Raw genomic sequence first — 288,358 nt, forward strand, 5'->3', positions numbered from 1 at the left:
CAACTGACTTTGAATCAGGAACTTGGAAACTCGCCTTATTAGAACATTCGTATTAGAAAGAACTACCCAAGGTGAGGGATATCCCATATGGCTTCCTCATTTCATTGAATTCTAAGATAGTTTAAGGTTAAGTGTATAAAGACATTCTAAGTGTGAAAATATTGATTGTGGTTCCTTTAGTCTTGAATCGACATTGATAATCATGTAGGAATGTCTTAAATTCTATTACTCTAACCTATCTTATAAAAATTATTTTACAATCATTATGTCATATTTGGAATTGCTTATGTACATGCATACTTCTACTAGTTGCGCTAGGAGGTAATAGATCTTCTTCCCATGGTAAGTTTGCTCCATTAATTCGTTATATATGCTAGATTAGTTACAAATTGAATCTAATGAAGTCCTAGAATATTACAAATAATAACTTAGTCCTCTAGTTTCCTGTTTGGATGTGGTGAACATGAGTTATTTCGTTAACTTCTATTACTCAAGACCTATGATTAATAATTATGTCACTAGGATTTAGAATTGCATTTTTTATGTTATCCTAGCACTTGCTCAATTTTGTACATAGTTTTATTAGTGGAGAAAAGAACCATGATGCCTACATTCCTTCTATCTCATAAGATGTGCAATGAATACTAGGAGTGGAATATCTCCTTTCTTAAGATGTGTAGTGAACTTGTTGCTAATCTATTATGATTGAAATATCATATTTGTGGGCCCTCCTTTGGACCTAGAGAAAGTAAATGAATTTATATTAAACTCATGTGTGGATGGTTGATATCCTATTAAAAGACCGTGAGCTTTGACCATGTTTATGAAAGAAATCTTGTTAATCCTATAGAGTGTACATGAGTATCATGGTGCATGACATCCATACATGGCATATGGTCTTTTTCGGGTGGTTAGTTCTCCTTAGCCATACCTTTGTGTACTTTTCCGGGTGACTACTTCTCCTTGGGCGATCTTTATTTTATGGTCTTTTCGAGTGGTTAGTTCTCCTTGGGCGTACCTTTGTATACTTTTTCGGGTGACTAATTCTCCTTGGGCGATCTTTATTTCATGGTCTTTTTCGGGTGGTTAGTTCTCCTTGGGCGTACCTTTATGTACTTTTCCGAGTGACTAATTCTCCTTGGGCGATCTTTATTTCATGATCTTTTCCAGGTGGTTAGTTCTCCTTGGGCATACCATTGTGTACTTTTCTGGGTGACTAATTCTCCTTGGGCGATCTTTATTTTATGGTCTTTTTTGGGTGACTAGTTCTCTTTGGGCGTACCTTTGTGTACTTTTCCAAGTGGCTAGTTCTCCTTGGGCGACCTTTTATTTTGACAGCTGGATGTACATCCCCAGATTTGTGATTTGAGCATACATTGATACATCCATACATTTACATTCAAGTTTACATTATCCTCATCATGATTGAATATGTTTAATTTAAACGGCTTTGGAATGACATAATATGCATGAATCCTTGTGGAAAATTCTCACTGAGTTTTCACTCACCCAATCGTACGGTTGCACCAAATAGACGCAGGTTTGCTGACAGGTGGAGACCCCTATGACGGGATCCCAGGGACAGTTGAGGTGGAGTTTGGCGAGGAAGTACTCTATGTGAATGTAGTTGAGCTGTTGGAACTCAATTGATATCTTAGAATTTTACTTACTTTCGTATCTTAAACTTTAAGTTTTGTTTGAGTTGTAATAATAATTCCCCTGCTAAGGGATTTCATGTTGCTTTCATTTACTTGTATTGAACTTCCTTGTTGTTACTCTTGATGTTCTAGTTTACATGGTAGTTGCCTTGTTTTACGTCATGAAATTTTCTAGTGATTAAATGTAAAGTTGTATACTTCATAGTGTAATACTCGGGTTCTCATACTCGAGCGATCGTCCTCGGGTTATGAGAACCAGGGTGTTACATCAGTGATAGTGAGTACGGGAGAGGAGGTCAACCTATTCTTGAGTTCTTAGAAAGTTTCATGGGCTTTTTCATCCCATTGGAAGCGCGTATTCTTCTTTGTTAGGTCAGTTAATGGCTGAGCTATTTTAGAAAATTCTTTAATGAAGCACCGATAGTATCCTGCTAGCCCTAAGAAACTTCTGACTTTGGTAACGGTATTGGGCTTCGCCCACTAAAGTACAGCTTCGACTAGCTGGGTCGACAGCTATCCCTTAGCGATTCACCATGTGTCCTAGAAACTCGACTTCTTCTTTCCAGAATTTATATTTCGAGAATTTGGCGTATAACCGATTTTTCTTTAGTAGGCCCAAGACTATCTGTAGGTGGGTTTCATGCTCTTCCTTACTTCAAAATAGATTAAGATGTCATCGATAAAGACTATGACGAATTGATCTAGGTAAGGTCTAAAAATACAGTTCATAAGGTCCATAAAGACGGCTGGCGCATCCGTGAGGCCAATGGGCATTACTAAGAATTCACAGTGTCTGTACCTTGTCCTGAATGCGATCTTGCATATATTATCATCCTTGATTCTTAGCTGGTGGTATCTAGACCTCAGGTCAATCTTTGAGAAAATTTGTGCTCCCTTAAGTTGATCGAAGAGGTTGTCAATGCGGAGAAGGGGGTACTTATTCTTTATCATTGTTTGATTCGAGCGATGGCAGTCAATACATAACCGTAAGGATCCATCCTTCTTTCTGACGAATAACACTGGCGCACCCCAGGGAGACACGCTCGGTCGGATGAATCCTTGATCCAAGAGCTCTTCTATTTGTTTATTGAGTTCCGCCAACTCGATCGATGTCCTATGGAAGGCCGATAATGGGATCGGGGCGGTCCCTAGTATTAGGTCGATACTAAAGTCTGCCTCCCTTCTGGGTGGTAATTCTGGTATCTCCTGAAACATGTCAGGGAACCCTTGGACCACTGGAATATGGTCCACCGAGACTTCTTCAAAACCTAATACTTGTTTAAAGGGTTCCTTCTTCCTTTTGCCTTGTATTGTAGCGAGGGAACGTCCGAGTATGGTAAAAGTGACTCTTTTGGCTCTACTTTCTATAATCGCCATAGTTTCATCGAGCCAATCCAGCCAAAGGATTACATCGAATCCTTTCATATTCATTCTTACCAGGTTGACGGGGAATTCAATGCCCACCACGGTGATGAGGCAGCTTTCACAATTTTTGGTTAGCTCCTCTATTTTCCCTAATGGCGAGGCCACCATAATGGGTTCCTTCATGCATTTTAATTCTAGACTTAGGCGTTCTACTGTGGATGCTAAGATGAAGGATATAGTAGCTCCATAATCGAATAAAAGGATGATTGGGGCATTTTTAATAAAAGTCGTACCTTCTATTATATTTAGGGCAGTGTATGGATCTTTTGCCGATGTCATGGCGTAAATGCGACCTTGTGATTTCTAAGATGCGAGTGGCGTGGATTGTTGTACTTGAGTCGGGATGGGGCGGCCTTCGTTCTTTCATCTTCTTGAAGCAATTTTTCATGTCGTGGCCTATCTTTTTACAGTAGCTGCAGCTTGGGGCGTTGTCCCACTGTTTCCTCTGTTCTGAAGAGGCGTTCTACTGTGGAGTGCCCCTTCATCTTTTATCTGGTACCTGCGTAATGGTAAAGTTGGTCTTTAGCCTCTTCCCCGTCTCCCGATTCTGTAGTCGAGCTTGCGTTCCGCGATCATCTTCATTTTCAGTAAGAGTGATTCTTGAGAAATTTGGGACTGTGGACTCGGGTGTTGGTTTGTAACCCCGTATCATCGAACTGGTGGACATTGAATTGACAGTTAAAAGCACGGCCCACCATGGCTTTATTATGGATGATCATTCATAGCCCACAAATCACACGATGGAGCCATCCTAAACGTCCAATTGGTGGACATCAAATTGACACTAAGGAAGGAGTTCAGGGGACTGAATCTCATGGCCAAAATCAAATGGTTATGGTCATATGGGCACAAACCCCAAAAGCACAAAATCAAGCAATCCTAACCATGCAACTGGTAGACATTTAATTGACAATTGAAAAGGTGGCCCATTATGGCCTTATTCTGGATGGTCATTCATGGCCCAAAAACTAAAACTGAGTGATCCTAATCATCTAATTGGCAGACATTGAATTGACGGTTAAAGGGTGTATGTGAGCCAAATCAAAGGTCAGATGTTTGGGGTCATCTGATCAGTCCGATCTTTGACCTACGCCCAATCGGCACTAGGACCAATGATATGGATGGCTTGGATTGGCATAAATCCACATAACATGTACAGTGGACAAGTCAACTTCATTTAAAACGGTGCAGAAAATCCAATTCAATCATTTAAACAGAAACCATTAGTAAGTGATGGTGGACATTCAAGAACCGACCCAAAGCAATTTTCAAGATCTTCGGGGCATCCTCCATCCACAGTGGGCCCCATCATATCAGCGGTCCGGATCAACATACCATGGGTCCCACATGCACGGAATCCTGCGCCTCAGCAAAATATCTATTTGTTGAGGCTCAGGACCCAACGATTATTCCTCTACAGCAAAAAAAATAATAATAATTAATTCAGCTCTCCACTCTGCAACAAAAAGCCTAGTTTTTTTAATGAAATTTACAAAATTACCAGATTACAGAAACAGAAAAATGGCAGTAATTACCGCCTAATCTTGTGAAGGGGTTATTTCGAAAAATAAAGTACAAAATTTACAATTTAAGTACTGTATTTTAACATAATTTACAAATTAACCCTGAATTTCGCAACAGTAAACGAGTGTAAGTTCTTACACCGAAGGAGGGATGGAGGCGTAGGTTAGCATTTCTTCGCCTTGAGACGTAGAGAGGAGCAGCAGCAGCAAAAACCGCAGTCCCGTTCCAGATGCATCCGCTATCATTACCGCCCAACCACTCTCTCTTCCAGCTACCCATTAGCTTCCAACAGTGTTTGTGCACCAACCATAAATCGCCTTGATAGTGCACAAGTCCGAACCTCTCTGTAGTAAGAAGAAATGTTGAGAGAGGAAGAGAGTCTGGATCCTCTGTTTCAAACAAAAATATTGGGAGAGAAGAGAAAATGTTGGGAGAGTAGTTGAGAGGGAAGAGAGAGTTGGAGAGAAGGGGGAGAGTTGGGAGAAGCCGACGCAGGCCCTTTCTTTTCTTCTGTTATTTTTCCTTCCCTTTTCTTTTTTCTATTTCTTCTCCAGCCAGATGAATTTCAGAACCAGCCTTGGTTTCTCAATCGGCTTCACCACCACCCCAAGCTTCTGTAAATACAAGTAAAATAACACAGAGAAAAAGGAAACATGAGAACACCAGTAAGATTTCAAGGAACAGAGGTGAATGAATGAATGATTAGAATTGAGAAAAGAAATTATATGGCATTGAAAAAAGTTTAAACCTAATTGAACTGGATAAAAGGTAAGTGTGATAGGTCAAAGAGATGAAGACAGAAGGAAACCAATAAAAACAAATTATCAGAATTGTCAACCTTCTGTGTTTCGTGGTGGCTAGGCCACGATCAAATAATCACACAGAATGGATGATCCTAGCCAATGATATGTGGAGTTGATTGTGAACCGATGGAAATTTAATTTATAAACAGTCAGAATCAACTGTTTGTTATGGGGCCCAGGACATGGGCAGGTATGATCATCTGATAATCTTTGCATGAAGGCCCCAATGGGGTGATGCATGCCACAGAGCTGTATCAGTCTAATGACCCGGAAAATTTTGTGCCAAGACCCGAGTACTACCTCTATTTTTTTTCCTTAGCAGTTAATTGGGGTAATTAGCGCTAAACTCGATTGCTTGTGAAATTTGCATCAATCACTTTAAATTTGATCTGCATGACTCAAAATCTGTAGAATAGTTAGCGCTAGGTTACTCTAAAATCTGGGATTCATTGCTAAATCCAGTTGCTCTTGAAAATTTTTGGAAGTTCTAGATCGGACCTGGACCGCGCGTCGAAAGTCCGATAGCAATGATCTTAGGCTGTATTGGTCATCATGTTGGACTTGGCCATCACCTCAAAAATCAAGTTCAGATGATGTTCTGGGTCAATTTGATTGAGTCCGGAGTGAAGAGTGTATGAACGGTGAGAAATTAATGAGATTTTATGAAATCTGAGTCGTGTCGCTTGCGCGATGATTTTAAGCAATCTGACCGTTGGATTCTGACCCAATTTCACCCTCTGATCAGGAAAGGTGGCCCAGGTATGTCCTTGTGCTAGTGGACCTGATCGAGATTCGGTGACCGTTGTTTTGAGTGTAGTACGCCACGGCTAATCTGAAGATCCGATCGGTACGAAAACTTAGCTTGACCTAGATCCATGGTCAGTGAGCTTAAGTCCGACCTCTCGTGGAAAAATGCCCACCGGAAGTGCTCCATTGAATCGAGAGAAGCCTGTTTTGGTTATAACTTAAGTATACCTTGGCACTAGGGTTATTTTCATCAATGTTAGGCCTATATATAGACCTTAAAACCCTAACTCTCTTTTCCATACGAATTTCCTAACCCTAGCTAAGAAAGAGAGAGGAAAAGAGAGAGAAAGTGAGAGAGAAGTTAATGAATCATCTTAGATTCTTTCTTATTCTCCTTCATCCTTAAACCTTCACTTTTGAATCGTTATTCCGGCGATTCTGAGTTCACCTTTGGGTAAGTTAACCTAACCCTAATCTGTTTTAGAGCTTAGAATAGTTTTTGTGTTGTTGTAGCTCATTTCTATTCTTGCCTTAGGTTATTCTGTCGCCGTTGACAAAGACATATCGTCTAAATCAGTTCGGTGTTCTATTTCTGGTTTAAGGTGCGGACTTTAATCGTATAGGTTATGGTTTTTAAGGCTTTCAATGCCAGTGAATGGTTTATTCTTGCTATGGATGAGATTTCACATGTCAAATGTTGTGTTTATTTTGCGTTCCTGATATGCATGTGTTACATTGAGATTTATGTATTCTATGTGTATGTATAAAGTACCATATGCGTATAAAATATGAACATGTGGTTGCCATGATTATTTGTCGTGTACTTATGCTAATTGTATGTGCGGCAACTCCTTGGTAAAAGGAATTGTCCAAATGTGTGTATTTCAACATACGTCATGTATGTTGAACTATGTATTCTAAGTATTTGTAGAAATGCCTGAATGATCTAAAGTGTAATTTATTATGCTATTTGCGGGCGTTGAGAAGCAATTCTCAACTCTCCCACTAGTGTGTATGATTTCCTTCATGCAAGTTACATTTCTTGTTGTTTAATTTCAAGTCTTACTCATGTTTAAATTCATGTTAAGTTGATATTCTTCAAATACTTACATACCATATGATTTGAGTTGTTGTTCCATTATTATTCTAAATTGTTGATATCAATATCTGTTATAGTGGAATGCGTTTGGGACTATGAATAGTCCAAGAAATCAGTAATCGGCTTTAAGTTTGTGGCTGAGGTTGCTTTCGCCACGTAGGACGTGATTAGACGAACCCGAGTCGTATTAGAGTTGTCGGTAGTGGTTTGGCCACACGGAGTGTTTGCGCACTTTATGTCGTTCAACCCAACGTGCACTCGTGCTAGTCGAGTTCGTCAAGTAACCCGATTGTCCGATGTATGTTCACCATGTATGGACGCTATTGTTTGAATCTAGGGTACCAAACTTACCGATGAAATCCTGTTAACCATGGTACCTTGATCCGCTAAGACTCATGAGCCGGACATGGTGGTATGGGACACCGTGGTCGAGCTGTCGGCCTATGCTGGGGTGACGAGCCTCTCCATAGTGACCAGTGAGCAACCAAACTCGTGAGCCGATTATGGTGGTATGGGACACTACATTTGTGCTGTCGGCCTACATTGATTGGTGACGAGCCCTTTGTAGTGACGTCGAGCATACCGGCATACCGCATTGAGGTGACGAGCCTTATTGTAGTAACGAAGGTATAATAGGCGTGCATTGATTGGTGACGAGTCCTTTGCAACGACCTAAAACCATATGATCGTATGAGATGATCTAGGACTGACGACCCTAAAATGGATCACTGTTTGGACGTTGATATGAGGAATGTACCTTAGCTTCCTAATCCTGCTGTATGAAAAGGACTAATAACAACTTGGTAATCATGTTCATGCACCGCATTTGCATGTGCTTTGTAGACGTGGCGCACTTTGAGGCGATGTCATGCGTAACGTAAGATAAAGACGCTGAGGGTGTACGAGCGAGGGCACGCATCATTTTTCATACATCCTTGCATTAACAAGAGTACTTAGGACATGTTTGATTGTTCTGCTTTATCATTACTGCTTAATTGAACTGATAACATGTTAACCTTTGCTTTATTGTTCCTCTGAGTTGATCACTCACTCCCACGTTCTGGGGCGGTGTTAAACACTTATCAGACTCTGTCTTAGCTGCAGATGTTGATGAGACTTCTGAGGCAGAGCAGGAGATCGAGGATGATGAGGCTGCTTTATCTTTCATGCAGTTTTCAGGCGGGTTCTAGTGAGCCTTGTTCTGATGCGTGGGATTCTGGGATTTCTTTTGGGATTAAATGATGTAATTTGATACTTGTAATATTTTGATAGCAACACTTGTAAAACGACCTGGTATGTATATGTATTTCAGGGATTTGCACATGTACACATGTATTTCTTTAAGTCTTCCGCTTGCGTTCTTCACTTATCCCTGAATTATGTTTGCAGTTTGGCTTAATCTATTCCATGTTTTATGTACCCATACAAACAACATACATCCATCATCAAATATATTGCATAAGTGATGTTCTGGAACTCGGCAGATGACTTATACTCGACCCTCGAATTTCAGGGCGTTACAATCAGCAAAACAAATATAATTAGAAACAATTCAAAAATAAGTAAATCAATAAATTTAAAAAAAAAAAAAACTGAAATGGTTAAGTGATTTAAGCAAACCACCAGTCCATGTGTCCCACATGGTCAGATGTGTGGGCCTCACATGGCCCATACATATGGTAGTAGGGCTTGGACTTTTCCATTTGTTTAATGTTTAAAACAAATAGAGAAGAAGTCTAAACTATCCTGACTTTTGGGCCTACTAGTAAATATTGCTTGAGGGCCTTTTAGTCCTTTCACCTTTAGGGTTTAGTCATTTGTTTCAAGATATAAATAAGCCCTTCTTGGGCATGTGATTCAACATGTAATGAATTATTTTTTTCACCGATAAAAAGTGTTTTTCTTTTTCATTTTTTTTTTTTTTTGAGAGAACTCTTGGTGCGTTGTTGGTGGCATGGCTTGCCTCTTTATCTTACCATGTGTCTGTCTGTCGTATCATGAGAAGGCTGCCATCAACCTAGATTTTTCTTCTTTATTTTAAATCAAGATGGTTTAGGGTTTGGGATCAGATAATTGGATTAGGCAAATCAGGGTAGAGACGGAACCAGGCGTTGCATTAATCAGTACTGGAGCAAGTTCCTCTTTTTCCCATTGCTTTTCTTTCCAATCCCGAAAACTCTAGCCATCTCTCTTTCCCATCCCCCAAAATCTAGCCGGCCCTCTTTCCCATCCCCAAAATATATCCCTAACCATTTCTTTCCATCTCCAGAACCCTAACAGCCACTTCTCCCTTTTAATCGGAGTCTTAGCTGCCACCCAAAAGACCCTATGTCTAATTTAAGTAGGGGGCAGATTTGGACAGGAGGCTCAGAGTCATCCCTTCTAGTTATGCTAATTCAGATTAGGAGGAGGCTTTATAGTGGTCTCTAAAGAAAATCCAGGCTTCTCCTCAGTGGTCCGCTGCTGCTTCAAGAGTCATCAAAGTTAATTTCAATGGTATTTTAGTAACCCCTATAAGTGCATATGTTTGTCAACCACGGGAGTCAGTATATTAGTGAGTCAATTGAACCCTTTGGAAGCTGAAGACTGAAAACACATGAAGACTTGAAGCATCAAGGAGTGAACAAACAGGTAAATTGAAGTGCCTTGGTGTAACCTAATCCTTAGAACCCTTTAGGTCCAAAACAACCTAGCCTTTAGATGATATACTTCAATAAGAAAACCTTATTTTATTATCCCAAGCCTTAGGAATCAATTTAATCATTAATCATCAAGGTTCATAGAGGACCAGAGAATCTATAGACCTCCAGATCGAATCGACAGATCTATAGATTGAATCGATAGATCTATAGATCGAATCGACAGACCTGTAGATCGAATCGATAGACCTGTAGATCAAATCAACAGACCTATAGATCAAAACAACAAAACAGTCGATCAAATTGACAGCCCATCGATTCGAGTCGATCGAATTAAAAACGGCCATTCCACCGAGAAAATTGGAAATTTTTGGAATTTCTCGATCGAATCAAAAGTGCAATCTATAGAATCGATAACTAGCCTTTTTAGATCTGTTGGAGCACTTTTTCTATATATTTGGCATTCGGATCTTTGCTAAGATGATGGGTTTTTGGTAAAAACAAAACCTAGGTGATTCCTCAGTCTTTATCCCTCTCCTAGACTCCAAACCAAAGAGTTTTATGTCTCTCTTCTTGTGATTAATCATTTTAATGAGCATTCCAAGCTCCATTATGAAGGTGTGTTTGAACTCTTCTATTTTCTAGAGATTAAATACCAAACCTATAGGTAAATCCTTGTCTATATCCTCTAGAATACCTATCTAGGTGAATCTCCACTTAAAACGAACTAACACCATTAGTTGTAAGAGATTCAACGAAACTCCCATTACCTTGGCATCTCAATAGGAAAATCGTTGCCGGTAGCCAATTCGAGTAAGTAGAAGAAGATCAACTTTAAAGATCGGGGGAGCACCAAAAAAGCAGATTCAAGATCTCAAAGGCGTTACAAATGGGCTCATCTAGCCAGGTAAGGGTTATTGTTTAGAGTCCATTGTATACTCTTTTCCTATGTGGAATTGAGTATAGAGTTTATAACCCAAACTCGAATTCACCGGACACAGTTTTGTACGTGTTAATCTCCATGGGAGTCTCTAGCGGGAGTATACGTAGGTACTTGGATTAAGACTGGATAGGTTCTTGGTTAGCCTATAGAAAACTAAGTTTCCAAGAGAGACGAATACGATGGATACGTGTGGTTAGCTTATAGAAAACCAAGTCTCCAAGGGAAACACCAACACGGGTGGATACATGTTCCACCAACATAGGTGAGTACGTGTAGGTCCCAAGGTATTCCAAAAGAGTAACGATGGCCGTAACGACCACCACCGTTACCATTATGATATGGGCCGTTGCGGTCGTTACGTTCCCTGTATCGACCGTTACAGTTGTTTTTTTTTTTTTTTTGAAAAAACTGTTACTGGACTGTTACGGGGCCGTTACGGCTCGTTTTTCAGTAACGACCGTTTCGACCCCATAATGCATAACGGTTATGACCGTTACCGTTATGTAACGGCCGTTACGTAACCGATTTTGAATACCTTGGTAGGTCCTTGTGTATGACCATCACCAACACGGGTGTGTACGTGTAAATCTTTATGTAGGATTGTAAAGGTTTGTGGTAAACCTATTGAAGGCCATCAAGATAGTGAAATCCGGTATACTCAAATTTGAGTGCGTCCGTCGGGAGTGGAGTAGGTACTTAACCGAACCACTATACATCATTGTGTTTGCGATTGCTTATGTGGATGCATTTTTATTCTTGTTTGTGATTGTATTTACTTAATTCATATGGATGCATGGTTAGAGTATATGCTAGGCACTTAATTTGCAGCACGCACAATTGATATTTTATATCTCGCCCCTTAAATTACTTTGCTCAATTAGTTGTATCTCTTGTAGTCTATGCACTTGGATTCACTTAATTGAATTAATTGGTAAATAATTTTAAGTGGTCCTATTCACCCCATATCTAAGACTTAGCCATAATTCTAAGCTCTGTAAGCTTCCACGAGCCGTGATATCGTGTTAGATAATCCATATAATTTCAACCCTGATACTACAAGAGTAGTTGGAGTGGTAAGAGATAGCACCAGTGTGATTTTGATTGAATTATCCAAGTCTACTGGGATAAGGGATTCCAATTTTGCCAGGGGGATGGCCCTTAGGCAAGCTGTAAAATCTATTATGGATTTTAATCTCATACTTGTGATCATTGAAGTATATATTCCTACAATGCTATTAATGAGGCTAAATCCAAGGTTGGCCCATGGAGGCATTGTTTGAATTATCTCCAATGTTATCGAAATATCTTCGATATTATCGTTATCTCTAGCTTGGCGATACCGATAACACCAGTAGTTTAGAAATTCCAGACATCAACAATGTATCTCTAAATATCAGCAACGTATCGACATTGCCAATATTTTCAATTGTGTAAATTTCAGGCATCGCTTATATTGCCAATGTATTAATATTGCCAATGTACCGTCAATATTTTCGACATGTAATCATGCTTGTATCACAAGTGTATCGGCAATATTTCAACAATATCATCAATGTAGAGATATCACAGAAAGTTTGCTTGTTAAAATAAATAAATAAATAATTTTTATAAAAAAAAAAAAAAAAACATCTATTTCAATTTTTTTATGAGCACATTGTTGTATGCAGTTTTTAATTTATCGTTGCTAATATTGATAATATCTCACTATTATCATTATCGCAACGTGCTTGATATCAAGACCACAATGTTTCATTTTTTTTCCAGTTATTGGTGATTTCTTGGCAAAATATTGTGAGTTGTTGATATTTTGCAATATCGATGGAAGGTTGGATGGATGATTGGATGGTTAGATGAGATAGATGGGATGGTTAGACTATTTCTTACAGCGATACATGCTTTTAAGCCCCCATTAAATGAAAACTTATTGTGTATACATTCTTTTTGTAAATTTTTTATTTTTAAATATGCAAATATATGTATTTTAGCATCTCCTGAAGTTTCACTAAAAATTCTACCATTTTTCCATGTTTTCCTACATTTCCAGTTAACAGCGATATCAATATTGCTTCCGTATCCCTAGCCAGCGAAACTTGCAGCAATACCGATACTTTGAACACTGCATGGAGGTTGGAGTTTTTTTTTTCTTGTGTACATGTGTGTGTGTGCGCGCGCGCGCGGAAAGGTTGGATGATATCATTGACAATTTGTGGGATTTAAGTGTCAGGATAGCCATCTCATATGTTTTAGTTCTCAAAAGTACCAATGAAGAGACATGTTGGCAAAAAAATTGGCTTTAAGAATGAGCTGATCAGTGGGATTGGGGACAAATGAAGCTTTGGGTGTGGGTTGAATTCAAGCAAAAGAAATGAGGTTTTACACACCATGAGTGTCTCAAATTGGCATACGCGTGTGTCTAATCCATCTGTCGAGTGGTCCCAACCATTTAAATGCTCTTATTTTTCCTGAAAGCTCAATCCAAAGACTGGTGTGTACCTAAAACTGATCTAATTCATGTCTAGGACTTCAAGATCTAGATGCAGACCTAAAAGGACCCAAGACCGGCAAGAACCAAAATCGGTTAGCCTAGATATGGGTACAATAGGACCCGACCCATTGACAACCCTACCTACAGCCGCACAGCCCCTATTGACTACCCAGTTATATTTAGAAAAGGAAGAAATTATTCCTCATTTGATCTACTTCTTGACATTATCCTAATTACTTGTAGGGTAGACTGAATCAAGCAATAGATATGGGGAGCAAGGACAAATAGGATCTAAGTCGTGGTCTCTTTTGCAGCTTTATGTACTAATGCGATATATTGTCATTCGTATGAAGCATTGAAGACAGATCAATTGAATGAAGAAACTTTTTTCAGTTCCTACCTTTGGAATTTCTTAGAATTGGGACATTTCTAACTCTAGGGGCAAAATTCCTCCAGCTTCTTGTGGCAAGACTCAATGTGTTTATTTATCCTTCTTTATCCTATGATCCTATTATTCTTCCCTATCTTCTTTACTTTGCTGCTACTGAAATGAATTATCTAATTTGTGGCAATTCAAGATGGTCAAATGGGAAGTAGTCATATCTTAGAAAGTGACCTTAATTTCCATCATGATGATTCATTGAAACCCCATTGGTTTTAACAACAGGGGGTGGTTTATTCATATGAAATGCAGCAAAAAGGACCATGTAACCCTATATAAAACATTACTCATCCATAATTCAAAAACCTATTGTGTTTCACTACTTCATTGTTGCCTGGGGTTCAAGCGAAACTCATTTTGAAAACAAATAAATTGTTCAGAATAATTTCAATATTACATTTCTATCCCCTATTTTTTCCTCAATACAATACAATCATACATTTCACTTCAAAATGGAAACCTACAAAGATTTTGAGGTACATTACTTTCAACAACCTAAAATCAGAAATACAACCTCAATGACGAATTAAAGATCCAAAGAAATGGAGAAAAATACACATAAAAAGGGAAATTAAGAAAGACCTCTGGGGCATCAACGGTGACGGCCCTGACAACACGACCTTGGAAATGCCTCCTGTTAAGCCCTACACTGCAAGGCCTGACCGAAGAAACCCTAACCATGGACGGGCGGAGTCCTTCATAAGGTGGCAAGCTCCTTGTTGCAAAAGCGCCCGGGAACTATACAGTAGCCATGGAAATCCTACAAGAAAATTCTCAAAAGACATCAGAAAAAATAACAGATATGAAGAAGAATCTCATAACTTATGTGATGTAAAACGACAAAAGCAAAAAAAAAAACAGAAATTGAATCTAAACAGTAAAAATTGAGAAAATGTAGAATTTCAACTACTAATGGGAACTCCGAAAGAAAATAGAAGAATTCCAGCGATGAATTTGCCGATTTCTACAGTAGGATCTGGGAAAATCAAACAAAAAAAAGGAGGTTCTCAGAGAATCTAAGCGCCAGAAAACTAAAAAATCTCAAGTTTTCGACTCGAAAGCTGTCGACAACATCTGAAAGAGAGAGAACATGAATTTTCGAAATCAAGTAAGAAATTCTAGATTTCTCCTAGGAAAAAGTTCAAAAGAATCAGAAAAACAAGACCCGCGCGACAATAATCATCCAAACAAGAGAGGGAGGAAAACTGAAAAATCCACCTCATTTGAAAGAAAATGCAAATGAAATCTGATATACGTCAAGAAATTTACAAACTTTCAGAAGTATAGGAAAACGAACCAAAAATGAGATTGGAAATGCAAAGGAGACTAGATTTTCTTATCTGCTAGGGGGGGAGCGCGAAACTCTTTAGCAGGGATAATAGCGGATAAGCAGAGGCTTCAAGAATATTTGTACATCACCACATATGTACTCGGGTTCTTTGTTTCTCGCGAGCGGGATCCAACGTCCCTGATCTGAGGACCTGGACGCGGTTTGGCTAGCTAGTGGTTAGTGCTCTGTGGGCCCCACCATGATGTATGTGTTTTATCTATGTTGTCCATCCATTTTTCCATATCATTTTAGGGGCTTGATCAAAAATCGAAGCAGATTTAAAGCTCAAGTGGACCACAACACAGGAAAACAGTGCTTGGATATACAATAAATACATAAAGATGGGCACTAATGTCAAGAACTAGAGGTCAGCATCCAGTCGAGTTGGACCAGATTAGGTTCAACTCGACTCGACCGATTTTTGTGAGCTACTTACCTGAACTCAATCCGATTTGGGACCAAGTCCAGTAGGGTTGACTCAATCCAAACCGATTTCTTGCCTGCCTGACCCGAACCAAGTCCGACTCGGTTGGAGAAACCAAGTCGGATCGAGTTGAGTCTATCCGGTTGATTCAGACTGGACTGAGTCAAGCCGAGCCAGATACTCTGGTGCTAGGAAGGAAACAAGAGGTAAATCGGGAGAGAGTGAGCGAGAATGAGAGGAGGGAAATCGGGAGATAAAGAGGGAGAGAAAGGAGGAGAGAAAGAATGAGAGGAAGGAAATCAAGAGAGAAAGAGGGAGAGAAAAGAGGAGAGAAAGGAGGGAAGGAGAGAAAGTTGGCTCTAGCTGTAGGTTGTGTTAGGGTTCGGGTAGATGAAGATAAAAGTTTTTTTTTAAGAGTAAAAACTGACTTTATACTACCCGATTCCGATCCGAATCGGACCGAATCTGATCTGATCGAATTCCGGATCGGATCGGATTGAGTTGCTACATGACCGGAACTCGACTCGGTTTAACATCGGATCCGAGTGGGTCTATTCGATCCGACCCGACCTGAATCCGACCGGTTCGATCGAGTCAAATATGACGAGTCGGGTCGGATCTTGCCCACCTCTATCAAGAACCCACCCACATTGTTAGCTTCGGGGTCGTTGTTGAAGCGCATTTACAAGCCACACCGTGATGAACTCGACGCGGATTGCCTACAACCAGGGTGCAGGTTCAGGGTTTCCTCCATCCCTAATTTCCATGGAACATCATGATATATGTGTTTTATCGGCTCCATCCATTCATTTCCTTAGCTCATTTTACTACAATAACTTTAAGAGTCCAGATCCTTTGTTATAGCCTAACGGGGATTTTCTGCTTATAGCTTTCCTATTGGTCCACGTCATCTGTTACTTAAAAAAATAAATAATAAAAAATAGATTCAAAAATATTAACAAAAGAAAAAAAAATAGAAACTAGAAAAGGAAAGGAAAGTTAACAGAAGAAAAGAAAGGGTTGCGTCAGCTTCTCTCCCAACTCTCCCTCTTCTCTCCCAACTCTCTCTCTTCCCTCTCAACTTCTCTCCCAACATTCCCTCTTCTCTCCCAATATTTTTGTTTGAAATAGGGGATCCAGATTTTCTTCCTCTCCCAACATTTCTTCTTACTACAAATAGAGGTCCGGACTTGCGCACTGTCGAGGCGATTTATGGTTGGTGCACAAACATTGTTAGATGCTGATGGGTAGCTGGAAGAGAGAGTGGTTGGGCGGTAATGAAAGTGGATGCATTTGGAGCGGGCATTGAATTTTCAAGTTTTTGCCTCTTCTTGGATGGGAATTCGGTATTAGATGGGTTGGTGGATGCCATCAGACCCACATGCTTCGCTTCCTGTGCTGCAAAAGTGGAAAGAATGATGTCATAATCTGCTGCGACGAGGTAGAAGCCGCCAGCTTGTCTGCAACCTCAGCTGCAATGGCTGCCACCGTCTTTTTGGGTGTTTCCCCAGCCGATGCACCATGATCGACTTGTGGGGTCCCACTGGAAGATGAAGGGTTGGCTCTGGTAATGCTGGTGTCGCCATTGAGCCGTCTCCGCATGTTGCTTGCTTCCTCTACTTGTGCCTGAGCTACCTGCCATAAAATGAAGAGCAAAAACTATTTTGTGATAATAGAAGGATACTTTTTTGAAACAACCGAGAATTCAAATAATCCTCTGTACTTTTGTCTCCCAAGAAAAAAATACCGAAGTTTTAAATCAAGCTATTTGTGTTCACGAAAGCTCAACTACATTCGTGTTTTGATTGATGAGCTCATCTATAGTTGTTTATAGTGGATTTACGGAACTATTTCAGTTACAGGGCTGAGTACTGATGAAACCATTTCACTAATGGTGTCCTAATCTATTTTGAACTCGAGCTAGGGAAACTTAGAAATAGTTTTGCACGTTCTGGAATTTAGATTGATACCTTATTCATGAATTTTGCAATTTTAAATTGCCTAATCACAAAGTGAGTTGTTAAGGCATTTGGAGAAGAGTCATTTAACCAGGGTTCATGAATTGGCCAATTAATATTAATGTAAGATGGCTCACAATCATAAAGTGAGAGATCGGGGAAATAGCACCCACATTGGGTGGGCACTCTTCATTCATATTTAATTTCTTCTTAAAATTATTGCTGAAAAATGTTTATTTAGATTGGAGATATGCATTAGTGGGATGAATCCCACAGATTTGCATTCGTATTTTGATTTAATAGGGACCCCTTGTGATGGGGACATCTCGCGCATACGTGCACGCACGCCGCCTCACTAACGCACATACGCACGGAGTAGGAGGGCCCCACCATCGATCTGTCTCGATGACGACATCCAGGAAGGCCCTCCTACCTAGAAGACGAAGTTTGGTTCAAAAGATTGGGCCCGATAATCAAGAAAAGCCTATCATGGGATCTCATGATCGTGGCCCACTCGTCGGATTGATTTCATATTTTAGGTTTTGCTTATTGTTATTATTTAGAACATTGTGAACACTTTAGATTTCTCTGTTTGGTTTTATTTTAGTTTACTTCATCGACAAGTAATAGGTTGCACACATGGTGCGAGTTTTGGGGTATAGTATTTTCCCTATAAATAGGGACCCTTTGTAGTTCTTTTGATTCATTGAAGTTAATAAAAAAATTCCTACTTTATTTTTCTACTCTTTTTGTGAGTTGTGGAAGAATTCAAAAGTGGATGCGAAGCCCTTCCTTTTCGAAGGGCTAACTACCGTGGTGCGAAGCCACATCGATCCCGATTCACCCCCATCCTCCATCATCTTTTTTTCCATCTTCCCCCACCATTCGTACTTCGAATTCGTCCTTTTTTTGCATCAGATTTCTTCATTACAATAGGTTTCCAGATTTCGGTCCGCAAGCGAGTTGAAACTTCGGCGGAGCACCACGCACAAACCGTACATCGGATCGAGCTGAGATTTGGAAGTTTTGGAGACCATTCCTGGCCGACCAGGGCCAAGGTGGTCTTTTTCTGAATAGTGGGCCCCACACACATGTGGCCGGGATCACACACATGTCCATCTGGCCATTATTGTTGTCCACAAGCGGGATCGTCTTTTAGCTCAGGTTGTTATTCTCTTGTATCCTCTCATTGCCATTTTTCATGAATCTGGGCCCTAGATTACATTTTTCCTAAGTTATTTACCAATTTTCTTACCCTAGGGTTCCCCGAATTGGAATTTTTGAATCCCTTGGATTAGGGACTGATTACTATGTATGCGTGAATGATTATTTCTTATCTTTGAGTATTGTTTGGTTCATAATTTTTATTGATCCAGCCCTATCATGTGTATGCCTGGACCCGCATAGATTCCCCTTAATTAAATGTTTGGACTTACATGTGGGATATGGAATTTGTGTAATTATTTCTGAACTAACGTGATCTTAAGCCTGAAATCTCGTATATCATATTTAATTTTCACGTCCTGCGTCAAATTTGGTATCAGAGCCTAGGGTTCTTGTAGGGGAATTCACCACATATTTAGGATTTAGTTTGTTTGAGTCATTCATGCATTCAGTCCATCATATATAGCTGATAGAAAACCGTAGTCTCTGATATATATATAGCTGAATTTTCGTAACGGTGTGTAGTCTCCTTCATATAGAGTCTCGTAGGGTCATTTAGTTTTTAGACGCATATAGTCGTTATAGAAAGTCCTTAGGTTGAGTTAGCCAGTGTATGCCTACCCGTATGGGTCATGGTTTTGGCTTGCACCCTACACTAAACATGGAGCAACTGCTAGAGTCAATGAACAAGTTGTCCTAGCAAATCGAGTATTTGGGTAAGTGCTATGAACAATATATAGACCAACGCTTTGATCAATTTGATGCGCGCATTACCCAATTAAAGGCCTCCGCCAGGACAAATCCCAACATTGGGGTAGATGTCCAATCTCAGGCATGTGGCCAGGAGGATAGACCAATGAATGGAGATGGCCAAGGAATCAGTCATAGGCATGCACCCGTGCACCCATCCCAACAGGGGCATCAAGATCACTATTTTGAGTGGCACAATACGTACGGCCTTGTGGCTAGAGAAAGTGCCCCAGAGGCTAGTATAGAGTTACCCACTGAGACCATTCCGGTAGTAGATGAGTTTCGTGATGTCTTTCCTGATAATCTACCGGATGAGTCTCCCCCTAGGAGGGATATAGAGCACACCAGAACATGGGACACCGTGATACCTACAGCCGAGTTTGCGTTTAATAGTTCTATCGATAGGTCCACAGGTCTCAGTCCTTATGAAGTCGTTACTGGTTATAAACCTGAGAAACCTATTGATCTTATCCCTATGTCACTGTCACATAAGCCGTCAGAGCCTACAGAGTCTTTTGTACATCACATTCATTCATGGCATCAAGAAATCAGCCAGAAGATCACTACTAGTAATGAACATTATAAATTTTCTGCAAACGAGAATAAATGTTTCAACGAATTCAATGTAAGGGACTCTATGATGGTCCACATCAGGCCCGAACGGTATCCTTCAGGGGTCGTTCGTAAGTTACACACGCATAGTGCTAGACCCATCAAAATTATAAAACGAAACGATCTCAATGCATAAGTGGCAAATCTTCCACCCTCCATGGAAATTAGTTCCACATTCAATGTGGGGGATCTAGTTACATTTCAAGGGGCCATTGATGCATTGTCTAGCCTTTCGTCTAACCATCTTGATTCATCAGACCTTTCCATTGATCCATAGCCCCCTCCCGACCCAATTTTCCAGCCTCTACCTCTCATACCTACCCCTCCCGACCCATTTTTCCAACCTCTACCTATCCGTCCCGACCCATTTTCCCAGCCTCTACCTCCCATACCTACTTGTCTTGACCCATCTTCTCAGCTTTTACATCCTATAACTACCCTTCCCAACCCATTTTTCCAACCTCTACCTCCCATACCTACCTGTCCCAACCCATTTTCTCAGCCTCTACCTCCCATGCATATTCTTCCTGACATTTCTTCTCAGTCACTCCCTCCTAAACCTACCCTTCATACACCTAGAGAGGAAATAGAGGATATCCTGGACCTTCAGATAGTTTTAATGTCGGACGACAAGTTTCAAAAGTACCCGGTCAAGTGGAAGTCACGCCCAGCTTCAGATAGCACATAGCTCACTGCGAAGAAACTTCCGAGACTTGATCTTGACGTCCTAGGGTGGTTCAGGAGTTTTATTTCGCCAATGGCGAAATCTTCGCAGCCGAGGAGAATTGATGGGGACATCTCACGTATACGTGCACGCACGCCGCCTCACCTACGCACGTACACACGGTGTAGGAGGGCCCCACCATCGATCTGTCTCGATGACGACGTCCAGGGAAGGCCTCCTACCTAGAAGACGAAGTTTGGTTTAAAAGATTGGGCTCGATAATCAAGAAAAGCCCATCATGGGATCTCATGATCGTGGCCCACTCGTCAGATTGATTTCATATTTTAGGTTTTGCTTATTGTTATTATTTAGAACATTGTGAACGCTTTAGATTTCTCTGTTTGGTTTTTATTTTAGTTTACTTCATCGCCAAGTAATAGATTGCACACATGGTGCAAGTTTGGGGTATAGGATTTTTCCTATAAATAGGCAACCCTTGTAGTTCTTTTGATTCATTGAAGTTAATAAAAAAATTTCTGCTTTATTTTTCTGCTCTCTTCGTAAGTTGTGGAAGAATTCAAAAGTGGGTGCGAAGCCCTCCCTTTTCGAAGGGCTAACTACCGTGGTGCGAAGCCACATCGATCCTGATTCACCCCCATCCTCCATCATCTTTTTTTTATCTTCCCCCACCTTCCGTAGTTCGAATTTTTTCTTTTGTTGCATCAGATTTCTTCATTACAGCAAGTTTTCAGATTTCGGCCCGTAGGCGAGCTGAAACTTCGGCGGAGCACCACGCACAAACCGTACATCGGATCGAGCTGAGATTTAGAGGTTTTGGAGACCATCCCTAGCTGACCAGGGCCAAGGTGGCCTTTTTTCTGAATAGTGGGCCCCACACACGTGTGGCCGGGATCACACGCACGTCCGTCTGGCCATTGTTGCTGTCCACACGCAGGATCGTCTTTTAGCTCAGGTTTTTATCCTCTTTTATCCTTTTATAGCCGTTTTTCATGAATCCTAGCCTTAGATTATGTTTTCCCCAAGTTATTTGTCAATTTTCTTACCCTAGGGTTCCCCGAATTGGAATTTCTAAATCCCTTGGATTAGGGACTGATTACTATGTATGCGTGGATGATTATTTCTTATCTTTGAGTATTGTTTGGTTCATAATTTTTATTGATCCAGCCTATTATGTGTATGCCTGGACCCGCATAGATTTCCCTTAATTGAATGTTTGAACTTTCATGTGGGATATGGAATTTGTGTAATTGTTTCTGAACTAACGTGATCTTAAGCCTGAAATCTCGCATATCATATTTGATTTTCATGTCCTGCATCACCTTGTCGGCGGCAGGCTTTGGTTCCAGCCGACAGAGGTTCCAAATGGCACTTTGGTCAGGAGAATTTTACAAGTTGCTTATCAGGCCAAATGTGGTGATTCGGTAGGTGCAAACGGCGCTTCAACATACTTTAAAAGACATTTTTTTAGGGATTTACCGGCTCTTTTTAAAAATTTATATGTGCATTTTAAGGATTTGCTTGCGCTTTTTCAGGATTTACCGGGGACCAGTAAAAGCACTGGAAAAGGTCACTAGCCGCCGGCAAAAGATTTAGCGATGCCTCATTTTTCGGCGTTTGTCTAGCCACCACAATAACTTTTACCGGTGGTTTTTTTTTTTTTTACTTTTACCGACATTTTTTACCACCGATGAAGGTCATTGTTCCCGTAGTGTTATGTGATGAGATTGTACTTAAACATGTGATATGGTAGTGTGTAATGTGATGAGGTTACACTTGAGAATGTGAAACAGTTGATGGACTATGTGATGAGATTACATTTGAGAATATGATTTGATAAGTTGCATTCCCAGGGTGTTGTAATTTTACATTTCATTTGATTTCTCATAGTTTGCTGCTGGGACCATCTATAATAGGAAAGAAAAACATGGATACTCAGTGGTCAATATTGACTTTTAGGCTGAATTCAAATGTTGGAGTGAATTAAGTTGTGAACATTCATGCTTTTCAAAAAAAAAAAAAAAAGAGAACTGAACATTCAGTTTAATAAAAAAAAGTTAATGGGTGCTGCCAAGTCATTCATAATGATGAAGTTGCGTTGAAATTGCAGTGTGTTACTTTTGAGTGGATCATGACATATGACCAGTTTTAGGTTGACATTTCTCTTGTCAAAATACCTTGGACTAGAAGAAAAGTAGAGAAGGTGTTAAATGCTTTACAGATTCAATATAGTGAGAACTTGGAAGGAAATTAGTAAAATATGGGCCAGATACGTAGTAATTGGTAGGTATCATTTTGAACTTCTACATGCACTTGGATACTCTCATATCTCGCTTTTTGGAAATTGGGTATTGCTGGTATTCTCAATTGGGTCTTGCATTTTGAATGTCTACATGCACTTGAACTCTCCTAAATCTGGTTTTTCGGGTATTGCTAGTTTTCTCAACTGGTTGTTGCATTTTTATTTTTATTTTTTTATGTGGAGTATGAATGTTCTTCTCATTATACCCTTCCTTCCTCTCTTGGGTTCTTGCAATGAGGTCATCGGAGACTCAAATGTCAAGAATATTCTTCAAATGTCTGCAAGTGGGTGATGATTATTTTATTTTAGAAACACACAGTATTCTATTCTGTTGTATTGGACATCCTAACAGATGTAGATGGGGAGTCTTTGTCTATATAAATGAATATCTAAAGAGTTATATGCAGTTTTTGGATTGCCCTCTGCCTACATTGTTATTTTGTAGTTTATGGGTGCCTTTTTATGCAAAGTTACATAAATCAACAGATGAGTCCTAATTGATCTCATCATTCCCTTGATAAATAGAAAATTTCTCTAATCGTCCAATGCTTAGACTGAAGAACATCTCCATGTTAAACACTTCATTACCACACAAATTCTTATGTTCTTATGGCTGTAGATTACACCCTTCATACATCATAATCATAATCATCATCATCATCATCCAAGCCTTATCCCAATTTATTGGGGTCAACTGCATGAATCCCATTCCACTTTTTTTGTTCCCATTTATCCAGGGCGGCTCAGGAAGACTCTTATTGAATCATCGGAGCCATTATTGTCAGGATTCATGATAAAAGTTATGGTAGAAAATGATCAAAAGAATAAACTTTGATATTGTAGCTTTTTTTATGAATGATTTATATATATATATATATATATATATATATATATATATATATATATATATATATATATATATATATATATATATATATTGGATGTTAGTACATTGCTTCAGAAATTGCTATGGGTCTTTCCTGGTTCTATTATAGGGCCTTATTGTATATCAGGAGTGTGCTCCCTGATTAGGGAGCGGGGGGGGGGGTCTTTGGCTCGCTTCTGGCAGCCCGGTTATTTTTCTTTCTTTCTTTCTTTTCTTCTTCTTCTTTTTGCCTTTGCACAGTTGATCCCAAGCAGTTGGGATATGGCTTTAGACGACGATGATGATGTTGTTGTTGAGTTGTGTGTGTGTGTGATACCATCAGATTTTTTGAATGGTAGAAAAGTATATCATACTTTAATAATAATTAGTATTTAGTTTACTATTAAATCCCAATATTATTTAAATTAAGCTTAGTTAATTATGTAATTTAATAATTAGAAATATAAAAACTGTAAAGAAATAAATAAATGAAAGAAAAAGAGCTTCCAGCTTGTTAGTTGAGCTGGTTAGTTAGTGCACACCCCAGCTAGATGGGAACCAGGCTTGAGTGCTGCTAATGTGAGGTTTTAGTCTTGCCTGAACTAGTTATGTAATCTATATTGGAAAAAAAACGGCAATTTTCTGCAAAGAAATGGCCTAAACTACTAGAATAACTGCCAATATAACGTTTTATATCGGCCTTTCAGCAGCCATAACTTCCTCCTAGTGAAGCTCATTCAAAGCTTATATATACATATGTAAAAGAGACACATCAAGGGACGATAACATTTGGAGACAAATCGAGGGTAGGAAGACGGGGTATGACTGCTAAAGTAAAAGCTGTTATTTGTGCAGCCAGTGCAGGGATCCCTATTGTTATTACCAGGTACTTCTCTACATTTTATTCTTTTCAATATATGACAGTATCCTTTTCGGTACTTTAGATGTGCGCTTAAGCTTTTAGCTTTTGATATTCCTTTAATTCAACTATATTCATAGTAGCAACAAACCTCAAGTTGATAATGTTTTTATGATCATTTTTAAAATTCCACAATGTCCTCGTTAAAAAATAAATGAATAAAGAAGAAGCTGGGTTTTGAAATAGTAGCACCTTATTTGTAAGTTTTAAATAGGGATTTGGTTTGCAAGTCTTTCTTTTATAGAAGAAGCTTCTTAGCACATGTGAGGCAATTGAACGTGATATAGTGAATGGTTGCTAATTGCTCAACCTTAATACAATAAAGTTCCCATTGCAATGTGTAACTGCTCATCCAGTATGATATCATTGAGATTTACAGGTTTTTAAGGTTTACTAACTCTCAGATGGAATAGGTACATTTTTAACAGAAATCCTCCCTCTTGTTTTTGTTAGTTTCACATTATTTTTCCATCAATGTGCCAAACCGCTGTAATGCTCTCTTCCACCTTTGGCTTGATATTGCAGCTCCAAACATTCATTTTGGATATGGAGTCCACTTGAAAGTTTGAGGTAGTTTGGTTATGATAGTTTGAGGTACCCCACTTGAAAGTAATGCAATTGAAATATGGAGTCCATTCCATCCATATGCCTGCCTGCTTGCCTGCTAAGGGAGGAAATTGCAGTTTGGTTATTTCCATTTTATTATATCAATGTTTGCAATTCAATTTGATAGTGCATTAAAATTCACCCCAACTACCAAAGGGTTTTACTGATAATTGGACAGTTCCTTTGTTTCAATGCCATTGATGCACAACATTTTCACATTTAAAAAAGAAAAAGAACAAAAAAAAAAAAAGAAAAAAAAGAAAAGAAAAGAAAAAGCCTTGAGATATAGTTGGTGTTTTTGTTCTGGGAAAAGCTTAAACCTTGAATGTAAGTTTTTTGCAACATGAGTTGTTCTTATTCTAATTCTGTGAATTTTCTTAATTTTCTTCACTTGAATGTCATAAAAAGATGGTTTTGGTTTACTTGGGAGTCCAATTAGTGACCCAAGATTCTAGACTTGGGAATCTTTGATTTTGTTTTACAAATGGGTTGCATTTCTCCACTGCTTTGTTACAATTAGCAAGAATTCTGCTACTTTATTCATTTATTTGACTATAAATTATATTTTCCCTAGAAATATGAACTGTGTTCATTTTTGTTTTATATGTTTCTACCATTTCATTTCCCTATTATTGCCATGCCAGAAGTGGCAATTTCTTGAGTCTAGAATGGAATGAAAGATCGGTTTTTAGTAAATTGTTTCCTAAATTCTTTTCTTATAGGAAGATCTGGAATTACCAATAGGTTCTATTCTCTTGTTTCTTCCATCAGATATTATTTAATTTGATTATGTTTTTCATATCCTTATCTCGTCCATGAAACTACCTTCCAAAAATGATAATAATAATATTAATAAACCTAAACTAAACTAAATAAGGTCTAAAACTTAAGTCAGGCCTGCTGCTACCATAAACATCCTGAAATGACAGCTTTGCAGCTATTCTAGTTAGGATTAGGATCCCAAATCTGCCAATCTTTACCACCCCGAGAGATGTTCTAAACATAAAATCCTAACCCTTGACGACTTAAAATGGAGGATATTAAGAATATAATTTAGTTGCCTTAGATAAGTGAAAAGCCTAATCAGTCACTACACATCTATATTGTTGCTAGCATTGTTGAATTAAAACCCATTAACCATGAACTGTGGAAACGGTCAACAACATTGTTGTATTATCACTTTTTCATCCCAAATTTGCACTGGGATAAGCTGGATAAACGTTAGAAGTAATGGATTGGCATTGTCTCATGGCTTTTATTTTAAAATGTGAGCAATCTATCTATATGTGTGGACCTGATCAATACATAAACCTACCATGTGTCATGTGGATGGGATGATAAACCTATGAATTCTCACGAAATGAAGATTTTTTTTTCTCAGCCTTATAAATTTCTCAATTCATTTCATGAGCGAGAAGGAAGTAATAAAAATGAATTGAAATCAGAGACCCAAATGATATTTACCATAAATTCTGAAACTAGAGATCCAATTATTTATTTATCATAAATTCTATGATGTGTGTAATATCAAACTGCAGGTTTTTGCCCACAAAAGATAACCTGAGGAGAAAAGAAATAGACCGAGAAGTGCGAGCTATTATGAGGCGTATGATTGAGAAGAGGGAGATGGCTATGAAAATGGGAGAAGCCCATAACGACGATTTGGTGGGCTTGCTAATGGAATTTAATTTCAAAGAATCCCAATATCAATGGAACTCCAAGAGCATGACTATTGAAGATGTGTTCAATATGATAGATGAGTGCAGACTATTCTAATTGGCAGGGCAGGAGACCACATCACCTTTTCTTCTTTCTTCTTGTTCTTTAAAAAAAAAAAACACTTTTGATGAGGAAGCTTTGCTCTATGGCTACAGATTAATGGAAGCCATAAGTTTTATGGCTATGGATTAATTTGTTGCCAAATCTTTAAAAGTTATGGCTACGGCATCAGCTATTACTGTAGCCATATATCTTTAGCTACGGATTTTATCCATAGCTATAGACTGTTTTTGGTAGTGTACGACCGCTGGTAAAGCCTTTACCGGCGCAATATTTACCGGCACTCACCTGACCGCCGGTAAAGGCTGCGGCCAGTTTGAATTGCAATTGATGCAGGTTGAGGCTAATGTTTGTTAAGATGCTAATATGAAATGGTTTTCAGCAAAATGGTAAAGTAATAGTCTGGTCCATCCTGGTAGTTGAAGATGCTAAGCTAAATAGTCTAGTCCATCCTGGTAGTTGAAGATGCTAAGCTAAATAGTTTGGTCCATCCTGGTAGTTGAAGATGCAAGTAACCACAGTAAGGTACAAGTTCTTGAAAAATTATGGAATGAACTTTATTATTTAGTAACCACAGTATAGAATGAAATCCACTTTCGTTATTTATTTTATTGCATAGTATTGTCATAATTCAATCATATCATATCCTCAGGTGCAAACTCACCACACTGTCCATCAATCATATCACATTCTTAAGTGGATATATACTTCATCACACTATCACACTACCATACCACATCTCAAGTACAACTCCATCACGTTGTCCATCAACCGTATCACATTCTCAAGTGGACACATCACGCTCACACAACCACATATCATATCCTCAAGTGTAACCTCATCACATAGTCCTTCAATTTCTTTCATTCTCAAGTGTAACCTTATCACACTGTCACACTACAATATCATATCCTCAAGTGTAACCTCATCACACTGTGACAGTGTGATGTGGTTATTCCATTTGAGAATGTGATACGGTTGACGGACTTTGTGATGAGGTTGCACTTGACGATGTGATATGCTTGTGTGATACTGTAATATAGTTCTGATTGAGAATATAACAGGGTTGTTTATTTTGGCAAAGATTATAGTTTATTTTTATATATCCAGTTTTCAATCTTCATTCATTTAAATCCTTCAAAAGAAATAACGAAAAAGAAAGAAAATAGAAATTCTTAGGTCCTAAAAAAAAGTAGCAACTACCTAAGTAGATTCAAGTGAAAAATTTTAGTTAAATGTAGGGTCATATCACATAGTGAATAAAATGACATATTTGGATGTTCAATTGAATTATAACAATACAATACAATAAAGTAAATAACGAAAGTGGGTTCCATTCCATTCACAGTCGATGTTATTGTGGTTACTAAACAACAAAGTTGGAGCTAATAGTTAGCTCCATTCCATTCACATTCAAGGACTTACACCTTATTGTGGTTACTTGCATGTTCAACTATCAAAATTGACTAAACTATTTAGCTTATCATTTTGCTGAGAACCATTCCATATTAACATCTTAACAACCATTACCCTCAACTCGCATTAATTGCAATTCAACACCTAAGCATTGAGATGTGTTTCTAAATCATCAAAAGTAAGCACCAACTAATTTTAAGAGCCTCAAGAGCCTCCAACGATCTCCAAACTTGTCACTTGCATTACTCAACTTCCTTTGTCATTATCACATTTCAAAAGTGAGATTTCAATATATGGATGACATTCAAATGCATCCATAAGTGGAATTTCAATATTTAATTTCATCAATTTTCAAGTGGAGCCACATCACTCTCACACAACCATATCATTTGCCTGGGAAAATCCTTAGCAACTCTTATCCCCTTCTTTCTACCGCCGACTCTCTCATATCATTCAGACTTTTCCTCTCCCTGCCACCAACTCTCTCTCTCTCTCTCTCTCTCTCTCTCTCTCTCTCTCTCTCTCTGCGCCTCTCTCTCCCCTCTTTCTCTCTCACGGCTGCTTTGGGATCTCTCTATCCGCAACAACCTGTTAACCCATCAGCTATCTCTGTTTTTCCTTTTAATCTCTCTTTTTTATTACCTTTTGTTTTACTTTGATTGTATTTTTTTTTTTGTTTTTTGTTTTTTGTTTTTTTTCTTTTTGCATAAAAGAGCAATACTTGTTATAGTGCTATAATATTGAAATAAATTTACAAGAAAGTCATGATAAATTGAAGCAAGTTGCCGGTTTTAAAAAATTATTTTATTTTGTTATTTATATTTGATTTAAACCAATATCTTCTGTGGCTATGGATTAAATCCGCAGCTATACTATATGTACCTAAAATATATACAGCTATGGATTATATTTGTAGCTAAACGTAGGCTGAACTTACCAATGGCTACGGTTTGTAGATAATTAGCTACGGTTCATAACCGTAGCTACTGTATATTTTTTTTTAAAAAAAATTATAATAATGCATGCTGTCTCTTACTAATACATTCTCTAATAAAAATTATAATAATGGTCTCGTATCTGAATTTTAAATCTGTATATGATAGGTGGCCAGCACAAAAACAACGGGCCTCACCTATCATATCTTCTAAACTCATTCACAAAAAGATAAAAGAAGAAAAAAGAACTAAGCCATGCATTTCATATTACCTGGGAACATCCTTAGCAACTCTGATCCCCTTCTTCACAAATCCCCTGCTCCAGCTGACAAAACAAACCACAACCCATCTCCACAAGGAAACATCTGATCAAATCGGACTACAGCAAAACCAACTATCCAAACAGACCATAACCCATCCCCTAAACAAAAAACCAGCAGCAATCAAATGAATCCTAACAATTTGATGTCCAACTCATACCTGCTGACAATAGAATTAGCATTCTGCCATGCCTCAACAGTCAGCCCCTCAGCTGGGACTGCAGAGAAGTATCGGAAGTGAATTTCATTTTCTTGCATGGCCTACTATTACAATTCTAAGGGAATGCTCCATAGAAAGAAAAAGAAATTCACTTCCGAAAGGCTTGTTCTTGTGTTTGTAGGAGTAAGATGTATGATGTTTGCATGGCAGCCCATGAAATGTGTACTGAAACTAATAACTAGTTGAGATTGATGACTTGGATTATTAGAAGGCATCCCAATGTAGGTAAGATAAATAAATTTTTGTGTTTTTTATAGGATTGAAAATTTTTCAAATATAAATGAAAGAAGTGGCAGACACCATGCAAGAGAGTACAATCTATATCAGAATAGGTACATGCATCTGTGGAAGTGATACAGTTGATGGACTATGTGATGAGATTATACTTAAGGTGTTGATATAATATTGCCCCGGTATGATGGGGTTACACTTGAGAATGTGATACAGTTGATGGACTAAGTGATGAGATTACTCTTAAGGATATAATGTAGTTGTGTGATAGTGTGAAGTGGTTCTACTCGAGAATATGATATGGTTGATAGACTATATGATGAGGTTGTGCTTGAGGATATGATATGGTTGTGTGACAGTGTGATATGGTTCCACTTGAGAATGTGAAATGGTTATTGTATTATGTGATGAGTTGCACTAGAGGATATGATATGGTTGTGTGATAGTATGATGTGGTTACATTTAAGAATAGAATATAGTTGATATACCATGTGATTAGGTTGCACATATGCATATGATATGATTATGTGACCGTGTGAAGTTGTTCCAGATTGAAGAATGTGATACGGTTGATAGACTATTTGTGCTTGAGAATATGATATGATTGTGTTATAGTGTGATAAATGATCTCTACTTGGGAATGTGATATGGTTGATGGACTATGTCATGACGTTGGATAATCCAAAGTTGTGTGACAGTGTGATCATGTTACACTTGAAAAAATGATATAATCGATGGACTATGTTATGAGGTTACGCTCGAGGATATGATATTGTAGTGCGACAATGTGATGATATTACACTTGAGAATAAAAGCAATTGAAGGACCATGCGATGAGGTTACACTTGAGGATATGATATGTGGTTGTGTGAGTGTGATGTGTCCACTTGAGAATGTGATATAGTTGATGGACAACGTGATGGAGTTATACATAAGGATGTGGTATGGTAGTGTGATGAGGTATATATCCACTTGAGAATGTGATACGATTGATGGACAGTGTGAGGAGTTTTCACCTGAGGATATTATATGGTTGTATGACAATGTGATATGGTTACACTTGAGGATATAATATGATTGATGGATTATGTGATTAGGTTGCACTTGAGCGCATGACATGGTTGAGATGATAATGTGATGTGATTCCACTTGAGAATATGATACAGTTGATGGACTATATAATGAGGTTGCACTTAAGGATGCATATGATATGGTTGTGTGATAGTGTGATGTAGTTCCGCTTGAGAATGTGAAACGCTTTTATGTACTGTGTGATGAGGTTGTACTTGAGGATATGATATGGTTGTTTAACAGTTGATGTGGTGGATCCACTTTAGAATGTGATACGATTGATAGACTATGTGATGAGGTTACACTTGAGGATATGATATGATTGTGTGAGTGTGAAGTGATTTCACTTAGAAATGTGATATGGTTGTTTATTTTAATGAAGATTATAGTTTATTTTTCTATTTCCAGTTTTCAATATTCATTCATTTAAAACCCTCAAAAGAAATAACAAAAAAATATATAGCAAAAAGTAAGAAAATAAATAAATAATAATAATCTTAGGTGATAAAGCAAAAGTAATCACTATCAAAAAAGTGGAAAAAAGCTACGGATAAAAACCGTAGCTAAATACCTATGGCTACGGTGTTTAGATCTAAAATTATGGCTATTAGCCGTAGCTAGATTCTTTTTTCTTTTTAAAAATAATGGCTTACCATTGCTAGTGCATGCCCTGATAGATCAACTCATTTAAAAATTTCGAATTCAACAATAAAAAAAACATGTATAACAACTTTCATGAATCATATCATCCAAGTTATTCCCAACTGTATGAAATTCTTTATCCATTATAAACACTTTTCAAGCTAGCCAAATGCACAATCTATTTACTTGTAAACAGATTACCTCTTAAAAGGGAAATAGAATGGTGTTACCTTTTCAAGAGGTCTTATCGATGAACTAGCAGTGCAAGAATCAAATATAATGAAAGATAAAGTAGTTATGCTCTTCCATAAGAGATTACAGTCATATTCAAGCATCCAAAAACAAGTAAAGCAAGAAATCACATGGATCCTCACCACTGAATGACTTACCTTCTTATTTTATAGAGAAACCAAGAGTTCTTGAAACCTGCAAAATTTAGTTGATGCATCCTTAAATTGCTTGTAAACAAGCCCCTAACAAACATCACAAAGAAATAAATGCATTAAAGAACAACTGCGCATTGTGGTCTATGCTATTAGAAAGGAATTTGATATGTTCTGCTGAAAGGTCCACCTAGCAATTTGGGGCACATCCAAATGCAATCATAAGTGATAACTACATTGAAAAAACAAATCAATGATCAAGAAAGCATCTTCATTTAACAATATGCAACAAAACTAAGGTGCACACATGAATGTTTCGAGATATGCAACAACAAATTCAGTTTGATAAAATTACCAAGGTTTTTTATGCTGCTCTCTAAAGGCTCGGTAAAGAAATGACCAAAATGACAAAAAATAAAGAATAAAATCAAAGTTTTCCCGTGAATTATGCAAACTTCCATCATTAAATATAAAGATTAAATTTGACATTAATCAGCAATGGCTAGACATACATCTAATCATTAACCACGGGATTAAAGAAAGGGATTCTATCACAGTAGTTGGAACTGAGCAAGGTATGCCCTTTTCGGGAAAGACGGTGAGCCCACAACACATTTTCAATCATAAAGTCTTAAAAGAAAGAGTAAAGTACCGTATCAGAAAAATATTGAAAGCTTCGTGTTTGTTTTCCATCACCATAAATTGTCAAAGGTTGTTTACGAAGGGCCTGTAACACATCTCAGCATGATTAAAACACTGACATCTTTGTAACAAAAATGCAGCTGCATTGGCTGCAACATTTCCCATCTACAGATTAAGAAGAAAAAAAAAAGAAAGAAAGAAAAAAGAAAAAGAAGAAGAAAAAGAGAAAAAAAAAGGTAGAAGAAAGAAGATAATAAATGTATAAAAGTGAGATCGGACTTTCCTCAAAAAAAGGATAAAAAATGAGCAAGCAATACCCGCAGACATGCAGCAAATGTGGGATGCTTGAAGATTCACACTAGCATGCGTGGAACATATGGGGCACTTGAAGATGGACATTGGCACATGTATGTGCAAAATGGCACATTTTACAATGTGAGGTGATCAATGATTTATGGGGCACATGTCGAGCACTTGAGGATGTGTCGTGGCACATGGTGCACATGAGGTATATGTGGGGCATCAATACATGGTTCGGTGGCAAGTTGAGTGTGGTCCTATCATGTATGTTATTGAGAATGTGATTGGATAAAAGTGTTTCCTATGTGCACTTTTTAGAGATTGTGAGTTGTGACAAACCATGGGTAGTTTCTCCAACAGTTACCTATTCAAATAAGGTTCTTGCTTTTCAAATATGAAAGGAAGCAAGCAATATATTTGTTCAAAAGCAGAAATGTTACTTGCCAAACTTAAGGAATGCTTCATACTTTTTGATTTTTTCCAGGATATCCTCAGAAGCAGGTAACTTTCTCCTTTGCAATTGTGATTGTATATCTTTAGCCTCTTCTCTGAAAGCAAAGAATACAGAATAATCCTTTGTAAGAAGCCATTATCATACATCAATTTAGAAAAAGAATAAATCAGTTGTCATTCATAGGATATAGAAATTCACAAATGGAAAGCCCATTGCCCCACGGATATATGACAATACTCCATCATTAATACTTCAATTTATTCTGGTCATGATGTATACACCTCTTTCATGGTGACATCCATGATTACCCATGCATTGAATAGGATATACATCCTAACCTCACCTTCACCTAAATATTCATATAATTATACTTGGAAATTTGAAGTTCAATCTAGCGTCGGAGACATGGTACAGAGGATGGTTTCTAAAGAACCATAACTATAGTTTGGAAAACTAGTTGGTTGACCCAAAACTCGCCCAAGTTGACTTGACCTGGTCACATACTGATCACTTGGTCAGCTGAAATCCTGTTCGTTGGGACTCTAGACTGCAACAGTTTTTTATTGTGATTGATGGCTCTCCAAAAGAATTTCTTAGAGTTTCTGGTGGGCTCCGACAAAAGCGACCACTACCTTTTTTTCTTTTTTTTCTTTTTCAAATTTTCATGGTGCTTGAGGCCCCTGGCAAATTGATTTTAAAAAAAAAGGCAGCACACTTGGGTGGATTAGAAAGATATATTATCCCATGTAATCACACTCACACCTCCATTTTGCAAGCAATACCCTTGAATATGTGATTATGGACTACTCTTAAGTGCTATTAGATGGATTTAGGTCAGAGGACCAAACATAGTGGAAGCTATCCAGGGAGTGGGTGGGTTTAGAGGATGGTTATCAATATGTATTAGCTAAATGCTTTAGGTGTGGCGCAACCAGCTAATGGAAAGAATCCACCCAACTGTAAGCATCTTTAATCTAAGCACAAGAACCACAAACAAAGTAGAAGAAACAAACTAGAAATTTTATTCAATTCAAAGGTGCCTTGAAACTACTCATGAAAAGCCCTTAAATAAGCTCCTTACACGTACAAAGAAGGTGAGTTCATAATGCCATTGACAACCAATAACTTATTACAAAAATGGAAAAAAAAATTAAAAAATGCTTAAGAGATAAGAATGAATTTAAAAAGATTTGGCTAATTGATTTTGCATAACTAGCTGCCTATTTAGGAGGCTTGGGCCTACTTATGGATGGGCCAACTGTGGGACTTGGGCTTAGGCCTAATAGGCCTAGGCCTAGCCCATGAATCTTGAGCCCAATTCAATTAGCATCAAGATGCCAAGCTGAAACATAATTTAGACTGTGCCTCAACATTAAATATCCTAGTGAAGCATTTTAGATTTAGTTGTAGCGCAGATTGAAAGATTCTCAACACTAATGAGACACTAACTGTCATTGGGAGCTAGGTGAGATTATTTTATTTTATTTTTTTCCATACGCACATTCCTTTCTTTGCAAATGCCCCGTAACACTGCAAGCAGCATCATATCCCACATAATAGAGCCACGGGTGGAAAACGGCCCTTTTTCTCACACCCATGAAGTCATACACGATCTGTTAAAAACCCATGCCAATCCACCTTGCAACTTTACAATGAATGGAGAGGTGATTGACAGCCTCTTCATCCCCCTTGCATAAAAAGCACGCATTGGGAATTTGCCATGTTCCACTTCCTTATCAAATGTTAAGATCCTTTTATCCATGTCAGCCCAAAGGAGAATTTGGATGGGTGGCATGGAAGCTTTCCAAGCCTTCACCAATGGAGAGGGAGACAATCCACCATAAAAAAAGAAGAAAGGAACATTCTTCAAACAATTACTTACTTTCTTATCTTCCACCAATGTCTTCTTCTTTTTTTAATATAAAGGTAACATTACCAGGGATTGAACCATAGATAATCCACACACTATACTCTCTACCTTGCTGACTGTTTAGGTGAAATTGCAATCCACTAGCTGGTGCATGTAGCTGTACCATACAACTCGGTGGAGGATATATACTTTCCACATAGAAGTTATCCTGACCATTCAAATAATAGACATGAATGTAAATTGTTGACCTCTGTAGGCTTTTGGTTGCCCAAAAATTAAGTGGCTTGGTACACCTGTGGCAGCCCGTACTTTTCCCATGACACATTCATGGTGGAACTTACATCCTAAACAGTTCCAACCACTTGCACAGGGCACCCAACTTGTAGGAGTGCAGATTCATTTCAGTAGTTAGACTACTAGACTAAGCCTTGAACAACAATACGAAGCAGAGGAACCATGTATTATACAATTGTGCCCTGCATGCAATGGTATTAAATGATTGATCTTCAACAACTTGCAAGTATTAATGCAATAGCTTCAAGTTTCACAAACACATTCCAAAAATTGTATGCCCTGTTGTTTACCATTACATCATTAGAAAAAGAAAACTCTCTCAAAGGAATAATACAGATGCTTTGGGCAGTGATCTATGCCCTGCTGTGCAATGTGATCGTTATGGTAGGGCAGTGAAATGACAGAGAAGAATCCAACAGCTTGCCAATGGAAGCAGTCGTTGCTTTTCTCTAAAGCAGTAAATCTTTTTAAAGAACGTAGAGTCCAAATTTAAAAGAAAACCCAACTAAAATATATAAAAATTCAAATACCAATCTCGTAAATCTTTTGCAATTTCTATAACTCTCGTCTTTTAGCCAAAAAGAAAAACGACCCAACGGAAGAAAAAGAGAGAGAGAGGAGATGAGACTCTCTCCATTTTCTTCCTTTTCTTTTCCCTCCTTTCCTGGTTTCTTTTTCTGATATATATATTTTTTTTGTTTTTTCCTTTGTTTTTTTTTAAAAAAAATATTTATAATGGTTCGGAGTCGGTAGTTTTCTTCTATTATTTTTTTTTCTAAAGTGAGTGGTGACGTGGACCAATTAGGACCGGACAATCAGGGAATCCCTTTTTACCAAATAACAGAGGATCCGGACTCAACGCATGCATACGGTGGCCCCCATAGAGGCGTTGCCGGCAATCCCTGTCTCCTTTTCATTCCGTGCGGCAAGATCGGGATGTATTCGAGCAAAAACTTCCGAATAAATAGTCTGTAGTCGGGACAGAAGCAACATTTCTCTCTTGCTCCGGGAGGTGGTGAGAGCGGGAGAAGAAACTGCAAACTCTCGTTCTCCTAAAACCCAAAAAATCCCCCCCACTTTCTCTCTCTCTCTCTCTCTCTCTCTCTCTCCCAAAAGGCCCCTAAAACCAAACCCTAGAATCACAAAACCAGTTAAAAGCCCCACAACGCTCCTAGGGTTTCCAAAATGAGCCCAATTCAGAACTTCGAGCAGCATGCTCGCCGTCTGATCGAGCCTGACCTCAGTAATCCTATCTCTCTCTCTCCCATTTCCTCACTGAAATTTCGACATAGAAATGTATATATGTGTGTTTGTTTGTTTTATGCAGTGCTGACAGCCCGCCTTCAGATGGCAATGGAGGTTCGGGATGGCCTCGAGATCGCCCACACGTCGGAGTACCTCAACTTCCTCAAGTGCTACTTCCGGCCTTTCTCGACAATCCTGACGCAACTGACGTCCCCGCAGCTATCTGACACGACGGAGCACAAGCTCCGGAACGTGATCGTTGAGATACTCAATCGGCTCCCCCACACTGAGGTCCTTCGCCCCTTTGTCCAGGACCTCCTCAAGGTCGCCATGCACGTCCTCACCACCGACAACGAGGAGAATGGCCTCATCTGCATCCGCATCATCTTCGACCTCCTCCGCAACTTCCGCCCCAGCCTCGAGAACGAGGTCCAGCCGTTCCTCGATTTTGTGTGTAAGATCTACCAGAACTTCAGGGCCACTGTTGCCTACTTCTTTGATGATGTGGCGGGCGCCAGCGGAGGGGGCTCCGGCAACATAGGGAGCAACAGCGGTGGTGTAGTTGTGGAAGATGTGAAGATGCCACTGATGTCTTCGTCAGACGGTCTTGGTCCAGGTCCAGGCCCCACGGGTGGGTATGCGGGTGGCACTGGGCAGCTTAATCCGAGCACACAGCTTAACCCTAGCACAAGGTCATTCAAGATAGTCACTGAGAGTCCATTGGTTGTGATGTTCCTCTTCCAGCTTTATGGGCGGCTTGTGCAGATCAACATTCCTCACCTGCTGCCACTGATGGTTGCAGCCATTTCAGTGCCTGGTCCTGAAAAGGTCCCTCCACAGTCGAAGAACCACTTCATTGAGTTGAAGGGTGCACAGGTTAAGGTAAAAAAGCCACATCCTAGCTTTTGATTATTCTGTCGAGATATTTAACATATGTGCAGCACATAGATTTCATAGCCTTTGTGTGGAACAAAACCATGGCAGTGTCATAATGTTCTGGTGATCTATTTTTGTGCAGCTAAAAAAAATAGAATCTATGTGCTGAAATGGATTAGGTTTCCCTTCTTCTTCTTCTTTTTTGCAGTTAAGAATAATATCATTTTCGGTGTTTCTCTGTTTACTGCAGACGGTTTCTTTTCTGACTTACCTTCTGAAGAGCTTTGCTGAATATATCAGGCCACATGAAGACAGCATCTGTAAAAGCATAGTGAACCTGCTTGTTACTTGTCCTGACTCAGTTTCCATTCGAAAGGTGAGTAATTAATAATTGATTGATAATTCTTGCTCAAACAGCATTCATTCTATCATCTCTACTCTACCATATATAACGAGAGCAAAATTTGGGGTTACAGGGTAAAAAATCTTCACACTAAATTTTTATGGTTCCTAAAATTCTAACTATTCAAGGACATAGGAAGGTTTTAAACTAAATAAAGGGGTAATTAGGTAATTTTAATCGTCAATTCATGCTTTCCTCAGAGCATATCTGTTTTTAAGATAAGGGAACCTTTCATACTTTGGTAGAGCATCATGGTTGCATAGAGAAGTTGTACACTTGGCATACCAGTAACTTAAATTAAACATTTTTAATTTCCATCTATCATATGATGGACCATAAATGAAATTACTTTACCTATATAATTATCTAAATAGAAGATTGGTGGACTTTTAATGACAATAGAATAAGAAATACTCATGGTCTGGATTTACCAAACAGCTGTCCACTAATCAAAGGTTAGAATTGCTAAAACAATGTAACTTTTAGAAGATGACTCATCCACATCGGATTCTCCAAATTTCCAATTCTCCCCCACGTCTTAGTTTGTTTGAATTATCTCCAATATTGTCGAAATATCTCCGATATTATCGTTATCTCCAGCTTAGCGATACCGATAACACCAATAGTATTAGAAATTCCAAGCATCATCAATGTATTGCTAAGTACTACCAACAAATCGATATCGTCAATATTTTCAATTATGTAAATTCCAAGTGTCGCTTGCATTTCTAATGTATCGATATCGCCAATGTATCACCAATATTTTCAACTGTGTAAATTCTAGGTGACGCTTGTATCACAAGTGTATCAGCGATATTTCAATAATATTGCCAACGTAGAGATATCACAATAAGTTTGTTTATTAAAAAACAATAATTCTATTTCAAAATTTTTTATGAGTGCATTTTTGTATGTAGCTTTCAATTTGTCGTTGCTAATATTGATAATATCTAAATATTATCATTATCGCAACATGCGCTATACCAAGACCACAATCTTTTGTTTCCTTTCCTATTGTTGATGATTTCTTTGCAAAATATCACGAGTTATCGATATTCTGCAATATCGATGGATGTTTGGATGGATAATTGGATGGTTAAATGGGATGGATCATGGATGGGATGGCTAAGACTGTTTCTTACGACCACACATGCTTTTAAGCCCCCATTAAATGGAAACTTATTGTGTATACATTCTTTTTGCAATTTTTTTATTCCTAAATATACAAATATGTGTATTGTAGCATCTCCTGAAGTTTCATTGAAAATTCTATCGTTTTCCCCATATTTTCTTGCATTTCTTGTTATCAGTGATATCGATATTGTTTCCGTATCCCTGACCAGCTAAACTTGTAGCGATACCGATACTTAGAACACTGCGTCTTACAAACCGTTTTCTCTCTCCACATGCATTGCACGTGCCATTTCAACTAGCTTATATTAATATCTCATCTCGCTTGGTACAGGAATTGTTGGTAGCTTTAAAGCACGTTCTTGGTACAGATTTCAAGCGGGGTCTTTTCCCTTTAATTGACACGCTGCTGGAAGAGAGGTACTGCTTTATAGAATTATGTCTGAGTTTTCTGATTGGTAGTTATTGTTTTTCTTCTTTTGTGGTCAATTGGAAGGAAAATTACATTAAGCAGAAATAAATGAACATAATCAAGAGACTATATATTTGGTGCATATACTCATAGGTCATAATTAAGATGCATCTCTCCAATACAACACAACTACTGGCCTTGTGATTTGCTTCTTCGTGTATGTAATTTTGCTTCTTTGTTGATTTAAGTTTTCTCCAAAAAATACATGTGTCCTTCCAGTTTGATGAATTTCACTCTCCTATTTTCTTCATCAAGTGGAAGGGGAAATTTCACTAAAAGAGCAGAAATCATGTTTGCAAGTTTGCTTCATTGTGGGTTTAAGTTTTCTCCAAAAATACAAATTTCCTTCCAGTTTGATGAATTTCACTCACTCATCTTCTTCATCAAGAGGAAGGAGAAATTTCACTAAAAGAACAGAAATCATTCTAGCATATGATTGGGGCATATACTCCCAACAATGTTTCCTAGATCCCTCCTCCCTCCCCCCTCCCCCTCCCCTCTTTATAATTTCCTTTTCAAACCTCGTGAGGTAATTTGAGATCTGAATTGCTATTTTTACCGACTTGAAAGGATCTATTCTCTTATTGCTGATTAAGTGGTAAACTGGTGGTGTAAGTCTAAATTGGATCATAGAGATGGATACTTGGTTTATGCAACCACAAGCATATCTTATAATACTATGCTCATAGGATCTATAATGGTAACATTCATCATTTCATATATAGTTGCAATTTTGTATGCATAACTATTTTGGTTATATCATATACATAGTAGGATGCAGTGGAATCACCCACATCACCCTACTAGTGTACAAATATTAGAGAAGGTAGAGTATTGTGTACCCACTCCCATACCACATACGAGAGTAATTTGCAATAGGATACCTAACTCCTAAGTAACAATTAAGATACCGTTGTTGTAAATTTTTGGCCTCAATATTATCTCTATCATGGATGTAAGACACCGTATCAATAGTGCTCAGAGAAAATGGATAATTTTTGTAAAAATTTTGTGAACATAGGATGGACGATAAGTAGGACTAAAGCTCTTCACAGAAGATGGTCAATTGTTAGGGTTTTCTTTCTGCCTATGAGCTAGACAAACACTGTAACCCTAGGGGGATGCCATAGTACCGGTGGTGAAAAGGATGAGATGTGGAAGGGCCTTGAACTGGATCAGGAAATATACTGCATAAAGATTTGACAGAGAACTTCGCAGATTTATGTGTACTCCATATGATCCGATCCTCAAATTGGACACCAGCTTAAGGTTCTTTAAGAAATCCAGCAGGCCAATGAACTCAGCTATTTCCTCATCCATCATGTTCCTTCGGCAAGGGGGAGCCCACTGGTTCACCTCTCCATTGGAAGAAAAACAATCAACCACTACAACAAAGCTATCGGCAACCAACTGGGCAACTCTAGGGAATAGGGCCTGTAGCACCTTATCTCCACACCACTTATCAACCTAGAAGCAAATACATTGTTTATTGCCCAAGGCGAACAAGATACCTCTACACACAATATGCTCTGTAGCCGTTATCGCCTTCCAAACTCCGGAAGCTCTATTAAGGGAAGGAAGCCTCACAAACCAACCTCCACCTTGTGTGCCGTATTTAGAAGCGATTAACTCTCTCCGTCTATTCCTTTTTTTGACTTGAATCTCCAGATCCATTTACTAAGCAATGCCAGGTTCATAGTTGCCATAGGCTTAAGGCCAGCCCCTCCTTCCTTAATTGGTTTGCAAACCTCATCCTACCTCAGAAGATGAAATTTTCTCCCCTCCTTGTCACCTTTCCAAAGAAAAGTCTCTCCTTAGCTTCTCGAGTCAATGCAAAACTGATGCAAGGCATTTAAACATAGACATGAAATACACCAACATGTTAAAAAATGCAGACTTGATAGGGGTGAGGTGATCTCCTATGGAGAGATTGACGTTTCCAGGATGTTAATTTCCTATAGCTGGGCATCGAGTCGAGTCGGACCGAGGTAGGGCTGATCCGACTCGATCCGGTTTTGAAATAGACTCGACCCGACTCAGTACCGAGTCCAGCATGCCTAACTCGATCCAAGTCTGGGTCTAGCTTGGACTAATTCGGACCGAGTCCGACCCGATCACAAGTGCCAAGTCGGGTCATGTGCAACGGGTATCCACGGGTTGAAATCACAACTCAAAACCTAGGTGCACCTGGTAGAATTGCAGCCTCTCCATGAAACGTTAAATTTAAGGTTTATATGTGTGTGTGTACGAGTTGAGTCAGTACCGAGTTAGATTTCGGGTGGAGTCGAGTTGAGTTACTGGGTAACTCGAACTCGACTCGGTTTGAGTTTGGATTGGACGAAGTCTACTTGGTTTGGTTCGACTCACCCACTCAGTTTGGATCGAGGGGTCTGAACGAGTTGGAGGAGTCGAGTTTGTCGAGTCGAGTTGTCTCGTGCCCATCTCTACAATTTCTTGTCAATTCTTTAGATAACTTTATCCCACGAGTGTTTGGGTGGCTTCTCGATATATCGAGGAAGACCAAGATAGGATGAAGGAAGGACCCCTGATTTGCATCCAAAAATATCTGCAAAATGCCTTAGATCCCCACTTTCGATATGTACTCCCAACATCTTAGATTTGGGCACATTGATCTTCAATCCCAAAGCTGCTTCCAAACAAACTAGAATTTTCAAGAGATTGTCCACTGATTCTACCTCCGCTTCACAGAACAACAACGTATCATTGGCATACTGGAGATGACTAATGAACTCCTCTTCTCGAGCACCCTTGAAGCTACGAAATAGGCCATTTTCCTCTCCTTTATGAAGCATCATGCTAAGGACTTCTCCAATGACTACAAATAGATATGCAGAGATGGGGTCACCTTGTCTAAGACCCCAAGATGTGCTGAATTATCCTTTTGGCAATTCATTGACGAGTATAGAAAAGGAAGCGGACTTCACACATGCTCCGATCCGCTCCCTCCACTTTCGGCTGCAACCCAATCTTTCTAGCATATAATGTAGAAAATCCCAATCAACGTGGTTATAAGCCTTTTCAATATTCAGTTTATCAACTAACCCACTCTTTTTCTCCTTGTACTTGGTATCAATGCATTCATGAGCTATTAAGGCATTGTAAAAAATCTGTCTTCCTACCACAATAGTGCCTTGATTTTTTGAAATCACCTTTGAGAGGACTTGGTTGAACCTTGAGGTAAGAATCTTAGTCAGAATCTTATAAAGCTAATTAGTCTGAAGTCTTTTTAATCCATGACATCTTTCTTCACTATCTGCCAAAACTTTTGAAAGAAAGCCATGGAAATCCATCGAGGCTCGGAGCCTTATCCCCACACAGAATCTAGGGCCACTTTCACTTCTTTTAGAAAAGGTCTCTCTAGAGAGGTGACATCTTCAACTGATAATCGATGAAATTGGAGATTATCCAATCTAGGCTGACCCTACTTCACACCTGCAGGCAACTCTCGATACAAGGAAACAATAAAATAACATATTTTGTCATTATTCATAATGCATATTCACAACCACGTTGTATATCCTATTTCCCCGAGCTTAAGCACTGGCAATGCTATGAAAGAATCAGGTATTCTTATCCCCTTCCTTAAGCCAAACTACTCCAGATCTTTGGCACCATTTAATTTCTTCTTCTTTAGCCCTACTAGTATATATTTAAGCTATAAATCGACCCTTTTCAACCTGTCTTCCGTGGATAAATTCTTGCTTTCTTCTAACAAGTCAAGTTGATGAATATCTTCTACCATTTAGTCAAACTCCTCCCTCGTGGTAAGGACCTCATTTTCCCACAATTTGGGCTTCTCTTTTAACATTTTGAGCTTCTTACTAATTTTGAAGCCAACATAACCTTCAACTGTAAAGGAAGACCACCAATCTGCTACTAGCTGATCAAAAGCATCCACTTCCATACAAGCTAATTTGAATATGAATGGTCAAGGACCCCAGTTCTCGCTATCCACCTCTAAAATAACAAGTCTATGATCTGAAATGATTTTTGGAAGGCCCCCTTTGGACAGCTATAGGATATCTCTTGATCCAATTCACGGAGACGAGGAATCTATCTAACTGCAACATGGAAGGATTTTCTTGGCCATTAGACCAAGTAAAACTAGTCCCCCCCCCACCCAAGTTGGACACACTCTTCGTCACCTTGTCACCTGATTTTTCAAATGAAAAATGAATCACGTTAAAATCCCTAGTAACACACCATGGAGCTATGCACCTCTGCCTCATGTTTGTTAAGCTTCTCCCAAAACTGATTCTGGAGCTTGGAGGAACAAGGACCATACATGCTAGTAAAAACTCAAAGAAAGCTTAAAGAGATCTCCATTAGAAGAGTTGAAAAGGAAAATGGGATTTGCAAAGTCGGGTACGAGAGTTTTTTTTTTATATACAATGGATAGCACCAATGATCCATGGACTATAGAAAAGCTTCCAGAAAGAAGAATTGATTTGTCTCCAAACCCAAGACTTCCAAGTAACAATAATTCCCCCTGCTACTCCCACAACATCGAGAACTACCCAATCTGAATTGTTAGCCCCCCAGATAGAATTGATCATAGCTCTGTTCATCGATTGTTGTAACTGGGATTCTTGAATGGCAATGATGTCAGCCTTTGATTTGTAGCACATTTTCTTGACTCGAGCCCTCTTCTCCTCATATTCCCTAGACCTTTGACATTCCAATTTAGGATGATCATTTCTCACCTGCTTTACCTGATCTTATCCGCTTCGCTCCACTAGGGGCACACGAACCATTTGCATTCCCCAAATCTTTGCCCAATCTTATCATCTAGGGGCACATGAACCATTTGCATTGGAGAGTTTCCAAAACAATGGTTTTACTAGAAATTTCCTCGACCTATCCCACAACCAAACGAGGCTGTCCTCCCTTGAAATAGTGGTCCTCATCTCAAATAATAAGCCCATTATGTTCAAAAAATCAGATTCTTCAATTTTAGATAAGTTCCTTTTAAAAAGAGGGTTCTGCACTATTGTTTCCCACTTGCTCAGAGACATCAACAATCTTTACTTCCTTGTGAACAACTACAACATGAAGAGTACCAAACACCGAAATGACTACTCCGAACACCAACAATCATCCTAGATTGAAATTAATGGACCATTACCGATTTCATGGGCTTGGAGCATAGACTCCCTCAAGGGACATTGCTTTCCAACAACCCGAATTTCTATACCTTGAAGATAGAGGAATACCTCTTCCATCTAGTAGAGGAATGCCTCTATCATTTGTCTTACACCATATTCATAATAAGCACTTTTCTCCACATCTCTTCTTCAATACAAAAATGCCAAACCACTTGTCCAAGAGCACTTCATTCATAATCTTGAGGCTTCTAATCCCAACCCATCCATTCGCAATTGTCTTGCAGACTTCTTTCCAACCTATCAGATGAGATTTTTTTCTTCATTTCCACCCCTTGCCTCAATAAATTGCGTTGAATTTTTTCTATTATAGCCAATACACTAGTTGGAATCAACATAATCCCCCTACCAAAATGAATATCTTTCTTTCCACGTTGCCAGCCTCTTTTCCATTCTAACAATCATTGGATCCCAAAGGGATTTTGCTAGATATCCAATACAAAAGGGGAAACCCAGATAGGTGATAGGAAGTGCACCCAGATTGCATCCCTGAATTGTTGCTAGGTTTGTCACTGTACTTAAATTGAGATCAACTCCTAACATCTCACTCTTTAAAAGGTTTTGCTCTCAAACCTAAAGTAGCTTCATCCATCTCGAAAAGCATATGAGATTTAAGATATACTCCCTTTTGGTATTATAGAAGATATTAGTGTTACTAACGAATAACTTCAAATAGTACACGTTTAGACCTTCTTGCCCGAACATTAAACCCATCGAAGAGACCTTCCTCTCTAGCCTCGATGAGGATTTTGCTTGAAGCTTCCGCAATAATCACAAATAGAAAGGGGGAGAGAGGATCTCCTTGCCAAATTCCTCTAGAGCCCTCAAAATACCATTTCGAAGACCCGTTAATGAGAATGGAATATCTAGCGGAAGAGATTCCCACACGGTGTCTCGTATCCGTTATGATACGGGTGTATCGGTCGATACGTATCGGTAACGGTTGCTTTTTAAGGTCTGTTTTTTCACATTTTTTGAAACTTCTTTCTTCCAAACTCTTCCTAAATCATTCTATTGCTATTTTCGACCACTCTTAGCTTGATATTACAAATAAAAACAACTTATATTAAGGATTTTCTTGATTCGAAGCTCTGTGGGCCATTTTCCAGCTCAAAAATAGGTATTTATACTTTTGATTCAATGTTTCGCTGTTTTAATGGTAGAATATGATGTGTTAATCATAATAAAAGATATTAATGTCCATTTTCCAGATTGTTGTTATCATTTTATATTTTTTTATAATTTTTTTCTATTTACGCAATATTTTTGATCTTTTTTTTTTTTTAAATTCGAAAATTTGTTTTTTATTGAATGTTTTGATGTTTTGATGGTAGAATATGATGTGTTAATCATAGTAGAACATATCAATGTTCATTTTACAGATTGTTATTGTCATTTTATATTTTTTTATGAATTATGAAAAATAATTGCAAACACCTACACATGTAAGATATTTTCATATTACGTTCATTCTAATATATCTATCATTGATAGTAGATAGTTAGAACATTAAATATACGAGTTTTGTAGTCAAATCCAGGTTGTCTGGTTCATAAATTCATCAGACAGTCCGATACAACTTCTCACCAAAGAAAGGACCATTACACCACCATAAACATGTTCTAATTTATAAATGAATGCATATTTGGAATGCTTAGAATATTCCGGATTTAATTCATATTTTTTCATAATTTTTTGGCAAATTTTTTTTTTTTTTTTGGCATCGTTACGAGCCGTTACGCCTCCGTATCCGTATCGGTATCGGAGGACACTGTTACGCCAAACCGATACCGATACGGGATACCTTGTTCCCACATGCACCTTCACTTGATTTTGAAACCCATCTTGTAAAGCTTGTAATCGAGAAAATCTGAATCCATATTTTCATAGGCTCTCTCAAAATAAATTGTGTAGATGATCCCAGGTTATGATCTCTATTCCTTTGATCTATACATACATGAGCAAAAAGGGCCCCATCGAGAATATGCCAACCTCTTAACAAATGCTCATTGAGAAAATGAAGTAACGATGGCTAGAAGCTTCCAACCTCTTGACAAATGCTCCTCGAGAAAATGAAGTAACGATGGCTAGAACCTTTCTTAGCCTAGAAGCCAAGACCTTTGCTAGAGTTTTTTGTATGGACTGTTGATTAGACTGATCGGCTTGAAACTCGACACCACCTTAGCTTTTTCGTAGGGATTGGAGTAATGAATGAAGTGGCGACATCTGCAGTAAACCTTTCACTGTTATAGAATTCTCTAACGAAACCCACCACTTCCCCTTTCATCTGGCCATATCCTTAGTTAACCTTTCACTGCCATAGAATTCTCTAGTGAAACCCATCACTTCCCATTTCACCATGTCCCAGAAGGACCAGCATTTATCATGAATCCATAAGAATCTGGGGCCTCTTCCGCCTCAATTTGCTGAATCGTTGCCTTTTGTTGTTCGAAAGCTCTTAACTTATTTGGCGCTTCTTCAGAGATACAACTAAACTCTGTATTATCCAGCTTTGGCTGAATTGTTGAAACTTTAGAGAACAATCTTTTATTGAATCCCACAATCTCTAAGCAAATCGACTGTTGGTCGTCTGTTTCGAACCCGTTGAAGGGTAGAATTTGGATCTGGATAACTCTGTGCCTCATGTTTGCCATATGGTGAAAATCTGGTGTTTCTATAACCTTCTTTTAACTAAACGGCCAAGGATCTTTGTTTCCATACCGTTTTCTCTTCGTAAGCCTTTCTCTTGAATTCCTCTTGAAGATGCAGCTTTTAATAGATTTACATCAGATGCATTACTAGATGCCTTTTAATAGATTTCAGCTGACAACCCTAGTATCGATACCTCAACCCTCCGAAGATTTGTTCCATGCCTTGATTTTTAGACATTTAAGCTTCAATCAGATCCTTTTGCCCACACTTAAAAAAAAGAAGAAAAAGTAATGGTAATTTTGTTACAAGAAGCACTAAGATGGTGCAAAAGCTACAACCCAAAGGAAGCAAAATTACAATCTTTCAAAACATTCATACAAGTGACCCATTCCACAACATATAGCTTCACCCTACTATATACTTGCTCTGTCACTTTGTTCTCATTCTAAAAGCACCTTCCATTCATTTCCTTGCAAATCCCTCAAAGGCAGTAGGCTTAACCTCCAAACTACCCTTCTTGCTTCCCGAGCTCCACTCCATGCCAAGCCATAAAGAAATTCCCTACTGAGATCGACATCGACCAAGACATTGAAGCACCTAAAAAATAATCATATCACACTTGTCTTGTGAATGAGCAATGCATAAAAAGATGATTGACTGATTTAACACCCGCTATGCACATGATACAAACATTAAGAATCATCATTGATTGTTTTTTGTGGTGGTCCACGGTCAAGACCCTTCCCCTTCCGACCTTTTTCTTTTTTTTCAGAGGCAATGAGGGCTTTATTAAAAAACCCCAAACAAAGCGGGAAAGAATACAAAAAACAACAAAAGAAAAGGAAAACTAAAGGCCCAAAAGTGCTACAATGGCAAAGGATCCAAATCCTTCAAACCTGAGGCTCACTCCTTAACCCAAATGAAAGCTTTTTGAAAGGATTGATCCATTTATTTCGATTTGATCTCAAAGCACCTCCTGTTTCTCTCCCCCAAAATGGCTCACATGGTAGCCATGGTTGCCATTTGCCACACCGCCTTACCTTCTCTTCCCATGCCTCCATCATCCCAAGAGGCTAAAAAGGAAGGAATAGAGGCTGCCAAAACCCAACAAACGTTAAGAGTTGATAAGAAAGTCTCCCAAATTTTCTTGGCAAAGGAGTAATGGATAAAAAGATGATCCATCATCGACTTAGCTTCACACATACACAAGACAAATATTTGGAAGCACCATGCCTCTTTTGTGAAGATTATCGACGATTATTGACGATGAGAACTGATGCAGGACAATTAACCGCTTGCTTTGAAAGCTCGAATTGATAGAGCATGGCGAATTAATTCCTTTAATCTCATAGCCCAGGCCCCAAATCCATGGGTTAGGTCCTCGGCCGAACCCTCCTCGCAGGCCCCAAATGCATGAGTTCCTCTCCTTCGTGGGCCCAAATCCATGGGTTTTGCCTCACACGAGCCACCTGTCTCACACGACCCCCAAATCCATGGGTTCTGTGCACCGCCCACCCCGAGTGTGCCCCTGCATCCCACAGACCACCCCACTCGAGCTCGGTGTGAAAATGCCCCCGCATTAAGAACCTTATTCCTACCAACCAACCACACAAAAGCAGTCATACTTTTAAAATCGCTAGTTATAAGTAGCGGGTGAAGGGGATGCGGATGGCTTCTATAGAAAGATCGAACCGAGAAGCAACTCGATTCGTTGTTCCTCCAAATCATTGAATCCCCTTTCGATTTTGCTGTCACCACAAAATTTAGCCTATCCAAGAGACTTATGAGCATCATCACCACTTCCTCATTGTTAAGACCCTTACTGCATAGGGGAGCCCACACCACTCCTCTCTCGGACTTGGAGAAACGATTAGCTATGGAAACATTCTTATCTGGGGCCAAAGCTGCCAAGTTCGGGCAAGCATCTTTAAGCATGTAATCCCCCAATAAGAGATATTCTCAAAGCCAAATACGAGAGCCATCACCCACTGAATAAGAGACTTCTTCCTTAAACTTTGGGGCAATCGAGAACACAACTCTCAATCCACCACCCCCTCGGAATTGTGCTATATTTATTGGATAAAACATCTTTCCACATGCTATGATCCTCCATAGCAAACCACCATAACCACTTCCCCAATGATGCATTGTTCATGATGTCCGGCACGCTCAAACTAGCTCCCCCATTTGTTAGCAGCTTACAAACATCCTCCCACCTTAGAAGATGAAATTTCTTCTTAGGGTCTTTCCCATTCCATATGAAATTGTGTCTTAACTTCTCCAACTTGTCCAGAACCGACTTTGGACATTTGAACAAGGACATAAAGTAGATAAGCACGTTAGAAAAAGCTGCTTTGATCAACGTCAAGCGACCCCCTAAGGACATGTGTCTACTCTTCCATGACGAGAGTTTTCTTTCTATTCTCTCAATCACAAGGTCTCATAGATGCCTAGCCAGCTTACCAATACACAAATGTAATTCGAGATACGTGGAAGGGAAACTTCTCGACCCACACCCAAAAATCTCTGCACGCCTTTTAACCTCCTCCCTGGACATGTGCACACCAAGCAACTCACACTTCAGATAATTCACTTTTATATCCGACACTATTTCAAAACAAGCAATAATTTTCCACAGATTATCAATGACCTCGTTTGCTTCACAAAAGAGGATAATGTCATTTGCGAACTAAAGGTGAGTAATAGTGATGTATGACAATTAATCACTTGCTCTAAAAGCTCGAACTTATAGAGCATGGTGAATAAATCCCTTTATCTCATAGCCCATGCCCCACATCCCACGAGTTAGGACCTCGGCCGAACCCCTCTCGTGGGCCCCACTTCACATGGGTTCCACTTCACACGAGCCACCCGCTTCACACAGGTGGGGCCCGCCTCACACGAGCCACCTGCCTCACACAGGCCGCCCATCCCGAGTGTGCCCCTGCATCCCACATGCAACCCCACTTGAGCCCGGTGTGAAAATGCCCTTGCATTAAATAGAAGGACCTAGACTTCTTTCTTGAATCCTTTAATTAAGCCCGAATCCTGCCCTTTTTGGAGCATTTTGCCGAGAGGCTCTACAACCACCAAAAAGAGAGGGAAATAAATAAGGGGTCCCTTGATGAAGACCTTTAGATGCCTTAAAGTAGCCCTTTGGAGAGCTGTTCACCAAAATCGAGAAAGAGGTTGAACCCATGCATTTTAACATCCATCTCCCTCCATAAATGACTAAAGGTGAGCCGCCCCAACTTACAGACCACTCCTGGTTTACCTTCTTTGTATTTTGAATCTATGCACTTGTGCGTAAGCAAAGCACAATCAAGAATTTGATGGCTGCCAACAAATGCATTTTGCGAAATAATGAACGGGAGGACCACTCCTGGTTTACCTTCTTTGTATTTTGAATCTATGCACTTGTGCGTAAGCAAAGCACAATCAAGAATTTGATGGCTGCCAACAAATGCATTTTGCGAAATAATGAACGGGAGGACCTATTGAAATATGGTGGCGAGAATATTGGCAAGTATTTTGTAAGGGCTTCCCAAGAGACTTGTAGGGCTAAAGTCCATAAACTTTTCAACACCTTCATTTTGGGAATTATTGCAATGAAAGAAGCTCCTGACTCTTTTGACAAAGTGTCCCGCTATTAAAGAATTCGTACACAAAAGCCATAACATCGCTTTTTACCTCCTCCCAAAAAACTTGAAAAAATGCAAAGGGAAACCCTTTAGGACCCAAAGCCTTATCTCTCCCAAGAGAATCCACTGTCGCTTTCACTTCCTCTTCAGTTATCGATTTCTCAAGATCAGAAGCATGAGACTCCGTTAACTAGGCAAACTCTAGATGCTCGAGCCGAGGACTATTCCAACTTTCCCCAATCAACATTTGCTTATAAAAATTGACTATAGCGCTACAAACTCGATTCTTATCACCCACCTAAATACCATCCACTAACAGGTTGTGGAAGAATTTATTGTTCTTATCTCCTTCTTTGAGCCATAACGCTCGAGATCTTTACTCCATTTAATCTCCTCTTTCTTGATCCTTTTCCCATATTGAAGAGTTAAATCTGACCATCTCTCTCTTCCTCCGATATGAAGCCACCTTCCTCTTTAAGGTCCATCTTGCATTTCTGATAGAATCATATATGTTTCCTCCTCCCTATTGCGCAACATCTCTTTTTTCTAGGCATTGAGTTTGCCTTTAAGCATCTTAAGCTTCTGAAATAAAACAAAACCCACAAAGTCCACGACTCGAAAAGAGGCCCACCAATCTTTGGCTTGCTTACAGAAGCCCTCAATCCTCAACCAGGACAACTCGAACCAAAAGGGCCTTGTGATGTAGGATGATGGAAACCATCTTAGGATGCAAGATGAGAGAAGAATTACACATTAATTTCAGCAATCAACATGTAAAATCAAGCATATCCTCGTAATAGATTCGGAAATTCAGATTTATAACATGAAGACCTTATGTTTTCATATACGCAGTGCACGAAAATATAAAATAGTTCAAGAGTGGCCCACTTGGAAGTAGGGACTTCTAATCTAGTGTTGGTAGTGTAACAACCACATGGATATATAATGATGTAAGCAAAATTCTAGCTTGGGGAAAGTTTCAAAAAAAAAAAATCAGATTTTTATCAGGGTTTTGGATTCATGGATGGAAATTTAGGAATGTGATTTTTAGGGATTTAAAGCATCTAGGGTTTAAAAGGTTGTAATGGAAGGGAAAAGAGGAAGATAAGAGAAGATGAAGAATACCTTTCGAAGAATAGAAAGAGGAAGGATGTACCTTGGGGAATCTGCTACCAAACAAGCTTCTACCATTCCACAATTTTATTAGAATGGAGGGTTTCTCACAAACTCTAAAACACAAGGATGAAAATTCCTTCACATAAGAGAGCTTCTCTCTTTTTTCTTTCGTCTCAATAACACTGCTAGGGTTGGAACTCTACTTCCTGTGCTTTTATAATTAAAAATTCAGAATTAAAAGTTCAGAATAATTACAACTATGCCACTCACTTAAGTGAAGTGGTCCATCATCCAAAATAAGAAAACTAAACCATTTATTATTAATCTCAACCATCAAATAAATTTTAAACATAACAAAAACATAAAGAAAGTAAGATCAGAGTCCAAGGGGTAAATTTAAAAGATCCGATGGCCGATGTCTTGATCGACGAGATCCAATGGTCGGATCGACACGAAATAGAAATTCTTTGACTAAAATGGTCTCATAAGCAGCCCACATGCGTCATCCCAGAGTGGGGTCTTCCTGATGCACGTCTAATGCATGTGGGGTATGCAAAATGGCCCGACGGGCCCCATCTGGAACTCGTCGCCCATCCACAAAGAAAGCTGCGCTGATGTGGGTGGTCGTGTCCATCTTTGGTATACTCGAGTATGTCCTCTGATGTTTCCATCACCTTGGACCCAAGTTCTCTTCATCAGCATATAACAACATATGCCTATGATCAGAAACCTGTCTCGGAAGACCCGCTTGTTTTGCGTAAGGAAAACATTTGACCCATTCAACTGAGACCAGAAATCTGTCTATTTAGGACATGACATCTCAAGGTTCGCCTAATCATTAGACCAGGTATAAAGTGCTCCCTTCATTGACAGATCATCGCTTCATTGTTCTGAACCCAACTTGAGAAGGCCCTCATACTTGACGATATCTTATTATTATTCAATCTCTCATAGGAGTACCTTGTGACATTAAAGTCCCCTCCAACGCAATAGGTGTGTTACCACCTTGCTTGAGCTATGTCTAACTCATCCCACGGAATTGGTCTTTGGGAAGCTATACAGGGATCATGGACCGAAGTGAAAACCCACAGAAAACTAGAAGCATCATCTTTGAGCAACACGAAGACAGAATAGATTCCTACCTAGAAGTCGACTTTGATAAACTTTAGATTGGACCAAGCGAGGATAATACCCCTTGATGTGCCAATAACATCCAACACCACCCAAGCCTTCAACTTACACCCCCATACTGAGTTAATCACCCTAGTATCAATCGACTGCAACTTTGTTTCCTACACTGCGATCACCCGTGGCTTCATCTTTCTGCACATCTCGAATATGATCCCTCTTGTTCTTGTACCCTACTACCCCTCTAACATTACATGAGAGAATCTTCATTGATAACCCTTCCTTTTCCCATAAGCCCAATTTGTTGTAGAAACCCTGCTGTTCAAGTCATAATTAATGGATGAGCCGAGGCTACACAACTCTCGCCAGCCTCTGGGAGATCTTATAGGTTTCGGCCTTGACTAAAATTGTAGAACAAATTTTCCCCTTGCCGCAACAAATTGCATAAAAGCTCTAACGTCTTCATCAAAGTCCCCACAGAAGAACCCTACCATTCTTCCCACCCGTCCAAGAGCATCTTTCATCCATTTCCTATACCAAATTGGGGGCTGACACTCACTTGCCTGCTTCCTTTGAATAGCCAATTGAGTTTGCACTTGACCTTGCAAAACTCTAGAATCTTCCTCACTATCTTGTCTGACCATGACCATGGAATTAACAGGATTGGAGGACGGAAGCAAGTACATTAAGCAACTTGTCATCTGCGTGGAGAACCCCTGTTGCGACCTACTTCTCCCTGCTTCTCTGTGATAGACCAAGCAAGGGGCAGGAAGCCCTTGGATTTGAGACCCCCTTCTTGACTTTCAAAAGGAAAAACACCTACTTGAGAGGAAAGCTTCATCGTTGATGTCTGAATGAGCAAGGCCATCAGCACTCTGAAGTGAAAAACCCACCCAGCTGTCCCTTTGAACAATATCAGAAGCGAACGTACCCCTTGAATGTACCAAAGAGTCGGGCTTTGAAAAGTAGGTAAGTGGTTTTGTACCACGTGCCTGAGGAGATGAGCGTGTGAGGATAAGAACCCATCGTAAGTGAGACTGGCACGATTGCCAAAGATGGGAGCCTTGGACCGTTCATCTGAACAATCCCTTCCTTGCCCTGACACGTGTTAGCTTCTCTCGAGGGTCCACCTACTCTCGCCTCTGACTTTGGCTTGGAACCACCTCTGGAAGAGAAGGGAGCTTTAGATGGAGCTTCCGAGGGACTTATCTTTTCGAACCAGAGGCTTGACTCTCCCTGAGCCTCAATACATACTGAAAAAGCTGCCTCGGATTCTGCTTCATCGCTAGGTGTCGAGTCTTCATTCCCTACGACTGAGTTGGCATTGCCAACTGTCGACCTTTTGTCGTTGCTTTCTTCCTTGCCACTTAAATGCAGTAGGTCACCTTTGCACGTGTCGAACGTAGATGGTGCCACTGGAGCCTATATGTCCTCACCTCTTTCTTCCTCAAGCCATGTGTTTGATGGGGAATCGTTTCCGTCGATGCCCGAGAATGCCCTCCCAGCATGTGCTTCTCCCTCTATAGACGAGTCATATGTGCGAAGGGAGGAGAGAACTCCTAGCCTCATCCCCACCGTCCACACCCCACCTTCACCATACGCCATTAAAGAAAACTCCTCGTAACATCTTACCCCTTGCGCCCCAATAGAAAGAGAACACGTATTCGATTGCCTATATGATATCCCACGAGAGTTGGGAAGTGGTACTCCTTCACCCCCTTGGACTAACCTTTGAACTTGCTTTAGTCTCCTTATCGACGATAAGGACCTCGCCCAAGTAAGAGCCCAACTGCCTAATCACTTTCGAGAACCAAAGTTCCAGGGGCACTCCCCACAGAAGAAACCAGTCATCTTGTTCCCAAACTTGGAGATCTCTGACCATTTTTTGCAGTCCACCACTGGGCCACTATAGGAGCTTAATAGGTGGCCAATGTCCACCCCCATCTTAACTGCTACACAAATCTCATATTCCCCTAACGGACATAGAGAGAACTCCCCATCATACAGACCGCAAGAATCTTTCACCCATTTTTTTTAATCTCCTCTAGAACTGGTTCATCTTTGGTATACACCACCATTGACAACTGGAGCAGCTTTCTGGAGTCCACTCGCGGAGCCACATAGATAGATGGGCTCTATTCTTTGGGGAATCAGGGTCCCCCCACCTTGCGAGCAAACCTTCTATTGATCTCGTCCGAGCCATACATGGCATGCTGGACATATTTTACAGCCTTTGAAGCTTCTACCATGGAGGGCGTCATTCGCACCCTCTCAGCTTGGTCGTCCATCACTGTGCGAACAAATGCAAAACCCTTTGGGCTTGAGGTCTTCTTATCTCTTGGAATAATAACTTCCTCAACATCTCCAGCTATGTCGAAAACCTCGAAAAATGAGTAATGGTCCCACTCTGGTGGGAAGGATCCCACAAAAAAGCGTCAAAAGTTCCATGAGAGGAGCACCCAAACGACCCCCTCACCTGGACTTCCACTCCACTCCTCTTCAACCCTCCCCTTCCTCTAGGGTTTTAGGGTTTTTGGGGTCAACATCTTCCATTTCATCTTTCCCTTTCAACTCAACTAACTTCCCTTCTGATGTCTTCCTAAATCCTCTTCGGAGACCTTACTTGCTTTTCCCCCTTTCTACCATTCAAAAAAACCTTTCTTTCTGCAGCTTTAGAGGTGTGTGCAGCCTTTGGCTCCTCCAGGTAGTAAAACTTCTCCTTGATCTCCACTGCTCTCCACCTTGAATGATCCCCTAGTCTCCTTCGCTTTTTAATTTCCAAGAAAACGCTGATGATGACAATCTTTGATTGTTGTTTCCTTCTCAAGCTGGGAATCTCTTGGATGGTTTCTCCTCAAGACGAACATGCTTTCGCCTAATAGTCGTGGATGGTTTCTCTTCTCAAGTGGAAGCATTGAATTATTGTTTATATTTCATCTCTTTGGGCTTCCATTCTCATTATAGAATTCCTAGTAGGCTTCTTCAGAGTGATATTCGTTCCCCTTCCAACTAACCACCTAAGTCGTAACCTTCCGAGGGGTGTGGGGGCATCGTAGAACCACACGTGCCGTGCATGGCCATACACACCATTCATCTGTGAAGCTCAAAGCATATAGTAGGGGTGGACTGAAAAATGCCCCAACTTATCTTCCCTCGAAACCATCCTATCCGGATCCCCTCTCACCGGGCAATATAATTGGGTACGGTCCAAGGGCGAAACATACTCCACCTCTTCGTCGAGAAGGTACCTATGGCTGGGAGATGCCCAAACGGCTGCATCTCCACATATCGAGAAGCAACTAACCACCACAATGCCACGCTTTGAGGATAAGCGGACTATGCTTGGAAACACGGTCTGCAAGGTGTCTCCCTGATTCATACATCCTCCCATAAGCTGATTTTCTCCCCCTTACCAAGAGAGACTAGTTTCTCCCGCTCATTAGATGAGTCGATAGAGAGAGTGTTGTGTGTTACTCATCTATGGTTTAATCCCCGATGGTGTTACCTTTCGAAACCCAAAAACACAAAAAGAAAAAGAAAAGAAAGAAAGAAACCAATGACCTTAACAAACTTAAGCCTTTACAGAAGTGATTCCTTTCCAAATTGTAGATGCTCTATAAAAAGACGAGTTTTTGGTCCACCATCTCCCATCTTGGCATCCATATTTGTTGGCAATAGTCTTTCTCCATTTGGCACCCTCTTTTGACCCAAATCTCCAGAAGGCAGTAGTCTTTCTCCACAAGGCACCCTCATTCAACCCAAATCTCCATAGCCACTCACTTAACAAAGCAAGGTTCATAGTTTCCAAGTCTTTGATGCTTGCTCCTCCCTCTTTGTAAGACTTGCACACCTCACCCTAACCCACCGGGTGAAATTTCTTCCTCTTTTGAATCCTACCACAAGAGGTCACGCCTTAGCCTCTCTAGCTTTACCAAGATAGACTTTGAGCATCTTAATAAGGACATGAAGTGTAGGGGCAATGCTAGTTTTATTGGAGTGGTTCGACCTCCAGAGACGAGTATTGACTCTTCCACTGAGATAGCCGTCTTTCGTATTTTTCCTCCACTTAAACCCACAAGTGTTTGGCTAGCTTCCCAATGTAAAGGGCCAATCCAAGGTAGGTGCATGGGAAAGAACCCACCACACAACCGAAGATCCCTCGCCAATTGCCTGACCTTTCCCATAGACATTCGAACTCCCATCATCTCACTCTTGGTGATGTTGATTTTCAACCCCAACATCATTTCAAAGCATCTGGTAATCATTCTCAACACTATGATTACATCGGCCTTGCATAATAGGATCGTGTCATCGACAAATTGAAGATGGGACATTGGAGACTTTGACCCTCCCACCTTGAACCCATGGCGAAGTCCAACCTCCTAAGCCATTCTCAACATTCTTCCCAAAGCTTCTGCTACCACCACACAAAGAAAGAGGGAAAGCGGATTACCTTTTCTTATGCCTCTCGAACTTTTAAATAAGCCTTTTGAGGGAGCCATAGAGCATCCTTTTGCCTGCACTTCCCACCATCTGGGCAAATTCCGCTAGTCTTTTACTTTCTCAGAAAAATCTTCTTCTTGAAGCCACTCGAGCTCGAATTTAAAAGGGATTAGACCCAACTATCCATCTTAGAGGAAAGAAGAGTTGGGTAGTGATTAGAAACCAATTTAGGCACCACTCGCTGTAAGACCTCCAGATGTCCTTCCAAATTTTAGAGATCAAGAATTGATCTAGTAGAGACATAATTGTGACTTCCTAATGAATAGACCGTGTATATACTGCCCCTTCTATTGGGATATCTAACAAAGCATGGCATTGAATCTAGTCCGAGAAATGGTGCATGCATGGAGTGAAGCCTCTTCGACCACTTCTCTCGTACGAGAATTGGATAACATCAAATTATCCCCTCCAATAAACCAAGGAGGGGACCACTTGTCAGCGAAGAGGTCTGATTCTTTCCAATCTTCCGCCCCAAGCTCAAATCTTTCGGACTATACACTGCTGTAAGTAACCAGGAAACCCCTTTAGACAAATCTCTAAGCACACTAAAACCCAAAATCTACTGACCGTTTATCTTGTTTCGATAGCATTGTAGGATCCCATAATACGACGACTCCGATTGAGGCTCATTCTACATCCACTGCAACCCAAACACCTTGACGACTACCCTGGATGGCTCAAAGAAGTAATCTTTTGAATCTTAGTTTCTTGGGGGGCAACAATCTACACTTTCTATCTTTTGATGATGCCTTTGACATGAGCTTGTTTAATGGGGTAGCCTAACCCCTGACATACTAAGATAGGATTAACATAGGGACATGGACATCGACCTGTTCCCTTTCCAATCCTTGCCACATGTGGAACTAGCTATATCGACTAGACTCTTGTGGCTTTGATCATAGCTGATTGATGAATATTCAACCTAGATTCAACAACTCTCTTATCATGGGTCTTCTTTGCTCCTGTGGGTGAATAGGACCACTTAAAATTTTGCCAAATCCAATTGCCTAATTATATCAATTTACCAATTAAACTCATTAAGGCAATTAACCCTAAGGCTTCCAAGCCAATAGTGAGTCCAATCACATAGACTACAATAGATATGCCAATTCAAGCGACTAGTTTATAAGAGATAGTGAGCTTGTGTGTGCTTTACAAGGTAGTTGCCTAACATACAATCCAATTCAAGCATGCATATGATTTAACTAATCAACACATAAGCAAGAATAGAATTGCAAACATCAATCCCAAACACAAGCATATATAGTAGTTTAGTTTCCCTAATCCACTCTCGGCGGGCACAGTCTCCTCGAGTGTATCGATATTTATTATCAGAAGTTTTCAACAGGTTCACGTCTAACCTTTACAGCCCTACACAAGGTTCTATCAAGCGTACACTCCCGCCGGAGGCTCCCACAAGAGACTTAGTTGGTTTTCTATTGGCTAACCAACAACCTCGATCCCAGTCTAAGGACGTACGTTTACTCTCGCTGGAGGCTCCCACTGAGACTAACACGTACGCACCCGTGTCCGTTGAATTCGGCCCTACACGAGCATAGGTCCTACACAAGAACCTATCGAGTTTGGGTTGTAAACTCTTACCCTCAATCCTATACAAGGAAAGAGAGCATGGACTCACTAATTGACAACTCCCTTGTCAGACTGAGCCCCGGTGATGCGCCTTCTTGGGTTTCTTCTTCAAAACTCTCTCGTGCTTGAATCCGCTCCCTTTTTGCTCCCCCAATGCTTCAAATCCTATGGTCGTTCGCCTTGCATATGTTGTGCCAATGAGGTGATTAAGGCAAGGGAGGTTGGGTGAAATCTCCTACACACATGGGAATGTTGTAATTCCTAGGGGATTCACCTATGTGTCTTCTAGAGAGTTTAGACAAGGATTTAACTCTAGGCATGGTGTCTAATTTCTAGAAAGGTGAGAGTTCATCCACATCTTCGAATAGGAGTATGAAATGCTCATTAGAGTGAAGAATCACAAGAAGATTGACATGAAACTCTTTGGATTGAGGTCTAGGATGTGTGGTATGAGTGAGAAAACACTTAGCCTCTATTTGCACCAAAAACGCATTTAAAAGCCCACATACCAAATGCCCTATATATGGAAACCAAGTTCCAACAATAAAAAAGGGCAGAAATCGGCCGGTTCGATTGATCAATCCGAGCCTTGATCGATTGGGCGATGCACCGATTGATTGCTATAATTTCAGCATTTTAGTGAATTTGTTGCTAGACGATTTGGGCCGTGTTCGATGCTCGAGCCCGATCGATCGAGATCGATCCATGGCACCTGAGTCTGTTGTTTTTGGGCAATTTGATTAAATAACAATTCGAGACCTCTATAGCATATCCAAACATGTTCAAATGGGGCTTCTAAGGCTAATGGATACCTATTAAGCAATGATCATTTAGAGGTACAAGGTTGTTTTGGGTCAAGGTTAGGGTTACCAAGGCACCTCATATATCCGTTCTTCACTTCTTTGATGCTCCATTCTTCATGTGTCTTCGGTCTTCAGCTTCCAAAGGCTCAACCGACTCCCTAACACACATACACACTTGATTGATAAACATGGTGCACAATTAAGTGCACTAACATATATTACTTTCAAGTAATTACCATGTCTTTTGGGCCATCTGTGGCTTCTACATTCATAGAGTATGGCGAATTAATCCCTTTATCTCATATCCCAGGCCCCACATCTCATGGGTTAGGACCTCGGCCGAACCCCCCTCGTGGGCCCCAAATCACATGGGTACTGCCTCACGTGGGTTGCCCACCTCGAGTGTGTCCCTGTATCCCACAGGCTACCCCACTTGAGCCCGGTGTGAAATGCGCATAAACACCCCTCGGTGAGGAGTCACGAACACGAGACCTCCCCCGTGGGCCCTGCCCACCCCGAGTGTGCCCCTGCATCCCACAGGCGACCCCACTCGAGCCTGGTGTGAAAATGCCCCTGCATTAATCACCCCCAGTGAGGAGTCTCGAAGACGAGACCTCCCGCTCTGATACCAATTTAATGCAGGACAATTAACCACTTACTCTAAAAGCTCGAACTGTTAGAGTATGGCGAATTAATCCCTTTATCTCATAGCCCAGGCCCCATATCTCATGGGTTAGAACCTCGGCTGAACCCCCCATCGCGGGCCCCAAATCACATCGGTGCCGCCTCACACGGGTTGCCCACCCCGAGTGTGTCCCCGCATCCCACAGGCTACCCCACTCTGGCCCGGTTTGAAACGCGCATTAATCACCCTTGGTGAGGAGTCTTGAACACGAGACCTCCCCCGTGGGCCCTGTCCACCCCGAGTGTGCCCCTGCATCCCACAGGCAACCCCACTCGAGCCCGGTGTGAAAATGCCCCTACATTATGGTTGCTTGTTGTTGACTTTCGGAGTTGCTCATGGGACAAGTTGAGTTTCTCTTACATGTTTCATTGTAGTGTATTCGTATATTTTTGTTCAAATGATTTGTTAAAGCAACCTTCTGAACATTTATGTGAACCTACCGCGTGTTCTAATATTTTCTTGATTTGTATGACATAGCCTGTAGATTTGGACACATTTGAATGCTTGACATGTGTCATTTTCATTTCATCTTGATGTATTGATATTTATTAATAACAAGATACTCTTTAGGATCCATGCTAATGATATGGATTGTTTTGCTGTAGACTTCCTTGTAGACTGGGACATGTTTGGATGCTTGGCAAGTGATTTTCATATCATCTTGATGTATCTTTGTCAATAACAAGTTCTTGTTTAGTGGATGCATGCTAGTGATAGTAATTTAACATCTCTTTATTTGGTTAGGGTTCTAGTGGGAACTGGACGGGCATGCTTTGAAACATTGAGGCCTTTGGCTTACAGCCTTCTTGCAGAGATTGTTTATCATGTTCGAGGGGAACTTTCTCTCTCACAGGTTTTTATTCCTTTCATTTTGAGGAGTTGGTTGCTTTACATTTTCCACTTTTTGCTTTTGCATTGTTTGAATTAATATTTCTTTTTCTTTTTTATGCTATTTAGAGTGATTTTAAATTTGTGTTATGGGATATGGATACGTTGTATATTCATGCAGGTTTTTACTATAAAAACGTTAATTGGTCATTTAACAGTAGAAGGTTTCTGTTATTCAAAGTAGAATTGCTTGTATGCATTTCTGGAACATCATTCCATTTTAGAACCCAGACAAGCTTATGACCTAAAGGTACAATACAAGTTTCTTGGACATGACCTCAAAGAATAATTCCCTTTAGTTTTATATATTTCTAAAAAAATCAGGAATTTTGGAAACCGAGTTAAAATAACTTCACATAATGAATTTTGGAAACTTGAGTTAAAATAATTTCTTTCAACTTTTATTACTATGAACTTGCTTCATGCTCATGCTTCATCAAATAAAGCCATTTATATCTGGACTAATGGATAAAATTGACATATTATACTGATAGTGTAGAAAAATTAACATGTACCTAAAACCAGAAAAAAGCCTCAATACCTTTGAGGGAAGAATGTCAAACATTGTAGCAGCATCATAAGTAGAGGAAGAAAATAGAGTAGCTATTTTATTAGATAAACATCCTAAACAAGTAGTTAAATTACAATAATGTTTAATGTGATATTTTCTTTATTGAAAGTTTCAAGATGTGGATGGAAAGATAAGGGATAACGTCAAACATTGTAGCACTATCATAAGTAGAGGAAGGAAATAGAGTACCAATTTTCTTAGATAAAATCCTAAACAAGTAGTTAAATTGCTATCATATTTATGTAACATTTTCTTTAGCTAAAGGTTCATTTGACAAACAAAATCAATGTGAATGGAAAGATAACTGGGAGACCAGAACATTGCAGCTTCAAGCAATTGAACCATTTATATCCTCAAATCTTGTCATGGCATTGAAGTCGGCATTTTGTTCTGACATGCTCTATTCGTAGAATGCAAGCACCAGCTTTTATTTATCTCCTTGTTTATTCCCAACCATGCACAACTCATCAAATCATTGTTGTAAACTCTCACCTATTCAAATGCACGGTGTTGATGTTCGACACACTTCACGGTGGGGCCCACACAGCTATACACACACACACACACACACACACACACACACACACACACACATGGCTATGGTCCATCCACCATGGGGACCCTCTGATTGATGCTGATGATCTCAGGAATGCGAACCCTTTCTGTTTTCACGGGAAATGCTAGAAAAATAAATGAAGTAGAAAAAAGACTTTCAATGTTAGCATCTCAATTCTCATTTCCTCATCTGATCGATGTTGGTAACTCATCCATGGCCTTGTTTCGAATTGTGGCCTGGCCATGATTGGACACACACACAAAAAAAAAAAAAAAAAAAAAAAAACCAAATTCAGCTCATAGCAGAATCAATAGTGGATCTTGGTCTTTTCATCCCAACAATATCCAGTGCTTTTCAGTGCTAGGATGTTTTATGCCGACAAGATAGAATGAAGGGTGGAGAAGAAGCTGTGTATATGGAAGAGAATTAGAGGGGGAGGGAAGAAAAAAAGGGTTTCTAATTCGAACTGTTTTGACCAAGGTATTCCATAATGGCAATGGTGGCCGAAACGGCCGCCACCATTACCGTTACGATACGGGTCGTTACGGCTCCCATAATGGCTGTTATGGTCTCTCTCTCTCTCTCTCTTGGAAAAAAAACCTTAAAAAACCATGAAGGGACTGTTACGGGTCATTTTTCTTTGTAATGGCTGTTAATGCGTAACGGTGGCCACTTTTACTGTCATGCAGCCATTTTTGCATACCTTGGTTTTGACCTTAGTTTGTATTTGGGACATTTTCATCATTTTCATTTCAAGTCTACGTTGTGCACAGTTCCACTAGGACACTGCAGGCAGATAGGGCTCTCAACAATACTAATTTTCACTTTTTGGATGGTAAGATAGAATTTTATTACCAACATAATCGACAAGAAGAATTTTTTACCAACAGAAATCAACAAGAAATAATAAATGGCAAAAGATTCATCTCCGGGGGAAACTGAAGAGAAAGGCCAGGAGAGAAAGAACCTATTTTAGGCAGCATTGGAGCTCAATCTTGATGAGATATTTGGAAGTGTTGTTGGGAGTTCATTTTCAGCTGCCAAAGATGGCTGAGGCTTGGAAAATTGAGATACAACGGGACTCAGCACGAAATTTGACTGAGATGATTTGATTTTTGAAGCTATACTTAAGGCTTTGATGGTTTCTCAAATGAAAAAAGAACCATGTTCTTTATTTGTTGGTCTGCCAGCAGCCAAGGTACTGGGACAGATATTTCTTGAATCACTGACAAGTGGCAACACTATGTTTTGAAGGTGACTTGTTGAACTTGATCATGCGGTTTTTTCAGGATGGTACTTAGCATTTTTGGTGTTTCAAAACCTTTCATTGGTCTAGGTCATGTATTTTGCATGTTCAACATGGAGAATTACTATAAGGTGCATAAGTTTGTGGGATTGCAGTCCAGTTGTAATTTTCACGTATTTTACATCTTACACCATGTAGCGGATCTCCTATAAGACTGTTTATCTTTACTTTTTCTTTCATTTGACTTTTGATTGCTTATTTTAATCTGCATGTGGTTTGACTTGGTTTACCTATCTTGCCATCCTTTTTAATTTGATTTTGTCTTCATTATCTCTCAGTGCACTTCCATAGCCTAGATTACTATTACTGGCATTACTGTTCAAGAGCCTGTGTAAGATGTCATCTAAAGTTTAGTTTTTTGGATCTAACACGTACTATTTTGCAGTTATCAAGAATTATTTACTTGTTCTCCAGAAACATGCACGATTCATCATTGTCCCTAAGCATACATACTACTTGTGCTCGCCTAATGTTGAACCTGGTGCGAATAATATCTTTATCGTCTAAAAGACAGATTGCTGGCAGTTTTTACTTTACATTTGATTTAAGAGATGCATGTTGAACTGCATGTACTATGATTGACCGCTAAATCAAGTTGCATTGATTGATTTTGTGGTTTTCTAGGTGGAGCCCATATTTGAGAAAGGTGTAGATCCACCAGCTATGGATGAAGCGAGAATTTTATTGGTTTGAATCACCATGGCCTACTGTGAAGTGTTCATATGAAATATAAATCATTGCTCTAGTGCTTGTTGATTTTCTCTTTTATTTTGTTTATTTAATAAACAAAGAAATTACAGCTCGTTTGTTTTAGTTGGAATGACATGCAATTATTTATTTTCTCTGCAGGGTAGGATTCTGGATGCTTTTGTAGGGAAGTTTGGCACCTTCAAGCGTACCATTCCTCAGGTAAATATCCTTACTAGTATTTGAATAGTCCTTTAACCAGCCGTGGTAATAGTTACCTTCCTATAAGAGATTTTGTTCATTATTTCTCGAATAAGATGCTTTTCAAAAAAAAAAAAAAAAACTTGTGTAAGGTCATCTGTGTGTTTCGATCTTGTAGGCACAATAAATTTCCTCGAGATTGCCGATATTGTGTTTGCACACATATATACATAGGTTTTTTTTTTTTTTTTGATGAATGGGATAAATTTTATTAGAAGTTGAAGAAGCAAAAATACACGATCAGCAAAGCAGCTTCTGAGATTACAATACCAGACTATACAAACAGAACAACTTGATGCACTCTCATGACACCTGCTCTGATGAATCAATCACCGTGTATCTTCAAATTGAGTGTGAATGCTGGTGGTGCCTTTTTTGCAAGCTCATCCACCTCAATTTTGGCCTCTCGGGATCTTGAAGAAGTATACCTCGTGATTGCCACATAGGTCAATAATTTCTTCCTTGAAATTAGCCACCTACCAAGGGAAATTCTGTGAATTGGCCCATGAAATAACGTCATGGGAATCACCTTCAATGAACAGTGGTGCCTATTGAAAATCAATTGCCAATCTCCCTGCCTGACAAAGAGAACCTCCAAGATATTGAAATATTTGATGCCGATTGACCCAGAGAAAGTTGCTAGAACAGTTCCGTTGCTCTCATGCACAACACACCCTACACTGGCGGGCCCTAGGTTCCCAAATGAACACCCATCAAAATTGATTTCACACTGCCTACTGGAGATGGGAAGTGGATTGCGTTTTGCTGATTGGCCCAGAGAAAGTTGCTAGAACAGTTCTGTTGCTATCATGCACAACACCCCCTACATTGGCGGTCCCTAGGTTCCCTAATGAACACCCATCAAAATTGATTTCATGCTGCCTACCGGAGATGGGAAGTGTATTGCGGCTTGCCCTCGCCTGGACGGACTCGGTCCAGGTAGGGACTCTATGGGGCACACCATGATCTCTGTGTTTTATCTACGCCATCCATCCCTTTTGCCAGGTCATTTTAGGGCATGAGGCCTAAAATGAGGCAGATCCAAGGTTCAAGTGGACCACATTGGGGATTGAACTCCCACAATTAAAAAAACTACTTGGGAGTCACAAAAGTTTTGATCAAGTTGATATTTGTGTATTCCCTTCATCCACTTCTATGTGACCTTATGAACATGTTGGATGGCAAATAATCATCACGGTGGGCCCTAGGAAGGTTTCAACAATGGGTGTTATTATTACCACTGCTTCCTGTGTTGTGGTCCACTTGACCCTTGGATCTGCCTCATTTTTGGGCTCATACCCTAAAATGATTTGGAAAAATGGATGGCTAGTATGGATCAAACCCATACATTATGATGAGTCCCACAAAGCCCTTGCTTGGACCGAGTTGGTCCAAGTGGGAATAGGACAGAATCCTCTTCCTTGGAGAGGCAGGCTATGGTGAAATATTTTATTGATTCTCTTTTTATTTTTATTTTTAATTTTTTCTTAAATTTTTTATTGAAGGATAATATAATTTATTAAGAAGCCTGTGAAAGCAATAACTTAGCCAGAGAAAGAATACAAAGGACCGAAACTGAAAATTATGATCTTTAAGGACTTCCAAGCTAGAAGCCGAATCAAAGATAAGTGATTTGACCTTCCAAACTATACTCTCCACTGAAGCACACTTGTTGCAAAAACATCGGTTGATCTACTCTCCCCAAATCACCAAAAGATATGCCATTAAAGCTAACCACCAAAGCGCTTTCCCCACCTCTCTGTTTCCTCCGCCATGCCAATCTAATATTAAGTCTTCCATGGAATTCGGCGTCACCCACACTTTACCAAATATTTGATTGATTCAACCTCCTATTATTTAAAACTTCACCCCAATTAGCATCAAACAAAACCTGAGGTATATCACTGAGTCTGTCATCAGCCCTGATCCATATCTTTACCAAATTGATAATCTTGTTCGCAATAGTAGCACCACTTGGTGAGCTTTACCCTTGAATATCATCCTGTTACGTTCTAACCAGATTTACCAAGATCTGCCTGAACTACATTATTTCAAACATTTACCCCCTTTCTGTCTAAGCCCGTCTCTTGGACAGAAAACGACAGTGATTGGAAGTTTCATATTCATGCTTCTAGTATAGCCCTTGAGTCAGGGATGAGCACTTTGATGTTAAGGATCTACTTTGTTTCTCTTGATGATGTTTGTCATCTCTTTTATCTGTTTAGGATCTCATCATTATGCTGCAGTTGGCTTAGTTTAGCTTGTCATTTTTCCTTCTTTCTTAGCACTGGTAATTGTGCATGAGTGGTGTTTTCATTTAGTCATTCCTTCCTAAGGGTGTATACTCATCTGACTGGGGGTAAGGTTTGTTTCATTTTTGGATAGGCAATTTGCCTGATTTTGATTTGGTTGTTTTGAGTCACATGCTACCTATATTGATGTTGTTTTTTTTTTTTGAAAGATGACAAAAATTTATTAGAACCCCGCAAAGCATGAGGAAAGGAAACAAACAGGAAAAAAAAGCAAACAATTACAAAGGGGAAGGGGCAATAGGAGCTCTCTTAACAATTACAACCGACTTTGAAACCAAACGCCAACCACCGAAAAACACTCCCTCACCTTAACAAAGTGATCGGGAGCTAAACAAGCAATCAAGGGCAACCTGTCCTAAAGCGCGATGTTCCCGCACTAGATGTCTAAGCAAAATCTTATCCGTAAACCTTTACCAACTCTGAAAGCAATGCCCTTGCTCACAAAATGTTGTAAATCCATCATCGCTCTCTAGGCAGCATATGCCTTATAAGGCGAAGATTGCTTCATGAACCACCCCCCCAAAAAAGGCTTGCACACTTCTTCCTATCTAAGCAGGTGGAACTTTCTCCTTGCCAAATGACCTTTCCACAGAAAAGTCTCTCCTGTGCTTTTCCAACCTAACCTAGACCGATTTTGGGCATTTAAAAAGCAACATAAAATATACCGGAATATTGGAAAACACAGACTTTTACAAAGACAGATGACCGCCCAACAATAGGTATCTTGTCTTCTGGGAAATAAGTTTCCCCCCAATCCTTCCAATCACAATATCCCATAAGTGCTTCGCCGGCTTCCCAATGCAAAGGGGCAAACCAAGATATGTAGATGGAAAGGAACCGGCCTTGCAACCAAATATGCCAACAAACCGAGATAACAACTCCCCCACGTGAACTCCCAACATTTATGACTTAGCCACATTAATTTTCAAGCTAGAGGCCACCTCAAAACACACTGTGATCTTCGTCAAATTTTGAACCGATTCTTCACTTGTCTCACAAAAGAGCAACGTGTCATCCACATGTTGAAGGTGACTAATACTCTCTTGGCTACCTGCAATCTTGAACCCACAAAATAAACAATTCTCCTCGCCCTTACGGAGCATCTAACTAAAAGCTTTATCCCCAACCACGAATAAATAGGGCGACGGAGGATCTCCCTGCCCGAGACCACAGGAGGCTTTGAAATAACCTTTAGGCGATCCATTAACTAGTACAAAAAATGAAGCAGACTGAATACAGGACGTCATCCAACCCCTCCACTTCAAGCTACAACCCAGTCTCCCGAGCATATAATCAAGAAAATCCCAATCTACATGATCGTAAGCCTTCTCTATATCTAACTTGCATATCAGACCGCTCTTCCTCTCTTTATGCCTGAAATCAATGCACTCATGGGCTATAAGGGCGCTATGTAGGATCTGCCTATTGAGAACAAACGTCCCCTGGAATTCCGAAATAACTTGAGAAAGAAACTCCCTGACTCTTGAAGCTAGGATCTTCGCCAAAATCTTGTAAGGACTTCCCAACAAACTGATCGGTCTAAAATCAGACAGCTGCTCAGCCCTATCCTTCTTAGGGGAGGTTGCAACAAGTATATTGATGTTATCATGAACCGTCATTGAATAAAATAGAGGAAGTTGCAACGAGTTTATTGACAGCCATTGAGGTGGTTTCCAGACTTGTAAAACAAGCATATACAAAACATGTCCCTCCAATTTGAGGAAATGCATATGCCCTTGTCCAGTATCTGTATATCATTTATGACCATTATAGTGATAGTTACATCTCCGTAGTTCCAATACCCAAACTACCACAGGTAAGTGGAATTGAGCTAAATATCAAATGTTAATTTTAAACCAAATAGTCATGTGACTACAACCAGACATTATGTTGTCAGTATCCTCGTCAGTTTTATTTTACAGTCTTCGATTAATATGGAGAAATTTTGAACGGTTCCCATCCAGGACATCTTCTCTAGTTTTCTCCTTGAACTTCTTCTAATATCCTGAGGTCCAGTGTTTCAGCATTCTTTGTCAGTTCTATTTTACAGTCATATATGCTATTATTAATATAGGGAAATTTGGAATGGTCCCTAACTGGGACATGTTCTCTAGTTTTCTCCTTGAACTTTTTATAATATCCATGAGGTCCAGGGCTTCAGCATTCCAATTTTTGCCATAGCATAAATTTTCCACCTCAACAATTCGAAAATCATTGAGCTTGGGATCACTGTATGAGATTTTTGGGGTATCTCTATTCCTCATGAAACACATCAGATCAGAGGCTTCAAGATTCCAGCTGAACCATGTGTCCCACATTTACAAAGTTGGGATCCTCAGCCAACTTTGCATCTGCTAGGATCAGCACCCTAATAATTCGTAATATGTATCTTTAGTTCCTATAGTCCAGTTACCCTAATAATTCGTAATATGCACCCTTTAGTTCCTATAATCCAGTTACCTTTAATTCATTTTTTCCTAGAAATGATATTCATAATATGTACCTTTTAATTTGTAATATTACAGAGTCATCCTCCCTTAACTTCGTTACCAGATTTCATGGAACAACTATGTTTATTGTGGGTAACACAGGATAAACATTCCATTTCTATATCAGTTATTTTGCATCTGGATTGTAGAGGGACCAATTCTTAGAATCAAATGGCAACAAGTACTTGCATAGAGAGTTCCATTGATCAGAAGTCTGACTATGCTTCTCAGTACTGTATACCTTATTTGAGGGTCCATAGTAATGCAGACATTGGCGATAGCTGTGCTGTATTTTGTCATTTTTGTGGTCTTTGTTTGAGCTATTATCTATTCTCGTAGCAAAAGAGCTGAATATGAAAAGGTGAAAAGAAAAGCAGATGTACTCATGGGTTCCCTCGAAAAGTGTTAATTGCTAACTTTTACTTTTGAACATTGATTTTGTATGCATGCCATACACTTTTTTGAGAAAATAACCACACAAACACTAATTTACTAGGTGGGACAGTCTTACCCAGGAACAACTATGTGAGTTATGGAATCTCTTGGAGGGATTAGAACTTTCATTTTATTTCAGCGCTTTCTATTGCACCGTTTATCATGTGTACTTTGATAGCGCACATCAACAACTATTTGACCTTGTTACTGGGATGAGAAGTCAGGATGAGGGGAATTTAAATTTTTAAACGATGTCATGTTTACTATTATATTGCTATTATCCTTGGTTGATTTTTTCTTAAATGCTGTCTTGTTTGGTTACGGCCATGTCAAGTGATTCAAATGCCATATTGACAATGGTGTGGTATCTGAATAGCTGCTAGAGGAAGGCGAGGAAGGAAAAGATCGTTCCACACTGCGGTCAAAGCTTGAACTTCCGGTCCAGGTTTTTACGCAAACACTTCTCTGATATTCTGATGGCTGATTTATTGGGTGTTGTTTTAGGAGTTTTTGGGTCTCTGCTATACATACATACTGAGAGACATAAATGTATTCATATGTATTGATATATGTTGCAGTTACATTTTACTTTGTCTATTAATTATAACTAATTATTACTCAATCCGTTCCTTCCAAGGAATTTATAATGGAGAATAATAATAAAAATGGCTATGAAGATTAGTGTTTTACGATTTTCGATATTCGATTTTAGTTGAATCTTTAGCAAAACGATTTGAATCCCAACTTTGAATCCCATTTTATATGAATCCTACGATTTGATGATTTGAATCCTACTATTTACAATTCAAATTATACTTGTTCTCTTCTATTTTAAGCTTCACTTGGCTTTCATTTTATGTTTTTAAATTGGTAGGGGCTTTAAGAATGGTTTAGCAAAGGTAAATTATATTATTTATTCTTTATAAGAGATAAAATGATATTTATATTTTCTTCAACGTTAAATCATGTAGCTTTTTTTGTGATTTCTTACTTCTTAACTGGTCGAAACAGCAAATTGATGCCTGACTGACTTGTAATGGTTTTATGGATGGTTACGATCATGCCGATTTATATGTATTATGGAATGATGTTTATAAATCAAAATATTTTTTTTGATTGTTCTATAGTATCAAAGGCTGCTTTTCCACTGTGATTCTACATTCAAGAAAGTTAAGAAGAGCATAAATTATTAAAGGACCCTTGTATGTTTTTTTAAGGGAAATTTCTTGGAATACCAAAAAAAAAAAAGAAAAAGGAAAAAAAAGAAGGAATAAGAATCCTTTAACACTATCATGGCATGGTATTACTTGGTGCATATTGATGGCAAAAGGAAGATTTGATGTGTTTAAAAATAATCTGATTTATTTATATTTTTCATATATTTTTGTTTTTCAAATTCTTAAGAAAATTGTAAAAAATCTTACAATTTATGACACGATTTGCAATTCGATACGATTCAACCCCTACTGTGATTTGCCAATTTTAACAACATTGATGAAGATATGGATATTCTGGCACCTATTTGACTGACGATTCATGGTATGACTTGCTGAAAGCATGGTATTAACATTTGGGTTGGAGTTGCAACTCTCATGCAGCAAAAATCAGTATGACTAGTTCCTGTTGGGTTGTATTGGATGAACTATGGTTGAAAGCATTATTTGGAAGAATGGTCGCTTCATTATGTGGTACGGGAATGGGTACACAATATATTGGTTCCCTTGGTATTTGGGTAGGATCATTTGGGACATTCCGGTCCAGACTACTATGCATATCAATGTAGTTGTATACACAAAATTGATATAATAGTTTATTTGTGAAATGATGAATAATAACTCTAATTATGGCAGCATAGTTTTATTTCCATTGTTCAAAATATCCGCGATATGACCAATAATATCTGTGATATTTCAGTATCGCCACCCGGTGATACAGATCCTGCTGGAAAACTAGAAAATTCCTGGTATTGTCAAATTATTATCATGTGGTGTATCACTGATATATAGACAGTACATGGTGATATCTTCACCACGACTCCAAAATAGAAAGTCACTGGTGTTGGCGATACTAGCAATATTATTGCCGACATCAAGAACCAAAAAAGGTAAAAGGGTGTTTTGAGAGATTTTTTATTTTTATTGTTTTAAGGAGTTGGGTTTTTAGGGTGGATTTCGACCAATCCTCTTTGGTTTTTGCAATTTAAAACTTGGATTTAGGGGAGGTTGAAAGTTCCAACGCTAGAAAATTTACCTTAGCTTGTGGATGTATTGTGTATGATTTGTTGCTTTTATTGTGGTATTTGAATAACATGAACTCATTTTGGTTACTATTGCACTGGTTTTTTTTTAATGACAAACACATGTTTTAGGTCCCTATTAAATGGAAACTTATTATTTATGGTTGTTTTCCATAATATTTTGATTCTAAATATATAAACATGTGTCTTTTACCATTTCCTGAAGTTTCATTGAAAAATTCCACCTTTTTCTCCTTGTATACCCAATGTTTCTCTCAATCATCGGTGATATCTATACATGTTTCCACCCATGTTTTTAAATAGTTACGCTATGTTGCGTGTAGCTTACGCTACGTAACGTAGCTTAGCCGTAATGCTACATAACTCATGAAAATAGATTAAGTCACATGTAGCGCATGCTATATTATAATTTGCACACACTACACTCTACATAGCTCACATTACAAGTTATTTTCACTACATTAAAAGCAATTAATGTTTTCAATGATTTGTTACATTTTTCTATTTTCAACAAACAATAGTTAATCATTTCAATGCTTTTAGTAAAATAATATACATAACAGTATTAAATTAATTTCGTTGCTCTTTCTTTACCTTTGTACTTAATCATTGCTCTTTTGTTTTACTTTATGTTGCTTTTAGTTGCACCAAATATCATGAAATTTTGTTAAATTTCATTGTTAAGCAATCTAATTTGGTGCAGAATACCATGAAATTGGTGCCACCAAGCGCAATCTTGATTGAAAATCCAGAAATAGCATATGGCTCACACTTTGGAGGGGTGAATGCTATGCTGCACGCTATTCACCATTTAAAACACTGGTTTCCATATCCTCGGTCACCCATATATGTGACAATACGGTACTTTGAACACTGGTTTTATATATGGGTATTGCTGCATAAATCAAAGTATAACTTTCTAAATTCTATATTTAAATTTACATCTTAATAAAAAATAGTAGTAAAGGACCATGACTTAAAGAGAAATAATGAAATGGTTGTGTAGACTTGGAGAAGAAGAGGATGTGTTATAGAAATAAGTGGTACCAAGTGTAGTGTTTGTGAGCAGTGCTCGAAGTATTGGTATCATACTACATATCACACCTTGGGATACAAAAATATCATAGGAAGCATCAAGAAATATACCATGCATTGCATTTTGAGGGAAACATTACGAAAACTTAGGGAAATGGTGGAAATTTCATGAGATGTTAAAAGATACATGATTACACACATAAAACTCAAAAGATGGTAAAAAAAAAAGCACAATAGTTTCCATTTGTAGGGAGCAAAACTATGCTGGGAATAATTGGGACTGGAAGGGCAGTAAGCTCACTCTGCATTGCCTCGATGGTCACAATCAGGTCAACTCTACTCACAAATAACCATTTCATCAAAAAGAAAGATGAGTATGTAAGTGGCCCTTTCACTACTTGAAATTATTCGTGCGCTTTTCGGGTCACGACAACCCAAACGGGCAGATAGACATTCCAGAGAAAAGCGTTGAAAGTGGGGAGTTGAGATGTACGTGGTAGGCAATGAATGGAGCAGTTGATCAATCAAGAAGTCAGGAGGTTGGCTTCAGTGTCAGTGATGAGTGATGTAGTTGTATTCAAAATGTGTTCATGTTAGATATAATCGAGTCAACTCTACTCACTAATAATCATTTCGCAAAAAAGAAAGATGAGTATGCAAGCGACCCTTTCACTACTCAAATTGTCGATATGCTTTTTGGCTCGCAATAACCTAAACGGGTGTATAGATAGTCAAAGGAAAATGGGTGAAAGCGAGGAGTCAAGGTGTCCGTTGTAAGCGATGAATGGAGCAGTTGATCAGACAAGATAGCAAGAGGTTGGATTCTGTGTCAGCGGTGAATGATGCAATTGCATACAGAATGAGTTCACACGATTCAAATGCCATACACCATAAGCAATGCAACCTAATGTTAAAAAGGACAATTATACCTTGGCGTCAAATCCACATACAAGACTGTTCGAAGTTGTCATTTGTATCCAATTTACATTTGATCGACAGGCTTGAAGGGAAGAGTTGAGTAATGTGGAAACCAACAAAAAAGTGTGAACCAAACTTGTTTTAAATTTTTTCCATTATAAAAACCAGGGAATTACTCGGCCAAGAAATGTAAAAACCAGCAACCAAACACCACATTAAACTAATAGTTACTTTTCCTTTTGACTTCAAATTTCACAACATTTGTATTGCTGTAACAATCAAACTTGCAAAGGACCAAATAACTTAAATCAATGCCTACTTTTCCTTTCTCTTCAAACTTGATAATATCCTATAGTTCGCCAAACCAACATCATCTTGGCACACTCTTGGCTCCCACTAACAATATGAACATTTTTTTTTGATCAAGGTGTTCCGTTACAGTAACGGTGGCCGTAACGGCCACCACCGTTACCTTTACGATATGGGGCATAATAGTTGTTACGGCCCTGTAATGGTCGTTACGGTCTCTCTTTTTTATTTGTTTATTTATTGAAAAAACCTTTGAAAAACCTATATCTGCCCGGTAATGTTGATTAAAAAGTATGAAAAACATGTATATGTCTCGTAATAGACCATTACGGGGCTATCATAGCCTTTATAGGGGATGTAACGTGCCACTAACGGCAATTATGGGTCATTTTTTTCCATAACGGCTGTTACGACCGTTATGACCCTGTAACGTGTAACGGTTGCCACCGTTACCTTTACGTAACGGCCTTTACAGCATACCTTGGTTTTGATCAAGGTATTCCGTATCGGTAACAGTAGCCGTAACGGTCATCACCGTTACCAATACGGGTGTCGGTAGTAATGGTCGATATTGGGGCGTAACGACCTTTACGACCCTCATAACGGTTCAATTTTATTTATTTATTTATTTTTTTCCCCGAAAAATTTTGAAAAAATATTTTGAAAATCTAGAATAATGTAAATATTCTAAATTTGCATTCATTTTTTGTTTTGAAAATATTAATGGTAGCGTAATGGTCCACTCTTTAGTGAGTGTTGTATTGGGTTGTTTGGTGAATTTATGAACATGGTTATATCTCTAATGTTAACACATTACAATCAAGCATTAGAATTAGAAATCGGAAAAATGCATATATACCACTTTTTTCAAATATTTGAAAAAAAAGCTCTTGAAGCTTCGATCCACCCAAATCACTACAATCTATTATTTTAATCGTAAAAACTATAGTGTGAGTGGTCGAAATCTGCCGTGGAACGATGTAAGAAAGTTTTTGGAATGAGAAAAGTGAAAGCCTAACTGATTGATGATCTCTCTAGCATGAAGCCAAACTGATTTTTCGATATCCTTGTTTCTTGTCTTAGTCTTTGTTCCACCACCCTCTATCAGTTGGTCGTAGGGTGACTCATTAAGTCAGTCTGATCCCCCATCAAACATAATACATGTTCACACATATTTGCATGCATATGTATGTGGTTGTATCTTCACCTCCGCTCGGTAGCAAAGTGCTAACTGGTCCCAAAACTATGTTAACGAGGGTTGAAATTAGGTGGACAGCCGATCGTCAAACCATTCCAGTTCCAAGAAAATCATCAAGATGTCCTTTTTCAAATAATGATTGGAAGAACCAAGGTATTCCATAATAGCCACCATCATTATTGTTACGTTATGGGCCGTAACGGTGGTTACTAAATTTTATTTTTTTTGAAAACCCTTATTTTGGCCATTACCGGGCCATGTTTTCATAATAGCCTTAAACCCCGTAACGCGTAACAGCTTGACTTCCACCGTATCGTTATGTAATGGCGGTTACGGCCCTTAAGGAACTCTTTTGGAATACCTTGGGAAGAACCTGTTCATGAAGCTGATTCGGCATAGCTGGGTCAAGGCTACGGTTATGATGATGAAGATGATGTGTATGTTTGTAGATGTGTTTGTCTAAATTTAGGGCCAGTTTGGATTGAGGATTACTACAGTAGTGTAATGGAAAAGTGCAATGATTACAAGTTCCTTACCTATCTCCCGAAAACATTTGGATTTGACCGAGGATTGTTGTGTTTGGTTTCTTGGCAGTATCGTAATGATGGTACCTTTCTATTACTTATAATGTCAAATCTTGAAATCCATATATTGATGTACTCGTTTGGATTCAAAATTTCCACGGTAATGCAATTGAATAGTGCAATGGTTACAATTTCCTTTACTTATCTCTTGGAAACATCTACATTTTGATTGACGATTGCCGTGTTTGGTTCAATTACATTACCGTGGTAATTCCAAAATCAAACGGGCCCTTATATTGTATGTATAGTAAGGGAATAATCCTATGCGCAAGTTACCACTGTCTTATGTTGAATATAAGCTTTACTGGATCCATGTAGTCTAATCATTGATCTAGGCCATTCATTTGATCCAACTCACTCTTAATGGCCAACTGAGGGAGAATCATACCTATCAAACAATCCGAACCATTCTATCAATGCTTTTAAAAACGGATGATCCAGGTTAGTTCCAAGAAAAGACGTCCATTTGCTAGACGCCACCATGAATTTCTTCTGTAAATAGTCAATTTGATCCAACAATCCTAACCATCTAAACATTGTCTTGAAAAATGGATGTTATAACAAAAGGCAATTGTTCGGAGGGCTAGGATCATCTGACTATTTGGTTTTGGTTGCATGCGGGGAGTAGGCTGGACTACATGTTCAGAGGGCTAGGATCATCTGACGATTTGGTTTCTGTCTGGTGGCACATGGGGAGTAGGCTGGACTATTTAGATAGTCTCGATCAATGTTCTTGACTTCCCTTTGCTCCCTACACACACACAACTTTCTGGTGTATTTATCTCAGATATACCTGTTTGCTTTGCTCCACTTCCTTGCAGGCGGTTCTAAATTTGCAGGTCCCGTTGGAGCATTCCAAGGAAGTCAATGATTGTAAACATCTAATTAAGACTTTGGTTATGGGTAATATGATCTGAAACCTTTAGTTCTATGACATCCTATGATCACAGTAATAACGTTTATTTGTCTATTGAACCTTTTCTTACTATCTACTCCTTACATTTTATTTTTAGTTCCTGGTATCTATTCCTGTGCACTGCTGAATGTATTACTTATTTTCTTGGATATGGTCCACTAGCTGTCTAATTCTTGGCCCCTACCAAATATGAATTCATGTTTCTAAGTAGCGTCCTATGGTGCCTGATATCTCTTCCAAACCGTGGAGGCCAGGATTGCCCATCAACTTCCATTGAGAATTTCTTATGGCTACCCCTTGGCCTAGTTTTGTGAAAGTAGCCTGATTGATTGTGTCAATGTCGAAAAAGTTTGGAAACTATTCTCAGCATAGGAGGGATTGAATAGAAAAATACCCTTTTAAATCGAGGTATTCAATAACGGTAACGGTGTCAATACGGCCACCATAATTACCGTTATCATACGGGCCATTATGGCCATTAAAGAAAAAAATACTGTTCTGTAATGGACCATTTTTTTTTTTCCATAATGGCTGTTATGGCCCTGTTATGCTTAATGGTCCCCAGCATTACCGTTATGTAACCGTTTTTTAATACCTTGTTTTAAATAGGTAGTGATGTTGTTGTATTAAGTGGTTTGAAGTTACATTATTTTTTAATGTTTGATTATATTCTGATTTTTTTTCCTGCAATATGGGAATAGAACCTCCTCTCAGACTAGGTGGCTGTGCCACTGAACTCACATTCCTCACTATGAGCTGTTCGCCTCTAGTATATTGAGAATTATATGACAATGGTGTTTGCCGCATACCAAATAATTCTGTTTGATATTTCTGGCAGGAATGAAGACAATAATTTGGAGCATCACTAATGTTCATTTTCCTCGAGGACAGGTTCCACAGTCATCTAATTCAACACTTACACAGATGCAAGTGTCACCTTCATCATCTCATGCGGCACTTCCTCTGGTTCAGGTATCACCATCATCGCATGCAGCACACCCGCAAGTGCAGGCTTCCACATCATCACATGTGTTTAAAGGGATGCGAGAAGACGAGGTATCACCATTGCAGTGAACTTCTCAGTTTGATGGTTTCTGAATTTCATACGTTTCTCAGTTAGATTTATTTGGTCTGACATTCTTTCGGCAGGTTTGGAAAGCTTCTGGTGTTCTGAAGAGTGGTGTCCATTGCCTGGCTCTCTTTAAAGAAAAAGATGAGGAGAGGGACATGCTACACTTGTTTTCCCAGATTTTAGCAATAATGGAGCCTCGAGACCTAATGGACATGTTTTCTATGTGTATGCCAGAACTGTTTGAGTGCATGATTAGCAACACCCAATTGCTTCACATATTTAGTACGCTTCTGCAAGCACCAAAGGTTCTTCGGCCCTTCGCAGATGTTTTGGTGAATTTCCTTGTCAGCAGCAAACTTGATGTTCTGAAAAATCCTGATACACCAGCTGCAAAACTTGTTTTGCACCTTTTTCGGTTATTATTTGTTGCTGTTGCTAAAGCACCATCAGACTGTGAACGTATTCTGCAGCCACATGTACCCGTTATCATGGAAGTTTGTATGAAGAATGCTACTGAAGTTGAAAAACCACTTGGTTATATGCAACTTCTTCGCACAATGTTCCGTGCACTCAATGGAGGAAAATTTGAACTTCTGTTGCGAGATTTAATACCAACATTGCAACCATGCCTGAATATGTTATTGGCCATGGTTGAGGGACCTACTAGTGAAGATATGAGGGACCTCGTGCTTGAACTTTGCCTAACCTTACCCGCACGCTTAAGTTCATTGCTTCCGCACCTTCCTCGTATGATGAAGCCCTTGGTCTTGGCTTTAAAAGGAAGTGAGGACCTAGTTAGCTTAGGTCTAAGGACACTTGAATTTTGGATTGACAGTTTGAATCCTGATTTCCTGGAACCAAGCATGGCAAATGTGATGTCTGAGGTAATTTTAGCTTTATGGTCTCATTTGAGGCCTGCTCCATATCCATGGGGTGGGAAAGCACTGCAACTCCTTGGCAAGTTAGGTGGTCGTAATAGACGCTTCCTTAAAGAGCCTCTTGCACTTGAGTGCAAAGAGAACCCTGAGCATGGGCTCCGGTTGATTCTTACATTTGAGCCATCAACACCATTTTTGGTCCCTTTGGATCGTTGCATATACCTGGCTGTAGCTGCTGTAATGCAAAATAATGGTAGCATGGAGGCATTCTATAGAAAGCAAGCTCTAAAATTCCTACGCGTGTGCTTATCATCTCTGCTAAATTTACGAGGAAATGTAACGGGTGAGGGGGTAACGAACGGGCTTCTATCAACGTTGCTAGTTTCTTCAGTGGACCCTTCCCGCCGTCGGACAGAAACATCAGAGATGAAGGTTGGTTTAAATCTACTATTTTTCTTTGGCATTGTGCTATATTGTAGTATTTTCATAGTCTAAGATAGCCATCTACTTTGTACAAGGCCTGTTGGTGTCAGTGTGGTAGGATACTGATAGTGGGAATGGCTACTCGTACAATAAATTGTTGGGAATAACTTCTACAAATCTTTTTTTATTATGTTCGTAATTTTAAGTATCCATACTTATATTTTTTTACTTGTTATGTAAAAGATTATGAAAGGATTGTTCTAACAGTCTTGTTATAGGAACTCCACTTGCAGTGGTTTTCTTAATTGAGCATCCTTAAAAAATTAGAAAATGACATTCTGTTTAATAAAACTAGGTATTAATAGCATGGTTAAGTTGTTTGAAGAATAGTTCTAAAACTCAGGGACTTGTTCACCCAAGTCAGCTTGATTGATGAGATTTTGGGCCAAGTCACTAGGAAACTTTCTTGTGGACGTTACTTGGTTGCAAACCGAAAAGACTCAATGAGTTGGCCCATTCACTCGGTTGACTCGACCCAAACCAAATCACTCTTTAAAAAAAAAGAGCATAAAAGAAGCTCCTGAATTTTGAACACAATGACCTCTTCAAAGAAAGCAAATGTCTATAATAACTACTCTGCTGTTTGTGATCCCTTGTTTATAGAGAAATGTACTGGATTAAGTGTATTGCTGCATCACAATGCATTTCGTGGGATAACATTAGATCTAAATCCAATAATTGCATGGTAAATGCTATCCTCTGTTTATTATGGTTGACTTCAGTTTGAAATTAGAAAAAAGAAGAAGAAGAAAACAGCACATTAAATCCACCCATAAATGCATTGCAGCTTTTATTATGGTACCATTTCGTTGGATCTAATGACTCTCCCACTAAATGCATTGTAATGGTACAATGACTGCTTGCACTAGATCATTTCTCTTAAACATGTACGAGTAATTTAAATCTTAAACACCAACTTCAGTCAAGTAAAGACTTGGTCCAGTCTTCAGGTTGACCCAAACCCACTCGATATTGAGCCCCGTTGAGTTTTGTGGATTCTGAGGTACAGTTTTCGAACCTAAATTCGAATAGCATGTTAAGAATGCCATCTGCTCTCATCCAGATTTATTGAAGAAGGAAAAAGTAAATAACATCAATATCATGGCTTTTTGTGAGGTGGGAAATTGTACCCTGTTCCTCATCTCCAAATCTGTACCAGCACCTGAATCTGGGCATCACTGTTCATAGCATGTGTGCATCTATTCTAGTCTTCATATTATTCTGTACTTAGAACAAATGTAGGGTTGTATTTGATTTGAGTTATCAGGTTATTGTTTTTTTTTGCGTACATTCAGGAATGCCATCCTCCCTCCCTCCCTCTCTCCCTCTAGTTATGCATGTGGAAATTGATGTGATGTCTGCCGGTGTTTGTCTATGTGGACTGACAGTTGCTACTGTACATGTGCCCCACATTATGTTCTCTCATGTTCTCTCATGTCTGCTTGGATTTATTTCTTTATTTCTTTGGTCATGTCAAAAATGCACGTGTGCTCTTTCTTTGTTCTTTTGTGTGTGTGTGTGTGTGTGTGGGTATACTTTGTATGTTGGTTTGAAAACTCTATACCAACCATAAGAGAAAATGGTGAGTTTTGGTTAGATTCAAAGACTCCTCGTATCGTCTTTGCTAACCTAGCTACCTGGCATCACCTAACCAAAGGGCTTGCGATTTTGAATAGCCTTAAGCTCGACACCACTTAAGGCATGTTGCACACTTAGCTGCCTTACGCTCGACACCACTTAAGGCATGTTGCATACTTAGCTTGCACGTCCAGTATATTGAAGACTGCTGAAAGTCCAATCGCACCTGCTTGGCACTCACTAAAGGCGAAAATAGAACTCTCTCACTCCTGGTGGAGGAAGATCTTTACACTGTTAAGATGGTTTTTACACCAAATTTTATACTTCATTTCATTAATGAAATGGGCTATATATAGCCATTGGAACATCTTTACAAAATACAATGACTCATCACTAGTCATACTGACACCTAATTACTTATCTTTTTACAAGGACAATACTTATCTTGATGACTCATCCATTGCATGGCATTAAAAAGGACATGACTCAGAACTTCATATAATGACTCACCACTTTATCAGCAACAGGAATTCTTATGACATGATGACTTCTAATGCTTCACTAAAAAGGACATGACTCACCTTCACAAGGACATGACTCATCTTAAAAAGGACACGATTCACCTTAAAAAGGACATAGACTCATGATTCTCATGCCACCTTATAATATGCAACACCCTGCTACTTTACATCATGCTTACATCATACATGACCTCACTTCTTAACATCATCTTTACATCGTATATGACATCATACAAGAGGACAAAAGAAGGCATGTGATTCTTTGTAATTAGATATTTCTGTTAAAACTCTTATCTTCATCAAGTATTTCCTTACACCCTTCATGATGAAACTAGTAAAATCCTTGTCTTCTTCTTGTAGTCTTTACATCTTTGGATTCTTTGGGTTAGTTCTTCAATCTTCTAGAGGCTTGATGAAGTCTCTTTGTTGTTGCCTGATGATGTTATCTTTTGTAAATTTGATCCTTTGAAAATATCGGCACAAATCTTGCCCCCAACGGTTGTTTGGAACAATTTCATCCAAATGCTCCATTGAGACAGTACTAGCATATAGCCGTCCCCTTGTTAAAGTTAAAAGGATATCATCAAATATCCCCTTTTCCACTAGCCAGTCGATTGTTTCTCCTTCAAGTCCTTGCCATTTGAGATTGCTCACCAAATAACTAATTCTCCCTAATGAGGTTAAGAAGAAATCAATGTTTGGGATATTCGCTTTGTATCGAACTCAGGTCTGGAAAGAGAGTTCTGATCTTCTGGTAGAACATTAATCGGTGTTGGGGAGTTTTTAAACGTAATGATTTGAAATAAAAACTGCCTCCATTGGAACAAGGCTAAATCTCATCTTTAATTTCCGGATTAAGGCATTTGGTAGATGATAATCCTTTCTCAGTACTCTTTCAATGGTGAATGGATATTGTGACAATAAGAATTGCCACCATGCGAACCTTTGTAGCTTTAGATTAGTGATTAATTTCTTTTTCATAAGGCTTACCAAATTATATAAATCAGTTTGAGGGATGAGTTGTTCAGCTATCAAGTGGGTATGGAATTTTTTAACTTCATTTACGGCTGTTAAAATTTCCTTTTCGGCCAATATTTTTTTTTGAGAGGCAATAAAATTTTATTACGGACTTTATTGAGTAAAAAATACAAGAGCCGAAACCGAAAAACAAAAACAAGAAAGCCTAGGAGGCTATGACATGAAGATCCCAACTAGAAATTAGTCATTGAATTTTCCTAATAGTGACATCAACGTTCACTCTCTCATTAGTCATTCCTGAAACAACAACCATTCTTGGCTCCCCAAACAGCCCAAATCATAGTGATACAGGACAACTAACCACTTGCTCTAAAAGTTCGAACAGAGAAAGCGTGGTGACTCAATCCTTTTATCTCATAGCCCGGGCCTCACATCCCATGGGTTAGGTCCTCATTTGAAACCCCCACATGGGCCTCACAACACATGGGTTCCGCCTCACACGAGCGGGGCCTACCTCACATGAGCCACCTGCCTCTCATGGGCCGCCCACCCCGAGTGTGCCCCTGCATCCCATGGGCCACCCCACTTCAGTGAGGAGTCTCGAACGCGAGACCTCCGCTTTGATAACACTTTGATGCAGGACAACTAATCACTTGCTCCAAAAGCCTGAACTGATAGAATGTGGCGAATCAGTCCCCTTATCTCATAGCCCAGCCCCCACATCCCATTGGTTAGGACCTTGGTCGAACCCCCCTCGTGGGCCCCACATCACATGGGTTCTGCATCCCACAAGTCACCCGCCTCACATGGGTGGGGCCCACCTCACATGAGCCACTTGCCTCTCATGTGCCGCCCACCCCGAGTGTGCCCCTCCATCCCACAAGCCAACCCACTTGAGCCCAATGTGAAAATGCCCCTACATTACATAGCCATTAAAAGCAACTGCCACCTTATTTTACCAGATTTTCCAACTCCTTCCCCATGCCATGCCCACAATGCTTCCTCCATGGACTTCGGCACGACCCAATCCGTGTGGAGCTCATTCAAGAAGTAATCCCAAACTTTCTCGCGAACGTGCAATGAAGAAAGAGGTGGGCTATGGATTCCGCATTAGCCATGCACATGGCACAAATATTAGGGAGGACAAGCGATCTCCTCTGAAGGTTGTCTATAGTAAGAACCCTCTTTCGACCCACTAACCAAACGAATGAAGGCATTTGAGGAGAGGCTCCTTAAAACCACAGATGAAAGGATGTGGAGGACCGAAGGAACGAGATGTCGAAGAAATCAACCCATCAAGGGATCGAACAGAAAATTTGCTGGAACGGTGAGCTAACCAAATCATGAAGTCTGAATCAGAAATTGAAGGGCTGATGTCCTTGAGAAGGTCCAACAACCTTGTAAATTTTGAAACCATATCATCTGTCATATTCTTTCAACAAAGAGGGCTCTAAATAGTAATTTTTGGCCAATAATTGAGCTTAAATTGCTCACTTGCATAGCGCAAAGTTTTCTTTCCTTTTTTAACTACACCGTTGCCATGTTTCTGAAGAGGCATCCGCGGATAATACAAATGGACCTTGATATGCTGTTTATAATGGCAAGAGCTTTTTTACCAGCATTTTTATAATTCAACAATTTCTTTTGTCACCAATGGTGGCCATTCGTATGGATTGGATTTGATCGCCCGTCGCATCCATTTCTCCTTTTCTGAAATATTAGGAATAAAATCCCCAATACAAGGGATCCAAAGATTTGAACTACAAGAAATTCCCAGAACAACATGCAATGGTTAAGCATTCCTGATGCCAGGGGAGTCCTGTAGATTCAGGAGGTGTTCGAGAAGCGAAGAAAGGGTTGCTTCGTGAGATGGAAGTAAATTGAAAACAACAACCAATAAAGAATCGGGGGCAACTCACCCGGTGTTGATGGGAAGGGCAAGCTCTGACGATGACGACGATGAAGAAGGTGATTCCAAGCGGCATAAGATCGATAAAGGCAAAAGAGTTGGAGGTGGAGAAGAGCCTGCAGTGATGTCTAGTTGGATTTCGGTCCGCAGGAAGGGGAGGAAAGCACCACGTAGAGACTGGAGAGCAAATGCTTCCCTGGAGGAGTGATCGACCCTCTCCATTAAGGTCTACCCTGCTGGTTGCTTCCCATTAACTTGTCCAGGGTGTTTGGGCGAGCTGGGGAAGTGGTGGAGGTTGTGATTCCTCGATTCAAAGAAAATGCAGCCCCTCGGGGTGTCGCTTTTGTTTGAATGAGGTTAGAGGAGGAATTGGAGAAGGTAATTGAGGTGCTAGATGGGGAAATCTTCGGTGGTAGGAAGATGTTGGTCCAGCGGGCCAAGTATGGCCTAATTGAAGTGAATAGGGATGAGTTATCCAAAGGAGGCAAGAAAGGGGAAAGTGCAAAAGAAAATGTAGAAATATGTAAGGGTTGTGATGGTTTCTTTGGGACTGGAGAAGGGGGTGATGAAGGGGAATGTCAACACGACGTTTGATTTGATATGCTCCAAGCCCTGCTTGTATCGGGATGTTGCCTTAGGGGTTGAAGCCGCTGCAGATCAGCAGGAGAAGACGAAAGAAATCCTATCTAAGCCATTGGAACCAAATAAGGGAAAATAGGTGTGGTTAGAGAGAGCCTCTGAAGGAGTGGTGGTTTGGGTTGATCTGGGGGTCGTCAATCATGTGAGGCCCTTCTTGCAATGTTTGGTGGTTGTGGAAACAAGGGTTGGAGCTCATTTGTCAGAGATAAGAGCCTGGATGAAAGCTTGTTGCAAACTTGAAGAAAACAATTTCTGGCCCAAGCTGTGCAAAGAAAGCGAGATGTGGATATCTATGAAGCTGGGCATGGACATGGAATTTCTGGTGATGGTTGGAGTTAGGTTTAATGATGGACCAAGTACATCCATTCGAAAATGGAAGGATGATGCAGGCTAATCTAGACCCACGATCTGTGGGCTAGGCCCTCGCCCATCAAGCCGAAGCCCAACAGCTGACCCATTAATAAGGAAGGTCCAAGGTTCCTATTTAGGTAGCTAGCTTATCTAGGTAATTATCTAGCAAAAATTAATCAGTTAGCTATTGATAATCTATTAGTCAAATATTTTTAAATGCATTCTTATCACTTTTATTTCTTTTTCATATTTGTAACAAGTCATTGGTTGTCAATGGTATTATGAGTTATCCTTATATGTATATTTCAAATGCTTATATAAGGGTCTTGGATGAGTAGTATCAAGGCACCTTTGAATTGAATAAAAATTCTAGATTGTTTCTTTTACTTTGTGTGACTCTTGTGCTTTAGCTTGGAGGTTCTTATGCTTAGGCGGATTCTCCTCATCAATCAGCTGCGCTAGTTTGGCATCAGAGCGGGTTCCAATGTCTAGGTTGAAGTTTTGGATCAATGACAATCTTGATATTATTATTTCCAGTTTCTTTGATTATAAAATTCTGCCTTTTTTACTTAATTTTCTTCATTGCATCCATCCCTCCTACCCCTCATTTACCTTTTTTCATTTCTTTTACAAAGCCCAAAAGTCCAATTGCCAAAAACTACCGAAATTTTGGCACCCATCAACCTCTATAATCCAGCCCACTAAACCTAAAATTAGCCCCATTCCAGCCCATTAAAACCCAAAAAATAAAATAAAATCAGCCATATTCCAACTTGTTAAAACTTTAAAATCAGCCCTCTTCTAGCCCATTGAAACCCCCAAAATCAGCCCCATTCCAGCCCATTAACACCTCCCAAAATTAGCCATATTCCAATCCATTAAAACTCCCAAAATCAGCCCTATTCCAGCGCATTAAAACTTCCAAAGCCAGCCCCATTAAAACCCCAAAAACAGCCCATTAAAAAAAAGAAAAGAAAAGTCATATTCTTGTCCAAATTCAGTCCCATTTACAACTATTAACAACCATAATCCAGCCTATTTTTATCCATTAAAGTCTAGAATCTCAGCCCATTAGCAATCTTATGTTCTAAACCAGAAAGTGCCATATATTCTGTCCATTATTTTCTGACGTCACGATGTCTACTCGTAGTGGTAACATCTATCGAGGGAGGCTTGCCGATCAACAGTGAGGCAATTGCATCACCGACCTATTTGCAAGGGTAACCAGCCTGGAAATTGTTGTTGACCAACTACGTGGAGAACAACATGGTGAGCAATCTCATCCCGTTGGAGATCCTGATGGTGGTCCATATCCACAACACGAGTTCCAACTAGAACTTTTATTGAATCAACATGGTATGGGTCCTCGTGAGTCTGTTTATGACTTCATGCAGAGACTCTTTGCAGGGAGATCCCATGACACCGTGATAAAGATGCCCAATAAAGATAATATCACCAAGGAAGTATGGGTTGAGGTTCTGAACTTCATTAGTCGTCTTGATGCAAAGGCTTTTTATATATTGGATTACAATGCTAGAAGATTATTTTGGATGGTACGGCATGGATGATGTCAAGCGAGTGGCCTTTGTCAAGGTCAAGATGAATGGCCCAACAAGAATTTGATGGTGAAGCATTAACAAGAAGTTGGAAAATAAGTATCTACCTTCAGATTACATGGATACTCCTCCAGGAGCTCCATGCGTTCAAATAGGAAACATTATTGGTGGATAACTACACTGAAAAGTTCAGTGAGCCTTTTGTTCGTTGCAAGCTTGCAGAGATAGATCGCGTAACAGGTAACCGCTATAGGGTGGGGTTACACTAAGAGATCCAACTCGAGATGGTCATGTATGATTTCAAGTCAATTGTTGATGTTCATCGGAAGGCTCAATGAGTTGAACAACATTTGCGGTAGCATACACTCCAACGCTTTGGTTCTCCAGTCGGGGAACCTTCTGTGAGAAAGGGTTGGGATCCACATCTCAACTAGACTCCACCATAGGGCTACCGACCACCTCCTTACCTTTTTCAATCACACCCACAAATGCAGACTCCTCTTATAAGGCAGCCTCAACTATTACAACGCCATCCGCCACAGATTTCAGACCAAAAGCAACCAATGGTGCAGGGACATGAACTAGGGGGCGAGGTCATAATTCTAATCCTTCTCTTTGGAGAGAATGGCGGGGTGTTGATTGTTACCGTTGTAGATAGGGCACTTTTCTAATGAGTGCCTGCAAGCCAAGAACCTCCATTATTGCGTTAATGAGGGCCCCTACTACCCGGACATCCAATGGTATTACGATGAGCACATCAAGATGGAACAATCCTATGCAGAACTTGCATCACAACCAAAGGACCCCCCTGCTGAGATTGTGGTCAAAGTTGAAGTTGAAGGTCCCATTCTTATTATATGCCTCCTTCCCATCACTGAGGAGGAAGAGGAAAACTGGCGAAAGGCCATTGTTTTTCATATGTGGGTAAAATGCTAAGGTAGGTTGTGTAATATGATCACTGATGGTGGCAGTTCAATGAATATTATATCTCAAAAGGTGATTAATAAGCTCAAGTTGCCAACTAATAGGCATTTGAAACCATATAAGGTTGTGTTGGTTGATGACACGCCATCCTCGTAACTCGAAGGTGTTTGGTATCCTTTAAAATCAACATATATGAGGACGATATTTAGTGTGACATAATTGCGATGAATGTCACTCGCATCCTCCTCGGTTGACCTGGGCTTTTTGATCAGAAGGTATAAAGCGATGGTGAAATTAACATGCATACTTTCTTATGGCAAGGTCATTGTATCCTTCTTTGCCCATTGCAACCTATGTGATGCAGGACAATTAACCATTTGCTCTAAAAGCTCGAACTGTTAGAGCATGACGAATCAATCCCCTTATCTCATAGCCTAGGCCCCACATCTCATGAGTTAGGACCTCGGCCGAACACCCCTCGTGGGCCCCAAATCACATGGGTAACGCCTCACATGGGTGGGGCTCGCCTCACACGAGCCACTCGCCTCTCATGGGCCGCCCACCCCGAGCATGCCCCTGCATCCCACAAGCAACCCCACTCGAGCCCGGTGTGAAAATGCCCCTACATTAATATGTAACCTCCTTCATCTATGTCTCTATTGTCCACATCGGTTGCTTTTTTTTTAACTCCCATGTTCTCACCATGCAGAAGTTTGAAGAGGAATGTAAAGAGAAAGGCGTTATGTTCGTTTTAGTCACAAAACAGGTGTAGGAGCCTATTGTTGACCAGGATGAGCCCATTCCTAATGAAGTGAAATCTATGCTGCATGACTGGCGAGATTTGGTCCCCGGTGATTTGCATGAGGAGTTGCCTCTGATGCGAGATATTCAACATGCTATAGATTTAGTTCCTGGAGCATCCTTACCTAACTTACCAGCATACTGAATGAGTCCCACCGAGCATGTCGAGTTGAAGCATCAAGTTGATGAGTTACTTAAAAAGGGCTACATTCGAGAGAGCATAAGCCCATGTGCGATGCCAACCCTCCTTACTTCAAAGAAGGATGGACGTCGATGTATGTGTGTAGACATCCAAGCTATTACTGCTTTCCCATTCCTCAGCTTGATGATATGTTGGACTAGATACCATGTGCTAGCATCTTTTTCAAGATTGATCTTCGCAGTGGATACCACAAGATTCGCATCTGGAAGACAACATTTATGATGAAGGGCGGTCTTTATGTGTGGCTAGTTATGCCATTCGGTCTCACAAACGCGCGTAGCACTTTCATACGTGTCACGACCTAGTTGTTGCACCCCTTTGTTGGTAAGTTTGTCGTTGTCTATTTTAACGGCATCTCTATATATAGTAAGGGGTCGTTTGGCACCATGGATTTGGGGGGATTTGAGGGGATTTCAAATCCCCTGGTTGTTTGGCACCATATAGTAACTAAGGGTTTCAAATCCCCTCAAAGAGGGGGTTTGAAATCCATGGTGAGAGCTTGGATTACACCCAGGGTATCCCAAATCGGTTACGTATCGGCCGTAACGGCCGATACGTAACGGTAACGGTGGGAACCGTTACGCGATACGGGGTCGAAACGGCAGTTACGGGCCTCAAAAACAAAAAAAAAAACCTTACCTTTTTTTGCTTTCTTCTCTTCTTCTTCTTCTCTTTCTTCTTCTTCTTCTTCTTCTTCTTCTTCTCGAGCAGCTGCGGCTGCGGCTTCTCGCGGCTTCTTCCTGTTCTTTTTCTTCTTCTTCCTCTTTCTCTCTCTCTCTCACTCTCTCCTTCTTGTTCTTCTTCTTCCTCTCTCTCTCTCTCAATCTCTTCTTTCCCCCTTTCCCTCTTTTTTTCTTTTCTTTCTTTCCCTCTGTTTTTTCTTTTCGTTTCCCTCTCTCTCCTTTTTTCTTTTTATTTCCAGCAGCTGTAGGTACGTGTCACGCAAAGACGAGCGCTGACACTCCTCGAGCTCCGAGTTGTACGAACGGTTCAAAGGAGATCAAAGTTATATGGGCTCCACGGTGATGTATTTATCACATCTACACCGTTCATCTATTTTCAGAGATCATTTTAGAGCACCAGCCAAAAAATAAATTATATCCAGAGATCATGTGGACCACGCCAAAAATAGCAGCAGAGATAATGATTTTCACAATTAATTCGTAGGGCGCACGGTAATGTTTATTGGGCCCCCCGTAATGTATATATTTTACCCATATCGTCCATTTTGCCACGTCATTTTAAGTCATGATTCAAAAAATTAATAATATCCAAATCTCAGGTGGACCACACCATAGAAAATAATGATTATAGAATGCTCACCATTAAAAATTACTTAAAGTCCACTGTAATGTTTATTTTCAATCTAACCTGTTAATTGGGTCACATTGACGTGGATGAAGGGAAAACACACATGTCAGCTTGATCTAAAACTTTTCTAGCCCCCAATAAATTTTTAACGGTGAACGTTTAATTATTGTTGTTTCTTATGGTGCAATCTACCTGAGCTTTGGATGTGCCTCATTTTTGGGCTCATGCCCTAAAATTATTTGGCAAAATAGATGGATGGTGTAGATATAACACATTCATCACGGGTTAGGCCCAAAAAACTTTGACACGTGTGCTGCACTTTACATCCGAGTCCCTCATAATTCAAGCTTTAAAAAATTGTACACGAGACATATATTAACTTGAAATTTGACAATTAAATTATGGACTGCAATTGCTAACTCACAATGCCAAAATCAAATTATTTGAATAGTTTTAATTATTAATTTGTGAACTTTTATTTTTTAAAATAGGGCCTTTTGATTTTTTATTTTATTTTTATTTTTTATGATTCACTATCCAATAAATGTCCACCAATTTATAAGTGGGATAATCACAATAAATGGCATGAATTTGAGGCTGATTTGGAGAATAGATTGGTCCTCCAAGTCAGCCCCAAATTGGCAACGCCATCTACCTAAATTTAATTTCATTTTTTAAAAGAACTATTGGGAGAAATGATATCAAGTTGTTAAGTATATAAATTACATATTTAAAAAATTAAATATATGAATTTTGTAGTCAAATTCAAATTACCTGGTTAAAAAATTAATCAGACAGTCCGATACAACTTCTTACCAAAGAGTGGACCGTTACACCACTATAAACATGTTCCAATTTATAAATGAATGCATATTTGGAATGCTTAGAATATTTCGGATTTAATCCATATTTTTTCATATTTTTTTGGCAAAAAAAAAAAATTGCACCGTTACGGGCCGTTACACCCCTATATCACCGTTACGCCCCCGTATCTGTATCGGTTTCGGAGGGCACCGTTACGCCAACCGATACCGATACGGGACACCTTGATTACACCTAAAATCCTTCCAAGAGTTGCATGTGTAACATGTGTGTCACTAGAGTATTAAACTATTGGGCACATGACCCACTAATGATATCCTAAAGCAACCAGATTATCAATTGCATCACTATAATTACTTTAAAATGATGATCAACGCCATCCAAACATTGTTCATTTAAATTAACGGTTAAAAATAGAGGTATACACGAGTTGAACCAAGTCGAGCTAGGCACGACTCGACTTGGCTCGGCCACTTGCTGACCCCAGCTCAAACTTGGCTCGGCTCGGTGACCGAGCCCGACTGGCAAGCTCGGCTTGGTTCGGTCAGCAGCTCGGGCCAGTTCGAGCCAAGTTCGCATGTGCAGCATTTTCACAAACACATGGATTGCACCTTTAAAATCTCACTGTATGTAAAACATCAGCAGTGGTTTTACATGTATTTCATCAAACACTTTCCAGGCAACATAAAAATGAAGAAAAAAATGGTATTTGTTTCATATACATACCTTCCTTGCCACCAGCTACACTTTGTTGAGTCATTTCATCAAACACTTGGTGAGTAACATCATTGTCAGACGCTGGAGAACGACGAGAAATAGAGGAGAGGAGAGTGGTACCAGTCGTTGTACGGGCGTTGAAGAGAGTTGAGTTCGAGCTGGGGTTAGGGTTTTTAGGGTTGGGAGAACGACTGAGACGAGAGGGCGCTGGGGGGTTAAGGTTTTTTTTTTTTAAACCTATTTTGGGCGTCCGATTATATATATATATATATATTTGCTTACTTAGAAATCGATCCGAGTCGATCCAAGCCGAACGAAGTTGAGTCGAGTCGAGCTAGGTCCAGCACGGGCTCGACTCGAAAAGTTTCGAGCTCAATAAAACTGGCTCGACTTGGCTCGAACATAATTTCAATCTGAGTCGAGTCGAGCTTTTCTGAGACGATCTGAGCGAGCTAACTCGATTCGTGTACACCTCTAGTTAAAAACCGTTGGTTAGTCACTCGGACATGATCTTGTGCTTGTGGCTCATCCGAGACTTGGAATTTCATCATTTTGCGGCAAAGTATATATTTCAACGGGCTTATTACAACCATTATGTCAAACATTACATACATTCACTAATTAGAGATATTAAAATTGATTTATTAATTAAATTCAAACCCCTGTAAATATTCCATGCACAACTACTTTTGGATTAAAGTTGATTTCCAATCCAGGGTTCCAAACACAATAGGAGGATTTCAAATCCAGGGGGTTCCAAATCCACGCTCCCAAATGGGCCCTAAGTCGACGGAGCACCTAAATCACTTGGGTCCTATCTTTAAAGTCCTTCGTCGCACACACTTTTACATCAACCTTAAAAAGCATACTTTCATGAGTCAATACATGGTCTTTTTAGGTTACATTGTCTCATTGTAAGGTGTAGAAGTGGACCCCGCCAAGGTGAAAGCCATTGTTGATTGGCCAACACCCACTACTATCTTTGAAGTTAGCAGTTTCCATGGCCTTGTTGCATTTTGCAGACGTTTTGTGTGGAACTTTAGCAGTATGATGGCCTCAATCACCGAATGTATGAAATAAAGGGAGTTTCGATGGACAAGTGCAACAACATGAGCGTTTGATAGGATCAAACACGCAAGATGACTGAAGCTCCAATTTTGTGCCTTCCAGACTTCGAGAAGGCATTTGAGATGAGCCGCGACACTTCCAACGTCAGCATTGGAGTTCTATGTCAAGAGGGTCGTCTAATAGCTTTCTTCAACGAAAAGCTCTCTGATGCGAAGCAGCGATATCACACTTATGACATGGAGTTTTATGCCATTGTTCAAACTCTGCGGCATTGGCGTCACTATTTGGTTGGCAAGGAGTTTGTCTTATATTTTGATCATGAAGCACTCAAAGTACCTAAACTCTCGGTAGAAGATGACTGCTCGATGTGTTAAGTGAAGCGCTTACCTTCAGGAGTTTTCTTTTGCCATTTGTCACAAGGCTGGCAAGGACGATCAGGTTGTTGATGTATTAAGTTGCCGCGAGCATCTATTGTCATCAATGTTGGTCACTCATTCGTGATTCGAAGAGATATGGTGTATGCTAAAGGCAGGGATTTCTAAAGTATTTATTCTGGCTTTCTTAGTGGAAAGCATACGAGACACCCATATTTTAGCATTCATGATGGATGCTTGTTCCCATCCATCTGTGAGTATGTTGCGAGGGAGTTACATCCTAGTGGGTGTAGTGGACACTTGGGCTGTGATAAGACCCCAACTCTCATTGGAGATAGATACTTTTGTCCTCGTATAAAATCAGATCTTACGAAGATCTGCTAGTTATATAGGGTTTGCCAGCTTGCTAAGCATCTAAAGAAAAACAGTGGATTGTATTAAACACTGCCGATCACACATGCTCTGTGGGAAGATCTCAGCATGGACTTCGTCTTGGGTTTGCCAAAGACAACTCAAAAAGTTGATTTAATATTTGTGGTGGTTGATCGATTGTCAAAGATAGCTTATTTCATACCATGCTTGAATACAACAGACACTCAAGATTTCTCTATTATTCTTTCGAGATGTTGTTCGTCTACATGGGCTTCTGAAGACAAGTGTGTATGATCGTGATACCAAGTTCATGAGTTATTTCTGGAAAACTCTTTGGGCTACAATGTAAACCAAGCTTAAATTCTCTAGTGTGTACCATCCTCAATTCGATAATCAAATGAAAGTGATGAACCGTATCTTGGTCAAGTTATTATGGTGTTGTCTGTGATCGTATAGCGACATGGGACCTAGTAATACCCATGGCCAACTCAGTCAACAGGTCCACAGGGATGTCACCTTTTGAAGTAGTGACTAGTATACAACCACATCTTCCAGTCTATTTGGTTCTATCTGTAGAGTTGAAATCAAGAGTAGAAGTTGATGACTTCATTCGCCAAATGCAGCAAGTGCATGACGAAGCTCGATGAAATATCGCCGTAAGTAATGAAAGTTATAAGCAATGTTCAAATCATTAGCGAGAAATCGATAATATCGCCGATTATATCAGTGTCGCCAAGCCGACGACACCAAAACCCACTAATTTCAAATCTCTACTAGCTATTGGTGAGATTTTGCTGATTTTTTCGATTTTCCGATAAAATGGCAAAATTGTCGACATTTTTGGTGATTATCGGCCACAAAATTAAGTAAATATCTAGCGTAAATGCTGAATAATTCAAAAAAAAAACTATTTTTCTTCCCTGTAGTTGGATTGCAGATTGATGGCCAGTTCTTCAAAAGTTACGAGATAAACCAGAAATCTTCGATTAGAGTAATGATTTTGATGAGATTTTCCATTGAAAATTCCTTCGTTGGCTACTTTCTCGGAAAAAATGGTGTTGAAGATGGTTGCGAATGAGATTTTAGGGTTAAAAGAGGAAAGGGTTTATGTTTCCTTTTGTTTACAGAGAGTTTTAAGAGGAAGCGGATTGGGTAGTGAGTAACTCAGTACGCTAAGCGTACTGAGTAAACTCTATGGGGTCCACCGTGATTTATATATTTTATCCAATCCTTTAATCCATTTTACCGTATAATTTTACAACTTAAGCCCAAAAATGAACCATATCCAAATCTCAAATGGACCACACCAAGGGAAACAATGTGAATTGAACGTCTACTGTTGAAAATTTTTTGAGGGCCATAGAAGTTTTGGATCAAGCTTATAATTGTGTTTTCCCTTCATCCGTGTTTTTGTGATCTTATGAGCATGTTGGATGGCCAATAAACATCATTGTGGGGACTAGTAAGGTTTCAATTGTGGAAATCATTATTCCCATTGTTTCCTGTGGTATGGTCCACTTGAACTTTGGATATGCTTCAATTTTGGTATCAACCCCTTAAATGAGTTGGAAATACAGATGGACAACATGGATAAATCACATACGTTCACAGTGGGGCCAACAGAGTTTACTCAGTATGATAAGAGCATACTGAGTAACTCAGTACACAATCCGATTCCGTTTTAAGAAAACATCAGTTGTCTCTTTCCTTTTTTAACACTTACGCAACTTTAAGTTGCAGGATGCGACGACTCTTTGGGCACACCTCAATATACGCGTTGTATATCTACACCGTCCATTTGTTTTGCCATGCACTTTTGGGGCATAGATTAAAAAACGAAGCATATCTAGATCTCACGTGGACCACCCCACAAGAAATAGTGGTCATTAAACGTTCACCATTAAAAACTTCCTAGGGTCCACTATAATGTTTATTTCCCATTCAAGTTGTTCATAAGGACACATTGACCTAGATGAAGGGAAAACACAAATATCACCTTGATCCAAAACTTGTGGCTCATACAAATTTGTTAACTGTCGTGGATTGTTGTTTCTTGTGGTACAATAATTGGTCCATCAAAGAGTTGGATTTACTTAATTTTTTGGGCCATGCCCTAAAATGAGATGAAAAAACGGAAGGACGGTGTAGATATACAACACATACATTGAGGTGGGCCCCATGGCCTCCCACTTGTGATGTTGGCACGAGAGGAAGCCTGAAAGTCTCTCGCAGGAGATTCCTGCACGGAATGCTAGGTGGGGGCTATGGGGCCACCATGATGTTCGTAAGAAATCCACCCCATCCATCTGTTTTGCCAGATCATGCTAGGGCCTAGGCCCAAAAATGAAGCAAATCCAAAACTCGAAGTGGGCTGCATGACAGGAAAAAAAGTGGGTAGGGAAATGCCTACCATTGAAACCTCCATGGGCTCCACCTTGATGTTTATATACCATAAATATTGTTCATAAGGTCATTCCTACTGGGAGGAACTGAAAATAAAAAAATATTAGTCCATTGGCCTAGATCCAAAAGTTCCATGGCCCCACAAATGTTTCAATGGTGGACGTTGAATTCTCATTGTTTCTTGTCGCGTGTTCCACTTGAGTTTTGGATTTGCCTATTTTTGGACACGCCCTAAAATGATCTGGAAAAATAGATGGACAGGTTAGATTTCTCACAAGCATGACGCTAGCTTCTTGACTTCCTGTTGTAGGCTCTCGCTTGGCAATTTGCATCTTCTGCCCCCAAATCCACGAGCGCGACTTGGCTGCTACCCAGTAACGAATGATGTGAATGCGACCGTAGGGCCCACCTCCATATATGCATTGTATATCCACACCGTCAATCTATTTTGCCATCTTATTTTAGGGCATGGTCCCAAAATGAGGCAGATACAAATTTCAGGTCGACCACACTATAGAAACACTGATGATTATTGACCATTACAAGCCTTTTTGTGGGCCACAAGTTTTAGATCAATCGGATATTATTATTTTTTTCCTTTCATACATGTTTGTGTCCTTATCAACAGGTTAGATGGTCAATAAACAGTATAGTGGACCCTATGACGTTTGTAATGGTGGGCATTCAATGACCATTGTTTCCTGTGGTGTGGTCCACTTGAAATTTGTATATGCTTCATTTTATGGGACCATGCCTTAAAATAAGCTGGCAAAATAGATGGGCGGCATGGATATACAAGGCACATATCAAGGTTGGCCCTAAGGTTAGTGTCTCACCCACATCGTTGGTCCAAATCGTAGGGAAGTCGTGCTCCAATGTGACAACTAATTCACGCCCGAATCCAGATGTCGGTCGGACCTAACTATGGGGCCCACCTCAATGTATGAGTTGTATATATATGTTGTTTATCTCTATGCATCATGTTGGATCATTTTATAACATTGACTTAAAAATGAATCAGATCCAAATCTCGAAGGACCACACCATCTTAAGGTAGCAGATGATTTTAAGTCCCTATTAAAGGAAAATTTATTATGTATACAATTTTGTTTACAATTTTTTTTTTTTTTAATTTATTATGTAAATATGTGTATTTAAGCATCTCCTAAAGTTTCATTGAAAAATTCCACCATTTTCTCCATGTTTTTCCCTATTTTCAATACATTTCCGGTTATCGGTGATATTATCGGCGATAACGATATTGTGTCTTTATCTCTGGCCAACGAAACCTATAGCAATACCGACAATTTGAACACTGGTTATAAGTAATATTAGATACAAGACGTCGCTTTGTTGAATTTGCAGAAGATGACATGGTTATGGCTCTTCTTCGTCCTAAACAGTTACCCTCCGATACCTCGAAGAAGCTCCATCCTTGTAACGAGGGACTGTTCAAAATTATAAAGAAGATTGGTGTCAATGCTTATGTTTTAGATCTCCCACCAGATTTACTTATTAGTCCTACTTTTAATGTGGAAGATCTTTCAATTTATCTTTGGCACTATATGGCGATAATATCGAAGAACATGCCATCGTGCTTCTAATTATTTTTCCACCTATAGACACGATCCTTGTTCTTGATGGACAAATCATCTCCTCGTCAGTTGGCAAGGACGTCCTCTCTCCAATGCTACATGGATCACAACCAAAGACTTTGTCTGAATCCTAGCCTCTATGAGTAATATTAGGTCATTAACTCGCCGGAGACGAGTTCTTTCAAGCAGGGGAGGACTGATGCATGTTGATCTTGACCCACGATCCATGAGCTAGGCATAGGCCCATTAAGCCCAAGCCCAATAGCTGGCCCATCAATAAGGAGGCCTAAGCCTCCTATTTAGGTAGCTAGCTTATTTAGGTAATTAGCCAGCAAAAATCAATCAGCTAGCTGTGAATAATCCATTAGTCATATATTTTTAAATGCATTTTTATTCATTTTATTTCTTTTGTATATTTGTAATAAGTCATTGGTTGGCAATGACATTATGAGTTTTCCTTATATGTATGTTTCAAAAGCTTATATAAGGGCCTGGGATGAGTACTATCAAGGCACCCTTGAATTGAATAAAAATTCTAGATTATTTCTTTCTAGTTTTTGTGATTCTTTTGCTTAGTTTAGATGTGCCTATGCTTGGTGGATCCTCGCCATCAGCCGGTTGTGCCAGAGGAGTTTTCTTCTTTTGGGAAGTAATTTGCTTGGTTCCTTTTCTGGGATGGCCCCTTGGAGTTATGGAATGATGAAGTCTATAAAGCAGCGAGAGGGTGTATCGGAGTATATGTGGTCATAGATGAAGGAAAAAAGGTTGGGGAAGACCTCGGTGCAACTCGTCTCTGTATTTGACGAAACAAGTTGACCTTGATTCCAAAAGAGGTAAGGATTGAGGTTGGAGAAATCCGTATACCTCTAAAAGTGGAAAAGGAGAAGTCGTGGGGCATTTCGAATTGATGTGGGGATCTTTGGAGGAGGCGGGAAGAGGCAGTCCAGCCTACCTCAGTTGCAGGGAGGATCCATGATGACAAAGTTTCCTTTCCATTGCCCTACGGAGTACAAATCGAGGAGTTAAGTTGTGTGGCTATCTTGCATGCTCTGTAAGGTGGAGGATAGATGGCTTCACTAGAGACATCAACTCCCTTTAGTTGCTTTGCGGGAGTGTAAAGGGAGGGGTACTCCCCTTTAGTCCCCTATGTGGGATCTGAAGAAGGTTTATACGAACTCCATCTTTGGCACATGATCTGGATATATTTTCGATCGATGAAATTTGTGAGGCTTCGGCAGAGGTTCAGCGAGAGATGAATGCGAGAATTCAAGGAGTCATGGCATACTCCGATGTGAATTATATTGACGCTCGGTTTTGAGCCTTCACTTCTTCCTCAGAGATGCTATCACATCTCACTCCTCGCTTAGAAGCAGCTGCTCCTTAGCCACGTGGCGGAGCTTCTTTCGTTTCTGCTTTTTTCGAAGCTTGAAACGCTTCCTTCCACTCTGGGAACACTGGCGTGTGTCCTTTCCCCTCAAAAGGTTGAGAGAATAACCTCTCAACATGTGGCTTAGGCCACTCTCTAGAAGCTTCTTGTAGGAATAATGTTTATCTTCAACTTGTGCAACCAACGTAGCTCGTTTCAACTTTGCACATGTAAGGGAAGAATCTTGAAGCTTGTGTGCATTTAATGATACCACGTGCGAAGTCCCTTACCTCAGAACGCACTTCTTTGAGGACGTTAATTCCTTATTCTTGGGGAGGGCCTCAAGCTATTCTCCTCCAAGACAAGGGCCTCACCCGCAGTTCCTGTTTCCACCCTGCAACAGTTAGCATCGATGATCCTTGGGATCTCGTCATGGGGGGTGGCAAGCCCCACCATTGTCCAGGGTGGTAGTCCTCCAACCCTCCAGAGTCTAGGAGGCTGCCATCGCCTGACATGGGAAAACTTGTTCTTTGATGGGAAGGCGACCATCTGGTGGTGGCAGCATATGATGGTCTGTCTAAAAGGAGCTCAAGATGCTCACGAGAGACTTATCAAAAGCTCTGGATATAACTCCGTTGCAAGCAATAACGAGATTGATGGGTAATCAGAGATGTGGGGAAGGACAATGTTTTGAAGGACTAGGGATGGATGAAGGGAACTGTTCGTCAACGCACTTTCGGAAGGGGCCTAGATTGGACCAAGGACGTCATGCATAGAGCGGGCAGAAAGATTGGCCTTTCCTTCCACACCCATGATGAAGATGCAGTGCGTCATTCCGATTTATAGAGTAATGAGGAAATTTGATGTCAAGAGATCTGTTAAAACGGAACTCCAAAGGGCAACCAGAGCTCCCAAGGCTTGAGAGCTCTATCAACTATGAAACTGGGAGTAAGGTCAGTGGGGTCAGAGGGGAAGAGGGGCTAGATATGTTTCCCAATGAATATCTTGGACTGAAATGTTAGGGGGATGGGTTGTCAGGCTAAACGTCGTCACATCAAAGTTGTCTGAAGAGTTTGAAGGCTCAGATCATTGCTTTGCAGGAAACTAAGTTGGATGTTTTCGACAACAACATTCTTAACAAACTCTGGGGAATCAACTGAAAGGACTTTGTTGCCTTAAATGTTGAAGATTTGCAGGAGGCATTGTTGTTACCTGGAACTTGAGCAATTGGAGGATGGAGGATAGCTGGTGCGGTTAGTTTTTGATATTAGTTGCTTTGTCGGACATTTCTTCTAGTTATCGGCTATTTTTCACAATTTATGGGCCTTTCAAGGCATCCTTTTGATCTAGATTTTGAGAGGAGCTTCAATCCATTACTTGAAGTTGGGTCTCTCTTGTGGACTGTGGTGCATTGGGGGAGATTTCAATGTAATTTGCTTTAGCTATGAAAAATCATCTAGCCTGCCGTCAATCAGAAGCATGAGGGACTTTTTACTGGGTTTAGTAGTTCGATTTGATTTAGATTCCTATGTTAAGAGCCGAATTTACTTGTACTACTGGGAGGACTGATTCGATCTTGTCGCGTTTGGACAAGTTTTTTTGTTTCGTCGGAGTGGATGGATAATCATTAGCTGGCCCATTGTAGAGCTCTTCCCAAGCCCACTTCTGAGCACAAACCCATTATCCTTCGAATCGGAGAGTTGGGGCCCCAAACTGTTTAAATTCAAACTCTGGTGGATGGAGGTGGAAGGGTTTCACAGTTTAGTTGCAGGCAGGTGGTCGTTGTTTTAGAACTCAGATTCGGTTGAGTTTCCATAAAAAGCTCAATATGGTGAAAGAAAAGCTAAAGATTTGGAAAAAAGTTCTTGGGGCTCGGGATGCAGAAAGGGTAGAAATTTTGGAAGAATTTCATGCTATTGATATCGAAGACGAGGAGATCCAACTTGTTCCAAATGATAAAATTAAATGCTTAGACCTGCTAGTGGAATATTCCAAGATGTTAAAGGAGGAGATAAAGTGGAGACAACGTTCGAGAGCATTATGGCTTAATGAAGGAGACAATAACACATGTTTCTTCCACAACATGGCATCAACATGAGCTAGAATTGATAAAATCTCCTCTTCTTGCTGATGGCAAGTGAGTCGAAAAAAAGGAGCAAATTTGTAAAGCGATAGTCTAGTATTATGATAAGTTACTATTAAAAGAGCATTGGTGTTGGCCAAGATTAGACAATGTTCGCTTCGACGAGCTTTTGGATGACTAGGTGGCCCTATTGGAAAGACCCATATCCGAAGCCGGGATTAACAAGGCGGTGGATAGCTTGGAGTGTGATTCAAGAGGATGTGATTGCGTTTGTTAAGGAGTTCTTCAATGAAGACCGATTCCCCCATGAATTGAGAGCATGCTTCATTTATATTATTCCTAAGGTGAAGGGGCTGAAAGCCATAAGATTTCATGTTAATTATCCTCATCAAAAGCCCATACAAAATATTGGCCAAAATATTACTCTCCAAATTCCTGGGAGTGCTGGATGGGGTTATTTCGGAAACCCAAGGGGGCTTTCGTTGCGGTAGGAAAATTATTAGGAGTGCTCTCATCACTCTCATTAGTATATAGATTCTAGATTAAAATAGAAGATTCCTAGGGTTATTTGCAAGTTGGACGTCGAGAAAGCCTGTGATCATGTGGAGTGGGATTTCCTTGATTATATGCTGGATAGGTTGGGCCGTGGCAAAAAATGGAGGGTGGATTCGGTTGTGTGTCAAGCCTCCTACCTTCTCGATGTTCGTTAATGACTCCTCGGATGGATTCTTCAAGTCGGAAGGTTTTGGTCATTTGTTAGCCAAAGGTCAAGAGTCTAATCTCATTAGCAGCATTAAAGTGGCTAATTCGGTGAATTGCACTTCACATCTCCAGTTTACAGACGACACAATTATTTTCTGTGATGCTAATCAATCTATGTTCTCTAACTTTCAGAAAATAGTTGTCTTTCGAGGTAGTTTTGGGTCTGAAGCTCAACGTTGGAAAAAGCAAAGTGTTGGGTGTTCATCTCTCTCTGGAAGAGATTGCAAGCCTAGCTGCCGGGCTTAGATGCAAGGTAGGGTCCTTTCCTTTCACCTATTTGGGGCTTTCGTTGTGTGTCTAAAAACCCCCAAAACATTTATGGGATAAGGTAATTGAGCGAATAGAAAGTGGAGTAGATAGCTCTCCTTGGGAGGGCACTTGACCTTAATCAAGACTGCCTTCACAAACATGCCGCTCCACTTTATGTCACTATTCAAGTGTTTGCAATCGGTTTGGGAAGGGTTGGACAAGCTTAGAAGAGATTTTCTATGGAGGGGTTCGGAGGACGGCAACAAATTCCATCTCATAAGTTGGGAGGCGTGTAAGCCCATCTCTCAAGGTGGTATAGGCTTACGGCAATTGTCGGTTATGAACTTGGCTCTCCTCAACAAATGGCTTTGGTGCTTCGGGTTGTAGGAAGGCCGGCTCTAGCACGAGTTAGTTGCTTTTGAGTATGGCCTTAAGGGGGATGGGAGGTGGAGTCTTCTCTCTATCGAGCTTCTCATATATGGAAGTTAATTTTGGCGGTGAGAGGCGAGTTTAAGGAAGGCATATCATTTAGTTTGGGTGATGGTGCTTGTATAAGATTTTGGAAGGACTCTTGGTGTGGAGACCGTCCTCTAAATGTTGATTTTCCTTCCTTGGCTAGCATTGCAACATCCAAAGATTTGAAAGTGGCTCACTGTTTCCTTGGTGTCGGGCCATCGGCACACTGGATTCTCCCTTACAGAAGAAACTTATCGGATGGTGAGATGACAAAACTTCTATCCTTCATCTTCAGATCCCTTCGGATGAACCAACCATATTCATTATTTGTCCTATGGAGCTCCGCCTAAGGTGGCTGCTTTCTCTTGGTTGGTGAGTAGAAAGAAAGTGTTGAAGATTGATAACCTCTAGAAGCGTAGTATGGTTATTCCAAACATGTTTTGTTTTGAAATCAAGATGCTGAATCTGTAGATCACCTCTTTATTTTCTTTCCATTTACATTTAGAATAGGCTCCACATCTTTGCCTTAATTGGATGCTCTTGGGTTATGCCGGGGACAATTAGAGAGCTTCTTTGGGCTTGGCACGGGAGAGGTGTGGTCAAGCATAGTAGGACCATATGACTCTTGATTTTACTGGCTGTTTGGTGGGCTGTTTGGGCTGAGCAGAACAGATGTCGATTTCGGAACACTTCTGGTGGATTTGCTTTTCATCTTCTTTATTGTGCTTGGTGGCCTTGCTTTGGACAGGAATGGTGTGTAAAGTTAGGATGTGAACCTTTGAAGAATCGACATCCCATTTTTTTAATGGATGTTCTACACAACATTTTTATAACAGCTTTGTTAGTTTAGTAAGAGATAAATATGAGAATAACATCTTCATGGATTGATTTAAGCTGCTTAACCAGTTCATACCTCTTTTTTTTTCAAGCTTCAGCTACTGTCGCATGATGGTAGTTATAGATGGGTTGTGGCTATGAATGCGCTTTGTCTTCATTTGAAAGACTGGTATCCGTGGGAGGATTTCAGTCTCGTCTTTAATATGAAATATCACCATATCTTAGATACAGTCCACAGGCCAATTCTATCCATCGTGATTCCTAGCCCAGCATCAGATCCTCCATCAATTACTTGGATGAAGCAGGTGCAGATTACTTTTCCGTTCGTGTTGATGGGGACATTTAAAGTGTAATGACACAAATTTTGGCTTCCATTCGTTGTTTCTGTGGTGCCATCTTCAGGATATACATACGTACACACACAGTCATGGTTATATCTTGCAGAATGTAACATACTTTTACGTCCTTTTGATTTATTTGTTAGTAAAGCATGAGGCCTCAATGGAGTCATTTATGAGCATTTTTTTTTTCCTTCACTTCCAATAATAGTAAAATTTTGGTCTACGAGACTGGTTCATACGTTACTTTGCCCAAGAAGCATGAACCACGGGATAATGATATCAATTGACAAAAGGTTCTGAGGTCCCAACATTTTGCGAATAATAGCTCTTTCTTACAAATCTAGATGGTTGATGACATCATCATCATCATCATCATCATTATTATTATAATCATCATCATCATCATAAAGGTAACATTACTAGGGATTGAACCTTGGATCACTCACACACACTACACTGTTTCTACTTGGCTGTTTGATTTGCTTACAATTGTATTTACATTTGGAGTTAAATCTCTGATACTCCGATAGTTATATATGCTGCTCATATCATGTTGGACATGCCACAATGCCAATGTTGGACCCAATACTCTAGGATACTTGTAGGAAATGTTTTAACTAAATAATATTTTATTAGGTTTGTTATTTCTGAAAATCTGAAATTTCCATTCATTCTTGTCATGATATAAGTGTGCTTTTATTGTGAAAATCGTAACCATTAACATTTTCACTAAATATATCATACTAGAAAGATTAATAGCATACTAGTGTAAAACCTTTTAAAATTCCAATTTTAGCTCATTAATATCTACTTCCCATCTAAATGAAATCAAATTTCCAATAAATTTAAACCAATGGTCGAATCATACTTGTGATCGTGTCCTTTCATCTTATGGAAACCCAATGCTGATCCTTCAATGGAAAAGGCCTCCCTTTGTTCTATCTCCAATAGAGGCTTGCCTTGAAAGCCTTCACACAAGTCACGCCCATGCTTTAGGGCTATGGATGTGAGAAACAACAAGAGACGTCCAGTAGGTGGACCACATATGTCATGAAAGGGAGAAGAGGAGAGGGGATCTCTTCTTCTTAGTCTCTCTCTTCTCTGGCTAAGCATATCCCCTTGGGGATAGATTTATATAGGAGTTCAAGGTTTTTAAGGAGTTCCACCATATTGTTGGGTCTGGCTCCATGGCTCACTAGTAGACAGACTCTATTTCAACACTAAGACCAGGGATCAAGTGCCCATGTGGTGTGGGTGGGTGTGTGAGTGTGTGGGGTGTGGGTGTGCGGGTAAAAGGAAAAGAAAAGAAACAGGAGTTCCACGATATGGTGATCCTCTACCCTATAGGCTTTGGTGTGCCCTACATCAAAACTTTGTGATCCTACTTATGCATGCTCCTTAATTGACCCAAATCCTTATGTGGAGTCCTTCACTAACCCAAATTCCCATGCAAATGCGAGGTGGACCAACAAGAGATCCGATTGTTGAATATTCATCAAGTTTGATCAAAACACTTTAATGATGAAATCAAAAGATCTAACAGTTGAAAACATTTGACAATGCTGGCCAGCTATAAAACACTTGATAGTCTAATTAACAAGATCTATCAACAAGTAAGTCCCAGGAAGACTAGTGGATTTGATAGCGCTGGCCAACTGTAAAACACTAGATGTGCAGGCCACTATGTAGTGTCAAGTCCCACTATATCGTGACTGTGTAATTCTTCCATAACGTTGGTTGAAAATGTTTGAGAAACCTTTTAAAAACATTTGATAGCGCTGGCCAACTGTAAAACACTAGATGGATAGTCTAATCAACAAGAACTACCCACAACTAAGTCCTAGGAATACTAGTGGATCCCATTACTGCTGCATGTAAGGCTTTTTTACCGAATCATAATGTGTGCACCCAAGAACACTCGTATGTTGGCCATTGTGTAGCCTCAAAAAGTGTGTCAAGGCCCACTATACTATGACCATGAAGTCCTACCATTTCCTAAGGCCTAAGGATTAGTCTAAGCTAGCACACGTGATGTCAATCCAATTTGAGCATGATGGACCTCTTGATTTGGAGACCTGATGTGATCCTCCAATGTAAATGTCTAATCTAGCCTATCCAAGGTATTCAAAATCTGTTACGTAACGACCGTTACGTAACGGCAACGGTAACGGTCATAACCGTTACATGATTGAAATGGCCGTTACAGGAAAAAACAGGCTGTAAAGGCCCTGTAACAGTCCCGTAATGGTCCGTAACGGTCCTGTAACAGTTTTTTCAAAAAATAAAAAAGGGCCGTAACGGTCGATATGGGGGCCGTATTATAAGCCGCCGTTACCGTTTTGGAACACCTTGAGCCTATCACAAATTAAACAAGTGAACATTCACCCTCCTGTGTGGTGAAGGGCATAGGCAACCAGATGCAAGATGGTGGAGATCAATCCATCACAGCTTGCGTTGGTTTCTCGTCACACAGGAAGCAGGACAAACATAAAACTCATCATGGGTTGCTCAAACCCAATGGGGTGGTGGTTGAATTTTGGGCACTCGAGAACCATGGTGGCACAACTCTTCCTTAGCAATGATGGCCATTATGTCCACTTTATTCTTTGACCATGGACCCACTTAACAAATAATGTATTAAGTTGCACAGACAATTATTAATGAAAACAAAACATATTTCATTCAACTTAAGAATTCATGAATAAATAAGGTCCGTTTATATAAGTATCATTGGCTTTTCAGGGCACATGCATTAAACAACTAGAATGAAAGCAATACCTTATCCAATGAATAAAATGTCTTTTTTTTGGAAAGATACAATGGATCGAATGTTTTGAACTCATACTGTATACAAATTGCTTATTACAAGTAGAGTAGCTGTATCCTTATCCGGAACTTTGGAAAATGGAGAACCGTATCCCTGCTCCAATATCAGTCTCTGTACTCAGAAATATTAGCTTACAATTGTCGATTACTTTATTAATGGTACTGTTTTAGCTGCATGACTACAGTTTGGTTGAAAATGAACAGATCATATTTTGCTTCTTCAAAAAGAAGAAGAGGAAGAAGATTTCCATAAAGCATCTATGTAACTAACTGATTGGATGATTTAATTGTAGCAAGTTAAAAATTTGGCTGATCCAACTGATAATTATGATAAATTTTCTGCTAGAACTCACCCTTTTGAAAGCAAATATTTAGCATGACAATCCAAGAAAAATTGAATCGTCTGCATGGCTTGTGCTTGGCTTAAGTTTTTTTTTTCTTTCTTACAATAGACTTCTCTTCGGTAAATGATGAAAATAATGCAACTGAGATGGTTTTTTTTTTTCTCCTTAGAAGATGGATTTTGTATTTGGAATATACTTTAGCTCATTCTGAATTCATTATAATTTGGCAGGTTGACTTGGGAGTAAAAACAAAGACCCAACTTATGGCTGAGAAATCTGTTTTTAAGATTCTCTTAATGACCACAATTGCAGCAAGTGCAGAAACAGATCTCCATGATCCCAAGGATGATTTTGTTGTCAATGTTTGCCGCCATTTTGCTATGATTTTCCATGTAGATTATTCTTCATCGAATTCTTCCATTGCTACCGGGCAGCTTGTGGGTTCCATGCTTGCATCATCTAGTAACATGACTTCCAGATCAAGGAGTGGTGCTGGTTCAAATTTGAAAGAGTTGGACCCGTTGATATTTTTAGATGCATTAGTGGATGTTCTTGCTGATGAAAACAGACTCCATGCTAAGGCTGCTCTGAATGCTTTAAATGTGTTTGCTGAAACACTTCTTTTCCTTGCTCGTTCGAAACACACGGGTGTCCTAACTTCAAGGGGAGGTCCTGGTACTCCGATGATGGTTTCTAGTCCATCAATGAATCCTGTGTATTCGCCACCCCCGGGTGTTCGAATTCCTGTATTTGAGCAGCTTTTGCCTCGTCTTTTGCATTGTTGCTATGGAAGTACATGGCAAGCACAAATTGGAGGTGTCATGGGACTTGGCGCTTTGGTCGGTAAAGTTACCGTTGAGACATTATGCATTTTCCAGGTTAAAATTGTTCGTGGCTTGGTATATGTGCTTAAAAGACTTCCTTTACATGCTAGTAAGGAGCAGGAAGAGACAAACCAAGTGCTTACACAGGTCCTTCGTGTAGTGAATAATGTTGATGAAGCAAACAGTGAACCTCGCAGGCAAAGCTTCCAGGGAGTTGTTGAATTTCTTGCCACGGAGTTGTTCAACTCTAATGCATCTATGATAGTGAGAAAGAATGTCCAATCTTGTTTGGGGCTTCTGGCTAGTAGGACGGGCAGTGAAGTGTCTGAATTGCTTGAACCTCTGTATCAACCTTTGCTTCAACCACTTATTATGCGGTCACTCAGATCCAAGAATGTTGAGCAGCAGGTACAATCTGTAACTGTTAGTGACTATTATGCTTTTTGATGTCTTCAAGATATGACTTTAATTTTCCATATCCAGGTTGGGACTGTCATGGCCTTAAACTTCTGCTTGGCCTTGAGACCACCTCTTCTTAAGCTGAGTCCAGAACTGGTTAACTTCTTGCAAGAGGCGTTGCAAATTGCGGAGGCTGATGAAACTGTATGGGTTGTAAAGTTTATGAATCCTAAAGTGGCTACGACACTAAACAAACTGAGGACAGCTTGCATTGAATTGCTTTGTACGGCAATGGCTTGGGCAGATTTTAAAACACCAAATCATTCTGAATTGCGTGCGAAGATCATCTCGATGTTTTTCAAGTCGTTGACTTGCCGAACACCGGAAATTGTTGCAGTTGCGAAGGAAGGACTACGGCAGGTTTCTTTCTTGTGACTTCTCAAACCTACTATGTGGATGAAACCTTGAATCGTTGAGATATTTTTATTGAACCGAGAAAGCTACAGTCTTTATAAAGTGGACAATGGTTTTCAGTATTTTGTTTCTTGTGGATTTTTTCAGCATAAATTTTGGGTGGTTAATTTACTTGATCTTGCATCCCCTTTTAGGTTATTCAGCAGCAAAGGATGCCCAAAGACCTTCTTCAGAGCAGTCTCAGGCCGATTTTAGTTAACTTGGCACATACAAAAAGCCTCACCATGCCTCTCTTACAAGGTTTAGCTAGACTGCTTGAACTTCTTTCCAACTGGTTTAATGTTACTTTGGGTGGAAAGTTATTGGAGCACTTAAAGAAATGGCTTGAACCTGAAAAGCTTGCACAATGCCAGAAGTCATGGAAGCCTGGTGAGGAACCAAAGATTGCAGCGGGTATGTCATCTGCTTCTTTGAGTGACGACTGATGACTGCTACTTCTTGCTTCCATATTGATGCAATAGATTAGCGTTTGTCATTTTTGCAGCCATTATTGAGCTTTTTCATCTGCTCCCTCAAGCAGCAGGGAAGTTTTTAGATGATCTTGTGACCATAACTATGGATTTGGAAGGAGCGCTCCCCCAAGGACAATTTTATAGTGAAATTAACAGTCCTTATCGCCTTCCCCTCACTAAATTTTTAAATCGATACGCAACAGATGCTGTGGACTATTTTCTTGCTCGGTTGGGCCAACCCAGATACTTCAGACGGTACAGGCAAAAACTGTGCAATGTATAAATTTATTGCTTGAAATTGGTTATCTGCATAAAATGGCTGATACCCTTTGCTTCTTTCTCTTTTTTTTTTTTTTTTTTTTTTCATAATTTACGGTTAGCTCAGGTTCATGAATATAATTTGTTCAGATGCCGGTCAAGCTTTACGAGAAGAACTTGCAAAGTCACCACAGAAGATACTTGCTAGTGCTTTTCCACAGTTCTTTACAAAACTAGAAGGATCCATGAACCCTAGTGCTTCTTCAATGAACAATGAGGGCCTTGTTGCATCTCAAACTGACAATTTTACTGGTGCAGCACCTGCAACAATGGGTGCAAGCTCAGATGCTTATTTTCAGGGGCTTGCTCTTATTTCAGCCATGGTTAAGTTGATGCCCGACTGGTTGCAGTCTAACCGTGTTGTTTTTGACACCTTAGTACTTGTTTGGAAATCACCTGCAAGAATTGCAAGATTACAAAATGAACAGGAGTTAAGCTTGGTGCAAGTAAGTTTGAATTGCTTATTAGACAAAATATATGGTTTGGTACTTTGTTCTCCTTCATAAACGTAGTTGATTTCTTTTTGTTGCCTCTAAAATAGTCATGGGAGATTTCTTCATTTTTGGGTTTTGTTTTCTCTCTCACAATTCCTGTCTAATACTCTACTACTGTTGATCAGTATGTGTTACCTCATCCTCTAGTATGGTGTTGTGTTACTCATGTAGATGATTATTGACTTATCTCTAAGTTTTTAGTAGAGTTCCGTAGTCATGAATGGTAAGTGTAGGGCACATCCTTGCATGGCACACCTTGCATTCATACCTTGAGAATTTTGTGCCCGAAGGAGATACGATAGAATCCACAACGTTCTATATATATAGAGAGAGAGGAATGCTCACCTGCACATTGGTTCTCACAAGATCTCGTGAAAAACTCATCACACGTGATGTGGGCCCAAAATCTGAACAGTCCATGTGCTGCAGTACCCCATGAAACCCCTAGGGCCTGACTTTCACCCTTATCCAAAACTTTGGTGGGCCATGGAAAAAGAGAGATTTTTTTTGAGGAAACTGTTTCCTTTTTCCATGGTCCAACAAAGTTTTGGATCAGGGTGAAAGTTGGGCCCTGGGGGTTTCATGGGGTGCTGGAACGCATGGACGGTTCAGATTTTGGGCCCACATCACATGTGATGAGTTTTGAAAAAGTTCTCACGAATTCCCGAGAGAACTAGTGTGCAGGTGAGCATTCCTCTCTCTCTCTCTCTCTCTCTATAGCCCAATGCTCAACTGCGCACCAGTTCTTGTGAGAACTTACTCATCACACGTGATGTGAGCCCAAAATCTGAACGGTCCACGTGATGCAACACCTCAGGGCCCAACTTTTACCTTGATCCAAAACTGTAGAGGGCCATGGAAAAAGAAAATTGTTTCCTCCCTTGATTTGCATCTATATTTGCAATGGCCCACTATAGTTTTGGATCATGCTGAAATTTGGACCCTAGGAGTTTCATAGGGTGCCACATCACATGAACCGTTCAGATTTTGGACCCATGACACATGTGCAAAGGTGCACATGTGAGCATGCCTCTCTCTCTCTCTCTCTCTCTCTCTCTCTCTCTCTATATATATATATATATATATATATATATATATATAAAGAGAGAGAGGAATGCTTGCCTGCACACCAGTTCTCACGGGAACTTGTGAAAACTTTTTGAGAACTCATCTCTCGTGATATGAGCCTAAAATCTTAACCGTCCATGTGATGTGGCATCCCATGAAACCCCCTGGACCCAACTTTTACCCTGATCCAAAACTTTGGTGGGCCATGGAAAAATGAAATAGTTTCCTCCCTTGATTTACCTCTCTTTTGCCATGGCCCACCAAAGTTTTGGGTCAGGGTAAAAGTTGGGCCCCAAGGGTTTGAAGGGGTGCCGCATCACGTGGATAGTTCAGATTTTGGGCTCATATCACGGGAGATGAGTTCTCAAAATGTTCTTACGAGTTCCCTTGAGAACTGGTGCATAGGTGAGAATCCCTCTCTCTCTCTCTCTGTATATGTATATGTGTGTGTGTGTGTGTGTGTGTGTGTGTGTGTGTGTGTGTGTGTGTCCAACCAGCATAGAAAATCAAATTAATTACTACGATTAATAAATGCACAAAGAGAGGAGGAACAGGGTCTTCGGCTTGGATGGACCCCACTGTGATGTTTATGTGCAATCCACTCCAACCGCCGTCTACATCACTCCGTTTTAGGCCCAGGACCTAAACATCAGCCTCATTCGTGATTGAGGCGGGCCACACAATAAAAAGAAGAAGTGTATAGGTCAAAGTTCACCCTCCATACTGTTTCCCTTGCTGTGATCCACTTGAATAAAAAATGAGCCTGATTTTTGTGACCCAAAAATATGTTTTAGTGTGTCATCCAATTGTTAGGGTGGATTCAATATAATAATAATCATGATCGGCCCTGTAAAACTCAAGGGTGGTGCTTGCTCTCCCAACCATTTCCATTGTTGTGGCCCACTTGAAGCACGAGTCAACATAATTTTTTTGGATTAGGGCCTAAAATGAGAATACACATCTAATGGCCGGTATGGATCTCATGTACATATTACATTGGACCCGTAAAACATGAAAGGAAGGTTTCTGTAAAACTCACTGCAAGAAAAATGAGCTGAAACGTCCAACTTGTCGGAATGTAGGTTAAGTTCCAACTAAGGATAACTTTCAGCCTTTCATGTATATACAATCCAACCCATGTAATAGGTTAATCCCATCATGATCATCACTTTTTGAAAAAACTTAGTGACAACCACTCGGTGAGTGAACCACACATGCGTTTTACAATTTACCAATGTACGGACATTGTTTTAAATGTTGTGGCCCATTGATATGTAAAAAAGGCTGAACATTGCACCATGCGATCCTTGTGGTGGGGCCAATTTACTAGAAGGGCTGGATGTTCCCTGCAAGTAATACTTTGGAAGTTATCATATAGGTGTACATAGCTTTGGTTTTACTGATTGGACCAATGAACTACTTTATGCTAATAAATGGCTGTTCTTTGGAAACTGGCAGAAGAATGACACAAAAACTTTGATTTTTTAATGGGGTCCATGATGTGTATGTGAGATCCATACCCACTATTAGATTCGTAATCCCATTTTAGGTCCAAATTCAAAATTTCTTGTTGACTTGTGATTCAAGTGGGCCACAACAATGAAATGGTTAACAGAGAGACTTCCACCCTTGATTTTTATATCAGGCCCACCGTAATTATTATATTGAATCTACTCCCAACCATTGGATGCCACACTAAAATAGAATCTTGGGGCCCAAAAATCAAACTCATTAGTGATTAAGGTGGGCTGCACCAAGGGAAATGGTTTGGATGTTGAGCTTCGAGCTATACACCATTTCTAATTGTGTGGTCCACCTCAATCAAAGACGAGGCTGATTTTTTAATAACGGGCCTAACATGGAGTGACGCACATGGTGGTCAGGGTGGACTCCACATAACTACTATGGTGAGGTCCACCCAAGCTGGAGACTCTTTTCCTTCTCTCCCACTGCATTTATTAGCAGTGGTATATATATATATATATATATATATATATACACACACACACACACACACACACACCCAGTGTTTTAAATAGCGCGTAGCGTATTACGTAGCGTTCAACCCAAAACCTTTATTTTTTTATTAAAAAATAGAAAACATATGATAAACAGTAAGAGTAAATATGAAAAATGCAAAAATTAAAAATGAAAATGCCTACAAGTGCTTCATTTTTCAAGCAAAAGCTAGCCAATTCACATATTTAAACTAAATCTAATCAGCATCACATCAATAACTTTCTAAGCAAACTATAAATAATGTTGTCTAATTAAAAAGTTTAAAACCATAAAACCATAAGTCACAACTCACAAGCATAAACTATTATAAAATCCCATAGGTTTAGAGGTTTAAGAATAAAACAAATTTCACATTCCTTGAACTCTCAATTCTCAAATTTCACATGCCATACACACACCACAATGGACCCCACGCATATGGCCCACATGATGGTTGGATGGCTCAAATACATGCCATACACACCACAACAAGCCCCACACATCTTTGTTTTAAAAAAAATATCCAAAAGAACCGACCTCCAAAAATGAAAAGAAAAAGTGAAAAAATAAAAAATAATCAGAGATTTTTAGCGGAAATAAAAAGAAAACTCATTAAGAAAGATTAAAGTGCCAAAACGTACCTTGAAGATTTGACCAACTAGAAAATGATTTTGTTGAGTATGTGTCCGTGCGGTTGCAAAAAGGGGGAAACGTGATTTCTCCTTTGTTTGGGCTTCAATGTTCTTGAAAATACATCAATAAGATGCTCCTATAGGGCTGTTTCAGTGCCCGAAATTTTGCCTTCAGGGGGCCTCTGGATCTTGAGAATCGAAGTTCTCGAAGGGGGCTTATTGTGGTAAGTGCAGCACTGAGATAGGGCTCTTGAAAGATGCCTTCGAAACCTTATAACTTAGAAGGTTTTTATTAAAATATGAGTCTCCCACCATCTACTAAGAGGAAAAGAAGTTTCAGCCGTACATTTGGTGGCCCATTTTTGAATGTTTTGGGTTGTAGAAAAGGTTAAATGAGTATATATTTATAACCTACGCGGTGCGACGTGTGTGAAGGATGGTCTGGATAGATCTACATGGTGTCACTTGTGAGAAATATGAGCCACCACCATTTTAAAACACTTAACAAACTCACAGAATAAAATACTTCTTTTATTTTAAGGAAAATGGAGCATGATCCTGAGGCTTATGCTACAAGGGAAATATGCTATTTTCATGTGCTACGTAGTGTTTTTGGAATGCTATGCTACATAGCGTACGCTACAACGCTATTCACAACACTGATATATATATTGGCACCTGCATGTTTCTGGAGTTGGTTCATTTGTCTAACATAAATAGTTATTTCATCCTTTTGAGCTGTTACTTCTTTCAGACCTCTAATGTATTTCCATTGTTATCCAAAATTGCAGGTAAAAGAAAGTAAATGGCTTGTCAAATGTTTTCTGAATTACTTGAGACATGATAAATCGGAAGTCAATGTTTTGTTTGACATGCTATCAATATTCTTGATCCATACCCGTATTGATTATACTTTTCTAAAGGAGTTTTATATCATTGAGGTATGTTACCTTCCATAATATTGTAAACATGGTTTCTTTTCAAATTTTTCTTTACAGGTCATTCTTTTTTCTTTTTCTTTTTTAAGTCTGATGTGTCCTATTGCTAAGTAGTGACATTCATCACCGTCCTTGGTTCAGGTTGCTGAAGGCTATGCTCCGAATATGAAGAAAACACTTCTCTTGCATTTCTTGCATCTCTTCCAGTCAAAACAATTGGGACATGATCATTTGGTTGTTACAATGCAAATGCTCATTCTTCCAATGCTAGCACACGCTTTCCAGAATGGCCAAAGTTGGGAGGTTGTTGACCCTGCTATTATCAAAACAATTGTTGACAAACTTCTTGATCCTCCTGAAGAGGTGATGTTTGCTGACTGTTTGTCTATCCTTTCTGGTCCATGTGATGTTTTAAAGCAGTTCAGCTTTAGCTTCTCACTACTATAAAATATTCGTGAAAGATGTAGTAAACTTTCAAATATCCATCTTGTCCTTTTTCTTTGCAGGTAAGTGCTGAATATGATGAACCTTTGAGGATAGAACTATTGCAGCTTGCCACATTGCTTTTAAAATATCTACAAAATGACCTTGTTCATCACCGCAAGGAGCTAATTAAATTTGGCTGGAACCATCTCAAGCGAGAAGATAGTGCAAGTAAACAATGGGCATTTGTCAATGTTTGCCACTTTTTGGAGGCCTATCAAGCTCCTGAAAAGATTATACTCCAGGTATGTTTACCAGTTAAAAGGTTTCGTAACTATGTAAAACATCCAGTGGAAACATCTCACACATTGTTCTTACCAGCATCTGAATGTTGGTAACCACATCCTATGGGCTGGTGGAAGCCCAAAGTTGGCGGGAGCTCTTTGGGTAACCCTAGGGCCTCTGCATTGAATGTTTTAAAGGATAAACTTGATGTCATCAAGTTCATTTTTCCCAGGGTGGTGGGGAGGGATAAAATTAGAATTGAGTAGAGTTGTTGGCTATTTTAGTTGAGAACTTGAGACAGATTTTGACTAGTCAATAGAGTGGTCCTTCAGAGGGTGTCTCTTCCAATGCAATCACTTGGCCTTCTGGGAGATGTGCTTTGGAATGACGATAGGCAGTGCTTTCATTCCATCGAACTAAAGAGGCCAATTGTATGATCGACTCGCTACTCAGTATTGAATGATGTTTGTATTTTTCCCCCTTTCGATTGTTGCATAATTTCTTTGTCGTTTATAAAAAAAGAGGAACTTGTATTTACCGAGTCTTTGTCACTGTTTAGATGCTCACGTGTGAAAATTCTTGTCAAGATATAGAACAATAGCTTCAGTAGCTTGATAGCTTTGATGAGGGTTCATTCATTTGAATAAGAGGAGAATGATGGGTTCATTCTTACCTTATTAGGGTTTGGTTAGCACATAAATAATGCTAAATACTAAAATGACCAAGATACCTCGGTGTATATGAACCAAAAAGGTATATATATATTAAAAAGAGCTTTGCTAAGCCCCACACACGTACAAGGTATCTCTTGTAACAGCACAGCATGTGACAGTGAGCAGTGTTCAGAGTACCAGTATCATTATTGTTACTTGTATGGTGACTTGGGATACAGAAACATGTACCAATATCATTGATAATATTGTAGATACCAAGTAAAATATCGCTGTCTGAGGCAAACACTGAGAAAAATGTGAATTTTTTTTAGAGAAACTGCAGGAAATTTTAAAAGACATGTTTACACACATAGGACTCAAAATATTAAAAAACAACTATACATAAAAGGTTTCCATTTTATAGGGGCCTAAACTATGCTCTCTCATGCAAAAGCAGTGCAGTGATCTAGATGGGGACATTATTAAAAAAAAAATCTAATACAAAACAACAATGATCCATCCATTCATACATACATCCATATATACATAGATTCATCCATGCATACATACATCCACACATGAAAGAAATAATTCATGAAACAACATCATCATCTAAGTCTTAATTAATTAGGGTCGACTACATTCGTTAGAGTCATTCAAAAGCCTGAACATGATAATTCATGAAACAACTTAATTATTTTTTGCAAAATAAACAGATTTTTTTCGAAAAGGAAAATTCATGGCCAATCAATAAATCCTCCAATACATTAAAATTTTCACAAAAACTGTGGTTTTTGTTAAATTTTGGAAGTTTTTATTTTCTATTGATTTTCTACCTGTTTATGCATATACCCCTTGAATAATATCATGGACACTAGGTATTTGTACAAGGGGCTTTTAAACGATATCTTGCAAAATCGATATTATCACAAAATATCAGCAAAATTATTGAAAATATTGCTGATAAACTGTAATTTTACATTACTTGGTGTTTATGCATCACTGACCTAGCTATACTGATATTATCGATAATATCGTCAATACCAGGAACATTGGCAATGTGGAAGATGGGCTTGAGATGCAAGTCATCGATCAAGTGGTTCTTTTGATGATTTGTTATGAAAATCATGCTGATCAGATCAGTAGTTGGGCTGCAATTTACAAAATATAATTAATGGAAAGAAAAACTTGGGCAAGTCTTTCTATGGTGGCTGACTATTTCTAACATGGAGGCACACCTGAAGACTAGATAGGACTGACTTCCAGGCCACAGGCTTTGCTGGTGGCACCACATGATGGACAGCTTGGATGTAATGCCCATGTGCCACGCTGGCACATATGCGCCATGTACATGAACCGACTTATACATGCGCGGGGCCATGATCAACCTCTACTATAAATATGAAAAACAACTGATAGTGTAATAACATTATCCTAGCAGTATAGCATCTCTGACTCTAAAGTCATATGAATTGTGTTATCTTCTTTTAGCAATTTAAACATGAATTGTATTAGCATGTCATATTTAAAATGGTTTCTTTCTGGTGCAGGTTTTTGTTGCTCTTTTGAGAACTTGCCAACCAGAAAACAGGATGCTGGTCAAACAGGCTCTTGATATATTAATGCCTGCACTACCACGTAGATTGCCTCCTGGGGATTTTCGGATGCCAATTTGGATTCGTTACACCAAAAAAATTCTGGTTGAGGAAGGTCATTCAGTTCCTAATTTGATCCACATTTTTCAGCTCATTGTTCGGCATTCAGATCTCTTTTACAGTTGTAGAGCACAGTTCGTTCCTCAAATGGTTAACTCTCTCAGTCGCCTTGGATTGCCCTACAACACTACTGCAGAAAATAGGCGCCTTGCCATTGAACTTGCTGGGTTAGTTGTAGCCTGGGAAAGGCAAAGACAAAATGAGATGAAAGTAGTGCCAGATACGGAGGGCCATAATCAGGCTGGTGATGTATTTACTGCAGGCTCTGCTGGTGGTGATTCAAAGCGTCCACCAGATGGTTCTGCATTTCCTGATGATCTAAGTAAGAGAGTAAAAGTTGAACCTGGTCTCTCATCATTGTGTGTCATGTCTCCTGGTGGAGCATCGATCCCTAACATTGAAACTCCTGGATCTACTGGCCAACCTGATGAAGAATACAAACCTAATGCCGCAATGGAAGAAATGATTATCAATTTTCTGATAAGAGTGAGTCTCTATCTGATCTTTGCCTTTTCTTTTCTACCTGCTAGAGTTACCAGGTAAATAGTTGTTTACAATTAACTTCACAAGGTTAGTAAAAGACCATGGCCTATCCACTTCTTTTTCTTTTCTTTGTTTCCTTTCTTAGTGGCCTGTTATGACAAGGCCCGTCGATTCTTTTTTCTTCATTTAATCATTTGATCTTGATACTTTCTGGTTGTGCAAACATTTGATTTATGGTGTGTGGTCAATCTAGTCATTGTGACATTGTTTTCTCAAATGTACAGCCATTTGATCTTATCAATGTTGTCAATCGTAATTGTATGGATTTTTATGGATTTATGATTTGGGCATGCGATGCATATTGTTTATGCATTGATACTATTTGAATCATAAATTGCACATTTTAACATTGGATCTTATGATGATTTTCATTTCATTTACTGTGCAAATTTTATTTGCATTCTTCATCATTATCATTATCATCATCATAGGATGTTCCAAGCAATTTGAGTTTGGTTTGACAATCAAGATTCGAACTGGTACCCTCATGATTTCCTTTCTAGTATTCAAAGATATATATTTGACTATTAATATTTAGTTATTTACTTTTTATCCATTTTAATTGGGTAGGCAAGCTCATGTACTACCTGTTTGAGCAGAGAAAGTCCCAACACTTAGGATTTTTTATTCAATGCATAAGGATTTTAACTGAAAAAATTGTAGTTCTTGGACATGATTCTCCTCAGAGTTCTGTATGGAAATAGAGACAGCGCTAAAAGGGTGCAATTTTCTAATGGTTTCCGTTTCTCCCTTGGTGGAAACGAAATGAATAGAGAGTATTCTAACTTGCAGGCAACCACATGATGGGTGGGTGGCATACACAACAATTGCAGACCCTAGAAAGTTGATGTAAGAGCCTCTCATTCAATGCATCAACCCTGCTCTTAACGTGCACTGGTCCATAAATCAAGCAACAATGGACATCATCTAAGAATTGATTTGCCACTTGTATCATGTTGATGTGGCTAAGCGCATAGTTATCATACCCATTGTTGGGGTTTTCCAACCGAAACCCAACCTGAAGACCTTTACAGCCCGAACCCAAGTTGCGGCTCTAATTATAGTACGATATGTGAGGACTTTAGCATTGGATTTGGATTCTTTTTATTTACACCAACCATTTATGTGATAGGGCTCCCTTAGGGGATACCTAAAAAAATATCTGATTGAATAGTTTATTCCTTTGGCTATACAAAGGTTATGATGGCCATCCATATTCAAATGTAAAGAGCCAAGTTATCAAAAGGGATGAAACAATCCAAATTAGGAGCTTTTATATATTGATATCCACATGCAAAGTGTGACCCACCAAATTAGCAATTTGGATCAGATTTAACGCTTAGAAGTCCCGGCACATTGTATTGCAATACCTCAGGATGCATTTAAGCAACCCTATCTGTTGCTCCCATGATGTACATGGTGGACCCCATCAACGTTGTCGAATGACATATGCGACCGACGGGGGTTATGCATATATGCAATTGAACAACTCCCAGGAAAAAAGAAAATTGAAAAAAAAATAAATAAATAGGAAAATGAAAAATAAAATAAAATGTAAAGATACTACAGGTGTAGGGAATTGTTTTTTTAAAATTTTTTTTGGTAGTTTTATTACCAAGGCAAAATTACAAATCATAAACTACCAAGGTCTTTTCCATAGGACTACGGTAGTGCCCATACTCCCTAGCTGGGTCATTAGACTTGGATCTCAAGGAAGAAGCTTGGGGAGGAGAAGTAATGCTTAAATTGATATAAGTTGTAACTTGGGAGGGAGGGAGGGAGGGAATTAGAATTTGATGCATAGTTGGCAAATCACACTAGTCAACTTGGGACTCGCTAGAGTCAACCAGGCCAGGTTGTTCACCCTGTGATTGATTCGGGAAAATCAGGCATGTTCTGGACTCAGCATAACTTGACCTGGTTTCTCAGGTTGACTATTGACTCCGCCTGGTTTTTGCAACAGAAGAAGGAAGAGGAGAAGAAGATTATCAAACTATGATTTGATCTGAGCAGCTTTGTCTTAGCATTATTTGAAGTCCTAATTTCCATGAATTTTTCACTTTTATATGCTCACTGTTGTTTTTCACTTTGTGAAAACCAGGTTGCTTTGGTCATCGAACCTAAGGATAATAAGGAAGCGAGTTCCATGTACAAACAAGCATTGGAGCTACTATCACAAGCTTTAGAGGTGTGGCCAAATGCCAATGTTAAGTTCAATTATCTGGAGAAGTTGCTGAGCAGTCTTCAGCCTTCTCAATCAAAGGACCCTGCAACCGCTCTGGCACAAGGTTTGGATGTCATGAATAAGGTCTTGGAGAAGCAGCCGCATTTGTTTATACGAAACAACATCAACCAGATTACTCAAGTATGCCCCTCACATCTCGTCTTGCCAGATAATGATGGCAATGGATCCAATCTTTATGCTTATTTGACTGCCATTTTGCAGATACTCGAGCCCTGTTTCAACAGTAAAATGTTGGATGCTGGAAAGTCACTTTGCTCTTTATTGAAAATGGTCTTCACAGCATTTCCCCTAGAAGCAGCTAATACTCCACCAGATGTGAAAATGCTGTATCAAAGGGTTGAGGATCTCATACAGAAGCATCTTGCTGCCGTGACTGCTCCTCAGATATCACTTGAAGTTAGCTCTGCCAATTCAATGATAAGCTTTGCTCTTTTTGTTGTGAAAACATTGACAGAGGTGCAGAAGAATTTCATAGATCCTTTTATTTTGCCATTGGCTCGTGTTCTTCAACGTTTGGCACGGGACATGGGATCATCTGGAGGTTCTCATGCAAGACAAGTATGCTTCATTGCTTCCATTGGTATCAAAGTTTTTCTTTAAGAGTGCTTTTAGTGAATACACGTTTGTTTATTTCTTCAGTTGATGATATCTTCCAAGAAATAATATTGCATCTCTGCTTCTACTTTCTTATTTCAATTTTTTGTTATTATGGTTGATTTGTTCTTTTTTCTTTTATGTTAACTATTTTTGCTTGATGCTTTTTAGCTTGTGATTATGTGTGCTTTATTCCTCTCTGTTGCATGAAGTCATGCATTGTGTGTTGAAACTTTTTTTTTTTTTTATTACCTACATTGTACCTAAAGGCTCCCAGGAATTGTTTAGTCAAGTTCAAGTCCCTTTCTCTCCAACAAGGATGATTTATATTTTTTCTTATATTTATCTTTTCTCATACCATTGTAATAGTTTTAACTCTGTAAGCAATTTATCCTGAATTCCAGGGTCACCGAATAGATCCAGATTCAGCTGTCAGTTCTTCACGTGCAGTTGGTGACATTGGGTCAGTCACGTCAAACTTGAAATCCGTCTTGAAACTTATCAGTGAAAGGGTTATGCTTGTTCCTGAATGTAAACGATCAATCAGCCAAATACTTCATGCATTACTCTCAGAAAAAGGCACAGATGCAAGTGTGCTTCTATGCATACTTGATCTAATAAAGGTTTGGATCGAAGATGACTTCAGGCCTGCTACGTCTGGTGCGTCAAGTGCCCTTCCCAGTCAGAAGGAGATAATTGCTTATCTTCAGAAGCTGTCACAGGTTGACCGGCAAAATTTCTCCCCGGGTTCTCTGGAAGAGTGGGATAGGAAATATCTTCAGCTTCTTTATGGTATATGTGCTGATGCTAGCAAGTATGTACCCATTTTGAACTAAAGTATAGAATGCTTTAAGTAGAACTTTAAGTAGAATTAATACTTCTTTCTGCCTAATGACTTGGTTGTTTACCAGATATCCACATAACATCCGGCAAGATGTGTTCCAGAAGGTGGAAAGGCAGTTCATGCTTGGTCTAAGAGCAAAGGATCCTGAAATTAGACAGCGGTTTTTCTCACTTTATCATGAATCCCTTGGGAAAACATTGTTCCAAAGGTTACAATTTATCATCCAAGGTCAGGACTGGGAAGCTCTAAGTGATGTTTTCTGGCTGAAACAGGGGCTTGATCTTCTACTAGCAATTTTGGTCGAAAATGAACCTATTACACTTGCTCCAAACTCTGCACGAGTGCCCCCACTCATGGCATCAGGATCTCTTCCAGAGCGTTCTGGGATGCAGCAGCAATCCTCAGATGATCCAGAGGATTCTGAAGGAGGCACTCTTACATTTGGTAGTCTTGTTTGCAAACATGCCCTGTTCTTGAATGAGATGAGCAAGCTTCAGGTTGTGGAATTTCTGTTTCCTATGAACATTTTTCTCTCAAAATTCTCATGGCTGAAAAAGTTACTTTTTTGTGTTTTCTCACTTGTTTGGATTTATGGTTGTTTGCATTTGGGGACTGATTATGTGCCCTTTTGTAGGTGGCAGATCTTGTGATTCCTTTGAGGGAATTAGCACACACAGATGCCAATGTTGCATATCATATGTGGGTATTAGTGTTTCCAATTGTCTGGGTTACTTTACAAAAGGAAGAACAGGTAGTTTTGGCTAAGCCAATGATAGCCCTGCTATCAAAAGATTACCATAAGAAGCAGCAGGCAAGTAGGCCAAATGTCGTGCAAGCTCTTCTAGAAGGCCTCCATTTGAGCCACCCTCAACCACGAATGCCGAGTGAGCTTATCAAATATATTGGAAAGACTTACAATGCATGGCATATTTCATTAGCTCTTCTTGAAAGCCATGTCATGTTGTTCATGAATGACACAAAGTGTTCTGAATCACTTGCTGAGCTTTATCGGTTACTCAATGAAGAAGATATGAGGTGCGGATTGTGGAAGAAGAGATCAATAAGTGCAGAAACAAGGGCTGGTCTTTCATTAGTTCAGCATGGATACTGGCAGCGTGCTCAAAGCCTCTTTTATCAGGCAATGATTAAGGCAACCCAAGGTACCTACAACAATGCAGTTCCTAAGGCTGAAATGTGTCTTTGGGAAGAACAATGGCTCTACTGTGCAAGCCAACTAAGTCAGTGGGATGTGTTAGTGGATTTTGGAAAAAGTGTTGAAAACTATGAAATACTACTCGACTGTCTTTGGAAGATTCCTGAGTGGGCTTATATGAAGGATCATGTAATTCCAAAGGCTCAAGTCGAAGAAACACCAAAGCTTCGTCTGGTACAGGCCTTTTTTGCTCTGCATGAAAGAAATGCAAATGGTGTTGGGGATGCTGAAAACATAGTGGGTAAAGGTGTTGAGCTTGCTTTAGAACAGTGGTGGCAATTGCCTGAAATGTCTGTTCAGTCTCGAACACCTCTTTTGCAACAATTTCAACAACTAGTTGAAGTTCAAGAATCAGCAAGAATTATAGTGGACATTGCTAATGGAAACAAGCAACTTTCAGGAGGTTCTGTCGCAGGTGTTCATGGTGGGTATATGGATCTTAAGGACATCCTTGAGACCTGGAGACTTAGAACTCCCAATGAATGGGATAATTTGTCAGTATGGTATGATTTGCTCCAGTGGAGAAATGAAATGTATAATGTTGTGATAGATGCTTTCAAGGATTTTGCCACCACCAATCCACAACTTCATCACCTTGGTTACCGTGACAAAGCATGGAATGTCAATAAGCTTGCTCATATAGCTCGCAAGCAAGGACTCCATGATGTTTGTGTAGCAATACTAGAGAAGATGTATGGCCATTCGACCATGGAAGTACAGGTAATAAACATCAACCTTGCTTGGTTTTACCCACTTTCTTCTTCTTCTTCTTCTTCTTCTTTTCCTACTTGTCACACATTGTTATGCTAGGACATTATGGTTTGCTCCACCTTTGCAGGAAGCATTTATTAAAATAAGAGAACAAGCGAAGGCTTATCTGGAGATGAAAGGAGAATTGACCAGTGGTCTTAATTTGATCAGCAGCACTAATCTGGAATATTTCCCTGTAAAACACAAAGCAGAAATCTTTAGACTCAAAGGAGATTTCTTGCTGAAGCTAAATGATTGTGAAAATGCCAATCTTGCATATTCCAATGCCATCAGCCTCTTTAAACATTTGCCTAAAGGATGGATTAGCTGGGGAAATTACTGTGACATGGTATTTTGTTGTCTGTTTTATCTACAGTACTTATATGCACGTGCTTCTCTGATTACTAAGTTGACATTCATGATTCTTTCAACAGGTATATAAAGAAACACATGAGGAAGTATGGTTAGAATATGCTGTGAGTTGTTTTCTTCAAGGCATCAAATATGGTGTTTCTAATTCTAGAAGTCATCTAGCTCGTGTTCTGTATCTTCTTAGCTTTGATACCCCAAATGAACCTGTGGGAAGAGCATTTGATAAGTACTTAGAGCAGATACCACATTGGGTTTGGCTTTCCTGGATACCGCAGCTATTGCTTTCCTTGCAAAGGACAGAGGCACCTCATTGCAAGCAAGTTCTATTGAAAATTGCTACAGTATATCCACAGGTAAATACTACTTCTGAAAGAATACATAGGGATTGAAGGCAACATGATCAGTTTCCATTCATATTCTTAGACTTGCAGCCAACTTTTTTCAAATCCAGTAATATAACCCTTCTTGCAGGCCCTATATTACTGGCTACGTACATATTTACTGGAACGTCGGGATGTTGCTAGTAAGTCCGAAATTGGAAGGAACTTAGCAATAGCTCAGCATCGCATGCAACAAACTGTCTCTGGGACCAGCACTGGTACTCTTGGCTTGGCTGATGGAAATGTGAGAGCACCCAATCACTCTGGGAGTACTTTAAACTCGGATGGTCAGGTTCATCAAGGCCCTCAAGGAGGTGCTGTTAGTAGCTCTCATGATGGTGGAAATTCTCAAGGACAAGAACCTGAAAGGTCTACAGTTATAGAAGGTGGTATCCATGCTGGACATGATCAACCCTTGCAAAGTTCTTCCAACCTTCCTGAAAATGGTCAAGGCACATTAAGGCGTGGTAGTGGGCTTGGTTGGGTAGCTTCAGCTGCCAGCGCATTTGATGCTGCAAAGGATATAATGGAGACTCTTAGAAGCAAGCATTCTAATTTGGCTAGTGAGCTTGAGGTAAGGATCAATAAAATCTTGACCTCTTATTTGCCATTTGGTTTTTCCTGTTATTATTGACTTTCCTTTGGAAAAGCCTTCTCATGTGCATTAAATAAGATGGTGGCTGATCAATGTCAGATCCAAGCATTGCCTACTGAATACTTATGTTGTACTCTTTAGTTGCAAAATCCTTTCAAACATGAATCACTCCCACTCTGAATCACGCTCCTACTTTCCTTCCTAGTTGTTTATACTCTGTAACATTGGAACTGATGCTTCCAAGCTACCCAACTTGGATCTATTCCCCGCTTTGCTTCAAACCTAGATGATAAGTGTCTCCAAGTGGCCCAACATGCCTAGATATATCCGCGCAAGATTTACTGAAGTCTTGGAGCATCACTTTGAAGTAATAAATGTGGCCCAGAAGGTGTTTCCTTCTGCTGCATTTGGAATTTAGGCCAAACTAAGAAATAGTAAATCACTTAAAAGAGTTTACTTGATTGTACATTGTTGATAAAGGTAATCAGCCTAAATGGTTTCTAACATGCACAAAATCCTTAGAATTTAGGAGCATAAGCTCGGTAATCACACTCATCACTAAAGACTTATTCCCTATCACTCCGAGCATGAGATCTATGCAATGGGCTGCACATGGGGTCCATTGCAAGTTGTACTTCATTAAATCCTTCATCTTTAAAATGCGCTCCCATTGTCTGTGATGAATTGCACGATGTTTTTCCTCCCAACTTCTTTCATGACATCATGCATCAACCCATAGATGTAATTCGAATTTAATCTCATTACTAGCATTATGGACTTCAAGAATACGGTCCTCCCCTATAGTATACCCTGAAATTTATGATGGACATCCTCGTCGGTCTCGTCCACCCGTAACACATCAAAATGATGTCGTATGTCTCTCACGACGGCCTTAACTCATTAACATAATGTTGCATGTCAATGATCTCATCATTTAAATACTTCCCCATAGTCTCACGGAGCATGGGTGGCACCATACCTTCACCCCCACACTACAATTTGGTGATCATTTTTTTAGGTGCGGGTGCAACTACATTCATTGGGAAGTGGTCATAAATAAAAACTTTAGAGATGAACTTTCCCACCCTCTTCATCGTGTCCCCTCCACTAAACATTTCCTTCAGTTTCATTTGCTTTCCCCTCTCCTCTTTATACATCGCCAAATCTAAAGGTACATTTGGTACTCGCATGCTACTACTTAGTGTTTTGAATAATGTCTGAAGCATAGCTACAATGCTATGTAGCATTAGCAAATAACATAAATCTCCTATAGTGTATGCTACAGGGGTCGTAGCGTATGTAGCATATGTTAAGTGGTAATTATATTTTGTATTTTGTAGTTAATACTCTCAACCTGTGGGATTTTAATTTCTTTTCATACTTGTGACTTGTGGTTTCAATTAGACATTATTAATTATAGTGATGTAGGACAATTAACCACTTTACTCTAAAAGCTCGAACTGATAGAGCATGGCGAATTAATCCATTTATCTCATAGCCTAGGCCTTAAATCCATGGGTTCCGCCTCACACGAGCCAATTGCCTCACACAACCCCCAAATCCATGGGTTCCGTGGGCCTCCCACCCCGAGTGTGTCCCTTAATCCCATAGGCCACCCCACTCGAGCTCGGTGTGAAAATGCCCCTGCATTGTATGGTTTGCTTAAGAAGTTGTTGATGTGATAATAATTTGATTTGGTTTTTGTATGTGGTTTCAATTAGACGTTATGTATTGGACATTAATAATAAATGATGATTAATAACTTGTTTGAACATGCTTATACTGGAAAAAATGAATCATATTTTAGACATTTTATATATTTTGTTTTTTTCTTACTATTTATCATATTTTTTCTATTTTTAAATTAAAAAAGTGTACTCTACATGCTACAAAAGGTTAAACGTTATGCAACATGCTACCGCTATTTAAAACACTGCTACTATTGCGTCCCAGTCCTCATAACCCCCTCATCCTACCACCACCACCCTTACTCCCATAATCACTTGGGCAACCATCACCTTCCCAACTCCCCAACTGCTACCCCTTGCTCCACTCTCCCCATAGCCACTTGCATAGACCCCTCAAAAGTTGGCCTACTTTCCTCCCACCACCTCTCTTTCCTTATCACACTCATCTCGTAATGACTCTTGAGCAACACGTCCATACTTAGGAACGTCCTCGTACTCATCCACATCCACTATATCCTCAAGGCTCCATGTTGGCCTCCCTAACTTTCTCATAATCTCCTTCTCCCGTGCAGCCAATATTGTCATATGTGATCACATAAGCGCTTATGCCATAACATATGCCATTTTGGACTAGGGAACCTCATATGCCATGGTGGCATATGCAGTTATTGTATCATTGGGACTTATCTAGTCACACAGAGAAGTATGTGACTGCGTAAGTCATAGTAATGTGGTTATGCCATCACATACAAATTGCATGACCTCCGAACAATTAGATTTTTTACTGTTTGGACCTTTTTTCGTCTTTCTTTTTTTTTTTTTTACTTGATTTTCTCTCACTTTACAGATAGCATGACCTCCTAAGTCCTTCGTAATTTCCTTCTCACGCATAGCTAGTGTTGTAATATGTGATCACATAAGCAATTATGCCATCACATGTCATTTGGATCATCGTGGATCTTATATGCCATGGTGGCATATGTGGTTATTGTATCTCTGGGACTTATGCGGTCGCACAGAGAAGTATATGACTGCATAAGCCATACTTACGCAAGGCGTGCTAAATCAGTTACGTAACGGCCGATACATAATGGCAATGGCGGTTAACGTTATGCAATACATGGCTAAAACGGAGGGGTTTTCAAAAAAGGAGCTGCAACAGTCGTTACGAGGCCATAACGGCCATTGCAAGGCATACCAGTTGTTACAGTCCTTGTAACAACTGTTAAGCACAGCCCGTAACGGTGCAAAAAAAATTTTTTGTCAAAAAAATATGAAAAAATATGGATTAAATCCGGAATATTCTAAGCATTCCAAATATGCATTCATTTATAAATTGGAACATGTTTATGGTGGTGTAACGGTCCACTCTTTGGTGAGAAGTTGTATCGGACTATCTGATGAATTTATGAACCAGATAACCTGAATTTGACTACAAAATTCATATATTTAATTTTCTAACTATCTACTATCAATGATAGATATATTAGAATGAATGTAATATGAAAATATCTTACATTTAGGTGTTTGCAATTATTTTTGAGGGCCAAAATTCATGCGTAAATAGAAAAAAATATATAAAAAAAATATAAAATGGCACCCCAAATATGTAAAATGCACATTAACATGTTCTACTATGATTAACACATCATATGACATCATTAAAACAGCAAAAGAATCATTAAAAAATGATTTTTCGAATTTTCAAAAAAAGGGCCGAAATAAATGCGTAAATAGAAAAAAATATAAAAAAAAATATAAAATGGCACCCCAAATATGTAAATTGCACATTAACATGTTCTACTATGATTAACACATCATATGACATCATTAAAACAGCAAAAGAATCATTAAAAAATGATTTTTCGAATTTTCAAAAAAAGGGCCGAAATAAATGCGTAAATAGAAAAAAATATTAAAAAAATATAAAATGGCACCCCAAATCTGTAAAATGCACATTAACATGTTCTACTATGATTAACACATCATATGATGTCATTAAAACAGCAAAAGAATCATTAAAAAATGATTTTTCGAATTTTCAAAAAAAGGGCCAAAATAAATGCGTACATAGAAAAAAATATAAAAATATATAAAATGGCACCCCAAATCTGTAAAATGCACATTAACATGTTCTACTATGATTAACACATCATATGATGTCATTAAAACAGCAAAAGAATCATTAAAAAATGATTTTTCGAATTTTCAAAAAAAGGGCCAAAATAAATGCGTAAATAGAAAAAAATATTAAAAAAATATAAAATGGCACCCCAAATCTGTAAAATGCACATTAACATGTTCTACTATGATTAACACATCATATGATGTCATTAAAACAGCAAAAGAATCATTAAAAAATGATTTTTCGAATTTTCAAAAAAAGGGCCAAAATAAATGCGTAAATAGAAAAAAATATAAAATGGCACCCCAAATCTGTAAAATGCACATTAACATGTTTTACTATGATTAACACATCAAATGGCATGATTAAAACAGCAAAACAACCATTAAAATTTGATTTTTCGAATTTTAAAAAAAGGGCCAAAATTCATGCGTAAATAGAAAAAAATATTAAAAAATTATTAAATGGCACCCCAAATCTGTAAAATGTACATTAACATGTTCTACTATGATTAACACATCATATGACATGATTAAAACAGCAAAACATATTAAAAAAAGTATAAATACCTATTTTTGACGAATTTCTGAAAAATGGCCCACCGAGCTTTGATTCAAAAAAATTTGTGATATAATGTGTTTTTATCTCAAATACCTAGCTAAGGTTGGTCGAAATTAGTAGTAGAAGGAGTGAAAAACAGTTTGGAAGCAAAAGGTTTCAAAAAAACAGCAAAAAATGAGCTAAAAATGAAAAAAAAAAAAGTTACCGTTACGGGACTTACGCAAGGCGTGCTAAATCAGTTACGTAACGGCCGATACATAATGGCAATGGCGGTTAACGTTATGCAATACATGGCTAAAACGGAGGGGTTTTCAAAAAAGGAGCTGCAACAGTCGTTACGAGGCCATAACGGCCATTGCAAGGCATACCAGTTGTTACAGTCCTTGTAACAACTGTTAAGCACAGTAAAATGGGAAAATTGAAAAAGAAAAGAAAAGAAACATACCTTTCTTTTCTTCTTCTTCTTCATTGACTGCAGTAGTTGCAGCTGCTGCTTCTTCTTCTTTCTTCCCCATCTGGTCCCCCTAGGTTTCCCTCTCGATTTTTCAATTTCCCCGCTCGGTGCAAGTGCACCATTTTGTTGCATGGGGTCCAACTTGATTTATGTTTTATATCCATGCCATCCATCAGCTTTTCTAGTTCATTTTAGAGCATGGTCCCTAAAATGAAGCATATCCAAATCTCAAGAGGGCCACACAGTAGGGATTGAATGCCCATCGTTAAAAGCTTCCTAGGGCCCACTGTAATGTTTATTTGCAATCGAACCTATTAATACATTCATATAAACCTAGATGAAGGGAGAACGCAGATAACAACTTCTTTCGAAAAAAATGGCCAATAAGTTTTTAATGGTGGGAATTCAATCCCTACTGTGTGGTCCACCTGAGATTAGGATCTGCCACATTCTTGGAACTATGCCCTAAAATGAGTTGACAAAAAGGATGGACGGCTTGGATATACCAAAAAATGCACCGAGATGGGTCCCACATTCAAGGCACCGCTCACTAGTGGTCTGCTTGAGATTTGGATCCAACTCATTTTTTGAAACATGCCTTAAAATGAGTTGGATAAACAAAAATATCGAGGTGGACCCCATGTTCTGGGCCTCACTAGTCGTCCACTTGAGATTTAGATCTACCTCATTTTTTGGACCATGCCCTAAAATGAGTTGGCAAAACTTATGGACAGGCATGGATATACATACATATATCGAGGTGGGCCCCACATAAGCTCATTTGGGTCAAGAGTAGTCCGCCAAATCAACACCAAATCAGTAATACTATTTACCTGAATACAATTCCAATTTTTTCTTAAGATCTATTAAGGGAAATGATATCAAATTATTAGATGTATGAATTACATAATAGGATACAAAAGTCTCTAAATTTTGTATGTTGAAATGAAATACACGCAAGTCGCAAGGTATGTAATACACCAATACTATAAATAATAGTAAAAGCTATAAATATGGAATGTTTTGGTATGACTTCGTTCTAATAAATTTATATTGATCTTATATAGTTAGAAAAATTAAATATAAAAGGTTTGTAATCAATTCTAGGTTGTCAGATCCATAAATTCATCAAATAGCCCGATACATTCTCACCAAAGATTTGACCGTTAAACTACCATGAACATGTTTAAAATCATAAATGAATGCATATTTGGAATATTTACAATTTTTTGGATTTTCTAGATATTTTTCAAAGCAAAAAAAAAAAAAAAAAAGGGTTACGGTGGGCACCGTTATGCCTACTGTTACCACTACAGAACACCTTGCATCACATATAGATGGCACAACCTCCTAACGATTAGATTGTTTATCATTGGGACCTCTTTGTTTCTTTTTTTGCTTCATTTTCTCTCACTTTACAAATGGCATGACCTCATAAGTCCTTCCTGATATCCTCCTCACGTGATGCAAGGTGGCATATGCGGTTATGCCATCACATACAGATGACATGACCTCTTAATGGTTAGATTTTTTTACCGTTGGGACTTTTTTTTCTTTATTTTCTCATTTATTGTCTATAAATAAGCACTCTCATCCCCCTATTTTTACAACTCTCTCTCTCTCTCTCTCTCTCTCTCTCTCTCTCTCTCACACACACACACACACACACACACACACACACACTATTACTCTTATTCACTCTTAAAACGACATCATTAAAATTTATATGTTGTTTTTTCATTTTTGTAGTATATGCATTCATTTGAGTAGTTGTTCGTTGACTTGTTATAGTCTAATAAAACTATAAATCAAAAGGGGAAAAAAAAAACAATTTCCTTCATTTGTAGTATTTTTATATAATTTTTCATTTTTCCTTGAATTTTTCCTTTAAAAAAATAGTTTGCTTGGGGGGTTATGCCATCGCAAAAGTGCACACCCTTAGGTCAAATGGGATTGCTTGTGCTATTTGACAACATCGCGCACGACAAATTCTTCTCTAATCTTCACTCATTTTCTCAAAACTTCATCTACACTCTCACCTTCCTCGGACAACGTGTACTAAAACGGTTACATTTCTGCTATAACGGCCGATGCATATCGATAACGGCCAAGGCCGTTATGCGATACGGGGTCAAAATGTTCCCTTAGAAAAAAATGGTATCAGACCATTTTGGGTTTGTAACGGCATTACAGACCAGTAACGGTGATAGCCTTGCGTAACGACACAGAAGAAAAGAACAAAAAAAAAAAAACCTAGATTTTTTTTTTCTTTTGTTGCCTCTTTTGTCTTGCTTCTTTTCTTGTTCATTTCTTCTGCTGATTTTCTTCTTTTGTTGCGTCTTTTGCTCCTTCTATTCCCATGTATTCATTTATCATCGTAGTCAAACTCATTATCATATCGCATATCGTCATAGGGGTCGAATTGTATCATAAATCGTAAGATTTTTTATGATCATCTTAAAAATATGAAAAATATAAATAAATTTAAAAAATATTAAAAACTCAACAATCATCCTTTTGCCACCAATATGCACCAACTAATACCATGTCATGATAGTGTTAAAGGATTCACTTCAAGAAATTTCGTTAAAACATACAAGGATCCTTTAAGAATTTATGTTCTTGCTAACTTTCTCGAATGTAGAATCATGTTGGAAATGCGGCATTTGATTTTGTAGACCGACAAAGAAAGATATTTTGATTTCTAACCAATCATTCCACAATACATTTAAGTCAACATGATCAAAACCATCCATAAAAACATTCTAGATAAGTCATACATCAATTTGGTGTTTATAAAGTAAGAAATCATTATTTAAAAAAAAAAAAAAAAAAAGCTCTACAATTTAATGTTGAAGAGAATATATCCCATTGAATCTCTTATATAGAAAAAAATAAAATAATTTGCCTCTTTTAAATAATTCTTAAAGCCCCCACCAATTCAAAAACATAAAATGAAAGCCCTCTTATGAAGAAAAATAAATAAAATAATTTACCTTTTCTAAATGATTCTTTTTCAAAAGTTTTTTTTTTTCCAAGAGATTCTTAAAGGCCCCACCAATTCAAAAACATAAAATGAAATCCAAGTGAACCTTAACATAGAAGAGAATAAGTATAATTTGAATCGTAAATCGTTATAAATCGTAGGATTCAAATCATAAAATCATAAGATTCATATAAAAAGGGATTCAAATCATTTTGCTTAAGATTCGACTCAAATCGTAAATCATAGGATTTAGACAACATTGATATTTTGAATATATATATATATATATATATATATATATATATATATATATAGAGAGAGAGAGAGAGAGAGAGAGAGAGAGAGAGAGAGAGAGAGAGAGAGAGAGAGAGACTCAGTCTCCTACGAGCCGTGCGCAAGTTGCCTTTGTGCGAGACAAGTAGATGGGTTGGGGCTCATGGTGGGCCTCACCATAATGTGCATGTGAAATCCACTCCGACTATTAAGTGTATTATGGAAATTTAGCCATGCTAAAATTTGGCCAGATATGTGATTTAGGTGGGCCATACAAAGATAAATAATGCGAGAGGATGTCTACCTTTGATTTTTATGGGGCCCACTGTAACGTTTATGTGAAATCTACTCCATTAGTTGCCTCATAGAACGATTTGCATGGGTATGAAAAATTAGGCCAATATGTGATTTATGTGGACCATACCAAGTGAAACAACTTGGATGGTAGACCTCCCCAGCATTGTTTCCACTGAGGTGGACCACCTGAATCATGGATTTGGCTGATTTGTTAGCCCTTCAGCTAATTGGTCACTATGCAGCTTGTGGTTAGTGCAGATTTTACATACACATCATGGTGGGGCCACCCTCAGCCTTGTTGTTCTGTCCCGTGGACTTGGATTGTGTAGCCGAGGAGCCCATAATGCTAGCATGGTCTAGATTGTTTGTGGAGCACACAATGATGTATGTGTTTTATCCACTCCATTCATCCATTTTTCCAACTCATTTTAAGGCATGAGACCAAAATTGAAGCATATCCAAAGCTCAATTGGACCAAACCACAAAAAACAGAGAAAATAGTGACGTCCACCGTTGGAAGCATCCTAGGGCCCACACTGATGTTTATATCTCATCCCAAATATTCATAAGATCACACAAGCCCGGATGAATGGGAAACACCAATACCAGATTGATCCAAAACTTTTGTGGCCCCTACAATGTTTTCAATGGTGGGAATTCAATTCCCATTGTTTCATATGGTGTGTACCAATTGAGATTTGGATATACTTCAATGTTGATCTCATGCCCCAAAATGAGCTGAAAAAATGGATGGATAGCATGGATAAACTACATACATCATGGTGGGCCCAGTGTTTGAAATATCGGTATCGCGTTACGTATCGCATCCTCAGGATACAGATACATATCGGTTATCGCAAGGGATATATCGTTTGTATCAGGTAATTTATCACACTTTTTGGAAAACATGGGGAAACATTGGGAAAATGGTTGAGTTTTTTTAATGAAACTTCAAGGATTGTTAAAAAAGACATTAATACACACTTTTAAATCCTAACATCTCAAAAAAGAAATGCACATGATAGGTTTCCTTTGTATAGGGTCCTAAGCTATGCAATGTCTAACTGAACTAGTGTAACTATATTCAAATTGAATGCATAACATTTAGAGTGTATGTGATGATCATTTCATCAAACTCCTAAATACTTCGAAATTAGTCTCAATTGACAGCTGGTTGAAGGGAAATTTAAAATAATAATAATTTTTTTTTTAATTTTAATTAAATAATAATTTTTATTTTCCAAAAATTGACAAGGACTTAACAAATTAGTGGATCAACTCTCATACATGCTTGATTTCATGTTTGGAATGCAACATTGCAAAGCAATACGGGAGAAATTTGGGAAATTTCGAATTCCGCCAAATTGGACCACCTACACTCAAATTTAGAAATTAGAGTGTATGTGATGATTATTTTATCAATTACTCCTAAATACTTCGAAATTAGTCTCAACTGACAGCTGGTTGGAGGAAAATTTGAAAATTTCTATTAAAAAAAAAAATGGAGAACGTGAAGAACCAATAGATATCGAAATCAAAGCTCCAATTTCATGATTTTTCATACAAAACATGAAGAACCAATGGATTCGTAACCATTTGAAACTAATTTATTTCAACAAAAAAAAAAAGATTGGAAATTGAAAATGCTCACCGGATCGAACATGTGAGATATATCGGCACTACCTATGCATTTCGTATCGCACGGGTGGGATATAAGATATATCGTGGGATATATCTGCCGATATCGTCTATATTTAAAACATTGGGTGGCCCCCATAGTATCTTCCCAACACCATAAAGGGTGGTTAGCACCTCAGTACAGAATCCACAGCTGTGAATTAAATTTACTTAGGAGTCATCCAGTTGCAGTCTGCCCACTATCATGTATTTGTAAAATCCACTCCAACCATTAGGTGAATGACCGAATTCTATGTCTCGGGCGGAGAAACCAACTCCTTCATTGATTCAAGTGGACCGCAGCATTAGAAATAATGAAAGGCAATACTCATCCTCCAAATTGTTTTCCATAGTGTGGCCCACTTGGGTCACAGATGAGCTTGATTTTTGAGCCTTGGACCTTAAAATGGGCTAATGCATCTTGATGTATAGAGTGAAATTCATGTAAACATCATAGCGGCCCCCTCCTGAACCAACCGGGCCTCGGGACCATAAATAGCTTATTTATGGTCCGTGCATAGGAGACCACAACGCCACACGCACGCACGCAGATCCGAATCTCAAGTGGACCACACCACAAGCAAACAGTTATGATTGAATGCCACCATTACTTATTACCCTTTCTCACCTAATCCAAGCCCTAAAAAGATTGTACACGAGGCATATATTAACTCAAAATTAACCAATTAAATTATAGGACCGTTGTTGCTAAGTCATAATCTCAATATCCAATTGTCTCGACGATTTTAACCGTTAATTTGCGGACACTTATTTTTTGAAATAGGACCATTTGATATTTTTTAAAACTCAAAATTAACTAATTAAATTAGGGGACCGTTGTTTGTAAGTGTGTTTAAACAATTTTAACTGTTAATTTGTAGAGACTTACTTTTTGAAATAGGGCCATTTGATTTTTTTAAACTTAAAATTAACTAATTAAATTATGGGACCGTTGTTGCTGACTCACAAGCCCAAAATCAAATTGTTTGAACAATTTTAACCACTAATTTTTGGACACATTTTTTGAAATAAGAGCATTTGATCTTTTTTAACTCAAAATTAACTAATTAAATTATGGGACTGTTTTTGCTAAGTCATAATCCCAAAATCAAATTGTTTTTGTGGACACTCATTTTTTCAAATAGGACCATTTGATATTTTCTTATCTCGAAATTAACTAATTAAATTATGAGACTGTTGTTGCTAAGTCACAATCCCAAAATCAAATTGCTTTTGCAAACACTTATTTTTTCAAATAGGACCATTTGATATTTTCTTATCTCAAAATTAACTAATTAAATTACATGACCATTGTTGCTAACTCACACTCCCAAAATCAATTGTTTAAACGATTTTAACTGTTAATTTGCGAACACGTAATTTTTTGAGATAGGACCATTTGATATTTTTCATTCTTCACCATCTAATTAATGTCCATCGATCCCTTAATGGGATAAGTGCTAACAATTGCATGAATTTGAGGCTGATTTGGGGCATCGAGTGGTCCACCAAATCGGTGACACTATTCATGTGAATTTAATTTCAATTTTTTCTTAAGATTTATTGGGGAAATGATATCAAATTGTTAGGTATAGGAATTACATAATAGGACAACAAAAAACTTTGGAGTCTATATGTTGAAATGAAATGTACGTGAGTCGCAACTCACGAGGCATGTAATACACCAATATTGGAAAAAATGGTAAAACCTGCAAATGTGATATGTTTTAGTACTATATTCATTCTAGTAAATATATCATTGATATTATATAGTAAAAAATTAAATATAGAAGTTTTGCAGTCAATCCTAGGTTCTCGGGTTCATAAATTCAAATAACAGCCTAATACAACACTCTCACTAAAGAGTGGATCATTTCACCACCGTAAACATGTTAAAAAAAAATACATATTTGGAATATTTAGATTATTTGGGATTTTCTGGATATTTTTTTGAATTAAAAAATTTGACCTATACTGGGGGCATAACGGCTGTTATACCTTCATGTCGGTAATGTCGGTGACCGATACGTGCTCCTGCTCCTTCAATCGAAATACCCCTCCGCTTTTCAACATGCGCTCACAATATGCATCGGGATTCACCATAGGTTTGCTCCCTATAGGTGAGGGTTCGATTCCCCTCCTTGGCTTTACCCGATACACGTGGTTGTGGGTGAGTGTGTGTATTCGCAGGGATTAGTTGCACTTCAAAATAGAGGTGGGGACACCCTGTGTCTTCAAAAAAATAAAAATAAAAAATGCATCAGGATTCGAATCGATTATCGGGGATGGTCCCATGCTATCATCCAATATAGCGTCTCCCTTTTCCTCTTGATATTTTTATCTACAAAACAACATCAAGTAAACCACAATGTTAACATATTTAATTTACTACATCCACAAATATTAAGAGTAATTAATGGCTAGGGGTGTACACGAGTTGATCCAAGTCGAACTGGGCTCAACCCGGCCCGGCCCGGTCGCCAGCCAAACCCAGCCCGAACCCGGCCCGGCCTGATCACCGGGCCAACATGTCTAGCCCGAACTAGGCCCGGTCAGCAATCGGGCGAGTTCGGGCCAGTTTCGGACCTTACAACAAGTTCATGGGAAGGGCTTTGACAGGTAATCCGCGTCGCATTACAAGGCCCTCGATCAACGGTTTAGATAGTTGAATTAGAGACTCCACAAAAAATCTAACTAGTCAGGACATTATAATTCCTTTTTGTATTTGGATGAATCTAGGCCGTTCAAGTTATACGTCTGTGAGGTGGATGAGTCACTGTCACTGTCACTTCAAGGATGGGCGGTGAACTATCCCAGAAGGGTAAAGGGGAAAGGGACGGTTAGGGTTTTGAAATACACACACACACACACACACACACACACCACTTGGCCGAGTCGGGCCGAGTTGGGGGTCGAGTCGGGTTTTGGGTCGAACTGAGACCTATCCGAACTCGGCCCGAACTCAGTTTCGGGCCGAGTCGAGCGAGTTAACCGAGCTAGCCCGGTTCGTGTACAACCCTATTAACGGCCAATCAAACTAGAAATTTTGGAAAAAAATAAATATTTTTTAATATTTTTAATCAATAAATTAATTACTTCTCAATAAATCCCTAAACCACCATGACTTTGCAAAATAGCACCCAACGTGTTCAATTTCATATTTTCATACTCGAATTTAAATGGATGAAATTGAGAAATTATGCATTTCTCCTAATTTGGCCAATTTTCCCAAATCCCCAAATTAGAGTGTAGTGTATTTGAGTTTATTTTTATCAAACACTCTCAAATTGGGGCAATTAACTGCTAATCAAAGTGGATTTTTTGAAGAACACTATTTTTTACTATTTTAAAATTAAAAATTAATTTTTACAAAAAAAAACACCAAACCACCAATAATCTATAGATCAAAGTGTATTAATGTTTGTAATATTGACATCGGTATCTCACCTGACCGATACGTTATACACGGGTATTATAAAAATTTCTTATACTGGGGAAATATCACAAGATATCACAATATCTCAATGATAGCACATTATCATGTGAAATATCGCAGCCCCCTCTTTTTATATTTTACAATGTATCAACGATATCAATCGATGACATGCGATACTGTGGGAAAAAGCAAAAAGAAAATTGAATTTTTGAGGGGAGAATGAAGAGAGAGAGTACCTGTGGTGTCCTCTCTCTCTCTCTCTCTCTCCAAGAGTCTTTTTTAAATTTTAAAAAAAGGAAATAAATAGAGGGTTGGGCCCAGTCGACTTTATGTTTTGGCATGCACGTCACGCCTAACACATGGGGTTGGCGACTCAAGTGGGCCCCACCATGATGTTTTACGTGAAATCCAACCCGTTCACTAGGTGTGTCACCCCATGTTAGGTCCAGGGCTGAAAAATCAGTCCCATCTGTGATATAGGTGGACCTCACGATTGGAAACAATGCACAGGTAATGCTCACCCTTCAAACTATTTTCCTTGTTGTGATATCTAATGGTTGAAGTGGATTTTATATACTCATTATGGTGGGCCCTATAAAAATCAAGGATGGACATCTCTTTACCAATAGTTTCCTTTGGTGTGGCCCACCTGATTCATAGGTCAACCTGATTTTTTGGCCTTGGGCCTAAAATGAAATTACACATCTAATGGTTAAAGTGGATTTCAAATACCGCATCATGGTGGGCCCTGAAAAAAAAAATGAAGGGTGGGTGTCCTTTATTTGAGCTAAATAAAATTTAAAAAGAAAATTGTGGACTAATGACTTTTTATGGGGCCCACCTTGATATGTTTGTGAAATCCACTCCGACCATTATGTGTAATCCCATGTTAAGTCCAAGGCCAAAATATCAGGCTGGTCTGTGATTCAGGTGGGCCACACCAAAAGAAATGGTTGGTAAAGAGACATCCACCCTTGATTTTACAGGACCCACCATGATGATTATATAAAATCTACTTCAACCATTAGATACCACAATAAAATTTAGAAATGGGGCCCAAAAATCAGGCACATCCGTGATTCACAAGGGCCACACCAAGGAAAACAGTTTGGAGTGTGAGCATTACTTGTATACTGTTTCCAATTGTGTGGTCTACCTAAATCACAGATGGGTTGATTTTTGGGCCCTGGACCTAACATGGGCCAACGCACCTAGTGAACGAGTTGGATTTCACATAAACATTATGGTAGGGCCCACCTAAGCCGTCGGGATCCCTACTCTCTATTTAAAGGCATGCACAAATTGTCCATGTGTATGATGCATATGTGCATCATGGACTCAGAAATTGTATACATGTTATATATGCACTCAAATTAAACCAATAAAATTGAGCAACCACTGTTGCTAAGTCACGGTCCCAACATTGGATTGTTTGAACGATCCTAACCTTTGATTCATCGACACGTGTTTATTGAGACATGACCATTGGATATTTTTTGGTCTTAACTATCCAAGAAATGTCCAACAATTTCATCATCAAATGAGGGAAAAAAACCAAATTTTTGGCTTATGAGACATAATATGGGCAATTTAATTTCAATTGCATGTACACCACGTGCAATTTTTAGAAGCAATTAATTGATTGTGTTTTCGTACATGTCTTCTATGATTTATAGGTTATATTAGTTGATTTTGAATATAGTTGTTGATTTTGAATATAGTTGTATCTAGGGGTGCACATCGAACTAGTAGAACCGTGGAACCGGACCAGAACCGATCCAATTGTCCGGTTTGGTCCGGTTCTAGACTGCACCGGTTCTGGTTCCAGTTCCAAAATTCCAAGAACCGTTGGATACGGTTCAGTTCCGGTTTAGGGGCATGTAGAACCGAACCGAACAGTGAATCGAACCGTTGACCCGAACTTTGGATCCGAACCGTTGATCCGAACTTAAGATTTAAAAAAAAAAAAAAACCCCTCTCTCTCTCTCTCTCGCCGTCTCCCTCTCTCACGTCGTCTCTCACCCTATCTGCGTGCGGCTGCCTAGCCCCTGCCCAATCTCGTCTCTCTCTCTCTCTTGCCGTCTCTCTCTCTCTCTTGCCGTCTCTCTCTCTCTCGCCGTCTGCATGCAGTTGCCCAGGCCCCAGAAGCAGTGTACATGTACATGTACATTGAGTTGGATGTTTGATGTGGTGCCTCTTTTTGGATGAAGCCTAGCTAAAAACTACACTGATCAGCATATACCAACTATTTGATATTGACCTTGAATTTGACTGCTGATCATTTCTTTCAACCATCATTTTGATGGCCACAGTTGGATTGTTAGAATGATCCATAATGGGCTCCAGAATTTAGACAATCTGACTTGATGTTCATGCGTGCCACATGTACGGTAGATAAGCCTTAAAACTATAGTTTTCTCCCTATGTCAAATGTCTCCTAAAAAAAAGGAACTAAATATATGGCCATGGAAAGCATGACGATCATCTCAAAAATGTAGGGAGAGGTCAAACTAGGGATATTTCTGAAACAACTTTTAAACACACTGTAGGGCGTGACTCCATTTGTGGAAAAGTTTTGAATAAATATTTATCATTCTTAATCCTTCATAGTGGTGCTCATTTGTTTTGTGTTAGTAGATTATATGGGGGGTTTTACCAATTGGGCTGGATTTTACAGAGCCCAGAACCGTGGAACGATCCGGAACTGAACCGGTTTTCACGGTCCGGTTCCGGTTCCGTTCTAGGGTGCTAACGGTCTGGTTCTGGTTCCAAAAATCCTAGAACCGTTGGGAACTATTCTGTTCCGATTTCACCCCAGAACCGGACCAAACCGACCCGTGTGCACCCCTAGTTGTATCACTCTGTTAGACATCACATAGTTTAGGAACCTATACCAAGGAAACTTATTTTGTGCACTTGTTATTGTGATGTGTTGAGTTCTAAGTGTATATTTATGTCCTCTTTAACATCCCCTGAAGTTTCATTGAAAATTCCAACCAATTTCTGTGTTTCGCAAAAACAAGGATACATTATGCGATGCATCTAATATTGTCCATGCGATAACTGATATGTTTCCGTACCCCCAAAAGTGTGATACATTCATCAATACCGATACGGAAAACATTGGTTTGTGTACTCAAATTGCGACCGATTTGGGTAAAATTGGGGAAATTTTGAATTATCGCCAATTTGGCCCATTTCCCCAAATTAGAGTGTATTTGATGATGTTTTCATCAAACACTCCTAAATACTCTCAAATAGGGTTCTTGGGTACTGCTGATCAAAGTGGATTTTTTGAAGAAAAAGAAATTCTAATATTCTTTAATTAAAAAAATAATTTTTTTTTCGAGAAATCCCCAAACCAACATGTTTGATTTCATGTTTGTATACTCATTTTGCAGCTGATCAGGGAAAATGAGGGGTTTTTTTTTTTTCCTTTTATTATTGTCGGTTTACGCACGCTGCCCTGAGCATCGATGATATCGTTACCGGAAGATAAATAAAGGGGGATGAGATGATATCGCGATACGTATCGTCGATAACTAACGATATCAAGCAATATTATCACCGATATCCTAAAATACAGTAAGTAATGGCCCATATCGTGTGGCTTCTTGGTGCTTTTTTTTTTTGTGTGTGTGTGCGCGCTTTTAGAAGAGTCTCTTATTTTGAGGATTTGCCAAGGCTTTAGTTTTGGGGGAGGGGGGATTTGGATTTGCCCAAAATCCATAGATTTGGCAATCCCCATTAAAAACAAATAGGGAAGATTTGAAATCCATGAATTTCATGAATCCCTGCTGCAAATCCCTCACTCCTCCCTTATGGTATGCCAATTTGCTACAATGCGTACTAGACAATTGCACATACAATAGAAGAAAGAGGGATTTGTGGTCCTTTGACAGTCGACAAGTTTCTCATTTAAAACTTGTAACATCTACAGAGTTTAAATAAAGAAATTAGGTTTCATAAACGTGACATTGATGAGTAACTTCAGCGACAAAGCCATTAATGTATTGCATCCTGTTATTAGTGGGAAAAAAAAATAAAAATCAAGAATTGTAATTTTCAGTGATGATCATAGAGGTGCAGTATTGGACTTGTGGCCTACACCGATCATCTGGTTCATCTGTAGAACATGATATGTATCAAGAGTGTCAAATTAAAATTCAAGTTTTGGATGATACTAACTAATGATGATTTGACAAATGAGGTATGAAAAGAACTGAAGATAGAGATGGTGGACCAAATACTTTGTGCAACAGCTCCATTGCATCCCAACTGTCTCCTACACTGAGAATTTTTGCAGCATAAGCTTGTGCTGGGGCACAAGCACCACAGTCTAGTTCCTCACTAGTGTGGACAAACTCCCTCTCCGCAATATGAATGGGCTAAGAGGCCTCCAACTTGGAATTTCACCATGAACATCTTTCTTCTTTTTTCTTTTTCGGAAGGTAAGAACTTTTTTTTGTTGATGCTGTCTCCATCACCCACGTTGCCACCATCAGCTTCTCCATTATCACCTCTGTTTCCATCTCCGTTAGATGGGGACAATCTGATCGTTGTTGTTCACAAAATCGCTCAAGCTACCATGCGACCCCTACCCTGATATGCCTCATGGCCTTCGCTTCCAGATGTCGCACTGCTCTTTAAAGCTTTAAGGCGTCTACAGCTCCACTTCTTTAGCAATAACTTTGTTGACATCAATGCCCATAGTTGTTGCCTATCTGGCTAACGTGGGACGAGTTTGTAATCTGTTGCTTCCTAGTCCGACGACCTAAACGACTCATAAAGTGGGTTCTCATCTTCCCAGCAATGAATACATAGCCACCAATCACCATGGAGTCTATGGGATCGCTTTCATTTTGTCAGATGGTGCTTCAATCAAAGCTTCATAGTGTTGTGGCAGAGCACAAGTTTTTGGAGCTGTGTACCCCAGCATGTAATTATCCGTGCAGATCAGCGAAGTTCTCTAGTTTTGGTCACATGGGATGACGAAACTGTGTGGGCCAGTACATGGACTGCCAGTAGCTACAAGGTTGAGCAGTCACTCCCGGACATTGACCACCCGCTTGCCAATCTATAATGTATATTTGTCAGTTAAGTAAAGTGGGTGCTTAGTAATTAAGTTGTAATTAATTCTTAGGTATATAATAACACTATACTCAAACAGATTATTGTCACCCTCAATTCCACTGCAGCTTCACTTCGGAATAAGCCCTGTTCATCTTTAAACTTGATACTCTATTCTGTAGAAGTAGAATTCCAGGTCAATCATTTTTATACTACTTGATGATTATTGATGATATATGTTAGATAGAGATGCCCAAATTAATGAGTACAATACAAGACACATTATGTCATTCCTGAACTGAGCTTTCCCAGGAAGAGTTTAGCATAGATTTCGTGCTTGGCCTTTTTTTAATTTGTTGTCAGCGGGTCCGTGTCTGTGTTACTTGCAGTTTGGGGAACATGTTGAACCCCAATTCACAATGAACTAGCAATGTAAAAATAACCAGGCTATAAGCTAATGCACCATGTTGAAACTAGAAAATAAAAACTAAAACTTTTACAAAATACCATTTATATTTTTGTATTTTCCCTTTCCATTACATAATATTAATGGGCACTGTCGTTACCAGCATGATACAGGCTGTGACAGCCAATGTTGTCAAATCACATATGCGATCGTATGCGATTGCATATGCTTGTGTGCATATGCAGTCGCATTTAAAAAAAAAAATTGATTTTTTTTTTTTAAAAAATCAGAAAAATAGGGTGAAATTAAGGAAAAAATGAATAAAATATAAGAAAGTAGGGGGAACTTTCCAAAGTTAATAGATAAATAATTTTATATGCCCTTGCAATACATTTAAGTAAAATAAAACTAATTAAAGAATGAATTAAATATTAAGTCATCATTCATTAACATTTTACAATATAGTTAACAAATATCAACATTCAACATTCAACAGTACAATCAACAATCAACATCAACAAAATAAGTAAACAAAATGAAGTAGTTATTTATTTATTATTGATCTAATCATATACTATATACATGGATCTATTTGCCATCGTGGCATTTGATCACTACCACCATTGTCATCATCAGCATCATCATCCGAGTCATCTCCTTCTTCCACATACACTTCTTCTTCTGTTTTTTAATCATCTGTATATACTAATACTTCATCAACATCCAATAGTGGATCTTCAGCTTGATCATTATTATCTCCTTCTTCCATCTCCTCAATCTCTTCAACGGGTTGACGGCTACTACTCACCCCATGACTTCCCCTATCCTTCGCCTTCGAGTGGTACCTTCTCCGAGTGTCTATCTGTATGCGACATCTTCAACTTGCGCCCATGTCAGATCATCTCCAGCAAATATTGGGTCTTCCGTCTCTACGAGCCACTCGTTATATGCATCTAACTCATCTAAGCAAATAGGGTCAAAGAAACCAGGTTTTTTTTCCTAGTTTGGAATCGTTCTCGCAATTTTTTATCGTATTGGACGAAAATCAAGTTGTCGAGCTTTTTTGCTCAAGGCGATTCCTTTTCTTGGTATGAATCTGCATGAAAGAAAGCGCATTTGGTATTAGCTATTTAGGTAATTAATTTAGCTTACACCTTACACTAAAAATTTGAAGTTTAGTAATTTACAATTACTAAACGTACCGCCTTGAACGTGCTCCAATTGTGCTCGCAACCACTGGCAAAACACGTGAGTCCAAGAATCCTCATAGCCAGCTTCTTTAGAGTTGAATCTTTCCTATTCGGGTCCACTCCATAGGTAGCCTACCAGTCAGTTGAGAAAAACAGTTTAAGTAGGTTAGAGTCAACTTTGTAGATTACATTGTAAAAAAAAATAAAAAAATAACTATTTGTAAGACTGACATTCATAGTAGTACGTACTGGGTAATTTCATTGTCCGATGTCTAATGACGATATCCTTTAAGAAAATCCCCTCACTCTTTGTATAGAAGTTCAATAAAGTTGAGATCGTTCTGTTCTTCTCTATTTGGAATCATTCTTTCCATCACATTAATAAATCCAACCATATTCATGTAAGTGCTTTGCTGGATCACCTGAAGTGAATAAATAGGTTGGGTTAAGGATGTAAGCAGCCGAATATAATGGAGATGACATTTGGTTGCCCAATCTTTTATCTATAATATCTATAATTGGCTTGTAATCACGGTCTCTATAGTTAAAATGGTCCATAATTTTATTTTTCGCTTTATCCATCGCATCATATGTGTAACCCATTGCAGGCTTCTCACCTGTCCACCAATCGCAACACAGTGACTAAGGGCTCGTATGCTTTTATCGCCTTTATCACTTGTGTCCAAAAACTTTGTAAAAGGATTCTTTGTTGAACCTGTTTCCCTTCAGCCTTCTTTGACCAAGGCTCACATGTAAAATCGGCCGACACTACAAAGCTTCTAAGTTGTTATTTTTTTACATGTAATCTTTGTAGTGTTAAAAATGTTGTAGCGAAATGGGTGACTGTTGGACGTAGCAAGTTACCGCCAATGTGTTTTCTCATTCAACTGAGAAGAATGGCGTGTTTGTACATAAAGACCGTGATTCTTCTAGCCCTTGCAATCACATTTATAAATAACGTACTTATATCTTCTAACATAAGATCAACACAATGGGCCCCACAAGGGGTCCAAAATAAACGATGCCTCTTCTCCATAAGCAGATGACCAGCCATTACATACGAGGTTGCGTTGTCTGTAATTACTTGGATAACGTATTCCTCACCTATTTCCTCAACTACATTATCTAGCAAGCTAAACAAGTATTCTCTTGTATGTGAATGACCCGATACATCCACCGACTTCAAGAATATTGTCCTAGCTGGATAATTTACCAAAAAGTTAATGAGAAACCGACTGGATCCATTGGTCCATCCATCGGTCATTAGTGAATACTCATATGTTTTCCACGATTCCTTATATTCAGTTATAAAGGATCGTGTATAATCAACTTCGGTTTTCAGGCATGTTTCCTTCATTTTATGATATAAAGGAGGTTTAAGCCCAGGTCCAAATTAACCTATAGCCTCAACCATTACTTTGAAGCTTCTCGATTTAACAGCGTTAAAAGCAATGTCGGTTTGGTAAAACCACTTAGTAATATATTGAATAGTGGTTGTCTAAAGTTGTTTGAGCCGGCTCTTTGCCTCGACTCCTTTGGTCAACCACATCTTCAGGGTGTGGTCTACACCTTCTATCCATGGGCCCATGCGCTCGGGCTCTTTTTGAGACCATTCGTTGTACCTGTGGTCTAGACCGGCCTGTCAAAGTAGGGGGAGAGACTAGCTTCATCTACATTAACTACGTTTATATCTTCACATGCGTCTTGTTCCATATATTCCTCGTGACGTAGGGTACTATCGCATCTCTTTCTTGACTGTTTATCCATATACTCTATGATCTCCCTTTGGATTTCTGGAGTATTTTTGTTGCATGCTTTTACATTTGACCCTGGTAAATGTCAAGGTGTCCCGTATCAGTATCGGTTGGTGTAACGGTGCCCTCCGAAACCGATATGGATACGGGGGCGTAACGGCCCGTAACGGCGCAAATTTTTTTTTTGCCAAAAAAATATGAAAAAATATGGATTAAATCCGGAATATTCTAAGCAGTCCAAATATGCATTCATTTATAAATTGGAACATGTTTATGGTGGTGTAACGGTCCACTCTTTGGTGAGAAGTTGTATCGGACTGTCTGATTAATTTTTTAACCAGGTAACTTGAATTTGACTACAAAATTCATATATTTAATTTTTTAAATATGTAATTTATATACTTAACAACTTGATATCATTTCTCCCAATAGTTCTTTAAAAAAAATGAAATTAAATTCAGGTAGATGGCGTTGCCAATTTGGGGCTGACTTGGAGGACCAATCTATTCTCCAAATCAGCCTCAAATTCATGCCATTTATTGTCATTATCCCACTTATAAATTGGTGGACATTTATTGGATAGTGAATCATAAAATAAAAATAAAAATAAAAGTCAAAAGGCCCTATTTTAAAAAATAAAAGTTCACAAATTAACAATTAGAACTATTCAAATAATTTGATTTTGGCATTGTGAGTTAGCAATTGTAGTCCATAATTTAATTGTCAAATTTTAAGTTAATATGTCTCGTGTACAATTTTTTAAGGCTTGAATTAGGAGGGACTCGGATGTAAAGTGCAGCACACGTGTCAAAGTTTTTTGGGCCTCACCCGTTATGAATGTGTTATATCCACACCGTCCATCCATTTTGCCAAATAATTTTAGGGCATGAGCGCAAAAATGAGGCACATCCAAAGCTCATATGGATTGCACCATAAAAAACAACAATAATTAAACGTTCACCGTTAAAAATTTATTGGGGGCTAGAAAAGTTTTAGATCAAGCTGACATGTGTGTTTTCCCTTCATCCACGTCAATGTGACCCAATTAACAGGTTAGATTGAAAATAAACATTACAGTGGACTTTAAGAAATTTTTAATGGTGAGCATTCTATAACCACTATTTCCTATGGTGTGGTCCACCTGAGATTTGGATATTACTAATTTTTTGAATCCTGACCTAAAATGACGCGACATGGATAAAATATATACATCATAGTGGGGCCCACTCAGGTGTGATCAGATTGGATGGAAAATAAATGTTACCGTGCGCCCTACGAATTATTTAACCGTGAAAATCATTATTTCTGTTGCTATTTTTGGTGTGGTCCAGATGATCTCTGGATATAATTCATTTTTTGGGTGGTGCTCTAAAATGATCTCTGAAAATAGATGAACGGTGTAGATGTAATAAATACATCACCATGGAGCCCATATAACTTTGATCTCATTTGAACCGTTCGTACAACTCGGAGGTTGAGGAGTGTCAGCGCTCGTCTTTGCGTGACACGTACATACAGCAGTCAGCAGCTAGCTGCTGCAAATTTAAAAAAAAATGGAGAGAGAGGGAAACGAAAAGAAAAAAAGAGGGAAAGAAGAGAAAAGAAAAAAAGAAGAGATTGAGAGAGAGAGAGAGTGAGAGAGAGAGAGGAAGAAGAAGAACAAGAACAGGAAGAAGCCGCAGCTGCAGCCGCAGCCGCAGCTGCTCGAGAAGAAGAAGAAGAAGATGAAGAAAGAGAAGAAGAAGAAAAGAAAAGAAAAAAAGGTAAGTTTTTTTTTTTGTTTTTTGTTTTTTGTTTTTTTTTTTTTAGGGCCCGTAACAGCCGTTACGAGTCCGTAATAGCCGTTATGGCCCGTAACGGCCGTTACGGTCACAGAATTCCGTAACGGCCGTTCGACCCCATATCGCGTAACGGGTCCCACCGTTACCGTTACGTATCGGCCGTTAACCGATTTGGGATACCATGGTAAATGTACAAGGTGTTGCTTGTGCCTCGCAATGCCACCGAAACCCACATAATCCGAAACACTACGATAGTGCCCATACTTCCAACCCGGGTCATTTGACTTGGGCTTCAAAGAGGAAGATTGGGAAGAAGGCATTATGTTGGTGCGTGTATTGATTGCAAGTTGTTACTTGTTAGTACTAAAAACTAAAGTAAAGTAAATAAAGACTAAAGAGTAAAGAGACTAAAGAGATGGGAGAGAGAGAGAGAGAGAGAGAGAGAGAGAGAGAGAGAGAGAGAGAGAGATACACTTACACTAGTAGTAGAAAGGGCGAGGGAAAAGAAAAGGGGAGAGAGAGAGTTATAAAAGAGAGAGAGAGAGAGAGAGAGAGAGAGAGAGAGAGAGATTTACACACAAACACAATTACAAATTTACAAAAACACAAATTCTTCACTTTTTCCTTGACCATTGAGTCTAGAGTCTAGAATATTGTAGACTTGTTGTAACTTGTAACTCAAGCTTGTAACTTGTATCTTATAACTTGTAAATTGTGTTGTAACTTGTAACTTGTAAGTAACAAAGTAACAAACTAAAAAAAAAAAAAAAATGTTAGAACTTAGAACTTGGAAGAAACTCAAACTATAATTAATTAAACTTGCAACTTGTAATGTAAGTTGAGTCTCTTGAATGTAAAGAAACTTTAAGAGAGAGAGAGAGAGAGAGAGAGAGAGAGAGAGAGAGAGAGAGTAGTGGGTGTGTTGTATGAATATGATTATGATCTTTAGAACTTAGAAAATTTAAAAAGAGAGTTCAATGGATGGAGCTTGGTTGTCTCTTGATTCTTGAATCCTTTTAGTTGTAGTTGTCCCTTGATTGAAACTTCAAACTTGAAAGAAATATGGATGAAGTGGAGCTTGGGGCTTGGAATTATGTAAGAGAGTAGAAAATAGAGATAGAGAGAGTTTGAACTTTAAGTGCATGTAGGAGTGTTTAGAATCCCATTTTATAGACAAAAAATACGGATTTTTAAATAAGAAAAAAATTCCCAACGGTCAGAAAATGGTCAGATTTCTGACCGTTGGCGAATACGCAATCACATACATCGCATATGCGATCACATATTCTTGCATATTATGAATATGCAATTGCATATTTGCAGAAATCGCATATGCCACTGTTGCATATGCGATTTCCAGTTGGATGTTCGAATATGCGATCGCACATGACAACACTGGTGACAGCCATTGTGTCCTTCTTCTTCACAAAAACTGTAATGGACTATTACAGGCCATTTTTTTCCATAATGGCAATTACAACCCCATAACATGTAACAGTACCCACCTTTACCATATTACGTAACCATTTTTGGATAACGTGCTTATAACCCCACCTTTTTACACATTACTACATGTGGCTTTGTGGCACGTGTGATTGGCCCAAGAGCCTGTCCAGAGTAGCCACCATACAGATTTTCTGGCCCAAAAATCTGGCAGGTCTGCTCATGAGGTGGGCTAAAATGTTGGAAACAAATGGGTGGCTTAAAAAATCTTTTCCAAGATTTCTTAGCTGTATGTGTCATGCACTATGGCCGCATTCTGAGCTTGCTGGACTATTTGGATGGGGAATATATCGGTGGAACCCACTAGATGGAGGCTTGGATATTCACACTTTTATCATGTTCGTACATGTTATCGCATGTGGAGACACAATGTTCTGCATGCACAAGCTTCTGCAATATATTTTACTGGCTTGGCATGCAGGTGGTAAAAGCAAGATCTGGAAATGAGTATGGCATTATGCCTATTAGCAGGTCTTTGGAACATTTGGCTAGAGAGAATAGCTGCTGTTTTAAAAATCGAAGGCGGGCTGGTTTCTTGGAGTTTTTATCTGGGAAAAACAGGAGTGTAATTGAATGGGTCCAAGCAGCTAATGTTTTAGCTTCTGGTTATTTCCCAGGTGGTTGGAGTTATTGGTTGTAGCCTTTGGTTTTTTTCTTTTTTCTTTTTTCTTTTGTATTCTCTGCCTTTTTTATGCTATAAGATTTGCTGATGGAAATTGTTAAACAAGTCATAACATTTTATTGCTGATATGAATTTCCTTGATGTCCTGATTAATGAATCTTCATGATGATATCTTGCATCAGCTGTCTTCCTTTTCAACTAGGTCAAAAGTAACTTATCAACTATTCGACTTTGGAGTTAATGATCAATTTTGTTCAAGATTTATTTCACAGAGCAGGACATATGGGTTCAAAATAAGCCCTATTAAGGATTTATTTCAGGCAAAGCTTAGTCATTTGGTTGTGTGCAGTTTCATCAATAATGAGCGCATCTTTTTGCAGGTTTTGCTCACAGAAATCGGTTCGAGATTTGTTACACTGCCAGAGGAAAGACTTCTAGCAGTGGTGAATGCGCTGCTTCATCGCTGTTACAAATACCCAACTGCTACTACTGCTGAGGTTCCTCAATCTCTCAAGAAGGAACTTTCTGGTGTTTGTAGGGCTTGCTTTTCAGCAGATGCTGTGAACAAGCATGTTGATTTTGTAAGAGAGTATAAACAGGAATTTGAGCGTGATCTCGATCCAGAGAGCACGACAACTTTCCCTGCTACTCTCTCTGAATTAACTGAGCGACTGAAGCACTGGAAGAATGTTCTTCAGAGTAATGTTGAAGACAGATTTCCTGCCATCTTAAAGCTGGAAGAAGAAAGTAGGGTTTTGCGTGATTTCCATGTTGTAGATGTGGAGGTCCCAGGACAGTATTTCACAGACCAGGTCATATGAGATTCGCTTGAATGGGAATTGCAATAACTTCGCTTTCAATTAGTAGTGCTTGCTGTCAAATGCCCCCTGCACTTTCTCAGCCGTTTTTTCCCCCTTTTTTTCTTCTTATCTTTCTCAGGAACTTGCTCCTGATCATACAATAAAGTTAGACAGGGTTGGGGCAGATATACCAATCGTGAGACGGCACGGTAGCAGTTTCCGCCGACTGACTCTCATAGGTTCTGATGGCTCCCAGCGCCATTTCATTGTTCAGACTTCATTGACCCCAAATGCTAGAAGTGATGAGCGCATACTGCAGCTCTTTCGTGTGATGAACAGAATGTTTGACAAGCACAAGGAATCCAGGCGCCGCCATCTATGTATCCACACCCCAATAATTATCCCCGTTTGGTCTCAGGTGATGATCATGTCATTGCACTCATGATATTTATTTTGTCAAGTTCTAAAGAAACATCTTGTATTCAGGTCCGAATGGTAGAAGATGATTTGATGTACAGCACCTTCCTTGAGGTCTACGAGATCAACTGTGCACGGCATAATCGAGAAGCAGATCTCCCAATCACTCATTTCAAGGAGCAGCTCAACCAAGCCATCTCAGGCCAAATATCTCCAGAAGCAGTTGTAGATCTTCGTCTGCAGGCATATAATGACATTACAAGAACTCTTGTCAATGACAATATATTCTCCCAGTACATGTACAAGACTCTTCCAAGTGGCAACCATCTTTGGGCTTTCAAAAAGCAATTTGCCATCCAGCTTGCACTTTCCAACTTCATGTCTTACATGCTACAAATTGGGGGGAGGTCCCCGAATAAGATTCTGTTTGCCAAAAACACGGGCAAAATATTTCAAACTGATTTCCATCCAGGTAATGTATTTAACCACAGTTAACAAGTGAATTGTCTGTCATCATTTCTAGATGACTGCTGACCATTTTCCCTGCAACACAGCTTATGATGCAAACGGAATGATTGAATTCAATGAACCGGTGCCTTTCCGGCTGACAAGGAACATGCAGGCTTTCTTTTCCCATTTTGGCGTAGAGGGTCTAATCGTGTCAGCCATGTGTGCTGCAGCACAGTCTGTGGTTTCACCAAAAGTGAGTTTTTTGCCTGCTGTACCTGTTGGATAAAGTTGTTGAAGCTCTTATTGATTTATATATATGTGTATTATTGCACTATGTATATTTTTTTCGATTTATTCTCTGTTTTTTTTTTTTTTTTTTTTTTCCAGCAAAGTCAGCATATATGGCATCAGTTGGCTATGTTTTTCCGAGATGAGCTTCTATCGTGGTCATGGAGGCGGCCTCTGGGAATGCCTTCAGCACCAGTTGCTGCAGGTGGCATCAATCCATTGGATTTCGAGCAGAAGGTTACCACTAATGTGGAGCAAGTTATTGCCCGTATTAAAGGAATTGCCCCACAGTACTTTTCTGAAGAGGTATCTCATTAGCATCCTCACTAAAACATAATTTATGCATCCTAGTTTGATATCCTGGAGTAAATGTCACAAGCTGGGTTGCAATTGCTCCTGGCTGGAGGGCCTGAAGCTTGTCCAGACCAGCCCATCAATCCAGCCAAAGCCCAGTCTGCCTGTCAGCTATGGAAACAGACTTGGGCATGGCCTACTAGTTAAATACTTATCCCAACATTGTTAGTAAATCAGGCTCGACAAGGCTGAGCTGAGCTAGCTGGCCTTTTGGCTCAAGTCCTCTCCCATCCAACAACTTATTGGGCTTAAAACTTCAGCATGGACCCAACCTCTAGGCTGAGCCCAAAATAATCTGTACAGATGACATGGTCCAGCCCAGCCCAGCCCAGCCCAATTGCAACCCAAAACAGATGGAATTGTGATCCTTTTGGACGAAAGGTTGAAATCAGTGTACATGCCTGTGACCATCCCCATCTCTTCAAGCAAGGGTAGATTTGCTGAAAATAATAATGCATGCCCCACTGTTTCAAGATTCCTACGTTGGGAACTGGAAGACATTGTTTACCAGTTCTGGTCAAAACTGAAACATCACATTGCTCCAAAAGGAAGCTTGTTTTCTCCATGCTCTCCATCCTAAGCACCCTATGCATAATGACAGTGGAAAGTGAAATTGCAACTGTTCAAGCATTGGTAGTAACATTTCCAACCTTTTTTTTTTCTCCCCATTTCAGGAGGAAAACAACACAGATCCGCCCCAGTCCGTCCAAAGGGGTGTGACTGATTTGGTTGAAGCTGCTTTATCCCCTAGGAGCTTGTGCATGATGGATCCGACATGGCATCCATGGTTCTGATAACTTAATTCGCAATGTAAGAATTGATCTGGACATCCAAACACCAGCTGTATGGTTATTTTTTGTTTGATGGGATACATGCAGGGGTGGTGTATAGCGTTCCTTGTAATTATGTATATATCATTGCATGGTCCTCAATCTTGCTGGTCACTGAAATTATACTGCACAAGTCCTGAAAGCTGATCCAAAGCTGACTGTTGAAGCATATACCCTGTGGGATCACCATTGTTCCTCGGATGTACTGTCTAAATGTCAATGACATTGTGGAAGATTTTTTTTTAGTTCAAAATGCATTGAGCTCTTGCCACAGGATTCCAACTGTTTTGAATTGCATCTATAAGGCTGTTTTAGGAAGTCAACTAATTTTTTGGCGAGCTGAATGACTGTTGCCCACTGTATCTTTACTGCATTAGCGTGCTTGCCATTTCAAGCTGGCTTGACAAGCTGGCCATTCTGCGTGCTGTTTAGTTTTCAATCCAATATGGTAATGTAAAATTTTGGATTTTTCCAATGATGTTTGGCTGATGGTTTATTTGAACTAGGGACACTGTGCAATCTGTTCTACACTGTTTACAGATTTGGTTATTGGCCTTCCAAGATAGAATTTAAATATGCACATCCCAACTAAGCATTGTTTATTAGTAGACACAAGCTAGACATAATCTTGATGTCTTTAGTCCCAATGAAATGCATGGATTGGAGTGGTTACCAAAATCAGTCGACCCAATTAGCAGTTGGTAGGAAACTTGCTTGATGAACGTAGTCTATGTTCCATTTAACCACACACACTTGCCTATGGTGGAATTGCGCGTAGACATAAGAGTTTTGTGTATATCACAATTGGCTCAATCATCAGTAGATTATTCTTTAATATGATGTTGTTATGTATTGCATTAGTAGATTGTTTAGACATTTCATTGTGATTTGTGCATGAATGGCAGTTGCCAAGTCTTTCAATTTTATTGCTGAATCATAATTAGATTGGTTCCAAGAGCTGGGCCATGTAGAGAGTAAAATCTTAAATGTGCTCACAACTGAAACTAGGCTTCATCTTGCCATTGAGTTTCCACAAGAGTCCCGGTGAAACTCTTCAGATGCTAATTGTGTGGAGTTTTTGGATTGGGATTGTGCCAATGAGAAAAAATCTTAAATGTGCTCACAACTGAAACTAGGCTTCATCTTGCCATTGAGTTTCCACAAGAGTCCCGGTGAAACTCTTCAGATGCTAATTGTGTGGAGTTTTTGGATTGGGATTGTGCCAATGAGAAAGTCTGGAGGCTTGTGCTGCCTGTATAATCTCTTGAGTATGTGATGACATATGTACTCCAATATCTTCGCCCAAGTGCTCCGAGAGGTCCAGGTGCCCTAGTGTTTCAACAGGCCAAGTAGCTGGGAAGAATTGTTGAAACTAGCATATTGGACGATCAACCGTCCAAAGTTCAAAGGAGTATGCATCTAACCAACCTGGATAGAAAAGCCATTTGAGGTCAAGGTCTCCAACTGGGAAAGCCAACCGGAACCAATGCAGTTAAGCAGGAGACATTTGTTCTTGTTAAATCAAACCTTCTTGACAATCAAGCTTTATGTATGTGTGAATTCTAGTGTCACTACAGTCTCAAATTCTATGAAAAGGCTCAAGGATATTCGATACTCTTCAGCCATTGCTTGTTGGGTCGCTTCGTTTTGGAAGGTCCACTAGCTGCTTTTTGGCCGCATATTGCAGGTATGTAATGCCCCTTATTTGATGGGGCACATCTCATCAGCGACAGACACAGGTAGTGAGTGAGGTTGTATGGTTTCATCTTCGCACGGATGTGTTGGCAAAAGTTCATGGAGATGTCTCAGTTGGTATAATTCGGTTAAAGTTTTTACTTTGAAAAATGATTCAAAAAGAAGCGGATTGACGCTGCTAAACTAGTTGATGACCTTCCGAAGTAATTCTCTTCTTTCATAATGTATGTTAGATTGAATTGTACTGAAACTATTGAAACTTCTTCACAAAAGAGGAAGAGAACTAAGGAGAATCCCAACAACATGTGGCAGTACGACTCGGCCATATTGGCCTTAACAAATTGACCAATCTCATTAATGATGGGTAGTTTAAGTGGTGAGTTACACCAGAACCGTACCACACGTGTGAGTCTGTCTTAAGGGTAAAATGACCAAGTTTTCCTTTCCCGAGGGCCTTTCTCATAGGGCTTGAGAATGTTTGGAATTGGTTTACTCTTTAATATATTTGTGGACAGTTAGATATGAGAGCTAGGGGAGGTTATCTGCAGTTTATTTATATTTTGTGATAACTATAGATGACATCTCTAGATATGGATATGTCTACTTGCTTTAACAAAGTTAAATGTGGTGTATAAATTTATTGGGTATTGGTATGAGGTAGAGAAGCAAATAGATGGTCCAATATGTTTATGAATTATTTGAAGGAGCATTATGTCATAATGGTCAGGTCCATGACGACGACTAGATTGGATCTTCTTATATCTTTTGGAGTTATGCCTTAGAAATAGCAATATAAATCTTGAACAGAGTACCGACTAAATATGCATCTAAAATTCCACATTAATTGTGGTATAATTGTATGCCACAGTACAACTATATGCAAACGTGAGAATGCCAAGCAGACGAGGAGCTATTACTTTTCTGATCCTTTCAATCGAAGGATTCTACCAAGTAGATATGTCATGTTTTTGGAAGGAAAGTTCGTGAATAATTAGTAATGAAAATATAGTGTTGGTGGAGTGGAAAGAGTGCCTAGGGTGTTCAAACTTATGATGTTGAGGGCACTACCAATGTTGAAGATGTAGCAAATAATGACGTAGTACTTGGATTTAGAGGAAATGAGAGAATATAGAAAAAGCCTGATTTTTGTATGTCATGGTGAGGTGTTCTCTATGGAATCTAAAGTTCGAAGAGACAAATCCGACATCTTTGTAAGAAGAGGTTTCATCTTTTGATGCGAATGAATGGATGAAGGCCATGCAACTTGTAGACCCTCCCTTAAACATCAATCCGATTAGGTACAAAAGGGCCTACAAAGCATAAGGGAGGATATTGATTATGAGGACACCTTTTTACTAGTAGTCATGCTAAAATTCATTAGGATATTATTGGCTATAGCTTCACAATACTAATTATGAATTATGACAATAAATGTGAAAACTGCTTCTTGAATGGATATACCGAAGAAGAGATTGATATAGAATAACCCTATCAGGGTAGGAATCGAAAGTGTGCAAGTTAAGGAAGTCCATTTATGGCCTAAAACAATCGTCTATAACTGGAATATGTGTTTGAACAACACTATTCCTTCTTTCGTTACATCCAAAATTTCCGAGTCTTGTGTGTATGGGAAGTTAGTGGAAACCAAGTAGTATTTCTAATCTAATATGTTGATGGCATTCTTTTCATTGGTAATGGTGAAGGGACATTACCAACTACAAAGCAATGACTCTTTATGAATTTTGACATAGACATGGTAATGCATCATATATTTTAATAATTAAGTTGCACACAAATAGACTCAACAAAAATCTTGGCCCTTTTGTCAATCTAGCTATATTGATAAGGTATTGACCAGATTTATGATTTAATACTCGAACCAGGGATATGTACCCTTCAAGCATGGGTTGGTTCTTTTATAAGAACATGTTTTAAAATGAAGCTAAGAATCAAGAGTTGGAGCTTGTGTAGCGAACAGCTACTGTAGGTAGTATAATGATCCTAGATTGTGTACTAGACCAAATAATTGTTACTCAATTGGCATTGTGAGGAGTTTTCAAAGTAATTTAAGAACTTATTAGATAGTCATAGAGCACATCCTATAATATTGGAGGAAAATGACTCTCGTCTATAAGGCCAATGAATACTGCCATGAGATACACACACACTCCATATTCCAAGATAATGCCATGAGATACACACACACACCATATTCCAAGATAATACTCTCCGAAAGTCCACCTCCGATTATGTATTCACACTTTAGTGGAGGGGTTTGTAGTTGTAGTGTCAAACAAGATTGCATTGATGACTCTACCATGGAAGCAAAGTATGTTGTAGCTAGTGAAGCAATAAAAGAATCAATATACCTAAGGAAATTCTTAAGAAAACTATGGGTGGTGTCATAAATTAATATACCAATCACGTTGTTTTGCAACATCAGAATTGAGGTTGTTCAAGCTAAAGACCCATGAAATCACATGGGTGGTAAGGATATCCCATACAAATACCATTTCATCGGGTGGGTGCACTTCGGTATACTCGGCCACACATTTATGTCCAATATGCGCCATTGGACTTCATTAGATGACCCATCTTTTCTTATACATGTTTGGTATGCTTAAACAACAAACCAACATTACTTTTAATTCATGACATGTTCGCTATGTACCTTGCCTTGATGAATGGCTAGAATATCTAACATGTGTACTGTCTACCTATTTTTTTACGTGTCCCACCTTTAAAAAATGCCCTCATGCATATCGTTGATAGGAAAGCACACCTACAATTAATTGATACCCTGCTAGTGTACGATGCTGTGGTGGTAAATGACATTTCTCTATCTCACTCTCTTTTTCTCTCTTCCCCCTCTCACTCTCCCTCTCCCTCTCCTTATGTATGAAGCCTAGTTGTGGTAGGCTTTTGCATGTGCTCTCCTCAGTGGTCAATATAAAGGGTACCGGAGGTATAAAGAAGCGAATCAGTCTTTTGGGGTATTCCTTGGTGTGCCAGATTTTAGACACATGAACAATAGGAGAGAGGTAAGCCTTGTATTTTTTATTTCTCTTATTTGATGACAGCTCTATGTTGTTGCCCCATGGATGTAGGCATAATACCAAATCATGTAAATCTTTATACCACTTGTCTTTGATTTTTATTTTTATTTTGCTCTTGGATTTTTGTTTAGCCCTTTTCTTTTAGAGTTTTACTTTGCCTACATTGATCATATGTGTATGCTTTTTAGCAACAAGTGGTATCTAAGTTAAAAGTTGATAAGCCTTTTAGGACAGGATAAATGTCGGCATTTGTGTTGCAATTGTGTTTCAGATGGTTAGATCGAGTTGTAACAAATTCAAGGTCCCGAAGTTTGATAGATCCAATTACCCAATGTGGAAACTGAATATGAATGTGGTGTTGTTGAAGGAATGTTGTGAAATTGCAATAAAAGAAAGGGAAAATAAGCCCATAGAGATGAAAGGCGAAGTACTTGAGAAAAAATAATATAATACAACGGATCTTCGTCTTAACACCAAATGATTCGATTTTCTTCGACATGTCCGATCAAATTATTGTAAAAGGTTTGTGTGACAAATTATAAAACTTGTATAAAGAAAATTGATGTCAAATAAGATATTTCTCTGAAAGCAATTATACAATTTAAAGATAAAGAAAATGTCCTATTTGAAAGAACACTTAAATGGGTTTCATACCCTGATTATTGGCAGTGATCAATGTGAAGATTAACAATGAAGAAATGGTTGCACTTCTACTTTGTTCAATTCTATATTTGTGGGATGATTTGATCGTGACTTTTAGCAATGATCCATATCTCAATGTCGAGTCAATAATGTCTGTGTTGTTTCTTAAGAATTTCGCAAAAAAAAAAAAAAAACACATGGGAGATCCTCTGGTGATATCATGACGGTTAGATGAAGGTTTATTGAGAAATGTACGGTGGTAGAGATCAGACAAGATCCAAGTTGAAAGAGAATAAAAAGAAAATTTATTATAATTGTGAAAAAAATGGTCCATTGCATAACAATTGTTAACTTAGAAAAACAAATCAGAAAAATTTTAAACATAATTTGCAAGATTGAGCATCGGATTTAAAAGGTGATTCATTCGAGAACGAGGAAGTTTTGTTGATGGTTTCGTAAAAGAATCTAAACCACCAATGGATCTTAAATTTTGATGCTTCATTTAATATGACCCCACATAGGGATTGTTTTTACACATATCATTTATGTTATGATGGCACAATTTACATGGTGATGACAACACATGTAAAATCGTGAAATTATTATGGTATATGAAAAGTCTTATAAAGATAATTATGGATTTTTTTGGTGAAAAAAGCCTATCGAAGATGAAGAATGTAAAATGGATGATGATGGCAACGAATGGAGAATTAATGGCTGTTAGAACTTGTACACACTGATATGTGGGGACCGACACAGGTATTATCTCTTGGTGGTTCACGTTATTTTGTTTCCTTTATTGATGATGCTAGTAGAAAACTGTGGGTTTATTTCTTGAAGCACAAATCTGATGTATTTAAGAAGTAGAAAGTAATGGTAGAAAACGAGACAGGTAAAATAGAAAAATGTTTCAGATCTGATAATGGGGGAGAGTATTGTGATAAGAAATTTGAGGAGTATTGTGCAGCAAATGGAATCAAACATCAGAAAACGATTCCAGGGACACCGCAACAGAACGGTTTGGCTGAGCGTATTAACAGGACCATCCTTGAGCGCGCCAAAAGCATGAGGTTACATGCAGGGTTGCCTAAGACGTTTTGGGTAGATGCTATGAATACTGTCGCATATCTCATCAATAGAAGTCCCTTAGCACCATTGGACGGTGGGCTACCAGAAGAAATGTGGACTGAGAAAAAAGTGAACCTTGCACATCTCAAAGTGTTCGGTTGCACTTTATATGTTCACATTGATGTAAAGCACAGAAACAAGCTAGATGCGAAGTCCAGGATGTGCACGTTTATAGGCTACGAGTAGTATGATTTTGGTTATAGGTTTTGGGATACAGAAAATAGGAAAATCATCAGAAGCAAAGATGTAGTCTTCAATGAAAAAGTGATGCATAAGGACAGTGTGCAGGAAAATAAGGCCGAGGAGAAAGAATTTGTAGAGTTGGAAGAGTTACCGGATACAGGTGTTACAGCGCCACAGGATGATCATGCACAAGAGCATTATGAGGCAGAGCCACAAAGACTGGTTGTGAGGAGGTCTACAAGGGAGAGGAGACCCACGGTCCGATACTCACCCTCTTTACATTATTTACTGCGAGTGTTTTGAAGAGACATTATAATCAGATACATGGGTTAAGTGGGAGCAGGCCATGGATGATGAGATGGACTCTCTTGAGTCTAATCATACATGGAAGCTAGTCACTCTACCTAAGGGTAAGAAAGCTCTACATAACAAGTGAGTTTACAGACTGAAGGAGGAGCATGATGGTTCGAAACGGTACAAGGCTAAATTGGTTGTGAAAGCGTTCCAACAAAAGGCAGGTATCAACCTCACCGAAATATTTTTACCAGTGGTGAAAATGTCTACGATTCATATGGTCTTGAGTATAGTGGCTACAGAGGACTTACATCTAAAACAGCTAGATGTTAAGACAACCTTTCTTCGTGGGGACCTTGAAGAAGATATATATATATATATATATATATATTGTAACGCCCTGAAATTCGGGGGTCGAGCATAACTCAGCTCCCGAGTTCCAAAACATCACTTATGCAACATATTTAATGATGGATGTATGTTGACTGTATTAGTGCATAAAACATGGAATAGATTAAGCCAAAACACAGATATGATTCAGGGATAAGTGAATAAAGTAAGCGGAAGACTTATAGAAAAGTATGTGTACAAGTGTAAATCCCTGAAATACATATACAAGCCAGATTGTATGAAAGTGTTATTTAACAAAATTCAAGTATCAAGTTACATCATTTAAATCCCAAAAATAATCCCAGAGATCCCGCGCATCAGACCAAGGCTCGCTAGAACCCGTCTGAAAACTGCATATAGGAGAACGTAGCCTCATCACCATCCAGCTCCTGCTCTGCCTCAGAAGTCGCATCCACATCTGCAACATCAGAGCCTAAGACAGAGTCTGGTGGGTGTTTAACACCGCCCCAGAAACGTGGGAGTGAGTGATCAACTCAGTGGAACAATAAGGCACTGGTTAACATGTTATCAGTTCAATCAAACAGTAATGATAAAGCAGAACAATTAAATAAATCCTAAGTACTCTTGTTAATGCAAGGATGTATGCAATATGATGCGTGCCCTCACGCGTACACCCTCAGCGTCTTCATCTTACGTTACGCATGACATCGCCTCAAAGTGCGCCACATCTACAAAGCACATGCAAATGCGGTGCATGGATATGATTACCAAGTTGTTATTAGTCCTTTTCACACAGCCGGATTGGGAAGCTAAGATACCTTCCTCATATCACCATCCAAACAGTAATCCATTCTAGGGTCGTCAATCTTAGACATCTCATACGATCATATATTTGAGGTCGTAGCAAAGGGCTCGTCACCAATCAATGCACGCCTTTCATGCCTTTACTACCACAATTCGGCTCGTCACCTCCTTGCGGTATCCAGGTATGCTCGAGGTCACTATAAAGGGCTCGTCACCAATCAATGTAGGCCGACAGCACGAATATAGTGTCCCATACCACCATAATCGGCTCACGAGTTTAGTTGCTCACTGGTCACTACGGGGAGGCTCGTCACCCTAGCGTAGGCCGACAGCTCGACCACGGTGTCCCATACCACCATGTCCGGCTCATGAGTCTTAGCGGATCAAGTACCATAGTTAATAGGATTTCACTGGTAAGTTCGGTACTCTAGATTCAAACAGTAGCGTCCAATACATTGTGAACATACATCGGATAATCGGGTTACTTGACGAACTCGACTAGCACGAGCGCACGTTGAATTGAACGACATAGAGTGCGCAAACACTCCGCGTGGCCAAACCACTGCCGACAACTCTAATACGGCTCGGGTTCGTCTAATACGTCCTACGTGGCGAAAGCAACCTCAACCACGAACATAGAGTCGATTACCGATTTCCTGGACTAATGTATAGTCCCACACACCTTACACTACAACAGATATTCATATGGAATGTAAAACAGTAATGGAACAACAACTTAAATCATGGTACATAAGCACTTGAGGAATATCAACTTAACATAAATGTAAGCACAAGTAGTGCTTGAATTTAAATAACATGGAATGTAACTTGCATAAAGGAAATCATACACATCAATAGGAGTGTTGAGAATCACTTCTCAACGCCCGCAATTAGTGTAATAAATTACAGTTTAGATCATTCATGCATTTCTACAAACACTTAGCATACACGGAACAACATACATGACGTATGTCGGAGAACATGCATTTAGACAATTCCTTTTACCAGGGAGTTGTCATACATGCATCTAACATACATACATGACAAATAATCATGGCAAACATAAGTGCATATTTTATACGTATACGGTACTTTATAAATACACATAGAATACACAAATCTCAATATAGCACATGCATATCAAGAAAGCAAAGTAAATACAACATTTGGCATGTAGAATCTCATCTATAACAAGAATAAATCATTAACTAGGATTGAAAGCCTTGAAAACCATAACCAATACACTTAAAGTCTGCACCTTAAGCAAAGAAAAGAAACACCGAACTGATTTAGACGAGTTGTCTTCGACAACGGCGATAGGATACCCTAAGACAAGGATAGAAATGAGATACAACAACTCCAAAACTAATCTAAGCTCCAACACAGGTTAGGGTTAGGTTAACTTACGCTAAAAGAACTCAGAACCGTCAGAAGAACGATTCAAAGTGAAGGTTCAAAGATGAAGAAGAACAAAGAAGAATCCAAGATGATTCACCAACTTATCTCTCTCACTTTCTCTCTCTTTTCCACTCTCTTTCCAAGCTAGGGTTAGAGAAAATTCGTATGGAAAAGAGGGTTAGGGTTTAAGGACTATAAATAGGCCTATATTTGATGAAAATAACCCTAGGGACAAGGTATACTTAGGTTATAACCAAAGCATGCCTTTCTCGATCCAACGAAGCACTTCTGGTGGGCTTATAACCACGAAAGGTCGGACTTAAGCTCCTTGACCATGGATCTAGGTCAAGCTGAGTTTTCATACCGACCGGCTCTTCAGATCAGCCGTGGCGGACCACACTCAATTCAACGGTCACGGAATCTCGATCAGGTCCACAAGCACTAGGATATGCCTGGGCCAACTATCCTGATCAGAGGGTGAAATTGGGTCAGAATCCAACGGTCAGATAGCTTAAAATCGTCGCGCAAGCGACACGACTCAGATTTCATAAAAACTTATAAATATCCAACCGTTCTCACACTCTTCACTTCGAACTCAATCAAATCGACCCAGAACATCACATGGACTTGATTTTCGAGGTGATGGTCAAGCCCAACTCGGTGACCGCAACAGCCTAAGATCATCGCCATCGGACTTTCGACGCGCGGTCCAGGTCCGATCCAAAACTTCCAAAAATTTTCCAGAACAACTGGATTTAGCGATGGATCCCAGGTTTCAGAGTAACGTAGCGCTAACTAATCTACAAGTTTAGAGCCATGCAGATACAATTTAAAGTGATTGATGCGAATTTCACAAGCAATCGAGTATAACGCTAATTACCCCAAAAATAACTACTTAAGGAAAGATTAGCATAAAAATTTCCAAGGTCATTACAATCTACCACCCTTAAAGAAAATTTCGTCCTCGAAATTCATACCTTCATATAAGCCTCAAGGATCAGAGGATAGGTCTTCCTGACCTCAGCTTAAGATTCCCAAGTACCCTCTTCCACACCATGATGCGTCCATAGCACCTTCACAAGAGGGATAACCTTACTATGCAATACCTGCTCCTTCCTGTCGAGAATACGCGTCGGTCGCAGTACATAAGTGGCATCCTCACTCAACTGCACTTGCTCCCAACTAATAATATGCGAAGGATCAGGAACGTACTTCTTCAGCATAGAAACATGAAATGCGTTATGCACACCTGCAAGAGGTGTGGGCAAAGCAAGGCGGTAAGCTACCGCTCCCACTCGATCCAGAACTTGAAATGGACCAATAAATCTCGGCGTCAGCTTCCCCTTCTTACCGAACCGCAGAACTCCCTTCATAGGAGAGACCTTTAGAAACACATGATCTCCCACCTCAAACTCAAGTGGTCGACGCCTCGTATCAGCATAACTCTTCTGCCTGCTCTGCGCTGTTAAAAGTCGACGTCGAATGATGTCAACCTTCTCTGAAGTCACCTGCACCAACTCTGGGCCAAGCAAACTACGCTCACCAATTTCTGCCCAACAATGTGGTGCTCTGCACAGGCGACCATACAACGCCTCATAGGGAGCCATGCCGATCTCGCCTGGAAACTATTATTATACGCGAACTCTGCATACTGAAGACAATCATCCCAACTGTCCTTGAAATCCAAAACACAAGCTCGCAACATATCTTCCAGGACTTGATTCACGCGCTCCGTCTGCCCATCTGATTGCGGATGAAACGCGGTGCTGAACTTCAGTTTCACACCCATTGCTTCCTGGATATGAGTCGAGAAGATAGATGTAAAACGCGTGTCTCTATCAGACACAATCTCCAGGGGAACTCCATGCAGACGCACTATCTCCTTGATATACAACCTAGCCAACTCGTCTACAGAGTAAGTGACTCTGATCGGTAAGAAATGCGCTGACTTCGTTAATCGATCGACGATCACCCAAATAGAGTCAAATCCCTTCCTCATCCTCGGCAACCCAGAAATAAAATCCATAGAGATGAAATCCCACTTCCATTCAGCTATGGGCATGAGCTGCAACAACCCAGGAGGTTGGCGATGCTCTACCTTGACCTGCTGGCACGTGAGACAACGAGAAATAAATTCAGCAATCTGGACCTTCATATTGTCCCACCAATAAGACCTCTTCATATCCTGATACATCTTCGTGCTACCTGGATGCATCGCAAGTTTAGAACTATGGGCTAACTCGAGAACCTCACGTCTCAAGTCAGGGATGTGAGGAACACATAACCGGCCACGAAAACATAGGCCCCCATCAGAACTAACACTCCAGTCGGAGTTCCCATCTGTACCAACCCGCTGCCTCATCTTCACCAAAAGCTCATCATCTGCCTGAGCTGCAACGATCCTCTTGTTAATAACGGGCTGTACACGAATGTGTGCGATAACCTCATACGGCTCAACCATCGTAAGCTTCTGCTCAAAATCGCGTACGAACTCCAACATATCCCACTCTGCTATCATCAGCGGAGTCGCAAACTCAATAACCTTCTTGCAACTCAACGCATCTGCCACAAGGTTCGCATTGCCCGGATGGTAAGAAACATCGAACTTAAAGTCCTTCAATGTTTCCATCCATCTGCGCTGCCTCATATTCAAATCACGCTGCGTGAAAATATACTTAAGGCTCTTGTGGTCGCAAAAGAGTTCGAACTCCTCACCATAGAGGTAATGTCTCCAAAGCTTTAATGCAAAGATGACAGCTGCTAATTCCAGGTCGTGCGTAGGGTAATTCTCTTCGTGTTTCCTCAACTGACGCGAAGCATAAGCAATCACCCTGTCCTTCTGCATAAGGACACAACCCAGGCCAACACGAGAGGCGTCAGTATATATAATATACTTAACCCCTTGCTCTGGCAATACTAGCACAGGGGCGGACGTCAACTTGTCCTTCAGCTCCTGAAAAGCTAACTCCGCCTGCTCATTCCAAGCAAACTTCAAATCTTTCCGTGTCAGCTGCGACAACGGTCTGGCAATCTTCGAGAAGTCCTGAATAAAGCGTCGATAATAGCTTGCAAGACCCAGAAAACTCCTCACCTCAGTAACTGAACTAGGCTGCTTCCAGTCCTGCACTGCAGCTACCTTGGCAAGGTCAACGGCTATTCCTTCCTTGGACACCACATGTCCCAGGAACTTGACTTCCTCTTTCCAGAAATCACACTTCTTGAACTGTGCGAAAAGCTGATGCTCCCTAAGAGTATCCAAAACCGCTCTTAAGTGCTCCTCGTGCTCTGCCCGGCTCGCCGAATAAACCAAGATGTCATCGATAGAGATAATAACGAATCGGAACAGGAATGGTCGAAACACCCTGTTCATCAGATCCATGAACACGGCCGGTGCATTCGTTAGACCGAACGACATCACAAGGAACTCATAATGACCGAAGCTGGTCCTAAAAGCGGTCTTCTGCACGTCCCCATCCTTAACACGCAACTGATGATACCCTGACTGCAGATCAACCTTCGAAAAGTACCGTGCCCCCTTCAACTGATCAAATAGATCATCAATCCTGGGCAAAGGGTACTTATTCTTCACAGTTACCAAATTCAACTTGCGATAATCAATACACAATCGCAAGGAACCATCCTTCTTCTTCACAAACAAAACAGGTGCTCCCCAAGGAGACACACTGGGCCGAATAAAATCCAATTCCAGCAAACCATCTATCTGCTTCCTCAACTCCTCCATTTCACTCGGAGGCATACGATAGGTGGGTAAAGAAATGGGCACCGCACCAGGCATAAGATCGATAGCAAAATCAATCTCATGCTGAGGAGGTAATCCAGGAATCGACTCAAACACATCTTCAAACTCCTGAACTACCGGCGTACTAACCAACGCCGCTTCGGCCGAACTCTCCAACAGAGAAGAATAAAAATCAATACGAAGAGGGTAACTGACCTGAACTGGGAAAGTAACAATCTCGCCCTCAGGTCCATGGATCATCACTGATCTAGCTTCACAATCAATCTCAGCTCGCATCCCCGTGAGCCAATCCATACCCATAATAACATTGTAGTGATAAAGCAGTGCGACTAGCAAATCAACACAGATCGATCCACTTCCTAGATCGACTAAACAATCCATACAACGCTTGCCCAAAGCAGAGGACATCCCCGTAGCGGTAGTAAGCGTCACTCCTTACATAGGAACAGATCTCAAACCCAAACGCCTAACTGTCGCATAAGATATAAGAAAAGTAGTGGACCTTGTATCCACCAACATAGAAACGAGAATACCTTCAATGTGCGCTGTCACCTTAAAGGACCTCGACATTAAGTTAGACATAGGTGCTTCAGCTGAAAGCGTATGAACTCGAGCCTGCTGCTGACGATTCGGCGGAGGAACCATGGGCCGCTGAGGTGGCCTGAAACCAGGAACTTCAGGTCTGAAGGATGGATGAGTTGGCGCTGATCGAAGAGGAGGAGGAGAAATAACCTGAGGCATCGGACGGCTAACCCTCTGCGGTGGAATAAAACCACCTGCTCGCATACGGGAGAAGCAGAAACGGTCCAAGTGCCCCACCTTCCCACAATAGGAACATCGAAGATCAGCTCTCATCTGCTGAGCGGGCGGCGCTGAACGCTTAGGAGGAGAATCAACTCGTGGCCTCTTGCCGAGGAAAGGTGCACCCTAAAAATCCGGTCGCGGCCTAGGAACCATCGGTGCTCGCATGCAGGACGCTCTATCTCCGTCCTGCTCTGCTCGCAAGGACATGCTCACCAGCTCTGCATTAGAAGAAATGCTAGCACAGCAAATCTTCGATTGGATCTCAGGTCTCAGTCCCTCAGAGAAACGCCGCATCCTCATCGGCTGATCACCCAGGATCAAAGGAACATACCGCCCCAACTCAGTAAGCCGGTTCTCATACTCCGTAACCGACAACCCTCCTTGGCGGAGGCGAGGGAACTCACTCTCCTTCTCATGTCGGTACGTGACTGGGAAATACTTCTCGTGGAAGCGGGCCTCAAACGCCTGCCACGACCAAACAAAATCCTCCTCGATAGTGCGAAGCACACTGTCCCACCACAGACTGGCCTCCTTCTCAAACATGAAGGTGGTAAGCTCAACCTGCTCGACCTCAGAGCAGTGCAGCGGTCTCAGCATCTTAGAGATGCGGTCGATCCAATACTCGGCCTCCTCGGGTCTATGAGAACCCGCAAAAGTAGGAGGTCGCAAGCGCTGGAATCGCTCGAATGTGCCGCTGGCACTGGCACTTCCAGATGGAGGCATAGGTGAAACAAGTGGAGTCGCCCCCACAGACTGAGCAAAGATGCCAGCCATGGAAGAGAGGAACTCCTGCTGGTGCTGCTGCTGCTGCTGAATCTGCTGCTGCTGCATCAACAGCATCATCTGCTCAAACCTATCAGACGGTGAAGCAGACGAAGGTGCACGGCTCAGCTCAGGAACCGAGGGTGTGGCGGGAGGAGCCATCGGTGTCGACCCAACACCGGCCCTAGATGGACCCGCCTGCGGATCTGACTGGCTATCGCTCAAGGGAGGAACCCCAGCAAGCGACTCAATCAAAGAGAGACGGGCCGAAGTCCTCGAACCCTTACAAGGCATCCCTACATTCAACAGAGGATGCAACCTGTCAGATTCTAAGTCACATAATCCATCCACACAACAACACAGCACAACTCCAAAGGCAAACAACATGCATTCCATTAATCAAAATTGTCGCAATACAAGTAGTGCAGCAATACATGAATCACGACTAGGAAAGCATGAAAACAACAACATCTAACACTTCAACAACCACAGCAACTATAACAACCACAAACCACTACCACAACTACAACACTACAACACTCCAACTACAAGCCAACAACGGCTACACACAAAGAAAAACACAACAAAGCAAAAGACGGCCACGATGACAGCTACTCGTCGGAATCAGGAGATGGAGGCGGAGCACCCTTATCCTGCAAGCAACACAGGATAGACTTCAGAGTCCGAGTCACCTTCTTAAACTTATGTTTAACAAGGGCTCGAAGATCAACCATATTCTGGCATAAAACAGCTGCCCTTCTTCAAGCCGTGTAAGACGGGCATCTCTGGCAGTCTGCTCTGCGCCCTACTCTGGTGCCACAGGAGGAGAGCTATTACTCGAATCCTGTGCCTCAATCTCTTTCTCGTCTTGCTCTGCTTCTTCCTCAGACTCCGCACCACCTTCAGCATAACTCTCTTCATCATCGCTCTCAGACTCAGCCTCACCCTCTGAGGCAAGCCGACCAGAACCAACCTCCATCAGCTTAAGAGTCCTCAGATTGATATGACGAACAGGAACCGGCTTCTCAGCTCCAAGCCTATAGCCAAACTCATGTGTAATCTTGCAAATGAGGCGGCCAAAGGGAAGCGACTCGGTCCTTCTACTCGAATGAGCGATGAGAATAATCTGGCGCAGGACGTACGTCGGCACACACAACTTCGCTTCCTGCCCCACCTGATATAGGAAATCCACCATCAGGCGCGTACACTCGTGTGGTTGCTCCACCTTGGGTATACATTGAACGTAAATATGTGGTGAAGCAAACGGAAGTCGTCCGTCATGAAGGAAGCCAGAAGACTCCTATTCGGCTGCCATTCGACCAGACGACCACACAAGGATCGGGTGCGATGATCCCTCTCGCGCACACTGTCCACATTCTTCTCGCTGGCATGCACTTCACCAAGTGGCACTCTCAGGAGGCGGGATATCAAAGCAACATCGACGATACCCACACGACCGCTACCACAAGGAATCTTGAACTGCAGAGGCTCCAGCGAAGGCTCCAGAATGTTGGCATAAAAGGCCCAAACAGTGCTAGCATTCGCGCGATACTCGCCTTCGAACAAGGGACCCCAACCAGCCCCTTCTAGGCGCTCCAACAAGAAAAACTCACCAAAGAGCCGCGGATCAACATGAGCCTCAAAAAAGATTCTACGGCCTTCATAGACTCCATACGACAACTCCGCCAACAAAGTCCTACTAACGGGAGCTCGAGGATCAAGGTCCCGCTTCGTCTGGAACTCACGCGTGGCGGACGTGCTAACGACGGCTCCTCTCGGCCTCCGTGCACGGGTTGGGCGGCTCGGCCCGGCTTCATCCACGGGCGCTCTCTTCTTCCCCATCAAGGAAAGAAGGGAAGAAATGGAAAAGATGGCCGTCACAATCTCAAAGAGGGCCATGAGAAATGAGAGAAAGAGAGAAATAGGAAGATGGTGAAGCTTCCACACAACTAGAAGCCAAAATGGGAATGCAAGGGCTCAAATGAGAAGGAAAAAAAGAAAAATCAGCAATGGGAGGGAAGATTTGGAGATGGGGTGATGGGTTTGCACGAAAAATGGAAGAAGAAGAAGATTTGGGAGGGATTTGAGAGAATTTAGAGAGGGTTTTGAAGAAAAAGAGAGCTTGGGAGAGGGCTTTGTGAAGAAAATAGATAAAAGAAAAAGGTTTAAAGGTGAAACCGTGGAGGGGTGGGCCACACTAGGCCTATGGAGCGTCGGCCCGCTGCGGCCCGCCCGGTCTGGCCCGTTGGCTGGTGATCCCTCGCCGAACCGGCGATGACATCGCCGGTCTCTGGACATCCCGGCGATGCCTCGCCGTTTTGACGAGGCCCTCCTGGTCCCCCATGCTCAGAAAAGTGTGGGTCCCCCCTGGGCCCCACTGGAAATGCCCCGATCGGCCCCTTGTATGATTTGACGCCTATCGGGCCATTCTGGCAGAAATCTGATTCAAATAGAGATTTCTTGAAGGTTTAAGGGTGAAAAAGGGAAGATAGGCTATCTAATCTCATTAATAGATGGTCTGAGAAAGGTTTCGGGTCGCTGTGTGTGATTAGGTAAGAGTACAGACTCGATCTCGGTGAAGGTTTTCAGGAAACTTTCGCCGATAGGAACTACGAAGCACAAACACCAAATCTATGATAGACGCGCACCCTAATACACTAAAGTGGCGACAACGTACGGTGTGTGACCATAACCCAGGTCCGGTTTAATCCAGATCATGCTCTGATACCAACTTGTAACGCCCTGAAATTCGGGGGTCGAGCATAACTCAGCTCCCGAGTTCCAAAACATCACTTATGCAACATATTTAATGATGGATGTATGTTGACTGTATTAGTGCATAAAACATGGAATAGATTAAGCCAAAACACAGATATGATTCAGGGATAAGTGAATAAAGCAAGTGGAAGACTTATAGAAAAGTATGTGTACAAGTGTAAATCCCTGAAATACATATACAAGCCAGATCGTATGAAAGTGTTATTTAACAAAATTCAAGTATCAAGTTACATCATTTAAATCCTAAAAATAATCCCAGAGATCCCGCGCATCAGACCAAGGCTCGCTAGAACCCGTCTGAAAACTGCATATAGGAGAACGCAGCCTCATCATCATCCAGCTCCCGCTCTGCCTCAGAAGTCGCATCCACATCTGCAACATCAGAGCCTAAGACAGAGTCTGGTGGGTGTTTAACACTACCCCAGAAATGTGGGAGTGAGTGATCAACTCAGTGGAACAATAAGGCACTGGTTAACATGTTATCAGTTCAATCAAACAGTAATGATAAAGCAGAACAATTAAATAAATCCTAAGTACTCTTGTTAATGCAAGGATGTATGCAATATGATGCGTGCCCTCACGCGTACACCCTCAGCGTCTTCATCTTACGTTACGCATGACATCACCTCAAAGTGTGCCACATCTACAAAGCACATGCAAATGCGGTGCATGGATATGATTACCAAGTTGTTATTAGTCCTTTTCACACAGCCGGATTGGGAAGCTAAGATACCTTCCTCATATCACCATCCAAACAGTAATCCATTCTAGGGTTGTCAATCCTAGACATCTCATACGATCATATATTTGAGGTCGTAGCAAAGGGCTTGTCACCAATCAATGCACGCCTTTCATGCCTTTACTACCACAATTCGGCTCGTCACCTCCTTGCGGTATCCAGGTATGCTCGAGGTCACTACAAAGGGCTCGTCACCAATCAATGTAGGCCGATAGCACGAATATAGTGTCCCATACCACCATAATCGGCTCAAGAGTTTAGTTGCTCACTGGTCACTACGGGGAGGCTCGTCACCCCAGCGTAGGCCGACAGCTCGACCACGGTGTCCCATACCACCATGTCCGGCTCATGAGTCTTAGCGGATCAAGTACCATAGTTAATAGGATTTCACTGGTAAGTTCGGTACCCTAGATTCAAACAGTAGCGTCCAATACATGGTGAACATACATCAGATAATCGGGTTACTTGACGAACTCGACTAGTACGAGCGCACGTTGAATTGAACGACATAGAGTGCGCAAACACTCCGCGTGGCCAAACCACTGCCGACAACTCTAATATGGCTCGGGTTCGTCTAATACGTCCTACGTGGCGAAAGCAACCTCAACCACGAACATAGAGTCGATTACCGATTTCCTGGACTAATGCATAGTCCCACACACCTTACACTACAACAGATATTCATATGGAATGTAAAACAGTAATGGAACAACAACTTAAATCATGGTACATAAGCACTTGAGGAATATCAACTTAACATAAATGTAAGCACAAGTAGTGCTTGAATTTAAATAACATGGAATGTAACTTGCATAAAGGAAATCATGCACATCAATAGGAGTGTTGAGAATCACTTCTCAACGCCCGCAATTAGTGTAATAAATTACACTTTAGATCATTCATGCATTTCTACAAACACTTAGCATACATGGAACAACATACATGACGTATGTCGGAGAACATGCATTTAGACAATTCCTTTTACCAGGGAGTTGTCATACATGCATCTAGCATACATACATGACAAATAATCATGGCAAACATAAGTGCATATTTTATACGTATACGGTACTTTATAAATACACATAGAATACACAAATCTCAATATAGCACATGCATATCAGGAAAGCAACATAAATACAACATTTGGCATGCAGAATCTCATCCATAACAAGAATAAATCATTAACTAGGATTGAAAGCCTTGAAAACCATAACCTATACACTTAAAGTCTGCACCTTAAGCAAAGAAAAGAAACACCGAACTGATTTAGACGAGTTGTCTTCGTCAACGGCGATAGGATATCCTAAGACAAGGATAGAAATGAGATACAACAACTCCAAAACTAATCTAAGCTCCAACACAGGTTAGGGTTAGGTTAACTTACCCTAAAAGAACTCAGAACCGTCAGAAGAACGATTCAAAGTGAAGGTTCAAAGATGAAGAAGAACAAAGAAGAATCCAAGATGATTCACCAACTTATCTCTCTCACTTTCTCTCTCTTTTCCACTCTCTTTCCAAGCTAGGGTTAGAGAAAATTCGTATGGAAAAGAGGGCTAGGGTTTAAGGACTATAAATAGGCCTATATTTGATGAAAATAACCCTAGGGACAAGGTATACTTAGGTTATAACCAAAGCATGCCTTTCTCGATCCAACGAAGCACTTCTGGTGGGCCTATAACCACGAAAGGTCGGACTTAAGCTCTTTGACCATGGATCTAGGTCAAGCTGAGTTTTCATACCAACCGGCTCTTCAGATCAGCCGTGGCGGACCACACTCAATTCAACGGTCACGGAATCTCGATCAGGTCCACAAGCACTAGGATATGCCTGGGCCAACTATCCTGATCAGAGGGTGAAATTGGGTCAGAATCCAACGGTCAGATAGCTTAAAATCGTCGCGCAAGCGACACGACTCAGATTTCATAAAAACTTATAAATATCCAACCGTTCTCACACTCTTCACTCCGAACTCAATCAAATCGACCCAGAACATCACATGGACTTGATTTTCGAGGTGATGGTCAAGCCCAACTCGGTGACCGCAACAGCCTAAGATCATCGCCATCGGACTTTCGACGCGCGGTCCAGGTCCGATCCAAAACTTCCAAAAAAACAACTGGATTTAGCGATGGATCCCGGATTTCGTAACGTAACGCTAACTAATCCACAAGTTTAGAGCCATGAAGATACAATTTAAATTGATTTATGATAATTTCACAAGCAATAGATTATAGCGCTAATTACCCCAAAAACAACTACTTAATGAAAGATTAGCACAAAAATTTCCAAGGTCGTTACATATATATATATATATATATATATATATATATATATATATATATATATATATATATACATCAACCATACGAATCAGGGGACCCTCTGATGCAAAGCCAGGGAACTGAGTCTTTGTAAAAGATGATCTTAGGGAAAAGACTCACCAGTCGTATATAGGTTAAGAAACACTCTGCATGCTTGGGCCTCCTCGTAGCCTTATTCCAAATATCTTCAAAATTGAAAGATTCTAACCATCCAAACTTTGGTCTTTTCTCGATGTTGTCACTGTGTTTCTTAAATGTCTACTTGTAAGTCACTGATTGAAGGTTTAGAATCTTCTAACATAAGATATTTTTACAGCATCTCAACTCAAAATGGAGACCATCAAATCAATGGTTTGGATCATCAAACCATGTACACCACTTGCTTGGAGGCATCGGGATACTACGCATCTTGGTGCATCAAGATGAGGAAGTAGCCCTCAAATTGCAGTTATATTCCTTTATAAATCCAAGTGAGACATACACAATGGATGGATTGGATTTATAAACCACACCTCAATGGGCCCAATAAATGATTAGGAATGTTTTAATGGGAGGGTAACCCCTCTCAACTGTTATATGTGGTGTGGCCCACACAAGTCATAGATTAACTTGATTTATAAGCCCATGGCCCAACATAAATTGGTGCATCTGGTTGATGAGGTAGATGTTCAACAAACGTCATAGAGGGGCCCACACAGCTGAATCTCATGGGTAGTTCCCATGAGGTCGACATCATAGTACCATCTATGGGAGTAAACAATTATTACTAAGTTGGTATGAGACGTTTAATACTTCAATCTTGAGAATTTGATTATAAAGTGGTTATAATCTTGTGTGTTTGTGAACACATGTCTCATACTAATGGAAACAATTGGAAAAGGCGTCCACCCTATCGAGCCTTGGAAATCCACTCCATCCATGTTGCCAAATCAATTTATGGTATGATTCAGAAAATGAGGCAAGTCCAACGCTCAAGTAGAACACCCTACAGAAAGTACAAGATTGAACACCTACCACAAGATCATCATGGCCCACTTGCCACAAGAGCCAAATCATTCATATAGTGGGGTCCATTGTGAATATACATGTCTTAAAAGACAGGTATAAACCAGAAGACAAACACGTACAAAGATCACCGGTTGAACCTAATTACTGCTTTGATGCCGACTTCTCTTTGCAATCTACCGTTCAAAGCCTTTCCTCTTCTCTATTAGAGGATCAAGAGTTGAATAGATCTTTTTAATCTTAGGAAGTAGGAATAACGTCTCGCCGAGCACAATGCAACATGTGTCCATGTTAAACGGGAACAAATTGGCAACTCCCCCTGCCATGGGCCAAAGGCTAGTGGTCGGTGCTCTGTGGGCCCCACTATGATGTATGTGTTTCATCCATGCTGTCCATCTATTTTTGTAGATCATTTTGGGGTATGAGTCAAAAAATGAGGTGTTTACCATTCTCAATGGACCACATTACAAGAAACAACGCTAAAGTGTCGACCAATAAAAACTTTTTGGGGCCCATAAAAGTTTTGTATCAAGCCGATATTTGTTTTTTCCCTTCTTCTAGGTCTGTAAGACCTAATCAACAGATTGTATGTCAAATAAAAAGTACAGTGGGCCTTAGGAGGATTTTAATGGTAGATACCCAATCACTATTTTTTTTTCCTATAGTGTGGTCCACTTGAGATTTATATCCCTCTCATTTTTTGGATCAACCCCTAAAATGATCTGTAAAACTGGATGAACGGTATGGATGAAACACATACATCATGGTGGGGCCCACAGATCGCCGAGATAGGGGTAGTAGCCAATCCGTTCCCGTGTTAAACAGGAACGGATTAGGATGCGGATGGAAGCGGACTGCATAGCGAGTAACTAAGTTGCGTACTAATTAAACTCTGTGTGGGCCACCGTGATGTATATATTTTATCCACTTCTTCCATCCATTTTAATGGATAATTTTATAGCTTTAGCCCAAAAATAAAGCATATAAGCTCAAATGGACCACACCACGGGAAGCATTGTGAATTGAACGTCTACAGTTGAAAATTTCTTGAGGGGCCACTAAAGTTTTAGATTAAGCTTATATTTGTGTTTTCCCTTCATCCATGTTTTTGTGATTTTATTAACAGGTTGGATGACAAATAAACATCACTATGGGACCTGGAAAGGTTTCAATTGTGGAAATCATTATTCCCACTGTTTCATGTGGTATGGTCCACTTGAGCTTTTTACGTGCTTCAATTTTGATCTCAACCCCTTAACTAAGCTAGAAAAATGAATGGATAATGTGGATTAACCACATACATTCATGGTGGGCCCAACAGAGTTTACTCAATACGATAAGAGCGTACTAAGTAACTTAGTAGGCAATCCGATTTGGACGTGGATTACCCACCGACAGGTTGAGCATAGAGACTTGCTACTGAAGTGACGTCACCAAGTTCTCTAGGCCACACCATGATGTATGTTTTATAACTACATCGCCCATCTATTTGGAGAGATCATATAAGGACATGATCGAAAGCTCGATCGGACCCCACATCTATTTGGAGAGATCATATAAGGACATGATCCAAAGCTTGATAGGACCCCACAACAGAAAACAGTGGGGAGAGTGATGCCCACCGTTAAAAAGTTCTAAGAGCCACAAAAGTTTTTGATGAAGTTAATATTTGTGTTTTCCCTTCTTTCATGTCTGTGTTAACACATGAACAGGTTGGATCTCAAATAAACATCACGGTGGATTGTCGGAAGGTTTCAATGGTGGGCGTCACTCTCACCATTGTTTTCTATGGTGGGGTCCACCCCAGCCTTGGATCTGCCTCATTCTTTGGACCATGCCCTAAAATGATCTCTCCAAATGTATGGATGGTGTGGATACAACACATACATCATGGTGGGGCACACGGAACTTGGTGCCGTCACTTCAGTAGTGAGTCTCGTTACTCAACCTGTCGGTATCCAATCCGCGTCCAATGGATTAGGGGACGCAAATTGGCAGGACATTCCTTCGCTGCAAACCTAGGTGGGGCCCACCATGATGTTTGTGCACAATCCACCCTGCCCATCAGTTTTGTGAGCTCAATTTAAGATATAGACAAAAAATGAACTGGATCCAATACTCAAGTGGGTTGAAAACATGAGGATTAAACGTCCACAGTTGAAATATTCGTGGGGCCTCAGAAGTTTTGAATCAGGGTAATACTTGTGTTGTTGGTTCATTCCAGTAGTAATGACGTTATGAACGGTATGGATGTCATTTAAATATCACTTTAGATCCCAGGGAGGTTTCAACATTACGAATTTCCTTACCCACCTTTTTCTTTAGTGCCGCCCACATGAGTCTGGGATCATACTCTTTTTTTTTGTCCCATATCTTAAAATGAGCTCACAAAGAGGATGGATGGGGTGGATTTCGCACAAACATTATGGTGGGCCTCACCTAAGTTTCCTGTGCAGGAACTTCCCACCGAAGGTTCCCAGGAAATCCGCATCTAGATAACCACCATCCCCTTCTCGGGGAAGTGGTTTAGCTTAGAGGTGTACACGAACCGGGCTAGCCTGGTTAACTCGCTCGACTCGGCCCGACCCAAAACTGAGTTTGGTCCGGGATGGGCCATTTTCTTCCGCTCGAAATTGAGTTCGGGCCGAGTTTAAACAGGTCCCAGTTTGACCCGACTCGGTCCGAAACCCGACTCAGCCCGACTCGGCCTTATATATATATATATTCCTAAATCCTTACCCTAACCATTTGAACTTGCCAAAGCCCTTCCCATGAATTTGTTGTATGGTCCGAAATTGGCCTGAACTCGGCCCGAACTCGCCTGATTGCTGATCGGGCCGAGTTCGGGCTGGATATGTTGGCCCGGTGACCCGACCGGGCTAGGTTCGGGCTGGGTTTGGCTGGAGACCGGGCCGGGTTGGGTTGTGCCCAGTTTGACTCGGTTTGGCCCGATGTACACTCCTAGTTTAGCTAGTGACGTTGCCACCAGCGAGGTAGCTAGTGGTCGGTGCTCTATGGGCCCACTAGGATCTATGTGTTTTTATCCACACTGTGCATCTATTTTTATACACTATTCTAATATTTTTATCCCATGAATGAGGCATATCAAAATCTCAGGTGGACCACACCATGGGAATAAAAGAGTGATTGAATGTCTACCATTAAAAACCTCCTAGAGCCCACTGTAAGGTTTCTTTGGCATCCAACCTGTAGATTAGGTCATACAGACCTGGATTAAGGTTGAAAAAAAAAAAAAAAAACAAATATAGCTTGATCCAAAACTTTTGTAGCCCCGAGAAGTTTTTAATGGTTAAAGTTCAATCAACATTGTATGACCGACTTGAGATTTTCATCTTCCTCAGTTTTGGGTTCGTACCATAAAATCATATGAAAAAAATGGATGGACAGAATGGATGAGACACATACATCATGTTGGGGCCCACATAGCACCGACCAGTAGCCGTTAGCGTGGTGGGGTGAGTAGCCAATCCATTTCCTCCGAGAAAGTGACGTCCCAAGTTCTGTGGGTCCCACTATGATGTATGTTTTGTATCCACACCATCTGTCCATTTGGAGAGGCTATTTTAGGGAATGAGCCAAAGAATGAGTTAGATCCAAATCTCGAGCATACCCCACCATAGAAAACAGTGGAGAGAGTGACGGCCACCATTAAAAACTTTTAAGGGTCACAAAAGTTTTCAATCAGGCAGATATTTGTGTTTTCCCTTCTTTAATATCCATGTTAACTTATTAATAGGTTGGATCTCAAATAAACATCATGGTGGACCATAGGAAGGTTTCAACGGTAGGTGTCACTCTCTCCACTGTTTTCTGTGGTGGGGCCCACTACAGCTTTGGATCTGCCTCGTTCTTTAGATCATCCCCTAAAATGGCCCCAATAATTTTATAATCATGATCCAAAACTTAGGTGGCCCCAATAATTTTTGAACAGTAGATGTTCAATTCACACTTTTTCCTGCGGTGTGGTCCATTTGAGCGTTAGATATTCTTCATTTTTGGGCTCAATACCTATAATTATTCGTTAAAATGGATGGACAGAGTGGATAAAATACTTAAATCGTGGTGAACCTCACATAGTTTACTCCATATACAATCTGCTTCCAAATTCTGCAAGGAACCACGTAGTGTGCTCCGAAGTTTGCGAGAAATCCACCCGTTCATCCATTTTGTGAGCTCATTTTAGGACACGAGACTAAACCCGAGCCGGATCCAATATTCAAGTGGGCCAAAACATGAGAATTAAATATGCACAGTCGAATGGCTGATGGTCGGTGTGAAGTGGGCTCCACCATGATGTATGTGTTTCATCCATGCCGTTCATGTATTTTTTTCATATCATTTTTGGGTAAGAGACCAAAAATTAGGTATGTAATAATCTCAAGTAGATCACATTACAGGAAAGAGTATTTAATGAGTGTCGATCATTGAAAACGTTTTGGGGGCATAAAAGATTTGTATCAAGCTGATCTTTGTTTTTTCCCTTCATCTGGGCTTGTATGACATAATCAGCAGATTAGATGTCAAATAAACAGTGCAGTGGGCCTTAGGAGGATTTTAATGGTGGATATTCAATCACTATTGTTTTCCTGTGGTGTGGTCCACCTGAGATTTATATCCCTCTTATTTTCGGGGTCAGGCCCTAAAATGATCCGTAAAAAAATGGATAATAGGAATGACTGAAACTGATGGGCAACGGAGAACCGACCAGTATCCTATCCGTTACCCGTAGATTTCTCACAAACATCAGGGTGTAAGGGACGCTGATTAGCCAGTGACAGGTTGAGTAGCGAGACTCGCTACTGATGTATTTGTTGTATCTACACCGTCCATCCATTTAAAGAGATCATTTTATGGCATGATCCAAAGAATGAAGCAGATCCAAATCTATAACGGACCCCACCACAGAAAATAGTAGAGAGATTGACGCCTACCATTGAAACCTTCTTAAGGTCCACCGTGATGTTTATTTGAGATCCAATCTGTTCTTGAGTTAAGACAGACGTTAAAGAAGGTAAAACACAAATATCAGCTTCATCGAAAGCTTTGGTGGCTCTTAGAAGTTTTTAATAGTAGGTGTCACTCTCTCCATTTATTTGTGGTGGGTCCACTCAAGCTTTGGATCAGAATAATATTTTGGATCATGCCCCAGAATGGTCTCTTGAAATAGACGGACGGTATGGATACAAAACATACATCATGGTGGGACTCACATAACCTGGTGACGTCACTTGTAGTGCTGCTCAACCGGTCAGTAGCTAATCCGCACCCTAAAAATCTGTAGGGTAAATCCGCTCTTAAAAAGGAGAGAGAAAGTGATGGAGGACGCGGATTGTAACAGAAAGGAGCTTTCACTGGCCACCGTGATGTATGAGTTTTATCCCCACCGTTCGTCCATTTTTTTCATATCATATTAGAATAAAATCTCAAAAATGAGGCAGATCCGAGAGACAAATGTGGACTAGACAATGGGGATTAAAATTTTAGCATTGAAAACTTTTGAGCCAAAGAAGTTTTGTTTTCTCTTCATCAAGGTGTATGCAACTTTATGGATGGCAAATAAAGATTATGGTGGGCCCCACAAAAGTTTCAACGATATAATTATTATCACCACCGCTTCCTGTGGTGTGGTTCACTTGAGCCTTAAATCTGTCTAAATTTTGGTAGTATCTCGTAAAATTAGAAAAATGAATGGGTGTGGATGAAACGCATTCATTAATGTGGCCATTCAAAGCTCCTGACCGTTTCCAGGGTAGACGCAGTATACGTTCACTAAGGGAAGGGATTGGGCTACAGGTCCACGAGCCTAAATTGGGTGAGACCCGGTAAGGGATCAAGCTACACGTCCATGCTTGCAAATTAGGGGAGACCTGAGAACCAGATGTGAGTGAGACCCTAACTGCAGGGGCCATCTCAATCTATGCATTGTATATCCATGTGGCTCATCTGTTTTTCCTCTTATTTCAGTGTAGGGTTCGAAAAATGAAGCTAGCCGGTTTAGCTTTCAGGTAGGCCACACCATAGGAAATATTGGTCAATGGCCAATGAAAACCTTTTGTGAGCCACAAAAGTTTTAGATAAAAGCTTATATTTGTTTTTTTTCTTTTCTTTTCGTCCATATATTTATGACATAATCTATAACAACCCTAAAATTTGGTGCACTAAAAACTAAAATAAATAGTTAAATATTTTATTTTTAATTTTTTTAAAAAATCAATACGAGTTGGTAGACATACTTTTGGTTGTGAGAGAGGTTAATGGATCGATCATCCTATCTAATGCATTCATACATCATTGCATTCATATCATTGTGTGAGTATTCGTTAGTAACTACTATTTCCTATAGTGTGTGTGATCTATTTAAAACTTGCTCACGCATACTTTGAGATAAAATCCTCGGATTTACTATAACAATAGATTTGTTTTTACTATTTACAAAAACATTTTTATAAGGATACTGATAATTGATGAGTGAAAACTCTAACTTATCCTATGAGTTAGTTTACCTAAAAACCTCACCAATCCAAGATGATTAGACCATGAAAACTTGACCCTATGTGTGTCCCAACTTGATATGTTTTTGAAATCGAATTTGTTTACTAGTAGTGTAATCCAAATTTATGTGCAGGTGTCAAAACCCAATTCCATTTGTGATTCAGGTAGACTATAGTATTGAAAACAGTCCACAAAACAATGCTACCTTCCAAAGTACTTCCCATAGTGTGGCCCACCTAACTTAACTCACAGATTGTCATGACTTCGGGCCTAAGCTTAAATGGTTTTTAAGGGTGGATTTGACATAATCATCAATATGGGGTCCATAGAAAATAATCATTTGTTTCCTATGTGGGGCCACCATGATATTATATGTTCCATCTAACCTGTTCATAAGGTCACACACACCTGGATGAAGGAAAAATATTAATATAATCGCATTCAAAAACTATGCAGTCCCATGAAGTTTCCAAACAGTAGGCGTTCAATCCCCAGTGTCTTCTATGGCTTGGTCTATGTTGATGCAGTTTTCCGGTAGACCCTTCTTAGACCCTCGAATACCAGCACACAAAACACAAAATAAGGAAGACCCTGGCTAATGCAGGGGACCCTCTGATGCAAAGCTAGGGAACTGAGAGAGAAGCTTCATTTGAAGCGGGTCTTGATGCATGATGTGACATCACATGATGATTGGGCCTATTGAAAGGCATATCCAATCCATTCATTTTGTTTGTGGCTAGTGTTCGAGTTGTCAATATATATAAGAGTTTTGCTAGCTAGAGATAAAGATAAAAAATCATTATCACTAATAATATCGTTGGTAACTAAAAATGCGATGAAAAATGGAGAAACATAATAAGATGGTTGAATTTTTCAATGAAACTTCAGGATATGCCTAAATACATATATTTGCATATTTATGAATACAAAATTTATAAATAAATGCATTATATAATAAGTTTTCATACAATGCGCCCTAAAAAACACGCGTTATCGTAAGAAATCAATCCAATAGTAACCAAAATGAGTTTACATATTTACAATGTTCATTCTTTTTGCCAACTCATTTTAGGGCATGGACCAAAAAAATGAAGCAGATCCAAATCTCAGGTAAACCACACCATGAGAAATAATTATGAGATTGATGGACATTTTTTGGATTGTTAAAATGAAAAAAAATAAAAATCCACTGGTCCTATTTTCATAAACAAGCATCCATGATTTTACTGTTAAAAGCTTAGTGGGGTTCACTATGATGTTTGTGAGAAATTCACTATCTATCCGTTTATCCATATCATGTCAAGGCATGAGCCAAAAAATCAAATAGATCCAAAACTCAAGTGGACCACATGACAATAAAAAATGGGTAAGAAAATACCTACCATCGAAACCTCCCTAGGTCCACCTTGATGTTTATATCCAATCCATACCGTTCATAGGGTCATTCCTACTAGAAAGAACTGAAAATGCAAAAAAATAAAAATAAAAATAAAAATAAAAAATAAATTTACCCCATTCAAAAGGACCAAACTTGTGTGACCACAAGAATGTTTCAAGGGTGGACATTTAATCCTCACTATTTCATGTTGTGCAGCCCACTTGAGCTATGGATCTACCTAATTTTTTGGCTCATGCTTAATATGGTCTAGAAAATGGTTGGATGGAGTGTATTTCTCAACAACATCATGGTGGCCCCTACCAAGTGGATGCAGCGGGTCCTCCTGAAGTCCGTCTATAAGTAGCACATCTTAGTTGCAACCCGAAATTAGTAATGTGGGTGGGACCCTGACCGTAGGGCCGACCTCGATATATGAATAGTATATCCATGTCATCCATCTATTTTGCCAACTTAATTTATGAGATGGTCCAAAAATGAAGTAAATACAAATTTCAAGTGGACATGGATCACTCCACACGAAACAATGGTTATTAACTATTAAAAACCTTTTGTGGGCTATAAAATTTTTGGATCAAGATTATATATATTTTTATTCCTTTTATCCAAGTCTTAATGAACTTATCAATGGGTTGGATGGTTAATAAACATTATGGTGGACCTTAGGAAGTTTTTAATGCTGGTCGTTCAATGACCACTATTTATTGTGGTGTGGTTCACCTAAATTTTGTACTTCATTTTTAGGACCATGCACTAAAATAAATGGGGAAAACCGATAAACGGAGTAGATATGTAATGCATACATCGAGGTGGTCCTACGGACTCCCACCAACATTGTCGGTTTAGGGTGTAAAGGAACTAGATTAGGTATAGCCTTGACTTAACACAAGATGGTACTACATTTATAGTGGGGGCCATGTTAATGTATTTATTATATTTCCACACCGTTCATTGATTTTTAAAAAGCATTTTAAGGGCATGAGCCCAAAAACGAAGCAGATTCAAATCTTTGGTGGACCATACCATAGGAAACAGTAGTGATTGACCATTAAAACCTTCTCATGGGTCACCAAAGTTTAGGATCAATGTGATATTTGTTTTTTTTTTTTTTTTCCCCTTTCTTTTAGGTTTATGAGACATTATCAATAGGTTAGATGACAAATAAACATTAAAGAAAATTATGGTGGCCCCTTGTAAGTTTTTAATGGTAGAGGTTCAACTACCACTGTTTCTTATATTATGGTTCATTTGAGATTTCGATCAACTTCATTTTTGGGCTCATAGCATAAAGTGATCTTGGAAAACATATGGATGAGATGGATATACAATATAGGCAACAAGGCGGGCCCCACTATAAGGGACACACCATCTTCGATGAACTTGGGGTCACCTTAATCCACTCAAGTAAATGCCAATTGAGAGAGCTTTCAATTTTTTTTTTTATGAAAGCCTCTAATCTTCTCAGCCCGCCCCCGATCAACTTCATTTTTGGGCTCATAGCATAGAATGATCTTGGAAAACATGTGGATGAGATGGATATACAATATAGGCAACAAGGCGGGCCCCACTATAAGGGACACACCGTCTTCGATGAACTTGGGGTCGCCTTAATCCACTCTAGGTAAACCCCAATTGAGAGAGCTTTCATTGTTTATGAAAGCCGCTAATCTTCTTAGCCCGCACCCCCCCCCCCCCCCAATCATCTTCTTTGAAAAACCCACAATAAGGAAGACGATTCAGATCCCGTATTCCTGTAAAAAAAAAATCAAAAACCTCTTCGAAATTTATCTTCTTTTTCAAATTCCAACCCAAATCCCCAAAACCTCTTCCTAATCTGGTTTCCTTTTAAATTTATTCTCTTTGAAGAAAAAAAGATTTTTCTTTTTTAGGTTTTTCTTACGTTTGAAAAATCAGCGCTTTCATCCGTAAGTGGCCCAACAAATAGAGTCAAAATCCGCTTCCTAAGAAAGATCTTAAGAAAAAAAGAGGTAAGAAAGATTTTTTCCCCTATATTTTTTATATTTATTTAAAAAATTTAGGAGAAATTTCGCCGAAATCAATGAAATTTTCGACGATAAATAGATTTTTCACCCAATGTCAACGATATCGCCGATATTTCACTGACAATAGGAAGAGAAACGAATTATTGAGGTTTCAGTGTTGTTGAACTAACAACACCAATATTATCAGCGATAATATTAATTTCTCGCAGATAACTCGAACATTGTTTGTGGCCCACCATTTATTTAAAGAAGTGCTAAATTCATTTTGATATGACCTCTCTGTAGGCCACAATAATCAACAACCCTTAACAACCACCATTCACTGCCAACTATTTCCTTATGGTTTGGCCCACCTAATATAGGGATCTGGCTAATTCTTCGACCCATAGCCTTTTATCAGATTTCAACTCCAATGGACAGAGTGGATTCAACACATACCCTATGGTAGGCTCCACAGACAGCGTCTAAAGACCATTTAGGTAGGGATGGACTCTATTCAAGGACCTCATTTTGTCCATCCTTGACTCAACCTTGACCCTTCTTCTTCCTTTCACAATTTATTCCATGGGACCCACTACCACTATGTCCGACTCCATTTTTTAGCGTACGGGCGTGTGGTTCATCTTCTCTAGTGTACGGGCACTAGCGTGAACTTCTCCGCCCAAAAACAAGGTTTTTTTTACTCCAGCAGTGACATTTCTTATAAATGGAGGCCAGTAGTATATAGAAGATATTTTGAATGGATTTTTTAATTTATTTTATCAGAATGGTATATGTTTTGGTTGTGGGTTGTGGGGAGGAGTGATGTTTATAAGGGTTGGACATGGAGAAGGATAGTCATGATTGTTGTGGTGGGGAGAAGTGATGTCTGTAAGGGTTTGAGGTGGAGAGGGACGTCGTGGCTATCATGTGGAAGATAATGAATAAGATAAAATGTGGGTTTTTTAATGTATTGCTTTAGTTGAACAATTATGTCAACCTCGATCCTTAGTGCATGTTAACCTCGACTCTTAACATATGACAACATTGACCATTATCCCCTCGGCGAACCTCTACCCTTAACATATGACAACCTTAACCATTATCCTCTCGGCCAACCTCTACCCTTAACATATGACAACCTTGACCCTTAACACATGAAAACCTCGACTCTTAACACATGCCAACTTCGACAATTATCCCCTCTACAAACCTTGACCAACCTCGAACCTTAACCCGTAGACCAACCTTGACCCTTAACACATGACAACCTCAACCCTTATCCCCTCTGTCACGCCCCAAACTTAGAAAACGGGCTCACAAAATTCTCGATCGCCGAATCTGGCGCCGACAGCCTCCGTAGTGCCCCATTCACGGATCTCGGCACTCACATGCCCTATTTCGATCCTGGAATCCTACAAGGAGGATTTTCAGTATGATTTTTTTTTTGTAAGGGAGCATAACCACAAGCATAACTAAGTCACAAGAACAACATCATCACCACATATCCACTAATATAATCATTTGAGTACAATGCTGAAAGGGAAATACATATATCAATGCTCCAGAAGACAGCTGCATGCTCCAAGCTCAACGCTGTAGCAACTTAACGCCACCTGCACGCATCTATCGTGCATAAGCTTATAGAAAGCTTAGAGGATGGTGAAAGTGTGTGTAAGGTAAGTGCTAAGTATACAATAAAGCCCATAAGTCATACATCATCGGGATAAGCAGAAATACTGACAAGATCAGGAATCATACGATATCAGAGTAAGCGAAAATATACTGGTAGGTCCATGAATCATACAATAACAAAATACGCAATGCGGATCAGCTATGCAAATGTAAAAGCCAAATATCAGATGCCGATGATGCAATGCAATATGCAAATCTTGCTAAGTCCGTCTAGGCCATATAAGTGTAAAAACATAGTAACCCAAAATGCTAAGTACTGCGGATGCAATGTAATATGCGGTGCGAATGCAATGACCATGCTGAAATGTGAAGTCGGGATGATAGTACGTAGTATCGCAAGCTACAGGGTCCACCACAAGGGACTTCTATCTAAACCGGTCCCATACCTAAATTTGGATAGTCCGAATCAATGTAGTAAACTCCTAATCTCAGATCTTGGCCAAGCAAAGGTACACGTAATAAATAGTTAAGCACCACCAGCTCGAGTGGATAGTGAATGAATGAATGAATGGATATGCAATTCCTACTCAATAAGTCCACATATCAGTACGGTTGCTCTCTGGGGAAATCATTGGGGTCTATTACACTCCACGGCCCTGATGTCGCTAGGGCGTACAATGATCAAGTCACATATATGCGAGATGCATGAGTCACACTATCCAGTCATGCAACAATCTTGTGCATACGGCACGATAATGTGGGCACTCCATCTCATAAGGAGTCCCGTAAATAGTCTGCCCAATAGCGTATGCTATGATCAAACATTTTTCATATCAAGCATACATATGATGCATATGGGCATGAATCATGGATCTATACTAAGCATGTTATATGGTGATGAACTATCCTTCCAACGAGGATTGACTTAAATGGCCAACACATAATAAGTATGGGCCTATCAATGGGCCCTAAGGAGAGTTATAATGCAGACATTTAACCAACATTAATCTTACAATGTGGACATCAAACCAACATTGCTCCTAAGGCATGGCCCACCATAAAACATCATTGTATACATTGCAATGGTCTTATATACATCTCATTAGGCCTCGACCCATGGGCCTCAGATACATCAAATGGGCCACATCAATGGGCCTTATGTATATTGCAATGGGCCATATCCCATGGGCCTTTGAATACATCACAATGGGCCTCAACCCATGGGCCCTAATACATCACAATGAGCCTCAACCCATGGGCCCCAAATTCATCACAATGGGCCTCAACCCATGGGCTATAATACATCACAATAGGCCTCAACCCATGGGCCCCAAATACGCTACGTCGGTCGTATCAATGGGCCGAATCAAATGGGCCGAAACAAATGGGCTTCATGTATATCAATCAGGCCCACTCTTATGTATTTTTTTGAGACCTGACCTATTCATAAGTTAACATAGAGGTAGATGAAGTGAAAACCAATTCTCAGCTTGGGTGGGAACCACTGTGGCTCCTAAGAGGTTTTAAACAGTGGATGTCACTGTACCCCATTATTATTGCGAATGGCGGGGTCCACTTGAACTTTGGATCTCACTCATTTACCCCATGCCAAACAAAATGATCCCACACATGGTTGGACGGTTTGGATACAATACATGTATCATGGTGGGTCCCATAGATAGACGGCATGGATGGAATAGGTGGGACCCACGGAACTTGCAGCTGTGTGCAGTCGTAGGTCTACACGCCACATGACAGATACGTAGCGGCTACACATGCAGCTAATGCTACTTAAAGGACAACAGAGGTGGGTCCCACGTAGGGCCCACCCTCATAGATGTAATAATAATATACATATATATTATAATATAATATATAATATATTATATTGTATATATTAATATGATATAATATAATATATTAATATTATATTTAATATAGAATCAGCCCACACGTGGGGTGGGTCCCACCATCCTCACCACTGGACGGTGGTGTGAATGAAACACATACATCATTGGTGGGTTCCACGTGGGGCCCTCCATAATGTTATCTGCAATCCAACCCGTTGGTAAGGTCACACGGACCTGGATGGAAAGGAAAAAAATAAATTTCATATTAATCCAAAACTTCTGTACCCAGAAAAGGGTTTTAATGGTAGACGTTCAACACCACTGTTTCCTGCCGTGTGGGCCATCCCAAGTGAATAATCTGATCTGTTCACAGTCTTGGCCACCTCGAATGAGGTCAAATAGACTCTAACTAGGACTGTTTTGGATGATGAGGGAATCCAAAGAGGGCCCTAGAGTGCTTCAACAGATGGGTATCAATACCCTCAGTACAGTCCACTCGAGACTCATGTTTGCCTCAAAATTTGGCACATGGCCTAAAATTATAAGGAGGAGATGGTGGACGGTGTGGATTAAACAAATTCATCATGGTGGGGTCCACGTGTGGTGGCAGCCTAGTAAGGTTTCCACCCTCACCGTCATTGGACAATAACGTCCAGTGAATTACCTTTTTTTTTTCTTCTCTTTCTCCCTTTATTTTTATCTTATTCTACTATGTGGGGCCCACAAGTGGATAATCCATTCCGTCTATTATATCGACCAGCTCTTTATGGACCAAAGGAGTCTAATGATGGATAGGTCCACCACTTATACACACAACAGTAGGTATTAAAATGTTTCAACAGTGAGCCTTTGTTTCCCTCGGTGCGGCCCACTAAGAACTAAGATTTATCTCATTTTTTCGATTCATAGTCTAAAACTACATGGGGAAGGTGGTTGACGTCATGGATTAAACAAATACATCAAGGTGGGGTCCATGGTTGGGACGCCCCCACCCCACGTCCGCATGGTTGATGTGAGGGGGTGCTCCCACTACCACCATCGGTTGTGGTGTGGTCCACCTGATGGTTGGATCGAGTAGATTTTTGGGCTTTACGGCTAAAATGTGCTAGAAAATGGACGTATGGTGTGGATCTAAGAAATACATCAATATGGGTCCCATGAGTGAAAACTCACTCCAAACCTCCCATGCAAAAAGTAAGAAATGACGTGGGTAACCCAGCGACTTAGCATTTGTGGTATGGCTCACCTGGGATTCGGATTAGCCTCATTTTTCTGCTCAACGCCTAAAATGATCTGGGAAATTGGATGGACGACGTGGATTTAATTTATACATCAAGGTGGGGCTTACATGAGCAGCCCACCCCAAATTTCAAAACAAACTGGTATTTTTGTTTTCATCACTGTCAGTTCACACTTCAGGGACGTCCAACGTCCAGGGACGCTGGACGGCCTTGGATACAACACTTATTAAGGTGGGCCCCACCCTCAAACATGCTGTTCAGGTGGGCCACCATATATATGGACAGTGTGGATAAAACATACACCAAGGTGGGGTCCATCTAAGTGGGCCACATAGCCACCTCATCACACACAATATCTAATGAAAAAGGGAGGGAGAGGGAGAAAGGGACACATGTGATGGAGGGACCCCGATACTATGGGCCCTCCCTTACATGATTTACAACATACATCAAGTGGGTCCCATTTTATATGGGCCCACCGATCAAAATCAACGGTAGAGATCATTTCTCCACCGAAATAAACTAGAAAGTAAACATCATGATGGGGTCCATGGAGAATGGACCCATCATGGAATGATATTGATAATCAAGGTGGGCCATTAGCCACATCTTAGGGTCCAAAGTGAGATCCATACGATCAATCGGTAGGCCTCACTTGGCCCATCATAAAAATATGAAAACTAGCCTATAGAAGCACCCATAGTTTGATCTTCTTGGTCCGATGGAAATCCGATCTCCTTGTGCTTCACTTTGACGGAAGATGATGAGGTTTGAATGACTAGGATGAAGGATTTGGGATGGGAATGTGGGCCACACACATGCACTTTCTCTCCTCAAAAATGTTGGACGTCCACTCCTCTCTTTACTTGGAATTGTGTTAAGAAATGAGAGAGAGAGAGAGGGTTGCAAGGAGTGATGGATGTGAGGTGAGTGATGGGTGGGGTGATAGGGTACTTGACATGTATGGGTGTGTAAGAGAGAGGGTGAGAAAGTGTTAACTTGGTGGTTGCTTGACTTGGGGAGAAAGAAAGTATTGATTGATTGATTGATTTGAGTGATTGATTGATGGGACATGTTGTAGAGATTCTCTTGGGATTGCAAACGTACGGATAACTTGTAGAAGATGCCGATCACTTTATTCTCAAGAAACACCGCGCTTGCGGATTTCGAGGAATCTCTACTATTAGTCCCATCAATCAACCATTAAAGCATCCCATGCCTCAAGTACAACAACCCATCTCCACCTTTTTCAAAAGTCCACCATTCTTTCCACCTCACCACTCCTCTTTTCCAAATTTCAACAACAACCATACACCTTTTTACAATTTTCAACCCAAACCATCCCCCATCACTCCATCACCCATCATTCTCTCTCTCTCTCTCTCCCTTTACAACTATCTTTCTTATTCAATTTTTTCAAAAATCCAAATCCAAGAGAGAGCACCATACGTATGAGACCCTCTCCCATTTTCTCCCAAGTTTCAAGGGTGGCCCATTTCCTACCCCTTGATCTCTCATCTCAACCATCCATTTCTCATCTTCCACCATCAAAGAGTAGCACAAGGAGCTAAGGAAGCCAAGGGAGCAAGAAGATCAAGTGGTGGGTGCCTTGATAGGGTAGATTTTCATATTTTTAAGATGGACCAAGTGAGGCCAACCGATCAATGGTTTGGATCTCACTTTGGATCCTAAGATGTGGCCGATGGCCCACTTTGATCATCATGATCATTCCATGATGGGGCCATTCTCCATGGACCCCATCATGATGTTTACTTTCTTGCACATTTAGGGTCATCTAGACCATCTAATTTAGTGGAGAAGGGATCTCCACCGTTGGATCTAACTTTAATGGGCCCACATGTAATGAGACCCACTTGATGTATGATTTAGTGCAAGGGAGGGCCCATAGTGCCGGGGCCCCTCCATCACGCGGGTCTCACTCTCTATACCTCTCCCTTTTTATTTTATTTTTATTTTTATTTTTATGATGGTAAGGTTGTATGGCCGCCTGAATGGACCCCACCATGTAGTAAGCATTTTATTTGAGTGGGGCCCACCTTATAAGTATAGTACCCACGCCATTCATCAGTGGTGGCCCACCTGAACAGGCCCACCTCAAATGGCAAGACCGTCCAGCGTGCTGGACGTTTAAATGGGAAAACATAAATATCTTTTTTAAAGGCCTTGGAGTGGTCCACTCATGTAGGCCCCACCTTGATGTATGTATTAAATCCGTGCCGTTCATTCCTTTCCTAAGGCGATTTTAGGCGTTGAGCCAGGAGGTGGGATCCATCAGACCCTCAGGCGGGCCATACCATACCAAAAGGTGGTTTTCACCATTGAAACCTCCCCTGATGGGTTGTACACTGGAATATGTCCAATATTGGACTTGTTTTGCTCGTAGTGAGCCATAGAAGAACAATGGACGGAGTGGATTCACTTGATGCGGACCCCACCTATAAAATTCTTAGATTTTCAAAAATCAAAAAAAAAAATATACACAGCAGCTGACGCTGCTGCGCTCGGGCGGGCGTCAGCCACCCACGGCTGTAGCCGTGGGCCCCACCTTGATGTTTATATGCTATCTAAACCGTTCATAGGGTGGGCCACTACCTGACGTGGGCCCACCCCAAAAATCAGACTGATCCAAGACTCGGGTGGCCCACATCAAAGGAAACAGTGTGAATTGGACTCTACCGTTGGAACTCCTTTTGGGCCCACAGAAGTTTTGGATCCGGGTGGAAATTTGTGCCCACCCTTCATCTAGACCTATGAGGCCCTATCAACGGGTGGGATGGAATGTAAACTTTAGGGTGGGCCCCACATGGAGCCCACAATGATGCATGTGTTTTGGCCACCGTCCAGGCAGACGGTGGGGCCAGCTTTGATGTTTGTGTTTTTCCCCACCGTCCAGGGACGGTGGGCCCATGGGCACGTGCGTGTGTGGTGCGTGCAGGTGTGGTGTGTGCGTGTGTATATTTATATATTTATATATACATATATATATATATATATATATTTATATACATATATATGTATATATATAATATTATATGATATATAATATTATATGTACTGTATGTATATTATATATATATATTTTTTTATTGGCGTGGGAGGACCATTTCATTACTTGTGGCCTATGGTTGAGGCCCACTTTGATTTATATATAAGGCCCATGGGTCGAGGCCCATTAAAATGTAATGGGACTAATGGGTTGAGGTCCATTTGATGCACGTATGGGGCCCAATTGGCGGGGCCCATTTGATATATATAAGGCCCATGTGAGTAGGCCCATTGATGCATATATGGGACCCAACTGTCGAGGCCCATCTGACATATGTAAGGCCCATAAGCTTAGGCCTATTTGATACGTTCTAAAGCCCACAGTTTATAGTCCATTGCAATGCACATAAGGCCCATTGGTGCGGCCCAATGATGTGGCTCACTTGATGAATACAAGGCCCATATGATATGGCCCATTTGACGTATTTAAGGCCCAATGGGACGTGCCTGAGGTCCATTGCAATGTACGATCCCTACACAATTTATGTAATGATGTTTACGTCAGGGGTATGCCTTGGGAGCAATGGTGGTTCGACGTCCACATTGCAAGTATAGTGTGGTTAAATGTCCGCATTATGACATTCCCTAAGGCCCATTGTTAAGCTCGTGCGTGTTATGTGTAGGCCGTCTAGGCCCACCTTTGTTATGTACATCATCCATCCTATATAGCATGTTTAATTCCATGATTCATGATCATATGCATCATACGTATGCTTGATATGAGGAATGACTGATCATAGCATATGCCTTTGGGCAGATTGTTTAGGGGCTCCCGTACAGGGGGTGTTGCCCTACATGAGCGCATGATATGCGCAAGATTGTTGTATGACTGGATAGTGTGATTCATGCATTCGCATTGTGTGATATGGTTACTATACGCCCTAGCGACATCAGGGCCGTAGTCTCCACAGACGTATCGTGGTTGGCAGAATTGGATACCGGAAATACTGTTCTACATGGGGTACTATAGATATCCTGGGTGAAAGTCCCTAAACCCTTATGGTACCAGGAGGTTGCTCCAACGTCTAGACCGAGTGGGTGCTGAGTGCCGATTACCAGACGGTTGCGCTTTCCACTGTGTCGTGGTCGGTTGGAAGGGGGTGCGGCCTTACCCGCCCGAGAGTAGGGGGCAATGCTAGGCTGAGTCTGACCAGCTCGAGGAATGGGTCCGCTATTGACGAGCCGAGCCCGATATTGGCAAGCGGATAGTGAGGTCTTTTCCACTCACCTTATTGCGCGCGATGGGGCGGCAATCTGGCTTGGAGTGTACTAGACCCCGGTGATATTCCAGATTTGAGCCGTATTGACATGTGGACTTAGACGAGGATTTGTATGCTTGACTTGCATTTCGCATTGCATGGCCTTGGTATGGCCGACATCATTCTTTACACCGCATGGCCTTGGTACGGCTAATGGGATTCTTAGCATTCATTAGCATTTTCCGCATTACTCTGATACTGCATGACTACATTATCACCTTGAGCATACACTTTCACCACCCTCTAAGCTTATGCAGGTCCGTTGCGTGCAGGTGACGTTGGATCGCAGCAGCGCTGAGGCTTGGACGCGTGGCTGATCTTCTTTTGGAGTTTTTGGTCTATCTTCATTGTATTTCCCTTATGCTCATTGTACCTGTAAAGTTTTTGATTATAGTGGAAATGTGATGGAGTTTTTGGTTGTTGTTTGTGGGTTATGCCTTTGGTTATGCTTATTACGAATCAAACTGATGTTGAAAACCCTCCTTGTAGCATCCCAGGATCTGAACCTGGCGAATAGGCACTGGGACGTCCACTCCTCTCTTTACTTGGAATTGTGTTAAGAAATGAGAGAGAGAGAGAGGGTTGCAAGGAGTGATGGATGTGAGGTGAGTGATGGGTGGGGTGATAGTGTACTTGACATGTATGGGTGTGTAAGAGAGAGGGTGAGAAAGTGTTGACTTGGTGGTTGCTTGACTTGGGGAGAAAGAAAGTATTGATTGATTGATTGATGGGACATGTTGTAGAGATTCTCTTGGGATTGCAAATGCGTGGTGTTTTCTTCGAAATAAACGCCGGTCCACATCTTCCGACCAAGGTATTGGATCGGTGCGCGAGTCGCGGCGTTGGAACCGCGGCGACGGTGCGGTCATAATGGAAGAAGTCTCAGATTAAGCTGACTCAAATCTATAGGATATGAGTTAGGGTCACGCACAAACATCGATTATAGGTCGTGGATTGCCGGACTTCGACGGGAAGGATTGTGGGAGTCGACGGAATACTACGAACTAGGATACGGGCCTTATATCCTCGACAAACCTCGACCACATGAAACCTCAACCCTTAACACATGATGACCTCAACCTTACTATATGATAACCTCAACCCTCATTATTTAATTACTGTAACTTGTCTCTGCTATTAGTATTTTATTTTAGATGTTAATGCCTTATCTACAAGGTAATGCAATTCTGAAATCACCAAGAAGGACTACCTACTTGGATTATGAGATTGCAATGGTATCGTTGAAGTGCTCATGTTAATTTTTAAGGGAATTAAATGATGATTTTGCCAACTGTCCTACTTGGAAAGAGATGTTTAGAAAGTTATGCTTTAGATATCTATTAAACTTCTCGGTCTTATCATAATGAGCCCATGGGTCAAATTTTCCATTGTTTTATATAGAGGCGTATTGGTGACCTGACTTTTAATATACAGGGCACCATTATGACATTTATGGAGATGGGCTTTGCCCTGATTATGGGCCTGAAGTGTGAACCATATATCCCCAAGGAGTTTGAAATGGATAAGGGAAGAAGGAGAGAGGAAGGGGAATTAAGGAGAGATATTTACGAAAGGCATGCGTGATGAATGAGCATTTGAAAGTAGCTTTTCAATTACTCCGTGGGACTAGCAAACACACGGATGTAGTGAAGCCAACACTATTGATGTGCATTGAAAATTTGATAGTGTAATCTCATAGTAAGAATAATTGTGTAAATAAGTATATAGGGTTAGTCAATAACCTAGATGAGTTTAATAGGTACCATTGGGCTGTTGTGGGGTACCAACATTAAAAGAATGGGCTAATTTTGCAATAAATAGGGACTATTCCCACTCATACAACCTATGCGGATACTCATATATGCTATAAGTAATTTATTGTTGTCTTCATTCATGAAGGTTTTTTTTTTAAAAAAATATTTCTTACATATCCTGACTAATTTATAATGCATCATTTTATGTGTTCAACGGATATGTACATACGAGTAATTCCCTAAACTATCCAACAGTAGGAGATGGGCTGTGAGAACAACTTCCATCTGAATAACACAACTCCTAAACTGGATGTCGTACAAAGTAGTGTGTTACGAAATGGTATCAAAGGTCTTCACTAATGTGCCATTAAGGGTGGTTCCTTTATTGCTTGATTGAGGTGTATTATGGTCACGGTTCTAACTGATAGAGTATTCTTATTCATGCAGATGGAGATGGTCTAGTAGCTCACACTCATGAAGGATGAGGAAGAGACTGACGTTATTAAAGACATCAAGAATTATTACTTGAGGAAGGTGTAAGGTGAGCAGAAGGTTAAGACGTGGGAGGATTTAGTGAAAGAGGTTAGAAAGAAGCACATGGATAAGAAGGGTATAGAGACGAAGAAGGTGGAGGAGTTGGGGAAGAATGAGACGGGGGAGAAAGAGTCGAGGAAGAAATATATGAGAAATGAGGTGAAGAATAAGGAGATGGGAAGACAAAGTTGGGGAAGGAGATGATGGATGGTAGAACAGAGAGAGAGAGAGAGAGTAAGTGAAACAATGAAACAAAAATGAATGTTAGAACTTCGGTTGAGAAATTGACAAAAAAAGTATTTAATTAAAACTTGAGCACTAAATTTTCTGTAAAGAAAATTTTTAATAGAATTGGTAACATCATTCTAGATCTTTAAGAGTTGATGGAAGAGAATGAGAAGAGGCGTGAAGAAACAAAGCAACCAAGGGAATAATTGAAGTTGCTAAAGGAAGAGAATGCATCATCACATGAAGAGATGAAACTCCTGAGAGAGGTGTTTCATGCTAGTAAGGTATATGAAATTACATTTATTTTATTGTGCAACAAAACATTATGATATTACATCTCTAACATTTGAATCATATACAGGCTAGTAGTTGACCGACTTGAGATAAGGAGGATGAGGATCTTGTGCGTCCTGTAGATGGTGGAAGGGCAACCTGGAGACACGAATGAGGCGGGTGGCTAGCCCGTAAACACGAATGAGGTAGTTGACTAGCCCGTGTACTTGAATGAGGTGGTTGGGCAACCCATGGTCGTAGATAAGGCGTGTGATCAGCCTGCGAACATGGATGAGGCATGTGGCCAGCTCGCAAACCTGGATGCAACTAGAGTATGTACTACTCTGGTCATCATTGCTGAGGTGTCATCATTTATGACACCTCCCCCCAACCAAGTTGTTTGTGGGGTAGAGGCTAGTGATGGGAAGCCGAAACGTGATGTACACCATTGAAATATCTCTCCTCTCCCTATATACTATGTCTCGTACTGACCCTATTAAAGACATTGATCTTCTTACAGGATATATGGACCTGCATAGATCCCAACTCCTGAGTAATATGAGGATGTGAAGAACACACGTGATACAAAAGGTCATGGGTGGTTGAAATGCCTATGAAATTTAAATTCCTAGGTTGATGATGGGGTAAGTGGACTTGCCTTTCTTTTGTTTCATTGGTATGTTATAATGTATATGTTAATTGACATTTCTCTCTTAACACACAGGGTGGTCAAATTGTATATAAAATACCTGACTGAGCGTCGACATCAATTTTTCCTTGCTTATCCACAAGATTGCATATTCCTATTAATTGTTTTATGGTAATATTCAATTCTAGCTTGTATGGTACATTTTTTTTCTATCAATAGCTACCTTATTGATATTTTTTACTAGTTTTAATTATCCATGATAAGAATTCATGGATGCATATCTGTATATGATTTGTGAATATGGCGTCGGAGATCACAATGATAGATTTGATATGGAGTTAGAGCGAGTTGATAAAGAAAAACTTGTGGCTCTGGTTGAAGCATTTGGTTAGCATAAGGCTTTGTGGGGTTATAATTATATAAATCCCTACTTACATATGTACTTGATGATTTAATTATTCTTTTAATGGATTTTTTTTACACACCACTTTAACTTCATCAGAGGTGTTCCATTAGCTCCTGTCGGGCACTGGATAGACCAACTCTTGGTATATTATAGGGAAGTTTTTTTTTTTTCGTATAGTAAGGAAAGTTGTAGTCGTAACAATTGAACTGATACTTACCATAAGCCGCGGTTATATGTAGACAAAGCAACAACATCATATTGAATTCACCACATGTACATGTCATGTTTCTGAGGTGAACTTTGTCACTAAAACCCCCCACTATCACATAAAACTCATCGTCTGAAATTACAGAATATTCAGTGTTTCGCGCTTGGGGATAGATTTTTTAGCATTTTCTCCACCCACATAGTCAATCTTCCTAAGAATGTCGAAGCCTTAATTATCTCTTCTAAGGAGGAGGAAGTGTTGCATTTTATTTCTCACCGCATCAAGGAATTTAGTTACATGGTACTCTCTTCTTATAATAGTGTATTTTTGTTCTCGGCAATGTTCGCGGTTATCGTGCTATATCTTTTAGCGAGAAAGAATGCAGATGACCATCTTTCTTTACCTATATATTAAGCCATTGATATGTAAGAGGTTGGCCAATTGCATACATTGTATGACCTCATCAAACATGATTGCGGCGTGTAAGGATAGATCATTGAAGAAGTACTTTTGTCTACTTGTTAAGACATTCCAGAATTACTGCAGGAACTTCACTGACTAACCCTTTATAACAATCTGAAATAATAACAAGTCTCAGTAGGATTCCAAATGCTCATTGTTCTCTGATTCTTTAATCCTGTATGCTATTGGGAGGATATGATCATTTTCATCTAACGTCATAGCCATGAAGATAACATCTTTATACTTTCCTTTTAAATTTGCCCCATCAACACACAAAACCCTTCGAAACATCAATTGAAAGTTTTGGACAAATTGTCTAAGTGCGATGAAGCATCTCTCAAACGTTTTTATTTCTTCATCATCTTGCAAATCTATCACAGTTCATATGCTTACCTTTCTAACCTCGTAAAGATATGCCAGAAGTTCAATATGTGACTCATCGTAAGATCTCAAGACCTCTTTTGCTACAATCTCCTTACCCCTGCATGCTTTCATGTAGCTGATTTCAACTTTGTATTTTTTGGACATTCCATGCATAATATCTTTTGTCCTACAAAAGAGACTCAACCTTATGCAGCTATAGACAAACTCACTACTTATCTTACTGTTTGTTTAGCAATGATATCTCTCCATTCCCTTATAAGTTACTCTACGATGACAACTCTCTTTAATACCTACCCGGTGGCCCTCAATATTTTCCTGGTGGTGACTTATCTCCTCAGAGGACATATTAAATGTGTGTTCAGACCTACATGTCTTTATTTTAAAAAATTCTGATGCCATTCACTATCGACGCATGTATCTTTTAACTACAACTTTCTGCAAGACACCTAATCATATATCTCTTCTTGTTTGAATGGCATCAGGATTGTTGGAAAGGGAGACATTCATATAGATCAGAAAGATGGAACGACTTTGAAATTAAAGGATGTCAGACGTGTACTGAGTTTGAAATGGAATTTGATCTCAGTGGGACAGTTGGCTGATATCAGATATGTGACGACATTCACTAGTGATTCCTAGAAGATCACAAAAGGTGCCTTAGTGATATCTTGAGGCATGAAGGAAGGAACTTTGTACGTGACTTCAAGTTTGTATAGTTCACTCACAATCGCATCAACTATAGTACATGGGCAGTTATGGCATCAGAGGTTGGGGCATATGAGTGAGAAAGGGATGAAAGTGCTATTGTCAAAAGGAAAGCTTCCAGGGCTGAAGTTTATTAACTTGGAATTCTGAGAGGACTGCGTGTATGGCAAGCAGAAGAGGGTAAGTTTCAAGAAGACAAGACACGCTCCAAAGACGCATCTATTAGAGCTTGTACACACTGATGTGTGAGGACCGGCATAGGTATCATCTCTTGGTGGTTCACGTTATTTTGTTTCCTTTATTGATGATGTTAGTAGAAAACTGTGGGTTTATTTCTTAAAGCACAAATTTGATGTATTTAAGAAGTGAAAAGTAATGGTAGAAAACAAGACGGTAAAACAGTAAAATGTCTCAGATCTGATAATGGAGGAGAATACTGTGATAAGAAATTTGAGGAGTATTGTGCAGCAAATGAAATCAAACATCAGAAAATGATTCCATGGACACCGTAGCAGAACAGTGTGGCTGGGCGTATTAACAGGACCATCCTTGAGTTCGCCAGAAGCATGTGGTTACATGCAGGTTTGCCCATGACATTTTGTGCAGATATTGTGAATACTACCACATATCTCATCAATAGAAGCCCCTCAGCACCATTAGACGGTGGGCTACTAGAAGAAACGTGGACTGGAAAAGAAGTGAACCTTGCACATCTTAGAGTGTTCGGTTGTACTTCATATGTTCATATTGATGCAGAGCACAGAAACAAGCTGGATGCAAAGTCCAGGAGGTGCACGTTTATAGGCTAAGGGACGCATGATTTTGGCTACAGGTTTTGGGATACAGAAAATAGGAAAATCATTAGAAGCAAAGATGTAGTCTTCAATGAAAAAGTGATGCATAAGGACAGTGTGCAGGAAAATTAGGCGGAGAAGAAAGAATTTTTAGAGTTGAAAGAGTTACCGGACATGGGTGTTACAGCGCTACAAGATGATCATGCACAAGAGCATTATGAGGCAAAGCCACAAATACCGGTTGTGAGGAGGTCTACTCGGGAGAGGAGACCCACAGTCCGATACTCACCCTCCTTACATTATCTACTGTTGATAGATATTGGTGAACTGGAGTGTTTTGAAGAGGCATTAGAGTCAGATACACGGGTTAAGTGGGAGCAAGCCAAGAATGATGAGATGGACTCTCTTGAGTATAGTTGTACATGGAAGCTAGTCACTCTACCTAAGGGTAAGAAAGCTCTTCATAACAAGTGTGTTTACAGACAAAAGGAGGAGTATGATGGTTCGAAACGGTACAAGGCTAGATTGGTTGTGAAAGGGTTCCAACAAAAGGCAGGTGTCGACTTCACTGAAATATGTTCACCAGTGGTGAAAATGTCTACGATTCGTGGTCTTGAGTATAGTGGATACAGAGGACTTACATCTAGAGAAGCTAGATGTTAAGATAGCGTTTCTTCATGGGGACCTTGAAGAAGAGATATACATGTGCATCAACCATACAAATCAGGGGACCCTCTGATGCAAAGCCAAGGAACTGAGTCTTTGTAAAAGATGATCTTAGGGAAAAGAGTCACTAGTCGTATATAGGTTAAGAAACACTCTGCATGCTTGACCCTCCTCGTGGCCATATTCCTAATATCTTCAAAATTGAAAGATTCTAACCATCCAAACTTTGGTCTTTTCTCGATGTTGTTACTGTGTTTCTTAAATGTCTACTTATAAGTCACTGATTGAAGGTTTATAATCTTTTAACATAAGATATTTTTACAGCATCTCAACCCACAATGGGGACCATCAAATCAATGGTTTGGATCATCAAACCATGTGCACCATTTGCTTGGAGGCATCGGGATACTACGCATCTTGGTGCATCAAGATGAGGAAGTAGCCCTCAAATTGCAGTTATATTCCTTTATAAATCCAAGTGAGACACACACAATGGATGGGTTGGATTTATAAACCACATCTCAATGGGCCCAATAAATGATTAGGAATGTTTTAATGGGAGGGTAACCCCTCTCAACTGTTATATGTGGTGTGGCCCACACAAGTCATAGATTAACTTGTTTTGTAAGCCCATGGCCCAACATAAATTTGTGCATCTGGCTGATGAGGTAGATGTTCAACACACGTCACAGTGGGGCCCACACAGGTCAATCTCATGGGTAGTTCCCATGAGGTCGACATCATAGTACCATCTATGGGAGCAAACAATTATTACTAAGTTGGTATGAAATGTTTAATGCTTCAATGTTGAGAATTTGATTAGAAAGTGGTTATAATCTTGTGTGTTTGTGAGCACATCTCTCATACTAATGGAAACAATTGGAAAAGGCGTCCACCCTATCAAGCCTTGGAAATCCACTCCATCCATGTTGCCAAATCAATTTATGGCATGATTCAGAAAATGAGGCAAGTTCAATGCTCAAGTAGAACACCCCACAGAAAGTACAAGATTGAACACCTACCATAAGATCATCATGGCCCACTTGCCACAAGAGCCAAATCATTCATATAGTGGGGTCCATTGTGAATATACATGTCTCAAAAGATAGGTATAAACCAAAAGACAAACACGTACAGAGGTCACCGGTTGAACCTAATCGCCGCTTTGATGCCGACTTCTCTTTGCAATCTATTGTTCAAAGCCTTTCCTCTTCTCTAGTAGAGGATCAAGAGTTGAATAGATCTTTTTAATCTTAGGAAGTAGGAATAACGTCTCGCCGAGCACAATGCAACGTGAGTCCATGTTAAACAGGAACGGATTGGCAACTCCCCCTGCCACTAGCCAAAGGCAGGTGGTCGGTGCTCTGTAGGCCCCACTATGATGTATGTGTTTCATCCATGCCGTCCATCTATTTTTGTAGATCATTTTAGGGTATGAGACCAAAAATGAGGTGTTTACCATTCTCAATGGACCACATTACAGGAAACAATGTTGAATGAGTGTCGACCATTAAAAACTTCTTGGGGCCCATAAATGTTTTGGATCAAGCTGATATTTGTTTTTTCCCTTCTTCTAGGTCTATGTGACCTAATCAACAGATTGTTTGTCAAATAAAAAGTACAGTGGGCCTTAGGAGGATTTTAATGGTATATTCCCAATCACTATTTTTTTCCTGTAGTGTGGTCAATTGCGTGCATTCCGTAGGGTTGCCCCACCTAGGGTACCTGTTATACGTGAATATATGGTGAAGCAGGCTGATATCGTCGATCAACTCCATCAACGGAAGGCTTCTGCCCTCCTTCCAGTGAGCTAATCGGCCGCAAAGGTAACGTGTGCGGTGATCTCTTTCTCGCACGTTCTTGAGATCCTTATTGCTAGCGTGCACCTCTCCATGTGGAATCCCCATGACTCGGGATACCAATTTGACATTGACTGTTGCTTCCTGCTTTCCTACGGGAATCTTGAACTACAGCGGCTCCAGCAATGGGTCCCGCATATGGGCGTAGAAGGCTCGAACTGTGTTCTCACATGCGTGAGACTTACCCTCGAATATGGGACCCCACACATTGTCCGTCAGGTGGTCCATTATTAGGTACAACCCAAACAGCCTTTCGTCTACATGAGCTTCAAACACAACCCTACGGCCATCAAACCGACCGTGCTTGAAGCCTGCCGGTAGCGCTCTTTCGATTAGAATTCGGGGATCTAAATCCCGCTTTAACCTATGCTCCTGGGCGGTGCTTGTGCTAGCTTCGGCGCCCGCCTTCTTCCTTAGACGGGTAGGGCGGCTAGGCTTGGCTTCATCCACATGAGCTCTTTTCTTTCCCATTAGGGAAAGAATCGTGGAGAGAGAGAAAATGGCCGCCACAAGCTCAAAAAGAGCCATGGAAACCCAAATAGCTTTGTAATGGAGGTAAATGTGGGGCTATTGAAAGATGGGACACAAAGCTACAAACTTGTGCCCAAATGGGTAAGAAGAAAGGGAAACTCGAAATGGGGGAAGATAGGCTTTGAGGGGGATGAGGGAAAGGGAGTATGTGGTGAAGGGAGTGAAGAAGATAGTGGAAGAGGGGGAGATTTGAGGGAGAAAAATGAAGTTTTTTTTGGAATGTTTGGAGAGCTTGAAGGGGTAGGAATGGAGAAAAGGAAGCAAATGAGAAAGAAATATGGGTCCCCACACTATTTGGTGGGCCCCACATGTGTTGGGAGGTCAGCCCGACGGCGGCCCGTTGCAGCCTGACAGGCCCTGACCAACTCGGGCACAGTCGACCGCGGATGGCGGGGTGGCGCCACGGTCCGCTGGACCCGGAGCGGTACCGCCGTGGTTGGGCAATGGCTACCCCCCTCCCGGGGTGCCGTACACATGCGGGAACCCCCTGGGTTCCACCGTTTTGTGCAATTCGGGCCCCCTCGGTCGATTGAAGCCGTTTCAAATCCCATCTCGCATGTATTCGTGTTTTCGGGTTGGCTTGAGTGTGAAATGGCCCAAAACCTAGTCTAGACCCGTCAGTCGACGGCCTAGGGAAAGGTTTGGGATCATCCCACGTGATTTTCAGTGCCTATTAGAGTGATTTCTACGGTCAGTTTTGCCTTGGCGGTCAAACGTTTACCGACGGACGGAACTTAGGACTCCTACACTGTTTCTATAGTTTAACGCACCCTCCTAAGTTAGAATACGTCGGTGTGCATCGTACGACTATAACCTAGGTCCAGTTTAATCCAAATCATGCTTTAATACCAACTTGTAATGCCCTAAAAATCGGGGGTCGAGCATAGACTCAACTCTCGAGTTCTAACGCATCACTTATGCAACATAAATAATGATGATTGAATGTTGTCCGTATTAGTGCCTTAAACATGAATGAGATTATACCAAAACGGCATATCATACTCCAGGGACAATTTAAACTATGCAAGTGGAAGACTATGATATGTATGTAAACTGTATAAGGGTAATAACAAGCCCTCAGTGTATGATTATCACTAGGTTAAATAATTACAAGTTTAGTTCCAAAATGTACAAAATAAGAAAGTGTAAAGTCCTCTATTTAAAACCCTACAGCCCCGTTAGGGCAATCCAAGTCTACATAGACCCGCCAAAGAGTTGCATATAGGATAATTCCTCCTCGTCATCGTAATAATTCAGCTCCACTTCGTAAGCATCGCCATCACCTGCAGCTAAGACAGAGTCTGGTTGGTGTGTACAACACTGTCCAAGAACATGGGAGTGAGTGATCAACTCAGTAAAACTATGAAGTAAAGGTTAACATGTTATCAATTCAGTCAAGCAGTAATGATAAAGTAGTACAACACTCATGTCCTAAGTACTCTTGTTAATGCAATAATGGTATGTTGTAATGATGCATGCCCTCGCCTGCACTCCCTCTTGTGACAACATCTTACGATCGCGGCATGCACCACTCCCAGTAAACATGCACTTTATTGCCAAAGCACCATGCAATGCGATGCATGATCGTGTTATCCAAGTTCTTAGTTAGCCCTTTTTCATACAGCAGGATTGAGAAGCTAAGGTACCTCCCTTTATATCATATACCCAAACATTGATCCATCTAGGGTCGTCAATCCTAGTAGTCACATATGATAGATGGTTTTCATGTCGCTACGGAGAGGCTCGTCATCGTCAGCGTAAGCCTGGTTTATACTCTAGTTTACCATGGAAAGGCTCATCACCTCAACGTAGTTTATAGTGTATGCTTGAGGTCACTACGGGCTCCTCACCTGATCTTAGACCGACAGCTTCAATACAGTGTCCCATACCACCATATTCGGCTCACGAGTTTGGGTTGTTCACTGGTCACTACGGGGAGGTTCGTCACCCCAACATAGGCCGACAGCTCGACCATGGTGTCCCATACCACCATGCCCGACTCATGAGTCTTAGCAGATCAAGGTACCAAGGTTAAACGGGTTTTCACTAGTGAGTTTGGTACCTTAGATTCAAGCAGTAGCGTCCATACATGGTGAAGATACACTAGACCAATCGGGTTACTTGACAAGCTCGATTGGTATGAACATACATCGAGCCGATCGACATGAAATGCGTAAACACTCTATGTGGCCTAACCACTACCGACAAGCAGCGTACGACTCAGATTCATTGGGTGTGTCTGTCGTGGCTAAACAGCTCGACCACTGACCACAGACCATTACTGACTGCCTGGACTACATCATAGCCCCAAACACAATACAAATAACCGTATACGTAGGTATTAATCAAGGACAACATATGAAAGCTACAATCAAATATAAATCTTACTCTAAGCAATTCAACAAACCACATACTACACATGCATCATATAATAACATTTCATCCTTAATTCACATAGTAGTAAAATAGGTTATATGAAGGATTCTATAACCATGGATAAAGGAGTTGAAAATCTCATCTCAACACCCTCATTACAAGCGTTTAAACAAGCATTTTCACATTCAGGCATTTCATCAAACACTTAGGCTACATATATCATATACATGTAATACAATAGTTATAACAGGTACTATAGCAAATCCCTTTACAAGGGGTTCACCATGCGTACACTAAGCATGTATTATTAGTCAATGAATATGGCAAGCATAAATCATAATTTCATACACATTCAAACATTTCAACAAACACACGAAATGCATTAAAATTCACATAATCTATATATACATGCAATATATGGAAACCGTTGTATCTACACACATGTGACAGCAATCAAGTCAGTCATAAATCATTACTGACATTGAAAGCCTTGAAAGCCATAACCTAAACATTTATAATCCACAACTTTCGCCGGTAGACTCATAATGAACTTAGTTTAAATGCTAAGTCCTCGTCTACAGCTCAACGGCAACCTATAACATGGTATAGGTTAACTACTGCACCTTTTACTCTATTTAGATCCCTAAAATAGATTAGGGTTAGGATTTCTTACGCAAGTACGGAGTCGGAATCGCCGGAATGGTGACACGCGAAGGGTGGTTAAGCACGTGGAGTGGCGGGATTGAATCCCAGGAACAACCGCCAACTCTCTCTCACTTTTCTCTCTCTTCTCTCTCTAGGGTTTGTAAATTCGTATGTGGAGGGAGAGAGGGTTTAAGGCCCTTATATATGCCCAGAAGTGATGAGAATGGCCCTAGGGCCATGGTATACTTATGTTATAACCAAATGCGGACCGTTCTGATCCAATGGAGCACATTTGGGGGCCCATTTTCTGCATGCGGTTGGACTTAAGCTCCTTGACATTGGATCTAGGTTGAGTTAAGTTTTCAGTCCGATCGGATTTACAGATCGACCGCAGAGGACCAGTTTTAATTCAACTGTCACCGGTACTCGATCAGGGCCACAAGTACACTAGCATGTGTTGAAAATTTTTCCTAATCCAAGGGTGTAATTGAGTTAGATTCTGATGGTCTAAATCCTTAGATTCGGCCTGCAAGCGAATGACTCAATTCACTTAAGTTTCAGTTCATTTCCTAAAGATATTCACATTTCTCACACACTTCGCTTTGGGCTCCAGTTGTGTATTTTTGGGTATTATTAGGACTTGATTTCTGAAGTGATTGTCAAGTCCAACAAAGCGATCATAATCGTATAGTTTTGGGATAATCAGACTTTCGACGCGCAGTCTAGGTTCGATACGGAGTTTCGGTGTGCTCCTGAGAGCAATCGGGTTTAGAGATGGGTCTTAAGTTTTAAGGTAATGTAGCATTAACGACTTTACATGTTTTGGGTCTTACAATTCGTATTTAAAGTGATTAGTGCTAATTCCACAGGTAATCTCACTTAGCACTTAGTTAATTTCGTTTGATTTCTAAAGGATTTAGTTCTTAGTAATTTCTGCCTGAGGTGATACTCGAGTTTTTGTACGGATTTTTCTGAGACGTTACAGTCAAATTTTCCATTGTTTTATACAGAGGCATATTGGTGACCTGACTTTTAATATACAGGGCACCATTATGACATTTACGAAGATGGGCTTTGCCCTGATTATGGGCCTGAAGTGTGAACCATATATCCCCAAGGAGTTTGAAATCGATAAGGGAAGAGAGGAAGGGGAATTAAGGAGAGATATTTACAAAAGGCATGTGTGATGAATGAGCATTTGAAAGTACCTTTTCAATTACTCTGTGGGACTAGCAAACACATAGATGCAGTGAAGCCAACACTATTGATGTGCATTGAAAATTTGATAGTGTGATCTCATAGTAAGAATAATTGTGAAAATAAGTATATAGGGTTAGTCAATAACTTATATGAGTTTAATAGGTACCATTGGGCCGTTGTAGGGTACCAACATTGAAAGAATGGGCTAATTTTGCAATAAATAGGGACTATTCCCACTCATACAACCTAAGCGGATACTCATATATGCTACAGGTAATTTATTGTTGTCTTCATTCATGAAGGGTTTTTTAAAAATATTTCTTACATATCCTGACTAATTTATAATGCATCATTTTATGTGTTCAACGGATATGTACATATGTTTAATTCCCCAAACTATCCAATAGTAGGAGATGGGCCATGAGAACAACTTCCATCTGAATAACACAACTCCTCAACTAGATGTCATTCAAAGTAGTGTGTTACGAAATGGTATCAAAGGTCTTCACTAATGTGCCATTAAGGGTGGTTCCTTTATTGCTTGATTGAGGTGTATTATGGTCACGGTTCTAACTGATAGAGTATTCTTATTCATGCAGATGGAGATGGTCGAGTAGCTCACACTCATGAAGGATGAGGAAGAGACTGACGTCACTAAAGACATCAATAATTATTACTTGAGGAGGGTGTAAGGTGAGCAGAAGGTTAAGACGTGGGAGGATTTAGTGAAAGAGATTAGAAAGAAGCACATGGATAAGAAGGGTATAGAGACGAAGAAGGTGAAGGAGTTGGGGAAGAATGAGACGGGGGAGAAAGAGTCGAGGAAGAAATATATGAGAAATGAGGTGAAGAAGAAGGAGATGGGAAGACAAAGTTGGGGAAGGAGATGATGGATGGTAGAACAGAGAGAGAGAGAGAGAGAGAGAGAGAGAGAGAGAGAGAGAGAGAGAGAGTAAGTGAAACAATGAAACAAAAATGAATTTTAGAACTTTGGTTGAGAAATTGACAAAAAAAGTATTTAATCAAAACTTGAGCACTAAATTTTCTCTAAAGAATATTTTTAATAGAATTGGTAACATCACACTAGATCTTCAAGAGTTGATGGAAGAGAATGAGAAGAGGTGTGAAGAAACAAAGCAACTAAGGGAATAACTGAAGTTGCTAAAGGAAGAGAATGCATCATCATGCGAAGAGATGAAACTCCTGAGAGAGTTGTTTCATGCTAGTAAGGTATATGAAATTACATTTATTTTATTGTGCAACAAAACATTATGATATTACATCTCTAACATTTGAATCATATACAGGCTAGTAGTTGACCGACTTGAGATAAGGAGGATGAGGATCTTGTGCGTCCTGTAGATGGTGCAAGGGCAACCTAGAGACACGGATGAGGCGGGTGGCCAGCCCGTAAGGTAGTTGACTAGCCCATGGACTTGAATGAGGTGGTTGGGCAGCTCGTAGGCGTGGATGAGGTGGGTGGGCAACCCATGGTCGTAGATGAGGCGTGTGATCAGCCTGCGAACATGGATGAGGCATGTGGCCAGCTCGCAAATGTGGATGCAACTAGAGTATGTACTACTCTGGTCATCATTGCTGAGGTGTCATCATTTATGACAACCCCCCCCCCAAAGTTGTTTGTGGGGTAGAGGCTAGTGATGGGAAGCCGAAATGTAATGTACACCATTGAAATATCTCTCCTCTCCCTATATACTATGTCTCGTACTGACCCTACTGAAGACATTGATCTTCTTACAGGATATATGGACCTGCATAGATCCCAACTCCTGAGTAATATGAGGATGTGAAGAACACATGTGATACAAAAGGTCATGGGTGGTTGAAATGCCTATGAAATTTAAATTCCTAGGTTGATGAAGGGGTAAGTGGACTTGGCTTTCTTTTGTTTCATTGGTATGTTATAATGTATATGTTAATTGACATTTTTTTCTCAACACACAGGGCGGTCAATTTGTATATAAAATACCTGACTGAGCATCGGCATCAATTTTTCCATGCTTATCCACAAGATTGCATATTCCTATTAATTGTTTTATGGTAATATTCAATTCTAGCTTGTAGGGTACATTTTTTTCTATCAGTAGCTACCTTATTGATATTTTTCCGTAGTTTTAATTATTCCATGATAAGAATTCATGGATGCATATCTGTATATGATTTGTGAATATGGCATCGGAGATCACAATGATAGATTTGATATGGAGTTAGAGCGAGTTGATAAAAAAAACTTGTGGCTCTGGTTGAAGCATTTGGTTAGCATAAGGCTTTATGGGGTTATAATTATATAAGTCCCTACTTGCATATGTACTTGATGATTAAATTATTCTTTTAATGGATGTACTAAATATTTTCTTAATTGTATATGTTTCATAAGTGTACATCTCACTCAATGCAAGAAGACAACATTGGTTTTTCAATGTGGTTTACCTATCAAGGAGAGATGTGACTTTAGTGGATCGTCTTCATGATGATTGGCAAGGCATGAACAATAAATATGTCACAACATTAGTGGATGGAATGAGATGGTTGTTTCATATACTCGACAACATGAATCATTTCTAGGTGGTTAAATGGAATGTCAAAATGATGAACAATACCCCAAAGTAAACAAATGGGGATAATTGTGGCATCTACATGAAGAAGTCTATAGACTTCTTATGTAGTAATAAGAATATTAAATTTAAATTGGTAAGTAGAAATATATATAATGGGAGAAATTGATTTCGTATATCGCTGAAATCAATATTTTGCCTTTTGTTTTAATATTATTACTTTGCATTTTATCTTGAAGGAAGATATCCTTAATTTAGACAAACTATTCCATTCAATTGTTTTCAATATATTAGGAAGCATGAAGTACCAAGAAAAGTTGAACAAGTAAAAAACAAAAGTTGATGAAGAGAATGAGGAGGTAAAGGAACTAAGATCGTAAGCGATTATCCCAGTTTCACAGAAGAGGAAGAAGATGGCATCTAAAATGTCACAAGAAGATATTTTTTAAAAAAGAATAAAAATGAACTTTAGATATCTAGCTAAAAACCTGTGGTTTGTACATAATTGTAATAATCAATATTCTTATGTATGTTATAAGGAAATCTAATTTTTTTTTCATTATAAATTTTTTCTATGTAATGTAGGTCTGATGAATATATGAATGGTGGATGAATGTATGTACTTCTTTTGGATTTAATGCTAGTTAGATGTAGATGTAATGCAATATGGTGAAAGGTTGGATATCGATGTAATGGTGAAAGGTTGGATGTGGATGTAATGCACGTTGAATGTAATGCAAGTGGGATGTGGATGTGATGTAGGTCGAATGTAATGTGGGATGGATGTTGGATGCAATGCAAGTTGCATATGGTGCAGGTGTAGGAGTTGATGTTGTCATCCACTAAGGTCAAGATTGTTATCCATTTAGGGGTAAGGTTGTCACCCAATTTGTAAGGGTAGAGGTTGTCATCCATTATGTAAGAGTCGAGGATGTCATAATCCATTATGTAAGGGTCAAGGTTGTCATCCATTAAGGGTCGTAGTTGTCAGGATATTTTAGTACTACATATGTTGAATCGTTGGCATCATTTTTACATTCACAACACCCACCATCATACAAGAAGCATACAAATAATTTACTCAAATATGTCAAAGTATAAAATTACAGTAAAGCTTAAAAAAATATAAGTCACTCCTTAAATGGGTATATACAATATTAGTTTTCGTTGCCTATAAAGAGGAATGTGCACCCGACTCAACTGTGACCCATTCGCTTGCATCTCGAGCATCTAAACGTTAGCTTATCTTCACCCTATGATTTAATTCAAATCTTCATTAATTTTTCAGCAGAACTTACTTTTGGGGGTTAGATTTTTTTTACACACCGCTTTAACTTCATCAGAGGTGTCCCATTAGCTCCTGTCGGGCACTGGATAGACCAAATCTTGGTAGATTATAGAGAAGTTTTTTTTTTCCGGTATAGTAAGGAAAGTAGTAGTCGTAACAATTGAACTGATACTTACCATAGGTCGCGGTTACATGTAGACAAAGCAACAACATCATATTGAATTCACCACATGTACATGTCATGTTTCTTAGGTGAACTTTGTCACTAAAACCCCCCACTATCACTTAAAACTCATCCTCTGAAATTCCTGAATATTCAGTCTTAAAACTCAAGACCTCTTTTATTGTAATCCCCTTACCCCTCCATGCTTTCATGTAGCTGATTTCAACTTTGTACTTTTTGGACATTCCATGCATAATATCTTTTGTCCTATAAAAGAGACTCAACCTTATGCAGCTAAAGGCAAACTCACTACTTATGTTACTGTTTGTTTAGCGATGATATCTCTCCTTTCCCTTTGAAGTTACTCTACGATGAAAACTCTCCTTAATACCTACCTAATGGCCCTCAATATTTTCCTGGTGGTGACTTATCTCCTCAGAGGACATATTAAATGTGTGTTCAGACCTATATGTCTTTATTTTGAAAATCCTGATTGCATTCACTATCGACGCATGTGTATTTTAACTACAACTTTCTACAAGACACCTAATCATATATCTCTTCTTGTTTGAATGGCATCAGGATTGTTGGAAAGGGAGACATTCATATAAATTAGAAAGATGGAATGACTTTGAAATTAAAGGATGTCAGACATGTACCGAGTTTAAAACGGAATTTGATCTCAGTGGGACAGTTGGCCGATATCAGATATGTGACGTCATTAACTAGTGATTCCTACAAGATCACAAAAGGTGGCTTGGTGATATCTTGAGGTAAGAAGGAAGGAACTTTGTATGTGACTTCAGGATCGTATAGTTCACTCACAGTCGCATCAATTAGAGTAAATGGGCAGTTCTGGCATCAGAGGTTAGGATTATGAATGAGAAAGGGATGAAAATGCTATTGTCAAAAGGGAAGCTACTAGGGCTGAAGTCTATTAACTTAGAATTCTGCGATGACTGCTTGTATGGAAAGCAGAAGAAGGTTAGTTTCAAGAAGACAAGACGCGCTCCAAAGATGCATCTGTTAGAGCTTGTACACACTGATGTGTAGGAACTGGCATAGGTATCATCTCTTGGTGGTTCACGTTATTTTGTTTCCTTTATTGATGATGTCAGTAGAAAACTGTGGGTTTATTTCTTAAAGCACAAATCTGATGTATTTAAGAAGTGGAAAGTAATGGTAGAAAACGAGACAGGTAAAACAGTTAAATGTCTCAGAACTGATAATGGGGGAGAGTACTTTGATAAGAAATTTGAGGAGTATTGTGCAGCAAATGGAATCAAACATCAGAAAATGATTCCAGGGACACCATCGCAGAACGGTGTGGCTGAGCGCATTCACATGACCATCCTTGATTGCGCCAGAAGCATGAGGTTACATGCTGGGTTGCCCAAGATGTTTTGGGCAGATGCTGTGAATACTGCCACATATCTCATCAATAGAAGTCCCTCAGCACTATTGGACGGTGGGCTACCAGAAGAAATGTGGACTGGAAAAGAAGTTTACCTTGCACATCTCAGTGTTTGGTTGCACTTCATATGTTCACATTGATGCAGAGAATAGAAACAAACTGTATGCAAAGTCCAAGAGGTGCACGTTTATAGGCTACGGGCAACATGATTTTGGCTAGGTTTTGGGATACAGAAAATAGGTAAATCATCAGAAGCAAAGATGTAGTCTTTAATGAAAAAGTGATGCATAAGGACAGTATGTAGGAAAATAAGGCTAAGGAGAAAGAATTTGTATAGTTGGAAGAGTTACCGGATACGGGTGTTACAGTGCCTCAGGATGATTATGCACAGGATCATTAGGAGGCAGAGCCACAGACACTAGTTGTGAGAAGGTCTACTCAGGAGACGAGACCCACGATCTAATACTCACCCTCCTTACATTATCTACTACTGACAGATAATGGTGAACCAGAGTGTTTTGAAGAGGCATTACAGTCAGATACACGGGTAAAGTGAGAGCAGGCCATGGATGATGAGATGGATTCTCTTAAGTCTAGTCGTACATGGAAGCTAGTCACTCTACCTAAGGGTAAGAAAGCTCTTCATAATAAGTGTGTTTACAGACTGAAGGAGGAGCATGATGGATCAAAACGGTACAAGGCTAGATTGGTTATGAAAGGGTTCCAACAAAAGGCAGGTGTTGACTTCATTGAAATATGTTCACCAACGGTGAAAATGTCTACAATTCGTATGGTCTTGAGTATAGTGGCTATAGAGGACTTTCATCTAGAGAAGCTAGATGTTAAGACAGCCTTTCTTCATGGGGACCTTGAAGAAGATATATATATATATGCATCAACCATATGAATCTGGGGACCCTCTGATGCAAAGCCAGGGAACTGAGTCTTTGTAAAAGTTGATCTTAGGGAAAAGAGTCCCCAGTCGTATATAGGTTAAGAAACACTATGCATGCTTGACCCTCCTCATGGCCTTATTCCAAATATCTTCAAAATTGAAAGATTCTAACCATCTAAACTTTGGTCTTTTCTCGATGTTGTTACTGTGTTTCTTAAATGTCTACATGTAAGTCACTGATTGAAGGTTTAGAATCTTCTAACATAAGATATTTTTACAGCATCTCAACCCACAACGGGGACCATCAAATCAATGGTTTGGATCATCAAACCATGTGCACCACTTGCTTGGAGGCATCGGGATACTACGCATCCTAGTGCATCAAGATGAGGAAGTTGCCCCCAAATTGCAGTTATATTCCTTTATAAATCCAAGTGAGACACACACAATGGATGGGTTGGATTTATAAACCACATCTCAATGGGCCTAATAAATGATTAGGAATGTTTTAATGGGAGGGTAACCCCTCTCAACTGTTATATGTGGTGTGGCCCACACAAGTCATAGACTAACTTGATTTTTAAGCCCATGGCCCAACATCAGTTGGTGCATCTAGCTGATGAGGTAGATGTTCAACACACGTCACAGTGGGGCCCACACAGGTCAATCTCATGGGTAGTTCCCATGAGGTCGACATCATAGTACCATCTACGAGAGCAAACAATTATTACTAAGTTGGTATGAGACGTTTAATGCTTCAATGTTGAGAATTTGATTATAAAGTGGTTATAGTCTTGTGTGTTTGTAAACACAAGTCTCATACTAATGTAAACAATTGGGAAAGGCGTCCACCCTATCGGACCTTGGAAATCCACTCCATCCATGTTGCCAAATCAATTTATGGCATGATTCAGAAAATGAGGCAAGTCCAACGCTCAAGTAGAACACCCCACGGAAAGTACAAGATTGAACACCTACCACAAGATCATCATGGCCCACTTGCCACAAGAGCCAAATCATTCATATAGTGGGGTCCATTGTGAATATACATGTCTCAAAAGATAGGTATAAACTAGAAGACAAACATGTACAGAGATCACCGGTTGAACCTAATCGTTGCTTTGATGCCGACTTCTCTTTGCAATCTACCGTTCAAAGCCTTTCCTCTTCTCTATTAGAGGATCAAGAGTTGAATAGATCTTTTTAATCTTAGGAAGTAGGAATAACGTCTTGCCGAGCACAATGCAACGTGCGTCCATGTTAAACGGGAACGGATTGGCAACTCCCCCTGCCACTAGCCAATGGTTGGTGGTCGGTGCTCTGTGGGCCCCACTATGATGTATGTGTTTCATCCATGCCATCCATCTATTTTTGTAGATCATTTTAGGGTATGAGACCAAAAATGAGGTGTTTACCATTCTCAATGGACCACATTACAGGAAACAATGTTGAATGAGTGTCGACCATTAAAAACTTTTTGGGGCCCATAAAAGTTTTGGATCAAGCTAATATTTTTTTTCCCTTCTTCTAGGTCTGTATGACCTAATCAACAGATTGTATGTCAAATAAAAAGTACAATGGGCCTTAGGAGGATTTTAATGGTAGATACCCAATCACTATTTTTTTCCTGTAGTGTGGTCCACTTGAGATTTATATCCCTCTCATTTTTTGGATCAACCGCTAAAATGATCTGTAAAACAGGATGAACGGTACGGATGAAACACATACATCATGGTGGGGCCCACAGATCACCGAGACAGGGGGAGTTGCCAATTCATTCCCGTGTTAAACAGGAACGGATTAGGACGCGGATGGAAGCGGACTGCGTAGCGAGTAACTCAGTTGCGTACTAAGTAAACTCTGTGTGGGCCACTGTGATGTATATATTTTATCCACTTCTTCCATCCATTTTAACGGATAATTTTATAGCTTTTGCCCAAAAATAAAGCATATAAGCTCAAATGGACCACACCACGGGAAGCATTGTGAATTGAACGTCTACAGTTGAAAATTTCTTGAGGGCCACTAAAGTTTTGGATCAAGCTTATATTTGTGTTTTCCCTTCATCCATGTTTTTGTGATTTTATTAATAGGTTGGATGACAAATAAACATCACTGTGGGGCCTGGAAAGGTTTCAACTGTGGAAATCATTATTCCCACTGTTTCCTGTGGTATGGTCCACTTGAGCTTTTTACGTGCTTCAATTTTGATCTCAACCCCTTAAATAAGCTGGAAAAATGGATGGACAATGTGGATTAACCACATACATTCATGGTGAGCCCAACAGAGTTTACTCAATACGATAAGAGCGTACTGGGTAACTTAATAGGCAATCCGATTTGGATGCGGATTACCCACTGACAGGTTAAGTGTAGAGACTTGCTACTGAAGTGACGTCACCAAGTTCTCTGGGCCACACCATGATGTATGTTTTGTATCTACATCACCCATCTATTTGGAGAGATCATATAAGGACATGATCTAAAGCTTGATAGGACCCCACATCTATTTGGAGAGATCATATAAGGACATGATCCAAAGCTCGATAGGACCCCACAACAGAAAATAGTGGGGAGAGTGATGTCCACCGTTAAAAAAGTTCTAAGAGCCACAAAAGTTTTCGACGAAGTTAATATTTGTGTTTTCCCTTCTTTCATGTCTGCGTTAACACATGAACAGGTTGGATCTCAAATAAACATCACAGTGGACCGTCGGAAGGTTTCAATGGTGAGCGTCACTCTCACCATTGTTTTCTATGATGGGGTCCACCCTAGCCTTGGATCTGCCTCATTCTTTGGACCATGCCCTAAAATGATCTCTCCAAATGTATGGATGGTGTGGATACAACACATACATCATGGTGGGGCACACGGAACTTGGTGCCGTCACTTCAGTAGTGAGTCTCGTTACTGAACCTGTTGGTATCCAATTTACGTCCAACGGATTAGGGGACGTAAATTGGCAGGACATTCCTTTGCTGCAAACCTAGGTGGGGCCCACCATGATGTTTGTGCACAATCCACCCTGCCCATTAGTTTTGTGGGCTGAATTTAAGATATAGATAAAAAATGAATTGGATCCAATGCTCAAGTGGGCCGAAAACATGAGTATTAAACGTCCACAGTTGAAATATTCGTGGGGTCACAAAAGTTTTGAATCAGGGTAATACTTGTGTTGTTGGTTCATTCCAGTAGTAATGACGTTATGAACGGTATGGATGTCATTTAAATATCACTTTAGATCCCTGGGAGGTTTCAACATTACGAATTTCCTTAACCACCTTTTTCTTTAGTGCCGCCCACATGAGTCTGGGATCATACTCTTTTTTTTTGTCCCTTATCTTAAAATGAGCTCACAAAGAGGATGGATGGGGTGGATTTTGCACAAACATTATGGTGGGCCCCACCTAGGTTTCCTATGTTGGAACTTCTCACCGAAGGTTCCCAGGAAATCCGCATCTGGATAACTATCATCCCCTTCTCGGGGATGTGGTTTAGCTTAGATATTATTATCAGTTGATTTTTATGTAGGAAATCCTACTTATTCATGAATTTATATTTTATTTTTATTTTTATTATATATATATTCCTGATATTTAATGTTGAAATAATTATATATATATATATATATATATATATATATATATATATATATATATATATTCCTAAATCCTTACCCTAACCATTTGAACTTGCCAAAGCCCTTCCCATGAACTTGTTGTATGTTCCGAAACTAGCCTGAACTCAGCCCGAACTCACTCGATTGCTGACCGGGCCGAGTTCGGGCTGGATATTTGGCCCGGTGATCGGGCCGGGTAGGGTTTGGCTGGTGACCGGGCCGGGCCGGGTTGAGCCCAGTTCGACTCGGTTCGGCCCGATGTACACCCCTAGTTTAGCTAGTGACGTTGCCACTAGCCAGGTGGCTAGTGGTCGGTGCTCCATGGGCCCACTACGATCCATGTGTTTTTATCCACACCATGCATCTATTTTTATACACTATTCTAATATTTTATCCCATGAATGAGGCATATCAAAATCTCAGGTGGACCACACCATGGGAAAAAAAGAGTGATTGAATGTCTACCATTAAAAACCTCCTAAAGCCCACTGTAAGGTTTATTTGGCATCCAACCTATAGATTAGGTCATACAGACCTGGATTAAGGTTATAAAAAAAACAAATATAGCTTGATCCAAAACTTTTGTAGCCCCGAGAAGTTTTTAATGGTTAAAGTTCAATCAACACTGTATGGTTGACTTGAGATCCTCATCTACCTTAGTTTTGGGTTCATACCAAAAAATTATCTGAAAAAATGGATGGACAGAATGGATGAGACACATACATCTTGTTGGGGCCTACATAGCATCGACAAGTAGCCATTAGCGTGGTGGGATGAGTAGCCAATCCGTTTCCTCTGAAAAAGTGACGTCCCAAGTTCTGTTGGTCCCACTATGATGTATGTTTTGTATCCACACCCTCCATCCATTTGGAGAGGCCATTTTAGGGAACGAGCCAAAGAATGAGTCAGATCCAAATCTCGAGCATACCCCACCATAGAAAACAGTGGAGAGAGTGACAACCACCATTAAAAACTTCTAAGGGTCACAAAAGTTTTCAATCAGGTAGATATTTGTGTTTTCCCTTCTTTAATATCTGTATTAACTTTCATTAATAGGTTGGATCTCAAATAAACGTCATGGTGGACCATAGGAAGGTTTCTACGGTAGGCGTCACTCTCTCCACTATTTTCTGTGGTGGGGTCCACTATAGCTTTGGATTTGCCTCATTCTTTAGATCATGCCCAAAAATGATCTCTCCAAATAGATGGACTGTGTGGATACAACACGTACATCATGGTGGGACCCACATAACTTGGTGACATCACTTTAGTATCGAGTCTCGCTACTCAACCCGTCAATAGCTAAACCATGTCCGAATGCTTGGCAATAATCCTAATGGGCAGGTTGGATCTCATGTTCATTCCTCAAGTAGAGCTTGCTAGTAATCAATTTTTGTGAGAAATTAAAGGTGCACTCCAAACCGAGCTGCCCGAGATGTCGACCAAACACAGTCGAGTTCGAGTTGAGGTCAACTAGTGGCCGAGCCGAGTCTAGCTATGCCAAGCTCAACTCATGTACAACTCTAACTTTAATGGTATGTACGTCCATGCTATACGTATACAAGTTAATTTAGGACGGCCTGTATATAGGATCCGTGGGGCTCACAGATCTAAAGAAGGGTCACAGCCCATCATTATGTGAAATGTACTCTGCTTATTAATCTACCGTGTGCAGGAAACAAATTAAAAGGCTAATGTTTCACATCAATAATATTTTGGGACCCAACGATTAATCTAGGCTTAATGAACAATCGGTCCTACTCCTCGTGAGAATAGAATGAAAACCCCCATCCCTTGATTTTATTCATAGATAAACATTGATACTGTATAGTAAAGCAGGAATAGATCTGAATTTGGTGTAATACCAAATGCACTGTGGTAACCACCGTGATGTCTTTCTGGCATCCCCTTTATCCATCTTGCTTACTTGAGTATGGAAATCTTGGTGCACAAAAGAGCTTTTAGGTTACACCCAATTCACATCCGCAGAGATGAAGTACAAATTAACGAAGAATCCATACAATATCCGCTGCGATGTTGCTGAGCTGCCTCAAGAGTCTATTCCTCTGAGTTAACGGCGATTTTAGATTATAAAAGTTGAACTCTTCCTCACATGTTTCGGCCATTCCTGCAGCGTCTGCAACAAGTTGGTCGATGTCAGAGTATTCCTTTGAATGGAATTCCTCGATTCCCTCATTGAAGCGATCTATTGCTAATTCATACTCGCCATAGCAAGTGTTGAGGGATCGGTTCATTAATTCCCCGGCCGAGTTCTTCAACAGCACAGATATGTACAACAGAGTGTCCATAGCATTGGCACGCGCTAGCTAGATGGATATCATTGCGAGGCCGCTCACATTCGCGGTGTAGCTACGGGGATTAGATTGGAGAGAGTAGACGCATAGATGATGGTAGCTGGTACGATTCCACGTCTCACGTATTAGATTTGCATCCTTTTCAATGGGCAATAATGCTAAGGATTGAGAAATGTATAGCAGAACGACTAGCAAACTGATAGGTAGAATCCTCATTTTATCGAACTATACATGCAATACAAAGGGAGGGCGAGGTTTCATTTATACTAGAAGTAGCTCGTGCAACTCACATGCAAAGAAGAAAGGAGAGTTAATCAGAAACGGACAAAGATACCTAAAAAGGAGGACGTGAATTTCCTGTAGAAGCTTTAGGGCGTGTTTGGACAGGCGGATTGGAGGGGATTGGATTGTATGGGAAGGAGCAATGCCCAGACTAGATGGGCATGTCAAACAGACATGTTAAACTTCTGCCTGGATATAGCAATCCCATGGGATTGCCAGCAATCCACTGACATTGCCATCATTACCTTGAAATCTAAGGAGTGTTAATAAGAAACAGACGGAGATACCTAAAAAGGGGGACACGGATTTGCCGCGGAAGCCTTTAAATTTTGGAAATCGGATTGCATACTAAGACTTAGTACGCTCTTATCATATTGAGTAAACTCACTTGAGCCCACCATGAATGTATCTAGTTAATCCACGCCGTCCATCCGTTTTTCCTTATAATTTAAGGGGTTGAGCCCAAAATCGAAGCATATCCAAATATCAAGCGGATCATACCACAGGAAACAGTGGGTATAATGATTTCCGCCTTTGAAACCTTGCTAGGCCCCACAGTGATGTTTATTTTTCATCCAACCCGTTCATACGATCATACAGAGATGGATGAAGGGAAAACATTAAAATAATCTTGATCCAAAACTTATGTGGCCCCCAATAATTTTTGAACCGTAGATGTTCAATTCACACTTTTTCCTGTGGTGTGGTCCATTTGAGCGTTAGATATTCTTCATTTTTTGGCTCAATGCCCATAATTATTCATTAAAATGGATGGACGGAGTGGATAAAATACTTAAATCGTGGTGAACCTCACATAGTTTACTTGGTACACAATCTGCTTCCAAATTCTACAGGGAACCACGTAGTGCGCTCCGAAGTTTGCGAGAAATCCACCCGTTCATCAATTTTGTGAGCTCATTTTAGGACATGAGACTAAACTTGAGCAGGATCCAATATTCAAGTGGGCCAAGACGTGAGAATTAAACATGCACAGTAGAAATATTCTAGGGCCCACAAAAGTTTTTGAATGATGCTAATATATTTGTTTTCATTTCATACGAGTAGGAATGACGGTATGAAAGGTATTGATGGCACATACACATCACTATCAATTCACAGAGGTTTTAACTAGAGGAATTTCCCTACTCCCCTGCCACCATCGAGTGGCTGATGGTCGGTGTGATATGGGCTCCACCATGATGTATGTGTTTCATCCATGCCATTCATCTATTTTTTTCATATCATTTTCTGGTAAGAGACCAAAAATTAGGTATGTAATAATCTCAAGTAGACCACATTACAGGAAAGAGTATTTAGTGATTATCGATCAATAAAAATGTTTTGGGGGCATAAAAGATCTGTATCAACTTGATCTTTGTTTTTTCCCTTCACTTGGGCTTGCATGACGTAATCAACAAGTTAGACGTCAAATAAATAGTACAGTGGGCCTTAGGAGGATTTTAATGGTGGATATTCAATCACTATTGTTTTCTTGTGGTGTGGTCCACCTGAGATTTATATCCCTCTTATTTTTGGGGTCAGGCCCTAAAATGATCCCTAAAAAATGGATAAACGGAATGACTGAAACTGATGGGCCACGGAGCACCGACTAGTATCCTATTCGTTACCCGTAGATTTCTCACAAACATCGAGGTGTAAGGGACGCTGATTAGCGAGTGATAGGTTGAGTAGCGAGACTCGCTACTAAAGTGATGTCACCAAGTTCTGTGAGTCCTATCATGATGTATTTGTTGTATCCACACCATCCATCCATTTGAAGAGATCATTTTATGGCATGATCCAAAGAATGAAGCAGATCCAAAGCTATAACGGACCCCACCACAGAAAATAGTGGAGAGATTGACACCTATCGTTGAAACCTTCTTAAGGTCCACCGTGATGTTTATTTTGAGATCCAATCTGTTCATGAGTTAAGACAGACGTTAAAGATCGTAAAAAACAAATATCGGCTTCATCGAAAGCTTTGGTGGCTCTTAGAAGTTTTTAATGGTAGGTGTCACTCTCTCCATTTATTTATGGTGGGTCCACTCAAGCTTTGGATCAGAATCATTCTTTGGATCATGCCCCAAAATGGTCTCTTGAAATAGATGGACGGTATGGATACAAAACATACATCATGGTGGGACTCACATAACCTGGTGACGTCACTTGTAGCGTTGCTCAACCGGTCAATAGCTAATCCGCTCCCTAAAACTCTTTAGGGTAAATCCGCTCTTAAAAAGGAGAGATAAAGTGATGGACGACATGGATTGTAAAGGAAAGGAGCTTTCATTGGCCACCATGATGTATGAGTTTTATCCCCACCGTTCAACCATTTTTTTCATATCATTTTAGAATTAAATCTGTCTAAATTTTGGTAGTATCTCATAAAATGAGAAAAATGAATGGGTGTGGATGAAACGCATTCATCAATGTGGCTATTCAAAGCTCCTGACCGTTTCTAGGGTAGACGCAGTACACATTCACTGAGGGAAGGGATTGGGCTATAGGTCCATAAGCCCAAATTGGGTGATTCAAATCTTTTTTTTTAAATTTTTTTTTATTTTTTGTTTTAAAATTCCCAAAAAAGGACTATTTCTATTCTAAAATGACTTTCTAAGCTTCCTCTATGTTTTTAATGAAAAAAGAAGAAAATAAAATTTAAAAGAAAAATCAAATTTGGGCCTTTATGGTTGTATTAGTGCCGATACAGACAGTATTGGTGGATACGGCCTGATACAGGACATTTTTTTTCTCTCTCTATAAAACCCTAAAATTGTAGCAACTTTGAAATAAAATAATTTATTAAATAATTTTTTTTTAATTTTAAAAAATTTATAAATTATAATTGGTAGGAAAACTTTTTTTGAGAGTTATAAAGGTCAACCAATCCAAGATGATTCAATAAACTTGACCCTATTTGTCCCACTTGATAATTTTTTAAATAAATTGTTTACTAAACTTGTAACCAAATTTTTGAGGGTTAAAACCCTTATTTTATTAATAGATATGTTTTTAAAATTTCCCAAAACAATTTTTAAAGGATTCCTTAATGTGGCCCAAAACTTAACTTATCTATGAGTTATTTCCTAAAAGCCTTAAATGTGGATTTGACAATAAAACTTAATATGGGGTCCCGAAATATAATTGTTTTAATCCAAATTGTTTATATGTTCCAAATTTTGTTCAAAGGGTCAAACCCAATTATTTGGATTAAGGAAAAAATTAAAATAATCCCAAAAAAACAATGCTCCTTAAAGTTTTCCCTTAGGGGCCCACCAATTAATTCATTGGCATGGCCTAAGTTAAATGGTTTTGGGGTGGATTTTGACCCATAACACAAAAGGGCCAAGGAAAATTAATTTGCCTCTATGCGGGGAACCAGAAAAGTTCCATTTAACTTGTTCATAAGGCACACATAATTTGGGATGAAAGGCATTAATAAATCCCATTATTTTTTGGCTTTTGAAGTTTTCCAATACGCCTCGAGTTTTCCTAGGTTGGTTATTTGATAATTTCCGTTAGCCCTTTTAATTGGTAACAAAAAGGAAAAAAGGAGAACTAAGAAAGGGGAATTTTAATGAAACTCAGGAACCAAAAATTATTTGAATTTATGAATAAAATTTTAAAATAAATGATATAAAATGGGCCTATCGAAAGGCATATCCAATCCAATTCCAAATTTGGGTCTATTTCATTGTTCAATTCTTGTCTTTTTTTTCATTGGGAAAAAAATAAAAATCCTTTCGAACCGACTCCACCATGCTGTATGTATCTCACTACTTGAAAAATGGAAAAAAAAAAATGGTTATTTTTCAAAAAACACCATTTCCCTTCTACTTCACTTCTTCCCATTGTAAAAATTTATAAATAAATGCTTATATAATAAGTTTCAACAATGGCCAAAAACAAATTAATCCAAAATCAATCCAATTAGGTAACCAAATGATTCCAATATTTCATTGGGTTCATTCCTTTTTGCCAATAAAATTTTAGGACCAAATTTGGACCAAAAATGAAGGGTAAATTTAAACCACACCATGGTTTGTGGGATTGGATGGACATTTTTTGGTTGTTAAAATGGGAAAATTATGGATATTTTCTAAACAACATCCATGGTTTTCCCTTAAAGTTATGGGGTTCAACCCTATGGATATTTTGAAAATTATAATTACCGCCTTACCATATAAGTTAAACATGGCCAAAATTTCCAAATAGATTCCAAAATAAGTAAATCAAATCCAATTGGAGTAATCCTCCATACCGAACAAGGGTTATTCCTATTAAAAACCTTTTGGGAAAAATGGCAAAAATTTTTAAAAATTTAAAAATTAAAAAATTTGATCGAAAACTTTTGTGGACCCAGAAGTTTTAAGGTGGCATTAATACCACTATTTATGTTGGTGGGCCCACCTTAAATTGGATTCCTTAATTTTTGGGCTATGCCTTAAAATTTGGAAAATGGTTAAATGGAGGGAATTTAACAACATTATGGGTCGGTCCCACCAAATTGGGCGGGTTTAGGTTAAAGGAACACGTTAGGTTGCCGGACCTTAAACGTGGGTGGGAATTTACTGGGGGCCATGTTATGAATTTATTATATTTCCACCCATTCTTATTTTTAAAACTTTTAAGGGATGGTCCAAAAAATGAAGTTGAAATTTCAGGTGGACCTCATCACAGAAAACAAAGGTTATTAACCATTAAAAACCTTTTGGGTATAAATTGGATAAGATTATATTTGTTTTTTTCCTTTATTTAACGTTACATGTGAACCTTATCAATGGGTTGGATGGTTAAAATTAAAAAAAATATGGGCCCTTGAAGTTTTTAATGGTGGGTTTCAATCACCACTATTTTACACCGTCCATTCATTTTTACTTATCATTTTTGGGCTTCATAAAATAAATTTGGGAAAAATAGGATAAATGGAAAAATATAAGGCAACAAGGGGCCCCTTAAGGGACCCCACCAAACTTGGGTCGGTTTATGTAAAGGAACCAATTTTATGAAAGCCTTAACTTTAACCCCCACAAATTCATTTTTGGGGGCCATGTTGAATGATTTAAAATTATAATTTACAATTCCAATTCCCATTTTAAAAACCATTTTAAGCTCTAAAATGCAAAAACCCAAAGAGATTTCAAACCCAATAAAGAAATCCCCAAATCGAATCATAGTTACCATGACCGACATAACAAAATCACAATTTTTTTGTTTTCCTTTTTTTAAATTTAAAATTAAACCTTAAACAAATTTAATTTGAAAAACCGTTCAAAAGCATGTTCGATATCCTCAACTAATTGGTAAAAAGGTTCAAAAGCGTTTACCTCAATCCATCAGGTGGGTCATCACCATCTTTTCCCTTATTTTTTTCTTCTTTTTTGGGAAACAAGGGGAAAACAATGGAAATTTTCAAATAAAAACACCCCAATTAAGGGAACACTAATAATTTCCCTTAACCAATAAAGTAAACGAATTAGAGGTTTCATTTTTAATAAAACCCTAATCTTTTAACCCGGATAACTTCATTTTTGGGCCCCTTATTTAAAGAATGCTTAAAACATTTATTGGATTAGAGGAAATAATAACAATAATACAACCAAGTTCAGGGCCCCACCTATAAGGGACCAATTCTTCAATGCCTTTTTCGTTTCAACTCCAAGTAAACCCCAATTGAGAGAGCTTTCATTTTATGTCAAATTTAACTTTTCTAAGTCACCTAAACTTGTCACACAACAACTTTTCGGGAAAAATTCCATCGGGAAATCAGCTCCAGACACTTGAAGATCCATCTATATATATCGGCAACAATGGACTCTGTGGACCTCCTCTTTCAAATAAGTGTGTTAGTGAGAAGTGATGTCTGTAAGGGTTTAAGTTGGAGAGGGACGTCGTGGCTATCATGTGGAAGATAATGAATAAGATAAAATGTGGGTTTTTTTTAATGTATTGCTTTAGTTGAACAATTATGTCAACCTCGATCCTTAGTACATGTCAACCTCGACTCTTAACATATGACAACATTGACCATTATCTCCTCGGCTAACCTCTACCCTTAACATATGACAACCTTGACCATTATCCTCTTGGCCAACCTCTACCCTTAACATATGACAACCTTGACCCTTAACATACGACCAAACTTTGTCTCTGCTATTAGTATTTTATTTTAGATGTTAATACCTTATGTACAAGGCAATGCAACTCTGAAATCACCAAGAAGGACTACCTAATTGGATTACTAGATTGCAATGGTATCATCGAAGTGCTCATGTCAATTTTTAAGGGAATTAAATGATGATTTTGCCAACTGTCCTACTTGGAAAGAGATGTTTAGAAAGTTATGCTTTAGATATCTATTAAACTTCTCGGTCTCATCATAATGAGCCCATGGGTCAAATTTTCCATTGTTTTATACAGAGGCATATTGGTGACCTGACTTTTAATATACAGGGCACCATTATGACATTTACGGAGATGGGCTTTGCCCTGATTATGGGCCTGAAGTGTGAACTATATATCCCCAAGGAGTTTGAAATGGATAAGGGAAGAAGGAGAGAGGAAGGGGAATTAAGGAGAGATATTTATGAAAGACATGCGTGACGAATGAGCATATGAAAGTAGGTTTTTAATTACTCCGTGGGACTAGCAAACACATGGATGCAGTGAAGCCAACACTATTGATGTGCATTGAAAATTTGATAGTGTGATCTCATAGTAAGAATAATTGTGTAAATAAGTATATAAGGTTAGTCAATAACTTAGATGAGTTTAATAGGTACCATTGGGCCGTTGTAGGGTACCAAAATTAAAAGAATGGGCTAATTTTGCAATGAATAGGGACTATTCCTGCTCATACAACCTATGCGGATACTCATATATGTTACAGGTAATTTATTATTGTCTTCATTCATGATGGGGTTTTTTTTTTAAAAAAAAATATTTCTTACATATCCTGACTAATTTATAATGCTTCGTTTTATGTGTTCAATGGATATGTACATACGAGTAATTCCCTAAACTATCCAATAGTAGGAGATGGGCCATGAGAACAACTTCCATCTACATGAAGAAGTCTATAGACTTCTTATGTAATAATAAGAATATTAAATTTCAATTGGTAAGTAGAAATATATATAATGGGAGAAATTGATTTCTCATATCGCTGAAATCTATATTTTGCCTTTTGTTTTAATATTATTACTTTGCATTTTATCTTGAAGGAAGATATCCTTAATTTAGACAAACTATTCCATTCAATTGTTTTCAATATATTGGGAAGCAAGAAGTACCAAGAAAAGTTGAACAAGTAAAATGTCACAAGAAGATATTTTTCAAGAAAGAAGAAAAATGAACTTTAGATATCTAGCTAAAAACCTGTGGTTTGTACATAATTGTAATAATCAATATTCTTATGTATGTTATAAGGAAATCTGATTTTTTTTTTTTTTCACTATAAATTTTTTCTATGTAATGCAGGTCTGATGAATATATGAATGGTGGATGAATGTATGTACTTCTTTTGGATATAATGCAAGTTAGATGTAGATGTAATGTAATATGGTGAAAGGTTGGATGTGAATCTAATGGTGAAAGGTTGGATGTGGATGTAATGCACGTTGGATGTAATGCAAGTTGGATGTGGATGTGGATGTGGATGTGATGCAGGTCGAATGTAATGTGGGATGGATGTTGGATGCAATGCAAGTTGCATATGGTGCAGGTGTAAGAGTTGAGGTTGTCATCCACTAAGGTCAAGATTGTTATCCATTAAGGGTTAAGGTTGTCATCCATTTTGTAAGGGTAGAGGTTGTCATCCATTATGTAAGAGTCGAGGATGTCATAATCCATTATGTAAGGGTCAAGGTTGTCATCCATTAAGGGTCGTAGTTGTCAGGATATTTTAGTACTACATATGTTGAATCGTTGGCATCATTTTTACATTCACAACACCCACCATCACACAAGAAGCATACAAATAATTTACTCAAATATGTCAAAGTATAAAATTACAGTAAAGCTTCAAAAAATATAAGTCACTCCTTAAATGGGTATATACAATATTAGTTTTTGTTGCCTATAAAGAGGAATGTGCACCCGACTCAACTGTGACCCATTCGCTTGCATCTCGAGCATCTAAACGTTAGCTTATCTTCCCCCTGAGATATAATTCAAATCTTCATTAATTTTTCAGCAGAACTTACTTTTGGGGGTTAGATTTTTTTTACACACCGCTTTAACTTCATCAGAGGTGTCCCATTAGCTCCTGTCGGGCACTGGATAGACCAACTCTTGGTAGATTATAGAGAAGTTTTTTTGTTTTTTTTTTTCCGTATAGTAAGGAAAGTAGTAGTCGTAACAATTGAACTGATACTTACCATAAGCCACGGTTATATGTAGACAAAGCAACAACATCATATTGAATTCACCACATGTACATGTCATGTTTCTTAGGTGAACTTTGTCACTAAAACCCCCCACTATCACTTAAAACTCATCCTCCGAAATTCCAGAATATTCAGTCTTTCACGCTTGGGGATAGATTTTTCAGCATTTTCTCCACCCACATAGTCAATCTTCCTAAGAATGTCGAAGCCTTAATTATCTCTTCTAAGGAGGAGGAAGTGTTGCATTTTATTTCTCACCGCATCAAGGAATTTAGTTACATGGTACTCTCTTCTTTTAATAGTGTATTTGTGTTCTCAGCAATGTTCGTGGTTATCGTGCTATATCTTTTAGCGAGAAAGAATGCAGATGACCATCTTTCTTTACCTATATATTAAGCCATTGATATGTAAGAGGTTGGCCAATTGCATAAATTGTATGACCTCATCAAACATGATTGCGGCTTGTAAGGATAGATCGTTGAAGAAGTACTTTTGGCTACTTGTTAAGACATTCAAGAATTACTGTAGGAACTTCACTGACTAACCCTTTATAACAATCTACAATAATAACAAGTCTCAGTAGGATTCCAAATGCTCATTGTTCTCCGATTCTTTAATCCCGTATGCTATTGGGAGGATATGATTATTTTCATCCAACGTCATAGCCATGAAGATAACATCTTTATACTTTCCTATTAAATATGCCCCATCAACACACAAAAACCTTCGAAACATCAATTGAAAGTTTTGGATGCATTGTCTAAGTGCGATGAAGCATCTCTCAAACTTTTTTATTTCTTCATCATCTTGCAAATCTATCACAGTTCATATGTTTACCTTTCTAACCTCATAAAGATATGCCAGAAGTTCAATATATGACTCATCGTAAGATCTCAAGACCTCTTTTGTTACAATCTCCTTACCCCTCCATGCTTTCATGTAGCTGATTTCAACTTTGTACTTTTTGGACATTCCATGCATAATATCTTTTGTCCTATAAAAGAGACTCAACCTTATGCAGCTAAAGGCAAACTCACTACTTATCTTACTATTTGTTTAGTGATGATATCTCTCCCTTCCCTTAGAAGTTACTCTACGATGACAACTCTCCTTAATACCTACCTGGTGGCCCTCAATATTTTCCTGGTGGTGACTTATCTCCTCAGAGGACATATTAAATGTGTGTTCAGACCTATATGTCTTTATTTTGAAAATCCTGATGCCATTCACTATCGACGTATGTATATTTTAACTACAACTTTCTACAAGACACCTAATCATCTATCGCTTCTTGTTTTAATGGCATCAGGATTGTTGGAAAGGGAGACATTCATATAAATCAGAAAGATAGAACGACTTTAAAATTAAAGGATGTCAGACATGTACCGAGTTTGAAACGGAATTTGATCTCAGTGGGACAGTTGGCCGATATCAGATATGTGACGACATTCACTAGTGATTCCTGGAAGATCACAAAAGGTGCCTTGGTGATATCTCGAGGCAAGAAGGAAGGAACTTTGTACGTGACTTCAGGATCGTATAGTTCACTCGCAGTTGCATCAATTAGAGTAAATGGGCAGTTATGGCATCAGAGGTTGGGACTATGAGTGAGAAAGGGATGAAAGTGCTATTGTCATAAGGGAAACGACCAGGGCTGAAGTCTATTAACTTAGAATTCTGCGATGACTGTGTGTATGGTAAGCAGAAGAGGGTAAGTTTCAAGAAGACAAGACGCGCTCCAAAGACGCATCTATTAGAGCTTGTACATGCTGATGTGTGGGGACTGGCAAAAGTATCATCTCTTGGTGGTTCATGTTATTTTGTTTCCTTTATTGATGATGTTAGTAGAAAACTATGGGTTTATTTCTTAAAGCACAAATCTGATGTATTTAAGAAGTGGAAAGTAATAGTAGAAAATGAGACAGGTAAAACAGTAACATATCTTAGATCTGATAATGTGGGAGATTACTGTGATAAAAAATTTGAGGAGTATTGTGCAGCAAATGGAATCAAACATCAGAAAACGATTCCAGGGACACTGCAACAGAACGGTGTCGCTAAGCGGATTAACATGACCATTCTTGAGCACACCAGAAGCATGAGGTTACATGCTGGGTTGCCCAAGACGTTTTGGGCAGATGCTGTGAATACTGCCTCATATCTCATCAATAGAAGTCCCTCAGCACTATTGGACGGTGGGCTACCAGAAGAAACATGGACTGGAAAAGAAGTGAACCTTGCACATCACAGAGTGTTCGGTTGCACTTCATATGTTCACATTGATGCAGAGCACAGAAACCAGCTGGATGCAAAGTCCAAGAGGTGCACGTTTATAAGTTAAGGGCAACATGATTTTGGATAGGTTTTGGGATATAAAAAATAAGAAAATCATCAGAAGTAAAGATGTAGTCTTCAATGAAAAAGTGATGCATAAGGACAGTGTATAGAAAAATAAGGCTGAGGAGAAAGAATTTGTATACTTGGAAGAGTTAAAGGACATGGGTGTTACAACGCCACAAGAGGATCATGCACAGGAACATTAGGAGGCAGAGCCACAGACACTGGTTGTGAGAAGGTCTACTCGGGAGAGGAGACCCATGGTCCGATACTCACCCTCCTTACATTATCTACTACTAACAGATAATGGTAAACCGGAGTGTTTTGAAGAGGCATTACAGTCAAATACATGGGTTAAGTGAGAGCAGGCCATGAATGATGAGTTGGACTCTCTTGAGTCTAGTCGTACATGGAAGCTAGTCACTCTACCTAAGGGTAAGAAAGCTCTTCATAATAAGTGTGTTTACAGACTGAAGCAGGAGGATGATGGTTCGAAACGGTACAAGGCTAGATTAGTTGTGAAAGGGATCCAACAAAAGACAGGTATCGACTTCACTAAAATACGTTCACCAGCGGTGAAAATGTCTACGACTCATATGGTCTTGAGTATAGTGGCTACAGAGGACTTACATCTAGAGAAGCTAGATGTTAAGACAGCCTTTCTTCATGGGGACCTTGAAGAAGAGATATATATATATATATATATATATATATATATATATATATATATATATATATATATATATATATGTGTGTGTGTGTGCGCGCGCGCGCATGGAAATAGTATTACAAGGTCGACCCTGAGTCTTTGTAGAAGATGATGTTAGGGAAAAGAGTCACCAGTCGTATATAGGTTAAGAAACACTCTGCATGCTTGACCCTCCTCGTGGCCTTATTCCAAATATCTTCAAAATTGAAAGATTCTAACCATCCAAACTTTGGTCTTTTCTCGATGTTGTTACTGTGTTTCTTAAATGTCTACTTGTAAGTCACTGATTGAAGGTTTAGAATCTTCTAACACAAGATATTTTTACAGCATCTCAACCCACAATGGGGACCATCAAATCAATGGTTTGGATCATCAAACCATGTGCACCACTTGCTTAGAGGCATCGGGATACTACGCATCTTGGTGCATCAAGATGAGGAAGTAGCCCTCAAATTGCAGTTATATTCCTTTATAAATCCAAGTGAGACACACACAATGGATGGGTTGGATTTATAAACCACATCTCAATGGGCCCAATAAATGATTAGGAATGTTTTAATGGGAGGGTAACCCCTCTTAACTGTTATATGTGGTGTGGCCCACACAAGTCATAGATTAACTTGATTTTTAAGCCCATGGCCTAACATAAATTGGTGCATCTGGCTAATGAGGTAGATGTTCAACACACGTCATAGTGGGGCCCACACAGCTCAATCTCATGGGTAGTTCCCATGAGGTCGACATCATAGTACCATCTATGAGAGCAAACAATTATTACTAAGTTGGTATGAGATGTTTAATGCTTCAATGTTGAGAATTTGATTATAAAGTGGTTATAATCTTGTGTGTTTGTAAACACATGTCTCATCCTAATGGAAACAATTGGGAAAGGCGTCCACCCTATCGAGCCTTGGAAATCCACTCCATCCATGTTGCCAAATCAATTTATGGCATGATTCAGAAAATGAGGCAAGTCCAACGCTCAAGTAGAACACCCCATGGAAAGTACAAGATTGAACACCTACCACATGATCATCATGGCCCACTTGCCACAAGAGCCAAATCATTCATATAGTGGGGTCCATTGTGAATATACATGTCTCAAAAGATAGGTATAAACTAGAAGACAAACACGTACAGAGATCACCGGTTGAACCTAATTGCTGCTTTGATGCCGACTTCTCTTTGCAATCTACCGTTCAAAGCCTTTCCTCTTCTCTATTAGAGGATCAAGAGTTGAATAGATCTTTTTAATCTTAGGAAGTAGGTATAACGTCTTGTCGAGCACAATGCAACGTGTGTCCATGTTAAACGGGAACGGATTGGCAACTCCCACTGCCACTAGCCAATGGCTGGTGGTCGGTGCTCTACAGGCCCCACTATGATGTATGTGTTTCATCCATGCCATCCATTTATTTTCGTAGATCATTTTAGGGTGTGAGACCAAAAATGAGGTGTTTACCATTCTCGATGGACCACATTACAGGAAACAATGTTGAATGAGTGTCGACCATTAAAAACTTTTTGGGGCTCATAAAAGTTTTGGATCAAGCTAATTTTTTTTCCCTTCTTCTAGGTATGTATGACCTAATCAACAGATTGTATGTGAAATAAAAAGTAAAGTGGGCCTTAGGAGGATTTTAATGGTAGATATCCAATCACATTTTTTTTCCTGTAGTGTGGTCCACTTGAGATTTATATCCCTCTCAGTTTTTGGATCAATCGGTAAAATGATCTATAAAACAGGATGAACGGTACAGATGAAACACATACATCATGGTGGGGCCCACAGATCACTGAGACAGGGGGAGTTGCCAATCCGTTCCTGTGTTAAACAGGAACGGATTAGGAAGCGGATGGAAGCAGACTGCCTAGCGAGTAACTCAGTTCCGTACTTAGTAAACTCTGTGTGGGCCACTATGATGTATATATTTTATCCACTTCTTCCATCCATTTTAATGGATAATTTTATAGCTTTAGCCCAAAAAATAAAGCATGTAAGCTCAAATGGACCACACCATGGGAAACATTGCGAACTGAACGTCTACAGTTGAAAATTTCTTGAGGGCCACTAAAGTTTTGGATCAAGCTTATATTTGTGTTTTCCCTTCATCCATGTTTTTGTGATTTTATTAATAGGTTGGATGACAAATAAACATCACTGTGGGGCCTGGAAAGGTTTCAACTGTGGAAATCATTATTCCCACTGTTTCCTGTGGTATGGTCCACTTGAGCTTTTTACGTGCTTCAATTTTGATCTCAACCCCTTAAATAAGTTGGAAAAATGGATGGACAATGTGGATTAACCACATACATTCATGGTGAGCCCAACAGAGTTTACTCAATACGATAAGAGCGTACTGAGTAACTTAGTAGGCAATCCGATTTGGACGCGGATTACCCACTGACAGGTTGAGTGTAGAGACTTGCTACTGAAGTGACGTCACCAAGTTCTCTGGGCCACACCATGATGTATGTTTTGTATCTACATCACCCATCTATTTGGAGAGATCATATAAGGACATGATCCAAAGCTCGATAGGACCCCACATCTATTTGGAGAGATCATATAAGGACATGATCCAAAGCTTGATAGGACCCCACAACAGAAAACAGTGGGGAGAGTGATGCCCACCGTGATGTTTGTGCACAATCCACCCCGTGCATCAGTTTTGTGAGCTCAATTTAAGATATAGACAAAAAATGAACTGGATCCAATACTCAAGTGGGCCGAAAACATGAGTATTAAACTTCCACAGTTGAAATATTCGTGGGGCCATAGAAGTTTTGAATCAGGGTTATACTTGTGTTGTTGGGTCATTCTAGTAGTAATGACATTATGAATGGTATGGATGTCATTTAAATATCACTTTAGATCCCAAGGAGGTTTCAACATAACGAATTTCCTTACCCACCTTTTTCTTTAGTGCCGCCCACATGAGTCTCGGATCATACTCTTTTTTTTTGTTCCATATCTTAAAGTGAGCTCACAAAGAGGATGGAAGGGGTGGATTTCGCACAAACATTATGGTGGGTCCCACCTAGGTTTCCTGTGCAGGAACTTCCTGCCGAAGGTTCCCTGGAAATCCGCGTCTGGATAACTACCATCCCCTTCTCGGGCATGTGGTTTAACTAAGAGGTATACATGAACCGGGCTAGCCCGGTTAGCTCGCTCGACTCGGCCTGACCTAGAACTAAGTTCGGTCTGGGACGGGCCATTTTCTTCAGCTCGAAATTGAGTTCAGGCCGAATTCAAACAGGTCCCAGTTCAGCCCGACTCGGTCCGAAACCCGACTCGACCTGGCCCGACACCTTTTGAACTTGCCAAAACCCTTTCAATGAACTTGTTGTATGGTCCGAAACTGGCCTGAACCCAGCCCGAACTTGCCCAATTGCTGACCGGGCCGAGTTCGGGCTGGATATGTTGGCTCAGTGATCGGGCCGGGCCGGGTTCGGGCAGGGTTTGGCTGGTGACCAGGCCGGGTTGGGTTGAGCCCAATTCAACTCGGTTCGGCCCGATGTACACCCCTAGTTTAGCTAGTGACGTTGCCACTAGCCAGGTGGATAGTGGTCGGTGCTCTATGGGCCCACGACATTCTATGTGTTTTTTATCCACACCGTGCATCTATTTTTATACACTATTCTAATATTTTATCCCATGAATGAGGCATATCAAAATCTCAGGTGGACCACACCATGGGAAAAAAAAGAGTGATTGAATGTCTACCATTAAAAACCTCCTAGAGCCCACTGTAAGGTTTATTTGGCATCCAACCTGTAGATTAGGTCATACAAACCTGGATTAAGGTTATAAAAAAAAACTAATATAGCTTGATCCAAAACTTTTGTAGCCCCGAGAAGTTTTTAATGGTTAAAGTTCAATCAACACTGTATGGCCGACTTGAGATCCTCATTTGCCTCAGTTTTGGGTTCGTATCATAAAATTATCTGAAAAAATGGATGGATAGATTGGATGAGACACATACATCTTGTTGGGGCCCACATAGCACCGACAAGTAGCCATTAGCGTGGTGGGGTGAGTAGCCAATCCGTTTCCTCTGAAAAAGTGACGTCCCAAGTTTGTAGGTCCCACTATGATGTATGTTTTATATCCACACCCTCCGTCCATTTGGAGAGGCCATTTTAGGGAACAAGCCAAAGAATTAGTCAGATCCAAATCTCGAGCATACCCCACCATAGAAAACAGTGGAGAGAGTGACGACCACCATTAAAAACTTCTAAGGGTCACAAAAGTTTTCAATTAGGCAAATATTTGTGTTTTCCCTTCTTTAATATATGTGTTAACTTATTAATAGGTTGGATCTCAAATAAATATCATGGTGGACCATAGGAAGGTTTCTACGGTAGGCGTCACTCTCTCCACTATTTTCTATGGTGGGGTCCACTACAGCTTTGGATCTGCCTCATTCTTTAGATCATGCCCTAGAATGATCTCTCCCAATGGATGGACTGTGTGGATACAACACATTCATCATGGTGGGAGCCACATAACTTGGTGACGTCACTTTAGTAGCGAGTCTCGCTACTCAACCCGTTAATAGCTAATCTGCGTCCGAATGCTTGGCTGTAATCTTGATGGGCAGGTTGGATCTCATGTTCATTACTCAAGTAGAGCTTGCTAGTAATCAATTTTGTGAGAAATTAAAGGTGCACTCTAAACCGAGCTGCCCGAGCTGCTGACCAAACCCAGCCGAGTTCGAGTTGAGGTCAATTACTGGCCGAGCCGAGTTTGGCTGTGCTAAGCTCGACTCATGTACAACTCTAACTTTAATGCTATGTTTGTACATGCTATACATATACAAGTTAATTTAGGATGGCTTGGATATAGGATCCGTGGGGCTCACAGATCCAAAGAAGGGTCATAGCCCATCATTATGTGAAATGTACTCTGCTTATTAATCTACCGTGTGCAGGAAACAAATTAAAAGGCTAATGTTTCACGTCAATAATATTTTGGGACCTAACGATTAGTCTAGGCTAAATGAACAACCGGTCCTACTCCTCGTGAGAATAGAATGAAAACCCCCATCCCTTGATTTTATTCATAGATAAACATTGATACTGTATAGTAAAGCAGGAATAGATCTGAATTTGGTGTAATACCAAATGCACTGTGGTAACCACTGTGATGTCTTTCTGGCATCCCCTTTATCCATCATGCTTACTTGAGTACGGAAATCTTGGTGCACAAAAGAGCTTTTAGGTTACACCTAATTCACATCCACAGAGATGAAGTACAAATTAACGAAGAATCCATACAATATTTGATGCAATGTTGCTGAGCTGCCTCAAGAGTCTATTCCTCTCAGTTAACAGTGATTTTAGATTATAAAAGTTGAACTCTTCCTGACACGTTTCGGCCATTCTTGCAGCTTCTGCAACAAGTTGGCCGATGTCAGAGTATTCCTTCGAATGGAATTCCTCGATTCCCTCATTGAAGCGATCCATTGCTAATTCATACTTGCCATAGCAAGTGTTGAGGGATCGGTTCATTAATTCCTCGACCGACTTCTTCAACAGCACAGATACATACAACAGAGTGTCCATAGCATTGGCACGCGCTAGCTCGATGGATAGCATTGCGAGGCCGCTCACGTTCGCGGTGTAGCTGCGGGGATCGGATTAGAGAGAGTAGACACATAGATGATGGTAGCTGGTACGATTGCACGTCTCGCGGATTAGATTTGCATCCTTTTCAATGGCAATGATGCTAAGGACTGAGAAATGTATAGCAGAACGACTAACAAACTGATAGGTAGGATCCTCATTTTGTCGAACGATACATGCAATACAAAGGGAGGACAAGGTTTCATTTATACTAGAAGTAGCACGTGCAACACATATGCAAAGAAGAAAGGAGAGTTAATAAGAAACGGACGGAGATACCTAAAAAGGAGGATGCGAATTTGCCATTGTAATGCCCTGAAATTCGGGGGTCGAGCATAACTCAGCTCCCGAGTTTCAAAACATTACTTATACAACATATGCAATGATGGATGTATGTTGTCTATATGAGTGCATAAAACATGGAGTAAATTAAGCCAAACTGCAAACATAATGCAGGGATAAGTGAAAGACACAAGCGGAAGACTTAAAGAAATATATGTGTATATCTATATAAGTCCCTGAGATATGTATGCTCTGCCAGGTCATAATTACAAGTGTTTGTTTTCAAAATATAAGTATCAAAATGAAATCATCTATTACAAAAGAAACCCAGAATCCCCGTGGCTCAGGGCACGGCTCACATGAACCTGCCTGAGAACTGCATAAAAGAAAACGCGTCCTCGTCATCCTCATACTCCTGCTCTGCCTCGGGGGTCGCCTTATCATCTGCATCTAAGACAGAGTCTGGTTGGTGTTGAAACACCGTTCCATAATGTGGGAGTGAGATCAACTCAGTGGAACTTATAGTAAAAGTTAACATGTTATCAAATCAATCAAGGAGTAATGATAAGGCAATACAATCAAACACGTCCTACTTACTCTTGTTAATACAAGGATGTATGTAGAAATGATGCATGCTCTCACCTGCACTCCCTCAGCGTCTTTATCTTACGGTACGCATGACAACCTCCCGCAGTGCCCACGACGCCAAAGCACATGCAATGCGGTGCATGAACATGATTACTAAGTTGTTATTAGTCCTTTTTCATACAGCATGATTAGGAAGCTAAGGTACCTTCCTCATATCAATTTTCAAATGGTGATCCATTCTAGAGTCATCAGTCCTAGACAATCTCATACGATCATATGGTTCTAGGTGGCCGCAAAGGGCTCGTCACCAATCAATGCATGCCTATCATACCTTAGTTACTACCCTAAGACTTGTTGCCTCAATGCAGCATCAAGTATGCTCGAGGTCACTACAAAGGGCTCGTCACCAATCAATGTAGGCCGACAACGCGAATTTAGTGTCCCATACCACCATAATCGGCTCACGAGTCTAGTGTGCTCACTGGTCACTACGGGGAGGCTCGTCACCCCAGCGTAGGCCGACAGCTCGACAATGGTGTCCCATACCACCATGCCCGGCTCATGAGTCTTAGTAGATCAAGGTACAATAGTTAACGGGATTGCATTGGTAAGTTTGGTACCCTAGATTCAAACAATAGCGTCCATACATGGTGCACATCCACCGGGACAATCGGGTTACTTAACGAGCTCGACTAACATGAGCGCACGTTGAGTTGAACGATATAGAGTGCGCAAACACTCCGTGTGGCCAAACCACTGCCGACAACCCTAATACGACTCGGGTTTGTCAAATACATCCTTTGTGACGAAAACAACCTTAGTCACGAACTCAAGGTTTGTTACCGATTCCCTGGACTATTTCATAGCCCTAAACACATCCAAGTATAACAGATATTCATACCAGCAATTCAGAATAGTAATGGATCAACAATTTTAATCATATAGTATGTGAGCATTTGATGAATATCAACTTAACATGGATTTACACATAAGTAGTGCCTGAATTTAAACAACAAAGAATGTAAATTGCATGTAGGAAATCATACACATTAATAAGATAGTTGAGAATCTCTTCTCAACGGCCATAAATAGGATAATATATTACACACTTGATCATTTAGACATTTCTACAAATACTTAGACTGCATATTCTAACATACATGACGTATGTTGGTGATAACACAGATTTGGACAATTCCTTTCGCCAAGGAGTTGACACACATACAACTAGCACGAATACATGACAATTAATCATGGCAAACACATGTTCATATTTCATACGTATACGATACTTTCTACATATACAAGGAATACACAAATCTCAATATAGCTCATATATATCAGGAACGCAACATAAACATCGCATTTGGCCTGTGAAATTGCACCCACAACAATAATAAACCATTAACCGACATTGAAAGCCTTGAAAACCATAACCTATACGAATATAGTCCACACCTTAAACCAGAAAGTGCGCAACAGATCTGATTCAGACGATTAGTCTTCGTCAACGGCGACTAGATAACCTAAGGCATGAATAAAAGAGCTATATCAACACTTAGACTATTCTAAGCTCCAAAACAAACTAGGGTTTGATTGACTTACCCAAGAATGAACTTAGAATCGATGGAATAACGATTCAGAAGTGATGGTTTAGGGACGCAGAATAACAGGGAAGAATCTCAAGATGATTCACCAACTTCTCTCTCACTTCCTCTCTCTTTTCCTCTCTCTCTCTAGCTAGGGTTTAGAAAATTCGTATGGAATTTGAGAGTGAGGGTTTAAGGTCTTTATATAGGCCTAAAATTGATGAAAATAGCCCCAGGGCCAAGGTATACTTAGGTTATAACCAAATCGGGTCTATTTCGATCTAACGGAGCGCTTCTGGTGGTCCCTTTCCCACGTGCGGTCGGACTTAAGCTCATTGACCATGGATTTAGGTCAGGCTGAGTTTTTGTACTGATCAGATTTACAGATCGCTCATGGCGGACCAATCTCAATTCAACGGTCACCGAAACTCGATCAGGTCCACCGGCCCTATGACATGCCTGGGCTATCTTACCTGATTCGAGGGTAAATTTGGGTCAGAATCCAACGGTCAGATTGCTTAAAATCGGCACGTAAGCGACACGACTCAGATTTCATAAATTCATATTTAATTTCTCACCTTTCTCACACTCTTTACTCCAGACTCAAGCAAATCGACTCAGGACATCATCTGGACTTGATTTTCGAGGTGATTATCAAGCCCAACAAGGTGATCGTAATTGTCTAAGATCATCGCTATCGGACTTTCGACGCGCGGTCCAGGTCCGATACAAAGTTTCCAAATACTCCCGAGAGCAACTGGATTTAGCGTTGAATCCTAGATTTTAGGGTAACATAACGCCAATGATTCTACAGGTTTTGAGTATTGCAGATCAAATTTAAAGTGATTGGTGCTAATTTCACAAGCAATCGAGTTTAGCGCTAGTTAGCCCACATTAACTTCTAAAGAATTTGAGGTAGTACTCGGGTCTTTGAATGAAATTTTTTGGGTCATTACAATCTGCCCCCTTAAAGAAAAATTCCGTCCTCAAAATTCGTACCTTCACATACTCCTCATGGATCTGAGGGTTGTTCTTTCTGACCTCAGCTTCAGTCTCCCATGTAGCCTCTTCTTCACTGTGATGCGTCCACAGTACTTTCACAAGAGGGATGACCTTGCTACGCAATACCTGCTCCTTCCTGTCTAGGATACGCGTCGGTCGCAGTACATATGTGTCATCCTCGCTCAACTGCACTTGCTCCCAACTGATAATATGCGAAGGATCAGGAACGTACTTCTTCAGCATAGAAACATGAAATACGTTATGCACGCCCACAAGTGGTGTGGGTAAAGCAAGGCGGTACGCTACCACTCCCACTCGATTCAGTATTTGAAATGAACCAATAAATCTTGGCATGAGCTTCCCCTTCTTACCAAACCGTAGGACTCCCTTTATAGGGGAAATCTTAAGAAATACATGGTCTCCAACCTCAAACTCAAGTGGTCGCCGCCTCGTATCAGCGTAACTCTTTTGCCTGCTCTGGGCTGTCAGAAGTCGACGTCGAATCATGTCAACTTTCTCTGAAGTCGCCTGAACTAACTCTGAGCCAATCAAACTACGCTCGCCAACTTCTGCCCAGTAATGCGGTGCTCTACACGGGCGGCCATACATTGCCTCGTAGGGAGCCATGCCGATACTCGCCTGGAAGCTGTTGTTATACGCGAAATCTGCATAAGGGAGATAGTCATCCCAACTATCCTCGAAATCTAAAACACAAGCTCGCAACATGTCTTCCAGAACCTAATTCACATGTTCCGTCTGCCCGTCTGTCTGTGGATGAAGCGCAGTGCTGAACTTCAATTTCACACCCATCGCTTCCTGGATACGAGTCCAGAAGATAGATGTGAATCGCGTGTCTCTGTCAGACACAATCTCTAAGGGAACTCCGTGCAGATGTACAATCTCCTTGATGTATAACCTAGCCAACTCGTCTACAGAGTTTGTGACTCTGATCGGTAAGAAATGAGCCGACTTCGTCAATCGGTCGAAGATTACCCAAATAGAGTCATGTCCTTTCCTCGTTCTTGGTAGCCCTGAAATAAAATCCATAGAGATGAAGTCCCACTTCCATTTTGCTATGGGCATGGCTGAAGCAGTCCAGGAGGTCGGCGATGCTCTGCCTTGACCTGCTGGCACGTGAGACAACGAGATACGAACTCAGCAATGTGAACCTTTATGTCATCCCACCAATAGGATCTCCTCATATCTTGATACATCTTCGTGCTACCAGGATGCATCGCAAGCTTTGAATTATGGGCTGACTCGAGAACCTCCCATCTCAAGTCGGGAATGTCTGGGACACATAGCCGGCCACGATATCGTAGGCCCCCATCTAAACCAACACTCCACTCGGAGTCCTCATCTGTACTAACCTGCTCTCTCATCTTCGCTAATAGCTCATCATCGGCCTGAGCAGCAATGATCCCCTCGTCAATGAGGGGCTGTACTCGAATGTGTGCGATAACCTCATACGGCTCTTCCACTGTGAGTTTCTGCTCAAAGTCTCGCACAAACTCCATCATGTCCCATTCTGCTATCATTTGTGGAGCCACAAACTCTACAGCCTTCTTGCGACTCAAAGCGTCTGCCACAAGATTTGCCTTGCTCAGATGGTAAGAGACATCGAACTTAAAGTCTTTCAATGTTTCCATCCATCGACGTTGCCTCATATTCAAGTCACGCTGCGTGAAGATATACTTAAGGCTCTTGTGGTCGCAAAAGAGCTCGAACTCTTCTTCGTAGAGGTAATGTCTCCAAAGCTTTAATGTGAAAATGACAGCTGCCAACTCCAGGTCGTGTGTAGGGTAATTCTCTTCGTGTTTCCTCAACTGTCTCAAGGCATATGCAATCACCCTGTCCTTCTGCATAAGGACATAACCCAGACCAACGCGAGAGGCCTCAGTATATATCGTATACTTAACCCCTTGCTTTAGCAATACTAGCACAGGGGCAGACGTCAACTTGTCCTTCAGCTCCCGAAAAGCTATTTTCGCCTTTTCATCCCAAGCAAACTTCAAGTCTTTCCGTGTCAACTGAGACAATGGTCTGGCTATCTTCGAGAAGTCTCGTATGAAGCGTCGATAATAGCCTGCTAGACCCAGAAAGCTTCTCACCTCAGTAACCGAACCAGGTTGCTTCTAGTCCTGAACTGTAGCTACCTTAGCGAGGTCGACAGCTATCCCTTTCTTGGACACCACATGTCTTAGGAACTTGACTTCCTCCTTCCAGAAGTCACATTTCTTATACTGCGTAAAAAGCTGATTCTTCCTGAGAGTATCCAAGACCGCTGTTAAGTGCTCCTCGTGCTCTTCCCGACTCGTAGAGTATATCAAAATGTCATCGATAAAGACAATGATGAATCGGAACACAAATGGCCGAAATACCCTGTTCATCAGATCCATGACACATGGCCGGTGCATTCGTAAGACCGAATGACATCACAAGGAACTCATAATGGCCGAAACTAGTCCTGAATGCGGTCTTCTGCACGTCCTCATCCTTGACACGCAACTGATGATACCCTGACTGTAGATCAATCTTAGAAAAGTACCGCGCCCCCTTCAACTGATCAAATAGATCATCGATCTTGGGCAAGGGATACTTATTCTTCACTGTCACCTGATTTAACCTGCGATAATCTATACATAATCGCAAGGAACCATCATTCTTCTTGGCAAACAGAACAGGTACTCTCCAAGGGGACACACTAGGTCGAATAAAGCCCAACTTCAATAAGCCATCTATTTGCTTCCTCAATTCCTCTATTTCACTCGGAGCTATGCGATAGGTGGGCAATGAAATAGGTGTCACACCAGGCATGAGATCGATAGTAAAATAAATCTCACGCTGAGGGGGTAATCCAGGAATCGACTCGAATACATCTTCAAAATCCCGAACTACTGGCGTGCTTTCAAGCGCCGAACCAGCAATACTCTCCAACAGAGAAGTATAACAACCAAAACAGAAAGGGTAACTGACCTGAACAGGGAAAGTAAATGTCTCGCCCTCAGGTCCATGGATTGTCACTAGCCTAGCTTCACAATCAATCTCTGCTCGCATCTTCGTGAGCCAATCCATACCCAAAATGACATCGTAATGATATAGAGATGCGACAAACAAGTCAACAAGAATCGATCTGCTCCTTAGATCAATCAAACAACCCATACAAATCTTGGTAATATCAGAGGAGGTCCCTGGCGGCCTGATCTGCGCCCTGCTCCGGTGCCACAAGAGGAGAACTCTCACTTGTCTCATGGGCCTCCACTTCTTCCTCGTCCTGCTCTTCTTCTTCTTCTATTTCAGGTCCACCTTCGCCATTACTCTCTTCCTCATCGCTCTCAGTCTCATCCTCACTTTCTTCAAGTAAGGCTTGTCGACGACGAGGCCCGATATCCATCTAATTAAGAGTCATCACATTAATGTAACGGACAGGTACCGACTTTTCTGCCCCGAGTCTGTAGCCAAACTCATGTGCAAGCTTACAGATGAGTCAGCCAAATGGGAGCGATTCGGTCCTCCTATTCAAACGAGCGATAAGGACAATCTGATACAAGATGTACATTGGCACACACAGCTTCTCTCCTTGCCCCACCTGATACAGGAAATCTACCATCAGGCGCGTACACTCACTGCGGTTGCTCCACCTTGGATAAACATTGAATGTGCAGATGTGGTGAAGCAAGCGGAAGTCGTCCGTCATGTTGGTTGCTAAAAGGCTTCTGTTAGGCTGCCATTCGACTAGACGACCACACATGAACTGCGTGCGGCGATCCCTCTCGTGCGCACTACTCAGATTCTTCTCACTTGCATGAACCTCGCCAAGCGGCACGTTCAGAAGTCGGGATATCAAAGCGACGTTGATCGTGGCCTCCCGATCTCTTCCGCAAGGGATCTTGAACTACAATGGCTCCAGCGAAGGTTCCTGAATGTGGGCATAGAAAGCTCGTACAATACCCACATTGGCGCGGTATTTGCCCTCGAACAACGGACACCAACCGGCCCCTTCCAGGCGCTCCAATAAGAGATATTCCCCAAATAGCCGTGGATCTACCTGACCCTCAAAAAGGACCCTACGGCCCTCATAAACTCCGTGAGATAGCTCTACCAACAAAGTTCTTCCAACGGGAGACTGAGGATCGAGATCCCGCTTTGTCTGAAACTCTCGAGTGGCGGTCGAGCTCACGGCGGCACCTCTCGGCCTCCGTGAACAGGTTGGGCGGCTAGGCCCGGCTTCATTAACGGGAGCACTCTTCTTCCCTATGAAAGAGGGAATGGAGGAAATAGAAAATATGGCTGTAACAAGCTCGAATTGGGCCATGAAAAATGAGAGAAAAGAGGAAAATGGGAAGAATGGTAGGGCTCCCACGAATTTGAGACTCAAAGGAAGGATTTGAGTACTCAAATGGAAAGAAAAAAGAGGGAAAAACAGCAATAGAGGTGGGTTTTGAGATGGGTAGAATGGGGATGCACGAAAATGGAAGAAGAAAGGGTTTGGGGTGGGATTTTTGTGGGGTTTTGAGAAAAATTTCAAGAAAAGGGAAGCTTGGAGGGTAGCTTTGTGAAGGAAGGAGGGTTTTGGGGGGGTTAAAACCATACAACCGTGGAGGAGTGGGCCACACTAGTCCCCACATGTGTCGGCCCGAGCCTGCCCGCCCGGCCTGGCCCACTGGGCGGCGAGGGCTCGCCGAACCGGCAAGGTCATCGCCGGTCTCTGGACAGTCCGGCGAGGTCCTCCTGCCTCCTAAGCTCAAAAATGATGTGGGTCCCACCCTGGGTCCCCCTGGAATTGCCCCGATTGGGCCCCTAGTCTGATTCGACGCTTATCAGGTCACTATGAATAGAATCTGATACATATACACTATTACCGGCTTTCTAATAGCTGGAAAGGGATGATACACTGTCTAAACCCGTCAATGGATGGTCTAGAAGAGATTTGGAGTCATTGTGTGTGATCAGGAGTGTGCACGGACTCGATCTCGGCGATCGTTTTCAGTAAACTTTCGCCGATAGGAGCAACGGGAAAACTTACACAACTTCTAGATTAATCTCGCACCCCCCTACACTAAGGTGGTGTTAGCGTGCGTTGTGTGACCACAACCTAGGTCCGGTTTAATCTAAATCATGCTCTGATACCAACTTGTAACGCCCTAAAATTCGGGGGTCGAGCATAACTCAGCTCCTGAGTTTCAAAATATTACTTATGCAACATATGTAATGATGGATGTATGTTGTCTATATGAGTGCAAAAAACATGGAGTAGATTAAGCCAAACTGCAAACATAATGCAGGGATAAGTGAAAGACGCAAGCGGAAGACTTAAAGAAATATATGTGTATATCTATATAAGTCCCTGAGATATGTATGCTCTGCCAGGTCATAATTACAAGTGTTTGTTTTCAAAATATAAGTATCAAAATAAAATCATCTATTACAAAAGAAACCCAGAATCCCCGTAGCTCAGGGCACGACTCACATGAACGTGCCTGAGAACTGCATAAAAGAAAACGCGTCCTCGTCATCCTCATACTCCTGCTCTGCCTCGGGGGTCGCCTCATCATCTGCATCTAAGACAGAGTCTGGTTGGTGTTGAAACACTGTCCCATAATGTGGGAGTGATCAACTCAGTGGAACTATACAGTAAAAGTTAACTTATTATCAAATCAATCAAGCAGTAATGATAAGGCAATACAATCAAACACGTCCTAATTACTCTTGTTAATGCAAGGATGTATGTAGAAATGATGCATGCTCTCGCCGGCATTCTCTCAGCGTCTTCATCTTACGGTACGCATGACAACCTCCCGCAGTGCCCACGACGCCAAAGCACATGCAATGAGGTGCATGAATATGATTACCAAGTTGTTATTAGTCCATTTCATACAGCAGGATTAGGAAGCTAAGGTACCTTCCTCATATCAATTTTCAAACGGTGATCCATTCTAGGGTCGTCAGTCCTAGACAATCTCATACGATCATATGGTTCTAGGTCTCTGCAAAGGGCTCGTCACCAATTAATGCATGCCTATCATACCTTAGTTACTACCCTAAGGCTCGTCGCCTTAATGCAGTATCAAGGTATGCTCGAGGTCACTACAAAGGGCTCGTCACCAATCAATGTAGGCCGACAGCGTGAATATAGTGTCCCATACCACCATAATCGGCTCATGAGTCTAGTGTACTCACTGGTCATTACGGGGAGGCTCGTCACCCTAGCGTAGGCCGACAGCTCGACCACAGTGTCCCATACCACCATGCCCAGCTCATGAGTCTTAGCGGATCAAGGTACAATGGTTAACCAGATTGCATTGGTAAGTTTGGTACCCTAGATTCAAACAATAGCGTCCATACATGGTGCACATCCACCGGGATGATCGGGTTACTTGACGAGCTCGACTAGCACGAGTGCACGTTGAGTTGAACGACATAGAGTGCGCAAACACTCCGTGTGGCCAAACCACTACCGACAACCCTAATACGACTCGGGTTCGTCAAACACATCCTTTGTGGTGAAAACAACCTCGGCCACGAACTCAAGGTTTGTTACCGATTCCCTGGACTATTTCATAGTCCCAAACACATCCAAGTATAACAGATATTCATACCAGCAATTCAGAACAGTAATGGATCAACAATTCTAATCATACAGTATGTGAGCATTTGATGAATATCAACTTAACATGGATTTACACATAAGTAGTGCCTGAATTTAAACAACAAAGAATGTAAATTGCATGTAGGAAATCATACACATCAATAAAATAGTTGAGAATCTCTTCTCAACGCCCATAAATAGGATAATATATTACACACTTGATCATTCAGACATTTCTACAAACACTTAGACTACATATTCCAACATACATGACGTATGTTGGTGATAACACACATTTGGACAATTCCTTTCGCCAAGGAGTTGCCACACATACAATTAGTACAAATACACGACAATTAATCATGGCAAACACATGTTCGTATTTCATACGTATACGATACTTTCTACATATACAAGGAATATACAAATCTCAATATAGCTCATATATATCAGGAACGCAATATAAACATCGCATTTGGCCTGTGAAATTGTGCCCACAACAATAATAAACCATTAACTGACATTGAAAGCCTTGAAAACCATAACCTATACGAATATAGTCTGCACCTTAAACCAGAAAGTGCGTAACAGATCTGATTCAGACGATAAGTCTTCTTCAACAGTGACTAGATAACCTAAGGCATGAATAAAAGAGCTACATCAACACTTAGACTATTCTAAGCTCCAAAACAGACTAGGGTTTGATTGACTTACCCAAGAATGAACTTAGAATCGCCGGAATAACGATTCAGAAGTGATGGTTTAGGGACGCAGAATAACAGGGAAGAATCTCAAGATTATTCACCAACTTCTCTCTCACTTTCTCTCTTTTCCTCTCTCTCTCTAGCTAGGGTTTAGAAAATTCGTATGGAATTTGAGAGTGAGGGTTTAAGATCTTTATATAGGCCTAAAATTGATGAAAATAGCCCCAGGGCCAAGGTATACTTAGGTTATAACCAAATCGGGTTTATTTCGATCCAACGGAGCGCTTCTAGTGGTCCCTTTCCTACGTGCGTTTGGACTTAAGCACACTGACCATGGATCTAGGTCAGGCTGAGTTTTTGTACCGATCGGATTTACAGATCGCTTATGGCGGACCAATCTTAATTCAACGGTCACCGAAACTCGATCAGGTCCACCAGCCCTATGACATGACTGGGCCATCTTCCCTGATCCGAGGGTAAATTTAGGTCAGAATCCAACGGTCAGATTGCTTAAAATTGGCACGCAAGCGACACGACTCAGATTTCATAAATTCATATTTAATTTCTCACCTTTCTCACACTCTTTACTCCGGACTCAAGCAAATCGACTCAGGACATCATTTAGACTTGATTTTTGAGGTAATTGTCAAGCCCAACAAGGTGATCATAATTGTCTAAGATCATCGCTATCGGACTTTCTATGTGTGGTCCAGGTCCGATACAAAGTTTTCAAGTACTCCCGAGAGCAACTGGATTTAGGTTGAATCCTAGATTTCAGGGTAACATAGCGCCATGATTCTACAGGTTTTGAGTCTTGCAGATCAAATTTAAAGTGATTGGTGCTAATTTCACAAGCAATCGAGTTTAGCGCTTGTTGACCCACATTAACTTCTAAAGAATTTGAGGTAGTACTCGGGTCTTTGCATGAAATTTTCTGGGTCATTACAGCCGTAGATGCTTTAGGGCATGTTTGGACAGGTGGATTGGAAGGGATTGGATTGTATAGGAAGGAGCAATCCCCGAACTAGACGGGCGTGTCAAACAGACATGTTAAACTTCTGCCTGGATATAACAATCCCATGGGATTGCCAGCAATCCACTGACATCGCCATCATTACCTTAAAATCCAAGGAGAGTTAATAAGAAATGGACGGAGATACCTAAAAAGGGGGACGCGGATTTGCCGCGGAAGCCTTTAAATTCTGGAAATCGGATTGCGTACTGAGACTCAGTACGTTCTTATCATATTGAGTAAACTCACTTGAGCCCACCATGAATGTATCCCGTCAATCCACTCCGTCCATCCGTTTTTCCTTATAATTTAAGGGGTTGAGCCCAAAATCGAAGCATATCCAAATATCAAGCGGATCATACCATAGGAAACAGTGGGTATAATGATTTCCACCATTGAAACCTTGCTAGGCCCCACAGTGATGTTTATTTTTCATCCAACCTATTCATACGATCATACAGACATGGATGAAGGGAAAACATTAAAATAATCTTGATCCAAAACTTATGTGGCCCCCAATAATTTTTGAACGGTAGATGTTCAATTAACACTTTTTCCTACGGTGTGGTCCATTTGAGCGTTAGATATTCTTCATTTTTGGCTCAATACCTATAATTATTCGTTAAACTGGATGGATAAAGTGGATAAAATACTTAAATCGTGGTGTACCTCACATAGTTTACTCGGTACACAATTTGCTTCCAAATTCTGCAGGGAACCATGTAGTGCACTCCAAAGTTTGCGAGAAATCCACCCGTTCTTCAATTTTGGGAGCTCATTTTAGGACATGAGACTATACCCGAGCCGGATCCAATATTCAAGTGGGCCAAAACATGAGAATTAAACATGCACAGTAGAAATATTCTGGGGCCCACAAAAGTTTTTGAATGATGCTAATATATTTGTTTTCATTTCATACGAGTAGGAATGACAGTATGAAAGGTATCGATGGCACATACACATCACTATTAATTCACAGAAGTTTTAACTAGAGGAATTTCCCTACTCCCCTGCCACCATCGAGTGGCTGATGGTCGGTGTGATATGGGCTCCACCATGATGTATGTGTTTCATCCATGCCGTTCATCTATTTTTTTCATATCATTTTCTGGTAAGAGACCAAAAATTAGGTATGTAATAATCTCAAGTAGACCACATTACAGGAAAGAGTATTTAATGAGCATCGATCATTAAAAATGTTTTAGGGGCATAAAAGATCTGTATCAAGCTGATCTTTGTTTTTTCCCTTCATCTGGGCTTGCATGACATAATCAACAAGTTAGACGTCAAATAAACAGTACAGTGGGCCTTAGGAGGATTTTAATGGTGGATATTCAATCACTATTGTTTTCCTGTGGTGTGGTCCACCTGAGATTTATATCCCTCTTATTTTTGGGGTTAGGCCCTAAAATGATCCAGAAAAAATGGTTAAATGGAATGACTGAAACTGATGGGCCATGGAGCACCGACTAGTATCCTATTCGTTACCCGTAGATTTCTCACAAACATCGAGGTGTAAGGGACGCTGATTAGTGAGTGACAGGTTGAGTAGCGAGACTCACTACTGAAGTGATGTCACCATGTTCTGTGAGTCCTAACATGATGTATTTGTTGTATCCACACCGTCCATCCATTTGAAGAGATCATTTTATGGCATGATCCAATGAATGAAGCAGATCCAAAGCTATAACGGACCCCACCATAGAAAATAGTGGAGAGATTGACACATACCGTTGAAAACTTCTTTAGGTCCACCGTGATGTTTATTTAACAACCAATCTATTCATGAGTTAAGACAAATGTTAAAGAAGGAAAAACACAAATATCAGCTTCAACGAAAGCTTTGGTGGCTCTTAGAAGTTTTTAATGGTAGGTGTCACTCTCTCCATTTATTTGTGGTGGGTCCACTCAAGCTTGGATCAGAATCATTCTCTGGATCATGCCCTAGAATGGTCTCTCGAAATAGATGGACGGTATGGATACAAAACATACATCATGGTGGGACTCACATAACCTGGTGACGTCACTTGTAGCATTGCTCAACCGGTCAATAGCTAATCCGCACCTTAAAAATCTTTAGGGTAAATTCGCTCTTAAAAAGGAGAGATAAAGTGATGGAGGGCATGGATTATAACGAAAAGGAGCTTTCACTGGCCACCGTGATATATGAGTTTTATCCCCACCGTTCATCCATTTTTTTCATATCATTTTAGAATAAAATCCCAAAAATGAGGGAGATTCGAGAGACAGATGTGGACTATACAATGGGGATTAAAATTTTACCATTGAAAACTTCTTGGGCCAAAGAAGTTTTGGATGGAGTTGATATTTGTGTTTTATCTTCATCAAGGTGTATGGGACTTTATGGATGGCAAATAAACATTACGATGGGCACTATAAAAGTTTCAACGGTGATAATTATTATCACCACCGCTTCTTATGGTGTGGTTCACTTGAGCCTTAAATCTGTCTAAATTTTGGTAGTATCTAATAAAATGAGAAAAATGAATGGGTGTGGATGAAATGCATTCATCAATGTGGCCATTCAAAGCTCCTGACCATTTCCAGGGTAGACGCAGTACACGTTCACTGAGGGAAGGGATTGGGCTATAGGTCCACAAACCCAAATTGGGTGAGACCCGGTAAGGGATCGGGCTACACGTCCACTCTTGCAAATTGGGTGAGACCCGGGAACCAGATGTGAGTGAGACCCTAACCACAGGGGCCATCTCAATCTATGCATTGTATATCCATGCGGCTCATCTATTTTTTCTCTTATTTCAGTGTAGGGTTCGAAAATTGAAGTTGGCCGGTTTAGCTTTCAAGTAGGCCACACCATACAAAATATTGGTCAATGGCTAGTGAAAACCTTTTGTGAGCCACAAAAGTTTTAGACAAAAGCTTATATATTTTTTATTTTTTATTTCCTCTCGTCCATATATTTATGACATAGTCTATAACAACCCTAAAATTTGGTGCACTAAAAACTAAAATAAATAGTTAAATATTTTATTTTTAATTAAAAAAAATCAATATATGAGTTGGAAGACACTTTTGGTTGTGAGAGAGGTTAATAGATCGATCATCCCATTTGATGCATTCATACATCATTGCATCTATATCATTGTGCAAGTATTCGTTGATAACTACTATTTCCTATAGTGTGATCTATCTAAAACTTGCTCACGCATACTTTGAGATAAAATCGTCGGATTTACTATAATAATAGATTTGTTTTTACTATTTACCAAAACATTTTTATAAGGATACTGATAATTGATGAGCGAAAACTCTAACTTATCCTATGAGTTAGTTTACCTAAAAGCCTCACCAATCCAAGATGATTAGACCATGAAAACTTGACCCTATGTGTGTCCCAACTTGATATGTTTTTGAAATCGAATTTGTTTACTAGTACTGTAATCCAAATTTATGTGCAGGTGTCAAAACCCAATTCCATTTGTGATTAAGGTAGACTATAGTATTGAAAATAGTCCACAAAACAATGCTACCTTCCAAAGTACTTCCCTTAGTGTGGCCCACCTAACTTAACTTACAGATTGTCATGACTTCGGGCCAAAGCTTAAATGGTTTTTGGGGTGGATTTGACATAATCATCAATATGGGGTCCATAGAAAATAATCATTTGTTTCCTATGTGGGGCCACCATGATATTATATGTTCCATCTAACCTGTTCATAAGGTCACACATACTTGGATGAAGGAAAAACATTAATATAATCCCATTAAAAAACTATGCAGTCCCATGAAGTTTTCAAACAGTAGGCGTTCAGTCCCGAGTGTATTCTATGGCATGGTCTATGTTGATGCAGTTTTCCGGTAGACCCTTCTTAGACCCTTGGATACCAGCACACAAAAGACAAAACAAGGAAGACCCTGGCTAATGCAGGGGACACTCTAATGCAAAGCCAGGGAACTGAGAGAGAAGCTTCATTTGAAGCGGGTCCTGATGCATGATGTGACATCACATGATGATTGGGCCTATCGAAAGGCATATCCAATCCATTCATTTTGTTTGTGGCTAGTGTTCAAGTTGTCAATATCACTACGAGTTTCGCTAGCTGGAGATAAAGATAAAAAATCATCATCGCCAATAATATCATTGGTAACTAAAAATGCAATGAAAAATGGAGAAACATAAGAAAACGGTGGAATTTTTCAATGGAAAATGGTTGGATGGAGTGGATTTCTCAACAACATCATGGTGGTCCCTGCCAAGTGGATGCAACGGGTCCTCCTGATGTTCGTCTATAAGGAGCACGTCTTAGTTGCGACCCAAAATTAGTAACGTGGGTGGGACCCTGACCGTAGGGCCAACCTCGATATATGAATAGTATATCCATGTCATCCGTCTATTTTGCCAACTTTATGAGATGGTCCAAAAATGAAGTAAATACAAATTTCAAGTGGACGTGGATCGCTCCATACGAAACAATGGTTATTAACTATTAAAAACCTTTTATGGTCAATAAAATTTTTGGGTCAAGATTATATTTGTTTTATTCCTTTCATCCAAGTCTTAATGAACTTATCAATGGGTTGGATGGTTAATAAACATTATGGTGGACCCTAGGAAGTTTTTAATGGTGGTCATTCAATGACCACTGTTTATTGTGGTGTGGTCCACCTAAATTTTGTACTTGCTTCATTTTTGGGACTATGCACTAAAATAAATAGGGAAAATAGATAAATGGAGCAGATATGTAATGCATACATCGAGGTGGGCCTACGGACTCCCACCAACATTGTCGGTTTAGGGTGTAAAGGAACCAGATTAGGTGTAGCCTTGACTTAACACAAGATGGTGCTACATTTACAGTGGGGGCCATGTTGATGTATTTATTATATTTCCACACCGTTCATTCATTTTTAAAAATCATTTTAAGGGCATGAGCCCAAAAATGAAGCAGGTGGACCAAACCATAGGAAACAGTTGTGATTGACCATTAAAACCTTCTCATGGGTCACCAGAGTTTAGGATCAATGTGATATTTGTTTTGTTTCCTTTATTTTAGGTTTATGTGACCTTATCAATAGGTTAGATGACAAATAAACATTAAAGAAAATTATGGTGGCCCCTTGTAAGTTTTTAATGGTAGAGGTTCAACTACCACTGTTTCTTAGATTATGGTTCATCTGAGATTTCGATCAGCTTCATTTTTGGGCTCATAGCATAGAGTGATCTTGGAAAACATATGGATGAGATGGATATACAATATAGGCAACAAGGCGGGCCCCACTATAAGGGACACACCATCTTCGATGAACTTGGGGTCGCCTTAATCCACTCAAGTAAACGCCAATCGAGAGAGCTTTCAATTTTTTTATGAAAGCCTCTAATCTTCTCAGCCCACCCCCGATCAACTTCATTTTTGGGCTCATCGCATAGAATGATCTTGGAAAACATATGGATGAGATGGATATATAATATAGGCAACAAGGCGGGCCCCACTATAAGGGACACACCATCTTCAATGAACTTGTGGTCACCTTAATCCACTCCAAGTAAACCCCAATTGAGAGAGCTTTCATTTTTTATGAAAGCCTCTAATCTTCCTAGCCCGCCCTCAACACACCACCCCCCTCCTCTCATCTTCTTTGAAAAACCCGCAATGAGGAAGATGATTCAGATCCCGTATTCCTGTAAAAAAATTCAAAAACCTCTTCGAAATTTATCTTCTTTTTCAAATTCTAACCCAAATCCCCAAAGCCTCTTCGTAATCTGGTTTCCTTTTAAATTCATTCTCTTTGAAGAAAAAAGGATTTTTCTTTTTTAGGTTTTTCTTACCTTTGAAAAATCAGCGCTTTCGACCGTAATTGGCCCAACAAATAAAGTCAAAATCCACTTCCTAAGAAAGATCTTAAGAAAAAAAAGGTAGGAAAGATTTTTTCCCTATATTTTTTATATTTATTTCAAAATTTTAGGAGAAATTTCACCGAAATCAATGAAATTTTCAACGATAAATAGATTTTTCACCCAACATCAACGATATCGCCAATATTTAACTGACAATAGGAAGAGAAACGAATTATTGAGGTTTCGGTGTTGCTGAACTAACAATACCAATATTATCATTGATAATATTAATTTCTCGCAAATAACTCGAACATTGTTTGTGGCCCACCATTTATTTAAAGAAGTGCTAAATTCATTTTGATATGACCACTCTGTAGGCCACAATAATCAACAACCCTTAACAGCCACCATTCACTACCAATTGTTTCCTTATGGTTTGGCCCACCTTATATAGGGATCTGGCTAATTCTTCAACCCGTAGCCTTTTATCAGATTTCAACTCCAATGGACATAGTGGATTCAACACATACCCTATGGTAGGCTCCACAGACAATGTCTAAAGACCATTTAGGTAGGGATGGACTCTATTCAAGGACCTCATTTTGTCCATCCTTGACCCTTCTTCTTCCTTTCACAATTTATTCCATGGGACTCACTACCAGTATGTCCGACTCCATTTTTTAGCGTATTGGCATGCGGTTCATCTTCTCTAGTGTACGGGCACTAGCGTGAACTTCTCCGCCCCAAAAATAAGGTTTTTTTTTTTACTCCAGCGGTGACATTTCTTATAAATGGAGGCCAATAGTATATAGAAGATATTTTGAATGGATTTTTTAATTTATTTTATCAGAATGGTATATGTTTTGGTTGTGGGTTGTGGGGAGGAGTGATGTTTATAAGGGTTGGACGTGGAGAAGGATAGTCATGATTGTTGTGGTGGGGAGAAGTGATGTCTGTAAGGGTTTGAGGTGGAGAGGGACATCGTGGCTATCATGTGGAAGATAATGAATAAGATAAAATGTGGGTTTTTTTAATGTATTGCTTTAGTTGAACAATTATGTCAACCTCGATCCTTAGTACATGTCAACCTTGACTCTTAACATATGACAACATTGACCATTATCCCCACGGCTAACCTCTACCCTTAACATATGACAACCTTGACCATTATCCTCTCGGCCAACCTCTACCCTTAACATACGACCAAACTTTGTCTCTGCTATTAGTATTTTATTTTAGATGTTAATACCTTATGTACAAGGCAATGCAACTCTGAAATCACCAAGAAGGACTACCTAATTGGATTACGAGATTGCAATGGTATCGTCGAAGTAATCATGTCAATTTTTAAGGGAATTAAATGATGATTTTGCCAATTGTCCTACTTGGAAAGAGATGTTTAGAAAGTTATGCTTTAGATATCTATTAAACTTCTCGGTCTCATCATAATGAGCCCATGGGTCAAATTTTCCATTGTTTTATACAGAGGCATATTGGTGACTTGACTTTTAATATACAGGGCACCATTATGACATTTACGGAGATGGGCTTTGCCCTGATTATGGGCCTGAAGTGTGAACCATATATCCCCAAGGAGTTTGAAATGGATAAGGGAAGAAGGAGAGAGGAAGGGGAATTAAGGAGAGATATTTACGAAAGGCATGCGTGACGAATGAGCATTTGAAAGTAGCTTTTCAATTACTCCGTGGGACTAGCAAACACACGGATGCAGTGAAGCCAACACTATTGATGTGCATTGAAAATTTGATAGTGTGATCTCATAGTAAGAATAATTGTGTAAATAAGTATATAGGGTTAGTCAATAACTTAGATGAGTTTAATAGGTACCATTGGGCCGTTGTAGGGTACCAACATTGAAAGAATGGGCTAATTTTGCAATAAATAGGGACTATTCCCGCTCATACAACCTATGCGGATACTCATATATGCTACATGTAATTTATTGTTGTCTTCATTCATGAAGGGTTTTTTTAAAAAAATATTTCTTACATATCCTGACTAATTTATAATGCATCATTTTATGTGTTCAACGGATATGTACATACGAGTAATTCCCCAAACTATCCAATAGTAGAACCAATAGTAGAAGATGGGCCGTGAGAACAACTTCCATTTGAATAATACAACTCCTCAACTGGATGTCGTACAAAGTAGTGTGTTACGAAATGGTATTAAAGGTCTTCACTAATGTGCCATTAAGGGTGGTTCCTTTATTGCTTGATTTAGGTGTATTATGGTCACGGTTCTAACTGATAGAGTATTCTTATTCATGCAGATGGAGATGGTCGAGTAGCTCACACTCATGAAGGATGAGGAAGAGACTGATGTCATTAAAGACATCAAGAATTATTACTTGAGGAAGGTGTAAGGTGAGCAGAAGGTTAAGATGTGGGAGGATTTAGTGAAAGAGGTTAGAAAGAAGCACATGGATAAGAAGGGTATAGAGACAAAGAAGGTGGAGGAGTTAGGGAGGAATGAGATGGGGGAGAAAGAGTCGAGGAAGAAATATATGAGAAATGAGGTGAAGAAGAACGAGATGGGAAAAAAGAATTGGGGAAGGAGATGATGGATGGTAGAACAGAAAGAGAGAGAGAGAGAGAGAGAGAGAGAGAGAGAGAGAGAGAGTAAGAGAAACAATGAAACAAAAATGAATTTTAGAACTTCGGTTGAGAAATTGACAATAAAAGTATTTAATCAAAACTTGTGCAGTAAATTTTCTCTCAAGAATATTTTTAATAGAATTGGTAACATCACACTAGATCTTCAAGAGTTGATGGATGAGAATGAGAAGAGGCGCGAAGAAAGAAAGCAACTAAGGGAATAACTGAAGCTGCTAAAGGAACCGAATGCATCATCATGCGAAGAGATGAAATTCCTGAGAGAGTTGTTTCATGCTAGTAAGGTATATGAAATTACATTTATTTTATTGTGAAACAAAACATTATGATATTACATCTCGAACATTTGAATCATATACAGGCTAGTAGTTGACCGACTTGAGATAAGGAGGATGAGGATCTTGTGCATCTTGTAGATGGTGCAAGGGTAACCTGGAGACACGGATGAGGTGGTTGGCCAGCCTGTAAGGCAGTTGACTAGCCCGTGGACTTGAATGAGGTGGTTGGGCAGCCCATAGATGTGGATGAGGTGGGTGGGCAACCCATGGTCGTAGATGAGGCGTGTGATCAGCCTGCGAACATGGATGAGGCATGTGGCCAGCTCACAAACATGGATGCAACTAGAGTATGTACTACTCTGGTCATCATTGCTGAGGTGTCATAATTTATGACCCCCCCCCCCCACCAAGTTGTTTGTGGGGTAGAGGCTAGTGATGGGAAGCCGAATCGTAATGTACACCATTGAAATATCTCTCCTCCCTATATACTAGGTCTCGTACTGACCCTACTGAAGACATTGATCTTCTTACAGGATATATGGACCTGCATAGATCCCAACTCCTGAGTAATATGAGGATGTGAAGAACACATGTGATACAAAAGGTCATGGGTGGTTGAAATGCCTATGAAATTTAAATTCCTAGGTTGATGATGAGGTAAGTGGACTTGCCTTTCTTTTGTTTCATTGGTATGTTATAATGTTTATGTTAATTGACATTTTTTTCTTAACACATAGGGTGGCCAATTTGTATATAAAATACCTGACTGAGCGTCGGCATCAATTTTTCCATGCTTATCCACAAGATTGCATATTCCTATTAATTGTTTTATGGTAATATTCAATTCTTGCTTGTAGGGTACATTTTTTTCTATCAGTAGCTACCTTATTGATATTTTTTCCTAGTTTTAATTATTCCATGATAAGAATTCATGGATGCATATCTATATATGATTTGTGAATATGCCGTCGGAGATCACAATGATAGATTTGATATGGAGTTAGAGCGAGTTGATAAAAAAAAACTTGTGGCTCTGGTTGAAGCATTTGGTTAGCATAAGGCATTGTGGGGTTATAATTATATAACTCCCTACTTGCATATGTACTTGATGATTAAATTATTCTTTTAATGGATGTACTAAATATTTTCTTAATTGTATATGTTTCATTAGTGTACATCTCACTCAATGCAAGAAGACAACATTGGTTTTTCAATGTGGTTTACCCATCAAGGAGAGATGTGACTTTAGTGGATCGTCTTGATGATGATTGGCAAGGCTTGAACAGTAAATATGTCAGAACATTAGTGGATGGAATGAGATGGCTGTTTCATATACTCGACAACATGAATCATTTCTAGGTGCTTAAATGGAATGTTAAAATGATGAACAATACCCCAAAGTAAATAAATGGGGATAATTGTGGCATCTACATGAAGAAGTCTATAGACTTCTTATGTAGTAATAAGAATATTAAATTTAAATTGGTAAGTAGAAATATATATAATGGGAGAAATTGATTTCGCATATCGCTGAAATCAATATTTTGCCTTTTGTTTTAATATTATTACTTTGCATTTTATCTTGAAGGAAGATATCCTTAATTTAGACAAACTATTCCATTCAATTGTTTTCAATATATTAGGAAGCATGAAGTACCAAGAAAAGTTGAACAAGTAAAAAACAAAAGTTGATGAAGAGAATGACGAGGTAAAGGAACTAAGATCGTAAGCGATTATCCCAGTTTCACAGAAGAGGAAGAAGATGGCATCTAAAATGTCACAAGAAGATATTTTTCAAAAAAGAAGAAAAATGAACTTTAGATATCTAGCTGAAAACCTGTGGTTTGTACATAATTGTAATAATGAATATTCTTATGTATGTTATAAGGAAATCTGATTTTTTTTTTCACTATAAATTTTTTCTATGTAATGCAGGTCTGATGAATATATGAATGGTGGATGAATGTATGTACTTCTTTTGGATATAATGCAAGTTAGATGTAGATGTAATGTAATATGGTGAAAGGTTGGATGTGAATCTAATGGTGAAAGGTTGGATGTGGATGTAATGCACGTTGGATGTAATGCAAGTTGGATGTGGATGTGGATGTGGATGTGATGCAGGTCGAATGTAATGTGGGATGGATGTTGGATGTAATGCAAGTTGCATATGGTGCAGGTGTAAGAGTTGAGGTTGTCATCCACTAAGGTCAAGTTTGTTATCCATTAAGGGTTAAGGTTGTCATCAATTTTGTAAGGGTAGAGGTTGTCATCCATTATGTAAGAGTCGAGGATGTCATAATCCATTATGTAATGGTCAAGGTTGTCATGCATTAAGCATCGTAGTTGTCAAGTTATTTAGTACTACATATGTTGAATCGTTGGCATCATTTTTACATTCACAACACCCACCATCACACAAGAAGCATACAAATAATTTACTCAAATATGTCAAAGTATAAAATTACTGTAAAGCTTAAAAAAATATAAGTCACTCCTTAAATGGGTATATACAATATTAGTTTTCGTTGCCTATAAAGAGGAATGTGCACCCGACTCAATTGTGGCCCATTCGCTTGCATATCGAGCATCTAAATGTTAGCTTATCTTCCCCCTAAGATATAATTCAAATCCTCATTAATTTTTTAGTAGAACTTACTTTTGGGGGTTAGATTTTTTTTACACACCGCTTTAACTTCATCAGAGGTGTCCCATTAGCTCCTGTCGGGCACTGGATAGACCAACTCTTGGTAGATTATAGAGAAGTTTTTTTTTCTGTATAGTAAGGAAAGTAGTAATCGTAATAATTGAACTGATACTTACCATAAGCCGCGGTTATATGTAGACAAAGCAACAACATCATATTGAATTCACCACATGTACATGTCCTGTTTCTTAGGTGAACTTTGTCACTAAAACCCCCCACTATCACTTAAAACTCATCCTCTGAAATTCCAGAATATTCAGTCTTTCACGCTTAGGGATAGATTTTTCAGCATTTTCTCCACCCACATAGTCAATCTTCCTAAGAAAGTCGAAGCCTTAATTATCTCTTCTAAGGAGGAGGAAGTGTTGCATTTTATTTCTCACCACATCAAGGAATTTAGTTACATGGTACTCTCTTCTTTTAATAGTGTATTTGTGTTCTCGGCAGTGTTCGTGGTTATCGTGCTATATCTTTTAGCGAGAAAGAATGTAGATGACCATCTTTCTTTACCTATATATTAAGCCATTGATGTGTAAGAGGTTGGCCAATTGCATAAATTGTATGACCTCATCAAACATGATTGCGGCTTGTAAGGATAGATCGTTTAAGAAGTACTTTTGGCTACCTGCTAAGACATTCAAGAATTACTATAGGAACTTCACTGACTAGCTCTTTATAACAATCTGAAATAATAACAAGTCTTAGTAGGATTCCGATTGCTCATTGTTCTCCGATTCTTTAATCCCTTATGCTATTAGGAGGATATGATTATTTTCATCCAACGTCATAGCCATGAAGATAACATCTTTATACTTTCCTTTTAAATATGCCCCATCAACACACAAAACCCTTCGAAACATCAGTTGAAAGTTTTGGATGAATTGTCTAAGTGCGATGAAGCATCTCTCAAACTTTTTTATTTCTTCATCATCTTGCAAATCTATCACAGTTCATATGTTTACCTTTCTAACCTCATAAAGATATGCCAGAAGTTCAATATATGACTCATCGTAAGATCTCAAGACCTCTTTTGTTGCAATCTCCTTACCCCTCCATGCTTTCATGTAGCTGATTTCAACTTTGTACTTTTGGACATTCCATGCATAATATCTTTTGTCCTATAAAAGAGACTCAACCTTATGCAGCTAAAGGCAAACTCACTACTTATCTTACTGTTTGTTTAGAGATGATATCTCTCCCTTCCCTTAGAAGTTACTCTACGATGACAACTCTCCTTAATACCTACCTGGTGGCCCTTAATTTTTTTCCTGGTGGTGACTTATCTCCTCAGAGGACATATTAAATGTGTGTTTAGACCTATGTCTTTATTTTGAAAATCCTGATGCCATTCACTATCGACGCATGTATATTTTAACTACAACTTTCTACAAGACACCTAATCATATATCTCTTCTTGTTTGAATGGCATCAGGATTGTTGGAAAGGGAGACATTCATATAAATCAGAAAGACGGAACAACTTTGAAATTAAAGGATGTTAGACACGTACCAATTTTGAAATGGAATTTGATCTCAGTTGGATAGTTGGCAGATATCAGATATGTGGCGACATTCACTAGTGATTCTTGGAAGATCATAAATGGTTCCTTGGTGATATCTCGAGGCAAGAAGGAAGGAACTTTGTACGTGACTTCAGGATCGTATAGTTCACTCACAGTCGCATCAATTAGAGTAAATGGGTAGTTATGGCATCAGAGGTTGGGACTATGAGTGAGAAAGGGATGAAAGTGCTATTGTCAAAAGGGAAGCTACCAGGGCTGAAGTCTATTAACTTGGAATTCTGCGATGACTGCGTGTATGGCAAGCAGAAGAGGGTAAGTTTCAAGAAGACAAGACGTGCTCCAAAGATGCATCCGTTAGAGCTTGTACACACTGATGTGTGGGGACTGGCACAGGTATCATCTCTTGGTGGTTCACATTATTTTGTTTCCTTTATTGATGATGTTAGTAGAAAACTATGGGTTTATTTCTTAAAGCACAAATCTGATGTATTTATGAAGTGGAAAGTAATGGTAGAAAATGAGACAGGTAAAACAGTAAAATGTCTCAGTTCTGATAATGGGGGAGAGTACTGTGATAAGAAATTTGAGGAGTATTATGCAGCAAATGGAATCAAACATCCGAAAATGATTCCAGAGACACCGCAGCAGAATGGTGTGGCTGAGCGCATTAACAGCACCATCCTTGAGCGCGCTAGAAGCATGAGCTTACATGCAGGGTTGCCTAAGACGTTTTGGACAGATGCTATGAATACTGCCACATATCTCATCAATAGAAGTCTGTCAGCACCATTGGACGGTGGGCTACCAGAAGAAACGTGGACTGGAAAAGAAGTGAAACTTGCACATCTCAGAGTATTCGGTTGCACTTCATATGTTCACATTAATGCCAAACACAGAAACAAGCTGGATGCGAAGTCTAAGAGGTGCACATTTATAGGCTAAGGGCAACATAATTTTGGCTAGGTTTTGGGATACAGAAAATAGAAAAATCATTCGAAGCAAAGATGTAGTCTTCAATGAAAAAGTGATGCATAAGGACAGTGTGTAGGAAAATAAGGCCGAGGAGAAAGAATTTGTATAGTTGGAAGAGTTACCGGACACGGGTGTTACAGCGCCACAGGATGATCATGCACGGGAACATTAGGAGGCAGAGCCACAGACACCGGTTGTGAGAAGGTCTACTCGAGTGAGGAGACCCACGGTCCGATACTCACCCTCCTTATATTATCTACTACTAACAGATAATGGTGAACCAGAGTGTTTTGAAGAGGCATTACAGTCAGATATAGGGGTTAAGTGGGAGCAGGCCATGGATGATGAGATGGACTCTCTTGAGTCTAGTCGTACATGGAAGCTAGTCACTCTACCTAAGGGTAAGATAGCTCTTCATAATAAGTGTGTTTACAGACTGAAGGAGGAGCATGATGGTTCGAAACGGTACAAGGCTAGATTGGTTGTAAAAGGGTTCCAACAAAAGGCAGGTATCGACTTCACTGAAATATGTTCACCAGCGGTGAAAATGTCTACGATTCGTATGGTCTTGAGTATAGTGGCTACAGAGGACTTACATCTAGAGAAGCTAGATGTTAAGACAGCCTTTCTTCATGGGGATATATATATATATATATGCATCAACCATACGAATCAGGGGACCCTCTGATGCAAAGCCAGGGAACTGAGTCTTTATAAAAGATGATCTTAGGGAAAAGAGTCACCAGTTGTATATAAGTTAAGAAACACTCTGCATGCTTGACCCTCCTCGTGGCCTTATTCCAAATATCTTCAAAATTGAAAGATTCTAACCATCCAAACTTTGGTCTTTTCTTGATGTTGTTACTGTGTTTCTTAAATGTCTACTTGTAAGTCACTGATTGAAGGTTTAGAATCTTCTAACATAAGATATTTTTACAGCATCTTAACCCACAATGGGGACCATCAAATCAATGGTTTGGATCATCAAACCATGTGTACTAGTTGTCTGGAGGCATCAGGATATTACGCATCTTGGTGCATCAAGATGAGGAAGTAGCCCTCAAATTGCAGTTATATTCCTTTATAAATCCAATTGAGACACACAAAATGGATGGGTTGGATTTATAAACCACATCTCAATGGGCCCAATAAATGATTATGAATGTTTTAATGGGAGGGTAACCCCTCTCAACTGTTATATGTGGTGTGGCCCACACAAGTCATAGATTAACTTGATTTTTAAGCCCATGGCCCAACATAAATTGGTGCATCTGGATGATGAGGTAGATGTTCAACCCACATCACAGTGGGGCCCACACAACTCAATCTCATGGGTAGTTCTCATGAGGTCGACATCATTGTACCATCTATGAGAGCAAACAATTATTACTAAGTTGGTATGAGACGTTTAATGCTTCAATGTTGAGAATTTGATTATGAAGTGGTTATAATCTTGTGTGTTTGTAAACACACGTCTCATACTAATGGAAACAATTGGGAAAGGCGTCCACCCTATCGAGCCTTGCAAATCCACTCCATCCATGTTGCCAAATCAATTTATGGCATGATTCAGAAGATGAGGCAAGTCCAACGCTCAAGTAGAACACCCCACGGAAAGTACAAGATTGAACACCTACCACAAGATCATCATGGCCCACTTGCCACAAGAGCCAAATCATTCATATAGTGGGTTCCATTGTGAATATACATGTCTCAAAAGATAGGTATAAACTAGAAGACAAACACGTACAGAGATCACCAGTTGAACCTAATCGCTGCGTTGATGCTAACTTCTCTTTGTAATCTACCGTTCAAAGCCTTTCCTCTTCTCTATTAGAGGATCAAGAGTTGAATAGATCTTTTTAATCTTAGGAAGTAGGAATAACATCTTGTTGAGCACAATGCAACGTGCGTCCATGTTAAACGGGACGGATTGGCAACTCCCCCTACCACTAGCCAATGTTTGGTGGTCGGTGCTTTGTGGGCCCCACTATGATGTATGTGTTTCATCCATGCCATCCATCTATTTTTATAGATCATTTTAGGGTATGAGACCAAAAATGATGTGTTTACCATTCTCAATGGACCACATTACAGGAAACAATGTTGAATGAGTGTCGACCATTAAAAACTTTTTAGGGCCTATAAAAGTTTTGGATCAAGCTAATATTTTTTTTCCCTTCTTCTAGGTCTGTATGACCTAATCAACAGATTGTATGTCAAATAAAAAGTATAGTGGGCCTTAGGAGGATTTTAATGGTAGATACCCAATCACAATTTTTTTTCCTATAGTGTGGTCCACTTGAGATTTATATCCCTCTCATTTTTTGGATCAACTTTTAAAATGATCTGTAAAACAGGATGAACGGTACGGATGAAACACATACATCATGGTGGGGCCCACAGATCATCGAGACAGGGGGAGTTGCCAATCCATTCCCGTGTTAAAGAGGAACGGATTAGGACGCGGATGGAAGCGGACTGCGTATCGAGTGACTCAGTTGCGTACTACGTAAACTCTATGTGGACCAGTGTGATGTATATATTTTATCCACATCTTCTATCCATTTAATGGATAATTTTATAGCTTTAGCCCAAAAATAAAGCATATAAGCTCAAATGGACCACACCACGGGAAGCATTGTGAATTGAACGTCTACAGTTGAAAATTTCTTGAGGGCCACTAAAGTTTTGGATCAAGCTTATATTTGTGTTTTCCCTTCATCCATGTTTTTATGATTTTATTAATAGGTTGGATGACAAATAAACATCACTATGGGACTTGGAAAGGTTTTAATCGTGGAAATCATTATTCCCACTGTTTCCTGTGGTATGGTCCACTTGAGCTTTTTACGTGCTTCAATTTTGATCTCAACCCCTTAAATAAGCTGGAAAAATGGATGGACAATGTGGATTAACCACATACATTCATGGTGAGCCCATTAGAGTTTACTCAATATGACAAGAGCGTACTGAGTAACTTAGTAGGCAATCCGATTTGGACGCGGATTACCCACTGACAGGTTGAGTGTAGAGACTTGCTACTGAAGTGACGTCACCAAGTTCTCTAGGCCACACCATGATGTATGTCTTGTATCTACATCACCCATCTATTTGGAGAGATCATATAAGGACATGATCCAAAGCTTGATAGGACCCCACATCTATTTGGAGAGATCATATAAGGACATGATCCAAAGCTCGATAGGACCCCACAATGGAAAACAGTGGGGAGAGTGATGCCCACCGTTAAAAAGTTCTAAGAGCCACAAAAGTTTTCGATGAAGTTAATATTTGTGTTTTCCCTTCTTTCATGTCTGCATTAACACATGAATAGGTTGGATCTCAAATAAACATTGCGATGGACCGTCGGAAGGTTTCAATGGTGGGTGTCACTCTCACCATTGTTTTCTATGGTGGGGTCCACCCTAGCCTTGGATCTGCCTCATTCTTTGGACCATGCCGTAAAATGATCTCTCCAAATGTATGGATGGTGTGGATACAACACATACATCATGGTGGGGCACACAGAACTTGGGGCCGTCACTTCAGTAGTGAGTCTCGTTACTCAACCTGTCGGTATCCAATCTGCGACCAACGGATTAGGGGATGTAAATTGGCAGGACATTCCTTCACTGCAAACCTAGGTGGGGCCCACCATGATGTTTGTGCACAATCCTCCCTGCCCATCAGTTTTGTGGGCTTAATTTAAGATATAGATAAAAAATGAACTGGATCCAATACTCAAGTGGGCCGAAAACATGAGTATTAAATGTCCATAGTTGAAATATTCGTGGGGCCACGAAAGTTTTAAATCAGGGTAATACTTGTGTTGTTGGTTCATTCCAGTAGTAATGACGTTATGAACGGTATGGATGTCATTTAAATATCACATTAGATCTCAGGGAGGTTTCAACATTAAGAATTTCCTTACCCACCTTTTTCTTTAGTGTCGCCCACATGAGTCTGGGATCATACTCTTTTTTTTGTCCCATATCTTAAAATGAGCTCACAAAGAGGATGGATGGGGTGGATTTTGCACAAACATTATGGTGGGCCCCACCTAGGTTTCTTGTGCAGGAACTTCCCGCCGAAGGTTCCTAGGAAATCCGCGTCTGGATAACTACCATCCCCTTCTCGGGGATGTGGTTTAGCTTAGAGGTGTACACGAACTGGGCTAGCCCGGTTAACTTGCTCGACTCGGCCCGACACGGAATTGAGTTCGGTCCCGGACGGGCCATTTTCTTCAGCTCGAAACTGAGTTCAGGCCGAGTTCAAACAGGGCCTAGTTGATTTGGGTGAATCTCACTAGTGTATTTGACCTTTTATATATATATATATATATATATATATATATATATATATATATATATTCCTAAATCCATACCCTAACCATTTGAACTTGCCAAAGCCCTTCCCAAGAACTTGTTGTATGGTCCACTGGGTCGGGCCGGGTTCGGGCAGGGTTTGGCTGGTGATTGGGCCGGGCTAGGTTGAGCCTAGTTCTACTCGGTTCGGCCCGATGTACACCCCTAGTTTAGCTAGTGACGTTGCCACTAGCCAGGTGGCTGGTGGTCGGTGCTCCATGGGCCCACTATGATCTATGCATTTTTATCCACATTGTGCATCTATTTTTATACACTATTCTAATATTTTATCCCACGAATGAGGCTTATCAAAATCTCAAGTGGACCACACCATGGGAAAAAAAGAGTGATTGAATGTCTACCATTAAAAACCTCCTAGAGCCCACTGTAACGTTTATTTGGCATCCAAACTGTAGATTAGGTCATACAAACCTGGATTAAGGTTATAAAAAAAAACTAAAACAAATAAGCTCGATCCAAAACTTTTGTAGCCCCGAGAAGTTTTTAATGGTTAAAGTTCAATCAATGCTGTATGGCCGACTTGAGATCCTCATCTACCTCAGTTTTGGGTTTGTACCATAAATTATCTGAAAAAATGGATGGACAGAGTGGATGAGACACATACATCTTGTTGGGGCCCACATAGCACCGACAAGTAGCCATTAGCGTGGTGGGGTGAGTAGCCAATCCGTTTCCTCTGAAAAAGTGACATCCCAAGTTCTGTAGGTCCCAATATGAAGTATGTTTTGTATCCACAGCCTCCGTCCATTTGGAGAGGCCATTTTAGGGAACGAGCTAAAGAATGAGTCAAATCCAAATCTCAAGCATACCCCACCATAGAAAACCGTGGAGAGAGTGACAACCACCATTAAACACTTCTAAGGGTCACAAAAGTTTTCAATCAGGCAGATATTTGTGTTTTCCCTTCTTTAATATCTGTGTTAACTTATTAATAGGTTGGATCTCAAATAAATGTCATGGTAGACCATAGGAAGGTTTCTATGGTAGGCGTCACTCTCTCCACTATTTTCTGTGGTGGGGCCACTACAGCTTTGGATCTTCCTCATTCTTTAGATCATGCCCTAAAATGATCTCTCCAAATGGATGGACTGTGTGGATACAACACATACATCATGGTGGGACCCTCATAACTTGGTGACGTCACTCTAGTAGCGAGTCTCGCTACTCAACCCATTAATAGTTAATCCGCGTCTGAATGCTTGGCAGTAATCCTGATGGGCAGGTTGGATCTCATGTTCATTCCTCAAGTAGAGCTTGTTAGTAATCAATTTTTGTGAGAAATTAAAGGTGCACTCCAAACCGAGCTGCCCGAGCTGCTGACCAAACCCAGCCGAGTTCGAGTTGAGGTCAACTACTGGCTGAGCCGAGTCTAGCTGTGCCAAGCTCGACTCATGTACAACTCTAACTTTAATGGTATGTACGTCCATGCTATACATATACAAGTTAATTTAGGTCGACCTGGATATAGGTCCGTGGGGCTCACAGATCCAAAGAAGGGTCACAACCCATCATTATGTGAAATGTACTCTACTTATTAATCTACCATGTGTAGGAAACAAATTAAAAGGCTAATGTTTCACGTCAATAATATTTTGGGACCCAACGATTAATCAGGGCTTAATGAACAACCGGTCCTACTCCTCGTGAGAATAGAATGAAAACCCCCATCCCTTGATTTTATTCATAGATAAACATTGATACTGTATAGTAAAGCAGGAATAGATCTGAATTTGGTGTAATACCAAATGCACTGTGGTAACCACTGTGATGTCTTTCTGGTATCCCCTTTATCCATCATGCTTACTTGAGTACGGAAATCTTGGTGCACAAAAGAGCTTTTAGGTTACACCCAATTCACATCCGCAGAGATGAAGTACAAATTAACGAAGAATCCATACAATATCTGCTGCGATGTTGCTGAGCTGCCTCAAGAGTCTATTCCTCTGAGTTAACGGCGATTTTAGATTATAAAAGTTGAACTCTTCCTCACATGTTTCGGCCATTCCTGCAGCGTCTGCAACAAGTTGGCCGATGTCAGAGTATTCCTTTGAATGGAATTCCTCGATTCCCTCATTGAAGCGATCTATTGCTAATTCATACTCGCCATAGCAAGTGTTGAGGGATCGGTTCATTAATTCCCCGGCCGACTTCTTCAACAACACAAAGACGTACAACAGAGTGTCCATAGCATTGGCACGCGCTAGCTCGATGGATATCATTGCGAGGTCGCTCATGTTCGCGGTGTAGCTGCGGGGATCGGATTGGAGAGAGTAGAAGCATAGATGATGGTAGCTAGTACGATTGCACGTCTCGCGGATTAGATTTGCATCCTTTTCAATGGGCAACGATGCTGAGGACTGAGAAATGTATAGCAGAATGACTAGCAAACTGATAGGTAGAATCCTCATTTTGTTGAACGATACATGCAATACAAAGGGAGGACAAGGTTTCATTTATACTAGAAGTAGCACGTGCAACACACATGCAAAGAAGAAAGGAGAGTTAATAAGAAACAGACGGAAATACCTAAAAAGGAGGACGCGGATTTGCTGCAGAAGCTTTAGGGCATGTTTGGATAGGCGGATTAGAAGGGATTGGATTGTATGGGAAGGAGCAATCCCCGGACTAGACGGGCGTGTCAAACAGACATGTTAAACTTCTGCCTGGATATAGCAATCCCATGGGATTGCCAGCAATCCACTGACATCGCCATCATTACCTTGAAATCCAAGGAGAGTTAATAAGAAACGGACGGAGATACCTAAAAGGGGGACGCGAACTTGCCGTAGAAGCCTTTAAATTCTAGAAATCAGATTGCGTACTGAGACTCGGTACGCTCTTATCATATTGAGTAAACTCACTTAAGCCCACCATGAATGTATCCAGTCAATCCACGCCGTCCATCCGTTTTTCCTTATAATTTAAGGGGTTGAGCCCAAAATCGAAGCATATCCAAATATCAAGCAGATCATACCACATGAAACAGTGCGTATAATGATTTCCACCGTTGAAACCTTGCTAGGCCCCACAGTGATGTTTATTTTTCATCCAACCTGTTCATACGATCATACAGACATGGATGAAGGGAAAACATTAAAATAATCTTGATCCAAAACTTATGTGGCCCCCAATAATTTTTGAACGGTAGATGTTCAATTCACACTTTTTCCTACGGTGTGGTCCATTTGAGTGTTAGATATTCTTCATTTTTTGGCTCAATTCCTATAATTATTCGTTAAAATGGATGGACAAAGTGGATAAAATACTTAAATCATGGTGAACCTCACATGGTTTACTTGGTACACAATCTGCTTCCAAATTCTGTAAGGAACCATGTAGTGCTATCCGAAGTTTGTGAGAAATCCACCCGTTCATCAATTTTGTGAGCTCATTTTCGGACATGAGACTAAACCCGAGTCAAATCCAATATTCAAGTGGGCCAAAACATGAGAATGAAACATGCACAGAAGAAATATTCTGGGGCCCACAAAAGTTTTTGAATGATGCTAATATATTTGTTTCCATTTTATACGAGTAGGAATGATGGTATGAAAGGTATCGATGGCACATACACATCACTATCAATTCACGGAGGTTTTAACTAGAGGAATTTCCATACTCCCCTGCCACCATCGAGTGGCTGATGGTCGGTGTGATATGGGCTCCACCATGATGTATGTGTTTCATCCATGCCGTTCATCTATTTTTTTCATATCATTTTTTGGGAAGAGACCAAAAATTAGGTATGTAATAATCTCACGTAGACCACTTTACAGGAAAGAGTATTTAATGAGCGTCGATCATTAAAAACGTTTTGGGGGCATAAAAGATCTGTATCAAGATGATCTTTGTTTTTTCCCTTCATCTGGGATTGCATGACATAATCAACAAGTTCGACGTCAAACGGAATGATTGAAACTGATGGGCCACGGAGCACCAACTAGTATCCTATTTGTTACCCGTAGTTTTCTCACAAACATCGAGGTGTAAGGGACGATGATTAGCGAGTGACAGGTTGAGTAGCGAGACTCGCTACTGAAGTGATGTCACCAAGTTCTGTCATTCCTATCATGATGTATTTGTTGTATCCACACCGTCCATCCATTTGAAGAGATCATTTTATGTCATGATCCAAAGAATGAAGCAGATCCAAAGCTATAATGGACCCCACCATAAAAAATAGTGGAGAGATTGACACCTACCGTTGAAACCTTCTTAAGGTCCACCGTGATGTTTATTTGAGATCCAATCTATTCGTGAGTTAAGACAGACGTTAAAGAAGGTAAAACACAAATATCAGCTTCATCGAGAGCTTATGGCTCTTAGAAGTTTTTAATGGTAGGTGTCACTCTCTTCATTTATTTGTGGTGGGTCCACTCAAGCTTTGGATCAGAATCATTCTTTGGATCATGCCCCAAAATGGTCTCTCGAATTAGATGGACGGTATGGATACAAAACATACATCATGGTGGGACACACATAACCTGGTGACGTCACTTGTAGCATTGCTCAACCGGTCAATAGCTAATCCGCACCCTCAAAATCTTTAGGGTAAATCTGCTCTTAAAAAGGAGAGATAAAGTGATGGAGGACACGGATTGTAACGGAAAGGAGCTTTCAATGGCCACCATGATGTATGAGTTTTCTCCCCACCGTTCATCCATTTTTTTCATATCATTTTAGAACAAAATCCCAAAAATGAGGCAGATCCGAGAGACAGATGTGGACTACACAATGGGGATTAAAATTTTACCATTGAAAACTTCTTGGGCCAAAGAAGTTTTGGATGGAGTTGATATTTGTGTTTTATCTTCATCAAGGTGTATGTAACTTTATGGATGGCAAATAAACATTACGGTGGGCACTACAAAAGTTTCAACGGTGATAATTATTATCACCACCGCTTCCTGTGGTGTGGTTCAGTTGAGCCTTAAATCTGTCTAAATTTTGGTAGTATCTCATAAAATGAGAAAAATGAATGGGTGTGGATGAAACGCATTCATCAATGTGGCCATTCAAAGCTCCTGACCGTTTCCAGGGTAGACGCAGTACACATTCACTGAGGGAAGGGATTGGGCTATAGGTCCACAAGCCCAAATTGGGTGAGACCTGGTAAGGGATCGGGCTACACGTCCACGCTTGCAAATTGGGTGAGACCCGGGAACCAGATGTGAGTGAGACCCTAACCGCAGGGGCCATCTCAATCTATGCATTGTATATCCATGCGGCTCATCTGTTTTTCCTCTTATTTCAGTGTAGGGTTCGAAAAATGAAGCTGGGCGGTTTAGCTTTCAGGTAGGCCACACCATAGGAAATATTGGTCAATGGCTAGTGAAAACCTTTTGTGAGCCACAAAAGTTTTAGATAAAAGCTTATATTTGTTTTTATTTTTTTCTTTTCGTCCATATATTTATGACATAATCTATAACAACCCTAAAATTTGGTGCACTAAAAACTAAAATAAATAGTTAAATATTTTATTTTTAATTTAAAAAAAAATCAATATATGAGTTGGTAGACACACTTTTGGTTGTGAGAGAGGTTAATGGATCAATCATGCCATTTGATGCATTCATACATCATTGCATCCATATCATTGTGCAAGTATTCGTTGATAACTACTATTTCTTATAGTGTGATCTATCTAAAACTTGCTCACGCATACTTTGAGATAAAATCCTCCGATTTACTATAATAATAGATTTGTTTTTACTATTTACCAAAACATTTTTATAAGGATACTGATAATTGATGAACGAAAAATCTAACTTATCCTATGAGTTAGTTTACCTAAAAGCCTCAACAATCCAAGATGATTAGACCATGAAAACTTGACCCTATGTGCGTCCCAACTTGATATGTTTTTGAAATCGAATTTGTTTACTAGTACTGTAATCCAAATTTATCTGCAGGTGTCAAAACCCAATTCCATTTGTGATTCAGATAGACGATAGTATTGAAAATAGTCCACAAAACAATGCTACCTTCCAAAATACTTCCCTTAGTGTGGCCCACCGAACTTAACTTACAGATTGTCATGACTTCAGGCCTAAGCTTAAATGGTTTTTGGGGTGGATTTGACATAATCATCAATATGGGGTCCATAGAAAATAATCATTTGTTTCCTATGTGGGACCACCATGATATTATATGTTCTATCTAACCTGTTCATAATGTCACACATACCTGGATGAAGGAAAGACATTAATATAATCCCTTTAAAAAACTATACAGTCCCATGAAGTTTTCAAACAGTAGGCTTTCAGTCCCCAGTGTCTTCTATGGCATGGTCTATGTTGATGCAGTTTTCTGGTAGACCCCTCTTAGACCCTCGAATACCAGCACACAAAAGACAAAAAAGGAAGACCCTGGCTAATGCAGGGGACACTCTAATGCCAAGCCAGGGAACTAAGAGAGAAGCTTCATTTGAAGCGGGTCCTGATGCATGATGTGACATCACATGATGATTGGGCCTATCGAAAGGCATATCCAATCCATTCATTTTGTTTGTGGCTAGTGTTCGAGTTGTCAATATCACTACGAGTTTCGCTAGCTGGAGATAAAGATAAAAAATCGTTATCACCAATAATATCATTGGTAACTAAAAATGCGATGAAAAATGGAGAAACATAAGAAAACGGTGGAATTTTTCAATGAAACTTCAAGATATGCCTAAATACATATATTTGCATATTTATGAATAAAAAATTTATAAATAAATGCATTATATAATAAGTTTTCATACAATGCGCCCCAAAAAACACGCGTTATCGTAAGAAATCAATCCAATAGTAACCAAAATGAGTTCACATATTTACATTGTTCATTCTTTTTGCCAACTCATTTTAGGACATGGACCAAAAAAATGAAGCAGATCCAAATCTCAGGTAAACCACACCATGAGAAATAATTATGAGATTGATGGACATTTATTGGATTGTTAAAATGAAAAAAAAAAATCCACCGGTCCTATTTTCATAAACAAGCATCCATGATTTTACCATTAGAAGCTTAGTGGGGTTCACTATGATATTTGTGAGAAATTCACTATCTATCCGCTTATCCATATCATGTCAAGGCATGAGCCAAAAAATCAAATAGATCCAAAACTCAAGTGGACCACATGACAAGAAAAAATGGGTAAGAAAATACCTACCATCGAAACCTCCCTAGGTCCACCTTGATGTTTATATCCAATCCATACCGTTCATAGGGTCATTCCTACTGGAATGAACTGAAAATGCAAAAAATAAAAATAAAAAATTACCCCATTCAAAAGGACCAAACTTGTGTGACCACAAGAATGTTTCAAGGGTGGACATTTAATACTCACTATTTCATGTTGTGCGGCCCACTTGAGCTATGGATCTACCTAATTTTTTCACTCATGCTTAATATGGTCTGGAAAATGGTTGGATGGAGTGGATTTCTCAACAACATCATGGGTGTAGCAGGTCCTCCTGAAGTCCGTCTATAACATGCACGTCTTAGTTGCGACCTAAAATTAGTAACGTGGGTGGGACCCTGACCATAGGGCCAACCTCGATATATGAATAGTATATCCATGTCGTCCATCTATTTTGCCAACTTTATGAGATGGTCCAAAAATGAAGTAAATACAAATTTCAAGTGGACGTGGATCGTTCCATACGAAACAATGGTTATTAACTATTAAAAACCTTTTGTGGGCTATAAAATTTTTGGATCAAGATTATATTTGTTTTATTCCTTTCATCCAAGTCTTAATGAACTTATCAATGGGTTGGATGGTTAATAAACATTATGGTGGACCCTAGGAAGTTTTTAATGGTGGTCATTTAATGACCACTGTTTATTGTGGTGTGGTCCACCTAAATTTTGTACTTGCTTCATTTTTGGGACTATGCACTAAAATAAATAGGGAAAATTGATAAACAGAGCAGATATGTAATGCATACATCGAGGTGGGCCTACGGACTCCCACCAACATTGTCGGTTTAGGGTGTAAAGGAACCAGATTAGGTGTAGCCTTGACTTAACACAAGATGGTGCTACATTTACAGTGGGGGCCATGTTGATGTATTTATTATATTTCCACACCGTTCATTCATTTTTAAAAATCATTTTAAGGGCATGAGCCCAAAAACAAAGCAGATTCAAATCTTAGGTGGACCATACCATAGGAAACATTAGTGATTGACCATTAAAACCTTCTCATGGGTCACCAGAGTTTAGGATCAATGTGATATTTGTTTTTTTTCCTTTATTTTAGGTTTATGTGACCTTATCAATAGGTTAGATGAAAAATAAACATTAAAGAAAATTATGGTGGCCCCTTGTAAGTTTTTAATGGTAGAGGCTGAACCACCACTGTTTCTTAGATTATGGTTCATCTGAGATTTCGATCAACTTCATTTTTGGGGTCATAGCATAGAGTGATCTCGGAAAACATATGGATGAGATGGATATACTATATATGCAACAAGGCAGGCCCCACTATAAGGGACACACCATCTTCGTTGAACTTGGGGTCGCCTTAATCCACTCAAGTAAACGCCAATCGAGTGAGCTTTCAATTTTTTTTATGAAAGCCTCTAATCTTCTCAGCCCGCCCCCAATCAACTTCATTTTTGGGCTCATAGCATAGAATGATCTTGGAAAACATATGGATGAGATGGATATACAATATAGGCAACAAGGTGGGCCCCACTATAAGGGACACACCATCTTCAATGAACTTGGGGTCACCTTAATCCACTCCAAGTAAACCCCAATTGAGAGAGCTTTCATTTTTTATGAAAGCCTCTAATCTTCTCAGCCCGCACCCAACACACCCCCCTCCCCCCCTCTCCTCTCATCTTCTTTGAAAAACCCGCAATGAGGAAGATGATTCAGATCCCGTATTCCTGTAAAAAAAAATTCAAAAACCTCTTTGAAATTTATCTTCTTTTTCAAATTCCAACCCAAATCCCCAAAACCTCTTCGTAATCTGGTTTCCTTTTAAATTCATTCTCTTTGAAGAAAAAAGGATTTTTCTTTTTTAGGTTTTTCTTACCTTTGAAAAATCAGCGCTTTCGACCATAATTGGCCCAACAAATAGAGTCGAAATCCGCTTCCTAAGAAAGATCTTATGAAAAAAAGGTAAGAAAGATTTTTTTCCCTATATTTTTTATATTTATTTCAAAATTTTAGGAGAAATTTCGTTGAAATCAATGAAATTTTCGACGATAAATAGATTTTTCACCCAACGTCAATGATATCGCTAATATTTCACTGACAATAGGAAGAGAAACGAAAGTGTTATTGAACTAACAACACTAATATTATTAGTGAAAATATTAATTAAACGCAGATAACTCGAACATTGTTTGTGGCCCACCATTTATTTAAAGAAGTGCTAAATTCATTTTGATATGACCTCTCTGTAGGCCACAATAATCAACAACCCTTAATAGCCACCATTCACTACCAACTGTTTCCTTATGGTTTGGCCCACCTAATATAGGGATCTGGCTAATTCTTCGACCCATAGCCTTTTATCAGATTTCAACTCCAATGGACAGAGTGGATTCAACACATACCCTATGGTAGGCTCCACAGACAGCGTCTAAAGACCATTTAGGTAGGGATGGACTCTATTCAAGGACCTCATTTTGTCCATCCTCGACTCAACCTTGACCCTTCTTCTTCCTTTCACAATTTATTCCATGGGACCCACTACCACCATGTCCGACTCCAGTTTTTAGCGTACGGGCGTGCGGTTCATCTTTTCTAGTGTACGGGCACTAACGTGAACTTCTCCGCCCAAAAACAAGGTTTTTTTTACTCCAGCGGTGACATTTCTTATAAATGGAGGCCAGTAATATATATAGAAGATATTTTGAATGGATTTTTTAATTTATTTTATCAGAATGGTATATGTTTTAGTTGTGGGTTGTGGGGAGGAGTGATGTTTATAAGGGTTGGACGTGGAGAAGGATGGTCATGATTGTTGTGGTGGGGAGAAGTGATGTCTGTAAGGGTTTGAGGTGGAGAGGGATGTCGTGGCTATAATGTGGAAGATAATGAATAAGATAAAATGTGGGTTTTTAAATATATTATTTTAGTTGAACAATTATGTCAACCTCGACTCTTAACATATGACAACATTGACCATTATCCCCTCGGCTAACCTCTACCCTTAACATATGAAAACCTTGACCATTATCCTCTCGGCCAACCTCTACCCTTAACATATGACAACCTTGACCCTTAACACGTGAAAACCTTGACTCTTAACACATGCCAACTTCGACCGTTATCCCCTCTACCAACCTTGGCCAACCTCGAACCTTAACCCGTAGACCAATCTTAACCCTTGACACATGACAACCTCAACCCTTATCCCCTCGACCAACCTCGACCATACGATAACCTCAACCCTTAACACATGATGACATCAACCTTACTATATGACAACCTCAACCCTTATTATTGAATTACTTTAATTTGTCTCTGCCATTAGTATTTTATTTTAGATGTTAATACCTTATCTACAAGGCAATGCAACTCTGAAATCACCAAGAAGGACTACCTACTTGGATTATGAGATTGCAATGGTATCGTCGAAGTGCTCATGTCAATTTTTAAGGGAATTGAATGATGATTTTGCCAACTATCCTACTTGGAAAGAGATGTTTAGAAAGTTTTGCTTTAGATATCTATTAAACTTCTCGGTCTCATCATAATGAGCCCATGGGTCAAATTTTCCATTGTTGTATACGGAGGCATATTGGTGACCTGACTTTTAATAAATAGGGCACCATTATGACATTTACGGAGATGGGCTTTGCCCTGATTATGGGCCAGAAGTGTGAACCATATATCCCCAAGGAGTTTGAAATGGATAAGGAAAGAAGGAGAGAGGAAGGGGAATTAAGGACAGATATTTACGAAAGGCATGCATGACGAATGAGCATTTGAAAGTAGCTTTTAGTAAATAAGTATATAGGGTTAGTCAATAAGTATATAGGAGAGAGGAATGTGCATTGAGAATTTGATGGTGTGATCTCGTAGTAAGAATAATTTAGTAAATAAGTATATAGGGTTAGTCAATAACTTAGATGAGTTTAATAGGTACCATTGGGCCATTGTAGGGTACCAACATTAAAAGAATGGGCCAATTTTGCAATAAATAGGGACTATTCCCGCTCATACAACCTATGCGGATACTCATATATGCTACAGGTAATTTATTGTTGTCTTCATTCATGAAGGGTTTTTTTTTTAATATTTCTTACATATCCTGACTAATTTATAATGCATCATTTTATGTGTTCAACGGATATGTACATACGAGTAATTCCCCAGACTACCAATAGTAGGAGATGGGCCATGAGAACAACTTCCATCTGAATAACACAACTCCTCAACTGGATGTCGTACAAAGTAGTGTGTTACGAAATGGTATCAAAGGTCTTCACTAATGTGCCATTAAGGGTGGTTCCTTTATTGCTTGATTGAGGTGTATTATGGTCACAATTCTAACTGATAGAATATTCTTATTCATGCAGATGGAGATGGTCGAGTAGCTCACACTCATGAAGGATGAGGTAGAGACTGATGTCATTAAAGACATCAAGAATTATTACTTGAGGAAGGTGTAAGGTGAGCAGAAGGTTAAGACATGGGAGGATTTAGTGAAAGAGGTTAGAAAGAAGCACATGGATAAGAAGGGTATAGAGACGAAGAAGGTGGAGGAGTTGGGGAAGAATGAGACGGGGGAGAAAGAGTCGAGGAAGAAATATATGAGAAATGAGGTGAAGAAGAAGGAGATGGGAAGAAAGAGTTGGGGAAGGAGATGATGGATGGTAGAACAAAGAGAGAGAGAGAGAGAGAGAGAGAGAGAGAGAGAGAGAGAGAGAGTAAGTGAAACAATGAAACAAAAATGAATTTTAGAACTTCGGTTGAGAAATTGACAAAAAAAAGTATTTAATCAAAACTTGAGCACTAAATTTTCTCTAAAGAATATTTTTAATAGAATTGGTAACATCACACTAGATCTTCAAGAGTTGATGGAAGAGAATGAGAAGAGGCGTGAAGAAACAAAGCAACTAAGGGAATAACTGAAGTTGCTAAAGGAAGAGAATGCATCATCATGCGAAGAGATGAAACTCCTGAGAGAGGTGTTTGATGCGAGTGAGGTATATGAAATTACATTTATTTTATTGTGCAACAAAACATTATTATATTACATCTCTAACATTTGAATCATATACAGGCTAGTAGTTGACTAACTTGAGATAAGGAGGATGAGGATCTTGTGTGTCCTGTAGATGGTGTAAGGGTAACCTGGAGACACGGATGAGGCGGGTAGCCAGCCCGTAAACACGAATGAGGCAGTTGACTAGCCCGTGGACTTGAATAAGGTGGTTGGGCTGCCCGTAGATATGGATGAGGTGGGTGGGTAACCCATGGTCATAGATGAGGCGTTTATTCAGCCTACGAACATGGATGAGGCATGTTGCCAGCTCGCAAACGTGGATGCAACTAGAGTATGTACTGTTGTGCAGCACACCAACAAACGCAGTGAACCAAGATCCAATCTCAAGTCTCACCCACAAACGATAAACAGGAAGAAATATCGACTAGAAGAGAATCAAAGTAAAGCAAACAAACCACAAGACTAGATATACGTGGAAAAACCCCAAACTAGGGTAAAAAACCATGGATGCAAACTTCCACTATGAAGAAAACGTAGATTACAAGGTAATATACTAGCCTCTCCCTTGGAAGTACAGAGAAAATCCCTTGCCCACACCTTAGAAATATTTTCCAATAAGCACCTTAACCCTAGAATAGCCCTACGGACCCCAATTTATAGTTTTGGCAACTTCCCTTTTGCACCCTTGCGAAAGGCGACTCAAAAATCCGCAGTCCGCATCAGATTCGGAAACGAATCTACAAAACCATGACCGATCGAGCATGCTGCACGACTGGTCGAGCGGACACCACGACTGGTCGAGCATGGGCCATGACCGGCCGAGCACCTCAGAACCAAAAAACTTATGTTCGCTGGACTTTAAGTCGTGCCAGTCCACGACTGGTCGAGCGGGGACCGGTCAAGCAGGGCCCACGACAAGTCGTGCAGCCCCCAGATGTGGCACCACATCTCAACAATCTCTCACTTGGAGATACATCACCAAAAACCTTCGTCTTCTACATCTAGAGTGCATCACCTCCCTGTCTTCAAGCCTGAAGACCAATGAAAGCTGAACAGAGCTTCAGCTTCTCCCGTGTGACCGCCTTGGTCAACATATCCGCAGGATTCTCACTTGTATGAATCTTCTCCAGAGCAATCGATCCATCTTCTAGTAACGAACGTATGAAGTGATATCTGATGGCAATATGTTTGGTCCTTGAATGAAAGGCTAAATTCTTAGCCAATTGTATTGCACTCTGACTGTCACTGTATAGCTTGCAATCTGCTTGCTTCTTACCCAACTCTTCCATGAAACCTTGCATCCACACCATCTCCTTGCACGCTTCTGTAACAGCAACGTATTCTGCTTCTGTCATACTAATAGATACTATTTTCTATAATTAAGAGACCTAACTAACTGCAGCACTACCCAGAGAAAAAACATAACCTGTAGTGCTTCTTCTACTGTCAATACACTACCAGAAAAATGGGCAAAGGCTACGGATTTAATCCATAGCCATATACCTATGGCTATGGATTAAATCCGTAGCATGACCGTCATCGTAGGTGCCAAGCCAATAGGTCTAAAACCTATGGCTACAGATTTAATCTGTAGCCATAGCTTAAAATAGCTACGTATATAATCCGTAGCAAATATTTCTGTAGCTAAAAATGCCTACAGCTACGGATAATATTGGTAGCTAAAAGTAGTGTTGAATCCGTAGCAATATGTTGAATTTTATAATAGCTACGGTTGTCAGATTAACAGCTACGGTTAATATCCGTAGCTATGACCTACATTAAAAAAAATTTATAATCATTCATTCATTCAATTACCACCTGCATAATCACTCATTCATTCATTCAATGACCACCTGCATAATCATTTATTCAGTCAATTACAATCATTCATTCATTAAATTACAATCACATGGTCTCATTTGATGGATCTGAGTCAAAAAGATTCTGAAAAAGGAAATGCAAGATTCTAGTGTTGGGGATACCTATGATGCTGCCTATCCTACTACTGTCCAACAAAATCACATGGTCTCATTTGATGGGTCTAATTCGAAAGATCCCACAGTAATCAATCAGTTTTTGGAGATGGAAGATCTTTCGGTGGAAGATGAAGCTTTATGTACTAATAGTGAAGAGTTACAAGACCATTCAGTAATGGTGAACTAAGAACCATTCTCAAGCCTCATATGAGCTGCCTCAAATTGAAGCAAGGCAAGAGAAACACTTTTATTTTAGTTGCAGCTGACTTCCATGGCCAGTTGGTGAGTAGTCTTGTTCTGCAGCTTTGCAAGTTCATCCATGGCTTTATATGTGTCTTTATTAATAAAAAGCTTTAGATAAAATCGTGTTAGTGCCTTTGATATGCCCTCCCACTTCTCAATTGTCTCTTTCAGTTTGTCAAAGCCCTGCATAGGACAGGAAGAAACTTAATGTATGCTTACTTTGCCGGTATAGAACCATTTAGATTTTTTATTAGTTGCCCCAAGAATGATATGTAGATGAAAATAGGGCAAAACCAAGCATTGAGACACTGCTGATATAGAAATTTTCTATGGTAGTGTTCTTTTAAAAATGATTAGACATTCGCTAAATTTCAAATCCCAAAACCTATGAAATAATTCAAGTTGCAAGTATGGCTGGAAGTAATTCAGATGTTGTAAATAACATGACCCAAATACAAACTTGGGTACTCACCAGGCGGGTTGTGAAATCGCCAAAAGATTCTCCCTGTTGGCGTTTGCGCCTCCAGTTGTAGAACAATGGCTCCAAAACCTTTTCTAGATCATGAATCTTCACCTTATTCATGAAACATTTTGCTAGTGAGGTTTGGTTAGGCGTTCCCCCGAGCCAGACCTATTTGAAACTTGCAAAAGTACCCCATCATTCATCCTTCTAAAATAAGTCCTATTTTAAAGATTTGTAAGAGACATCCTGTAATGGATCTTTAGAAGGACATTTCAGTGTTCCTACTTGTTTGGGATTTTTTCCCCATTTTTGGGGGCGGACAGGACATGTCGTGCTCAAATCACCATTATGGCAACTACATGGTACCTATCCTTGTAAAAGAATATAACTCATCTATGATACAATTGTTTCTAGGGTTTCGACAAAATCAACATGTGAAATACCTGATACGTGTTGGGTCCATCGTTAACCAGTCCAAGCTCAACCATATAAGGTCTGGCACAACCATTAGGGCATCCAGTTACCCTTATTACCACTGACTCATTGCACTTGAGGCCAACTTGTAACAACAAAACACCATTTTCAAGTGTCTGGGTGACCCCATGGAAAAACAGGTTTGATGCATATTTTTTGTTCAATTTTGATTTACACAAAAAAAAGAAGAAAAAACATGCATGAGTATATAGCTTTATGGCTTGCCTTATCAAATACAGCTCGAACCCGCTTGAGAATGTCAGGAATTCCACGCTCAGCTTCTGCTATTGCTAGAGGGCATAACGGTAGTGCGGGACATGCCATTACAGTTATATTGAGTGGATCCACATACCTAGGATTCTGTTCACATAAAAGCTAGTCAAGATCTTCTATGAATAAAAAGACATTTGCAACAAGTAAACAAGTAACAGGAGCAGCAAACTCTCAAATTCTCACTCAAACTTGTAAATTTTTCATCAGAAATTCTGAAAGGAATGAATTTACAAAATCTTCATCTATCCATCCTCTATTCATTATCCTGATTAGTTTCATTCTCTTCATATTGTTTAATTTTAGCCCTAGTATTAGATACTTGAATCTTTTCTGAAGTTGACAATTCAGTTCTAAGCAAAGTTAGACCTCATGCGACCAACCTGAGTTGAAGAATTTGTGAGTGTTGCCCACTACAGACAAGAATGCCCATTAAATGTAATATATGAAAAACTAGATACAATAGCTAGCAAGTTAAAACCAGAAAAAGCCTATCATGATAGTAACCCAGTTATCCTTCAGCTAATGACAACCACCTTAGCTTTAGCTACCTAGATACAGTTTATGGGCAGGTAGAAACCCAGTCATCCTTCAGCTAATGACAACCAACCTGAATTCACACGTTCACTACAAGGCCCACCTGATGGACAAGACCTATATTTGAAACAAGCATAAATCAACTACACAGCACGAGAAGACTTATTTCGGCAAGCATAGGGTATTTTCCTGCTATTATGGTAAGCCTAAAATAAGTGGAGAAATTTTCAAAAGCAAATAACAAAAGCAACATTTCATAAGCAGGATTTATAAAAACAACATTCCTTCCTAAAAAGCATAAATCCCTTAAAAATTTTGTTCAAAACAAAACAGAATCATAAATTTAAAAATAAAAAAATAAAAATAAATAAATAAAAGTTAGGTAAAATAGAGTATATATCCTCATCCCCTTAGAACATGTAGACAGACGAAACTCTGGATAAAAAATAGCCACGTAGCCAATAGAGACTGGCAGCATCTGAACCAAACAAGAATATATATCATGTACCTCATCATCATCACCTTTGAATTCTCCTGTTGTTGTTCTTTGGGAGTTAGTAGTGAAGAGTCATCATCATCATCACAACCACCACCTTGTCCCGGCAATTTTTGTTGGCTTTAGGAGTCCTGTTTCACCAATCATTCCTATCTAAGGCCCAAATCAGAAACAGGAACTCTCATGATTGCTTGGTGAAAGTTTGAAACAATAGAGGATGATATGAATTAGATAAAGTCTTCAGAAACTAGCTGGTCAGACCATATGGAGATGAATACCTGTAAACTGCTTGTACCGCAACCTTCAATTGTGACGGTGCCACCAGTGACTGCTGCACCTGCTAGGAAATAACTTGCACTCGATGCATCGCCTTCAACATACGCATTTCCAAGGGACCTGTTTGAACATGCCATTATTTGTATGTTTGTCCATGGTTAACTTTCCTGGTCCATCACCAGACTTGCAAGACTGTCTGAAGTTTGAGATCAAACTTACTGTACTTTTGACTACCCTTGACCAGGAATTGGTCCCAACTACCACCGTGCTCCACAGTGACACCAAAGCGTTCCATCAGTTTCAGTGTCATCTCAACATAAGGAATAGAAATTAATGTATCTACTATCTCAATTTCCACATCTCCTAGGGCTAAAGGAGTGGCCATGAGAAATGCAGTCAGGTACTGGCTACTGATAGATCCAGAAAGCTTCACCTGCAAATGGGAGGAGTGTAGGATATTACATCAAGAATCATCAACTACTACATGAAACTTGGATTCCAGTCCAAGGAGGGAATCTAGGAAAGATGTTCCATATGTATCAGTGGGAAAGCTTCAATTGACACAAATGACAACAAATTCCCAACTTTCTAATGGAGAAATTCAGTAAGGAAATCCATTCAAGTCTTTAGGTCTTATTTTGGATTGTATTCCTCAGTAGTCAGCATAGAACATATAAAAAGCATGCCTATGCATCATTGATGGCTTCCATGATGCTCAGAATGGCTGAAGCACTAAGCATTTAACATAACAGAAATGAAATGGCGTGGGTTCAAATCCCACTCTTAACAGAAGAAATGAATGGGGCATATTGGTTTGCTTCAGACAAATTCACCAATTTCCAACTAGACTTTCATGCGCTTTCTGAAGGTGACATGATAAGATCGAGCATGAACCATGTATGAATAAGCTATGCCATCTCTAATCTTAATAGTCAGAATGAGCAATAAAGCATGTATGCTGCGATCAACAAATGCATCAGATTTTACTAGTTATCATTTCTAATATTAATAATCAGTATGAGTAACAAACTAAAGCAAATGGCATCCTGCCAAATTAAATGCTTCTTGGAAGTTGAAGTTATTAGAGATCCATATACTTTAAAGGTATTAATAGATAACACCAAATCTAGCCACTATTGACATTTTTAGAAGAATTATAAGAAGGGAAGTATAGGCTCCACCAATGAGGTCAAACAATCACAGTGTGAAGAGCATCACACATCAGTGTCTTATGAATATCTTTTGCACTCTTGAGTTCCAAAAGGATGTTAATAGATGTTTTCCACAACTAAGATTTTCTTGATGTAAACAAGTGTAAGTAGATCCATCAGAAAGAAATCCCTGATGAATAACCATATCTAGTTGTATCAGTGCTGGAAGGTCAACCAGCAACTACCAGATAAGTCCTAGAATATAGAAGACATGAATAAAATCAATAAAAAGTTATGAAGAGACTTAGATGTAGGTTGCTCCCTGCGGTTCCAAGTTCCAATTGCATGCAGCGACAGCGGCACCTTGGTAGAAGAGTTCATCTACTAAAATTTCATATACTTGTTAAAATAGCTCCACCAATAGAAAAGGACTTACTCAATTGCCACGAGTTGATTGGACTAAATTTAGGAGCAACTTGGAAAAAGTTAACAAGATTCTCAATGCAAGATTCATTGTAAAGTTAACATTATAACATTGAAAGATACACAAGCATACAAATTTAAATTTATAAAGCAAGAAAAAAAAAAACAAAAAGAAGAAGAAGAAGAATAAAAAATAAAAAAGAGGACCCAGCATGCTATATGAGGCAAACTGTTAGGCAGTTAGAAAGCAGCATGAGCAGAGATTTGGGTGTTGTAGAGATGAGAACGTGGAAATGAAAGTGTGTGAAGACAACGATAAGTTTAAAACCTGCAGTATGGTTTTTTTTTTCCTAATGAAAATGGCTCTATTGTTAGCTGGTACATAATCTAAGTCATATGTTATTTTAAGTAATACTCACCATTTGCTTCCTATGAGATTAAGCAACGCAAACAGTGAGCCATGTCAAAGGCTCTAGATGGGTAAGGGAGCTGTATGGTTCCAAGCACACCAATAACTGCAGGCACACCTCTTTCCAAAGCAAATTGCACTTGTGCCTCGTGTGAGTCCCTCAATGCAAAGGACATTGCCAATACATTTCTTTTCAACAGGTAAGCACCCCAGCTTGCAACCAGTGCACAGTTTCAAAGTCAGTTGATAAACTACAACTAAAGCAATATCTTGAAAACTGTCGTGTACTAAAAAAACTGGCCCAGTCAGATCGACTCCATCCAACTTGGCTGACTTTAATCAGT

General features: G+C 39.8%; 3 protein-coding genes and 2 long non-coding RNA genes across 7 annotated transcripts; 2 read left to right on the forward strand and 3 right to left on the reverse strand.

Moving 5' to 3' along the window:
- Positions 1 to 5,150: 5,150 nt before the first annotated feature.
- Positions 5,151 to 15,262, reverse strand: LOC131229857 (uncharacterized). The gene is made up of 3 exons (XR_009163629.1): positions 15,063 to 15,262; positions 14,348 to 14,525; positions 5,151 to 5,221 (listed from the first exon to the last, which is right to left on the reverse strand). It is a non-coding gene; the product is annotated as an uncharacterized LOC131229857 (long non-coding RNA).
- Positions 15,263 to 22,012: 6,750 nt separating this feature from the next.
- LOC131237347 (uncharacterized) lies at positions 22,013 to 22,504 on the forward strand. Its single transcript, XR_009167192.1, has 2 exons — positions 22,013 to 22,109; positions 22,221 to 22,504. It is a non-coding gene; the product is annotated as an uncharacterized LOC131237347 (long non-coding RNA).
- Positions 22,505 to 37,003: 14,499 nt separating this feature from the next.
- LOC131237348 (uncharacterized) lies at positions 37,004 to 155,349 on the forward strand. 3 transcript variants are annotated; one of them, XM_058235058.1, is made up of 36 exons: positions 37,004 to 37,177; positions 37,262 to 38,061; positions 38,306 to 38,431; positions 39,924 to 40,009; positions 62,107 to 62,215; positions 65,069 to 65,164; positions 65,308 to 65,370; positions 65,533 to 65,592; positions 71,244 to 71,312; positions 77,990 to 78,071; positions 78,923 to 78,975; positions 79,057 to 79,140; positions 79,234 to 80,466; positions 108,133 to 109,134; positions 109,210 to 109,545; positions 109,734 to 109,992; positions 110,084 to 110,306; positions 110,437 to 110,815; positions 115,353 to 115,502; positions 115,641 to 115,862; positions 116,006 to 116,227; positions 118,411 to 119,061; positions 121,220 to 121,483; positions 121,565 to 121,921; positions 122,362 to 122,771; positions 122,869 to 123,298; positions 123,436 to 124,734; positions 124,853 to 125,113; positions 125,199 to 125,489; positions 125,608 to 126,090; positions 152,315 to 152,746; positions 152,874 to 153,152; positions 153,221 to 153,623; positions 153,706 to 153,854; positions 153,989 to 154,195; positions 154,918 to 155,349. In XM_058235058.1, the coding sequence occupies exons 1-36, from the start codon at positions 37,120 to 37,122 to the stop codon at positions 155,035 to 155,037; spliced, it is 11,748 nt and encodes a 3,915-aa protein (XP_058091041.1). In that variant the 5' UTR covers positions 37,004 to 37,119; the 3' UTR covers positions 155,038 to 155,349. The 3 variants fall into 3 exon arrangements, with proteins under 3 accessions (XP_058091041.1, XP_058091040.1, XP_058091042.1); XM_058235057.1 differs by having other exon boundaries at positions 78,923 to 79,140; XM_058235059.1 differs by lacking the exons at positions 37,004 to 37,177; positions 37,262 to 38,061; positions 38,306 to 38,431; ... (3 more) ...; positions 65,308 to 65,370; positions 77,990 to 78,071 and having other exon boundaries at positions 65,527 to 65,592.
- A 115,422-nt stretch (positions 155,350 to 270,771) lies between these two features.
- LOC131229862 (putative invertase inhibitor) lies at positions 270,772 to 271,643 on the reverse strand. The gene has a single exon (XM_058225907.1). It carries the CDS (start codon positions 271,566 to 271,568, stop codon positions 270,996 to 270,998), a length of 573 nt encoding a protein of 190 aa, XP_058081890.1. The 5' UTR covers positions 271,569 to 271,643; the 3' UTR covers positions 270,772 to 270,995.
- An 11,866-nt stretch (positions 271,644 to 283,509) lies between these two features.
- Positions 283,510 to 288,242, reverse strand: LOC131229871 (sulfite reductase 1 [ferredoxin], chloroplastic-like). Its single transcript, XM_058225918.1, has 5 exons — positions 288,025 to 288,242; positions 285,782 to 285,886; positions 284,678 to 284,812; positions 283,988 to 284,146; positions 283,510 to 283,698 (listed from the first exon to the last, which is right to left on the reverse strand). The coding sequence occupies exons 3-5, from the start codon at positions 284,774 to 284,776 to the stop codon at positions 283,525 to 283,527; spliced, it is 432 nt and encodes a 143-aa protein (XP_058081901.1). The 5' UTR covers positions 284,777 to 284,812; positions 285,782 to 285,886; positions 288,025 to 288,242; the 3' UTR covers positions 283,510 to 283,524.
- Positions 288,243 to 288,358: the final 116 nt, after the last annotated feature.

This window comes from Magnolia sinica, chromosome 2 (genome assembly GCF_029962835.1).
Source record: "Magnolia sinica isolate HGM2019 chromosome 2, MsV1, whole genome shotgun sequence".
NCBI classification, from domain to species: domain Eukaryota; kingdom Viridiplantae; phylum Streptophyta; class Magnoliopsida; order Magnoliales; family Magnoliaceae; genus Magnolia; species Magnolia sinica.

Excerpts from the sequence above, each read along its gene's own strand:
- LOC131237348 (XM_058235057.1), top strand. The coding sequence starts at position 37,120 with ATGAGCCCAATTCAGAACTTCGAGCAGCATGCTCGCCGTCTGATCGAG. Across the intron at positions 71,313-77,989 it reads AGCTTGAACTTCCGGTCCAG|GCGGTTCTAAATTTGCAGGT; the intron begins GTTTTTACGCAA and ends ACTTCCTTGCAG. Across the intron at positions 125,114-125,198 it reads GGGGAAATTACTGTGACATG|GTATATAAAGAAACACATGA; the intron begins GTATTTTGTTGT and ends TTCTTTCAACAG.
- LOC131229862 (XM_058225907.1), bottom strand. The coding sequence starts at position 271,568 with ATGAAACCTTGTCCTCCCTTTGTATTGCATGTATCGTTCAACAAAATG.
- LOC131229871 (XM_058225918.1), bottom strand. The coding sequence starts at position 284,776 with ATGGCATGTCCCGCACTACCGTTATGCCCTCTAGCAATAGCAGAAGCT. Across the intron at positions 284,147-284,677 it reads TTCGAGCTGTATTTGATAAG|GTCTGGCTCGGGGGAACGCC; the intron begins GCAAGCCATAAA and ends AGTTTCAAATAG. Across the intron at positions 283,699-283,987 it reads GCGATTTCACAACCCGCCTG|GGCTTTGACAAACTGAAAGA; the intron begins GTGAGTACCCAA and ends TGTCCTATGCAG.